Source organism: Lontra canadensis, unplaced genomic scaffold (assembly GCF_010015895.1).
Source record: "Lontra canadensis isolate GAN:19392208 unplaced genomic scaffold, GSC_riverotter_1.0 scaffold70, whole genome shotgun sequence".
In the NCBI taxonomy this organism is placed as follows: Eukaryota; Metazoa; Chordata; class Mammalia; order Carnivora; family Mustelidae; genus Lontra; species Lontra canadensis.
Genome location: NW_022631064.1, coordinates 5027162 through 5315519, shown reverse-complemented (window position 1 = coordinate 5315519; position 288358 = coordinate 5027162). Strand labels below are relative to the sequence as shown.

Here is a 288358-nt window from a genome sequence, read left to right as displayed (position 1 = left end):
AGGGGAACTGGTCCCTTTTAACTCTTGTCACAGCCTTTAAAGAAAAAGAGGAGCTTCTGTTTGTAAGTCCCTCCTTCGGGGTTCAGCCTCCAGAGCTTTCCACGTGTTGGACTTCTTTTTAAAAAGTCACAAACGTTCCAGTCATCTCATCTCATTGACATGGGCTGCGTGACCCCGTGGACTGAGACACATCACAGGTCAAGAAACAGCCCTGCAGAAATTCATTTCATTAAACTTGCCAGGGTTGAGTGGGCAGGTAAAAGTCTTGCTCCCTAACAACTGCATAATGAAATGTCTTCCTGTTTCATCTCCACCAGGGGAAAAAAAAAAAAAGTAATAGCATGCCATCTGTCCCAACTTTTAAAAAGTCGAAGTATTATCTCACTTTGAGGGAAAGGTTTCTGTTGAGACATGTCTGGTTGTTCTAAACTTCAGCGAAAAGAATAAGGCGCTGTAAACCCAGTCCCCCCTAGATTGTGGTTCCCTGTCACAAGGTGACAAGCCATATCCCCTTCCTTGGAAACAATGAGAAGAAAGAAGGAAAGTGAAAAGAAAGGGAAAAAAATTGTATGAGGGAGGGAGGAAAGGAGAGATGAAGGGAAGGAAGGAAGGAAGAAGAAAGGAAGGAAAGAGAAGAACAATTATTTTATTTTATAATATGCTTTATGGATACTTTAAGAAGGAGGAGTATAGATATACTTACTCCAAGTCTTTACTTTACTTTAAAATCTTCAAGAATCTCTCAACTCAGGATGCCTGGGTGGCTCAGTCAGTTAAGCATCTGCCTTCAGCTCAAGTTATGATCCCAGTGTTCTGGAATCGAGTCCCACATTGGGCTCCATGTTCAGCTGCTTCTCCCTCTGCCTGCTGCTCCCCCTGCTTGTGTTCTCTCTCTGACAAATGAATAAATAAAATCTTTTAAAAAACAAAAACAAAAAGCTCCCCCTACTTGTGTTCTCTTTCTCTCTGACAAATGAGTAAACAAAATCTTAAAAAAAAAAAAAAAAGAATGTCTTGTTTCACCCCATTTGCTCCAATAATAAATGGATAAAACTTCTTGAAGAAACACAAGGCTCTCCATAAGTAAACAAACATTGTTCACTAAATAATCATTAGGGAACAAAATATAATGACAATGTATGATTTGAGTACTAATCTCAAAAGGGCAAGAAATAAAGCCTTACTAATAACAGGAAACACAGTGTGATAGATGATTTTAGTCTCAGACTGAACTTAAAAATTTACCAGCTTGTGGATATCTTAACTGCAAAGAAATGATTGTAGATACTATTAGTTGAGACCATTTGATAAAGGAATGACAATAGGCAGTTGCGTCAATATGCTTCTCCCAACATCTGGGGTGAATAAAGTTTATGGATTAGTGGAGAAACAGAAATAAATGTTTTACATCACTTCTATGGGGAAAAAAATATCTTCAGCATTCTAAGCAAAAAATAACAAACAACTTAGATTGAAACATATTTCAGAATGTCTGCAGGAGATGTAATTTTCTTTAAGGCAATTAGTATAAATATGATGCTTGGCCTAATGTTTTGCTGAACATATTCTAGAATAGACAGAGATAGAGTCAGGCTCGCCAAAACATCTTGAAATCTGAAGTACCTGCTTATACAAAGAAGTCCCCCTCTTTCTTAAATCTCCCACAAATGGATAGGGGCCATTAAAATAACACAATTATCAACTTCAATAAAATACTCCTTGAAAAGCTGAAATGCAAAGCCAAATGTTTTAAAAGAACAAGCAAAAGAACAACAAAGAATCCCACCCTGAAAAGCATGTGCTATTATGCCAGAACAAAACGCATTTCAAAGAAATCATTCTATTTCTAACCTTAGGGTTGGAGTGATGTGAAAAACATAAAATGTTTTGGAGATTAGCATTCTCTTTTGGACTGTAACATGTATAATTTTTGCTGACCTGTTAGAGAATGTAGCAGTCTGAGAAGCACAGCCACCATCCTCACCAACAACTCCCATGAGTGGGTTAGGAGTGTGCCTATTAAACATTGCTGAGGGCACCAGCACATTGCCCTGTGAAAATTGTTTTCTCCTGAGTCTATAGAACCTGATGACTACAGGGAGCAATACTGCAACAAAGAGTAGAAGGGTTATACTCTAAATAGATCAACTTAAAACAAAAAAGTAAGTAAAATAAAAACAAAATAAAATGAAAAGAACAGAAACACAGCCTAGCAAGAATGTTGGAGACAGAGGCATGCTGAGCTCAGAGTCTGGAATTGACAGGGAGGATAGGGAATGAAACAACTCCCCAGCTCCCCCTCCACCCCCCTCACACTCCCCCTACCATCCCTCCTCCCCCGCCCCCACCGCCACAGCAAGGCAGGAAGAGTGGTGTGCTCTGCTCAAAGTCAGAAGAGTGTAGACAGATACCACTCCTAAACATAAGTGCAAAATCCTAACTAACATATTTACAAATCTAATCTATTTGGAAAGATACTTTGACAATATGGTTTATTTCAGGATGGCAAGGATGGTTCAAAATGAACAGATCTAGCAGTTTCGTTTTTGGTTTTTTTTATTGAAGATTTTATTTATTTATTTGACAGAGAGATAGAGAAAGAGCACGAGTAGGCAGTGTGGCACACAGAGCAAGGGGAGAAGCAGGCTCTCCGTTGAGCAGGGAGCCTGATGCGGAACTCAAACCCAAGACCCTGAGATCATGACCTGACCTGAGCTGAAGGCAACCCTTTAACCAGCTGAGCCACCCAGGTGCCCTGTAGGCTTTTTGTTTTGTTTTGTTTTTTTCAGTTTTGTATTTTAAAGGAGAAAAGAAGCCAAACGATTGTCTTAATAAATGCAGAAGAGCACTGCTCTGTAAAATTCAACACTCATTCACTAAGAACAACAACAAAAACCATTATTAGGCATCTAGGAATAGAATGGAAGTCTTTTTACATGATCAGAGACATCAATCAGAAATCTTATGTTTAATGGTGAAATTTTAGCAACCACTAAAGAAGGAACAGGACAAAAATGCCTGCTACATTTCCCACAATTCAACATTGGATAGGAGATCCTAGCCAATACAATAAGTCAAGAATAAAAAATAAGGCATGAGGATTGGAAAGGAAGAAAATAACCCTATTATTTGTAAAAGATATGAGTCTCTCTATAAAATGTCTTTTAAAAATCTTCTCAGCGGGAAGGAACAGACTTTCCCAAACACACACTAAGTAATACACCTGTTAACAAAGGGATCCTCCCAGCACTTTATGTTAGGAGCCAATGGTCCAGCTGGAGATCTGAAAGAAGATTTGGGACCTTTCATTTTATGATGGCTGATACTCAAATCATGTGCTTCACTGAGTCTGTTAATTTTTTTTTAAGATTTTATTTATTTATTTGAGAGAGAGGGAGAAAGAACAAGTGGGAGGAGGGGCAGAGGGAGAAGCACACTCCCTGTAGAGCACGGAGCCCAACAAAGGACCCAATCTGGGGACCCTGGGATCATGACCTGAGCCAAAGACAGATGCTTAAACTACTGAGCCACCCAAGTGCCCTTCACTGAATCTATTAGAGTAAATGTTTCCCATCCTTCATCTCAAGGTTATTGCTTATGGAAATGGAAAGGTCAAACTAAAAATTCTACTTATCACATTATCACGTCCACATTTGTCCTCTAAATTCCAGCAGGAAATCTGAATAAACTGACTCATTCCATTCCACTGTGCCCTCACAACTGAAAATTAAATAGGCAATGCATTTTTCTATAATTAACTTGAACACAGCTTCAAATGCTAGTATTAAAGTAATCAGACATTAGGATTTCTGTGCATACATTAAAAACATGAAAAAATCATCAGGAAACCTTTTTATGTCCATCATTTATAGGACAAGGCAAAATGCACCAAAGGCAACATAAACAACTTAATTTTATGATGTTTTGCATTTCAACTGTCTGAGATTTGGGAGTGATTTTGTCTTTCAAAGCTTATCACCAGGACCAATTTTATCTTTCCAAGCATAACATAAGGAGTAAGGAGTTTTCACTTATTGACTCTGGAAAAATATCTTAACTCCAGCTCCCTCAAAAGATGATGAATTTTATATCATTAAGAATCAAAATAAAAATAGCTGTTACATTTTTAAAAACAGATCATGGCAACTTAGGCCAAGTCAGAATACTGTACTCTGAAAGTAACAACAAACCCACAGGCAAAAGATACTTTACACATCTTAGAAGTAAATGGCACAAATCTACTAACAAAACCCCAAACTTGTTTAGAAATATGAGGCTGAAGTCACACACTTGTACTTGTCTTGCAAGAATCGGAATGAGCTGATCTGTTAAATTCTCTGCAACAAGGGTACTGAACCTAGTATAAGGTAGGCTCTGCACAGACCATGGGAGGACCAAGTGCCTGCACTCAGAAATCTTACAATACCACCGGAGGAGATAAGAACATATAGAGAAATACCATATATTGAGATGTGATTAAGGATAACTAAGATCTATTGAACATATATCCTTTTATGAACATGTTCACCATACCTGTATTTATTAACTCAACTAATGCTGATAACTCTTTTTTTTATTAAGACTTTATTTATTTGACAGAGAAATAGAGAGCACAAGTAAGCAGAGCGGCAGGCAGAGGGAGAGAAAGAAGCAGACTCCCCGGTGAGCTGGGATCCCGATGCAGGGCCCTATCCCAGGACTCTGGAATCATGACCTGAGCCAAAGGCAGCCGCTTAACCTACTGAGCCACTCAGGCACCCCAGTCCTGACAACTCTAATAACTTGAGTGGATCTCGGGGCTCAAACCATACCATCAGTTGTCTCTCTTTCCACTAACAAGCTCTGCTTTGTTTCACTTGGTCTAGTAACCTTATTTTCTCCTAGTAAGTACAAGCTTTTCCTTCTTCTTTTTAAAATTTTTATTTATTTGGGTTTTTTTAACTGAAGTAGAGTTGGCATATAATATTATATTAGCTTCAGGTGCGTGAAACAGCAATTCAACGTGTGTAAATATATTATGAAATGCTCACCATGATCGGTATTCTTGTATAGGCTTTTTCAAGGGATAGAAGACAGCCAGCAACCCAGACCTACATTCCTATGGCTTGCAATCCAAAAGGAAGAATGTAATCTTCCATATCAGTTTTAGCAGAAAAACCTGAGGATGACTGAAGAAGAAGTAGGAATTTTAGATGGTTGACATATCAGGACAATGTGGTATGGGGAAACGTTTTCCAAATGAGAACAGCAGAAGAGAGATGGGAGAGCAGCTAGACAGGAGAGTCAGGGTTCGGGACAGAGGTCTAGTTCAGTCTCTGAAGCCGTAGGAGCCACTGAGATTGTGTTTTAACTGAAATATATTTGACATAAGATTTTGCGTACATTTAACGTGTATGACCTGTTGATTCGATAAATTTATATACTACAATATGATTGTCATTGTAGTGATAATTAGCACCTCTATCATGTTCCATAATTATCCTTTCTCTTTAGTGTTTGGAATAATAATAAATTCTAGTGTCTTAGCAGGTTTGATGATTATAATACAATATTGTCTATACTCCCTATATCGTGCATTAAACTTCTAGGGCTTAAAAAGGAAGAGAGCAATCAAGAAATGAAAAGACCTGGAGGAAATTTAAGCCCATATTAATAAGCTACAGAAACCATTCTGAAAAGGATACATACTATACTAATACAACTGCAAGACATTCTGGAAAGGCAAAACTATGGAGACAGTGAAATATCAGAAGTTGGGGGTAGTGAGAGATAAATAGAGCACAGAGAATTTTTAGAGCAATAAAATTACGCTGTGTGATACTTTAATGGCAGATACATTTCTTTATAAATTTGTTCAAATACCCAGAACATACAACCCCAATGACCTTTAAAATGGTCTGTGGATGGGGCGCCTGGGTGGCTCAGTCGGTTAAGCATCTGACTCTTGATTTCAGCTCAGGTCATCATCTCAGGGTTGTGGGACTGAGCCCCACATCAGGTTCCAAGCTCAGCACACTGAGTCTGCTTGTCCCTCTTCCTCCCTGCTCCTCCCCCTACTCACTTTCTCTCTCTAATAAATAAATTAAATATTTTAAAAATAAAGTATGTTATAGACTCTGGGTCATATGATGTGTCAATATAGGTTCATCAATTTTAATAAATGTACCACTCTGATGGGGGATATTGATAATGGGGAAGCTGCAGTTGTGTGGAGGTAGAGGGTATAAGGGAAAACTTAGCATCCTTCTACTCAGTTTTGCTGTGGACCTAAAACTGCTCTAAAAAATAAAGTTGAACATTTTTTTTTTTCATTCAAAAGCTGAAAACAAAACAAAAAAACAATGGTAACTCTGGTCATGATCCCCAGAGAATCTTTCAAGGAAGAAAGATAGTCTTTAAGAATTTCACATGGAGGGCTGCCTAGGTGGCTCAGTGGGTTAAGCCTCTGCCTTCGACTCAGGTCATGATCTCAGGTTCCTGAGATTGAGCCCCACATCAGGCTCTCTGCTCAGCAGGGAGCCTGCTTCCCCCTTGCTTTGCCTGCTGCTCTGCCTACTTGTGATCTCTCTCTCTCTCTCTCTGTCAAATAAATAAATAAAATCTTAAAAAAAAAAAAGAATTCCACATGGAGAAACTGAGACTCTTATGTACTGTTGGTGGGATCAGAAAACTGTGCAACCACTGTAGAAAACAACCTGAAGTTTCCTTAAAAAAAAAAAAAAATTAAACATAGAATTAACATATGATCCAAAAGTACTCATGAAAGAAATTGAGGAAGACACAAAGAAGTGGAAAAACGTTCCATGTTCATGGATTGGAAGAACAAATATCGTGAAAATGTCTGTGTTATCTAGAGCAATCTACAAATTTAATGCAATTCCTATCAAAATACCATCAATTTTTTAAAAAGAGATGGAACAAATAATCCTAAAATTTATATGAAACCAGAAAAGACCCCGAATAGCCAGAGGAATGTTGAAAAAGAAAACCAAAGTTGGTGGCATCACAATTCACAATTCCAGACTTCAAGTTCTATTACAAAGCTGTAATCATCAAGACAGTATGGTACTGGCATAAAAACAGACACAAAGATCAATGGAACAGAATAGACAGCCCAGAAATAGACCCTCAGCTCTATGGTGAACTAATCTTTGACAAAGCAGGAAAGAATGTCCAATGGAAAAAAGAAAGCCTCTTCAACAAATGGTGTTGGGAAAACTGGACATCCACATGCAGGAAAATGAAATTGAACCATTTCCTTACACCACACACAGAAATAGACTCAAAATGGATGAAAGAACTTCACGTGAGAAAGGAATCCATCAAAATCCTTGAGGAGAACACAGGCAGCAACCTCTTCTACCTCAGTCACAGCAACTTCTTCCTAGAAACATATCCAAAGGCAAGGGAAGCAGGGCAAAAATTGGGACTTTATCAAGATCAAAAGCTTTTGCACAGCAAAGGAAACAGTTAACAAAACCAAAAGACAACTGACAGAATGGGAGAAGATATTTGCAAACGACATATCAGATAAAGGGCTAGTATCCAAAATATATAAAGAACTGATCAAACTCAACACCCAAAGAACAAGTAATCCAATTAAGAAATTGGCAGAAGACATGAACAGACATTCCTGCAACGAAGACATCCAAATGGCTAACAGACACATGAAAAAGTGCTCCACATCACTCAGCATCAGAGAAATACAAATCAAAACCACAATGAGATACCACCTCACACCAGTCAGAATGGCTAAAATTAACAAGTCAGGAAACAACAGATGTCAGAGAGGCTGCGGAGAAAGGGGAACCCTCCTACACTGTTGGTGGGAACGCAAGCTGGTGTGGCCACTCTGGAAAACAGCATGGAGGTTCCTCAGAAAGTTGAAAATAGAGCTACCCTATGACCAAGCAATCGCACTACTGGGTATTTACCCTAAAGATACAAATCTAGGGATCTGAAGGGGCACGTGCACCTGAATGTTTATAGCAACATTGTCCACAATAGCCGAACTATGGAAAGAACCTAGATGTCCACCAACAGATGAATGGATAAAGAAGATGTGGTGTATATATACAATGGAATACTATGCAGCCATCAAAAGAAATGAAATCTTGGCTTTTGCAACGACGTGGATGGAACTAGAGGGTATTATGCTGAGTGACATAAGTCAATCAGAGGAAGACAAATATCATGTGATCTCCCTGATATGAGGAATTTGAGGGGGTGCTTTGGGGGCTAGGAAAGGAAAAAATGAAACTAGATGGGATCAGGAGAGAGACAAACCATAAGAGACTCTTAATCTCACAAAATAAACTGAGGATTGCTGCTGGGATGAGATTTATGGAGAGGGTGATTGGGTTATGGACATTGGGGCGGGTAGGGTAAGTGATATGGTGAGTGCTATGAATTGTATAAGCTTGATGATTCACAGATCTGTACCCCTGGGGCAAATAATACATTATATGTTAATGAAAATAATTAATTAAAAAAACATATGATCCAGGAATCCCACCTCAAGGTATATAACCAAAAGAATTGAAAGCAGGGTCTTAAAAATATACCTTCACACATATATTTCATATTACAGTTGCCATAAGGTAGAAACAAACTGCTCATCAACAGATGAATGGATAAATAAAATGTGGTATATACATACAATGGAATAATATTATTCAGCCTTAAAAAGGAAGGGAATCCTGCCACATATGAAAATATAAATAGAAATCGAGGACATGATGCTAATTGAAATAAGTCAGACAAAAAAAGACAAATACTATATGATTCTACTTGAATGAGGTTATCTAAAATAGTCAGATTCATAAAAGGAGAAAGTAGTATGGTGGTTGCCAGGAACTGGGGGAAAAGAAGAGTTGCTATTTAACGGGTAAAGTAATTCACACACGTAAGATGAAAAAGTTCTGGAGATCCATTTCACAACAATGTGAATATACTTAACACTGCTGAACTGTATTACTCAACAATGGTCAAGTTGGTTTTTTAAAAAAAGAGTAACGAGGGGCGCCTGGGTAGCTCAGTGGGTTAAAACCTCTGCCTTCCTCTCAGGTCATGATCTCAGGGTCCTGGGATCGAGCCCCACATTGGGCTCTTTGCTTGGCAGGGAGCCTGCTTCCTCCTCTCTCTGCCTGCCTCTCTGCCTACTTGTGATCTCTCTCTCTGTCAAATAAATAAATAAAATCTTAAAAAAAAAAAAAAGAATAACAGTATTTGTGGGTTTTTTTTTAATCCACTGTTTTGTTTTGTTTTGTTTTGTTTTTAATTCTTACCCACAAGCCTAAAATCACTAAAAATTTAGCATAATTTGAAGACTGGTTAATCATGCAAAGAACATTCTTTGTTATTGTTTAGGGAAAAAAACCTCATGTCTTTACTGACAAGTACAATTACAGGTTCCCAACCTGCTTACAATCAACCCACCCAAACAAATCCGTTTGAGATGGGGGAAGGATATATAATGAAAAGTTGTTTTCCCTAAGGTTTCCTTTGTTCAGAATTTCAGACTATCTCTTCTGAATCTTAGGACTAATAGCCCTTATTTAAAGTTCTTCTAAAATCAATTTTTTAAAAATTGGAAACATTTCCCCATGTCTAAGAACATTTTGGGGGTCTTCCCTAAAATAAGACCAACACACTCCTCAAAATGTTTGTACGTAAGGTGGTAACTTGACAGCCTGTACTATTTAAGAGCAATTATGATATTCAAGTGCACAGAATAAACTTGGCTTCAAATAAGAGATAAAAAATTACAAGTTAGCCCTCTGGAGTCTACTGATGCTTTCTCTGGTTCCTTAGCTATGAGCACTTGCCCCTATCCATGTCCTTTCACCTTCTAAACTCGTGACAAAATTTGCCATACTACATGGGAATGAGGTAAGAAGACACAATTTCAGAAAGCCATTCTAGCATCTCCAATGTAAATGACATACATCCAGCCCTGTTCACAAGAAGCTACAAGTTTTTAGTTATGGCCTCTCCTCAGTTGAATCCCCGTGCTGTACAATTCTGTGGTTTGTAGAGCATGCTTAATAGACAATGTTTTTGATATTGTCTATTTTAAGACCAATAATTCAAAGGAATTATATAAATTATTTAACTTCAATCATACAAAACTTACCACTGTATCTTGCCCTGGTAAGCATGTAAGAAATGGCATTGATGGGGCCACCTGGGTGGCTCAGTGAGTTAAGCATCTGCCTTCAGCTCAGGTCATAATCCCAGGATCCTGGGATCGAGCCCTGCACTGGGCTCGCTGCTCTGCGGAAGCCTGCTTCTCCCTCTCCCACTCTCTCTGCTGTGTTCTCTCTCTCGCTGTATCTTTCTCTGTCAAAAAATAAGTAAATAAATAAAATCTTTAAAAAGAAAAAAAAGGAATGGTGTTGATGACAATTATAAACTTAGGTATGTGCTCCAAGACAGTATCACAGAAGGGTCTGCACCCTCTCTCCTGGCATTAATAAAAATGTAGTTAGGAAACCAACAGATTCTGGGACCCATCTTGGAGTCCACTGCAGACACAATGGAGATGAGATGGGATAAGCAGAAAGCAGAGATGTAGTTACGAGATAGGATCTGAGTGGGAGGATCACTTTGTGCTACCCTTTCTTACTTTTTCTCTCGAGCATGAGGTCAGTTCATGCATTCATCTAACACCAAGTACTCACCATATGCTGGGCACCATCTCAGTGTTGGAAGTGTAACGATGAATATATGTTAAGAATTATGAAGAGTCTTGGATTTTATCCTCCTTGAAAGCTAACAAGTTAGCCTGCTACAATTTCATGGATGCTGGTGGAAGACAGAAGACTCATGGGTCTGTGGCAAAGGATAGTCTATTACTTACAACAATAGCTATCACCCATGTATGAACATTTGCACCCACAAGACAGTGTAAAGAGGGTCATATGATACTTGCATCTGCAGTGATGTACACTACAAAAGAGGAATCTCAAGTTTAGGGAACCTGAATATTTTGTTATGGGTGGCAAGCCTACCTGCCATTTGTTCTGGAAGAAGACAGTATCTTTAATTTACTGGACAATAAACAAATCTGCCCTCTGCTCTAGAGGGAGACACTATGTCTACCTTGAAAGGCCATTTGCTCCAACAACCTTGAAAGGGGAGTACAAAAATAAAGGCAGTCAGTACCTTTGTTCATGAGACATGCAGAAACACAAGACGCTCATGGGGGATTATCTCCCCAAAGTACAGTCCCTGCTCTCAAGAAGCTTTGAATCTAAAAGAGGGACAGCTTAAAATTATAATAATAATAATAATTGAAGAAGGCAGGTAAAATGATAGTATGTACAGAAGCTTCTACGGGAGAATCTAGGACGTGCTCTGAACCAAGATGTGGCAGAAGAACATTCAGAGAAGCCTTCTGAGAGGACATAAATGCCAGGGCTGACTCTCAAATGAGGAAAAGGACAGGGCAGATAGAGAAAGAGGTAGAGATCATTTCAACAAGAACGCTCTGCAAGACCAAAGGCATGGAGATGAGAGCAGTGTGCTGCAAGGAGAAAAGTAAAAGAAGCTGGACATCGGGGCAGCATGAGGCCAAGGGTAATGGGAGCTGAAGTGAGATAGGCAGGCAAGGCCTAGAGTTAGGAGAGCCTTTTATGCCTTGCCAAGGAGCGTGGGCTTTGGGCTGCAGGCATTGGAGAGATGCTGGAGGGTTTAAACAAATCTTGGATTTGCATTTGCTAGATCACTCTAAATGGGAAGGGGCCCACATCTCTGGTTATTGTTGTGATTTGGGTAGGCTATGGCAGGTTCTCAGTGGTCCCCTCCAATCCCAGGCGACATACTGCCAACACTGAGAGTGTGTGGTCGCCATCAGCCGCCCTCACCAATGTGTCCTGGATGATCCAACATGGCTCCTTGCTCTTCACGGCCCTGGTCAATTGCAATCACTCACACATTCAGCCCCAGTGTCCCGCGGGCACGCTGGGTGTTTTCTGCAGCCTCCTTATCAATGTCATTGTCTTCAGAGTAGTTTTATCTTGTTCCCTGCGGGTGTTAACAGTCAATGATAAAGGTATCCAATTCATTATCTTCCTATTATCTGATTTCCTCCTCTGAAGAAGGCTAACAGTGAAAAATAACAGAGAATTTCCTGACATCTTCTGTTTCTCTTACCATGGTCCCTCCAGAGCATTTTAGGGTAAGTGTTGTTGACAGAGGCCCTGGATGCCTGGGACGAGTACGAACACTAGCTTCTAATCATGGATGAAAAATAACTTTTTATCCTTTATTTTCATGCTCAAATTTTTAATCGTTTATTTCCGAGGAATGGGAATGTAAGTCTTTCTAGAATTGTTGAACTTTATTCTAGTAGGACATTTAGCTACCCATCACCAGCAATCGTTTGAACCTAAAACGTACTCTAGATACTTTATCGTCTCCAAATGCTACAAATGATGCCTGAATCTGTCACAGTTAGGATTGCCAGGGATCAAAAAGACCTGAATGGATCCCAGAAACTCCATCCCAGAAAAAAAAACTCAAAACCTAAATTTATTCTTCAACACACTCTTTTCATGAAATATCTGACCAGCCACACTTCAGCAAAACCAATGCTCGTGGCCACAGCGAGTGGAGGAGGAATTTATGACCTATCTGGTCCATGCTCTTCCATTGATGGGTTACCTTGCTCAATTTCTACAAAGGCACGTTAGAACCAAGGGGATATTTTGCTAAATGTTTTCATCTTCTTAAATAGTGACATCTGTAGAATTGATTCTTCACCATCTTTAATAGAAAGTATATTGTAGGGGCACCTGGGTGGTTCAGTCAGTTGGGCATCTGCCTTTGGCTCAGGTCATGATCCCAGAGTCTTGGGATCGAGCCCCAGGTTGGGCTCCCTGCTTAGCAAGAAATTTGCTTCTCCCTCTGTTCCTTCCCCACTCATTTTCACTGCTTGCTCATTCTCTCCAATAAATAAAACCTTTAAAAGAAAAAAGAAAAAGAAAAGTGTATTCTATCAAGTGTGTATAACCCTAGATTCTTAGAGTGACCGTTACTGAAGGTTTTAAATGCATAAACGGCAGCATCCAACATGCATCACTTTTAAAACATGAGAAAAAAGATGTGAATGTTCTAACTTACTCCAGTGTGGCTGACTTCAGATAAGCGTACAATACTCTAACTGAATATTGCACATAATACCCATAATACAAGGTTTTGGAGGTTTCTTCCAGTTCCAAAGCTAATTGATAGACATTTGATCATTATAAACTCTGTAATTTTGACATTATTCTTCTGTCCATCTCACAGATAGAAAAATTAATGACTTTTAGCTATGCTTCTGTACCAAGAGGCTGTCTCTGCGGCTTCTAATCACAGAAGGTACTTACAGAGTTTCAAGGGATGACAGAGATGAACTGGTGGTGGGTCTTCATTTTACAGAAGAGAAACTCAAAACCCAGAGGTATGTCCAAGTTCCCAGAACTCATGTTGGAAATGAAGCGTGAATCCAGGTCCTTTGACTCCAAGCCAGGGTTCCATATTATGTAGCTTGTGCTTCTGCAATATATTCTGTGACTTTTAATTCCCGTATGGTAAGACAGGCAAGGGTGGCTCATCGATCTCAGCATTTCCATGTGGAGTGGTTTCGAGTAGTCCCCAGCGTGTCGGGGTCCCTGTTGCTCCAACCTGCTGAAGAATGGTCTACACGCTGCACAGCCCAGCTCTAACTACTCCTGCTGCGGACGCTCACATTCGAAGCTCTATCTTCAGCATAAAACATCACTGGTTCACAACTGAAGCACCTCCAACAAGGCCAGAGACTTTGAATTCACCAGATTAGTGTGATATAATAGATCTATGAAAGAGTAACAGAGTGGCTTAGCCACGCGTGGGATCAGGGACAGCAGGAAAGCTTTGGCATTTACAAGGAGTGTGACCTTGGAGAAGTGTCCTCATCTTTCAGAATCTGAATTACCCAGTGTATACAACAAGGATTAACCCTTTAGACACCTCCAGGAGTTGACATGAAGTTTTGGAACAATATGCTCAGAGAGTCCTCTCGTAACCTCTAGAGTGACAAGCCAATGCCATTAGATTAGCTAATGCGTGCAAAGCACTCACACGGTAAGTCCAGCCTAACAAATTCTCTATGGATGTTAACTACCAATGTATGTAGAAAACAGGACACTTTGGAAAAATCAAGTGTGGTAAATTTTCTTCTACAAGGCAGATACCAAAGTTTTTCAGAAAAAGTACTAGCTCTAGGTTATTTAAAAAACATATTCTGAGGGGGCACATGGCTCAGTTGGTTAAATGTCTGACTTTGATTTGGCTCAGGTCTTGATCTCAGGGTCATGAGATCGAGCCCTGAGTCTGGCTCTGTGCTCAGTGGGGAGTCTGCTTGAGATTCTCTCCTTCTTCCTCTGCTCCTCCCCCAGCTTACCATCTTTCACTTGTGTCAAACTAAATTATTCCTCTTAGGCTGTCTGAAGAAGTTGGTAACCTAGTCACCAATTATACAAATAAGCCAATAGAGAAATAAATCAGAGGAGTCTATAAAAAATATTGACTATAAAAAGATATATTTAATCCCTTCCTATAAAAGGGAAGTAGAGAAAACTCATTTCCTTGGAAAACAAATTAGCATGTTTAGTTAGAAGAATAATTGTTAGCTAATGCTATGGTGGCAATCATGTCACGAAATAGAGCAACACATTGTACACCTTAAACTTACACAATGTTATATCCCAATTATACCTCAACTTTTTAAAAAGAATAATTGTTGAACTCATGGGAGATTATCATTAACTCATTGGGTCTTTAAACAACAACCTAGAAACATTTTTACGATTCCTAAATGAGATTCAGGTATCATTCTGATGGGAGGTACCCTCATCACAACCCAGGATATAATGTATGTCTTTAGTATCTTCTAAGCCAACAGTCCTCAAAGTGGCCAGGAATACCTGGGGGCCCCAAGCCCATTTCAGGGGCTCCAGGAGGTCAAATTATTTTTGTAATAATAGGAAAATGTTTTTCTCTTATTCATTCATATCCTCTCCTGAGTATAGAACATGGTTTTTCAGAGACTACATGACATGTGGTATTACAAGAGAGTGAAGGGAGAAGCAGATGTGAAAATCCAGCTGTTTTCCATTTAGTCAGACGTTAAAGAGATTTACAAAAATGTAAAACAACACCACTTTTTAAATTATTTTTTTGTTTTCAAAATCATGGTTATTTTCCACCAACATATTTACATGTATATTACATATTAACATGTATAAATTTATTGTTGAAATAAAATAAATATTTTCATATTTCTCCATTTAACTTCTAGTACTTTAAATATAGATAAATGTAACTCAAATACACAAAAGCTTTTTAGGATCTTCAATAATTTTTTGAGAGTGTAAAACAACTCTGAAACCAAAAACCTTGAGAACTACTGATCTAAGCAAATATCTTGCAAACATTCTCAATCTCCTTATGTAACAAATCCCAGATCAACAGTCTGGTTTTAGCCATAATAATATTAGTCCAAGACTGAATCAAAGAAAATAGGATTTATGAAAGCCAAAAAGTGAATTAAAGAATGTAAGGCTAATACTTTCTCCTCAAAGAATACTGGCCATATATTTTTTATGTCCCCACAAATAGTGTCATAGTTCATGATTCCATATTTACATTCATGGATTTATTTAATGCTTAAATACCAAAGGCAGTATTCTTCAGATTTAACAGATGAAGAAACTGACGTAAAGAAGTTACATGATCAGTCCATAACCACAAGTCCGAATGGCTGGACTGGGATTGAAACATAGATGTTGTAACTCCCTATCGAGAATGCTTTCCATGTAGCAGAATAAAAGCATTGTATCTAAGTATCCTCCAAATAAACTTTGAATCTGAACATTTTATAACCCCACGATTCCTCTTTTTTTTTTAATATTTATTTATTTGAGAGTGAAAGGGTATGGGAGTGGGGGAGGAACAGAGCAGGGAGAGGGGAGGGAAAGAATCTGAAGCAGTTCTGGGACTGGATCTCACGACCCTGAGATGACGACCTGAGTTGACACCAAGAGTCCGTCCAACTGACTGAGCCACCCAGGAGCCCCTAACCCCATGATTCTTTTTTTTTTTTTTTTTTTTTTGGTTTATTTGTTTATTTGAGAGTGAGACAGAATTGGAGGGGGGCAGAGGGAGAGGAAGAGAATCTCAATCAGACTCCCCACTAAGCGCAGAGCCCAACTTGGGGCTTGATCTCACAACCCATGAAATCAAGACCTAAGCCGAAATCACAAGTTGGATGTGCAACCAACTGAGTAACCCAGGCACCCCGAAACCCATGATTTTTATTATTTCTCTGACATTTTTTCCTTCAAAAAAGTCAAGATCATCTTTTCTCTAAAACCTACTTTCACCAAACCTGAGAGTAACTTGAGAGGCTAATTTTCTGGAAATACCTTTACCTTTCAAGGACAAAAATGTCAGATATCCATTTTGTCCTTGTATTTATTAAAAGTAAGCATGTTCTAATCCAGGTTAGAAGCAACTATATCTGCTGGGACAGAAATAAGAGGTAAGCTTATGGAACCCATGAAAGCACTAGAAGCTGCTTTAAAACAACAAACTGATCATAGTTAAATACCTTATAAGGAACAAGTGAGTTTTTAAACTAAAAAAAGAGGGGCGCCTGGGTGGCTTAGTCCATTAAGTATCTGCTTTCAGCTCAGATCGTGATCCCAGGGTCCTGGGATCAAGCCCCTCATTGGGCTCCTTGCTCAGCGGGGAGACTGCTTCTCCCTCTACCACTCCCCTAGCTTGTCCTCTCTCCATATCTCTCTCTCTCTGGCAAATAAATTCCTTAAAAAAGAGAGAAAAACAGATTTTGTCATTGTTTCCTAAGATCAAATGCTGATTGGTTGTTTTGTGATTTACTGATAATTTCATGTTTTTCTTTAAAGCTCTCCACAGTGTGATGGGTTTTCCCCACAAGTTAATTAATTTCTTAAATTGATTAAGTGATGCCTGGCATCTCCATTTCTGCTATAGACTAATGGCATGCTAACTCTTAATTTAAGGAATAGATAAAAAATGGCATTTAAATGTAAAACTTTAATTCTCTTTGCCAAATAAAGTGATCTGGTTTTAAGCAGAGAAGGATCTTAGTTTTAATTTGGGGGTAGTTAAATGAGAAATTTAAGTCATGAAGACAAGTTCCATTATTTCTATATTCACAGGAGTGCCAATAAATTGCAATGATTGAAACAGGTAATTAAAAGCATCTTTAACGTAGATAAACAGCATGGTTGTTAGGAAGACAGCAAGTATTCACAAATATGAAAGAATTTTAATATTTATTCATGAATAATCAACCACTTTTAAAATACATCAATGCCTTGGACTAACAAGGAGCTTTTCTGACTTCTCCAAATAAGTATCAGACATTTGAAGTGTGAGTTTTCAACTTTTACATTTGAAAAAATTCAGATGATTATTAGTTATTTTGTTATTATCATTAAAACTATGTGGAATTAGGGAGAAGAGACAGGGTTTGAGAGCTGGAATAGTGAGGTAAGAATTTTTCTTTTGTGGGGGCCCCTGGATGGTTCAGTCAGTTAAGCGTCTGCCTTCGGCTAAGGTCATGATCTCAGAGTCCTGGCATTGAGCCCCATGTCAGGCTCTATGCTCAGTGGGGAGCCTGCTTCTCCCTCTCCCTCTGCCTGCTGCTTCCCCTGCTTGTTCTCACTCACTCTCTCTCCAATAAAGAAACAAAATATTAAAAAAAAAGAGAGAGAGAATTTTTCTTTTGAAATGACCTTCTTAAATCTGACTAGGGAATCCTAAACCACTCCATCATGATTAAAACAGAAGATCACAAATCGGCCAAATGTTGATGCTTTGGAGCTGTTTTTATAAACAAATGACGGAACAAAACCAGAGAATGGAAAGGGGAAAATCCCTCAATCTCTCAATGAAGTGTCCTTGGACGGCAAGGGAATGGCAAATCAACACCACGTTGGACTTCCTCCTAAGCAAGTCTGGACATGTCCGCAGCCATTCAGCTTTAGCACAACTAATCAGACATCCCCTTTCTCAAAAGGCCCTAACCATCACAGTGAACAGATTGAGCCATCTGATCGTCAAAGAATTCAAAGAGAAAGCAAGCTTTGAAAATGCGACATACAGTGCTTTCGCACACTCCCCAAGCTCCTGCCGCGATAAAGCAGTCCTGGACAGCTGGAGAGTGAGGGAAAGCAATGTCACCAGAGGACCTGAGGAAATTCCCCATCCCTTTCCACAGACGCCTGCAAAGTAAAACCCTTCACAATGGTTAATTCAGGCATCCCCGAGTTTCTCTCAGAATTAAAAAGTTATCATCCACGTAAATTAATGGCCCCCACTCCACAGATTGAAATGGAATTTAAAAAAAGGCGCCCTCCAAAGAGGGCTGGAATTTCTTCTTTCTTCCATCTGAGCTCTATCTCTATGCATCAATGCATAATGTTAGCACATCAACTTAAGAAATTTGTAGCATATGCTTTCAAATTAGCCACTGGTATGCCTTAAGTATTCATTACAAGGATTATTTCTTTTAAGATTAGGCTTAATTTCAATGTGTAACATAAATCTTGGCCCAGTAAATAACTTCAGATATTTATGGCAGATTCTGCCCCACAGGCTTAGACATCTTGGGGGATGTCGTAGCATCTGCTATCTATCAGGAAGCAAGGGGATGCGTTTTATGATGACTGTTTCCTGGAGAGATAAATAGGGACAAAAAACTTAATTTTTCAATATCCATTCCATTAGACCTTAAATTAACAGAACTTTTACAACTAACAATCCAGTTTTACAATGATGACCTAGTGCTGGGGGAGATGTATTTCCTTTACAGCCACTTCCAAGCAGAGGATTGCCCTATTTGGAGGTCTTTTGGTGATGGGATATAATGCATATTTTTTTTCAATCTACCCCCATTTAAAGAAATGTAAAATGGCCACGTTTTTTCAAACATGTCTAATTCCTCAGTAACCTAAATTCCATTGTACAGCATTTTTATATACAAACAGAACTTGGTTTTGTAACCTTCAGAATCAAACCGGGCTCTCCTACCTAAAAAGGCTTAGCTTACCCTCTAATCAGCAGGAAACTGTGTTCTGTGGTGGCCTTCTGGGCAAGTGGAGGAACATAATCAAGAAATTAGGATGTGGTCACTTAACTTGCAGACCCTTAGTTCGGCTCATTCTTATGCTACAGTCACAGTAGTCATAGATCCAAATCCCAGGACAACTTTTAACCTCTCAGATAATTTACTTTCTATGGGTTGCTCTTTGGCCATATTTTCCTCTTGATTTAGATAAAAGGACACTGTATCCGTATACAGTACCCATTATTCTATTTATAATCAGATTGTTCACAACATTGTTAATTGCATAATGAATTTTTATAATTGCATAATGCATATAATTGCATATGCATTATAATTGCATAACGAATATTTATAAAGTGCCTAATAAGTTTCCAAGCACCTTTCCAAAATTACCTCACTTAAGCCTCCCAAGAATATCGAGGGGAGAGTATGTTTGTTCTCATTTTGCCAGTAGAAAAGAAAGGTTTAGAAAGGTCCAATAACTTAACTTGTCCAAGGTCAGAAGCTAAGAGATGAAAGAATCAAGACTTGAACCCATATCTGTCTGATGCCAAAAACCAGTTGTCCTCATGGGAAACCTATCTTAGGTCTAGTCATCCAAAGAAACTAATTTTCCTGGGTGACACCATGATTCTCTTTGTATATATGGAAACCGTACAACCCATGTTGGTTCCTTTATTACTTTGGCCAACTAAATCATCCTTTTTTAGAAAACTATTTCATTGTTTTTATTTATAACTCATCTTTGAAAAACATCAAACAATTAAAGTGCAAAGTTGAAAGCTTTAAAAATAACAAAATTCTCCCACCCAGTTTAGTTGCTGAAAATCAGCTCCTACTAAAGAGTTAAATTATTGATGTTATGCAGTTTTGGTGAGGAGAGATGAGTCAGACACACTCGTATCCTGCTAGTGCAAAAGAAAATGGGGAAAGTCTGGAAAGGTACTTGGCAACTAAGAGTTTTTTTGAAGTCTGTCCTTTTGACTTTGCAATATTACTTCGAGGACCCTATTCTATCCAAACAGGAAATGAGGCAAAAATTTGTAATTTTTTAAAGATTTTAAATATTTGAGAGAGAGGTTGAGAGAGAGAGAGAGAGAGAGAGCGCACACACAAGCCAAAGGAGAGACAGAGGAAGAGGCAGAGGGAGAAGCAGACACTCCCCTGAGTGGGAGCCTGATGTGAGTGAAGCTTAAATCCCAGGACCCTGGAATCACAACCTGAGCCAAAGACAGATGCTTAACCAACTGAGCCACCCAGGTGCCTCTTTTTATGTTAATTTTTAAAACTATTTCGGTGTAACTTTTCACTTACAGAAAACTTGTAAGAACACTGCAAAGAATTCTCCTCTACCATCACTTGGACTTACCAATTAACATTTTGCCACATTTACTTTATCTTTCTCTCTTTCTCTACTATTTTGTCTCTCTCTCAACACATGCACATACATTTTCTCAGTAATTTGAGTAAACTGCATACACCATGACCCTTTACTCCTAAGTACTTCACTGTGTGTTTCCTTAGAACAAGAGCGTTCTGTTATGTAACCACAATATAATGATCAAATCAGGAAATTTCATGCTTCTGTGCTAACATTTTATAGACTATATTGTCCCAATAATGTCCTACATAGCAACTTTATTTCAGATCCAGGATCCAATCCATCTGAATTCATTACATTCAGATGTTAGTCTCTTTAGTTTCCTTTAATCTGAAACAGTTCCTCAGCTTTTGTTTCTCATGACATTGACATTTTTAAGTGAATAAGCCATGCGTTTTGCAGATTTCCCCTCAATTAGTGTTTGTTTTCATTTTTGGCAAAAACACTGTGTGGGTGATAGTGTGTCCTTCTCAGCCCATCACATCAGTAGGAACATGATGTCAATTTATCATATTATTGGTGGGTTAAATGTGGCCCAAGCCATTAGGTAGTGTCAAGTTTCTCTACTGTGAAGTTACCTTTCTTATTTACTTATTTTCTGGATTCCTTAGAAGTGTGTACATATGCATCACTTCATTAAACTTTCATCAACTTTGTACCATTTGTAGATAGCTGTCTGAATCAGCTGTTACAATAAAGGTCATAAAATGGTGAACTACCTCTATCATTCCTGACTTTTGCCTTTAAGGAAGAGATTTTCTTTTCCTTATTTATCATTTATTTATTATTTCTATGGACACACAATTTCTATTTTATTCATAGGCCCTATGATGGTCAACTTTACGTATCATCTTGAATGGGCCATGGGATGCCCACATATTTGGTTAAACATTATTCTGGATATTTCTGGGAGGGTGTTTTGGATGAAGTTAATATTTAAATCAGCAGACTGAGTAAAGCAGATTGCCCTCCATATAGGTGGGTCATATCCAATCAGTTAAAGGCCTGAATAGAACAAAAATGCTGACCCTCTCCCAGTAAGAATTATTCTTGCATGATAGTTTTCGAACTAGGATAGCAGCTTTTTTCTGAGTTTGGATTTGAACTGAAACATTGGTACATCTTGGATTTCAAGCCTGCCAGCCTTTGGACTGGAACACAATCACTTAAGCCTTCAGACTCAGACTGGAACTACAACACTGGTTCTTTGGATATCCAGCTCCCTGACTCACCTTGCAGATCTTGGGACTTACTATCATAATCAAATCTTGGGACTCATCATAAGCACATGAATCAACCCTGTATAATAATTATATTCTTAAGTTCCTTACAATATATAATTTTTATATTATGTACAAATATATAAACATTTGATTTCTCAATTTGTGTTTGTCTTCATTTTTGGCAAGAACACTATATATGTGATGTTTTGTCCTGGATATCTGTCTCTCTCTCTCTCTCCTATTGTTTCTGTTTCTCTACAGAACACTGACTAATACAGTTTCCCTTTTTTTTTTTTTTTTTAGGATTTTATTTATTTAAAGAGAGAGAGTGAGTGTCTGAGTAGGGAAGGGGCAGAGGAAGAAAGAGAACCTCAAGCAGATTCTGAGGGGCTTGATTCCATGACCCCAAGATCATGACCTGAGCCAAAATCAAGAGTCAGACACCCAACCAAATGAGCCACACAGTTGTCCTTCCCATTATTTTTAAAGTACATTCTTCCTTTTAACTTAGATGTTCCAGGCTCATCTTGGTTTTTCTCTGCCTGGCCCTGGAATCAGCCATTGTCATAAATTCAAGCAGCACTATTTTTAATGTGGTATGATATTTAAAAACCAAAATTCTGGGGTTTTTTTTGTTGTTGTTTTGTGTGTATGTGTTTGCAATAAATACTTTCTTATTGACTTTACCTCTTACACAAAAGATAGTGGACTATATATACTCCTCTGGCTTTTGCTTTTTTCACAGAAAATTACTCCATTTTGGTTTATGGAGCTTTTTTCCTTTTGTCTTACAATTATGTAATTCTCTATGATATGACTATTCCATAGTTTCTTCAATAAACCCTTCCTACATTTAGAGATTTAGGTTATTTCCAGTATTTTGCAATTATGAAAATGTTTCAGTAAGTAATCTTATACATATGTATTTTCATATTGTTGAGATACAGCTTCAGAGTGAATTCCTTGGAGTGGGATTACCGGATCAAAATGCAAACCTATACGTAGTCTAGAAATTGCCAAGTTCTCCTCTAGAAGGGAGTGCCATTCTGCACTTTCCCTCGCAGTGTGCGAGAATGTCCAGTGTTTCTCCTGTCTCACCAATAAAGAGTATCCAGCCTTAAAATTTTTGCCATTCAGTTGCATTTCCCTTCAAGGGAACTTGAATGTTTTTTATATGTTTCATGGACATTTTAAATCTCTTCCTGGTGAGTTATCTTTCACATCTTTTCCCCATTGTCCTCTCAAGTTTTTGTTATCATCCCTCTTTAACATATGAGGCAACAGACTCAGAGAAAAGGAGTATCCCCAAGGTTACAAATGTAGGAAGTGCAGGAGCTGAATCTGGATACCGACCATATGAGTAGAAAATTGCATGAAAAATATCTGCTGTTGTGTTTGGATCTTTAGATCTAGCTCTTCAAATCTTCAGCCACTGTAAACATAGATTACGTTGATAATTGAGAGAAAATGCACGAAAGTTTAAAAAAAAAAAAAAGAAGGAAGAAAGAACGAGAAGAAAAACCAGCTGCTCCCTAAGTCACAACAACTTTCAACAGTCTGCCGGAGCGATCGGCACCTCGAAGGTGGAGGCAGCCAAGCGTGTCAGCTGCCAGCTGTCAGAGGCTGTAGGATTTTGCCATATTTGTGTTTATTTTAAATAAGAAAGTAACAACACAGGGAGACACAAGAAGAAAATATTGATAAGGTGACATTCGAGAAGCCTGAGACTGCATACGGAAACCCAGCAGCGAAGGGGGAGCGGAGGCACGTCCTCCAGGGTCAGTGGCTCGTGATCTGTTGGAGAAACAAGAGGAAGGGAAGAGAGGACGCTCCCCAGAAGACAGAAGTCTTGGAGAGGGTTTCAGGGTCTAAGGTGATGTTCTCAGCACGGAGAAGGATTAGAAGGAATGCAACCAATCCGCTACCTCAGAGAACTGAAGAACGGCGAAATCTCAGGAAGAGGAGAGGTAAATGGATTCTTCCGCGATGCAGTGGCTCTCAGCCCTGTGAGATTAACATCACCTGATGCCCATTCCATCGCCCCACCTGAAATTAAATCAGGATTTCAGGGACAGGATGCTGGGATGCTGTTGGGAAGCAGAAGTCTACTCACTGTACAAGAGGGACCTTGTTGGAAGTTTCCGATGTTCTTTCAAGGATAAAAGGAAGAGGTTAGGTTGATACTTTAACTCAACAAGTCAACCCATCGGTTGGGTATAAAGAGATTACATGACCATCATCTTCGTCTTCATCACACCACCACCACCATCATTCTGATTTGGTGAATACCCTATGAGACCCCAGATCCTATGCCAGGAACTGTGTGCTTTTTACATATCCTAATCTTTACAGCAACTCTTCAGGGCGGGTATTATTGTTTACTTTACTTTTTAAAAAGATTTTACTTATTTAAGACAGAGAAAGAAATAGAGTGCACAAGCAGGGAAGAGGGGGAGAAGGAGAAGCAGACTCCCCACTGCACAGGGAGCCCAATGCGGAACTTGATCCCAGGACCCTGAGATCATGACCTGAGCCAAAGGCTTAGCCAACCAAACTACGCAGGCATCTGGTATTATTATTATCTTTACTTTAGATTCATTAAACTAGGTTCAGAAAAATCAAAAGACTTACTCAAGTCAGGACTTTTTCTTTTTAAGATTTTATTTATTTATTTGTCACAGAGAGAGAGATCATGAATAGGCAGAGAGGCAGGCAGAGAGAGGGGGGAAGCAGGCTCCCTACTGAGCAGAGAGCCTGATGTGGGCCTTGAACCCAGGACCCTGAGATCATGACCTGAGAGGAAGGCAGAGGCTTTAACCCACTGAGCCACCCAGGTGCCCCTCAAGTCAGGTCTTAACGTACTTTCCCTCTCAGTCAGTACTGTGAATACACCACATTGTTGACACTTACCAACCTCACCAATTACCCCTACTTTATAACACAGCAATTCTACTCCTAGATACACTCCCAAGAGAACTGAGTGCCAGTGTCTAAGAAAAGATACGTACACAAATATTTACAGCAACTGTAGCAATTCTATTCATAATAGCCCTGAAGTAGAAACAACACAAGGGATAAAAAATTGTGAGATAGCCACACCATGCAATACTACTCAGTTATTAAAGAGGACAGACTCCCCAACTGATACCCACAACAGTGTGGATGAATTTCAAGGACATTCCATTGAACAAAATAAGACAGACACTAAAGAGCCCCTACTGTATGAGTCCATTTATATGAATTTGGAAGACAAAATGAGTCCATCACACTAGAAATCAGAATAGCGGTTCTATATGAGGGAAAGGGGCAGGCATACTGTCACCCAGATGTATACATATGTAAAATCCAGCATCACGCATTTGAGATCTGGGCATGTTATTTTATTTATTTTGTTAAGATTTTGTATTTATTTATTTGAGAGAGACAGCGAGCAAGCATGAGCAGTGGGAGGGGCAGAGGGAGAAGCAGACTCCTCGTTCAGTGGGGAGCCCAATGTGGGGCTCAATTCTGGGGCTCTGGGATCATGATCTGAGCTAAAGATAGACGCTTAACTGACTGAGCCTCCCAGGTGCCCGAGATATGTAAAGTACATCTTATTACATGTAAGAGAGACTGCAATCAAGTATTATAATTAAATAAAATAAATAAAAGGAAGATCACTAAAGGCCACCAAGTTTGTGGCTGAGCCAACACAACAGACCCGAGGCTTGTCAGAGACAAAGCTTATGCTCTATAAATAGGGTCCTTCCCCCCAAATGTGTATTAACTGCTCCCATTCAAGCACCACAATGACTCACCAGAATGGAAAACAGCCCCTTCGCCCAATGCTTGCTCCCTTTCCCTCTCTCTCTCTCTCTCCAGTAAATAAATCTTAAAAAAAATAAAATTTCAAAAGAAGTTTTAAAAAACATAATTGAGGAGAAAAAATAGACAAAGACGGATGAGGAAAAGAAGAGAGAGAAGAAAAGTAGAGGGATGCCTTGGTGACTCAGTCGATTAAGTGCCTGACTTCAGTTCAGGTCATGATCTCAAGGTCCTGGGATCGAACCCACATCAAGTTCCTCAGTCATCAGGAAATCTGCTTGTCCTTTTCCCCTTCCTTCTACCCCTCCCCCTGCTCATGCTCCCTCTCTCCCTCTCTCTCTCTCAAATAAACAAATAAATTTTTTAAAAAAATCAGAAAAGAAAATAGAGAGTTGATCCAACTCCTATTCGAGAAAGAAAGAACAAAGATAGAGGGATGGACTGACCCACAAATATATTCAGGTCCTAATTCCTGGAACCCCTGAATGTGGCCTGATATGGAAACAGGAACTTTGCGAGTGTCGTTAAGAATTCTGAAAATCAAGGGGCGCCTGGGTGGCTCAGTGGGTTAAAGCCTCTGCCTTCCGCTCAGGTCATGATCTCAGGGTCCTGGGTTCAAGGCCTGCATCGGGCTCTCAGCTCAGCAGAGACTGATTAGAGACTGATCAGAGACTCCTCCTCTCTCTCTGCCTGCTTCTCTGCCTACTTGTAATCTCTGTCAAATAAATAAAATTTTTAAAAAATTCTGAAAATCGAGAGATTATCTGGATCGTCCGGGTAGGTCCTAAATTCACTCACAAATGCTCTTCTAAAAAGCAGGCAAAGGGAGATTAGATGAGAAGAGGAGCAGGCAGTGTAACCAGACGGACACTGGAATTACGGGACCGCAAGCCAAGAGGCGCTTCGTCTCCTGTGGCGGTGAGGATGCCCGGGAAGGTTCCTGTTTTGCTTACTTTTGTTTTTCCTTTGGGGGATTTTCGGTGGTTTGTCTATCTTGTTTGCATGTTTCCTTTTTCTTTTTTAAAATGTCATCAATAGAAGAATCCCTGAAAAAGTCAACCTGATTTCTGTGCGCTCACCCGCGTCCTGCTGACTTCCTGAGCTTTCTCTTGCCCTTGTCGTTATTCTTGCACACAATTTCGCACAAACTCTTTTCCACATCCCCAGCCCATTACTATTGCCACGACTGGCTAGAAAGCTTCTGGAATAGTGCTGCAGCCTCCAAAACTGCTCAATAAACCAAGAGATCCGTCACTCGACCATAATTGTTAACAGTGACTCTTCACTTTTCGGATTACCACTGGCCAGCATTAGCTACGTGCCTTAATAATTTTTACCGGAAAACACACCATAATAAATCCAGACAATGGTCAAGAGTTTCCCCGCAATACAAACAATATTCTTCTTCTTGGATTTAAGCAAGGGACAATTGCCTGTTCCAGCAAATACAAAGAAACAGAAGCAGAAACAAGCTGTTCAATCGCTAGAGCTGGTTCTGCACACAAATAAATTGGGAAAAAAAAAATCCCTAATGGAACGTAGTATTCAAGTCACAAACTTTAACATTTCTTTCTGATGCAGACAACAAGAACTCTATTAAGCGTGTAGCCGAGGACTGTAATTCAATCGCTGTACAGCATAAACTCGAGTCACGTACTTGAGTACACAGGCAGTATCAAAGACCTTCTACCCACGATGACGGATGTGATCTTGGCTCACCGTCTTCTTCATGACATACAAGGTTTCACCACCTCTAGGGACTTATAGTCTCCTGATTGTCACTCAGTGATAAAGGATACCATCTTAAAAAAAGAAGAAAGACTCAACCAGCGGCCACCAGCTGAACACCTGAATGACAGCTCTCTAGCCAGTCTTGCCCCTCCCATATAATTTCATGTAGTAACTGGAGTTTGGGGAGCGACTCGGAACTGCTCATTTCTGATGGGATCTGGGTGGATACTTGTCATTACAAAACAGAGTCTGTGAAATAACAGAGTTAGGAAACATGGGAAGGAAAACGTCGACTTGCCAGATATCTCCACTTCACTCAGTATGTATTTATGTATGTGCATATGCACGTCCACCTTCTTCCAGAAAGAACTGAATGCATCCTTGACATTTCTCCATCTGTACAAAGCGATTCATTCCTAGTTCTTTTCCACAACCTGCAAATATTTACTTCTATTCCCCAACCCAGGGAAATGTAACGATAATATCCAAATCTTCTGGAAATACTCTGTTTTGGAAGAAAATGTTTTTGTCTTTCTAATTAAAGAAATGCCTATAATGGAAAAGTCTGGAGAGGTGGGGAATGTTGGAGAGGCTAGCTGTGGGAGAAGAAAAACATTACAAAGAAATGGGGAAATTGAAAAGGGCTATTATTAAGATGGATACAAGACCCTTTCAAATTTAATGGGTAGGGATCAATTTCCAAGTAAATACACTGCAGCTTTTACGCATGATTACATTGCAACCATATTGTACTTAAAAAAAAAATTTTTTTTTAAATAGTCCCTGGGAATTGGTTAAAAAAAAAAATGCCTGAGAGATCTTCAGACCATCAAAGGCTGTGGCAGTGATGGTGTCCACGTCTGTATCTCTAAGAAGTAAAGGGGAAACCAGCTAATATCTGGGTTATTGGGTTATTGGGGGTGGGAATTACACTGTTATATGCATATATATGATATATGAGGAAAGGAAGAAAGACCAAGGGAGGGGAGAGATCTGGTGGCCATGAGCTCATGGAGCATCCTGCTTGGCTGGATGGTGGGAGAGAGGTTGTGGGTTTGCCATCCTCTTTTTGTCCCTCACCTGGACTCAAGGGCCCTTAGTAGCTGTTCCCTAACCCTCGGATGGGAGCCTGGCGTCTTAGAGTGGAGCATGCACTCTCTGTGGCCCCATTGCCCGAGACAAGGGTGTTCTGCAGATGGTGGAGCACATTGGCTGATTTCTTCTGCCTGTTAGTGGGTCCTCGGGCTTTGGTTCGATCTTCTATAATGTGAGTGGGGTTGGGGTCTTCTGTCTTGTTACTGCCTCGAGTGGAATCCAATACTTGAAAAAGGCCATGATACCACTCAGGTAGGGGAGCTCTAGGTGCTGCTCACAGAAGAGATTGAGGCTTGTTTTTTTGTTTCTCCTTTGCCTTCCTGATTCTCTAAATTGATCATTGAAACAGATATACATGAGGAATGGGAACTCCAACGAACGATGAGGACATCTAGGTTAAGAGAACAGCTTGGGCAAGGCAAAAGGAGACCCGGGCTTCTTTACAAAGCTCACAGACCATCTACCTGTAAGAGGGCTATCTGGTAGAGGGCTTCAGAGTAACCCCAAACACCACGCTTCAGTGTGGTTCATTAGGACAATTCAGAACACATGAGACAAACAGGTCCTCAGCACGGCTCAACAGCTGTCTTCCCATGTCAGGACTCATGAGGCCCAGCATCCCCATTTTGTTAGGAAGGATCTATGAGTCATGCTGAGCCCCTGAAAGCCTCTGATCAGATACTGCCCATCTTTCCTAAGAAAGCAGAAGCCTGTGGAATGGTACACTTCCTGGAGATCTGAGATCCTGGATCCTTCTTCAGCAGAAGACTACTCTCTGAAGATGACATACAGAAAATGCTCCTCTGAGTTTCCCAGAAAGGTCCATAGAAAATACACGCATCCACCTTAAAAATGAGTAACACAGACAGAATACAGATCACAATCAAATCAATGTAGACAGTCATGTAATTCCTTCGATAATGTAGACCTTCAACTTGCTTAGAAAGAGGAAAGCAAAAAATGGGTCCCAGACTCTCATTCTTCTCGTCTCTCAGCATCAGTGTAGAGGTAGGAAGAACAAAGGGGAGCTGGAAAAGGAAAGGTTCTGCTATTCAATCGCCAGTTCCAAAAGGGTTAACTTTCATCCTTCCTCTCTCCATGAGGACCCAGGTCCCCTAGGACGTCAGTTCCTACAGCTGGTCATCAGAAAGCAGAGGTCCTCAGGGAGAGGCACATAACAAGGAAAGCCCAGCATGAGGCCCAGGTCCCACCAGATGTTCCATCAAAGAGCAAATTTTAAAAGAGCAGTGACATCTGCAGCGGAGGCGTCATCCCTGGAAAAGAGCAAAGGGACAAAAAGATCTATAGCGCAAACCCTAAAGAGTGTCCATCTCTGTGCAGAGCCCAAGACCGCAAGATATGAGGAAATACTGAAGCTCACAAAGAACAAGTCCATCACTGGCCAGATCCTCAAAAAGAAATGGGTTTGTGCGTGGAGGTCCTGTAAAGACAGGGAGTCCATCTACTTGGGGAGGAACTCAGGAACCTGCGAAGCCAAATAGACAAATTCCAAGGCTCTGAAGGCTCTAAGCCTTGATGTGCAGGTCACAGAGAAAGTCAGAAAACCCAAAACAACTGCACAATTCCAAATAAACAACTGCGTTTGAGGCAACCTCCTCTGTGCTCCCCAGAAGCTTATGCCCCCAACTAGGCCTTGAAAGCCCAAGGCCAAGGAGACCCCAGCCATTAGGCCATGTGCATCAGAGCCCCAGACCCTGGTGGGGGTGGGGGTATTTCCTATGGTCAGCCAGAAAATTCTCCTCTACCCTCCACCTCCAGCAAAATTTCTCTCCAAGAAATGCAATTAGAGAAAATAAATTCTTTCTCATCCTCTGTAGAGGATGGTCTATTTCCCCCAACCAGCAATGTTGACTCTCATTCTATGATTGTCTTCTTGTTTCTTCTGTCTGTGGTGTGTTTGGGGGGGAGGTTTAGGGAATTCCAGGAGCTCAGACCAAGAGAAACCAAGGGTTCTGCTTCATCTCCTCCGGGGAGGCAGCTCTGGCTTCTCAAAGGCCACCAGGGCCTGGGAGGAAGTCTGACGGTGGCAATGCATACCCCGTTCCTTCATGTGTACCTGTGAGGATATCTCATTTTCAAAACGAGTAATTATAATGCCACTATTATAAAACATACACACATTCACAGTTTTAAGCAATGGAAAAAATCCATAAGGACCAGGCCCCAGGACCTATATCACTTAGTCATTCCTCCACTCCCCTATTGTCTGGAACACCACACAGCTGTGGGGTGGGTTGAGTGTGAGTGGGTTGCACAGACATCAAAGGGCCAAGAATGACCCCCTTAGCCCCCAGAAAACCTCACGTACCCTAAAAACGAAACTGGAAGCTTGGAGATGATGAGGCCTTGAGTTCCAAAGAGTAAGAAGAAACCTCCAATGGCCCCGAGCCTGTTGGTGGAAAGCTTCCACCTGCCCCGAGACCCCCTTCCATTCCTGGCTTAGGCTGGGGAAATGAACACGGCTCCCCAGTTCCTCATTTAGCCTTAATGAAAAGGTAGAGCTGACTGTCACCTCACTGTCCTCTCTCCATGTGACAGGCTGTGGAGCAACAGGCAATGAAAAATGCCTGCCTCTGTGTTTCACACCAGGGAGAGGAGGAGGCCCAAGGGAAGGCAGAAAAAGCCCAGAGTAGAAGGGGCACGTGCTGTTTACAGCTTGGCAAGGAAGTCTCCACAGACCTTCAAGTAGCACTCAGGCCCCTCTCCTGACACTACAAGAGAACTGGGTTCAAAGATAGGGACAGAAACATGTCTTATGGCCTGAGTCACCTTGCCCTTCCTCCCATCTGCCAGAAGATGACCCCTATCTGAAAGGATTACGGGAAAGAACATTTCCCACCACAGAACCTTTCTGCGAGTTACAAAACCTAGCCATTTTCCAATGGACAGAGTTGGGTGAGCTTTTGTGGGAAAGGGGTTTGAGGGATATTGTTGAGACGGACCCTGTGATGGACATGGCAAGGTCTGGGAACAAGGTCATGAGCCAACTCTGAACTCAACCATGAATTCTCCCTGCTGAGGCGGGTACCTTGGAAAAGGGAATCCTCTTCCCATGGAGACTCTACAAGATGCATTATCCAAAGTTAAAGTCCTGATCAACCTTCTAGGAAGATTCTAGAAAACTCTTTGGCTCACAAAAGGTAGTATCTATACCAATGGATAAAACCTTGATAATCAAAGTCCCTTGGTTCTTGTTGCTAAACATTCATTCGATGGCAAAAGATGGGTGACATACCCTCAGAGAAATGTTCAGAGTATCTGAAATAAAGTTGGACCTTTTAGAACAAGCTGAAAGAAGGACTAAGTTGTGGCCTTTGAAAAGAAGTAAAAAAGTAATTTTCCTCTACTCCAGTTTCTGGGGGTTTCTGTTCAACAGAAACCTATGCAAGGTGCATTATAAAGGACAAAAATACAAAAATAGGAATCCCAGAGAGATGTTCAACAGCAAGAATTATAGACACCAAAGGAAGGAAACACTAGAAAAAGGAAAAAAAAGAAGAAAAAAAGGATTTTTTTTTTTTTCAAATTCACATACCAAACAATGACAAATCTGAAAAGTGGCGAAGAAGTTGATGCCGAATGTCAGAGCGTGTGGGGAGGAGGTGGGGAACGGAGGGAGGGAAAAAACCTGTGAAACCACCCAGAGTGAGACAGCATTCGGTGTCTGCCCAGCACCAATTGCTAAGTGTACAAGCCAACTGCTAACACGCTAGCAGGAGCAGTTTCTGCAGAGGACTGACCACTCAATCAGAGAAAGAGAATGGTAAAAGCAAGGAAATGCAGTTACCCGGGCTCCTCCCATTCTCACTCCCACTGTTTCTTTTAGATCAGGGAACGAAATAAGAAGGGATATTTTAATAAAGTTTGAGGGGTGCCTGGGTGGCTTAGTGGGTTAAAGCCTCTGCCTTCGGCTCAGATCATGATCCCAGGGTCCTGGAATCGAGCTCCACATTGGGCTCTCGGCTCAGCGGGGAGCCTGCTTCCCTCCCCCGCCCCAGCCCTTCTCTCTCTTTCTGCCTCTCTGCCTACTTGTGATCTCTGTCTGTCAAATTAATAAATAAAATTAAAAAAAAAAACAAAACAGTTTGCCTGAGCTTCCTGCCCATTAGAGCTTTTTGACCTTCGCCAGAACGTTAAACATCCTCCAAAACATTTGGCCTTTGTCAGGGCTTCAGATGGATTATAAGGCAAACCATGTGTCCCATTTCACATTCAATCACAACTGACGGGGGCCTTTTAATGAGCGCTTAAATTGCAGTATCTTGGAAACCTCCAATTGGAAACAGTCATTCGGACCTCTTGTCTAGGGCCGGGAGAGGGTGCCCCCACCCTAGATCGTCTAGTTACATGCTCCTTTTCAATGCCTCCAGTGATGGGAGACATGGCACGCCCTCGAATTAGGGCCCACTGCCGGGAGATTCTGAGCTACGTGCCTTCTGCTCTGAATATTCTAGTATTTCTCATTCGCAAGTATCTCTACCCAGCAAGAAAGGAGAAGGACGCTCTGAATAATGCAGCTGGAGATTTTAGAAAGGACGCGGAAATGGGGGGGAAGCCAAAATATGCTCGTGGATAAATGCGCTGGGCTCCCCCCTTGTTCTCTAGATGCCTCGACATTCACCCACTCCCGCCCCAAGACTTCCCATCTCGCTGTATTGTGCTGTTCTGTGAATTCCTCTTTCTCCCCACCCCAAAGGGAGCCCTAGATGAGTGTTGTAAATACATGTTACGCATGTACTGGTGTGCCGGGGGAAGAGAACCTCAATTCTTTTATTATGGCAAGGAAACAACTGTTTGGGTTTTGCTGGGCAGTTCTGGTTTCTAGAGATGGAAAGGGTAACTCATGGCAATGTAGAAAGTCTTTTATTGGAGTTGGGCACCAGAATGGTCCATTAGTTACCTAAACTGTAAACCAAAGGACACCCGTTATTCTGGCAGGAAGGATGGAAGCAGCCCCAGGCTATGACTCTTTGGACAAACAGACCGTGATATTTTCCTCCAGTCACTGATACCCCAGCCTTGCCCCATGCTTCAGGGGGGAAACAGAAACCAACAGACAAGACTTCCAACATGCTTTTGCCACAAAATCCCCAGGCTGTCTGTGGCTGCAGATCCCTTTTGTTAACTCCTTCTTGGTAAAAGAGCTCGCACGCTGGGCCAGGACCCTGTCCCCTCTGCCCCTTTCAGGAGCTTCAGTCCTTCATGACGCTGCTCCTCATCTGGCAGAATCCTCCACTTTCCTTTCCACAGGACCATGCCCAGGAGCATTCTAGAAGCTTTCCTATCATCCAGCTGAAAACATACAAAACAAATCCCCTTGACATCACAGTCCCCTGTGGCCGTCAGCTGTGCTCCTTCTCAGCCAAGACTCAAAAATGCTGCCTTACACAGCTTTTCTGCCCTTCAGCACTCTCCAGAACACCGTCACCAAAGCATCCATCCTATCGGGTCCAGTAAACCTTTACATTAAAAAGACCACACTCTCCTTCACGAAATACTCTCTTTCGCCTCCTCGAACTCCCTTGTGTTTCTCTCCTGCCTTTCTGGTTCTTGCTCAGTCTCCTTTGCTGGTCCGCCCTGCTCTACCCAACCTCTACTTGTAGGAGTGGCTCGGGGCTCAGTCTATGCTACCTTCTCTTCTTCCACTACACCAAGGGCAGAGATGATCACACCCATCTCTCGACTTCAGAGATATCTGCTGGTGATTCCTACATTCCCGTCTCTGGTCCTGACTCTCCATGCTCCAGAGTCATCTACAGCGGCCCACTAGCACATTCATGACACGTCTCTAACTTGAGATCTACAAGACAGAACTCTTGATTTCCCATTTTTTTCCCCCATACCCAGGTAACCAAATCATTCCCCAGTCTTTTTTGCCTCTGTAAATGCTTCTCCATCTTCCCAGTGTCTCAAGCCTGAACCCAGAGTCATCCTTGACATCTTTCTTTGACAAATTCCCATAACTCAGCACCGTATCATATTGACTCAAGACCTAAAACGTATTAAACTCTGTCAGATTCTTGGGGCACCTGGGTGGCTCGGGGGGGTCAAGTGTCTGACTCTTGGTTTCAGCTCAGGTCACGATCTCATGGGTCGTGAGATCTAGCCCCACCGCCGGCTCAGCACTCAGCAGGGAATCTGCTTCTGGATTCTCTCCCTCTGCCCCTCTCCCCGCTAGTTCTTTCTCGCTCTCTCTCTCTCAAATAAATAAATAAATCTTTCAGGGGAAAAAATGTCAAATTCTTTACATCTTATAGGCTGTAAATGGTCTTCTCCAACCTACTTCCCACACATCAGCCAAGCTGACCTTCTTTTAAAAACATCAGACTATGCTAGTCCTCTGCTTCCCATAGTTTTCTAGACAGAATACAAATCCCTTAACATGGTCTTCCTGCTGTGGTCCTGACTACATCTCTTCCCTCTCTATCACTCCCTAGAAGAAACAAGTGGTTCTGGGAACAGGACATTGTCTCTGGAAACTCTGCCTGGACTGTATGCCCAGGAACCTGTCTTCTGGTCCCTTCAGCGCTCTGTACACCACTGCATACCTGATAAATCCCTTTTTCCTTAAACTAGCTAAGGAGGTTTTTGTTGTTAGCAGCTGAACTCTATCAGATGGACTGACCAATGTTTAGTTATTTAGCTAAACCAAGTGCTATGTAAGACTGAGGAATCATAGACCTGTACCCCTGAAACAAATAATACATTATATGTTAATAGAAAAAAATTTTTAAATAAAGTTTGCAGTTTAGAATGTGATTGTTTAATCATCCTGGCTGACTACGAACCCCCATTCTGGCCCTTCCATGCTACATGACCTGTTACTTAATCTCCCTAGCCTCGATGTTCTCATTTATAGATTAGGAATAAAAATGGTGTCTACACCCCAGAGGGCATCTGAGGATAAAATGGGAGAATACCAATAAAACACTTGGTATAGTTGTTGGCACATAATACAAGTTCATTAAATGTTAGCTTTTATAATTACTGTAATTATTATTATTATTTCCTTACCCTGGGCCTTAAAATTTGCTCTTTCTTATGCTTGGAACATTCTGCCTGCTCTGCACCCAATTAACCACCCCCCCCCACTCATCTCCAATCTACAAATCGTTTCCTCAAAAGTTACTTCCTGGCCCATTTTAATTATGCCTACCCTTTTAGATTTCTCCCATAATAACATTTTTCCCTCTTAGAGCACGCATCAAAATTTTCCATTATATATTGGTGGCAACAGTCATTGGCCGCCATTTGCCACCCAGGCATGCCCCATCCTCCATTTTATTAAGGGAGAGGTTTAATGTCCCACCTACCAGGCCCAGATGCACAGGTCCAGCTTTCCTATGAGCTTGCTCCTTCTCTACCATCAGACAGACTGTCACTCCTTGATCACAGAGACTAGAGCCGCCTCTTTCTAGAGTGTTTTGGAGAGAGGTTTTGATTATGTATCAAGGGATAAATGAGAAGCATAAGAAAAAGAAAAAAAAAAAAAGCTGTGGACAGGAAATCCAAAGGACTTTAAGAAACCGGGTTTTATCTCAGAATGAATTCTGCAAGGGAGATGATCCAAATCAGAGCCAAGGGCCTCTGGCCCCATGCTCAGGATGTCTTTAAACTAAATGCCAGAAAAACCAAACAGTCCTGCGTCCTGTTTCTGAGAGGAAATCAACTCTCTGACGAGCAGACTGTTAGGCCAAGCGCTGCAAACAACAGTCATGGTTTTTGCTGTTGTTCAGGCTGACCTGGTCAGGCCATCGTGGAGAGCGAGCGACTCTGTCATGGGGATCTCAGTGGTGAGAACAGATGGCAATAATCAGAGCGAGGGGGGTGAGAGCAGAGGTTGACGTGTGCAGCATCCTCTTGATGCTATCTGCTGTAACCACAAATACAGCACGTCTCCCCAGTGACAAGGGTTCCCAGTTCCTTCCCCGGGGCTGTGATTTCAGCCTCCTGAATATTCAGCTTAATAAGGATCCCTGCTTTTAATCCTACAAGACTGACCGCATCATTTCCTGTTTGTAGCTCTGCTGAACACAATGGCTGGGCTTTCTCTCTGGGATTTCTTCCCCACCACAGCAAATCTCATGGCTCGACCGACCCTCTCATCCAGACTTCACCTTGCCAAGCCCTGTGCTAGATTTGGGACAAATCAACTCCTTAGTCTTCATCACAGCCTGTGAAGTAGGTACCATAATTATCCCCATTTCACAGATTAGAAATAGAGGCTCAGAGAAGCCAAGTAACTTTTCTGACGTGACATAACTAGTTCGTCACAGAAAGAATACTCAAACTCTGGTCAGCTTGACCTGAAAGCCATCCCTCGTGTAGCTCTACCCAAGGTCTCTCATGTCCCTGAGCTACGTGTCACTGAAGTCAGCTCTAAAGGGACCATATTCTTCTTGTCCTTTCATCCTTCAGGTATCAGCTAAGCAGTCCCCTCCTCCAGAACCCCCCAATTCCCAGCTTGCTTGAGGTTCCTCATGTACTCAATTTACAAGCCTTTGTGTAAAGCTCCCACTAGACCGGGAGCTCAGAGTGGGACGCCTGTTGTGTGCATGGTGAGTAAGGAGTATTTCATACCCATAGACACCATGGACATATTCATAGGATTTATGGATTCATGAATAAGATGACACTCCACAACGGTTCTCTTTGTAACATGAGAACAGGGTCTCCCTGCTTCTCTCCAGAATTTCCTTTGTCCTAGGAATCAGAAAAGCAGATGAAAGCAGGTGGTGTGCTTTCTGGAAATGTGGTAAATCCCCTAATAACGTTGATCCTTTGATTTTAAAGGAGCTCAAATTTCTTCATGGTATGTGAAAGCCAGCCAGGTCTTAAGCCCACCATCCGGCAACTAATTTCTAGCCTTCTTACAGTAGCAACAGAGTTTTGGAAAGAAAGGCTGGTGTCCTAACATACATTCACAAAGTAAATGTTTAGGATATTAAATGTCGTGTTATAGTCAACGACAAAGCTCTCGCTGAAGGGTAGTACTAGGGAAGAGCATGATCCGGCCTCCTCGCAGCTAAGCAGGGACCAATATGCGGGACCCAGTGCAAAATGAAAGTGAGGGTCCCCCTGCTCAGGAATTATTAAGAACTTCCTGAGAGTGGGACACCCGGGTGGTTCAGTGTGTTAAGCATCTGCCTTCACCTCATGTCATGATCCCAGGGTTCTGGGATCAGGTCCCACGAGGAGCCCACTTCTCCCTCTGCCTGCCATTCCTCACTGCTTGTGCACTTGTTCTGTCATCAAATATATAATTTTAAAAAAAATAAAAATAAAGCTGCCTGGATGGCTCAGTTGGTTAAGTGACTGCCTTCGGCTCAGGTCATGACCTCAGAGTCCTGAGATTGAGTCATTCATCAGGCTCCCCACTCAGCAGGGAGTCTGCTTCTCCCTCTGACCTTCCCATCTTATTCTCTCTCTCTCTCTCATTAATTAATTAATTAATTAATTAATTTTTGAAAAAATAAAAATAGAAATAAGGAATTTCCTGAGAGTGACAGCAGGGCATTAGATCATGTGTCAGCTCTTCTAAGCACAGGTCCCTGCTCAAGGGTGTGGGTTGGGTACCCACCCCTTCAGTCCCGCAACTGACACCTGCAGAACTCTTACAAAATTCTTTGATCATTTCATTTACTTCACTTCATTCTCATGGCAGCTGCCTGAGGTAGACACTTCTACAGATGAGATATCTGAGCAGTGAACAAAGAAAGGCTTTGCTCTCAATGAATGGGGGAAAGGGGCTAATGTAATAACCAGCACAGGATGCAAGCCAGGAGATGGGGACAAGAAGCAGAGGTGGCTGAGCCCAGCTGACCCATCCCAAATGAAAATGCAGCTGGAACTTTCTTTCTTTGACCTTCAGTAAGGAAAGAAGCATTGAGGTAGAGTAAATGGCTTCAGAGAGTTTAACCCAAGGAAGGAATTATCAGCCCAGCAGAGACGATGATAAATCCTGATAACACACTCCCTCTGTTTCTCAAGAAGCAAGACCACAGTGGAGTCCCAAATACTGTCCCCAGTCTCCAGACCAGCCTCCTGCATCAGCCTCTCACCATCCAGTAAATTCGACCCTAGTGGCTCTTTGTAGCCACCACGGCGGTGGGACCCCGTGCTTGAGGACTAGAAGAGTATATAGTGAAGGAAACAAAAGCCACTTCTCTCTGACCACCACTGGCTCCTGTCACAGCTGCCTAGTCACCCTCTCTTCCACCTTAAGGGTAAACAGTGGGTCCGAGCAGGGCCTGGGAGAGCATTCATCCTTTCCATGGAGCTGTACTTTTAATTAAGAGCTCTAGATTTAGCAGGAAAAGCCTTTAAGAACTTGAAAAAACAAGGACTATTTCAAAACGGGTCTCAGTCTCATTTAGGATGAGATTCATAGATGCTTAAGATTTAACTGAAGAGCGGTCATTAGTGAAACACACAGATTACCACGGTCTCTGGACCTAGGCTCTGGCCTGACCAGGAATCCCATATGAGTAAGCCTGAGCAAGATCAACCATCAACAAAGTCGTTGTTCATTTCTCCTACAAAATCATTTCAGTGAAAGAATATTACGTGACATTTTAATGACAAAGGGATATTGTGAACTTTTAGGTTAAAAACAATTAGGAATGAGAGAGTCACAACCCACAGAATGGGAGAAGATATTTGCAAATGACATATCAGATAAAGGGCTAGCATCCAAAATCTATAAAGAACTTATCCAACTCAACACCCAAAGAATAAATAATCCAATCAAGAAATGGGCAAGGACATGAACAGACATTTCTACAAAGAAGACATCCAGATGACCAACAGATACATGAAAAAGTGCTCAACATCGCTAGGCATCAGGGAAATACAAATCAAAACCACAATAAGATACCACCTCACACCAGTCAGAATGGCTAAATTTAACAAGTCAGGGAATGACAGACACTGGCAAGGATGCAGAGAAAGGGGAACCCTCTTACGCTGTTGGTGGGAACGCAAGCTGGTGCAACCACTCTGGAAAACAGCATGGAGGTTCCTGCATAGAGCTACCCTATGACCCAACAATCACACTACCGGGTACTTACCCTAAAGATACAAATGTAGTGACCTGAAGGGGCATCTGCACCCCAATATTTATAGTAGCAATGTCCACAATAGCCAAACTATGGAAAGAACCTAGATGTCCATCAACAGATGAATGGATAAAGAAGATGTGGTGTGTATATATATACAATGGAATACTAGGCAGCCATCAAAAAACCTGAAATCTTGCCATCTGCAATGACATGGATGGAACTAGAGGGTATTATGCTAAGCGAAATAAGTCAGAGAAAGACAATTATCATACGATCTCTCTGATATAAGGAATTTGAGAGGCAGGGTGGGGGGTCATGGGAGCTAGGGAAGGAAAAAATGAAACAAGATGGGACCAGAGAGGGAGAAAAACCATAAGAGACTCTTAATCCCAGGAAACAAACTGAGGTTGGGGGGTGGGGGGAAGAATAGGGTAGCTGGGTTATGGATATTGGGGAGGGTATGTGCTGTGGTGAGTGCTGTGAATTGTGTAAGACTGATGGCTCACAGATCTGTACTTCTGAAGCAAATAATACATTATAAGTTAATTATTAAAAAAAAAAAGAGAGAGAGAGAGTCCCACAAAGACTGAAATCCTGGCTATATGATTTCTTTGCTCTATGACTCTGGGCAAGTGACTTTACCTCCCCAAGACTTGGTTTTCTCAAATAAAGTAATAAGTAAAATAGTGTAACAATACCACCCAGGAGTGTCTTGAGGATTCGGCAAGATAATCACGTATTACATTATGCAGCAGCATGGTAGCTGGTCTGTAATGAGTGCCAAACAGTAGTCATCTATGACTATTGCTACTGTGACACGAGGCTTCAGCTTGGCGATGCATTTCTCACCATTACCATAAGCTTGTTTTCTAGAATCTAGGAAAGTGCCTGTCAGTAACAGACACTTAATAAATATTTGTTGAATAACTGATTCGTTGAAAGTCAGTGTCTACTTCCAACACTAGATTTCAAGTTTCATTGCATTTTCTTAAAAGATGTTCATCGGGCGTCTACGGTAATCCAGCTACTAGCCCTTGTAGTGGCTTATTTCAGACAAGGCAGGTGCTCAAAAAATTTTTTTATTTAAAAGAAGAGTTCTTGATCCAGGCCCTAAAACTCGGTTGCAACACAATGGCTAGTCCAGCAGACCTTTATAAGACCTGTTGGGCTCTTGCACATGCCCACGCTTTTCTGGAATCCTTTATTCCAGGAAAAACAAGCCTGCGAGGGCACCTGGGTGGCTCACTGGTTTAAAGCCTCTGCCTAGAGTCCTGGGATCGAACTCTGCATCGGGCTCTCTGCTTGGCAGGGAGCCTGTTTCCTCCTCTCTCTCTGCCTACCTCTCTGCCTACTTGTGATCTCTCTCAGTCAAATAAATAAATAAAATCTTAAAAAAAAAAAAAAGTCTGTGAAGGAGCCTGCTAAATAGTTTTCTCAAGGAATATAGCTCCTGGATTAGGCACTACTGTGTCAAATGTGAACGGATGCTCCTTAAAGGCAGGGATGGTTGGTTTTTAGCTTTTATCTCTTAAAAAAAAAAAAAATGAATGAATGAACACATACACGAACACACACACACACACACACACCAAATACTGTAAGTAATTAGAATCCCTTTTAGTTTATAACCATAATGCCTAACCCTCTCTGGGCTCTAAAAACCTAAGAAAAGAGCTCTTACTCTACAGAACCAAGTAAATTTCAACAGTCACTGTTGTCAACTGCATGAAGAAAGGGAACTAGGTCTATTTCTCCATATCCCCAGAACTACCCCTTAAACGAAAGACCATGAGACTGCTCACCTCCATGTCTGCCATCCCCACAACACTGCCTCCACTGACCTTCCACGAAATACCATTGCCTAGTGTATCAGAACCTGAAACTTGGCTCAGAGGGCGCTCCCAGCCACCCAAATGCTTTCTGGAACAGCGGACATATAAAGAAATTAATTTTGCAATGAACACACTTCTAGAGAGGAGGGTCAATGGTTTGCTTGTGTATCCAGCGCACAGTACATACCTGATATTTATTGATTGGTCAAATGCATGATCTGTAAAAAGGGAGATTTTTCTGGTGTTCTGGGCAAGTGTCCAGTCCTTAGTGGTTGTTGAGTTATATCAAAGCCTGCAATCTTTTTGTTTTGTTCCCTTTAAAAAAAACCAAACAACAGACTTGTGCAGTAATCACTTACACATTCTGGCAATTTGAGTAAGAAGGCTTAGTATTAGAACGTCAAAGCAGATGCCTGGCTTAGGTAGGCTTACCTCTGTGCTGGACATAACGGACCTTCGAAGGAGTTGCTCTCTGTGAGGCCTTGGAAGCTTTGCCTTGTCAGGCTCTTGGAGCTCGTCAATGAAAAATATCTCAGATAAGGTAAGTCCCCACATTTAACTACAAGTGGGGGTAAGGCCACATAGCAGTCTTTCCAGACTCTTCGAATAAAGGTTTCTTTAAAATAAACACACTAGCTATTCTTTACATTGGATTCACAAAGTATATTATTTTTAAGAATTCCAGAAAGCAACATGTCACTGGAAAAACACGATAGACCATAACATGTGGTCTTGTTGCATTCTCTGGTCTGCTTTAGTGTGAGTAAAAAAATCATCAGAATGAATCCAGGCACCCAACATTGCCTTCTTTATATTGCGTTTCGTTCATTCTCTAGGCCAAATAGGTGCAAAATAGAAAGGCAAACATTAAATAGATATTTTTCTCCTCAGTTTCAGCCAGCAGCTTGTGCCTCCCTTTGGAAAAGAAAGACAAAACTATAATTTTAAAACGCCTGATTAAAGAGACCAGGTTTCCACAGGTAGAGTGCACTCAGTGAGAACACAGCAAAGAAGAGAGTTCTAGAAGCTATGCCTTTCATGTCTAGTGCCATGTTTTAATTGCTCCCTGGACTGACTTAAATGGTTTCATGGGCTCTGAACAGCTAATGTTTGGGACATAAATATACACACACACCGAAAGTAAGAGGAAAGGCCTGTAGTGTGATGGAAGCAATGTGGATTTCAGAATCAAGACTCTACATTCAAATCCCTAACCCGACACTTCCTGCTTGTGGCCACATGCTCTTTGAATCTCCAGTTCTGAGGTAAAACACAAAATGTAGATCCTAGTACCTAGAATGTAGGGCAGAACGTTTCAAAATGCCAGTTGCTATACATTAGCAGGTCATAATATTATGTTGAGGTACACTCAACATTTTCACAAAATGAAAGAGCATAGAAGAGAATATATCATAGTGTGAGTTTCATAAGCTAAGTATTGTTTCATGACATTTTTCTTCCACTTTATCTCTGTATAATTATGTTATATATATACATTACATATATGTGTGTACGTAGACATAATAAAAATGTATTTCTTGCTAAGGATCACAGGCAAAGTTTAAAAACAATTCTTGTACATATTTTATATAGATTAGAAAGAGGGTATGTATATGAAAATGCGTAGCATGGAGTAGATGTTCTGCTATTGGTGGTTTCCTTTCCAAGAAACCTCTGCCCCACCCCCAAACTCAGATACTGAAATCCCAAACCAACCATCATCCAGTGTTGTGGTACAAAGAGGTAGAGCCTGTGGGAGGTAATGAGGTCATGAAGGCAGAACCCTCAACGAATGGGATTCAGCTCATCACGGAAGAGGTGCCCCGGAGAGCTCTTTGGCTGTTCCTGCCATGTAAAGATACAACCAGAATACGGAAGTCTGCAGCCGGGAAAGGAGGTCTCACCATACCCAACCATGCTGGCACCCTAATCGCAGATTTCTAGCTTCCGAAACTGTGAAAAATAATTTCTGCGCCCAGAATGCACCCAGTCTATGGTGCCTTGTTTTAGGAGTCTGAACCAAGACACCATTTTTATGTATATACTCACTCTTTCTCATTTTCTTCTTTTTTAACAGCAGCTGCAACTTGCATTTTGCTAAAACTAGCTTCTACAAGATATGAAGTGTCTCATTAAATTTCTTGGAGTGACCGCTTGAAGATTATTAGGAGAGGAGCTCTTAAAATGAAGCTCCCTCCTTTGAGAAAATGGTCACCTGTCATGTACTATGTGTGATGAGTAAGAGAAAAATCAACTCTTGTGAGTTTGTCTTTACTAATTTTCTGGATGTTCATTTTCCTTCTTTGCAAAGAAAAGCAACACTGATCATAGAACAGGAGTTGGCCAAACCCCTTCTAGGTCCCAGGCTCTGTAACTAGCTCTCTTTTACGACTCTGTGAGGTATGTATTATTCTCGCCTTTGTACTCACAAAGAAACTGAAGCCCAGAGGAGGTGAGTTACTCCCCAAAATCATTCAGCTAGTGTGGAATGGAGCCTGGATTGAAATCCAGGTCTGACCCCAAAGACTCTGCTCTTCTCAAGTGACAAGTATTAGCCATGATCCCACATTTTTTTAAAGCGATGCATTATTCCCTTTCACTCCCAGAGAAAGATGGTTTTTACCCACTGGTGAGATGAAAGATAGCTTTTTCCACCTGTAGGGGTGTTCCTGATCAGAAAAAGTAAGCCACCACTAAGTGCAAGAAGAGCTGTCAGGATTTCATTTATTCCCAAACACATGAAGACTACTTTCCTAGCCTTCTTACCTTCCCGTGGATGACCAGGAAATTCCCACCCTTGTTCCCCAACCAAAGTATTAAAATGAGATTTAAAGAATGGAGAAACCAAAGGCTTCATGTGTATGACCACACATGTGCGTGTGTGTGTGTGTGTGTGTGTGCGCGTGCGAATGCTCACGCACACACATGTCATGCCTCCCCCACAAGTCTCCTCAAACTACTACCCCCCAGGAACATAAGGAAGGTCAGCCACCATTATCTGACATTTGGAGAGAGCTGGAATGGGCTGTCTTTTCTTGACAAAAGCCAGACCAGGCAAGGAAAAGAATGGAAATATCTGTAAAAACCAGTTTCAGGGAAATAGAGTGTTCTTATCAATGACATGTTAGGGGGATGAATAAAAACTGCTGAATTAGCTCCAGACACCAGGATGGAGCATGGTCACCAACAGATAAATGAGTATGGCTGCTCCCACACTGTGTCTGAATCTAAAGAGGAAAACAAGACCTCTACCAGTCCCTCAGGCCCATTCAGTATCCTCAACAGGAAGTGGGGTGAAGTTTATCTCCCTAATGTCTCACTTCCACTCTTCTTCTTGGTCAGAGATACTTTTCACTTCAATGTTTCTTTTCCCCTCCTTCCACCAAAAACCACTCTCAAAAAAAGGATTTTGTTTGGGGCGCCTGGGTGGCTCAGTGGGTTAAGCCTCTGCCTTCAGCTCAGGTCATGATCTCAGGGTCCTGGGATCAAGCCCCACATCGGGCTATCTGCTCAGCAGGGAGCCTGCTTCTCCCCTCTCTCTGCCTGCCTCCTCTCTGCCTACTTGTGATTTCTCTCTCTGTCAAATAAATAAATAAAATCTTTAAAAAAAAAAAAAGGATTTTGCTCATTTGTTCCCACTAAGGTGAAAATTAATGATGTGACCCAATATGCTTCCTATTCTAGAGGTTCCTGCCTCCTAATCAGGGACAAATATAACAAATATTTTTAACTGCCTCTGGTTTTGTTCCTTAAAGGAGAAGCCAGTTTTTTCCTTCCTAATTCCTTTTTATCACAAAAGGTAACTAAATCATGAGGCGGGGAAGGAGGAGGAAATGACAGAGGCAAAGTCCCAGCCAGTCAGAGAGGAGAGGCACAGAAAACGCTTGCCCTTCCTTGATGAAGGGCTAGAACAGAAAGGGAAACTGAGGTAAAGCAAGACAATTAAGCTCCAGATAACTTTTCTTTCTCCACCAGCTACCTCAAAGATGAGGTGAGTTCAGAAACATCCAGAACATTGGAACAGGTGGCCCATCTCATGCAGCATCACATTGGGGAAGTCATGGCCCAGAGGTGAAACCTTAGCCTTCAGCTATGCATAATATTCAATTGAGGGTATGAGAAAAGGGGAGCTGGGCTGGGGTGTCGGTTGGAGCTTATAAACAGACCAGGCATAAGGAGACTATTTAAATTATTATACCTGGATAAATTTACTCCTGGGTTGACCACGAGAAAATATTAATATTCAACATGTTTTGACTGACAAAAGAGCAATTTTGTATGGTTCTACCTTAAAAACTGGAGCAGGGGTTCATAAGGAAGATCAGGTCAGTTAAATAACATTTCAGTTCTCTGCACATGAGTATAGTGAGAGTAAATGATTAACCTTGCTACATAAAGGGCAGGTGTAGAAGAGATTGTTGGTCCTCTTCTCCCTATCCTCCTTCCTTTCTTCTCCCTGGTCTATAGCCTGGAAAGCTGACCTCTGTGGGCTTTATCAACAGGCTCCTGGCCCTCCAGCCTTCCGTTGGGAACACAGGGGAAGGGAGGAGAATGGAATGATGGTATCTATTCCCGTTTTCCTCTCTGCAAGGTCACGTTGCTAAGCCCCTCCACCATAGGTTACTGGTCCTCCCACATTCTCTCCAAGACTCTCTGCTTTGAATCCTCTCCCTCCCCTCATCCCTTCAGCCTGGTTTATCAGCTGTCTCTCCACGGTTCTTGGCCCCAGACCACTGCACCTGCTCCTTGTACTTCTCGTATATGCTGCCCGGTTTTGTATAGTATCCTAATTTTAGTGGGTCATCTGCTTCTGCCAGGACCTGATACAAAAGAGAACTGAAATATTTTTTAAGATTTTATTTATTTGAAAGAGAGAGAGAGATTGAGAATCTGAAGCAGACTCTGCACTAAGCACAGATCTCAACGAAAGGCTCAGTCCCACAACCACAAGATCATGGCCTGAGCCAAAACCAAGAGTCAGACCCTCCACAGACTGACCCACCCAAGTGCCCTTGGAACTAAACTATTTTGAGCAGTGCCTCTGTATCAAGCACTGAGCTAAACATGTCACATATGTCATCTCATTCCATCTTCATAAGAGCCCAAAGAAGCAGCTATTATTATTCCCATTTTACATATGAGAAAATTGAGACTCAAAGAGTGTAAGTAACTTGCCCAAGGACGCAGAACTAGTGAACGAATTTGACTGGTTCTAAAGCCCATGCTCTTGCTTCTGTTACAGAATAATTTGCAAGGCAGAAGTTGGAGATGCCACTGAATTGTGTTTTGTTGTTGTTGTTGTTTGGGTTTTTTTTAAGTTTTTTTTTCTTTATTTAAATTCAATTAATTAACAAAATGTATTGCTGGTTTCAGAGGTAGAGGTCACTGATTCATCAGTCTTATATAATACCAAGTGCTCATCACATCACATGACGTCCATAATGCCCATCATTCAGTTACCCCAATCCCCTCTCCCCCTCCCCTCCAGCAGCCCTCAGTTTGTTCCCTGTGATCAAGAGTCTCTTATGGTTTGTGGAGACGCCACTGATGTTTGAACTAAATCTTAAAGGACAGAATTTTGTTGGGCAGACAGTCATAGAAAGGGAAGAGCATTTGACCATGAAAGAGCACAAAGGCAGGAGAAAGTACCCGGGGCTGTAGCCATGAAAATACCTGTGACTTGGATTCTACTGTGTCCTTCTCAAATAATCAAATCTGAAAACAACCAGCAAATGCCAAGGGTCTGCTGCAATTGGGTATTAGTGGATTTTGGGGTGTGCCTGGCAATGTGGTGAGATGAGCGTGGGCTGGATCGGATCCGGAATGTAAGGAGGGCCGACGAACATTGGGTCAGCCAGGGTTGAGGTGGCAAGCAACAGAAACCAGCTTGGAGGCTGAGATGCTCAAGATGATGGGTGAAGAATGTTCGCCTAATGTGTCACATGGGGAAGCGCTTAAGTAACTCGACAATTCTTTCCAATCTGACCGGTGGATCACAGCTACGATGATTTAGGAGACAGAAGTGAATTTCCAGATGATGCATTTCCCTGTGACAATTCTTATTAATCAATGTTTTATGGGCAATTCTCACATTCTGCTAGATATAATTGAGGGTTCTGTTAGCCCTTCAGACTAATACTGTCTTATTTAGTTCCATGTGATAATAGGATGATAAGAATGTCATTTTTCTGGTTAAGAAATCTTCATTTATTCCATTTTCTCTAGAGTGGAGGCTCTCAAGTGCATTTGAGCCATTGATTGTCTATCTTTCCCAGTTCAAATTGGGTCTGGGGAAGCAACGTTCTTGTCTCCTTTCACTTGGAACAGGGCCTGGCCCATAGCAGAAGCTCCAGAAAGACCCGGAATTCAGCAAAAGAAGAGCTATGGTAGGAATGGAAGAGGTTGGGTTCTGGAGTCAGAAACCTGATTCAAATCCTAGTTTCACTGTTAACTAGTTGTATAAGCTTGGGTGGACAAGACACCTACTGTCTGGAAGTTTCCATTCCTTTACCTTCACTGTGGGATAAAACACTTCCTTCACCAGATACATTATTGGGATGTGGAAGAATGAACATGAAAAAGGCTGGCATCATTGTAGGGTATCAACAAGTCCTAGTGGAACTGAGACTTCAAGCAGTGCTAACTAAAATCACCATTACCTAAATCTTGTTCTGGAGTGTCATAGCCTGGTAACAGTTTAACATGGCTAAACCTTTAGCTAGTGCTGATTAAAAAAGACCTCAAACCCTGGTGTGCTTTGGAATCTCATTACAGTGCAGATCCCTGAGCTCTACGCATGAAGATACTCATTCATAAAGCCACACATAGCCTGTGTGGAAGCTAGGACTGCATTTTTTAAGATGTCTTTTAGAGAGAGAGAGAGAGCACAGTGGGAAGGACCGGAGGAAAGGGAGAAAGAACCTCAAGAAGATTCTGTGCTGAGCCCAGAGCCTGATGCAGGGCTCGATCTCACTATCCAGAGATCATGACCTGAGCCAAAACCAAGAGTCAGACACTTAACCCACTGCACAACCCAGGCACCCCTGGGACTCTGAATTTCTAACAAGCACTTTGGGTGGTTCTGATGCAGGTGGTCTGGGACCCAAACTTGGCCAAAAATGAAACTAAGGGCAGCAGAATTGAGCTGGCAAAAAATTTAGATTAAGAGGCTAATAGCCCATAGTCAACCTACATCCTAAAATACAGAGGTCCAGGGAATGGGAGGGAGATGGAAAACAAACAGGAAGGTTATCACCAGCTCCCCCCACCCCAAACTCATGACAGTCATAGGATTCAGATAGAATGGGGGTATTGTTCAAAGAACAAGGACATCCATACTGCTGGGGGTGACAGACCAAAGAATATTTCTAAGTGTTTGGATCTTGCAAAAGGCCAAAATGCCTTTTTCTCTCCCTCTCCCTGGGCTACCACTTGAAAGCCTTAAAGCCATGTTTATTTCAAAACAAATAGAATCCACACATTTGTCCTGTTTAGACTTGTGTCAAAAATGCTTTTAATGTTTAATGTTTCTAATTTACAAGCAGGAAAAACCTTTACCAGGAAAACTGCAAGGAGAAATCTACCTTTGGTAAATATATATATATATATATATATATATATATATATATGTATATATATATATATATACATATATATATATATATACATATATATATATATATATTTTTAAGATTTTTATTTATTTATTTGACAAAGAGAGAGAGAATACAAGTAGACAGAGGGGTAGACAGAGGGGCAGGCAGAGTGGCAGGCAGAGGGAGAGAGAGAAGCAGGCTCACCGTGAGCAGGGAGCCCAATGTGGGACTCGATCCCAGGACCCTGGGATCATGACCTGAGCTGAAGGCAGCCGCTTAACTGACTGAGCCATCCAGGTGTCCCTGGTAAATATATTTTAACAACAGATATTCAGAACTGGAGATGGGGGGCTAAAAATGGGGGACAGGGAACAAGAAAGTTGCAACTCAAAAGCAGTCAAGGAGGATTTTTCTGTAGCTGCTTAATCTTTCATTCGCTCCAAAGCAAACAATCTCAACTGCTTTGAACTCGTAATTTACTGCTTTTGCATATACAAAGGGCACATTTTAATTAAGAGTAAGTTAGTTTTGATACCTCATCATGAGAGTTAGTTTACTGTAAGCTACTTTTTAAGAGAGAGGCTTCTTCATGCAAGAGACTTGCCTTTCATCACAAAGCACAAGGCTATTTATGTTTATTTCTTGAGGTTGAGCCAAACATGTTAGGGAAGTAAGACAGCTGTACTGTCCTGTAGGTCCGAATTTAGTCGATGCTTGTATATGGTTCTCTTCACTGTCAAAGCTAACATCCTAAGAAGTTCAGAAACCAGAGATAACCAAAGTATTTGTGTCACTAGGGACAGAAGAAATACTACTCATTGCCCAAAGTGGGACTCTACCCTCCCTGAGGAGAGAAGCTGAAGACAGAGCTTTGGTAATCTGCCAAATCCTAGAATAGAAAAAACAAAACAAAACAAAAAAACAAAAACAAACAAACAAACAAACAAACAAACCACCCATATTCTGATAGATTTTCCAGGCTGCCTTGAGCTCTTGTCCAGCAATATCCTTGGGTGAGTCGTGAGTGTTCTTGAAGAGTCCTCTAGAATCCTTATAGGGTTATTCAAAGCAGTGAAACATATAATATATGAAAAGCTCAAAGACGTGGCATACCAGGCTGGCTATGGAAAGGAGCTGTTCATCCAGGTACAGGTAAAAAAATCAATATATTGCCACGGAGAATTTAAAAACAATAATAAAACCCACTAACACTTGACTCGTTTTTTGTTATTATAATACACAGACGAATCTAAAGGAGCCCAGTCATTGAATACTTCTCCCGCTTGGGGCTGGTGACCCCCACTGTGTCCCCAGTACTCAACTGGCTTAGTGACCAGTGCCAAAGAGGTCCTCAGGAAATGCTAGGCCAAATCTGTGGGAAAATAAATCTAGCATAAGACAAAAGCCACTGGTCATGAATCTTGCTATGTCTCCAGTTAAGGACAGTAAGAAATTACATTTATGAGATTTTACAAAAATGATTTCTATAACCCAAGTGTCAACTACATATACACACTGTCTCTATTTTCACCCTACATGTCACCTCCTCCATAATGAAGAGACCATCTACCCCACAGTCAGTCAGTGATATGGATTTTGTGATGTCTCGGGTGAGATGGAGATGGTTTCTATCTCACACAAAGTATCTCTCTCCAAAACTCCCCATTAGATATCTCCATTTCCCCAAAATTCCTCCTGAGCTACATCCTCTCTGCCTCTCCACCCTTCACCATACAGACTTGAAGCCTCCTCAAGCTGTAGCACATGACTGTGGATCTTTCATCTGGGCCTTCCTGTATCTCTCCCCTGTTTTGACCAGACCAATTTTAGATCCAACCCAGATCCTTCTTGCTATCTTCAAGATGAGAAAGACCAACAAACATCGGATCCTTCAGTTACCACGTGTTGAGCTGAGTTAATAGTACATAACAACAATGACAGCAACAAGCCTTCCTGTGTCCCCTGTTCACATGTGGAAATTTTTATATTTTGCCTTGGTGATCACTAATACCCAGAACAGGGAGGGACAGAAAGACATTCCGGTAGCTTTATAATAAATCACCCAGTTGCGTTTTAGTTCATAAAATTAATTAAAACACTCATAAAATAGCTCCGTGGCTAGTAAGAATCATACTGATATTTAGTTCTCTGCTTTTCACACTCATCTTCTCAAAAGATAACCCCGAGGAAAACCAGCAGCTTGAGCTTAATCTCACACATTGCTTTTATTTCTTAAAAAAAGTAAAAACTTCCCAACAGCACACACACACTGATAAAACAGAAGCAACATAATAATAGGGTGGTAAAGAAGAGGAGATAGAGGCCATTTTTAGCCTAACTCTCATTTTACAGAGCTAGAGTTCATGGTTGCAAATAGTAGGAACCACTTAAGCAGGAGAGTGAAGAACTGGAAAGCTATTGGATAGCCCATAGAATCAACATGAAGATTAAAAAACAAACTGAAAATTGTCAGAAACCAAGGGAGTAGACAAATGAGAGACAGTCAAGATCATTTCATGGGAATGGTTTTGGACTCTGCCATTGGGGGAGCCAAAAATGGATGCTCATCATTATACCACTGGACTCCTACATCTACCACCACTTAAATAATCACTGGCTGTCTTGGCATCTCGGTACCACACCTTCAGGGGTCAAAGTCCTGAAGCTAATTAATATCTGAGGAAAGAGGCAAGATGATGCAACAGCAAAAAGACAAGTCTCTTCAAAAAATGGAGCTGGGAAAACTGGACAGCTACATGTAAAAGAACAAAACTGGACCAATCTCTTACATCATACACAAAAATAAACTCAAAATAGATTAAAGACCTAAAATCAGACACAGAGCCATAAAACTCTTAGGAGAAAACACAAGATATGGAGAAAAGGCACTGTTGGTAGGAACGTAAACTAGTGCAACCACTATGGAAACCGGTATGAAGGTTCCTCAAAAAATTAAAAATAGAAATAGCATAAGATCCAGTAATTTAACTACTGGGTATTTGCTCGAAGAAAACAAAAACACTAATTTAAAAAGATATATAACTGCTATGTTTACTGCAGCAATGTTTACAATAGCCAATATATGGGAGCAACTCAAGCGTCCCTTCACAGATGAATGGATAAAGAAGATATGGTATGTGTGTGTGCATATATATATATATATACACTTTGCCTTGGTGATCACTAATACCCAGAACAGGGATGGTGTGTGTGTGTGTGTGTGTGTGTGTGTGTGTGTGTATGGGGTTATTACTCAGCCATAAAAAAGAATGAGATCTTGCCCTTTGCGACAAGCATGGGTGGACCTAGAGGGTATAATGCTAAGTGACATAAGTCAGAGAAGGACAAATACCATATGATTTCAGTTATAAAAGGAAATCTAAAAAATAAACAAATAAAAAAGCAAAAACAGACCTATAAATATATAGAAAAAAACTGATAGTTATTAGAGGTGAGGGGGGTGGGGGGATGGGAAAAATGAGTGAAGGGGAGTGGGAGATACAGGCTTCTGGTTGTGGAATGAGTGAGTCATGGGGGTAAAAGGTACAACAGAAGATATATGGTCAATGTTATTATAATATCATGTGGTAACAGATGGTAGCTAGAGCTGTGACGAGCATAAAATAACATATAGGCATACAGAATCATTATGCTGTACTTCTGAAAACAATGCAATATTGTATGTCAACTGTACCTCACCAAAATCAAATAAATGAATACTGGGGAAAAAAGAAAGAGTCAAAGTCCTAGGTTGGCATGCCCAGCTAGATCAACCGTGAGTCACATTCCTAGGGGCAAGGACTGCCTCACCCTAACACCTTACATATCTGTGAACATCAAGGGGGTTTCCACAGGTGTCCCAGCCTGCAGTGTCAGAGAATCTATGGGTCAGGGAGTAAGAGGCACATGGTCAAGGGCCTGGGTGAGGTGCAGTCAGATTGTACCTGCATGGGTCTGGTCAAAGTACCCCACATCTGGCCATCTTTACTAATAGTGGCCAAAATATCAACAAGAACTTGGGTTGGTTGTTTCCGCCCCCCCCACATAAGCCAATATTAACATCCATGACACTGGGTTTTTTGCAATATGGCAAGGTCACAGTATACCCTATTGCGAAGTGTTGGCCCTTTCAACTCTAAGCAACAGATCCTGCATCGGTTTTATAGTTATTAACAACAGAACAGTCAGAAAATGAACAGGAGCCAGAGGAAGAGAATGAAAACCGTCACTGGTAAATACCTTTGCACATAAACAAAAGTCATTCTACAGCATCATTTTTCTGATTCTGCTTAAACTCTTAAAGTTTAGCTAAATATGATTCACAGGCAAAATATAAGGTTTAATGTTGGCAGATTGATAGCCAGGACACTTAAAACTGTTGATTACAGTAACAGTTGAAGTGAGGCTTCAAAGAGCAGAAATAAAATTCATAGGAAAAAAAAAAGAAACTTCACTGCTAAGTACCTAATTGAGCAGAATTTTAATGATCTTCTCTCAAGACTGTCTCAAAGGACACACTTGCCCAATTATTCACATTAACTCCACCCTAACCCGAGAAATCCTATACCACAGAAACGTCACGAAGGAATTAAAGGGAAAAAAGAACAAATTGACGACAAACAGCTATACAATCAGTTACTGTACTCAATCAGATAATTAAATTTCAGCTGCTTGTACCAGCTAAGTCTCAAATAAACATTTGTTGACTAATAAGTAAATGGCTGAGAAAGTCAAAAGGAAAACCAGTTACATTATTTCTCTATCAGACAATGTTAATACATGGACCACTATACCTATGTGCTCTGTTGTGACCTTCGAAATAAAGATCTATTTTTCTTAACTGTAAGATAACAATAAGATAACAATATCAACGGTAATGAGTTGACTAAACACTGAAGCACAGACGAAGCATATTTGTAAGGAAAGGTTGTGGAAAATGGCGGTGTCTCTTGTCAAAGAGCATCCTTTAAGGCCCGTGTTCTTTTTAGACAAATCATGGCAAATTGGTCATGCACTCTGGAGCAATTTTGGGTAGAATGGATAGAGGGTGATGATATTCTACAGAGGTGTACATACACTGGGGATATATGATCCCCAAATAATATAAACTCAAAAAACTTATGTTGGAAGTAGTCTTAGAACTTCATCATCCAAATGACCCAATTGAGGAATTGGCCTAATGTGGCCCCTAGAAAATGGTACTCATAGAAGTCTCTGGCAGAAAGAAAATGCACATAAGGTATAGCAAAGTCAAAAGATCTTGAGAACATACAAGTAAATCTCTTTCCCAACTTTCTCCAAGGACACCAGCAGAAAACAGTTATAGGGATGAGATTCACAGTGAAATATTTTAAAGAAAACTGGAACACCACTCAGCCTTGACAAAAGACCATGACAGTGAACTTCAAGATTTTTTTTCTCTCAGGGTATGATCCATTTCTAACCCACAAAAGGAAAAATTTTAAATGATAAGATTTCATTCTCTTTTTTATTCTATTTAAACATAAAGCAAAGAGAAATGTCCTAAAAGGGAAAAAAAATTAAATAGGCTCCTAAAGGAATGGAGCTAAACTCACTCTGTGGAGATATTTGAAAAGCAGCCTGATTTAACTGTAGCCTAAAGGCAAGAATGGCTGGACAACCTCCAAGACCCCATCAGTCTGGTATCAAACACATCAGCGCTCTCATCAAGTCTTTCATGTGCCTCAGAAGAATTCAGGAAGTTCACTGCTTTTAGAGGTCAAAATTAAGGAGTCCAAGAATTCTATCTAGAGCATTGCCAAGAACCTCAGAGTTTATGAATGGTTTTTAAAGATGGTTGAACAACTTCATGAGGGACAGAGGAGAAGAAAACATGCTGGTGAAGACTCATGTTCTTTCTAAACAATTCTGTAAATAATTGTATCCCCTTCCTTTAGGTCTGAGGTTTGATTTTAACCTAGCTACAAAACTGAAACTGTGAAGAAAAGGACACTTCAATGAATGGACTCAGACTCTTTCCCCAGCCTGACTCATCACATCTTTAAGGTCTGTGGCCTGAAGAAAAGCCCTCAAACTCAGAGTTTCTTATACCATTTCAGATTCTGAGAAATAAGTGTCATCCTCTTCCATGATGACCCAAGAGGCAAGGTACCTATTCTTCATTCTCTTGGTTTCCTTAAAGACTAGATTTTTAATCTACAACCCCTTTGGTGTCTAACTCCCATCTCTCTTTATTATCTTGACAGCACTAGAACTATCTTACACTATACCATATACAGATCCCCTGAAAGATCCCTTGTCTTACTCTATCACTCATCAAGACCCTGTATCCCTGTGCATTTCTGGGAAGGATGAATTTCAATAAACAAAACATTGAATTAGTAAAGCATTAAGGTTCTACTTCAGCATCAATGTTGGCCCAACACATCCCATTTTCTGCCGGTTTTATCTTCATATAAACTATTCCAAGAGCTGTGACCAATAATGTTCACATCTTGGGTCAGGGAAAATTTCTACCCACCAGCTATAATACCACTCTCCTTTCTTTACCCAGGAAATCATAATAAAAGCAAGTAAAAGTGATGTCATTGTAGAGAAATTTTTGAATTCATTCTCATTTATTTGGTTAGAAAGTAAATTGCTTGCAAGGCTGACCACTTTAACTACTAATTATGTTACTATGAAACTTGTTGGCAACCCAGCTCACAGTGAACACTGACCTGCAATTAAGAGCTATTGAAACCTTCAGAGCGTGGCCAGTAAAAATTTTCATAAAAACATTTCCTGACTCGATTGGTTTTGGTCTCTGCATTTTAAGGTCAATTTGGAGAAAGTACCCAAGAACCTGTAACTGAGTTTGGTTTTTTTTTGTTTGTTTGTTTGTTTGTTTTTTTAAGTCTTAGAAGCATTTCAAGGTTGGCTAAAAGAAGGATCTGATTCTATTAGCTTCTGAAAAAGACATGTCCACATGCACAAACACATCGACACACAAGACATTGTCTTGTGTGTCTCTTACACTTGAACAAGAGAATTTATAGCATTTGCTCAGCTGTGGGATGAGCTGTGGGATGCCTACTGGGGGTGCAGAGGAGGGGCAACCCCAGAGGCAGGCCCTCTTCTACAATGTGTTTGAAAAAAGTTAATTCAGCAAATGATAGGTTTACTAGTTCCCTTACCTATACAGTAGAAGCTCTAAGTTTAATCACAACAACGGAACAAAGAGGCACAAGGTAAGTAGGCCAATTGGCTGTCTCTGTTTCTCCCTTTCTCTCAATATCTAATGCTCTTTGATCTCTCCAGTCTTAATATTCCCAGATCATACTCATTATTTATGGGTCAGAGAGAGGTTGGAAGGGGAATTAGTAGCATTCCTACGGGAAGAATCTTTTACACTAGGGGTTCCTAGGGTTTATGCTGCGATTTATCAGAAGCTCTCCACATGGGGGCGCTATGCTGGGTTTTGTCGGTTTAAATTCTTTTAATTCTTAGAACAGTCTTCCCAATGTTTTCTAATGGAGGAGTCAGATGGTGAGAGGTTGTAAATGTCTCGTCCACGGACCCAAGTGAAATATTCCAAAGCCCATGCTCTGTCCACGGACTATGCTATAAAAGGTCCACTTTTGGATCTTTGGTCCACCTTCAAAGGTGGCCTAAGAGCCATTTTTTAGAACTTGAACCACTACTTCATGGAGGACATGGTCCATTTGTTCTTTCCGCTAAGGCTCAAACAAAACAATAGGAGTATAAATTGCATTGAAAAAAAAAAAATGGGGGTAGACAAGTTGATCATGATCCAGTGAAACAGGGAGCTGGGAAATGGGTGGATGCCCCATCTTTAAGAGCATTTTCAAGGGCAACAGCCACTGTCCATCTGAAGTTGTTTAGAGAAAACACAGGAAATCTTTTTTCTTTCAAGGTCAACTGATTCAACGTGAAAAGAGGAATCAAGAGAATACTAATTGCTAAGATTGAATGTGCTGATAGTTCTGTGCTTGACTTTATTCAAGTGCTTTAAATTAGGTAATAAAACAAAGATCAGAAAAAGTGAGGGGTGTCTGGGTGGCTCAGCCAGTCGAGCCTCCAGTTCAGTGGCTAGTTAACGGTTGAACCATTGTTCAAAGCTCTCCAGTGTCTCTTAGGAGGTTTTCAGAGACTTGGCTCCAACTGATATGATGACAGTAGCCATTTGGACAAACTGTCATTCCCACCACTTGCAAGGAGCTGGGGACAATCCCTTTCACACTGAACAAAGTCAAAACGAAAGACAAACTGACCAAGTCTGAAGTAACCCGAATCCTGAGGAAGCACGTGGTTTCCAATGCCAAGAAATAAAACTAAATTCAAGCCATCAAGAAACAGAATATCATTACAAAGCATTCTCCACCAAAAAGTATACCCTGGGCTGGATTCTAGATTTCCTCCCTTTGCTGCATCTGTTCCTCAAGCTAGTCATAGTCTATTAATCTTCCTTCTACTCAGGAAGTTCTGTTGGCCAGGCTTATCACCTCCTTGAAGAAATTCTCCAAGGCATTAACTACATTGTAACAATACGTGAGGTGGCTCTCCTTGCCTCATTCATCTTGGTTTCTGGTTCATTACTGCGCTCCACACAAGCTCAAGGTACTGAGGAATAGTAGCCCATTTTTTAAGTGAGGTTGAAAATTTTCCAAGTTCCCTACATCTCTGCAGGCAACTTTACGGATTTGTATAAAACAAAAAAGAATTTTGAAAGCAGAAAAGGGCTGCCTTGGAACAGTCCGAGAGTCACCAGATGTTACTGTTATAGAGGATATAAAACACTTTCTTCTAAACGTGCACGTGATTAGATCTTGGGTGGGGGGGGCTGCTCTATCATTATAGTAATGGGGATTTTTTTTTTCCTTACAAAGTTGCATTTTTCCTACTCAAAGTCTCTTTTGACTAAATGAATTTCACATGTGTAATCAAAGCATTATGCATGTCATTGTACTTGGAGCTAATTGGAGCAATTTTTGTTAAAATTTGCCCACATGGTAAAACACTCTTTGAAAACCATCTCATGAAAGAGACTTTCTAAAGTTATTATTTTAAACATAACCATGCATCCTTACTTTTGCTGCAGTGTTTTTTCTCTTAACCCAAACGGGTACCCTTAGACACAACATGTTTTTACATCAGCATAGGAATTATATTTCGGTGCTTAAACAATGACTGGAAGGTTGTATATTACTACACAAGAAAATGTTAAAATGTCAAAACCCCTCCTGGAAGTAAATAATTTTTAAAATATTATTAATAGTAAAAAATTGAAAGCAACTTCAATAATATTCATTCATTCGATAAATAATTTTTGAGCACCTACCTTGTGCTAGCTCCCTTCTAGGCACAGGAAAACCACAGGACAGTACTTGGAACAGTCCCCATCTCATGAAGTTCCCATCGTAGAAGAACAGGAAATTTGTTACATAAATTACTATGTGTTCAAAGAGTAGAATACTATATGGTCCTTTGAATGATGTGGTACAAGTATATTTATTAACTAAAATGACATTCATAGTATAGTAAAGTGAAGTAGACAGATAATAAAGAGGATTACAGTATGATCATTTTTATTTAATATATATAGTAACATAAGAATTAATTATTTGTGAGAATATTTGGGCTTAAAGTTTTGGTTACAAAAAAAAATTATTCAAATTTCACGGTAGGTAGCAGTGTTCCAAATATTTCACATAAATTATTTTCTCTTATCCTCATTCCAACTTTGTGCCAGGGTTAATATCAACTTAACTCCATTTTTAAAATCAGAGGATGGGGATTGGTGAGAGACTGATTAGCTTGCCTAAAATCATACAGCTTGCTAGTGAAGGAACTGAGATTTAAATACAGTTTAAATACAGGAAGTTCAGCCTGGGTGGCTCAGTCATTAAGCGTCTACCTTTGGCTCAGGTCATGATCCCGAGATCCTGGGATTGAGCCCCGCACTGTTCTCCTCCCACTCCTCCTGCTTGTGTTCCCTCTCTCTCTGTGTCTCTTCCTGTCAAATAAATAAATAAAAATAAAATCTTTAAACCCAGTAAGTTCAGCTCTGGACATGCACACTTTGGTCAACATGCTATTTTGATTCATGTGTGCTAAGGTCACACTGAGTTCAAATCCAGGCTAAGCTACTTGTCAGTCATGTGATCTCGAGCAAGTTCTTTAACCTCCCTAAGCCTTCCCATCTTCCATCCTGAAATGCAGAAAACAGTAGTTGACCTATTACAAATTGTTAAAGCGTGGATTGAGAGAGAAAAATCTATGTAATACGCACACAATAAGTACTCAATAAATCTTCTCCTTCTCCTCCTTCTCCACCTTCCGTCACCTTCTCCTTCTCCCTTCTTCTTCTTTCTCCGCCTTCTTCAAATTCTGGGAGAATAGATGCCCAAATATTAACAGTGGTAATCTCTACAAAGTATAATTACAGAAGACTTTCCTTTTCTTCTTTTTGTTTAGGAGCATTTCCTACTTCATAATATATATATATTGTGTGGTTAACTATTAGATATAAAATAAAATCCACACTTCTCAAGTGCTGCATGCTACAAATATAATAATTTCTACAAAGATGGACATACTGCTAACAATGCTTAACTTTTATCATTTCATTTATCACGGAAAATATAAAAATGAGGAAAATATAAAAATATAAATATATATTATGAGTAAGAATATAAAAATGAGTAAGACATACAAGAATCTCTGAGAGAGCTTATGGTATAATAGGAGGGAAAGGGGCCCCTGGGTGGCTCAGGGGGTTAAGCCTCTGCTTCAGCTCAGGTCATGATTTCAGGGTCCTGGGATCAAGCCCCACATCGGGGTCTCTACTGAGTGGGAAGCCTTCTTCCCCCCCTCTCTCTGCCTGCCTCTCTGCCTACTTGTGATCTCTCTCTGTCAAATAAATAAATAAAACTTTTTTTTTTTTTAAATGGGGAAAAAATAGGTGGGAAAAAGAAGTATAAAGGGAGAACCATCAAGGCAACAAGGGAATATTTTGAGAGAGACATCTACACAATACTCTAGAAGCCCAGTAGAGCCTGGGGACCTGCCCAGTCTCTAGCAAGAGAAGAATTCACACTGAAAGGGATGGTAGTCAGGAAACCTGTCCTCCAATTTCTCATGGGAAAAAATAGATTACAACTATACTATGATAGAATGTCAAAGTAACAAAAGTAGCTGCATAGACTATGGGCTGTAAGTCACACTTCTATTTATAAGGGACTTCAGACTTGCAAGTACCATTTCTATGTGTCCCCAGCAATCAAATCACCTCTTATCACACCTCCAGTTGAGCCTTTAGTTTAAGTCCTAAGACTGTGCAGGAACTTTCTAAGAGGATAAGGCAGGCCAGAAGCAGAGAAGACTTTTCAGGACAAACTAACTGAAGGAAGGGAAAACAACAGAGAATTCTTAAAGAAAAGATTCAGAGAAGGGCATCTAGCCGGCTCAGTCAGTTAAGCGTCTGACTATTGATTTTGGCTGAGGTGATCTTGGGTTTGTGAGATCGAACCCCCAAGTTGGGCTCCATGCTGGGGAGTAGAGCCTGCTTAAGATTCTCTCTCTCACTCTCCCTCTGTCTCTCCACTCCCCCACTCCCCCAACCCACACATACTCATGCATTCTCTCTCTCCCTCGCTCTCAAAAAAAGAAAGAAAAGAAACAAAGAACAGATTCAGGGATTAAAAAGAGGCCTGACCCACAAAGGGTGTCCAGGCATGAGGAAGACTGATGGGAAGCAAGACAGCAGGTCTTATTTGGATTCCCAGAAAACCATAGGTGAGAGCAGGGGGAGCTTAGCAAGAGAGAAGCGTACTGTGTTGGATTTTGCACTAAGGGGGACATGAGCTACTAGATCATAGATTGTATGTTTCATTCTCACGCTCTGGCCCTCCCTGAGAGGACAGTATGGACCAGAAACTCTCCCTCTGATCAGAAAGAGCTGAAGGGCTTGAGCTAAACGTGAGCATAAAGTGTCATGACCAGTGGAGAAAGTCAATTTTGGATAGTACTTGGATGCTGTTGTTCATGTGTTGTTATGTTTTCAATTCTTGAAGAGAAGATGTTTGGTTTTTTTTTTTTAAAGACAAACAAAACTCTCACACTCTCTTAACATGTCAAATATAAAATCTCCAAGGTTGTCAACTGAAAGAGATTCTCCACATAAGGGCAAGAGTTGGAAATACACCAGTGACTTGATACAAATCACTATGATAAATGGGAATGCTCCCAAAAGTAAAATATGTAGAAGTCATGAATAGGTCATTTACACACACAAAAAAGTACAGATGTGTAATAAGCACCTCAGTACTAGAAGAAATATAAATTAAAACAACAGTGAAGTACCATTGTTTTCTGTCCAACTGAAAAATACTTTAAAAATTATAATAGCCAATGGTAGTATTAAGGGAAACCTCACAGAATAATTTGATAATAGGCATCAAAATATGTATACATTTTGACGTAACATTTTCACTTCTAAGAATGTATTGTGAGGAAATTGATAAGGATATACACAAAAATTCATGATAAAGATATTCACTAAAGTTATTTTAAAAAGAAAATTTAGGGGGCACCTGGGTGGGTCAGTGGGTTAAAGTTTCTGCCTTCGGCTCGGGTCATGATCCCAGGGTACTGGGATCGAGCCCCACACGGGCTCTCTGCTCAGTGGGAGCCGCTTCCCTCCGCCCCCCCCCGCCTGCCTCTCTGCCTCCTTGTGATCTCTCTCTCTGTCAAATAAATAAATGAGAAATATTTTAAAAAGAAAGAAGAAAATTTAGAAAAATTCTAAATGTCCATCAGTCAGTGAGTTACTGAATTATTCTGAACTTTTTATTTTGAAATAATTTAAAACTTATCAAAAAGTTGTGTAACAGCTCAGAGAGGTTTATAATAATATCTTTGAAACAAATACAGACTAAACTTCCAGAATCTAGGAAGGCATTGTGGTTGGAGCTTTCTAAGTGGCCAAGGGGAACTTGTCTACCAATTCTGGTATTTTTTGTGTGTGCAAAGTGTGGACAAAGTACACTTCTGTACCTGCTCAGAAATCCAACTGTCATATTGACTTTGACCAGATTATTGTAGGGCTGTAAGCCTCATACTGCTGATGGCTTGGTTATAAAATAGCAACACTAACTCTCCATTCCCTGTGGATGGTGCTGCCTGTAGAGGAAAGTTGGAGAAATAGAAATGATCAAACAATATTCAGATAAAAATTTTGAAAATACAAACTAATGAAATGGACAATGTCCAGGAAAATTCTAGAATTGACTATTGAGAATTTGGAAATTTTTATTAAAGAAAATAGCATCCTGGGGCCCCTGGGTGGCTCAGTCAGTGAAACATCTGACTCTTGATTTCAGCTCAGGTCATCATCTCAGGGTGGCGAGACCCAGACCCCCCCCCCCACCCCTTAGTGGGGCTTCATGCTCAGCAAAGTGTCTGCTTGAGATTCTCTCTTTCCTTCTCCTGCCACCCCATGCTGGCTTTTTCTCTCTCTTTCAAATAAATAGATAAAAAATAAAATCTTAAAATAGAAAAGAAAATCACTATTGTGCAGAGGTTCACAAAAATGAGTCAGGCCAGATTAACCTCTTTGACTTTTGTCAAAGGGCCTCAAGATTCATAGAACAGGAAACTATCATAGACCCACTAAATCTAGATCTCATCAAAGTATTTTGTCTTGAGATCTGTAACCAGCAGCAATGGACTATTTAACCAGCAGCTAATTGCCTTATTAAAGCATTTGTCACAGTTTATTAAATGTAGTTGTGTCAATGTAGCCCACTCTCATCTTTCTATTCCTTACACAGAGCCCACATAGAACAAGTAATCAATAAATGCTTGCTGCTGATGAGTAAAAATGATGCTACATTTTCATTTTAGTTGGCGATTCTAGTAAACTCTTCAATGGAAGGTTAGTTTTGTTTTTTTTTTATAATTTAAAAAAAAATTTTATAAGCATATAATGTATTATTAGCCCTAGGGGTACAGGTCTGTGAATCACCAGGTTTACACACTTCACAGCACTCACCATAGCACATACCTTCCCCAATGTCCATAACCTCACCACCCTCTCCCTACCCCCCTGCCCTTGGCAACCCTCAGTGTATTTTGTGACATTAAGAGTATCTTATGGTTTGTTTCCCTCCCAATCCCATCTTGTTTCATTTATTCTTTTCCTACCTCCCAAACCCCCCACATTGCATCTCTACTTCCTCATATCAGGGAGATCATATGATAGTCGTCTTTCTCTGGTTGACTTATTTCACTCAGCATAATACCCTCTAGTTCATTCCATGTCGTCGCAAATGGCAAGATTTCATTTCTTTTGATGGCTGCATAGTATTCCATTGTGTATATATACCACATCTTCTTTATCCATTCATCTGTTGATGGACATCTAGGTTCTCTCCATAGTTTGGCTATTGTGGACATTGCTGCTATAAACATTTGGGTGCACGTGCCCCTTCGGATCACTACATTTGCCTCTTCAGTGTAAATACCCAGTAGTGTGATTGCTGGGTCATAGGGTAGCTCTATTTTCAACTTTTTGAGGAACCTCCATGCTGTTTTCCAGAGTGGCTGCACCAGCTTGCATTCCCACCAACAGTGTAGGAGGGTTCCCCTTTCTCCAAATCCTCGCCAGCATCTGTCATTTCCTGACTTGTTAATTTTAGTCATTCTGACTGGTGTGAGGTAGTATCTCATTGTGGTTTTGATTTGTATTTCCCTGATGCTGAGTGATGTGGAGGACTTTTTCATGTGTCTGTTGGCCATCTGGATGTCTTCTTTGCAGAAATGTCTGTTCATATCCTCTGCCCATTTCTTGATGGAAGGTTAGTTTTAAAGAAAAGTTCCTAAAAGATCAACGTGAACAAAGGGGTCTGAATTCCTTTAGCATAGGAGAGGGAAATAGAGTTTTCCTCTCTAGTTCCTAGGTAAGAAAAAAACATATTTCACTGGGTCAGATGAGGGAAGGAATCTATTGGTGCTTATAAAACAAACACTTGGGGTTCCATTATAGTCAATCAGTCCACAATCACTACACACTGCCCCTCTGTTCCCAGTCCCAAAAACTTGAGTGGTGCTGACCCAGTTCACTTTCCCTAAGGTCCTTGGAAGTCAAGTTTTCAGGATAATAAAATTTACTATGATCTGAACTGTAACAAGACCGTGAGAAGAAAGGCACATGCTATGATCTCAGCTTGGTTCTCAAAACCTCCTAAGAAAGGTCCTGCCCTCATTTCGATAGCCAATTTGGCTAGCTTTGCCTCATTTTCTTATGCTTTCCTGGATTGAAACTAAGTATATGTTCACATTCTGAAATGCTACCATTGTAACAATTTCAACTGGGCACCAGAGAAGAGAAGTCCTGATTTTCTAACCACCTTCCCGGTGGTTAAAAATTTGCAGGAGCGTTGAGCTTTAGAAAGAAAATAAAAGAAGGAAGAAATGAATAGAGAAATCCATTTCAGGTCTTTAAATGAAAGGAAACAACTAATCTTCTTAAACATTCAAGTTAGAACATAAATTACAGGTAACTCCCACCATAAATATAGCTGCACTATCTCGTCAGGGGACATTAAAGACAAACACTCTTCTGTCAGGATCTCAGGAAAAGCAGCAGAAGTCTGCCTTTGTGGGGAGCAAATTAAAACAGTCCTGTTGCCATCCCCCAAATGCCGGGTGTTTGAAGATGTGGGCAAACAAAACTCCTCCCTCCCATCCACTCTCTCTGGCTCTGAGATAAGTAGGAACATTTCCTTTAAACAGTTTCTACATGAAAGGCAAGGCTTTCCAGCTGGAATGGGAGCCTATGTGTCAATGACAAACACACGCACTGAATGTCAACAACACAACAGTTTGAAACATTACAGGAAGCGTCTTGCATGACTCTGTTCACCCGAGGCCCGACTGGCTGGGCTGTTGAGACATAATTATAAAGAGCCACAGGCATGGCTCCAGAGCCGGGCCCCAGACAAGCAGAGGCTGGGCTGAGCCACTACAAAGAGGCAACAAAGTAACCCCTTCTTGAATAACTCAGATCATTGCAGCATCCGGGTTGGTGAGTGTTTCAAAGCCCCTCAGGTAAATTAAAATTAAAATGAAATTGTTTTGTATTGATTTTTTTTTAAAGACATTATTTATTTCAATCTCAAGTAGGTGGAGAGGCAGGCAGAGAGAGAGAGAGAGGAGGAAGCAGGCTCCCTACTGAGCAGAGAGCCTGATGCGGGGCTCGATCCCAGGACCCTGAGATCATGACCTGAGCCAAAGGCAGAGGTTTAACCCACTGAGCCATCCAGGTGCCCCTTGTATTGATTTTTTAATCGAACTATGATTTTTGACTTCCCTAAAGGCCAGAGAGAGGGAGAGAGGGAAGGAGAACAGAAGAAAGAGGAGGAGCCAATCCTACCAAATCTTGGGTTAGAATCATAGAGTGTTCCATCTAAATGGAACATTAATGGTATAAATCAGTGGTTCTCAAGCCTAGTCACATCTCAGACTTATTTAAAGAGATTAAGGAGAGTGAGTACATAGGTAGACCGACTGACAGTCCCCCCCCATTCCCCACCCCAAGCATCTGGTGGACTTGAACTAGGAGACGGCTAGGGCATAGGGACAGTCAAAGCTTAGGGAAGAGCGTACTCTAATAAATTCAGGGTAAACAGTGATTATGCAAAAAAGGGGTACTCAGGGCTAAGATACCAGAGGTTTAGGATACCATAGAATCGGGGACAAGGAATCTCTAACCCAGTTTGACAGGCTGGAAGGAAGTTGTGATACGATGCTTAGATTGGCCCATAGGCAGGTTGTCCAAGAAAAGTGAAGCAGAAATAAAACTGCCCAGGGCATCTGGGTAGCTCAGTCAGTTCAGTGTCTGCTTTGGCTCAGGTCACAAACCGGGGGTCCTGGGATCGAGTCTCACATCGGGCTCCCTGCTTAGCCAGGAGTCTGCTTCTCCCTCTGCTTCTGCCCCTCCCCCAGCTTGTGCACTCTTGTTCTCTCTCAAATAAATAATAAATAAAAACATTAAAAAAAAAAAAAAAGAAACCTGTCCACATAGACAAGGCATGTATATAGTGTGCCAAGGAGTCTGGTGATTATCCAAAGACCTCTGGGAGCTACAGCAGACTTTAAATGTGGAAAGTCACATGCATTTGTTGCATTTACCTCCCAAGGCTCCGTATCCCTCTTTAGCTAATAGCAGCACCCATTCGAGGGGTTTGGGTAGGGCTGACTCCATCCTCCAAGCCACAGGGGACAGATGGATCCCCAGGTCAACCCAAACCCAAAGAGGCCACCCTGACGGCAGCATGAGCGACTGATTCGTGGGTAGGCCTGTGATCTTCCCTGGGACCATTCTGCCAAAACCCTGTGGGAAGACGTTCTGTTTCTGCTGGGTTGCGCTGCTGGGAGAATGGGCGTCCTGGCCAGCCAGTGACTGACGTAGCCAGCAGTGACCGTGTCTGAAACTCCAGGTCAAGCTGGGCCTTGAATCAAGCTCATCTCTTTGGATTTCCCACTGATGTGGGCAGTAAGTTTCCTGATTTGCTTTTTATCATTTGAGTGAAGTTTCACACACCTGCAAACAAAACAGCCAAAGCGAGGAGCCTTCTTGTAAATTAGAAAAACCAAGCCGGCTGCGAGGCGGAGAATGGGACAGTCTTCAAAGCCCACGTCAGTCATGCTGGTGAGAAATAAGGAAGGCCAGAGGGAGGCAGTGGGGATGGGGAGGAGAGACAAAGAGGAGGCAGGGGTGATGAGAGACAGAGAGAGAGAGAGGGAGGGAGAAGAAGGGAGAGAGGGAGGGAGAGGGAGGGAGAGAAGGGCCTCATCATCGTGGGGTTCGGGAGATGAGAAAAAAAGAGAAAAGAACCTATAGATTTATGCAAATTTTCATGTAATGCCTACTGTACCTAAAATGGGGAAAATACCACTCCAGGAGGGAGTCGTGAGAATCCAATGAGCGGAGACACATAAAAAGCATGCCTCCAGAGCCACCGGTAAGCAGGGTCCGTGTAAAAGATAACTTGAGCTATAACCACTCTATTTTGGTGCCTTTGGTTCTGCAAGCGGTTATCCAGTCACTTTCTATTCCAGCATTGCCTGGTGCATTTTGAGGTAGCCTGCAAAAAGAGCTACTAAAATAGGAATTGATCTGATGAATATTTCAGGAAGAAATTTCTTTCCAAATCCGCCAGCATGATCATCTCGTTATATACGGTCATGTGATATTAGTAATGACTTCATAATTTAGAGGGAAAGATCCTACTCATGAGCATTTGTTTTTAAGATAATTTCATTAACTTAAGCTACAGTAAAGTAATACCCAGGGATAAAAGAATCAAGTTTGGTAAAAATAAATAATGGGCTTCTAGAGAGTCTTACAGCTCTCATCTCAAAAAGATGAAAAGGAAAACCACTCAGGCCTGCTCCTAGATGAATTTGCTAAGAGAAAATTAATGGACAGCAGTATTGGAAGTTCATAAAAATAAAAAGACAGTTTGATTTCAGTGGAACACAAGCTAATTATGCATGTTTGATATAATTAGAAAGCCTAATACAATGACTCTGGGAGACCACAGGAGATCCAAGAGTGCACACCAAGGGGATAACACCAGTATGGGGACCCTTAAGACCCAAATCTCCAATTTTAAAGAATAAGTTCCTACAAGCTCACTGCATTGTTCAAAGTAAGTGAAGAAGTCACCCGGAGGCTGACAGGAATCATAAACACAGCTCATGGTCCATACTGGCAGGAAATGTTTCTTTCAGATAAACCCAGACACATCCATCTTGGGGCTTGACCATGGGCGTAGAGGCGCTTTATGTAGAAAAATCCCCCAAAAGTTATTTTTCTCATCTATTTTGCCCCACGCATCCTCTGTTATTTCAGTAAGATACCGTCAGCCACCTTCTGGGTATGAACAGCAATCCGTCAGAGTCTGAAGCTTTTCTTCACAATGTACGGACACATAACAAAAAACGAACGAACACAGGAAAACTCTGGCAGCTGGATCCACCAGGTTTGTGTCCTGCAGACACGGACAGATGTTTCCACCTGGGGAGGCTGGGTAGGATTTCCTCACTGGCTTCATTATCTCTTTTCCATCATCGCGTGGCTTTTATGTGTAGTAGCCCTTCTACTGATTGTAGGTTCCCCATGCAATCAGCAGGGATCAGAATCCTTCGTGGGGTTCAGAGAAACACAGACGCAGACAACTGTAAGACAGCCTAGGCCAGTGTTTCTGCCAGGGCGGGAATTCCTGCGCCCACACCCGGCCACATGCCTGTCCAGCTACTTCTCTGCCTCTGCTCCGAGCTTCTGCAGATGGGAAACAGCCCACCTGGGCTCCACTCTTCGCTTACTTTCACATTTTCCCTTTGGTACAACAACCTCTATCGCTTTAGATGCGACTTTCTGTTGAATATTCATTCTCTCCAATCAGGCAGGGAGGCCCTCTTCAAATCTCCCCTGGCACACGCGCCAGCTTGCTCCCCTCACGGGTGTCGCTGCTGATACACTCAGTCAGATATACTCAGGTTGCCGAGCAGATCCCTCAAAATGCCCACTTCGCGAGGATCAAGCGAACCGGAGTTCTCTGAAGCTTTCTCTACAAATTCCCCACCCCAACGAAGGGCAAAAAACTACCCATTTCTACCACTCCCACTTCCTCTAGACTGAAAATTTTTTTCAACATTTTATTTATTTATTTGAGAGAAAGAGAGCATGAGCTGGAGGTGGGGGGGGGGGGGGGGACGGCAGAGGGAGAAGGAGAAGAGGCTTTCCACCGACAACAATGCAGGACTCGATCCCAGGAACCCGGGATGATGACCTGAACTGAAGGCAGATGCTTAACCCACTGAGCCACCCAGGCACCCCTAGGCTGAAATTTCTGGTCCACTTACTCAGTCCTTTTCTCTCAGAGCCCAAGTCGGTAAAGGTTCCTCTTTGCCACAGATTCTACCCAGAAACACTGACACTGAATAATTTCCATCTTAATTCACATGGTAAATTCATAGAGGCATCTGTTCTTAGGTGGAGTCAGGGATGATTTGATAATCACCTAATGCTTTGGTTCTTAAACTTCTGTGGAGCCCTTCGAGAAGCAGAAGAAAGTTACAGCCCCTCTTGCCAGAAAAAAAATGCATAGACTGTGCATGTAAAATTTCAGAGTCCAAAGATACCCACTGGAGGAAATCCCACGGGGATGAATGCTGATCCAGGCCAAGCTTTACACTTGAGAGAGAAGAAAAATAAGGAACATAAAAGACAAATTACATGTCCTAAGATCTTAATGTTTAGTAGCAGCAAAACTTGCATTATGCCTTGGGTCTCCTGATTCCTGGTCTGGGTCCCTTTTTACCTCCTCGTGGTGGTGTTGCTTATGTTGGAGGCTAAACTGTTACTAAAACTTTGGTTAGAAAAGGGATGCCTGGGTGGCTCAGTTGGTTAAGCGTCTGCCTTTGGCTCAGGTCATGATCCCAGGGTCCTGGGGTGGAGTCCCGCATAGTCCCTGTGCCTGCTGTTCCCCCTGCTTATGCTCTCTCTTTCTCTCTGACATGGTAAACAGATAAAATCTTTGGAAAAAAAAAAATAGGGCAGAAAGTGGAACTGTGATTCAGTCGCAACAAAGGCCTTGGCCAACCCTGTGAGCAACTTAGGACCCAGAGTGGCCACTCAGAGTTGTCCTGACTTGAGGCAGGAGCAGAGGGGAAGATGGGTAGCCTAAGCGCTCATCTTCCCACATCCACCCGTCAAGAGACATGGACTGCCCAGAGGACATTTGACCTTGGGCCAGGGAGACCTTTTCAGGGCCTCCATGGAGAGTTGCCAGCCTTCAATACTTCCAGCAGGACAGCAGAATGAGCACATCTGTCCTAGAAGGTGGGCGAGAGGGGGCGGGATTCTAGACAGGGCACCATCACGTCCTCCACAGTGGGCTTGGGGACACTTGCCACTAGCCTCTTATTCCTTTTCAAATAACCCTCAAAACGTTAAGGTAACACTTTCCTCTCTCCCTTTCCCTCTTCTCGGAGAACTATAATCAGCCCATAGAGCATCAAGAGCAGAAAAAAAGCAGCCACAATATCCTAAATATATCTGAACTGTGCTGGGGACTCCTTTAAATTGTAATGACAATTGACCTTGACAAAATCAGGGAAGTCCATTTCCAAAAATAGTCTCTGGGGGATCCCAAAAGTAATGGGATGAAATTCATCGAGCAACGCACTGTTTCGCTTTATAGCCTTTCCATTTGTCATACAGATTATAATGAATACTTATTTCTTGATTTACATTTCGGCCTCCACACAATTTGCAGCTCCTGCCATGTTTTCATGCACCATCTGGAAGAACTAATGAGCCCAGGAGCACCAGAAATTATAACTTGCTTTGACTAAACCTAGAAGATTTTTGCTGGCAATAAAATGATTTTGCCTTTTTTTTTTTCTTTCTGGATTTGCAAGGAGATTAAAACATGAGTTTCACTGAGTGTAGGGCAGAAATATGCAAAGCTAATTTTAATAGAATGAACCTGAAGGCATCTGGCATTCCTAATCAATTCAGAATAATTTAGTCATAATGGCAATAGCCTCACAATAGAAAGTCTCTTCTGACATTGGAATTCTTAAAAATGATTACCTAGCCACACGCAAATGTGCCGTGGGTCTCAGTGGGCATGAGAGGGATCACCCAGGAATGCTGAACAGCAAAGAGTCTGAAAACTTGGTCTCTGGCCTCCTTTGGGCTTGGGCCCAGCTCTGGAACCTACTATCGACAGGACTCTGGACAGGTTAGTTAACCTCTTTAGATATAAGGCGCCCTGTATACAAAACAGGGATGACGATAGGAACTACATAATGGGGTTATTGTGAGAATTAAACGAAATAATGCAAGTGAATTTAGTTGAACCATTAGGATATCAACACCAAAGAGGTGCTTAATTGTTGTTAGTAGATGCCATTTTGTCTTTGGAGAGTTTGCCCCTCTCCCCGCCAAGTTTTATGTATATATAATATGGATGAATTAAATAATCCATAATTCAGTCCAAGTGCTCGTTTTTGTCCATGACCGAGCATGAAGGTCTCTGGTTAGTCCTGGTCTTGCCATCTAAGTCCAGTGGACTCCAAGAAATGTAAGTAGATACACAGATGGGGCCAACTGCTTAGCAAACATTTCACATTCTATTCTTCTTAAAAACCAAATTTATAAGTGACTGTCCTAATCATTTCTCTTGCCATAATAAACCTCTTCCACCAGTGGCAAAGTGAAGAGAGGAGGCAAGTACTAGGCCCATCCACAAAATTTAAAAAAATGGAGTTACAGTACTTAGAAGGCTCTTGTAAAATTAATACACTCAACTTAGCATGTCAGCACTAATGTGATTTTAAAGTTTTTGTAAAATAGCATTTGTTATTTATGATTATTTTAAAAATCACATATTGTAAAAAAAAAATACAGTAAACTTTGAAGGAAGAGAACAGAAATCACCAAATCTGACAATTTGTGGAGGTTAAACACATAGTATATTGCTGGGTTTCTTCCTAGTTTTTTCCTATGCACAAATAGAGTTGTTCTTGTTTTTGTTTTCAGAACTGTGACAATACTGCCTATTTAGTATTTGATCCTACTCTTTTCCATTTATATTATATTTCCATTTATATTATAAACACCAGTATCTTCACACATTTCTTGAAAATGTGACTTTAACGTATATGGTAACCCCTTACATACATCTCACCTATGAAGCATTAGTTGTTTTTAATTTTTTACTCTAAAAAAATAAAGCTGTAATAAACATCTTTACGTATTAATTTTTGTCCAAATCTGATTTTTTAACAGATGGATAACTGGGAATGGAATTACTGCAAAGAATGGACGATTGTCCATCGACTACTTTCCAAAAAAATGATACCAGTTTACATTCCCATCAGAAATGCATTAGTCCCCACTTTACCAAACCTCTGCCCACACCAAATTTCAGAACTTTTCCAATTGAAAGAGTATCTCCTACAAATAATTGATATATTGGCAATAAGAATATTTTAGTTACCTAGGGGTGCCTGGGTGGCTCAGTGGGTTAAAGCCTCTGCCTTCGGCTCAGGTGATGATCTCAGGGTCCTGGGATCGAGCCCCGCATCGGGTTTTCTGCTCAGCAGGAAGCCTGATTCCTCCTCTCTCTCTGCCTGCCTCTCTGCCTGCTTGTGATCTCTGTCTGTCAAATAAATAAATAAAATCTTTTTTAAAAAAAAAGAATACTTTAGTTACCTACATTAAAGTTCTAATTACCTCCACTAAAATATGAAAGTGAATTCATGACGATTAGATCAACATTAATTATATTTTCTACTTTGATCGGTCTTGGGGTTGAATTCTCTGTTGCCACCATCCCTAGTCTAGGAGTCTCTGGAGGGCAGCAAAAGGTTTTACACACCCCTCATCCCCCCCACCCCACCTTACCCCCCACCCCTGAGCACAAACTCTGTATGCAGTTCATGCTCAATGGTTATCTGTGGAATGCAGCTGATGGTGTTATCCAGACTTTTTGGTGATATCCATCCATCTTGTGAAAGAGGCAGATACAGATGACAAAACCCAGAAATGCCTACCTCCCCATCACCATAGTATTATCTGGATCAGGGAAAAAAGTTAAACAAACCACAGGAAAAAAGCTCTGCAGTGATAACGTGGTACATTTTATACTAGAACCATAACTTTAAGACTTTTATTTTTTTTACCATGACCCGCGATAGGAAAAACATTTACATCATGACTCAGAGCACACAAACCTATATAGAAATACATAATTAAATACTGCGCACTGCTCTTAACCGTCTGTGATGCACTCTGGTGTTTTCTAGAACATTCTTCACAACACACCACGTTATCTCACCACATGAGGTTTGGAAAACAGTTCAGTAAAGCAGAACTGGCCCACCAGCATCATGGCAGCCTCAGAAGCTGTCAGCTTCCATACCTTTCAGGGGTGGAGTGACCTTCCTTGACTCTCCACGATCCCCTCCCACATAGGCCCCGTCTGTGGAAGATCCCTCCACCCCCTGCGGTCTCACTGCTGTGCCCCGGTTTCCTGAGACCATGGATCCAGGCAAGAGCTGGTAACTTGTCTCCTAGTGTCACAGTCTGGCATGTGATTCTCGGTCATCCAGTGAGAATCAATCCTTAACTGTTAAAGGTAAAACTTCTGCAGTGAGAATGGATGACAGCTATAGTCAACTGAAATGATGGAAACCCTCAGGAAAGAGGCAGAGATTTTACAACAAGCATGTAGATTCAACTAATGTATTCATTCTAAAAATCAGAGCAACTCAGAAGTAGGAGACATCTAGCATTGTCACCCACCCAAGGTCAGCGTCCATCCCCAGCTGCTGAAGGCCACGATCCCATGCCTAGGATTCCAGGAGCCGCCTCCTTCTTTCTTAGATGCTCCAGCATCCATTTTCTGACTCTGAGATTCAGAGCCCATCATTTCCTCCCACTGTCTGGGCTGTGGATTTGGCAGGGGGAGTTGGAGCCACCAGCTTGGACCACAGGAGAAAAGGTTACAGAACAAGAAACTAGACACCATACCGTCATCTCCTCAGTCCTGCAGCAGGTGCTGTGTTACGTGACATAGACAAGCTTCTGTTCCAGTGAAGCCGCCTTGCTGCATCCTTGGCTACAAGAGCTGGATGTATATGGTAATTCATTCATATTCTGGGTCACATCATGCATAAACACCAGAGTTCAATATTTGAACCCAAATCTGTATGAATCTAAAGGCCAGTCTCTTACTGACCATACAGTCTTGCCCGCAGAAAACCGAAAGGAGAAAGTGTATCAGGAGGTCAAGCTGGCAGCAAGAGAGGGCAAAAAAACAAACTGATTTTCACCCATGGGTGCCTCAAATAAGCCTGTGCCACATCCCCCTGAAAGCTCAGGCCCCCTGATCTTGAACAAGTCAAGAGCTCCAAGGACAGACAGGCATTCTGCAAACCCCAGCTATGCAAGCACAATGCCGACCGTTGCAGATAACAGCCGGATTCAGGTTTGCTGTGGGAAGCAACAAGGCGAACAACCCCACAGAAGTAACATGTTGTCGGGGACATGTCCCAGCTGGAGCCCCGAGAGGCAGCACCAAGGGACAGTGGCTGTGGTCACCCATCACCCCCACTCACCAGAGACACTGCTGCCACCCAGATCCCAGGGACACCCAGGAGCCCGATGCCGGAGAGTAGTCAGTCCAAAATCTGGCTTGTTTCAAGGACCTAAGCAAGTGGCCCTCCTCCTCAGGAGGGAAGCCTCACTGTCCGTCACAAAGATGAGTTGGAGGGGCACTTGGTTGGCTCAGGCGGCTGAGTGTCTGTCTTCTGCTCAGGTCATGATTCCAGGGTCCTGGGATCAAACCCCATGTTGGGCTCCCTGCTCAGTGGGGAGCCTGCTTTTCCTCCTCTCTCTGCTGCTTCCCCTGCTTATGTTCTCTCTCTCTGTGTCAAATAAAAAATAAAATCTTAAAAAAAAAAACAAAACCCAAAGGTGATTTAGAGGCTTTTGTTGGATTTAGCTGAAACAAACAAACACTGAAGGACCTGTTTTTAGACTGGAAAGATGTTCACATCCAGCAAGCAGGCACCCTCCTGTGTTTCTATATTGATGCCCTGCCTGCATGCACCTCCAACCCCTTCCCTGCCCCCCCAACACTGAAACCCTGTTAGGGAGCTCTTTCGTATAGTGTGGGATCATGAAGAAATGACAGAAATTTCTTTTGTGTCTGTGGACCTAAAGGAAAATCACAAAAATCCATTCTGACCCAAATGTTGGGAATGGAGGACCCCATGTCACAGCCAAGCAACAAGGTTTCCAAACCCCAAATCAGCCCAGCTGTTTGTCCTGCTGGAAGAACGTGGGCAGAGAATGGTTTCCAGCCAGCCTGGCGGGCAGAAACAGAAACCCGACCCCCAGAGAAAGTCCCAATCCCCCCATAAACAAAGAAGGGAAGAGCTGTTCATTACAGCCCCTGAAATCTTTTAATATCAGGCTCCAAGTATGTCAAGCACACCAAACAAATTTAGCTTCGCCACCTGTTCCGGAAAAGAAACGCCCATGCCAAAATCCCCCTAAAAGCGCATAGATATTCTCGGTGTGGATGAGCTGGGAGTCTTTTCAAATATGTTCTATATTAGAGTTTGTAAACTGGGCACTGGATGTACACCACATGGCCGCCATGTAAGACATGCAAAGTTTTTGTTCCGCGCCTTAAGAAAAAAAAAATCACACTCCTTTTCTTTACAATTTTTAGATGAAATTTGACAAAATGATAAAAAGTCAAAAAAACAAAAAACAACAACAAAAACAACAACAAAAAAACTCCTTCAGGTGTGACTCTGAGTTGGGGTCCTGGGGAACCAAGGAGGGAGCCAGGGGTCCTACTGCAGGGAAAAGACCCACACCCGACAAATGCCATCACCCGAGAGAGGCGATGAGAGAGGGCGGTTCGTCACCAAGAGAGCGGGCTAGACGGGAATGGACAAAACACGGACGTGTAAGCGTGTTGGTGCCGAGAGGTATGAAATGCTCTACTTTAGGCAGGTAACAGAGAAAGTCATGCCTTGGTGAAGCCACATAAAAGGGTTCAAAAGACAAAAGTGAGAGACAATCCCTGAACACAGTTCCACTCCGCAGGATTTGTAAGCCCCTTCCGGTCTCTGGGTTCTGAGAGATGAAATGAGATCGTGTCTGTGAAGTGCCAGAACTTAAATGCCAAGAACCTACTAAATTTTGAATACACGCTTGTTACTGTGGCTGCCACTGAGATGAAACTATGCTCCTGGGTCTGTTGTGGCGCACCCACAAACGCCCTGAGCTCCTACCCTTCCTTTAACACCCAATTCAACTCTCCTCTTGAAAACCTTTATCCCACCCACCCCAGGTAGCGTTAGGAACTACTCTGCCAGCCCTCTCCAAGCCTGGTCTTACCTACTCAGATCCCCCTCCCATGAATTCAAGAGTAATTGAAAAGGGAGGAATGTAGACTTGTTGTCTAAGCGTCCGCACATCTAACACATAACTTGAACAGGGAATGATCAAGCGCTAAGCGCTGGAAGGAAAGAAGTCGGTAAGGCGGGCCGGTGGGAACGCGCCCTGAATGTGCCCCACACTCACCAACATTAATACCTCGGTAGGGAGAGAGACAAGCCTGACCACTGACCACACTGCTCAAGCAGGAATCCAATCCTCTGCAAAGCTCCTCTGAATTACGTCTGCAGTGGCTCTCACATGCGTGCACTCAAATCCATTCTAATCACCATCTCTCTCTCTCCTTGCTAAATCTAAGCCCAATCCTTCCCCTCCCCACCCCCATGCCCCAGCGACATCTCTGCCTCCAGCAACGCTATGGCAGCACTGGGAGCAGTCCCCCTGCCCAAGCCCAGATCCCTGGGGGTCTGCCCAGCACACACTCTCCATTCTGGCTGCAAAAACAGCCAGAGTGTCTGGAGAAGGGAGAAGCAGGCACCCTTTGCCAACACCTGGGACTCTAGGAAGCGAATGGGGGCTGAGGACGGGGTGGGCTAAAGGGTTAGAGAGCTAAAGCAGATTTCTCAGGGAACACACACACACACACACACACACACACACATGGCAGCCACTTCTTCCCTTTCTCCCTGGGTTGCCCACAGGAACTCAGAGAAGCAGAGCTGGGTTGGGATGGGTACAAGCGCCCGCCCCGGAGTTTTCACGACGACCACACTGGGATGACAGTCCCCTTCCTCCTCCACCAAAAACTCTCTCAAGGGGCCTTCCCTCCAGGACTTTTAGCCACTAGGCACAAGAGACACAGGGCCCACAGCCTTCCAGCTCTCTGCTCCACAACCTCGGCAAATCCGGAGACCTAGCACAGACAAAAAAAAAAAAATTTTGTTCCAAAATTTTTTAAACCCTGCAAAATTAAAATGAATAAATATTCAACTAAAATGTTTACCAAATGTGACATTACATCAGCTCAAGTAATATTTCCACATCGAGGAAGCTGATCCTAGAACATGGTGCATTTTCACACATTAGAATGACATGGGATGGGTTCTTCAAAAGCAAGTGCTCTGAGAGTCTCTGAGGGTCAAAATCACCCATTGCTCCCCGCAGCTTTGTTCCTCAGACCATCTCCAGCCTCCTCAGTCCACCAGGCTTGCCTGAGAAGACTGAAATGCAATTGTAAGCACACTCCAGTGCTTCGACAAAAGAGAACTTTTGTTAGAAAGTGTTTGAGTATACACAAAAGAATGCAGCAAGCCAGAGAAACTTCCTCACTGATAGAGTAACTGGGGGTGATCTTCGTGGACACCAGCAACTCCACAGAGAATTCATCAACCCTCATATAGTAAGTTTCACGAGCCTGCTCCTCTTGAAGAAAAAATAAGTTTTCTTTTAAATATTGTATTTATTTGGGATGCCTGGGTGGCTCTGTCAGTTAAGCTTCTGTCTTTGGCTCAGATCATGATCCCAGGACCCTGAGATTGAGCCCCGTGTCAGGCTCCTTGCTCAGTAGGGAGTCTGCTTCTCCCTCTCCCTTTGTCCCCTGGCTCATGCACATGTGTTCTCTCTCGTTCTCACTCTCACTCTATCTCAAATAAATAAAATCTTTTTTTTTTTAAATTCTATTTATTTGAGACAGAGCACATGTGAGCAAGTGACATGGGAAGGGGGAGCAGAGGCAGAGGGAAAAGCAGACTCTCCACTGAGCAAGGAGCCAGACCTCTGACAAGGGCCTGATGCCAGGACCTCGAGATCATGACCTGAGCTAAAGGCAGATGTTTAACGGGCTGAGCCTCTCAGGAGTCGGAGAAAATAAATTTTTAAATGGGTTTTATTTCAAGGTGGACGGGCAAGTCAACAGACACAGACAGACAGACATGGTACAGCATCAACAGAAATTTTTATTTTCATCCATATTATGTAGAACAATTTAATTTGAATTTCTCACAAAAATGTTTCCCTTTGCAGCTTTCTCATTGAGAAAGAAAAAATTTGTTCTCCTCTTTCTACAGAGAAAGACCTGTAAGCACTGCGGAATCACACACAGAATTGTGCAACACTGTGAAAAGTACTCACAGTTACTCTGGTCTTTCTTTGTTCGTCTATAGTCAGATTGTGGCGGCTTCTTCCTCTCTGGGAGACAAAGTTGTCTCTTTGCCCCAGAACCCAATCAATGCCTACCGTACCTAGCCGACCTCAGTGGTTAGTATTACCTAAGAAATACTCCTCTCATCTTCTTCTAGCCCTCTTTCATCCATTCCCGCAACCCTGGCTTTGTCCAAACCCAGCCCTCTCCTGATCTGCCCACCACCTCGCGCTGGGGCACAGCTAAAGCCCCATTCCCCTCCCACAGGCTTTCAGTTTGACTAAACTCTAACAACCTTCCCTTCTCCAAAGTCCCAAAACAGAGAGCTTTACTCCCTACAATTCCACCCTTAAGCTGATGCTCTTGCATATTACCTAAAAATTATTTCTGCTTAGGTCTTACTCCACTAATAAGATTCTCTAATTGCCTCAAGAAAAGAACTGTGACTCACCCATCTTTTCTATCCAGAACAGGGCTAAGCACCTGATACCCAAGCACTGCCTGTTATTATTTTAAGTTGCTTTGGAGTTTCAGATCTAACCTGGGAACTGGCATTTCAGTTACTTGTGTGCTCACCCTGTGGGATTTCATAACTACATAAATACATATGCAGCGATTTACGTATGTGATATGGTGACAGTTAAGTCAGAGCAGCAGCTTTACATTACAGTCCATTTGACATGTTTCCATTAAAACAAACAAACAAACAAATAAACAATCATTGCCATTTTGACCAATTCATTGATTAGAACCACAGACAACTATCCCAATATGGGCTGATGTACAAGAGGTCAATGTTAGGGGTGCCTGGGTGGCTCAGTGGGTTAAGACTCTGCCTTTGGCTCAGGTCATGATCCCAGGGTCCTGGGATCAAGCACCGCATTGGGCTCTCTGCTCAGCAGGCAGCCTGCTTCCCCCTCTCTCTCTGCCTGCCTCTCTGTCTCCTTGTGATCTCTCTCTCATAAATAAATAAATAAATAAATAAATAAGAGTTTGATGTTAGTGTTCTCTAAGGAGCACACGCTGAGTTTTCCTTTTTATTTTCCTTGTCAATATGGACTCATATACTCCTGGCATTCTGTTCAATGCACTCCAAAAAGAAGAGAAAGAAAAGGCATTTTGCAATTTATCCTTAGTTAAATTGATGTAACACAAGGTAGGAAAAAAATGTATCATTTTAGCAGTTTTGCCACACCCTCCTAGGAGTAAAAGAGGCTCCGGGATCTGGCTATCCAAGAAGAGCTTGAAATTGCTCTGGGAGCAACAAGGAAAGGAATTTCTTTGTTGTTTTAGAATGAGTCGGGGAGGCGGAGGAGAGAAAGAAGGGGAAAGAGAGCAGAGCGAGATTTACCTTGTGATAAAGCCCTTCCCCCTTTCCCTTTGGAAAGGGACAAAAGATGACCCCAAAAGGAGGGGCCCAAAAGGATTCTGGAGAATTCGTTATGGACTTCTGTTTGTTTACTCTACTACATGAACTATGACCCCAACTCTGTATGTTACCCAAATCTGAGGCCACACCATCCAATTAAATCTCTGTTCAACTCAACCTTAATAAAACTGAGTCTCTATACAACTTAAACTTTTCTCCACTCAACATCTACTCAAATCAAATTCTTCCCTACTCAAATCTCTACTCAGTTAAAAACCATCTCAATTCAATACTGACAGATGCTTTGAGTGAGGGTGGTTTTTTGGAATTTGAAGAGGTTGGAATTCACACCACACGTGGGCTATAGCAGCATAGCCCAAAGAAAAACACATGCACAGTTGTCAGAGAGGAGCATTCAAATGCAAGTTCCTTGTGAATTTTCAGAAATCTTGATGGGGATGGGCTTCTACAGGCCATGGTTTCAAGGCACCTAGTGTAAACTTACTAGGCATTAAAGGAAGGTCTCCAGTTGATGTGAGACCTACACACACTGTTTATAACTTTGAATACACATGTGTAGATGCCACAAAAGTAGGAAAAATCCTTTAGAGTTGCTGTAGTCCAAGGTGATGCTTAATGTTGTCTATACTTCCGGAAAAATCATTTCTAGCTATGAAGTTACTCTTCACATCAGAAGAAATAGAAATCCCTGTGCCACCTCTGTGACCACCATGCAATACCATTGGTACAACAGGAGAAGAACAAAGAACTTGGGACCCAGAGGCAGGGCCCGAAGGTGCCCAGCCCAGAATGCATAGGTTGGAGATTAAGACTATGACCATGAGCAAGTAGAAACATCTGCCATTATAAGGTAGTCAGCAACAGGCATTTTACAAAGCATCCTTTCATGGACAACAAACCTCCTTAGGAATTGAATTGCATTCCTGAAATCTTTGTTATTTATTTATTTATACCTTAAAGGGCACATCTGACATAGCAGTGGAATGAAGAATGAAGAACAGCAATTATCCACCACTTCTTGAGGTGCCACTAAAATAAATGACAGGCATTAAAAATGTACAAATGCAAATTAAAAACAGAGCTACCCTATGACCTGGCAATTGCACTACTGGGTATTTATCCCAAAGATACAGATGTAGTGAAAAGAAGGGCCACATGTACCCCAATGTTCATAGCAGCAATGTCCATAATAGCCAAACTGTGGAAAGAGCCAAGATGCCCTTCAACAGACGAATGGATAAAGAGGATGTGGTCCATATATACCATGGAATATTACTCAGCCATCAGAAAGGATGAATACCCAACTTTTGCATCAACATGGATGGGACTGGAGGAGATTATGTCGAGTGAAATAAGTCAAGCAGAAGAAGACAATTATCATATGGTTTCACTTACTTGTGGAACATAAGGAATAACAAGGAGGACATTAGGAGAAGGAAGGGAAAAGTGAAGAGGGGGAATCGGAGGGGGAGATGAACCACAAGAAACTGTGGACTCTGAGAAATAAACTGAGGGTTTTAGAGGAGAAGGATATGGAGGGATGGGTGAACCAGGTGGTCAGTATTAAGGAGAGCACGTAAAATTGTATGGACCACTGGGTGTGGTGCATAAACAATGAATCTTGGAACACTGCATCAAAAACTAATGGTGTATTTTATGGGGACTAACATAACACAAAAATTTTTTTAAAATAAAAAAATAATAAAAATGTACCAATGCACCAAGACAAAGAAAAAACGGGGAGGAGATGACTGCCAAAGAGTGAGGCCAACAAATGTTCAACAATGGAAATTAGACAGGGGAGTATTAGCAACTCTAGCAAAGGGAAGAGATCCAGTATCTAAGAGAAAAATTATTTTAAAATACAAAGCCAAATCACCCCCAGTACCACGAAAAGGCTCAGAAATGGACACACCAGGAACCATGAAGTGGACCTAGATCAAGGGAGGAAGGAAAATCTGTACACAAAGTATGGAGTGATCAACACAAAGGGCCTCTCCCCTTTTCCCAGTTCCCTGCAGCCAGGCCCTGGCCTTCTCCCCTTTGCTTAGGAGACTGGAAATTTAGCCTCTGAAAAATATAGACCAGAGAGACTCAAAACCATCAGGTAACAGGGGCTAGGCTGAAGTATGGAGCTTTGGGGATTAAGGAGGGCCTTCATAGTAAACACTGGGTCTACTTACCCTGCTTCTGGGAGCTATATACCCTACAGGAAAGATAGTAACATATACTGATCTAAATAAATTAAACATCACAAGAGGGGAGAAAACTCAACAGATATTAATAGGGATTCTCTCAAGGAAAACCTTAGATCACAGCCCTAAGCCCATGTACTGTTCCCCCAGCTTCCAATGTGCTTTTAAGTGATTATTGTTTTAATGAGAAGACAGACAAGGGTCCTCAAACATGCAAGCAAAGTTGGTAGCCTTATACTACTGGATTTCAAGACCTAGGATTAGCTGCAGTAGTGCTCACACAGGATAAGCATACAGAACAATGAAACAGAAAAGGAATCCTATAAATACAGCCAGTTGACTTTTGACAAACTAGATCAGGCTATGCTCTGAGAAAAGAGTAACAGAAGGATAGTCATATAAACAAAAATTAACCTCCTTGTGTGCATGGAATTAACTCATAAGAGCTACAACCATAAAGCTTTCAAGAATAAAACCTAGGAAAAATTTCTCACTCCCATGGACTGGCAAAGATTTTTCATACACAAAACTTAAAAAACAAACAAACAAACAAACAAACAAAAACCTTAAAAGAAACTGATAACATGAATTTTTTTTTTTTTTTTGCAAATGTTAAAAAATGAAAAGGTCAGCCAGCCAATTTGGGTGAAAATATGAAACAGATCTGTACCCAGAAAAGAACTCTTACTTCTTAATATGATAAACAACCCATTGTTTTAAATTAGCAAAATACTTTAACAATTCACAAAGGAAGCTAAACAAATGAAAATAGGCACAGGAAAATATTTTGAACGCCCTTAGTCATTAAGGAATTTCAAATTAAATCTCAATGAGATACCACTCACTAGAGTGGCTACAATTTTAGGTTTTTTTTTTTTAAGATTTTATTTATTTATTTGACAGAGAGAAAGAGAGAGTAAGAGAACACAAGAAGGGGAGCTGCAGACAGAGGGAGGGTGAGAAGTAGGCTCCTCTCTGAGTAGGGAGCGAGGCTTGATCGTAGGACCCTGGTATCATAACCTGAGCTGAAGGCAGACACATAACTGACTGAGCCACCCAGGTGTCCCATGGCTACAATTTTAAAAAGTAACAACACCAAGTGCTGATAAAAATGTAGAGCAACTGGAACTCTCACATATTGCTGGTAGGACTGTAAAATGGTACACCCACTTGTCAGTTGATCATATACTTTTTAAAATTAACCATAAAATACCATAGAGAACCCAACAATTGTTCTCCCAAATATTTCCTCAAAATAAATGAAAACGTGCATCTATACAAAAACTTGTATATGAAATTTGTTACAGTTCTGCTCAAAATAGCTCCAAGTTGGAATGTCCCAATAACCCAAATGTCCATGGATAAGTGGATAATCAAAGGCAATATATCTATATACCACTCAGCAATAAAAAGTAACTGATGTAGATACAGAATAGATGAATCTCAGGACTCCTGAATGGGTCAGTGGGTTAACCGTCTGCCTTGGGTTCAGGCCATGATCCTGGGGTCCTGGGATCCTGGGATTGAGGCCCACATCAGGCTCCTAGTTCAGCGGGGAACCTGCTTCTCCCTCTTCCTGCTGCTCCACCTGTTTGTGCACTTGTGCTCTCTCTCTCTTTCACAAATAAATAAGATTTTATTTTAAAAGATGGATGAATCTCAGAAACATTATGATGAACAAAAGAAACTGGACTACATAGTGGATGATTCCATTTATATGAAATTCTAAAACAGGTAAAACTAATCCACTGTGACCAAGAAAATCAATGTTCGCCTGACCTGGGGGCAGACTGACTGCAAAGGAGTTTTGGAGATGATGGAAATGTTATAATTCTGGATTGCGTTGGTGGTTACCCACGTGTACAAAACTCATCAAGCTTGTATATTTTACAATAGGTACATTTTATTATATGGAAATTATGCTTTTTTAAAAGATTTTTTGTAAGAAAGAGCATATAAATAAAAAAATAAAATCTTTTTAAAAATCAAAAATAAAAATAAAGAGCTGTTTGAAATTGAAAAGTAGCTCAGCTAAAATTTTGAAAACTCAATATGAGAGTTGGAAAAGTACACAATGAAAAAACCAAGAATAATACAGAAGATAAGAAAATCAGGACTGATTCCTAATTCTAACTCAAAATTACACTGGATACCCATGATCCAATTAACAGAAGATCCAGGCAGAGAGAATGGAAAAGAAGGGAGGAAATTGGTAAAGAAATAAAATTAAATACTTTTCCAAAACTGAAGGACATGGGTCTTCCTGATGAAAAAACCCATCACTCTAATAAGCACCTTGCAATTTTCTCAATTATACTTCAATAAAGCTAAAAAACAAAACAAAACAAAACAACTAGCTTATGAAAGACTGTAAATGAGGCCTTCAAAATCCTGGGAGATGTGAGCAGAATTCCATATCAGCAACACTATTAATTAATTGAGGTGTAATATACAATAAAGACATTTACACACTGCCCAAGAATTCAAAAATATGCTTCTGCAGCAAGGCTGTGCTTCAGGAATCAAGATATGGAAAGGAAAGACAAGGAATGCAGAAAACGACTCATCCAAGACCAGAGAAGTCCTGCAATGATTCCAATGGTGTAGTCCCAGAAAGTCGAGTCTCAGCATGGCTGAGGAGAAAGATGGAGATAGGGAAGATGGAGGTGAAGGAATGGAGCCCACAGATTTTTTTCCAACTGTTTTACACATTTCATAAAATTATTGAAAGATGCTTGACAAATCTGTTGCAGCATCTGGAAAACAAATCATCAATGCATACATCGCAAACAAAGCAAATGAAAAAATGAAAAAATAAGGCAATTATTAACATCAAGCTGAAAAAGTCACACAAGAAAGGAAATGCAATGTTCAAACATTACTTGCTTCTGCAGAGAACAACTTATAGGATGGTAATAATGTCAACGCTGAGCAAGGATTTAACCAAAGCTGTGGGCACAACTAGAATTGACTATCTTAGCCATGCAAACACGCACATACACACACAGTGTGTTTTGGGGAGAGATTTTTTTTTTTTTTAACTGTTGTCTTTGGGCTTTTTTACTCAGTACTTGCACAACTTTTTAACTGAACATCCACTTTCGTCTTAAGTAGAATGATGAAGTGTAAATTGCGTTATGTGAGCTGAGCAAAGGCACAGAATGTTCTCATCCATAGCATGATTTGGAACAACAGATTATGATAATGTCAAAACTAGACTACAAAAACAACTTAACCATACTAGGAAACTGCTCTGATTTCAAAGGATCTTGCTGTATTGGAGACTTCTTAGAGCTAAGGCTGCATGCTATTATTGTAAAGCAACATATTCATAAACATAAATTCATTGTTGAAATAGTCCACCAGGGTTGAAGGCCTGCCATATATAGTCCATGAAATGAACTGTGACTTAAAAAAATAATAGAGCTTTGTCTAAAAATACTGCAGTTACTTTTTTTTAAAAAATCAAATTATGTTCAAAGAGTTGCTTGTGTAACCCAAAGGCAATGGCAATTTTTTAAAAAATCAAATGGCAAGCCCAGAATATGAGCCCACACTAAGTCTCCAGCAAACCCTCGCTAGAAAGGAAACAGGTAGTAAGCTGGTAGACACAGAAGGAGGTATTTCTAAATAGACTGGGGAACTTGTAAGCACTTTTTAAATCTAAAACTGAGGAGGCTTCTAAAATCTTTCCTTCCATGGATACAAGAAAGACCATTTTGCAATAGTCATTATCAAGGCCCGTTCACCAGGACAAAGAGTCTAGTGACTTTGACATTGCTGAGGTCTTGAGAAGCCATGTCAGTCACTTCTTGCCAGTAGCCTGTGCAGAGCTGGGGGTGAATAATTCCAGAGCAACCCTAACAAAGCATGTACCTCACATGCAGCGGCTCCCAGAGTACCCACATGTATGTGGACACATGGACCCTATCTGGCTAAGGAGTGTGGAAGGAGGGAGTTCTCGTGTGGATGGTTACGTAGTGGGGGCTCAACTGTTTAGTGACAGGAGGACGTTGTGATACATGCCCCAGATCCTGACACTCAGTCTGGGCTCAAATCCCAGCTCAGCCACCTACTTGATGTCCGTGCTTCTGATTCCTCACCTACTCTATAAGAACGATATCTCCTTCACAGGATTTTGTGAAAATTCATTGAGCACATACATAGCACTTAGAACAGTGCCCCACATAGAAGAAACACACGAAGATGGCTATCGCTACTATTCTATGTTTATATTTTGTTACCATGAAGTCTAAGCTAAAATACAGCAGATAAAGGAAAGGAAACCAACTATAGTGGAGGCAACCAAACTCAGAGGCCAGGACGGTCATGTCCACACTGGGGTGGCCAGGGAGGTGGCACCTCTGGGTTCAAATCCCACCTCCCCCATTTTTGTCACTGGAACAAAACAGATTACTCTAGTTATACCCAACCTAAAAGGGGGCTGTGAGGATTAAATAAAATTCCATCAGTGAAAGTAGCTGAAAGTGAAAATAACCCAGCACGTGCTCCCTGAACAGTATTTTACTTCTGATTCCCTTACAAAGTGGCAAGCTACCAGACAGCAAGCCCTGCTGGGACTGAGTTAGCGCAAGTGTCTTGTTTCCTGCTCTTTGTCACCAGCGCAGTAATGAACAGTTGCGCTAACTATATGCTCAGTCAATGGCAGTTGAGTGAATGAATAAGTGAACATGTTAGACCATTACTGATTAATAAGTGAGTGAATATATTTGCAAAGCATGTGTTTCTATGGGGTGGTGCCATCCCTTACAAACTGATATTCAAACAAGAGATTTCACTGAATTGATCACTCCAAAGCAATAGATACAGATAAAATTTAATTAATATACGAGGTACTGAGGGGCACCTGGTGGCTCAGTTGGTGAAGTGGTCAGCTCTGGCTTTCAGCACCAGTCATGATCTCTGGGTCCTGAGATCAAGCCCCTCAAAGGGCTTTGCACTTAGTGGGGAAGTCTGCTTAAGGATGCTCTGCCCCACCCCCAACTCATGCGCATGACTGTGTGTGCGCACACGCTCTCTCAAACATATAAATAAAACTTAAAAAAAAAAGGGGGGTGTTGAGAGTAACTACGATAACTAAAACAGTTTTGGGATATGGGAAATTATGAAAAGATCGGAATTAACCTAAATTCTGTATGATAATTGATATTTAGGCAAAACACTCTCTAACAAAAGTGACAAGCCTTTACAAAGAATGAGAAAATTAAAAATGGAGAGATATTACAGGGATATTTTTCTGTATATTTTTATTTAAATTAGAAAATACTTTCCAGCAGCGCCTGGGTGGCTCAGTGGGTTAAAGCCTCTGCCTTCGGCTCAGGTCATGATCTCAGGGTCCTGGGATTGAGCCCCACATCGGGCTCTCTGCTCAGCAGGGAGCCTGCCTCCCTCTCTCTCTGCCTGCCTCTCTGCCTACTTGTGATCCCTGTCTGTCAAATAAATAAAATCTTAAAAAAAAAAAAAAAAAAGGAAAGAAAATACATTTCCAGCCCTCGGAGATGAGGAGAGTCCAGCGGAAATTAAAGATCCACACGCTAGTGGTGTAGAGGCCATGGAAGTTACTCGTTTTTCAGGACAGACACCAACATTCTAAGGAGTAAAATCTTCTATATGGAAATTGCAAATGAGAGAAAGTTCAAGACCTGTCCTCCTAGATACAAAGCTCATGAGATTAATGCCATCTGAACAGTACAAGAATGCAAAGGTGCACAACGAATTACAAACTAAGGATCCACAGGATGACCTCAGAACAGAGCTTATCCCATCATAACAGTTTCAGAAATAAAACCGAAGGAGAAGTTTTCAAATGTTTTAAGACACTGCTTCATCACTAAAATAACTCTATGGCCCTTCCACACGAGTTTCTCTGAAGAGCACCACATATATTTAGAAGTACACATTTCAGTTTGCTTGCTGAATTTCAATCTCACCTTCTTATACTCTACTTGTTTTGTACACACAAATGAAGATAGTTTGAGGGTAAAGTGATCTTAGGGATTGGATGATCCGAGGAGCACCCCATGGGAAGTAAAATTTCCAGTGGTGAACCAAAGTTCTGGAAGAATACTACAGGAAAAGGGGGTGTATCTATTTTCTAAGTAAGATGTTTTAGTAAGTAACAACAAAGGTTCGAGGTACGATCTCAGGGAGATCAAGCCACCTTAGGAAGGGCAACACCTAGGTCAAGGTTTCCAGAAGAGTCAGGTACCAGATGTGTCCAGGGTTAGGTATCAAACATCTCCATTTCATAAAACCACCCTTTCTCAAATATTCTTAAGGAGGGAATGAATTCTAAATGATATGCCCAGTTTTTTATTTTTTTTTAATTAGCAGTCAATCATTTTGTTTCCAAAAACATTCTCCCCTTCTAATTATTTTTAACAATAAAGAGCCCTACACAGAATTTTACTATTGTCATCATCTTGTGAGAAGAAAAATTCCATATCAAAACTGAAAAAAAAGAATCATGATTTCTCCCTCATTCTCTGAAAAAAAAAAAAATAATAATAAATAAAAGCTTTGTTTTGGTATCTTCTGATCTTCTATGCACATGAGCTCTGGAAAATGGAATCAGTTAAATAACAACTCGGGTTGTTTCCCCTTCACAAAACAGAGTAATAGTGGGAACACTTCTGTGACTCCAAGGAAGCAACTGTTTCTAATTAGTGAACAAGATCAGCTGAGGTAGCTGCTGGGGCATCTGTGCCTCTCATTAGGGACGCCATCCTGTAAAGCAAAACAACAAAAACTGCCTGAATTCTGTTTGTGCAGGTTGCCACCTACCGAAAAACGCGCGGTACTGCAGCCAGCTTCCGGGGCTGGGAGGGCGGCGAGAGAGGGACGGGGAAAGAAGCAGGTGGGAATCCGGCCATCTGGTGAGACTTCTGCCCTAGAGAACGCAAGAAGTGGGTACGGCACAGACTTAGCAGATACAGCTCTGGGTCTGGAAGGCTTTGTGTGGAGAAGGTAGTCACTGGGCCTCACGGGGTCCCTAGGGTTTAGCAAAGGAGGAGCGCCCGGAAGCGGAAGTAGTTTGGAGGCAGAGATGGGGGAAGCCCTGATGAGGATGGAGTCCAGTGAGGGGGAGGAGACCAGCCCGACAAGAGTGTTTACAGTGGGCACTTGGAGGAGCGGAGAGGAAATGCTGAGGGCCTCGGGTTACTACGTCAGAATTCCTCCCCAAAGCAAAAAAGGAACCCCCTGCCTCAGCAAAAGAGCCTCAACTAAGAACACCGGGGTAATCATTTCACAGTACCTACGGGTAGTGAGTCATCGTATTGTACACCTTAAATTCACACAATGTGGGGCGCCTGGCTGGCTCAGTGGGTTAAAGCCTCTGCCTTCAGCTCAGGTCATGATCCCAGGGTCCTGGGATGGAGCCCGAGGCCCCCCATTGCATCAGGCTCTCTGCTCAGCGGGGAGCCTGCTTCCTCCTCTCTCTTCTGCCTGCCTCTCTGCCTACTTGTGATCTCTGTCTGTCAAATAAATGAAATCTTTAAAAAAAAAAAAAATTCACACAATGTTATTTGTCGACTATACCTCAATAAAGCTGGGGGAAATGTAAAATAAATAATAAAACATGTGAAGAACCAATGGATTGTGGTAACAGGGCTCAGTGAGAAATTACCGTGCTGATAGTAAACCTCCGGACTGTTTGGAAATTGTCTCCAAGGAAATTACTTAGATTAAAGGTGGACATCGTGATCTGACAGGTAAAACAGTGACTCTAATGCCATCCTGGGCCACCCAGCGCTAGGAGCTACAGCACCTATGGCTGCCCTATCAATCCATCAATATGGGAGCCCCAAGCCTGCCCCCAAGACACTGAAGCCAGGATTCTGCCCGCACTCGCTCCTCTTTCTCTGTTCCCAGAAAAGCAATGCTCCCACTTCTACTTCATTCATCTGTTCTAAATATATTAAGAGAGACCCAACCATGTCCCTGGCATGGGAACAAAGGTGAAGGCAGATATGGTCCCTTCCTTCATGGTACTTGCCATCTAGTGAAGCATGGAGACAGTTAATTAGATAATTACAAAGATGCTAGTATAAAAGTTATGCGTAGGGGCGCCTGGGTGGCTCAGTGGGTTAAGCCGCTGCCTTCGGCTCAGGTCATGATCTCAGGGTCCTGGGATCGAGCCCCGCATCGGGCTCTCTGCTCAGCAGGGAGCCTGCTTCCTCCTCTCTCTCTGCCTGCCTCTCTGCCTACTTGTGATCTCTGTCTGTCAAATAAATAAATAAAATCTTTAAAAAAAAAAAAAAGTTATGCGTAATCTAAATTCAAGGCTGGGAGAGCCTCACTACAGGCAACTGAATGAGTCTGAGAGTGGGGAAAGGTACCGAAAGGGATTCTTACTAAGGAACATTCGGCCAATAGACATTGGTTATGGCAGCAGGGGTCACCTTCAGGAGCACCTGCTGCCACAAGGGGGCAGGCAGGAGCAGGGGGTTTGGAGGCCTCAGGCCCGCTGTTGCCTTTCAACAACTCTCTTTCCCTGGACAGTCACTTGAATTTTTGGTCTCAGTTTGCACATGTATAAAATGGGGAAAGTAGTGGGAATTAAATGATAAAATACACAGAACGTGCTCAGTGAAATGACTGGAACATAGTATACCTACAATAAATGTTAGCTGATATTATTTTTGTTATTATTAATCTTCTTTGCTTTCAAGTGGGAGTTTAGACAGTGAGGAAGAAGAGGTAAAGGGAAGATTTTGCATTTAAAGACTAAATGGCTAAATGCTATTTATATGTGATATGTTACTGGACTTTTAGATTCCAGATAGAACACAAGATCCATTATGACACAGAAGCAAATAAAAATAATACATTTAGAACTCTCAGCCATCTAGCTGGAAATTGAACCGTTATGTTTAACATTGTTTATGTGGGAAAACGTGTTCTAATTCAAACTGAATTAGCCAAAAAATCCTTTTGAATACAATGCATTTGTATACTGGTTACTGTCCATTCTTTCACACAGAAGTGTTCTACAGGTGAGAGCGATGTTTTACATACAGTGGAAATCTCCTGAAACATGGGGTAATGCCTTTCCATGGCTGTTGGCTATTCCACCTGGAAAGGACCATAGTGATACCATGTCCACTGGGAAATTGTCATGGAAGTTACATGACTTACGCAGGGACAAGTAAATGCACCTGGGGCTAAATTCTCTTAATCAGTTTCCTTTCCTTTGTCTCATTAAAGAGCAGCCCCTAACTAAAGAGGATATCTTCTCTCTTCTAAGCCTTTTATTATGTTCATAGGACCATAATAGGTCAGGAAGCAACAAAAACAAGCAATTTGGAGAGCTCCTGATGACTCGGTCCATTTGAATAATTGGGTGATTCAGGTAGATATTTGCTTATTTTTTTTTAGTAAACTTAAGTGAATATTCTACCTAAAATGAAGTCTGGAATATTAAAATGTTTTAATTCTGTTCGGAATGATGTACAAACATGTGAGAAAAACCTATGCACATAAAGAGAAGATCGGGGAAAAAGTATTAAAATGAATAAAAACTCATTGGTTTCCTGTGAAGAGGACACATAGAAATGGAAAGACATTCCCTGCTCGTGAACTGCAAAAACAAATATTGTTAAAATGTCTATACTTCCCAAAACAATCTACATATTCAGTGCAATCCCAATCAAATTACGAACAGTATTTTTCACAGAGCTAGAACAATCCTAAAATTTGTATGGAACCACAAAAGACCCTGAAGAGCTGAAACAAACTTGAAAAAGAAAAGCAAACCTGAAGGCATCACAATTCCAGACTTCAAGTTGTATTACAAAGCTATAGTTCTCAAAACAGTTTGGTCCTCGTACAAAAGTAGGCACGCAGATCAATGGAACAGAATAGAAAACCCAGAAATAAACCCACAATTATATGGTCAATTAATCTTCGACAAAGGAGGAAAGAGTATCCAGTGGGAAAAGGACAGTCTCTAACAAATGGCGTGGGGAAAACTGGAGAGCTACAGACAAAAGAAGAAAAAGAATGAAACTGGACCACTTTCTTATACCATACACAAAAACAAAGTCAAAATATTAAAGACCTAAATGGGAGACCCTGAAACCATAAAAAAGAGCACAGGCAGTAACTTTCTCTGACATCAGCTGTAGCAACTTTTTTCTTGCTGTGTCTCCAGAGGCAAGGGAACTAAAAGCAAAAATAAACTCTTGGGGCTACATCAAAATAAAAAGCTCTGGCACAGCAAAGGAAACCATCAGTAAAACTAAAAGACAACCTACTGAATGGTAAAATATCTGCAAATGATATATCCAATAAAGGGTTAGTATTGAAAATATATAAAGAACTGATACAATTCAATACCCCAAAAAACAAATAACCCAATTTAAAAATGGGCAGAAGACATGAATAGACATTTGTCCGAAGAAGACATCCAGATGGCCAACAGACACATGAACAGAGGCTCAGCATCACTCATCATGACAGAAATGCAAATCAAACCTCCAATGCAGACCCCCACCTGTCCCTTGGTCCCAGAGCAGCCTCCAGCAGTCTCCTCTGCAGTGAGGTTCCACAGCCTAACGTCCTGACCCCATCACCCACCCGTGATTGCCAGCAGAGGCTTGGAGGGGGGAAGGGGTCATCACCAGGGTTTCTACCAGCCCACAAACAACAACATAGCAGCCATCCCCTCCAGCAGCTGGCTTGTGGCCACTCCCCAGTATGACCAGCGCTGCCTGGGGTCCACTTCCAGTAACAGGAAGTGCAGAGTATCCTGGGGAAGTTGGCCCTCGCCACCCCAGGCTCCCCATGGCCCACTTGGGTTGCTGGTGGGCAAGCTGCTTCTTCCAGAAGTCCACTCTCCCATTCATGGCTGCAGTGTTGGAGTCCCCAGAACACTTGGAGTCCCCTCTGGCCTCCAGCTCCATGATCACCATGAGCAAGCCATCTGGTGGCCAGCCTGGCAAAGCCAAAACCAGGCCCCAGTCCTAAGTGGTCACCACCAGGCTCCACTAGGTGCTAGGCTCATCAGAAACCCCCTCCCCCATCCTATAGGCTGCAGCCTACAGACTCAGTAGACTGCAGCAAGCAGAAACAGTTGGACTCTTTTATAGAAAAACCGCAAAACACCAAAAAGGACGCTAAGGGAACCCCACTCTGTACTATCCATGCCCCATACCTGTGTGCCTTGCACCCAGTGAAAAAACAAACTCCAAGCAACCAATAAAACAAAACAAAACAACCTACATGCACTAGCTTCTCACACCTGTCAGAGTGGTTAAAATCAGAAACACAAGAAACACGTGTTGGTGAGGATGTAGAGAAAAAGGAACCCTCTTACACAGTTGGTGGACATGCAAACTCATGCAGTCACTGTGGAAAACAGTATGGAGGTTCCTCAAAAAGTTCAAAATAGAACTACCTTGTGATCCAGCAATTGCACTACTAGGTATTAATTCAAAGAATACAAAAACAATCATTCAAAGGGGTACACGCACTCCACTGTTTACAGCAGCATTTTCTACAATAGCCAAGATATGGAAGCAGCCCAAGGGTGCTGCTGAATGGATAAAGAAGTGGCATAAATATATATAGTATTTTATATATGTATCTGTATATATATATAATGGAATATTATTCAGCCATAAAAAGAATGAAATTTTGCCATTTGCAACAATGTGGATGGAGCTAGAGAGTATAAAACTAAGCAAAATAAGTAAATCAGAGAAAGAAAAATACCATACAATTTCACTCATAAATGTAGAATTAAAGAAACAAAAGAGCATGGGGCAGGGGTGGGGGAGAGGGGCAAACCAAGAAACAGACTTAACTCTAGAGAAGAAACTGATGTTACCAGAGGGGAGGTGGATGGGGGAATGGGCTAAACAGGTGATGGGGATTAAGGATGATGTATGGAATTGCTGAATTGGTATATTGTACACCTGAAACTAATATAACCGTCAACTATTCTGGAATTAAAACAAAAACACTAAAAATGTGTTTTCTCCATTTTTTATATTTTCTCCAGGGGATGTAGAAGTTTAACATAATAAAGGAAAACCTTTTACTACACGGGACCAAAAAAAAAAAAAAAAAAAAAAAAAAAGGACAGATAACAGACCAAAAACATGAAACTTCTCTTAATTGGGGAAAAGAATATTCACTTCCCACAACTCTCAGTAATTTCTCTTTATACTCAGGCACCATGGAAATGCCAGAGGAACTGGGGTAAATATTTTTATTTTTTAATCATATCACCTGGAAGCAGTCCAATTCACTGAAAATCAATTCCCAGAAAACTATTTCAGTGAATTGCCAAATTATAGCAAATTGGTTTTCAGGAAGAAAAAAAAGGACCTAAAGCTGCATTACCCAATTCTTTGATAAAATATACCTAATTCACCTTATAAACAGCAGTACTAGTAGTGAGTGGACACTCCCTGCTTCTCCTGCATTTAACTATTTCTTATTTACCTAGAGAGAGTGCAGTGATTTCTAAGACCATTTCAGTAAAGTGTTGAAACTCACGAGGGCTCCTAAGAAATAAGGTCTTTTTCCTATATGAGGCGGGAACACTACAAAGCACTCGATGCCCAGATCAGAACGGCCAGATTCAGACAGCCTAGCCTGTCTCAGCTGTTACAAACAGCAAGGACAGGTCCGGGACCTCTAACCTGGTTTCCCAAGTCCTGGCCTGTGTTGTTTGCTAGTATCTAACATATGCGATCATCGCTTACACACACACACACACAGACACACACACATACACACAGAGCTATTTCTGCCATAAAACATCTTTTGTATTCTTATAGTTACATAGCTGGGATTCTCAAACTGGCCCTGGCACACAGAAGGCAGGGAGAGACTGAGGAAAGAGGCAGAGCACCCCCAATGGGTGGTGGCTTCAACAAGCAAGGGAACCTAACTTACCAGGCTTGTCTCCGGCAGCCGCAAGATGAGTCAATGTCCGCCCCAGCTGCCGGTCCTTGCGGTTGACACAGAGGTCTTACCTGGGCTCAGTCACGTCTTCAGCCCAGGTGATCTCAGCCACATGTGGCTCTCTCCAGGCTGTGTCCTTAAGACGGCTCCAGCTGTGGGAATGGTGGGCAGACCAAGCGCCCTGAGGACGGGGGAGAGGGTAACGAGCCTGTGGTTGCCAGGGGCAGCCGGAGGGTCAACCCACAGTGGTGGTGTCCTCCTGATGACCTCCCCCAACAGTAGCTTGTGTGACTTTTTCCAGGAAGCCAGGCCCCATAAATCCATAGGTCCCAGGTCTGTTGATCATGATCAATTCTAGACAGACCAGGTACTTTCTGCTCTGCTAAAAATATTCCACAATTAGGGACTCTCCCATCAGAGAAAGCCATTAGAGTGCCTGCCAAGAAGTCTGTCATTAATATGTTTATAAAGAGATTTAACCAAGTCATCTCTCTTGGTAAAAAGAACGGGTTGCATGCCTGATGCCACCTTCCCAGCCGCCGAAAGAAACATAATTTGTATTTACTGGCTTCTTTCTTACTAAAAGTTTTTCTTTCTCATTTCAAAAAAAAAAAATGTTTGAGGCAAAAAATATGATAAGCAAATTTTTTTAAATTTTTTTATCTTTTAAAGATTTTATTTATTTATTTATTTGACCAGAGAGAGACACAGCAAGAGAGGGAACACAAGCAGGTGGGGTGGGAGAGGGAGAAGCAGGCTCACCGCTGAACAGGGAGCGTGATGCGGGGCTGGATCCCAGGACCCTGGAATCATGCCCTGAGCTGAAGACAGAGTCTCAATGACTGAGCCACCCAGGCGCCCTAAGCAAAATAATTTTAAAATATTTAAACTACTTAAATCAGCATAATCCCTCATCCCTCTGGATTAACTAAATTAAACAACATTAATAGATTATTAATACATTAATAGATTGTTGGACTTCTTTTCTGCCTTTTTAATAAATGCCTAGAAATAATGAAATAACATTAGGCTAAGGGTTCTTGAGACACATATAAATTATAAACAAGACGTGGGGTGGGGGATAGATTTCTAGAAGAGCAGTGTGAGGAGCTCTGCAAACCTCCCAGCAAAACCACCATACTAGTCAAGATTTTTTTTTTAAATAATTTTAAGTCTCTAGAAATTCTTTAAGGATGTACAGCACTTAGAGAGCCCTTAGAGAAACAGTTACTCAAGAAAGTCTGCTAAATCTCAGGAAGAAACCCAAGAGTTGGTGGCATTGCCCCTCACTCCAGCCTGGCATGATGGAGGCTTTAACCCAGCTGGGGCCACCCAGAGCATGGGGCCTCCACTTCCCCCAGCTCTAAGTCTGGGGCCACAGGATCTCTCCGGGAGGACCAGGCCACCAGCATTTCTCATCACCCACTAGGTTCATGTTGCAGAAATTCTATCCCAGCAAGAATAGCCAAGAGGTCCAGGACTACGTTCTATCACCCTCAAGTCATGGGGCAGAAGCTCTGTCCCAGGCTCAGCAGCTGACAATCCTGGGACCCAAATCCCCTTGATCCCAGCTCACTCATGGACAGATTCCATGTCAGGAGAGGCAAGCTGAGAAGATACACAGGCTACCCCCCACCCCCAGGTAGCGCCCTGCTCAGCAAGCAGGGATGTCATTCTGAGACAAGAATGTCCCTGTCCCAAGCTCTATAGTGCTTGACCATAGATTTGCCCAGTGAGAGAGACAAGCCCTAAGAACAGAGACCTTTGAATCTCTCCTCAAAGGAATGATTTTATTTGGAACAAGGTATGGGGAAATTTAAGCCTAAGGGCACTATTGAACCAATGGAGATTTTAATGGTAAGCAATTAAGAGAAAGCTTGTAACTTTACAAGAATAATAAGCTAAACTATACGGACACCTGGGAGCCTCAGTCAGTGAAGCATCTGCCTTCAGCTCAGGTCATGATCCTGGGGTGCTGGGGTCCAGAACCACATCGGGTTCCTTGCTCAGCGGGGAGCCTGCTTCTCCCTCTGCCTGCTGCTCCCCCTGCTTGTGCTCTCTCTCTCTCTGACAAATAAATAAATAAAATCTTTAGAAAAATAATAATAAGCTAAACTGTAGACCAATGGAAGGTTAACAGAGAGAACTAAGGGAAAAGAGAGCTAAAAACATCACTCCTGGGATCAAAACAAACCTCAAAGACTGACCTCAAAGACTTTTACTCCTGAAAAAGGACCCAAATTTAATTGGACAAGATTGTAAAACAATTTAGGTCCCAGAGCACTGTCCAAAATGGTAGAGCAACCAGCGAGAAATTAGTGAAGACTAATGGCTGGGTGTGATACCAACAGAGGGGGACGGCCTAATAGAGAGATGAGGGAAAGAGACAGTCAAAGCCAGCCCTGTTCAAGCTACTGTCATCCCACAGCGACTGCAGGCATGCCCAAGGTGCAACATCAAAGGCTTTACCCTGGAGCAGGGAAACTTCCAGCCATGTCACTGAACAAATAAAAAAGAAATGACACATGAAAGTAACTTCAATCCAAAGGGACAAAAGAAAAGAACCAGAAAGGAAGTAAAGAGGGTTAACATAACAGGCATTACAGGTAAAGGGTTAAATAGCCCTGATCTATGAAACTGGCCCTTCGGTTAACATTCTATCTCAATCTTCTGGAGACCCGATCAAGGGAAGGAGTCTGACTCCGTGTGACAGAAACCACACTGGGAGGGAGGTGCCTCTTCTGGACTGTCACTCTCCGTCTGGCTCCCTGTCTGAAACGGACCACCTCACCACGAATTCCTCAACAGGTGGGATGGGAATTACGACACTAAGTGTTCGCCATTTGGGCATCAGTAACAAAGATCCCACAGACTGAGGGGCCTTACCTGGCACGTCTCTCCCGTCTTCTGCCCGGAACTGAACTTGTACAAGGTCTCCCACTGGAGAGGAACGCCGGATGCTGCCCCGATGTGCTGTGACTCCGGACTGACAACCTCCGCAGCCACCTAGGCCAAGTGCAAACTCTGATCGCCTTCACTTTCAGTGTTTGATCGACTCTAACAAGACCCCCGGATGGACACTGCAGACACGCAAACAAAGGCTTTTCTATTACTTTACAAAAAGCAAATCACAATGCCAAGGCTTGTCTTGGCCCATTTTTAACCCTTAAAAATATGATAGCCATCTTTCTGATATTAAATATTCCATATTATTTGCAATAAGTGCATAATATTCATTGACTGAATACACCATAATTTACTAAGCCTTGTGTTGGATATAAAGGGTTTTTTTTTTCCAGTTTTTCTGCTATTTCGAACCACACCTTAAGAAACAAGTAGAATACTAAATAGTTTGATATATACATGACTCTTCTAAGGATATAGTCCTTTTTTAAAAAGATTTTATTTTATTTATTTGACAGGGAGAGAGAAAGAGCACAAATGGGGGAGCGGAAGAGGGAGAAGCAAGCTCCCTGCTGAGCAGAGAGCCCGATGCCAGGCTCGAGCCTGGAGTCCTGGGACCATGACCTGAGCCGAAGGCAGCCGCTTAACCAGCTGAGCTACCCAGGCACCCCTAAGGATATATTCCTAAAAATGAGAAAGTCTCATGTATTCTGCCTGGATTTAGGCTAGTCCTAAAATTTCTACAAAAAGCTTTCTATGACTGTCTTTTTGAAATGAGAGCTTTTATTCAATACTTCAGTTCACTAGGTAAAGGCCTTATCCATACCTATTTTTCAATTATCCTGTACTGTATTTGTAAGGTTAACTAAGTAGTAAATACTATTTTTCAGAAATTTTCCATAGAATAAATCCACTTGATCCAGGCAAATATACTACTTAATAGCTTTATAAATCTAACAGTCATAGCTTTTTAGTTAGAGTTAAGGAATAAAATTAAGTTTATAGCTTATACATTTCTTTTTTTTCTTGCCAGTAAAACTGAACCAAGGAGAAGTTTCTTTCGTTCCTGGAGCAGGTTTATAAACCTCTTCTAAAATTGGAAGTAATTTATGACTGAATGTTCTGTACAATACAGCTGCGTATCCATCTGGCTCTAGTGCTTTATTACCTGACATGTCTTATAGGGCACTTTTAAAAAATTTCTTTTCATCCACAGGGCTTATTTAATTTCCCTTTGCGTCTGGCCTCAATAATTCCAAAACTCTATTTCATCCTTATGGCAAACATGCAAAATAAATCCCATAATCCTGCATGCTATCATCCAGCGGTCATATTTATAAGGTCCATGAATCAAGGGGAAGCTTTGAAAAGGTTTTTTCTTATATTTAGAATTTGCCCAATCCCATGCATGAGCTAAACTTCCACTGATACTGAAGTTGGCTTTTGTCCCAAGTAGGAATATGCCTTTATAGCATCACAGATCTCTATACGAAGAAATTGCCAACGTCTCACAAACATTTGTTCTCAAAGAAGAGATCGTGTCTAAGAAGTTACTCACCATATTTCAAGGGGAAACACAAGCAGGTCAATTAATTCAATAAGCACTTATCAAGCTTTCTCTGACTTTTGATCCAACAGGAATAAGAAAACAGTTACCTCCCAGTTCCAACAAGACTGTCATGGAGGGCTATCTCCTGGAAAGACCAAGAATCCTAAGCCAGGTGTATGCTGTGGTTAATTATCAGAGTGGACCGCTATTCCAGGCTTGGTACAGAGACCCTAGACACAGTCTTTGAGGGCCCTCAATCTCACACTCTTCTTTTTCTAGACTTGAAAGCACAACTATGAGAAAGGCAAGAGGATGAAGTTATTTTTAATGCCTCATTTAAGTTCAAATGAGGGGAACACACTTCCACTGTGAATGCAAAAAGGCAGCATATTTGTGAAATGACAAGTCGTGGATCCCAAACGCAGGCAAAACCTCAGCAAACGGGGCTGATTATCTTGGAGAGGTGGTAGGACCAAGAGACAGAGTGAGGGAAAGGCTGCCATCTGCTTGGGTCCCTCTACTGACCCATCCCCAACAATAAAATCAAACTTCCACTGGGTCTCGATGCCAGTGGGAACTGTGGCAAATGAGGTGATCGTAGTGAGCCCCTCCCAAAGCACGTGTGTTGCCTGAGTTGAGGGAAGATGGGGTTGGGTTGTGAAGGGCTACTTCGTACTGTTCTAGGGTACCATGTTGCACATTCTAAAGAGAACCTGGACCACAAGATCGAAAGCCACCTATGTGAGTTTTGTTCTCAGTGTTCCTAAGAAACAAGGAAAAGAAATTTGAAATTATAAATTATCCTTAACATTCTCTTCAACTTGAAGCATCTTAAGTACATGGCTAATCATGCCTACCGTTATTTGCTTAAAGCTTCCACTCCTCTAGTGGAAGGTAAGCCTTCATGAGTAACATCTCATTTACTAAGTATCAAGAACAGCAGAGTATAAGAGCTAAGTAGTATAAAGCTATATAAGACTCTCCCTGGATTTCCTTTAGGGCAAGAAGTGGGTCTTATTTGCCTTTGCATCCATGAGACAGTGTTGGGCACCCAGTGAGCGCTCAGTAAATCTTAAACTAAATGATCTCGAGCTATAATAAATTCAAGCAGTGAAAATTCCTCCAGAGAGAAGGAAGCCTTACAATTTTGGCAGTCATTCAGTATTTATTTTTAGTAATATAAATGACATCATAGAAAAGTTATATCCCCTAGAGTATATTATTCTATTTACTTTAAATATGCCATCTCGAAATACAAAAATCAAAGCCCGAGCCTATTCTAGGAGCAGTATTCAATTTTACTTCCTTGTTAAGAGAGGATTTGTCCAACTTCTCCACAGCAGGAGCTGTCCTCCAAGTAGCTTCCACAGAACTCCAATCCTAAGGGTCACTCGTGGACACACACTCGGGTCTGCGCCATCGGCAATGCCCTCGAATGGGTTCTGTGTCAAGTGAGAGTGGGCTGAGGAGGTCAACTAGTGTCTTTGCTGGAAGACATACCGGAATCTTTATATGGCCCTAGGTACATTGTAAACCTCCCAAAAAGAGGATCCAGGCTGTGGCCTTTCTCAGATTCCTTGTGCGGGCAACTTCCTTTTTGCGATACATCTGGAGGGGCAATGTTTTCCTGAACCCACTTTGAGAAGCCTCAGCCCAGGTCAGCTGTGCCTCTCCACCTATGTCTCCAGTGGTACTCCGTTGTTTCTACTTTCCTCACTGGCCATCCATTTGCAGTCCCTGGGACTCTCTTGCTTGTGGTCTTGAATATTAGAAGAGGTAAGAAACTGAGTGTTCCAGAATTGTCTCTTTTTGAGCACCAGTTTCTACTAAGGTGGCCAAGAAATGCTTTTGGAGGCAAAGATGACAGGATAATTGAGACAAGGAAAACGGAGGAGAACATGGGAGAAGAAGAAGAAGAGAAAAAAGAAAAAAAAATAAAAGACAACATAAGAAGGAATACCTATTGAGAAGGGAGGTGAAACCACAAAAAATTACCACCCACCTTCCACATTAACAAGGTGATGCCAGAGCTGAGTTAAACTGAAGCCGTCAGTGAGAGGGTATTCCCGGAGGGGCAGCTGACCAGCGAGCAGCCTGATGGGGAGCCTTTAACCTCAGCCCTCAGCCTCTCAGCCTTCTCCTCCTGAGCCAAGGGAAGCCAGCTGCATGCACAGCCGACCTTTACCGTTCCTGTGATGTCTTCCTAATGTTTCTCACTATTAGGGATTCTGCTATTTTGAAGGATAATGTATTATTTACTAAAATGATTTGATCTTGACAAAGGCAAAAGCACACAAAGGTTGAGTGGCAGACAAAGGCCATGACCTTTGGGCTTTAGAGTCTCAGATTCATAACTATTCAGAGTGTGAAGGACCTCAGGGGCAAGCCTGTTTGGGTGACTGTCTTTGCAAGTGGCCCTCAGAAACGGGTGTGTGTAAACATTGTTCTTTATCAGGAGAGCATTAAAGGTAAACCACCAACTCCCCTGTTCACGGTGGCTTCCTGGCAGGAGGGGCAGTTGAGGTGATTCCTTGGAGCCTGTCCCCCAGTTACTAAAATACTTGCACAGGCAGTATCAGATGCTACACGGGAATTTGAAATGTTACCTGCAACAGTGACACCTGATGGCTGCTATGTCTTACTGCACCTCCTCAAGGCAGAAGAGATTTACAGCTTGTCTCCAAGAAATGTTTGAAGCCAGATTTGTTTTCCATGATTTGCTCTAGAGAACGCCTCACCCACACACCTGCTAAATGCGTCACAGCCAGGTAATGCTGCCTGTGCACTGCAACTTTAAAAATTAAATGGACAACACGCATTCTTTCCTGAGAATTATGAAAGTGGGAGAATAAAAAAATAACATCATTTACCCAGAAAGATGAAGGCAGAGTATCCCATAAGGTAGACAGATAGCCCAAATGGGCCCTGTATGCAAAGAAGTTTTGTGGAATCAGGGTCTAGGAAGATACAGACAAAGCTGGCCAAGAGACAGAAGAAAGTAAACAGTGTGCAAAGAGTCAAGAAGCACAAAGAGAGGTACTTGGGTGGCTCAGTTGGTTAAGTGACTACCTTGAGATCAGGTCATGATCCTGGAGTCCCAGCTTCGAGTCCTGCATCAGGCTCCCTGCTCAGTGGGGACTCTGCTTCTCCCTCTGACCCTCTCCCCTCTTATACTCTCTCTCTCTCTCTCTCTCAGTCTCTCTCTCAAATAAAGAAAATCTTAAATAAATAAATAAATAAATAAATAAAAGAGAAGCATGAAGAAAGGGCCACCTGGGTGGCTCAGTCATTAGGCATCTGCCTTCAGTGTAGGTCATGATCCCAGGGTCCTGGGATCGAGCCCCGAATCAGGCTCCCTGCTCGGTGGGGACCTGTTTCTTCCTCTGTCATTCTCCCTGTTTGTGTTCCCTCTCTTGCTGTCTCTCTGTCAATAAATAAGTAAAATCTTTAAAAATAATAAAAATTTAAAAAAGAAGAATGAAGAAAAGGAAATCAGTGGAGAAAGAAGTGGATAGAGGCAGCTACCCTTGGTTTCTGCCCTCCTGTGAGCCTAATTTTTCTTTTTTTTTCTTTTTTAAGATTTTATTTATTTATTTGAGGGGGTGGGGGAGTGCATGCAGGAGGCGGGGCAGGGAGCAGAGGGAGAGGAACAAGCAGACTGCACGCTGAGTGTGAGTCCGACGCTGGAATCCATCCCACGACCCAGAGATCATCAGAGATCATATTCCGAGTCAAAACCAAGAGTGAGGTGCATAACCGAATAAGCCACCCAGGTGCCCTGAGCCTAATTTTTTTTTACTTAAAAAAAAAGTCACAGAGGTAACTTGAGTGATTTCCAAGGCACAAACGGAGTCCTGGATCTCTTAATTAAAATATCAAGTCTTTCTTGCAAATCTGAATCGCTTTTTGTACCGCACTAATTCTCAGTACTCCTGTTGCCTGTGTTCCTTATTTGTCTCTGATGCTCAATAGCGCTGATAGAGAGGAATTTTCAACTGGAACAAGATTGGACATTTTGCTTCCAAGCAGTTGCATTAAAGACTCATCCACCTAAGAAAAATATAACCTAAGGATTTCTTTGTAACTGACAAAGGCCCAATTCAGTTCAGCACCAGTGCTGGTTAGAGTCAAATCGAACACATTCAAGTCCGCTCACCCATCTTTCCTGTCCCGCTCTGAAGACCCATTCTCCCCCGCATTGCCAACTTCCTCCCCAGCACCTAAGCCAGAAAGCGAGGACTCATTCTAGATTCTCTCTCCTGCCCTACATCCATTCTGGTATCACCAAATCTCTTTAACTTGGAATCACAGAAGCAGAAATCTTAGCCACTATTGTAGACTGAAAGTTTGTATTCTCCCCAAAATTCACATGTTGAAACCTAATCCTCAATGTTATAGTGTTTAGAGATAGAGCTACTGGGAGGTTCTTAGGTCATGAGAGTGGAATCTTCATGAACAGGATTAGTGCCCTTTTAAAAGAGATCCCAGAGGGCTCCTGGGTGGCTCAGTCAGTTAAGTGTCTGTCTGCCTTTGGCTCAGGTCATGAACCCGGAGTCCTGGATCGTGTCCCACGTTAGGTTCCCCGCTCAGTGGGGAGTCTGCTTCTCCCCCACTTGTGCTCTCTCCCTCTCACTCACTCTCTCTCTCTCAAATTAAAAGAAAGAAAGAAAGAAAGAAAGAAAGAAAGAAAGAAAGAAAGAGCTTAAAAGAGATCCCAGAGAGCTCCCTTGTTCCTCCCTGTGAGGACACAACACAAGGACAGCTGTCCATGAGCCAGGAAACAGACCCTCACTAAACCCACAGACATTTTGATCTTCAACTTCCCAGCCTCCAGAACTATGAGAAATGAATTTCTGTGTTTATCAGCCACCCTGTCTAGACTATTTGGTTACAGCAGTCCAAACAGACTATGATAGCCACCAACTTGCTCTGTGTCATTTTCTTACATAATGCTTCATTTCCTTGATCTAAGTGCTTCTTAAAGACAGTTAACACAAAAAGTTACTCGGTTCTACCACCATCATTGCCAGTCAAGACCAGTGGGCATTGTTTCCTATCATAAACTGATACAACAATAGGTCAAAATTGTTTCAGCCTCAAGTCAGCATTTATTTATCCAACATATAATGGGACTAACTAATATGCACCGGGCACTCTCCTGGGCATGTAAGTAACAAATATGATTCAAATAACTTGTTTTAAAGAGACACACTTTCAAATTAACTACAATTAAATGGTATGCATGCTGTAAGAAATATCTGGGTGAAAAATACCAGGTAACACAGGAAGAAACAATGAATTCTACCTAAAGAAAAGAGATGAGAAGGGTGCCTGGGTGGCTCCGTGGGTTAAGCCTCTGCCTTTGGCTCAGGTCATGATCTAGGGTCCTGGGATCGAGCCCCACATAGGACTCTCTGCTCAGCGGGGAGTCTGCTTCCCCCTCTCTCTCCCTGCCTGCCTCTCTGCCTACTTGTGATCTCTCTCTCTATCAAATAAATAAATTAAATCTTAAAAAAAAAAAAGAATAGAGATGAGAAAAGAATGTCCATGGTTAGAATCAAGAAGGTAACACAAAAAAAATTATTAGGAATATAATTTGTGTCTGCTGTTATGAACTAAGACAGAAAAAATCATCCAAATCCATGATTTATCTGATGTGTGACCGACTGCGTGTAAAATGTAAAAAAAAAAAGCCCAACATTCTTTCACACCTATTCAGCACCATCCCATAGAAACAGTAGCAAAAGAGGGGGGGAAATGAGGTCTGGCTTTTCCAAGAGGAAGGTGGTAAGGCTAATAATTCTTGAAGTTCTCCCAATGAGAGGACCTGCGAGCAGAGTGGGTAGTCTGTGTGCTGACCTGTCCTCGGGTGCCCCACCCCCAGCCCAAGCATCCTTTACGGTCACGTGCTCATCATAATGGCAGGTAGAGGATCTGGTAGGAAGAATCTTGCCCCTGATCGAGGTGGAACAGAACAAATCAGGTGAGAACTTTTCCGTGGATCAGAGGCACAGGAAGCAAATGACCACTGTCGCACTGTCTTTGCCTTGTTGGTCAGGGATGTCAAAATGGACACCACAGCAAAGGACACAAACACCACAGCATTTTTACGCTAAGACCATTTTCTGAGAGAAACAGATACCATACCGTGCTCCATAGTCTCTCGTCAGTTCAAGGCCATCCGAGGAGGATGTTGGCCATGATGTTACCTGGGTCATCCCAGACTTCCCAGAACATTCTAACAGCACACGGTCTTCGCTCTTTCAAACATCACAGCGCCTAGTACACCAAAAACTTAGAATCCTAAGCACCCAGGAGAAGTGAAGGAGGGAGAGGCAAAGTGTCAAAAGTCTTCTTTATTTGGGACGCTACATTGAGCCTGAGGTGAACTAAATCAAGTGACTTCTGACCTCACCTCTGGGGACGTAGGGGAGCCGTCTTCCTCCCCTGGGGTGGGAATACGACAATTAACAAAGTGATATGGAATTTAAATACAAAATAAATTGTGCTGAATCTCACATATGGTGCCCTAAAAATGTCCAAAATGATGTCATCCGAAGTGCGGGGAGGGCTGCAATTAGATGGATGAGGAAGAGGCATTTGAGAAAACAGATTAATGATGCCTTTGACACAATCAGCCTGAGAGGAATACTGGTTTCCATGACAACCAAACCACTTAACCTAAATTAACAAAGCTGTTAAAAGAGAAAAACTTAAAAGATGGGGAGGGGAAAACCCAGTGCATCCTCTTTGGGGAAATTAAGCAGCCTGTCCCATCAGCGCCTGTGAGAGGTGTGTGTTAACTACATATCCACAGGGTGTGTATTCTCTTACACTCCCTGGTTCCCAGTAATTAGTTTTCAGGAGCAGTCCAAAGATGTTGAGAAATTGCCACTAATTGGTGCAGTTTTCTGATAGAACAGCCTTATTATCCCGACGCAGCCTTAGCCAGACAGCAAGGATAAGGAACAGACAAAAGGTTTCCTCTTGCTTTTCCCCAACTTTGCGTGGATGTTTGCAACATCTTCCCAGAACCCCTTTCCCAGAACCAGGCAGGTCAGGCGGGACTCAGGATATTTTTGTTTGTAGCCGGGAATGCAGCTTTTACGGAGAAACCTGCAGGCCATTCGCGATATGATGCTCAAATCAAATAATACAATGTTTATGCATCACCGAGTGTCTCCCTTGGAATGATAAGAATTGTATTTTCCTGAGTTGTTTTTAAGACAGTGGAGAACTATCCCCCAGATTTTCAGGGTCTGCCATGAACTTGTCTGAGTTGCGGTGGGCCCAGCCGGGGGTGACTCTGTCAGAGCGAGAAGAGCAGAGAGACAGCATCTCTACTGGCTTGAAATTCTGCATTCCTAAGCCAACACCAGTCCTCCACTCCTCCTGAGCCTGAAGATAACTGGAAAATGGGGACTGTGCCTCATGGTTGTCTCCATTAAAGATATGTCTCATATGGCTAGCCACCTGCCAACATAAACAAGAAAGAACAAAATAGGAACCCCCCAAATATTGAGATCACTGTCAAGGTTTAGAAGTTCTTAGAGGTGAGATTCTCTGATTTTATGAGGATAAAATATGTAAGGATTATAAGCAATTAAGTTACGGTAAACCATTGTTAATCTGTATGGTAGTCCTGGGGGCCCCTGGGTAGCTCAGTTAGTTAAGCATCTGCTTTTGGCTCAGGTCATGATCCCAGGGTACATGGATCGAGTCCCACATCTGGCTCCTTGCTCAGCGGGAAGCCTGCTTCTCCTCCACCTGCAGCTCTCCCTGCTTATGCTCTATCTCTCGCTCTCAAATAAATAAATAAAATCTTTTTTAAAAAATAAAAAAATATATAGACAGTAGTCCTCCCAATGGATGCCTGAAACCATACAGTACCAAGACCTACCTACATGATGTTTTTTTCCTATATGTACGTACCGGTAAAATTTTATTCGTAATTAGGTACAACAAGAAATAAACAATAATATCTCATATTAAAGTAGAACAACCATAATAAAATACTGTAATTAAAGTTATACGAATGTGTTCTCTCTTTTGAAATATCTCATCACACTGTACTCCGCCTTCTAGTGACTCAGTGAGATGGTAAGATGCGGGGAGTGGGGGCCTGAGATGAGGGGAGGGGCAGGACAGAAGTGCTGTGACCCAGCACCCCGCTGGCTGCCACGGACCTTCTGACGATGTATCGGGAGGAGGATCGCCACGGACCTTCTGACGATGTATCGGGAGGAGGATCGTCTGCTTCCAGAGCATGGCCGGCTGTGGGTAACTAAACACGCAGAAAGCAAAACCATGCAAGACGGAGGACAAGTGTATTACATTTCATGAAACACAAATAACACGTGAGGATTTTTAAAAATAAATCTCAAGTTTCTCGCAAGTTAAATTATAATAATTAGGGACACCTGGGTGGCTCAGTCAGTTAAGTGTCTGCCTTCGGCTCAGGTTATGATCCCGGGGTCGTGAGATCAAACCCTGCATTGAGCTCCCTGCTCAGCGGTGAGCCTGCTTCTCCCTCTGCCTGCCACTCCCCGTGCTCGTGCTCTCTCTCTCTCTTTCTGACAAACCAGTAAATTAAATCTTTAAAAATTTGTATAACTTACATCTAAAAGGTAGGAAACATGCACATTGGATTTTTTTTTTTTTTACAGGTAGCCTGGTGCACACCCACAGAGCACCCACACAGGTGTATCTCCTGTTTCATGCCTTCGTTGTAAATTTGACTGATATTTTGCTTCTGATGCTGGGGATGAGAGAAGCATCACTTTAGCTGAGAAAGAGAGTCACTGTTAATGCAGCAAAAGGAAAGAGTGCCTCGGAGTGTAAGTGTTGCCTTGCACTCACTTTTCACATGTCATCGGTGACTTACACTCCTTCCTCTGTGTATTGCCTCTGTGCATTTATTCTTCTGCGAGGGTCTTGGAACTATTTATCACTTTAAAATTCACCATGTTAAAGTGTACAATTTGGTGGGTTTTAGTATATTCACAAAGTTGTGCAACTATCACCACTATCTAATTCCAAAACATTTTCATGCCCAAAAAGACACCCTATTGGGGAGACACTCCCCAGTCTGCCTTTCCTCCGCCCATCCAACCAAGCTACTTTCTGTCTGTTCTGGACATTTTGTCATATAAGAATCACGTCTTATGTGGCTTTTGTGTTGGGCTTCTTTCACTTAGTATAATCTTTTTAAGATTTGTCTATGTCTCAGTACCTCATTCCTTTTTTGAGTAATATTTCAATTTTATCCATTTTAGCCATTCATCACTTGATGGACATTTGTGTTGTTCCTACTTTATGACTATATAGTGCTGCTATAAGCATTCAGGTACAGATTTCTGCAGGGACACATGTTTTTAATTCTCTTGGACATACACCTAGGAGTGAAACTCCAATATTTTGTTTCATAATAACTTTCCCACCAACTTTTTATTTTTGCTCTTACAGTTAAATTCCTATTTATTTAAGGATTAGTTTCAGCACTAATCTCTTCTACTGTCCTGTCACTTCTTTTGCAAAGATGCACATTTTCTGTTTCAGTAGACTTATGTTTCATTACCTCATAGAGCAAGTCACCTTTAATTTTTCTTTTCTTAATTTCTCAACGAGTATTGCCTGTTTACTGTTCACTACCAACTGTACCATCGTTATGCCGTGCTACTGGTATCTTGATTGGGAGTGGGGAATTAATTTGGGAAAACTGAGTGATATCCTTTGCAATATCTCATCTTTCCACCCACCATGTTACCCCTCTTCCTTTATTTAAATCTTCTACTATTTCTCCAATTTCCCTCACACAGGATGCACCCCCTTCTTGTTAATGGAATAAATGGATAACTCTAAACTCTGAGAAGGCGACAGTAGGACTCCGGTGCTGAGAGGAAGTTAACCAAGCAAAGACCTGAGGAAGACTACCGTGGGCACAGCCGATGATAAAGCCAAAGGCTCTCGGGTACGCACAAGTTAGCACGCGAAAGGAGCGAGAGAAGGTGGGTATAGCTGGGACAATGCGAGCAAGAAGAGTAGAAGGAATGAAGTCAGACTCCTCAGGTCCCAGATCTAATAAGGCCTTCATGGTCATATAAGGAACTTGGACTTCTGCCTCACACAAATAGGGAGCCCTGGGAGATTTTAAAGCAGGCGTTGACATGATCTCCAATAAAGGCAGTTTGCCTCCAGTCCAGCTGGGAAGTGACTCTCTTGATGGGACCAGGGCCAAGACTGAAGAGCCACAGAGACTCTCCATGCATGTGCTGGGAGAAGCTGGTCCATAAACACTCACCTTTTCTGAGTGGGCTCCTCTCAGGACCGCTAACCCCCCTCCCCAGACGCAGGCCACCAAGCCCTGCTCATACACTGACTATGCTGGAGGCTGAACCTGAAGCCACCAGCACCCACCAGAGGGAACTGGGGGTTCCAGGAGTACCCATTCCCCATCTGCCCACTCAAACTCCTATGAAAAAGCCCACACAGGGGTGCCTGGGTAGCTCAGTCAGTTGAGCACCTTTGGCTCAGGTCGAGATCCTGGGGGTTCTCGGATCAAGTCCTGCGGCTGGGGGCTCTTTGCTCGTCAGGGGTCTGCTTCTCTTTCTGCCTGCTGCTCCCCCTGCTTGTGCTCTCTCTCTGACAAATAAATAAATAAAATCTTTTTTAAAAAAAGAAAAAGAAAAAGCCCACACAATGACAGACACCGCCAGCACATCTGGAAAGATGCTAGTCAGCGAACACCAGCCTCTCAACTACTTCTCCATGCTTCTCCCTCAGAGCTGCTACCAGAAAGAGCCTTACAGGTTTCCAATACAGAGAAATGACCCAGAGTCACTGAAATCACCCACAAGCCCTAAGGGGTTCATCACAGCCTTTTATCTAGCTGGAAGTTGCCATCTTCATAGCAGTTACAGCCTTGACCTCCAACCTTCCTGTTTCCCCAGCAGGCAACCAGGCGCAGAAACACTGCGGAGCTCACATCCTCTCCCCTGGCAAGGAAGCTGAAGCTGCTGCCAGGCTGAGCAGGCCTATCCACGGTTAGGCAGGTTTCAAATTCTAGAGAACCGTTGCTCAGATCCATCCCAACCACCTTCCAGGGGGCCTTCCAGAACTGAAGACACCTAGAAGTTAAAAACTACATTTCCCAGATACCCTTGCTGCTCTAGCTCAGCGGGAATTCAGTAAGATGCCTGAAGGAAGAGATGAGGCTGATCCATCCTCCTGCAACTTGGGGCTGTTTCCCCTGGCAAGCAAGGTCATAGAGAGAAGGCTTCTGTGTACGTATCTAAAAAGCAGGTACTTCCTGATACCAGAATTATAGCCACATGGCAGGACTTTAAACTCAAGGTTAAATGTGGTAGCCTCTTAATTCTCCACCTTCCTGATTGTGTCCCCTGGTGAGGATCCACTCCTTTTCATATTCTGGAGTCATTCCTAGAGTGCTAGCCTAGAACCTTCTTGTCCAACCATTCTAGTGATTTTGTAAGCATATAGTTTCCTGGACAACCAAGAAATAGACTCCTAATTATAGAGAACAAACTGATGGTTCCCAGCGGGGAGAGAGGTGTGGGGTTGGGTGAAATACGCGATAGGGATGAAGGAAGGCACTTGCGATGAGCACCAGGTGTTGCATGGAAGTGTTGAATGACTATACTGTACACCTGAAACTAACATAACACTGGATGTTAATAGGGGTTGAAATAAAAACTTTAAAATAATAAATAAAAACACTTATACGTTAAAAAAAAAAAGTACCTAGAATGTTTTCTGTCAAACCCCAACTGATATTCAAACAGACAAGCAACCAGGAGATAACCAGCAAGGGGTTTCTGTCCTTAGCAATCCCCTTAGCAGTCCATGCAGCGTATTCACTGGGTCAGCGCATCGATTTTGCAAGGACTACTGTCCTAGAGAGGAAAGTGCCCACACGTCCCGCCTCTCCTCTACACTCACACTTAGCTATGGATCAAGTCTGAAGGAGCCTCCAAGCTTCTCTTGTCTGGCTACATAAGGAATGCCCTAACTTTGTCAACGCTGCTTGCAAGAGACTGCAAAAGTTCTTGAAGTCCCCAAAGTAAAGGTATAATCATGCCAAAGACCAGAAGGGAGCCACCAAATTGTCCCTGCTGATCAAATCTATGTTAACACTGAAAGAAGAAACGACCACATCAGAAGTGGGCTTCCGTGCCTGCCTGATCCCGCTGCCTTTCCTACAGCTCTAAAACCCAAAGGAGACTTTCAGCAAGGCAGCCTCCTCCCAAGAGATGAACATCAGGCAGCCTTAAGGCAGGTGGAAAGTGGGAACAGGGGAAAGCCATAGGGAAGCCCATTTAATCTTGAAATAAAATGTTTCTGCACAAGGCAGACTCTCCACATGTGTGTGTGCATGTATATCCATGTACACACAAGAACACATGCATGTATACACACTACTTTGGTAGGGATCTTAAAAGGGGAGATAAAGGGGGACACCCTGGCGGCTTGGTTGGTTAAACATCTGCCTTCAGTTCAGGTCGTGATCTCAGGGTCCTGGGATCGAGCCCTGTGTTGGGCTCTCTGCTCTCTTTCTCTCTCTTACTCTTCACTCTCTCTCAAATAAATACAAAATTAAAAAAAAAAAAAAAGGCGGGTGGGGGGGCGGATCTCTCCTGGAGCACAGGAATTCTAAGCAAATGCTACCTGGCAATGGAGATTTTTCCCTTTGGCCAACAGGCTGTCTTCTGAATTGGTTTAAGTCTACAGGCTTTAATATACAAAATAAACAAGCAAATAAATAAATAAAATATATTAGTAATTATATTAGGAATCTTATATATATATATATATGTATGTGTGTGTGTGTGTGTATATAAAAGAGATACCTCGAGTTTGTTAAATTAGGACTGAACCTGGGTTTTTGAGAGACTTGGCTGGGTATATCCCTGTGGTCTAACCCTCTGAAAACTCAGCCACTCTATAGAAGTGCCATGACGACCCCTAGTCTGTCCCAATCAGAAGGAGCCCCTCAGCCTTCCCCTGGGGCATCCTGAAGTAGCAGACTCTCACTCTGGTCTGGGCTGTTATGCGACCTGCCCAAAGTCCCACTAGCAGGAGTCCTCACGGAGTCAGGGAGTAGAGGTCCATGATGGTAAAATTTGTTTTATTTAATGTATATCTGATGATCTGGGTTCTCTGAGTCCAGCCCACTCAGAAAAGAAGGCTTGGAACTAAAAAAAAAACAGCTATGTTTAAAGGCAACTGCCAGGAAATGTTCCATGATGGCCTTTCCCCAAACCAAACTAGGAATATCCTAGTTGTAGACTGTCTATTCTTTTCTTAACATTTCAGTTTTGGTGTCTGTGTTTTCTTTGGTAAATAACAGTTTTCAGTCTTTTGATGATGCATCATTACCTACAGTTTGAAACCCTCCTGTCTCAGTCGATGTCTGTCATTCTTACTCAGCATTATCTGAAGGATTTGAGAGAACAAAATATATTGTCGAGAAGAAAGTGTACATGTGCTTAACGACACAGTGATAACAGCCACTGGGTATGAGTTAGAGTCAAACCAAACCCAGGGACTTGAGGAAGGGATGAGAGGCCCTAAAAAGTTCCCAGTTTTGCCTCTATTCATCATTCACAGCCTGTTAGGACTGGATGCCTGACTTCGTGAACATGAGCACCAGGCCAAGATCTAGCAGAATCTCCTTCAGTCCTACAGACATCCTGTTTTCAGGGCTCTTACTAAATAAATGTTTGAGCTATAACCCAGAACAAGGAAGCCCAGGAGACAGTGTGGAAGTCTGGCGTGAGTACCATCGCCAGCCCTACCCATGAACTATCTGTGCCATTCTGTAGCTACGGCCCACAGAGACAGGAAAGGAAGCAGCCTCAGCTTCTTCTCCAGGTCCTCCCCCAGGAAGGCCACTGCCAGAAGAGCTAAGAGCAGCTGGAGAGTCCGGGATTGCTCACCACATTCGTGGGAGAGCCAACAAAAGGCAGCAATGAGAGGACAGTTGGTAGCTGGCTGTCTGCTAGAGGCCATCTGGAGAAAGAAATTGCTGCTCTTGGAACAGAAGGCTTTTCCCGTTGAATTAAGCTTTATGAACTACCCTTCCTCAGAGGGCTGAAGATTGCTCAACTAAATCAAGAAGCCAACTTTATGATGAAACAGGTGAGAAAGGAAGAGGTGAAATCACAAGGCTAGGGACACAAATCACATATCCAATGCTTCCTAAGATTCTGGAAGACTTCCAGGAATCACTTTTGGGGAAATGAATATTGAGCATTAACTATTAATGGAAAAATCAGTATAAAGAATATGGAAAAAGAGTTTATCTAGAAGGAAAGAAGACACAGTCATTGAACGTGTACTTTCCTGTAGCTTGATGTTTATTAAGTGAGAGCCATGAAGATGACCTCTCTCTGCGAGACTCTGTGGACCTGACATTGACTTGTTGCTTGATAACCAATGGCAGACACAGGGCTTTAACATCAATTACTGGGAATCTGTGCTCCCTTGATCTGAAAATTCTGATGATTTGGGTTCTCTTATACTTAGTATTTCTTACAAGTACTAAGAAATCTACCTTCATTTAGTATCTGTCCACTTCTCCCACTGTTTCTGTATCCCCATTAGATCCATCAGCATACCATGTAAATATTTATAGTGCTCACTAATCTAGTAAGAAATATGTACTTTCTGACCTTCCAGTGCCTGAAATGAGTGCCATCGCTAGCTGTACCCAACAATGACATGGATTTTGTTAAAATCTCAAATGCTTATTGTTCTTTGATGTGTTTGAGTAAACTAAGGCTAGGGATGCAAAATTCATCTGAAAAGATGAGGAAGGTGGGGCGCCTGGGTGGCTCAGTGGGATAAAGCCACTGCCTTCAGCTCAGGTCATGATCCCAGGGTCCTAGGACCGAGCTCCACATCGGTCTCTCTGCTCGATGGGGAGCCTGCTTCCCCCTCTCTCTCTGCCTGCTTCTCTGCCTACTTGTGATCTCTGTCTGTCAAATAAATAAATAAACTCTTAAAAAAAAAAAAAAGATGAGGAAGGTATCTTGGAGGCACAGAAAGGTACACCAATCTGAAATACCACCCCTCCCACAAACCCCACCATCTCACTTTCTGCTTATTGGTGCCTCCTCCCCACTGCACAACCAAAACAAAACACACAGTCAAATTTAAGATGTGGGAAGCTCAGAACTACTATCCTAAACCATACCGTGGGCAGTACTCCACATACGGATTAGCTGAGGGACAACTTCTGGTCCTGAACAATGAATGAAATCTGGTGGCAGAACAGTCCTTGTTCTACAGGTGAGCTGAACCTTTCCAGACAGCTCCAACAGAAAATTCCTTTCTAACAGCCAGTTTCATTGACAGGGAATAGCATGCAGCTATTTTTAAAAGAAGGATTCAACAAAATAAAATAAAAAACAAAAGAATAAAAAGAAACATTCATCTTTTGACAGTCAGTAAGTCCGCTGGTCGGGAGGCGGGTGGGGGTGCACTTTGCCCAGTTTGGCCTTAGGAAGATGGCCTGATGGAGAAGCAGTGGAGGAGGAACAGGTCCTAGTCTTACTGGATGAAAGTCATACATAAATCCCTGACGGAGATTAGGAAAAAAGATTCTCCCAAGGCACTGGAATTGTCAGAATATACATATTTCCTACTAGACTAATGAGCACTATAAATATTTCTATGGTCTGCTGACGGATCTAATGGGGAGTACAGAAACAGTGGGAGAAGTGGACAGATACTAAGTAAATGTAGTTTTCTTAGTACTTGTAAGAGATACTAAGTACATTATTTTAAGTTTAACAGTATACCTATTGGGCACCTGGGTGACTCAGTCAGTTAAGTGTCTGCCTTCGGCTCAGGTCATGATCTCTGAGTCCTGGGATCAAGCCCCGCATTGGGCTCCCTGCTCAGTGGGAGTCTGTTTCTCCCTCTCCCTCTGCCCCTCTGCTCGTGCTCTCTCTCTCTCAAATAAATAAATAAAATCTTTAAAAAAAGTACACCTATTTTAAGTATACCTGTTATACTTACATATACTAAATATATTATATTACCATACTATTATTATTAAAATAATTATGCTCAGATCATTTCCTAAAAAACTATTTTCCTGGAATAAAGGAGTCTATCTCTTTTCAGAGAAGCCATCTTAAGGACTAAAGACAAAGGGTTTAGCTCTGTCCTTACATCGGTTCTATTTTTGCCACTCTCGATGTTTACCTACAGTTTGCCAAACACATATTTTGCCAAATGAAGATTTATTTGATAATGGAGGGAAATAAGATAATACCTGGTGCCTGAAGACTTCAAAAGATCATACACTTAAAATCTCGCTTTTAAGAAGCTTTAGTGTTATAAATAGCTCCAGACACAAATACAAAATGAAAAGAAAAAACGTTTCCTCCTTTAATGAAGAAAAACATAAAGTCTGCAAAATATTAAAATGACTCTACATTTAGTCTCAGCATAGAAGGGCTTTGTTTAAAGCTATTAATAGTTTACTAACATGAACCATCACGGGAAGAAAAGGAGGAAAATAAAATGGAAACTTCCTGGGCTAGAATGAGCTCTTCTTAATTTCCATTTAATATTTGGGTAGGAACAATTCTTAGAAATGATCACAAACCCAATAATTACTGGCTTAATCCTAAATAGATTTGCAGTCATTTCTCTGCGTGTTATTTTTGGCATGCTGGCTGTGGTGGCAGGCCATAATGTTGATATAACTGGTTTCTCAGAAAACAAGATTTGTGACAATTTGCTCCATTCTGCTCCAGAGACAATCTGAAGCTTTCAAAAGGGGCTAAAAATGCACACAAATCTTCCCCCTCACAGCTGCTTCTTGTTTAACATTGTCAAATTTTCTTAATTAAAATTTCTCCTTATGCTTGGCTCTTTTTTTTCTCCCCTTTGAAGCCAAATGTCACTCTGCCCCCTTTAAGAGGCTACAGAAAAGCCAGATAACAGCCCTGTTTTACTGCAAGAGCTCATTTTTATGTCTGTCCTTAATATTATTCATCTGGATTAAATTGTATTCAATCCGAACCCCAACAGGCTCAATTTAGCTTTGACGGTGAGCAGAGCATATAATTCACCCCAAATCATAATTGTTGATGAAATATCAGGGTCACTCCCTGAACCTTCATTATAAAAGTCTCTGGTCCTATGGCTTTCGATGCCAGCTGTGTGCTGAGAACTCCCAATTTATTATCTCAACCCAAAACCCTCCCCTAAATTCCAGAGTCCCTTATCTTATTGCCCCCTCGATATCAAGATGCCTAATAGATATCTCAAAATCATTCTATCCAAAATTGATTTCTGAGTATCCCCCCAAATCTGTCAATTTCCCCATCTTGGTTGAGGCAACTACATCCTTCCAGTCGACCAAGCCCAAACCCCACACTCTGGTCTGAGCCACCGTCACTACTTTTTTAAAATTTAAATTTAATTAACATATACTGTATTAGGAGTTTCATTGGGTGCATATAACACCCAGTGCTCATTACATCATTACATCAGGTGCTCTCCTTAATCTCCATCACCTAGTTACCACATCCCCCCACTCCCCTCCCCTCCAGCAACCCTCAGTTTCTTTCCTGTTTAAAAATCTCTCATGGTTTGCCTCCCTCTCCGTTTTCATCTTGTTATTTTTCCTTCCCTTCCCCTACGTTCATCAGTTTTGTTTCTTAAATTCCCCATGAGTGAAATCATATGGTGTTTGTCTTTCTCTGACTTATTTTGCTTAGCATAATACCCTCTAGTTCCATCCATGCCGTTGCAAGTGAAAAGATTTCATTCTTATTGATGACTGAGTAACATTCCTGTGTGTGTGTGTGTGTGTGTGTGTGTGTGTGTGTGTGTACACACAACGTTTTCTTTATCCATCATCTGTCAATGGACATTTGGGCTCTTTCCATAGTTTGGCTATTGTGGACATTGCTGCTATAAACATTGGGGTGCAGAAGCCCCTTTGAAACACTATGTTTGTATCCTTTGGATAAATATCCAGTAGTGCAATTGCTGGGTCTTAGAGCAGTTCTATTTTTAACTTTTTGAGAAGCCTCCATATTTTTTCCCAGAGTGGCTGCACCAGTTTGCATTCCCACCAAAAGTGGAAGAGGGTTCCCATTTCTCCGTATCCTTGCCAACATCTGTTGTTTCCTGAGTTGTTAATTTTAGCCATTCTGACTGGTCTGGGGAGGTTTTGATTTGTGGCAAATCTCCCTAATGCTGGGTAATCGTGAGCATATTTTCATGTGTCTGTTGGCCATTTGTATGTCTCCTTTGGCAAAATGTCTGCTTATGTCTTCTGCCCATTTCTTGACTGGACCTTTTGGTTTTGGGGTGTTGAGTTTGATAAGTTCTTTATAGATTTCAGAGTCATTTGCTAATATTTTCTCCCATTCTGTAGGTTTTCTCTTTGTTTTGTTTCCTTTGCTGTACAAAAGTTTTTTATCCTGATGAAGTCCCAATAGTTCATTTTTGCTTTTCTTTCCCTTGCCTTTGCGAGAAGTTGCTGTCATGGAGCCACCATTACCTCTTGTCTGCATCACTGCAATGGCCCCCCATCTCTCTGCTTCTGCCCTTACCCACCTCGCCCTATTCTCAAAATGGCAGCCAGAGTAATCTTTTCAAATCGTAAGTCAGCTCACAGTACTCCTTTGCCAAAAACTCTGCAGTGGCCCCTCATTTCAGTCAGGATAAAAGCCAAGGTTCTTTAAATGGCCCCATTACCTCATGAAGGTACCTTATAAACCTACCAGTGGGAGAAAATTCCCCATGAGTCTCTTGCTTTTTTGCACATCTTGCAAGAAGAAACACTTCATTCCAGGCAATCTTTTCAGAAATGTTTGGATGGCAAGCAGCATCTCCTTCCAGAGCTGAGAGCAGTTTGCTTGCTATCCGGTGTGACAAAGATCATGTCTCCTCCATGCAAAGGCTAGGTAGGTTTGCTTGCAACCATTATAAGAGACTCTGCTATATCGCGTCCACCTGGGGGCCTTGCATTGCCTCCCTGGGACTTTGAGGAAAGGGGAACTGATGGAAATACACTGCTGTCATGCTCCTGGTTGTGCCATGAATAATAAGGGTTTTGGTCTTTGACTCAGGAGCCTCGTGCCTTCTGACAGAATCCACAAAACTGTGCAGGCTGAATCTATTAGCTTGCAAATAGAAGAAAATCTCAGCCCCCACACAGTCCTGGACACCCATCCACCTATCTCCTACTGTAATCTCCTTACTCACTGGCTCAGCCACACTGTCTGCTCACTGTTCTTTGACTGCATTTGGCACACTCCTTTCTTAAGGCCTTTCCACTGCTTTTGTTTCTGCCTGAAATACCCTTCCCCCAGATATCTAGTTAGCTCCTTCCTCTTTGCCAAGGCTTTGTTCTAATTTCACCTTCTCAATGGGGCCGGCTCTAACCATCTCAAGTTGCAACTGACCCTCCTCCCTTCCTCAACACTCCCAGTTCCCCTAACTTGGCTCTATTTTCTCTTTTCTTCACTGCACATATCACGTTCTACATATTATATAGAGGTCGGCAAATGTTTTCTTGAAGGCCAGATAATAAGTATTTTAAGTCTATGGGCCTAAAGATCTCTCTTGCAACTACAGATGGTCCCCAACTTAACAAAAGTTCGATTTACAATTTTTTTTGTTTGTTTACAATGGTGCGAAAGCAATGAGCCTTCAGTACAAACTGTACTTAGAATTCTGAATTTTGATCTCTCCCAGACTAGCAGTAATGCAGCATGATACTTTCTTGCGATGCTGGGAAGCGAGCCACAGCTCCCAGTTAGCCACATGATCGTGCGGGTCAACAACCGATAGCTCACAGCCATTTGGTACCCATACAGCCATTGTTTTCCGCTCTCAGTATGCATTACGTGAACTGTTCGATACTTTATTAGAAAATGGGTTCTGTGTGAGATGACTTTGTCCAACTGTAGGCTAATGCAAGTGCTCCTAGAGTGTTTAAGGTGGGCTAGACTAAGCTAGGATGTTTGGCAGGTTTGGTGTATTGTATGCAGTTTTGACTTAGGGTATTTTCCACTTATAATGGGTTTATTGAGTGTAATCCCATTTTAAGTCAAGGGAGCGCTCTCTGAAGTCTGCCATTGTGGTGGCAAAGCAGCCATAGGTAATACATACGTGAACGGGCATGGCTATGTTCTGGTAACACTTTATTTACAAAAACAGACAGCAGGGGCACCTGGGTGGCTCAGTGGGTTAAGGCCTCTGCCTTCGGCTCAGGTCATGATACCAAGGTCCTGGGATCAAGCCCCGAATCGGGATCTCTGCTCGGCAGGGAGCCTGCTTCCCTTCTCTCTGTCTCTCTGCCTACTTATGGCCTCTGTCTGTCAAATAAAGAAATAAAATTTCAAAAAAAATTTTTTTTAATTAAAAAAAAAAACCAGACAGCTGGGCTGTAGGCTTTAAATTGTCAACCCCCATATTATATAACTTAGTTATCACATTTACTGTTTGTTTGCCTCATTGCACTAGAATATAATCTTCATGAAGGCAGAAATCTGTTTTATTCACTAATATTTCCCAAGTGCCTGGAGCAGTGACTAAAGGGAATAGCATGGACTCAGTAAATTATTTGCCAAACAAAAGTAAAATTGGGGAACACATACTTATAGATCAATTTTCAAATAACCTAAACCGGAATTAGATTCAAACTTGCAGACCATATTTGAGATAGACAAAGTCAAGTAAGTCTACTTCGTAATGATGCCTTCCCCTTAACTATCCCTCTCATTAGTCAAGAGGGATAAACTTTCAGCAGCCCCATTTGTTCCAAATGAGCCTGTTCCCCTGTTCACAGTTATGTGAAGGGAGGGTCAGAACCTCTCCCAAGGTAGAAAAATAAACCCTCCTTCCCCTCACAAGGACTTACACTGAAAAACCCAGTCATCTCATGTGGCTGGAAATGTAAAACAGAAATTTAAAACTATGGACACATATGGTAGAAATGTACTTCCCTGTCCCCTTGAAGCTGGGTGTATCTACGTGATGTGTTTAGAAAAATGAAAGAGGAGCGCCCGGCTAGCTCAGTCGGTAGAGCATGAGACTCTTAGAAAAATGAAAGAGGAATGGAAATGATGCAGGTGAAAGATCTGGGTGAAAGCTACAAAAGCCAGTGTGCTTTTGAGCAAATGGTGATGGGATCATTGGACGCTCATGTGCAGAAGAATGAAGGAGAACCTCAACTTCACATCATACACAAGAAATTAACTCAAAATGGATCCAAGATCCAAATATAAGAGCTCCAATTATAAAATGACTAGAAGAAAACATAAGAGTAAGTCTGTGTGACCTTGAATTAGGCAGTGGTTTCTTAGGACACCAAAATCATAAGCAGCCAAAAAAAAAAAAAAAAAAGAGAGAGAGAGAGAAAAGAGAAAAGAAATGCGTGTCAAAGGACATTATCAAAAAAAAAACAAAAAAAAATGAAAAGACAGCTCCTGGAATGGGAGAAAATACTTGCAAATCACATACAGGCAGACCTTGCAGATCCAGTTCCAAACCAATAGATGTCAATAGGGCAAGTTAAATGAATTTTTTGGTTTCCAGGGGATATAAAAGTTATGTTTACACTGTACTGTAGTCTATTATGTGTACAACAGCATTATGTCTAAGAAAAGCAATGTACACACCTTAGTTAAAATATACTTGATTGCTGAAAAATGCTAACCCTCCTCTGAGCTTTCAGAGTCGTAATCTTGCTGATGGAGGGTCTTGCCTCTCTGTGTTGACAGGGTGGTGGCTGCTGATGGCTGGGGTGGCTGTGGCAGTTTCTTCAGATAAGACAACAGTGAAGTTTGCCTCATGGGTTGACTCTTCCTCTCATGAACAATTTCTCTGTAGCATGCAGTGCTGTTTGATAGCATTTTAGTCAGGTAAAACTTTTCAAAAGTGGAGATAATCCTCGAAACTTGCTGTTGCCTTCCCAACTAAGTTTATGCAATATTCTCAATACTTTCTTGTCATTTTAACAATCTTCACAGACTCTTCACCAGGAGTAGGTTCCATCTTAAGGAACCACTTTCTTTGGTCCTCCATAAGAAAAAATCCTCAGCCATTATATCATGGGGGCGGGGAAAGCCTGGATGGCTGTTTGTTAAGCCTCTGACTCTTTTTTTTTTAAGATTTTATTTATTTGATAAATTTGATAAATAAGATTTGAGAGAGAGAGAGAGAGCACAAGCAGGCAGAGTGGCAGGCAGAGGCAGAGAGAGAAGCAGGCTCCACGATGAGCAAGGAGACCAATATGGGACTCGATCCCAGGACCCTGGGATCATGACCTGAACCAAAGGCAGTAGCTTAACCAACTGAGCCTCTGACTCTTAATTGCAACTCGGGTCCTGATCTTGGGGTGGTGAGAAGGAGTCCTGCATCAGGCTTATCTGCTGGGCGTGGAACCTGCTTGAGATTCTCTCTTTCCCTCTGCCACTTCACTGCCCCCTCCATCTCTCTCTCTCTCTTTTTATTTGAGAGAGAGAGAAAGAGAAAGCATGTGCACGTGCATACATGAGGGGATGGGTAGAGGGAGAAGCAGACTCCTTGCTGAGCAGGGAGCCTGACTCGGGGCTCGATCCTAGGACCCCAGGATCCAACTGAGCCACCCAGGCACTCCTCCATCTCTCTCTCTTAAAAAAAAAATTATCATGAAATTGCATCAATTCTGTCACATCTTCAGGCCCCATTTCTAATTATTCAAGTCCCCTTGTTATTTCTACCATTTCTGCGGTTAACTTCCTTTTCTGAAATCGCAGGCCCCTCAAAGTCATCCATGAGAGTTGGAATCCACTTCTTCCAAACTCTTGTTCACGTTGATATTTTTATGTCTTTCCATGAATCATAAATGCTCTTAATGGCATTTAGAATGGTGACACCTTCCTAAGTTTTCAATTTACTCTCCTAGATCCATCAGCGGAATCACTGTCTGTGGCACCTATAGCCTTTTTTACAAAATGTCTGTTTTAAATAGTAAGATTTGAAAGTCAAAACGATTCCTTCATCTCTAGGCTACCGAGAGGATGCTGTATTAGTAGACAGGAAAACAATATTAAACTCATTGCTCCTCTCCATCAGAGCTCTTGGGTGACCAGGTCGACTGCTAATAAGCAGTAATATCTTGAAAGGAATCTTTTTTTCCTGAGCAGCAGGTCTCAACAGCGGGCTGACGATATTCAGTAAATCATGTTGTGAACAGATGTGCTGCCACCCAGACTTTGTTGTTCCATTTACAGAGCACAGGCACAGTCGATTTAGCATAATTCTTAAGGGCCCTAGGGTTTTCAGAATGGTAAACGAGCATCGACTTCGATGTAAAGTCATCAGCTGCATTAGCCCCAAAAAGAGAGTCAGTCTGTCCTCTGAAACTTTGAAGCCAGGCATTGATTTCTCCTCGCCAGCTATGAAAATCTTAGATGGCGTCTTCTTCCAACAGGGCTGTTTGGTCTACACTGAAAATCTATGGTTTAGTGGCACCACCTTTATGAATGATCTTAGCCAGACCTTCTGGAGAATTTGCGGCAGTTTCTACATCAGCACTTGCTGCTTCATTTTGCAGTCTTCTGTCATGGAGACAGCTTCTTTCCTTCAACCTCATGACCTCATGAATTAGCCTCTGCCAGCTTCCAACTTTCCTTCTGCAGCTCCCTCACCTCTCTCAGCTTCACAGAATTGAAGAGAGTTAAGGCCTTGCTCTGTATTAGGCTTTGGCGGAAGGGAACGTTGAGGCTGGCTTGATCTTCAATCCAGACCACTAAAACCTTCTCCATCTCCGCGGCAGGGCTGTTTCATTTTGTCATTCGAGTGTTCGCTGGAGAAGCACTTTTAATTTCCCTCAAGAACGTCTCCTCTGCCTTCACAACTTGGCTAACTGTTTGGCACAAGAGGTCTAGCTTCCAGCCTGTCTCAGCTTTCAACACGCCTTCCTCGCTAATAGCTTTTCACCTCAAGTAAGAGATGTGTGAACTCTCCCTTTTGTCTGAACACTTAGAGGCCATTGTAGGGTTATTGATTGGCCTCATTTTGACATTATTGTGTAACAGTAATAGGGAGGCCTGAGGAGAGGGGAAGAGATGGGGAACGGCTGGTAGGTGGAGCAGTCGGGAGTATACACAGCATTTACTAAGTCTGTTATCTTAGAGGTGTGGGACTGTGGTGCCCCTAAACAATTACAATAGTGACATTAAAGATTGCTGATTATAGATCACCATGACAAACAAGAAGAATGAAAAAGTTTGAAATACTGAGGCAGCAAAATGTGACACAAAGACACAAAGTGAGCAAATAGTGTCAGAAAAATGGCATCGATAGATTTATTCAATGCAGTGTTGCTCAAACCTTCAATTAGTAAAAAAAAAAAAACAAAAAAACAACATAGTATCTGTGAAGTACAATAAAGTGAAGCCCAACAAAACAAGGTCTAGCATCCAGGATAAATAAAGAACTCTTACCACTAAATAAAGAGGCAATGAAATTTAAGAATGAGTAAAGAATTGGGGCACCTGAGCCCACAGACTACATCTCTCTGCCTCTTTCATCATTAGGTGAAGCGAGATGCCTGAGCTCTATCCAATTAAATGTGAACACATGATACACACCATCTCCTTCACACAACCCTCTGTGCCTCTGGCAGCTTGATGCTAAGTGACCTCAGCACCCATGCACTGAAGACACCAGAGCCACAAGACAAAGAACTTGGGTTGCTGAATCACAACATGAAAAGTCACCCACTGGCAGGAATACCTGCTTTATGACAGATGTTAGCTTACCCTAACTCATCTAAGGGAGTAGAAGAAATTGTTTATGCTACGTTACCTGTTGGTGGTTCTTACATCCTCCTCATGTGATCCTCCCTGCAGCTGAACGAGGTAGTGAAATTGTCCCCATTCTACAGAGGGGTTAGGCAAATTTCAGAGGAGTGAAGTTGTGGGGAAGAGGATCCCATGCCACTACCTAGCCAAGTCCAGCCTCACATATAGACTTCCTGATTCCCAGAGGCCAATCTTTTCCCACTGTATTACACTGAATGCTAAAGAGTCTTCCTTAAACTGAACATATTAGCACCTAATCTAAACCTCTAAACTAAGAAATAGAGTATAAAAAGATGAAAGAGATGGTAATCCTCCCTCAAGACAACTGGGCCATCCCATTAAACTCTTTGTGCCTTGTTCTCAGTCAAGAACATGGCATAAAGAGAGACCTTTTAAACCTGCAAAGGTTTTAAAAAATCTTACCAAGAAACAAAAAGTTAAGTGTATACCATACTACAATTAGGGACCGGCAAAACAGATGTTGTGTTGGTGTAGACCAACCACAATAAGACTAATTTCATCAAATGGAATTTACTTCAATAACATCAAACAATTCAATTGCACATTGTAAGTAAACGAGTTATGGCAATATGAGAACATAAAATTCTGAGACTACCTGGAAACTTAAACATGCATCTAATAACACAGAGTATTCTGTAATACTGAAGAATGAAAAAGAAAGCATGTTGACTTCAAGTTGGGATGATTTATTTGCACTTAAAAATACAACTTCTAGGATGACATCTGTTTTCAAAAATGTCTTAATGTTAAAAATATGCTATAGGAACTGTTGTCTTCATGTTGAGAATGTGGATGTCGTATCAGCATTAGCTTACAAATCATAGGTGATAACATTAACACAAAATCAGAGAGCAAATACTCACTGGGAACACAGTTTTTATATTAAAAATATCAGAAGTTCACAGTTTTCTTCTTTCTTCCCGACTTATATTGATAAAATGCTTCTGTAGCTACAATCTATTTCACTTTCTGGTGGCAGATCCAATGCCTATTTGATCAGCAGATGGATGCTACTAACACATTCTTCTTACATAGAACTCACACATCTTTAATTTCTAAAAATGTCTTGCTCTGTAAAACTGTGACCACTGGGAATGGGAAAGATAGGAAACTAAGTTCAAGTGTAAGGAGATGAGGAAGAGGGAGAGAAAATGTTGGCAATTTTTTACTAATGAAATATTGAATTATAAAGTACATACAGGTAGCTTTGATGATTCAACAAGAAATCACGCACTGATTTACAAAGTCTGTGACCTCTAATTATTTTTGTTTAATCCAAATGAAAGTAAAAAATACACATTTTCAAAGAATTTCAAAATCCACCTACAGCAAGGTAACGTTGAGGGTTTTTAGGCAAGCAGATCACAAGACAGGTTTATTTTGTTTGTGTTTTAAGGCAAAGCAAAATTTCCCAAGTGAAATACCTACAAAATAAATTTGCTTTAGAAATAAATTTCAGTAATAAAATAATACTTCTCACTTATTAAATATATATTTTACCTTTACATCTGATTTAGCAACTTGAATCAAAAAATTCAAGAGTTCTATGAATATTTGCAAATAAATACTAAAAACACTAGCATATAAATGCCTCAGCTGGTATTCAGGTGTTTGGATGTCAACAGTTAGCAAAGTGAAGAAAAGAATAAATAATAAACTACCTACTTATAAAATTTCCCTCTAAGAGAACATGAGAATGTGACAGACTGGTTCAGAATGAAGTTATTCTTCTAGACAGCACATATCAGTGGAACCCATGTGTTCTCCTTTTCCAAATCAAAGTACCCAACAGTACTGTTTTCTTCAACCATTAAATCAATAGCCTAAGATTTACATTTACTGTAATCTCTCTTTTCATGTAAAGTATTTTCTTAAAAAACAAATCACTGTATAGAAAGCAACTGTCTACTATGAAGAATCAAATCATTTCAGATAAAAGGCAAAGTAATAAATGAATATTGTTTAAACTCATTTACTAACGTGGACACTTGGTTTCAATAAAGACAAGAAGGACTTAAAATGTCTGTATGATTTCCCAAGCAGGGAGTGTCATCCCTTCAAATTGAGGAAGACTTTCTAGCATTTCAAAAAAAAAAAAAACAGAATTCCTTTAAAACTGAAATGATAAGCAATATTCTTAAACATTTCATTGTATCCTATCAATGCCTATCAGTTTGGTTACACCAAGACCAACTTTTTTTTTTCCTAAATAGTATCCAACAGACTACCAATAATTAAAACAAGTTTCCTAGAAAATATTAAGTAGCAATAAAACCAAAGCTCCCACTGGGATATGCCAGCATCCCTGACATTCATCACTTTAGCTGTGTGTTTCTAAGAGCTACTGGATTAACATACAAGGTGTATTGTGTATTAACATACAAGTTTTACTTTATAAAGCTTAGCATTATACTTCAAGGTACCTTGAGATTTCCTATTAAACAGCTGAGCTGTAGGCATCTGTAGTCATTCTTTATTAAATACAGTGAGGCGGCTGCTTGGATTTTTCCAGTTACAGTACTACTGCCTGATACATTTATACAGTGGACAGAATGGGGGTTAGACCTCCACCGAAGCCAGATCTACCCAGCCCTTTGGGATGAGTCAGGCCAAGCACCTGCTCAGCCTTCTGAATCCACTAACTAGTCCTTGCGTCACTTCTTTCTGCAGTTTTCAAGTCATAAACAGATTGGAATGGACTTCCACGCCATCAAAATCAGATAACAACTGCTCAACAGAGAAGGTGTTCACCCTCATGATAAATTCAACAATCTGAAATAACTAAATATGACAGCAGATACAAAAAAAGACAAATCTATCAACAATGGCAAGTGGGAACAGGGTTTCAAACAAGCACTTTAATATGTAAAGAAAAACATGAATAACTGATCTGCAGGAGGGGCGACAATCCGGAGAAAATTCAGCACTCTTTCTGGAAGAACAGGATAAAACATTGTTTCACATTTATAAGCTATTTTCTATCTACCTACCTATCTGATCTAGACATGTCTATGGAGATTAAATATATGTCAATTACATGAATACATATCACTCAAGTATATCATACATACTAAAAATATTAATAATTGGCAGCAAAAGGCTTAAAGTATGTAACTTTAAATAAACTATCTGCCAAATTATAAGTGGGTAACTAGTGCCTAATATTCCTTAAATAGTCATATTGGCATAGCTGAGTCAATGCTGAAACACTGCACACCAAATTCTTCAGAATAATGTTAACCTTGAAAATATTATTTTAGGGGTGCCTGGGTAGCTCTGTCAGTTAAGCATCTGGCTCTTAATTTCAGCTCAGGTCTTAATCTCAGGATCATGAGTTCAAACCCCAAGTCGGGCCTCATGCTGGGTGTGGAGCCTACTTAAAAAAAAAAAAAAAAAAAAAAAAAAAATATATATATATATATATATATATATATATAATTTTAATCATAAAACCTACTAACATCTCAAAGGTGGGTTACTCTACAACTCTAGTAGTTTGTGCTGCTGCTTCTGAAAAAGCAAGGAACATTTGTAAAATCAGATTAAAATAATATTGTTAAAAATAAAGTCTCAGTCTAGTATTTAAGGAGCTCTGGGAGAGTGGAGAAAGACCAAAGATGATCTTGATCATCTGCAGAATAAAATGATGAAATGAGGGTGCCTGGGTGGCTCAGTGGGTTAAGCCGCTGCCTTCGGCTCAGGTCATGATACCAAGGTCCTGGGATCAACCCCCGAATCGGGATCTCTGCTCGGCAGGGAGCCTGCTTCCCTCTCTCTCTCTGCCTGCCTCTATGTCTACTTGTGATCTCTCTCTGTCAAATAAATAAGTAAAATCTTTAAAAAAAATGATGAAATGAAAGTTTATGGGCACTTGAACAGAAAAAGCAAACCTCGCAGACACATATTTGAACCAGAAGCGAAAATACAACTATATACAACAACATCAAGTAAAAGCCCAATCTCCAGGAAACATGCTTTTGGGAGGTTTTTTTCTTTGAATAAAACTGCAGCACATATAAAAGAGCACTCCCTCACACTCGGCATCATTCCAACACATGCCACTAGCCATGTTTCAAGTGCTAGTCCCAAGTGGCCAGTGGTCACCACACCAGACAGAACAGGACTGAGGGGAAACAAAACCATCCAGAGGTTGGGGGCGGGGTGGGGGGGGAGGAGATACTTTCCCAAGACCCTTTCTAGGCCCTATGAATCACAAAATCTTAGGGCATCTAAACAATCACTAGAGTCTTCATTAACTCATTTTAACTAAGTGCTTTTGAATTTATGATTTATAAGGATGGAGAGAATAGGAGAAAAATAGAAATATGTAAAAAGAAAAGTCAATGAAGAATTAATCAGAGTAATACCAAACTTTTTTTCCAGTTAGTCACAAAGACCTTTCCAATTATTATTTTCAGTCACTTTAAAGGAAGGATGAGGGGCACCTGGGGGGTTCAGTGGGTTAAGATGCTGCCTTCTGGCTGAGGTCATGATCCCAGGGTCCTGGGATTGAGCCCCTCATCGGGCTCCCTTCTCAGCAGAAAGCCTGCTTCTCCCTCTCCCTCTGTAGCCCAGATTGTGCTCTCACTCTCACTCTGTCAAATAAATAAATAAGATCTCTTTAAAAAAATGTAAAATAAAGAAAGGATGAGAAATAGAAGCATAATGATCATAGGAACTATTAGGAACTATCACAATGTAACTACATTTAGTGCTTCAAAAGAAACACTCAACTTGTCTTCAAAAGGGGGGAACCTTTATACACATGAGCCCTTATCAAAGACTCAGAAAGTGACCTCAAAGTTCAACTATAAGTTCCCAGGCCAGGTAGGAATGACAGTCACATAGCTCTGCTAACCTGCCTGCTTTGCCAAAGAGATAGCTATACTCTTAGACAGCTTCAATGATTAAAAATCTTCCTTGACGCTAATTTGAAATTCACCTCCCTATAGCTTCTACCCACTTGCTGAGGAAACAGAATCAGTGCTCTTCCTTTTCCTATGTGACTTGAGACCTTCTTGTATCCAGAAGAAGCACAGAAACATTAAAATATATGTTCATATAGGAGTTGATGTAGTCAACCTTCCATTAATTATCAAGCAGAAGTCATGCCTTCCTTGTTACTGATCCTACAAAGCAGAACCTCTGCTTGAGTCTTAAAATTTATACAGCACTAATCAGAACCCCGGCTCTGCATTTAGAAAAAAAAGAAAGAAAGAAAGAAAAGAAAATTCTACCAAAAATGACACAAATTGCACAAACTGTCAGACACATTGGCAGCCCAAACCCATCACATATGCCCCTCAAAACATTAGATAAAATATTGTCACTTCAGCACTCATTCTTCACAAAGCACCCTGAATCCAAAGGAACTCCCAAAAAGCAGTATTAGATGATGCCACATGAAACTTGTGCCACCAGGGTATCATGAAGAGGGCTGGAAACAGAGAAATATTTGTAGTGTTAATGATCTTACAACAATTAAACACTGAAAGACAATGGATGATTATCCATATTATCAGGTAATTACAAAGAGAACAGGACAATCAGAGAAAGATGATTATCATATGGTTTCACTCACATGAGGAAGGTAAGAAACAGCACAGAGGATCAAAGGGGAAGGGAGGGAAAACTGAATGGGAAGAAATGAGAGATGGAGACAAACCATGAGAGATTCTTAACTACAGGAATGAAACTGAGGGTTGCTGGAGGGGAGATGGATGAGGGGGTGGGGTAACTGGGTGATGGGCAGTGGGTGTTACATGCAACTGATAAATTATTGAACCACATATAAACTAATGACGTTCTCTATGTTGGTTAACTGAATTTAAATACAAAGAATAGGAAATAAAAAGAAAAATAAAATAAGAAAAATAAAGGAAAAAGTTTAACGAGACATAGGAATTTCTTTTATATTTGTTTGGTAACACAGAGTTAAAATAAAATTAAAAAAAAAAAAATAACCACTATACCTCATATTGTTTTCAAATTATACCAGAAAGAGAAGTTTTGACTGACTTTCACTCTGACCTGCAGCTTCTCACAAAAACAATATGGGTCTTTATATTTTGAAAAAGTAATGCTACCAAAGCTCTTCTAAGGCATTTAAAAACTATTTTTCAAGTTGTATACAAAATAATTATCAAATATATTTCCACTGGTGATTTAATAATGGTTCATTTTATTTCCTCTTGTCTGAACCTAAAATAAAGCTATGTAATTCATATGATTAGCACATAGTGAGAGCTTCCCCCATGCTGTCTGAAGGAACTCAAGTTGTATTAATCATCTCCCACTGGAAACATATCCTCAGTATTGGTCAAGAATTAGTACCTTAAAGAAAACAAGACCAAAATATCTTCTGCCAGGTACAGACTCGCAAAGCAGGGAATGAACAGTAAGGAACAAATTCATAATCTGGCTTATTGTCAGTGCCAAACACAAGAATAAGTTTAGAAGTGTTGGAATTTCTGCACTTCTGTCATTTTACATCAGAGACCACAACTCAGCCAATATTTTTGTATTGGTATTGTAATCAGCACATAAAAACCATAATTATTACAGCACTCATATATTCACATAGCCTTTTACAGTTTACCAAAAGCTATCACAGGGATTATCTAACTGATTCCTCACGAGCACCAAGTGGTGTGTTGTCTCCTCCCCTACCCCCCACCCTGGGGGGCAGTGGGAGGGGAATGGAGTCACAGAAATAATGAAGGATCTTACACCACATCAAGGAACTACTGACTAGCAGAGGTGGGCTCCAGACTCCCAATCTGGGGCTGTTCTGTTAAACTGCATAAGTTTCCATGATAAGTTACTCTTCAAAATGGAATGAAATAGGACCACACCCTGATTTATAGATCCATGAATTATTTTTCCTCACCCTGAATGCAATCCTGTCATTAACTCCAACACACGGGAGGACTGGGAGTAGACAAGATTGTAGAATAAGACATGCACTTTGTGGTACTGGTTGGGTTAAACAGTTTGACACTTTTGCTGAAAATGCCTAATACACAGACTCACAGTTACAAAACTGAAAGAGACCTTGAAAAGTCATCTGTTCTTTTTCCATTTCACAGATGAGGACAATATGCTGCTGCAAAGAGCAGGGGGCTCTCTAAAGGTCACCCCAGTAACTGCTATGAAGTAGCAGAGCCAGGCTCTCCCCACATTCTTCCCTGATTGGGTTTCCCAGATAAAGGACGACGCATGGTCCAGATATCTACAAGGAACCATCACAGTGCTAGATAGAGAGATTAGAAAATTAGATCTTACTCACCAACATCATGAGTATAAAAATTATTGATATTTTACATATTTAAAGCAGCAGGAATTTTGCTTCCTATAAAAAAAATAATCAACATAGGTATTTTAGACTCTCATGGCTAAGGCTGAGGATAATTTCTAAAATAGGACTTTTTCTTCCCTTTAGACAGTTTTTTGAGTTTTGTTTTTATAATAGACTTCAGTACATTCAAAAAAAGTCTAGTTGCTCAAAAATGTCACCACCTTTAACTTACATGAAGAATTAAAAAAAACCCAAAACCTAAAATTTCACCATCTTTGTAGATATGATTCTCTTCAACCCGTTAAGGACATCATCCTGTCCCTATTCACACCCACTGCCTGTCTCTTTCAGGAGACTTCAAGTTATTGTTAATCTATTTTGAATGTAGGTGATTTTTATTTCCCCTCTTAAATTTAAATAGTAGACAACAAAATATCTCTAACCAACAAATCTAAAAGTGGCTCAATTTATCAGCCATTTGTTACTTAAACATTAATTTCCACATTAAAAAAATAAATAATCTAATCAGACTTTGTTGTACCTGTGAGTCCTTTAAAAGACTTCTTCACTCTCCAATTCAAATCTAATATGAAATTCTTTTTGGAGAGGCAAAATATAAGAATTTTCTAGATAGTACTGAACATTGAACATTGTTTCACAAGAAAAAAAAAACATTTACGCAGACCAACAATAAACCACACAGATGATAAAAAATATTGACAATAAAATTAGTTTTTTGTCTCTCATTCACAAGACCAGTTTCCACTTTAATACAAGGTCTAATCTATAGCAAATATTGGTGCTAATTTAGGGAAAATTCCATCCTTCATGTTCTGATCAATCAGAGGAAGTTTTTTTCCAGAGGTGAAGCGCTGCCTGAATTCGGAAGTGTAGCCTGGACTCCATGGAGTAATCTTTGTAGTTGTTTCTAAAGAAAATAACAGTGAAATTGTAATGTCAAAAATCTCTTCGTATCCAAGGGCAACACCACCACCTCCCCTTCTTCTCATCTTCATTCCTTATTTGCTTCCAAACGTGAATATGCATTAACAGCAGATCTTGTTAAAATGTAGATTCTGATCCTGTGAGCGAAGGAGGATGACAATACTCTATACTTCTAGAAGCTCCCTGGCAGGGATTTGAAAGTCATACTTTGAGTAGCAAGTTCCTATTTAATGACCAAGCCATTCACAAACACAGCTACAAGCTTATGAAGAGGGTTTCAACAAATTTTGGGAACTCTTCCTAAATAGCTGACTTCCTTTCCTAAACCAGGAATTTTAAAGCAGCTTCACGTGAACATGATCAATCACCGCCCCCTCCACACAAAGAAATCATGCTGAAACCTCATGAAACAACTACAACAAAGAAAGCAGGATTACATGGTGACACCAAAATTATTTACTCCGATTCTAACAAGCAAATATCAATGGCTTGGCCAACAGTTGTGGGACAATGTCAGAAGGGGCCATAGAAATCACAGATTAAAATTTTTACTTAGATCATCCATGTTCACTTCTGTCTGCTAGAATTGTTAAGAATCAGCAGAATGGAATGGCTTTGACTTTGGGCTCCTGCGTTCACATGCTGCCTTGGCCCGTGGGTGAACTGTAACTCCTTTCTTTGCAAGGGCAATGCTTTCCTTCTACAGCTCTTCATCTTACAGAGATCTAAAAGCTACTCAATGGTAACCTTGACGAGGGTTATTATACACCTTATGAGTTACCAAAGGATGTAACTGAGTATTTTCCTAAATGCCTGGCCACTAGTTTTCATGATTTTGTGAAGCTCCAACTGCATAAAGGAAGGTGCAGACAACTGAACATCTTGAAATTATGGGAAGTCTGTTTCTGGTGGCTTCATTAGCACTGGCTTGAGTTCGTGGTGACTTTTGACCACTGATGGTCTTCTATTTTTGTAGTGAATTACCAGTCTTTTATTTTCATCATTATAAATTTGTTTTATTGTACATTGCTGAGATAACACCAAGTAGGTCTAAACAATCAATACTGCAAACAACAGTAATGAGAATCCCTAATTTTCCAATAGCTAGATCTGAAGGTACATACATGTCAGTTCAAATATGAGTCATTCTCACTCTGAACAGAATTAGCTTTAAAAGTGACTCACTCTGATATCACCCTTTTAAAAAAACTCAGCAGCAGCAGCCTCTCTCCACTCCATGATACCCTGAAGCTTCTTTCCCATTACTAGGCTTTATTCACAGCAAAACATCCTGAAAATTTGCCAGAAGTAGCTGACTCCATTTTCCCCCCTCATGGGTCAAAGTCACTGAGGATCTTCATGCTGCCAAGTTCAGCAGCATTTCTCTGGACACACCTTGCTTGACCTCTCAGTAGCTATCCTCAAAAATGATCACTCTCTTCTCTTTGAAACACTTTGTTCACTTTGCTTTCCTGGATGTCTTCCTAACTCGCTGGCCATTTCTTCTTAATCTTATTGTTTCATTCTAAAAGGATGGGATATCCCAAGGCTCTGGGCTGGACCTCTTTCTCTCGTTGTATTATTTTCCCAGAATCACTTCAAGTGTCATGACTTTAAATACCACTGTCTCTGTGCAGGTGACTTCGAAATCTCTACATTCAGCCTTGATGTTTCCACTGAACTCCATGCTTGTATATTTGACTGCCAAGTCCCCATCTCCACATGGACACCCAATAAGCACCTCAAAATCCCATGGTCCTAAACAGAGTATGTTTTCTCCCTTCCTGGAACCTGCTCTTCTAAGCAAAACCCATTTCAGTGACGAGCATCACGTACTATCTAGTGGCTCAACCGCCCAGTTTAGAGGTTTCCTAGCTGTGACTTCCACCAGGAATGCTTCCCCCCCAGTCTTTTGGTGACTGATTATCTCAAGATTGGCTTTAAATATGTAAATCTCAGCTACAATATCATCTCCTCATGGAAACCTTCCAGACTCAACCCAATCTAAGGTAATACCCAAGGACTCTGTATCATATTAGAAATTTCAGCAAAGCATATACCATTGCTGGTTCTCCCACTTGTCAGCTTATTCAACACCTCTCCCTAACTAAGCAAGAGGAAACGCTGCCTGTTTATGTACAGATGTCTGTCTAGAGCCTTAACAATTGTCTGGCACACAATAAGTGCTCAGTGAATACTTGCTGATTTTGAGTAAATGAACAAACCAATGAATCACTAAGCTATTTATGGCTTAAAGCTATTATCTCATTCTTTCTCTACTGTAACAAGTATTCAGTGCAAACAGACCACAGTGAGCCATGATCACAAGTCTGAGAGCCATTGTCTAGCAGAAATAAAAATGCTTCAGAATTACTACACTAGACCGAAAGAAAAGAGAGCTAGAGAAATATACAGAGGGCTTCTTCCAATCAGCGGCTCTTGAAGGAAATGAGAGATGTGATTGAAGACACCAAGGGTCAGCAAATTATGACCCAAATAATGGCCAAGTCCAAAGACAACCATTTATTTACATATTGTCTTCTGTGGCTGCTTTCAGTACAATCAGAAGTTGCAATGAGACCTTGTGCTTGTAAAACTAGAAATACTTACTATCTGACCCTTTATAGAAAACATCCGCCAACCCCAATGCAGAAAAGAACAGGTTAAAAATCTGGCATAGCGATGCCAGCAATCACAACACTTGTAAACAGTCACAGGGTGTCAGCCATTGAAAAGGTTGGAAATAGCACAACTAGAGCAAAAGTTATGAGCATAACATTATTATTCATTTTTCATTCATGTTTTAACTTCTAAGTATATAAAATTACTGCTGTGGTTATACCAGTGTCAATGTTCCTGACTTCAGAGCAAGCAGGAAAAGCTGCCATTACCACTTACCTTGCAGTTTCTAGGGTCTTTATGGCCTTGTCAATTTCCCCTTGGCTTTTGTACAAAAAGGCCAACTCAAACAGAGTAAATGGCACTAGGTAGTGGTCATACTTCAGTAGCTTTTCACTAAAAGAGTAAACGGAAAGCAATTAAGTCCTAACAAAACAAGAAACAAATCATTCTTTTTCAAAGTATGTACTTTCCCCATTCTGCAGAAAACAGGTGCACCACTAAGCCTATCACCAGAGAGAACTGTCATTATACAGCTGAGGGATCTAATAAACGATGGCAATAAATAGTTTGTTTTGAATATATTCCTCTTTTATTTTATTCTTTAATCTAAATCCAGTCCTGAGCATTATTTACACCCCTTAGGAAGATGAATGATGCAAGATCTTCAAAGATTAACCCTGGAAAGGACAACATCATCCCCGTAAAAAAAATGAGTATGTTCAGAAAATGACTCCATTTAGAAATTAGAACACTGTTTTACTTTATATGTTAAGTCTTACAAGGCTAAAATAAAAGTCCATAAATAAGTGGTCGACACTTCTGTTTTCAGCAATAGTATGAAATCTGACCATAAAACATCAAGAAGCAATAAAATATATATATAAGTAACGCACTTCCAAATGCATAATTCAGCTCACAAGAACATAAGAAAAACTCTCAAACTGAAAACAAAGGCAGAACTCTAAGGGTGTGGATGACGTCAAAGCAGCCCTGGGATCTGCTACGACCTGAGTCAACCAGGACTTTCTATCTCAGTGTCCACGCAGCGGAGGCCTTGAGTCCACAGAAGAGTAGAGCCTGAGACCTCCATATAAACCTGGGGCCATTCTCCAACAGGGGGAGGACGGATTGGAAAAACCCACTCCCTGGCATAGGAGGAAGACAAGGGCAGTTGGCTCCTCAATCTGGGTCCAGGTTGGAAGGAAAAAAACACAGACAATAAAAAAATTCTTTGGGAAATTAATAACCAACAGACCTGACCTCATATGAATTTGCAATTCAAATTTACGAATTTACATGGCCCAAAAGATCCAAGGACCTCTCAGTAATGCCATTAACACAAACTGGCAGAAATAAAAGCAAAATCACTTTAGAGACTCTTCTTCCAGCCTAACCTCACAGATGTCTCAAGATAAGACTCCAAGGAAGGGGAGCTCACGGTCCAAAATCACAAAACACATGAGCAAACAATTCACTGTAGATTCGATAAACGTTAACATGTAGCACAAATGGGTCATCCTTTCGATCCTTCCAGAAACACCAGTAAAACCAAACACCATGGCTACTTCTTCTTTTTTTTTTTAATCAATGGCTACTTCTTTAACATGTTTACTAATAACACAGTAGATTACCTATTTGGGAAATAGGTCCCTTTCCTCTTTATAAGGACACCAGTCCTCACCCGTCCTCTACATTCTCATCTAAGCTAGTGTCTAGATTTTGTGGAACTTAGCATTCCCCTTAAACACTATGTAGAAATGCATAAAGCCATCTTCTACTTGGGCTCTGAGTCTGCTCTCGAAGGACAATGAGAGAGCTACTGGATTCTCTTCCCGGTAACCCTGGAACACTCGCTGTGGGAGAAAACATGTCGCTTTCTCACAGCAGTTCCCTGGGAACCGCAGTTTGCACTCAGCTCGGCCTCCTCATTTGTCTGTACCTTTGGATGACGTGATTGAAGCACAGCTCGGCTTGCAAGGGCCGCTGCAGGTTCTTCAGGCAACACCCTTTCAGCAGCTTTACCAGACACTCATCGTCCACAGAGTAGTCACTCATGTCTAAAGCCAGGCAAAGAGAAAACACACACAAAAGGAAAATCGCTTTAAAACATCCCAAGGAAGAGGGACAAAGAATAGCTATGAGGTTTCAGAGGGATCGCTGAGAAATAAGGAAAATATTTCTAGCATTTATTAGGTTTCCCTTAAGAAAACACAATGAAAATATTTTAAATCAAAAGAAGAGGCAGCTTACTACCTCAATACACCATTTGACTAAGGGCTGCCACTCTATCCACTTGAAAATCGCTCTTCAGGTGCTCAGGGCTCAGTCTCCGAGTTAGGTGGTCTTAGGTGTGAGAGTAGGAAATCTGAACTCTAAATAAAATAAGAGTTGTATTAATTCTATAAGAGGTAAAGCAGTGAGGAGCAAGAAGGCGGCCTCCCCCTGTGGTTCTGGCATCTAACTCTGCTGGCTTCGCACCGGAGAGGATAACACGTCCATATGGAGAAGCAGATGGCTTCCTACCCATTAAAAATTCAGGAAGTAAGAATACCCTCTTCAGACCATTCTGTTTTACAACTTATCAAGTCTCCCAGGTTTTGTTCTTTTGGGGGGAAAAATTCTGTCATAAAATTAGACAAAATGGTTCCCTAAGTACATGCAAGGTACCTAAAATCCTCACAAACTTGCAAGTGCTTGAGGCTAACGGAAAGGGTTTTCTTTAGCACGTTTTCCCTTTCGAAAATGACTCTGCCTTCTACAGCCCAAGGCTATGGACTATTTAAGCAAAAGCAACCATACCCTGTGTGACAGCAACCTAAAAAAGGTAGACATTTCCCATCTACCACTTTTGAATCTGGGTGCTTTTACAAGTGACTGAAACTAAGTCATTCCCAAGACAGACGGATAATTCATACATTTCAGGCTGTGACAATACAGGGTGTTGGGTTGGGGGGTGGCTAGTAAACCAGACCACTGAGGCCTGGGAGTCCTCATATTCCATCAGATTCCCCTGCTTTCAGTACAAACCTCAGAAATCACTATTAACACATGCCAGTGTTTGCATTAGTAAACTGCTTGTTTATGGGAGGTTAATGATACCACTTAACCAACGGAAGGGGATCACTTTACTCCTAAGGGGCTAAAAACAGCTGATATTCACCTCTCACTTCCAAGCTCTGATAGCTCGTTCACCAGGAAAAATCATGGACATCAATATCACGTTACCATTTTTCAGCCCTGCTGCCCCTCCCCCCCCCAAATATATCTATGTTTCTAATCATGGATGTTCACTGAAATATCTTTCCAGGCCTAGAACCAAACCCTTAGGGTCCGTACTGGATGCTAGTTTTTAATATCATTTTTGTGCATTCTATTGATTTCTATATCAGCATTTTATGACAATTTGTCTTACCATAAACTTCTGGTGCTCAGTGAATGATGGTTTTGCTAAGGAACAGACATAAACTATGGAAAATTAAAATACCAGTAAATCTGCACTTAGCTTTTATTTAGATCATGAGTTAAGGATATGAAAATGGGTCCGAAGACACCACCTTCCTCCAAAGCTTAGCCAAACCATCATTTCCTCAGACCACAGAGTATTCTCTGTCAGATGATTACTTTCCCTTAAAATCTGAATTCTTTAACATGATTCTCAACCTCCTGGGTGAGTTCACAGATGAACATTTCAACACACAATTTCCATTTTACATTCCAAGAAAATTATACAACAATGCTGCCAAAGCACATTTTCATCACAAAAGATCTGCTTAACTTAATAAAACAGAGGGTAGGCTGAGGAAAAAGAAAGTTTGAAGCCCAAACTACAAAAATATCCACAATGAACTTCTTAGAAACTAGCTGCAATGCAACAAAGGAAAAATTAAAAAACAGATTTAGAAAGTGAAAAGCTATAAAGTAGCATTTTCCCTTTTATGTAACTCTGATTGCATTTGCTATAGAATTTCACAAAGCAAATTAACTGCAATGAAGAGTCAGAGAAGATCTATTGTACCAACTTCTGGCTACATGTTGAGTTTAGTTAGATTTCAAATGAAACACTAATGGAATTAGTGGCAGACACTGACTCCAGGCATATCACACCAAGTGTTCTTCTCTTATTAAACTGTATCCTTCCCTTTGTATCCCTAAAGGCCCTTTCATAATCGCATTGTCAGAGCAGAACACCAACTGTATCTTCTACCTTCTTTTACTTTAGAGACACTTGCTAAGGGGAGAAGAAGGGAAAATACATTCAACTCCCAATACTAGGGGAAAGGGGGTAGTGGCTGGAGTCACCTCGGGGTTACAACTTCATTTCATTTTTTCAGTTTTGGATTTTTTCCCCCTTGCTCTGAAAGATAAGAGCTTAATTACTAAAAGCTCATTACTGAGGGGAGGGAGGGAGCCAAGATGGGGATCTGGTCATTTTTCTGCATAGAGCAATGGACCTGGTAGAGATTATCATAAATTTTGTGTACAAAATCTTCAGAAAACTTTTATTATTAATATTTTTTTAACCCGGAGGGAATACAGACAAAAATAGAATTGTATGAAGTACAGTGCATCTGTCTGTCTGAGCTTTCCCCAGCCCCTCCCTTAGATATCTCTAAGCTGATCATCTCGATAGATCATTAAAAGAAGAAGGAAGCAGATGGCTTCCTACCCATTAAAAATTCAGGAAGTAAGAATACCCTCTCCAGACCACTGGAGAGAGCAGTCTGTTTTTTAAGCCTCTATTGCACTGTATATCCATAGTCTGATACATATATTACAACTTTACATCCCCCCCCCAACCAATAATGGGACAAACTAAACTTCGAGGTAAAGGCTGAAGAGCCTGTTCAAATAGAGAACAATCCAGTGGTCCCCCAAGACTTCTTAATATACAAAGGCCCCACTCTCTGGTGGCGGTAAACATTAGTCTATACTACAAAGGATAGACATCCAAATGTCAGAATTCATTCAACTGAACCAAAGCCCTTAGAGCTGTAGAAAAACACAAGGAACAAGATGATCCAGGTTTTTTTGGGGGGGGTACTCTACCAATGTTTTCATTTAATAAAGAGAGGTTTTCCTTCACCTCTCAGTTTTTATTATCCACTTATTAAAAAACATATCCATTTTCCCATCTGGTTTTTGGATATGTGGGTTTTAATCATAGATAATTCCCCTACTGGCAGGAACAATGTTTTCTCAGCCTATCACAATTCTATCTCTAGTACAGAAAATCTATGAGTTTTCAAATGAGCAAGTTAATAAAACATAGCCAAAGTAGTTGAACAAAAATGAATACTAAAATTTGTTTAAAAGCCCAGATAAATTTTATAAAGGTGCATTTTGTGAAATCTAATTTTTTAAAGTAAACATTTATGGAGTTTCATTTCATCTAAATTTCAAAATGATGTAACTTTATGTCGACTTTACAATCAAATCAAACTGAAATCTTTTTTCCTTTTTGAAGGAGCTTCACACTGAAAATAGTAAAGATCATCTCACATCCATCAGAATGGCTACTACAAAAACAAACAAACAAACAAGCCACAATAACCAAAAAAACCCTAGGATATTACAAATACTGATGGAGATACAGAGAAATTAGAACCTTGTGCACTGCTGGAGGGAATATAAAATGGTGTAGCCGCTATAGAAAATAGTATGGCAGTTCCTCAAAAAAACTTAAAAGAGAAACGCCACATGACCCAGCAGTTCTACTTCTGGGAACAGATCTCAAAGAACCGAAAGCATGGCGCCTGGCTGGCCCAGTCAGTTAAGCATCTGCCTTCGGCTCGGGTCATGGTCCTGGGGTCCTGGGATGGAGTCCGGTATTGTCAGGCTCCCTGCTCAGCGGGTAGTCTGCTTCTCCCTCTACCCCTCCCCCTGCTTGTACTCTCTGTCTTTCAAATAAATAAACAAAACCTTTAAAAATAAACAAAAGAACTGAGAACAATCTCAAAAAAAAATTTACATACCCATGTTCACAGAAGTATTATTTGCAATAGCCAAAAAGCGGAAGCAACTCAAATGTGCAAGTGGATAAATGGAAAAGAAAAACATGATCTATACTTTCAATGAAATATTATACAGCCTTAAAAAGGGAAATTCTCATATATGCTACAACATGGATATACCCTGAGGCCATTTTTTTTTTTTAAGATTTTATTTATTTGACAGAGAGAAGGAAAGCACAAGCAGGGGGAGCAGCAGAAGGAGAGGGAGAAGTAAACTCCCTACTGAGCAGGGAACCCAATGGACTCGATCCCAGGACCCCAGGATCATGGCCTAAGCTGAAGGCAGACACTTAACCCACTGAGTCACCCAGGGGCCCCATACCCTGAGGCACCATTATGCAAAGCAAAATAAGCAGTCCCAAAAGGACAAATCATGTAGGATTCCACTCATATGAGCAACCTAATGTAGTCACATTCATAGTAACAAAAAAATAGTACTATGGCTGCCAGAGGCAGTGGGGAGAGGGAAATGGAGAGCTATTTTGAATGGGTATGGCAAAGTACTGGAGACTGGTTGCACAGCTATGTGAATATAGCTAACATTACCAAACTGTATAGTTAAGAATGGATCATGTGGTAAATTTTGTGTTATATATAATTTTAACTACAATTAAAATTAAGAAGAGGGGCACCTGGGTGGCTCAGTCAGTTAAGCGTCCGACTTTTGATCTCAGCTCAGGTCCTGGTTTCACGGTCATGAGTTCAAGCCCCACTCAGGGCTCCACAAAAAAAATAAATAAGTAAATAAAATAAAATAATTTTTAAAAATTAAAAATATTTAATTGTAAAAGGAATCATAAAGAAGCTTAATGCAACTTTGTATGTAGAAACTATGTAGATAATATATCAATAATGGACCGTCTAGAACATACAAAGAAAGTCTAAACTGTCCATATAGTGAGTCTGTAAGTCTGTACTCATACATACACTCCTTTGGTCTCTGTTAAATAGTACGAACTTTGGATTTCTCTTTCATTTCAGTTTCTTGAGACTTTTCATCCACTTGTTTCCCTGGTGCCCATAAATCACAGAGAATTATCAGTCCATGAAGATAAATACCTCAATATTTTAGCTACTCTACCTAAGCCCCAGTTCATAGGGGCTGAGGTTTAATACTTTTCTGGAAGGGGGAGGGAAAAGGAGAGAAAAGGAACCATGGTTCTTTTATAAAAATGCTGCCTTTAATATGGGAGATGGACATTGCCCACCCTCCATCAATAGATGACCTTTGCAGGTGACTTTTTTTAATAATAAAGTAGAATATTCCATTTACTTGTTCTCCCTGTGATTACCAGTTTATATTCACAGAATGGTTATTTAGGAGATCTGGGAGGCGGGGGTGTTGATCTGTGGCCTCAGAACATCATTGCTTTTTGTTCTATTGACTTCTTCAGGTATCCTATCTGAAACCTTGACCTTATTAGCAACTAAGGCCACTGATTCAGTTTTCATTCTTTTATATTTCTTCTCCTTATTGATGGTAATCTAAAACTAGAATTATTTTAAATATGGAAAGCAGCCTAAATGCCCAACAACACTGAATGTGTTGATTAAATTATGATACATTAGCTCCATGGAGTGCTATGAAGCTTTCGAAATTATTATGAGCCATTTAGCAACAATTTAAAAGTCTATGATAAAAATAGAACTACCATGTGATCTAGAAATTCCACCTCTAGGTATTTATCCAAAGAAAATGAAAACACCAACTCGAAAAGATATATGCACCCCCATGTTCATCACAGCATTATTTACAATAGCCCAGATATGGAAGCCATAAGCGGATGAATGGATAAAGAAAATATATACTACATCTTCTGTATGTAGTAGATACATACCATAGAATATTATTCAGCCATAAAAAATAAAATCTTGCAGCTTTGCAACAACATGGATTGACCTTGAGGGCATTATGCTAAGTAATGAAATAAGTCAGACAGCAAAAGAGAAATACCATACTTTCACTTATGTGAAATCTAAAACGGAACAAAACAAAAAAATCAAGCTCATAAATCCGTGGTTGCTGGGGGTGGGGCATGGGAGGTAGAAGAAATGGGTTAAGAGAGTCAAAAGTATAAACTTCCCATTATAAAATAAATCATGGGGATATAATGTACAGCATGGTGATTATAGTTAATAATACTGTGCTTCAGGGGCACCTGGGTGGCTCAGTGGGTTAAGCCTCTGCCTGGGATTGAGCCCTGCATCGGGCTCTCTGCTCAGTGGTGAGCCTGCTTCCCCCTCTCTCTCTGCCTGCCTCTCTGCATTCTTGTGATCTCTCTCTCTCTCTGTCAAATAAATAAGTTAATTAATTAATCCTTAATTAAAAAAATAATACTGTACTTTATATTTGAAAGTTGCTAAAAGGGCAGATCTTAAAAGTTCGAACACATGAAAAAAACTTTGTAACATGTATGGTCATGTATGTTAACTAGATTTATTGTGCTGATCATTAGAGAGTCCACTGAATCTTTATTGTATACACATGAAACTAACATAATGTTATATGTCAATTATACTTCAATAAAAAAAGTGTATGATATATCAAGTGAAAAAAAAAAAGTAGTCTAGTGTATGTCCAGGTACACTATGATTATAACTGTAAAAATAAGGCTAGGATGGAGCAAACAAATATTCTAAATTAATTGTATTATAACAGCAAAAACATGGGTAATTTCTTTCACCTACATGTATCAATTATATGCTTAATTTTTTAACAATAATTATAAAGGAAAATGTCATTTAACATTTTAGCCTCATTCTACAGCTCTAAATACAAATGAGGTCCCTCATCCCTGGAGCTATGTTCAGTATTTAATTTCCCATGTGGAGAACATATTGAATATTGGGCTAGCCACTCCATCAGTGCCCATCTTTTTCCAGTTAAAACACATGAGTTAGGGGCGCCTGGGTGGCTCAGTGGGTTAAGCCTCTGCCTTCGGCCCAAGTCATGATCCCAGGGTCCTGGGATCGAGCCCCGAATCGGGCTCTCCGCTCTGCGGAGAGCCTGTTTCCTTCTCTCTCTCTGCCTGCTTCTCTGCCTACTTGTGATCTCTGTCTGTCAAATAAATAAATAAATAAAATCTTAAAAAAAAAAAAAAACACATGAGTTAACTGTTACAATTTTCTTTGCCTTTACCTGAACTTCTATGCCCTTTACCATGTTTGTCACCATAGAAGTTTTCATTTTACTTCTGTGGTTAGAACATTCCAAAGGATAAGACTTAAATGATTGGGAAGTTGAAAAGGAATACTACAAAGGCTAGCATCTATAGCATCATTTGTCAAAGATAAATCCTCTATTTAAGCTAGAGAATTAGACAATGTCAGATCAAGAAAACTTTGGATACTATCTGTGTATTTTTGGATATCATCATCTCATGATATCCAGAAATGATGAGGTATGTTTCCCAGAGTCTCACAGCTGCAAAGCTGGGACTGTAAACCCAGACGGCCTGTTTTTTCCTTCTACTATGCCAGCTGCTTCCAGGAAACGGAGCTTCCAGTAAACTGGAGAGGGGCCTCTAGGACAACCAACAGTAATGAGTAAAAAAATTAAATCGTGATAAAATTTCAACTTGAAAACAATCTTCTGTGTCTACAAAAGCATAATAGTCATTACTGAACAAAAGAGGGGATGGAATGAGTCACAAATAAAAAACCAGAAATGCACTCTAAAACTCGACTGATTGTTCATCTGTCTCAACGACAGACTTATTCAGATATAATTCACCTACCATACAATTCACCCACTTGAAGTACACTTCACTGGTCTTGAGTATGCTATAGAGTTGTACAACCAATACTACGGTCTTAGAACATTCTCAACACTCCAAAAGGAAATACCATACACCCTTTAAAAACTATCACACGCAGACTCCAGTTCTTCCATCCCTCGTTATAAAATCACTAGTCTACTTTCTGTCTTTATAGATTTACCTATTCTCAGTATCTCATTTAAATGGAACCATGCGATATGCTGTCTTCTGCAATGAGCATCTTTCACATAGCCTCATGTCCCCAAACTTGTCCATGTGGCAGCACGTGTCATTCCTCCCTTCTTCTGATCACAATCACCCAGATCCTTGCAGCCCAAGAGCTTTGTCCTTGTGATACACACAAATGAACATGGGCAGATAGACACAGGGAAAGGGCAGGAGGTAATAAAAAAGATTTTCAGGATTTTACTTTTCATACTTACTTTCATTTTGTAAAGTAGCTTCAGCCTTTTCGACAGTGACCAACAGATTTTCGGAAAGGTCTTTTCTCTTGCTCACTATTGGAAAACCGTTCCAGACATACATCATTTCCTAACAAGGAAGAATGAAAAGCCATTTGCAATTGTGTGAGGTTATTCAATGTCCTTTACAATAATGAAACCAATCTCTTGGTTGCTACAGATCTCAAGGTAACATCCAGACATCACTTTCCTTAGCTTTCTTCATTTGGAGTGTAGTAATTATAATTTCCCCTTTTCTCATTTTATTTTATTTCTCATTTTATTATATGCCTTTTGCCTTTTATATCATGAAGTAATTCAATATATACAGTATATTATGTTTTTACTGAAAAATATACTCATTCATTTAAGCGTCTACTAGTATTCAATCCTTTTGGAAGATAATGGGTTACAAATACAGAAATAAATATTTTTAACTGATACTATGAACAGTTGTATATGATATAAATTTTTGTCATTACTTTTAAGTAAAGGGAAACATTTTTAAAATATCTGCCAGTTATGTACATAAAATGTTCCCAAGGACTTCACTGGAAATGAATATAGAAAGTATTTTAATGGTTCTTTTACCCCATTAAAAACATGTGACAGGGGGTGCCTGGGTGGCTCAGTTGTTAAGTGTCTGCTTTCAGCTCAGGTCATGGTCCCAGCATCCTGGGATCGAGCCCCACATTGGGCTGCTTGCTCTGCAGGAAGTCTGCTTCTCCTTCTCACTCCCCCTGCTTATGTTTCCTCTCTCGCTATGCCTGTCTCTCTGACAAAGAAATAAATAAAATCTTTAAAAAAAAAAAAACACACAAACATGTGACAGTCCAGCGATACAATCCAACATGCAGGAAGCACAATCATTTAAAGGCCATATGGCTGAATGACAGCCCCTGAAAATGTAAACTAATGATTTCTCATTGAAAATTACATCTCATAGGCTAACAGATGAGAAATTTTTTGGACCAAAAGTAAAGATGCTTTTGCTTGAAAATATTTTTCTAACTTCCTGGTAGCACAGTTCATATTTTTAAGTGTATGAAATAGGCAGGGTAATCAGTATCTTCTTGGACATAAACAAATTTTAAAATATGATAAAGCTACTGTTTGAATAGCTTCTTACAGGGAAGAAGTAGAAATAAGGAAAATATATTCAAGTGGCAGAAAGTCGTCTCTACTCTATGACACTAAAAACTAAGATCACAACACTCTAAAAAATTTTTTTTTACATCTAACAGTTTCTTATTGCTAATGTGTAAGAGCTTGATTCAATAATTAATAGAATTAACTGATGATCTTTTAAATTTTATTTTTATTGATAGACTGTTTTATCAGAAGACGGCAAGCTCATATGTGAGATTCTATAAAAATGACATTTTGGTGAAATTCCTAGTTACCACAAATTCAGACCGATTCTACACTTTTAAACCTGTAGAAAGAAGTACAGTGAGTTGTCCTTCCTTAAGACCCTTACTGAGCAAAACAGGATGTAGTTATGTACACATCAGCATCTAAGTTCTAGGGCACAGAAGGGGCTATTGTGCTTTAAAATCTTTTCACAAAAGTTCTGTGACACAAAGAAGAAATTTCCCAATGCAAATCACCTGACAGAAATCAACAGGAATGGATCTAAAAGCTGTAATTGGTGAAACAGCAAGAGGCTCCCACGTTAGCTGGGGACGGGGGATGTTTGGTCACCTTTGTGATTTGCATGGTGTTCCTGTTTTTATCTGTGCTCGGATTTGATGACAGAGTGCTATTTTTGTCTCATTCCATCACAGGCACAAAATAACCTGGTCTGACAGTGGTGCTCTCTGAGACTGCTGATCTTTAGTACAGAACACCTGGACCTGGGTATAGGCTAGCTCCTATCGGATACCTGATAGAGGCTGCAGTCTTCTTTCTCACAGAATATATAAAGAGCTCCTATGACTCAATGAAAAAACAATAAACGACCTAATGAAAAATTACATTAGTATATGACCAACTCACAAGAGAAGAAATAAAAATAATAAGCATATGAAAAGATACTCAACCATACCAACAGGGGGATATAAATTAAAATAGTGAAATGCTGTTGGTAAAAATTTAAACCAGTAGAGCCTTTCTGGAGGGCAATTTGGTAATGTCAAAATAATAAGTGCATATACTCTCCAACCAGGAATTCCATTTCTAGAAATCTTTTCAGAGAATTATATGACTATGTACCCAAAAAAAGCAATATAAAAGAATATTCAGGGTGCCTGGTGGCTCAGTCATTAAGCGGCTGCCTTCAGCTCAGGTCACAACCCCAGGGTCTTGGGATCAAGCCCCACACTGGGCTCCCTGCTCGGTGCGGAGCCTGTTTCTCCCTCTGCCTACTTCCCTTACTTGTGCTCTCTCTCTCTCACTGTCAAATAAATAAATAAAATCTTAAAAAAAAAAAAAAGAAGAACATTCATTGCAACATATTTGTAACTGTAAAAACTGGAAACTAAACTGTCAAAGGGGAATCACTGAATAACTCTGAAACACAAAAAATAATAATAAATAAATAAATAATCAAGAAACCCCAAAGGAAGACAGCAGACATTCAGTTTGCATTTAATGGTTTTCCTGTGCTACCTACAAAATGTAAGCCCCAAAGAACCAGAATAATATAATACACTCAGTAATTTTAAATATTTTTAAAAAGATTTCATTTATTTGTCAGAGAAAGAGAGAGAGCCCAAGCAGGGGGAGTAGGCAGAGCAGGCAGAACAGGCAGAAGGAGAAGCAGGCTCCCCGCTGAGCAAGGAGCCCGATTCAGGACTTGATCCCAGGATCCTGGGATCATGATCTGAGACAAAGGCAGTAGCTTAACCAACTGAGCCACCCAGGCACCCCTATTCAGTACTTTGAAGGAAATATTCATGAAAAAAAATTCCCGTGGAAATTATGCTTTTCATGATGTCTAGTCTTACCAGCATAATGATCAAGAATGTGAGCTCCAGGGGCACCTGGGTGGCGCAGTCGGGTGAGCACCCACTCTGGGTTTTGGCTCAGGTGAGAGCTCAGGGTCATGAGATGGAATCCTACCTTGGGCTCTATGCTGAGCGTGGAATCTGCTTGAGATTCTCTCTCCCTCTCCCTCTGCCCCCTTCTCATATGCTCTAATAAATAAATAAATCTTTAAAAAAAGAAGGTGTGAGCTCCAGCACCACTGTGTCCCATGCAGCAACCACCAGGCACTGAGGGCACATGAGCACTGGAAATGTGGCTACTCCAAATGGAGATGTGCTCTAAGCGTAAAATACACACTGGACTTCAAATAATCAGTACAATAGAAAGGAATGTGAGATATCTCACTAAGTTCTTACTGGTTACATGTTCAAACAAACATTTCACATATATCTGGTTAAACAAAATATATTCCTAAAATTATTTTCATGTTTCCTTTGATTTCTTACATTTTGTGACCTTTTAATTTTTAATGTGGCTACTAGAAAAGGTAAAATCATGTAAGTGGCTTGCGTGAGAATTCAAGTCAACTCTAATTAAGCCAACTCACCTCTCTCCCTAAATTTCCTTATCTGTAAAATGGGGTTAACAGAGAGAAAGTACTCACAGAGAGTAACTGTAAGAATGAAATGATACACATTTTTAAATAGTTTTTCAAAAAATATCAAATGATATATTCTTAAATACCATAATGCCTAGAACATACCAACTAGTCAAAAAAATTAGCTATAATTTTTATGATTATTTGATTATTAATAATTCATACATGTTCACCTTACAAACACCCTTGCAATGGCGTTAAATTGAGCTGAACTTCACAGGTGTGCTTCCCACTACTGTGACTAGATGTTTCTTTCTAAAATACAAATAGTAGGGGCACCTGGGTGACTCAGTGGGTTAAGCCCCTGCCTTCAGCTCAGGTCATGATCTCAGGGTCCTGGGATCTAGCCCCGCGTTGGGCTCTCTGCTCAGCAGGGAGACTGCTTCCCTCTCTCTCTCTGCCTGCCTCTCTGCCTACTTGTGATCTCTCTCTCTGTCAAATAAATAAATAAAATCTTTAAAAAAAAATACAAACAGTAAATAAAATAAAGACAAATACCAGGGCAGGCACGATGAGCTTCACAGGTGCAGGCAACGAGGCAGAGTAACGACGAGACTTTCTGACAGCAAACTTCTCAGTAGGGATAGATTTCCCTGCAATTCTCTGCTTCAAGCTATCCACCTGTCTGCGAAGAACCCAATCCCAACAAAAGGTCATTAGAACACATACGTTATTGATACCAGCAGATTTCATGGGGCGCTTCCCACACCAGCAGCATCAGTGTCATCTGGAGGTGTGTTCTAAAAGCAAATTTTCAGGACGCCTGGGTGGCTTAGTAAGTTAGGCGTCTGACTTTGGCTCAAGTCATGATCCAAGGATCCCAAGATCAAGCCCCATGTTGGGGTCCCTGCTCAGTGGAGAGTCTGTTTCTGCCTCTCCCTCTGCCTCTTCCCTGGCTTATGTGCTCGTGCATTCTCTCTTTCTCGCTCTCTCAAATAAATAAATAAAATATTTTTAAAATGTAAAAAACAATCCACAAATTTTCAGACTCCACCCCAGTGGTGGAGTGACCTAATATTAGTGACTCTAGAGCTGGGTCCAGCAATCTGGAGTCTAGTGAGTCCTCTAGGTGATTTAGATGTGTGCTCAAATGTGAGAACCACTGACTGACACATACTTCTCTCTAGTTAACTTGGCTAACCTCTGACTTTATCAAATATGATGAAGGAAATCTAAATAGAAAATTGACAATGAACCCCAATGTTTACAGCAGCAATGTCCACAATAGCCAAAATATGGAAAGAGCCCAGATGTCCATTGACAGATGAATGGAAAAAGAAGATGGTGTGTGTGTGTGTGTGTGTGTGTGTGTGTGTGATGGAATATTAGTCAGCCAACAAAAAGAATGAAAATCTTGCCATTTGCAACAATGTGATGGAACTAGAGGGTATTATGCTAAGCAAAGTAAGTCAAAGGAAGACAAATACGACATGATTTCACTCATATGTGGAATATAAGAAACAAAACATGAACACAGGGGAAGGGAAGGAAAAGTAAAATAATATGGAAACAGGGAGGTAAACCATAAGAGACTCTGATCTATAGGAAACAAACAGGGTCACTGGAGAAGTGGTGGGGGATATGATAATTGGGTGATGGGCATTAAGGAGGGCACTTGAAGTAATGAGACTGGGTGCTACCTCCGAAACTAATAATAAATGTTAATTAAATTGAATTTAAATTTAAAAATTTTAAATAAATAAAGATAAAAATTGGCAATTTCCATAAGAAAGCAGGAAAAGAATCCAAAATATTTACTTAGACTTTGGGTACTCAGAGAGAAGGGGTATATGATACATTTCATATTCTTATCTATTCCTACTTATTCCTGTCTATTTCCTAGGACACAGATCTATAAGATTATGTGTTTCAAAACATATCTGTCAATTAATGTATACTTAGAGAAAAGGTGTCCCAAACATAGGTTATTTTGAAAATAATCAGCTAAAGACATGCACCATATTTACAAACTCCTTCTTAAAAGCTAAGAAATCCCAATTATGAAATCCACAATCACACAAAAATGAGAGTAGGACAAAGAGACTATGTTCCCATAGCACTTTCTTACACACAAATTTGTAACTGCACCAAACCAGTTGCTGAGACAATATTCAGGAAAATAAATAGCCAATTACATCACTGAAAGAAAAAGTAAGACAAAACAACAGAAAAAATATTCCAGTAAGAGGACAAAATTGTGTTCAGTTCTTTCTGGGCACAATCTGGGGGTATGAATTTTAAAGCAGAACGCCCATGATTTGATGATCAGTAATACCAGTGGAAGAAGCAGTGGACCTGTGAAGTGGGGGTTGAGGATGTGGGACAGAAGCAGGCTTTATTACAGGATTTATTTTACAGGAAATCGTGTGGTTAAAAGACTGCAGAGTCTGTATGAAGAAACATTCACTGGCAACTCTTTCTCATTATCCCAACAAATTCATGCTATCACATAGCAGACCTCAAGCTTTCTCCTGAAAATAGGACTGGTGACGTGTTTCACCAAAATTGTGTTTTGGGTTTTTTTTTTTTTTAAAGATTTTATTTATTTACTTGAGAGAAAGAGAACGAGTGGGGCGAGGGACAGAAAGAGAGGGAGAAGCAGTCCTCCTGCTGAGCAGGGGGCCAATGTAGGACCCTTGGGATCATGACCTGAGCTGAAGGCAGACACTTAACCGACTGAGCCACTTAGGCGCCCCAGAAATTGTTCTGATATGGAGAAAACTTACTCTAATGTGGAAGAAACAGAGGAAGATTTAAAAGATTTCAACATATCTTAACAATTTTATTCCATTCCATTCCACCTGTTGTTTGTGTGAAGCGAGGACAGTAAGAGGTGACATGAATCCTACTATGGCTTCCGCTGATGTTGATTCTATCTATAGTTAGTACACATGGTATTTTTATCAAAAAGAGATTTTAGAAAAGAAGATGAAAAGTGGTCTTGGTCATATCTTCAGATTTGCCCTGACGAGTCTTGAGGGCTCAGCTAAGATATTATCTCTCATAACATGGGCACAGAATGCAGGATTCCATGTGAAAGATTTTGTCATTAGTTATGTTTGAAGAATGTAGCAGAGTTTTTCTGTTCCTGAACTTCCTCATCTCCAGTGGTCAGGTCCCCTCTACCACCACCTCCGGCCCCTGCAGTCCTCTCAGACCACACTTTGGTACCTGTATCTCTTCTACCTTGAAGCACAAATTCAAGCACAGCACTCTGAATACCATTCTCTTCGTTCTAATGCGGCTGTTCTAGTAAGATTGTGTCAGTCTACTTGCCCTTCAACCTTCTCCCTATGCACAGTCTTCCTCTCTCTCCCTGTCCCTCCATACTCCTGCTTCGATGGCCTGTCCTTTACCGTGGCACGCACTGGCTTCAGTCCTAAACTCCCTCGTCCACTGCCTGGTCACCACACTGGTCTGGCAAAAACCCAACCCTGGATGAGGTTCAGTGACCATCTCCCCTGCACCTGCACTGCGAGCAGACTGCTATCCCTGTAAATTCATCAGCACCCACCACAAACGGGCCCTCGCACTACCAGCCAGAGGCAGATGCCTCTGCCTCCAGTTTTGTAAAGAAAAACACAAGCTAGGAGATGGAGTGCCCTCCTTCTCATACTCCAGCACAGAAGCCTGCCTGCCTCTGCACCTATATTCTAGACTTCTTCCCTTCAGATACAACAGAAGACCGGGTCCTCCTCCTACATAAAACCATCCATGCCATCAGGGCTTTGGGATTCTAACTCCTCCTGCCCTTTCAGGACACTTACAAATCAGTTATCCCATTTCTCACTTCTGTGTGTAACTTTTCATCTGGATCCTTTCCAGTGGTTCTTGACAATGCTCACAACTCTCCCGTTAAAACAGGTGCTGACATGCCATCTCCCTCCAACCACCATTCTCTCACCTCCCCCCCTACCCCCCGCTCATAGTCAGGATTATCCAGGGACGCACTGATGCTCAACTCTGCATTTCTCTTCCTCAGCTACCTCAGTCTGACTCCCTCATCTACTTGAGGACCTTATCAGCCCCTGTTCAGGTTACCAATGATCCCTGCCGCTCTGGCTTATTTTTAAATGAAGACTGCGTTCTGTGAGACATGTTTTGAGTCACCCTTAGCCTTCCTTTTCTTTTGACCTATAAACAGCTGACCCTTGAACAACATGGATATTAAAGGCACCAACACCTCCCCCCCACATAGTCAGAAATCCACATATGGGGTGCCTGGGTGGTTCAGACTTAAGCAGCTGCCTTCAGCTCAAGTCATCATCCTGGGGTCCTGGGATCAAGCCCCACATTGGGCTCCCTGCTCAGGGAGGAGCCTGCTTCTCCCTTCTTGTGTTCCCTCTCTTGCTATGTCTCTGTCAAGTAAATAAATAAAATCTAAAAAAAAAAAAAAAATCCACATATAGTTTTTGACTCCCCAAATTAACTGCTAACTCCCTACTGCTGTCCAGAAGCCTTACAGATAACATAAACTGCTGATGAACACATATATTGTGTGTTGTATGTGTTAAATACCATACTTTTATACAATAAAGTAGCTAAAGAAAAGAAAATGCTATTAAGAAAATCATAAGGATGAGATAATACATTTTCAGTACTGTACTGGTCCAAAAAAAAAAAAAAAAAACCCAAAAAAAGTCCACATGTAAGTGGATCCACATAGTTCAAACTCATGTTGTTCAAGGGTCAACTGTACCTCAAATGTAGCATGATGTCTTACCAAATTACCACCTTCTGGTTCTTTAATGCGCAGTGCTCCTTCCTGCAATAGGGTCCTCTCTTGTGCTATTCTCTTGGTCTGAAACTGCACCACCACAGCTCCCTGCTGCCTCAGCAGCTCCTAGTCCACCTTTATACACCATCTCAACCATTACTGCCTCCACGTGCATATGCATATTTCTCTTCCCAGTGGGGAATTGGGGGCACTGTGGGTAGCATTGGTGATGCAAGTATTATCAGCTTCTGGCTTGAGAACTGTAGTCCCAGTCACCAAAAGAGGAAAGAATACTAAGTTTGTCCAGGAAGACTGAACACGGTAAGTTTAAAATGCTTTCAGGGTGCCTGGGTAGCACAGTTGGTAGAGCATCACACTCTTGGTTTTGGCTCATGTCATAATCTCGCAGTCCTAGGATCGAGCCCCACATTGGCTTGGGACTCTCTCTTCTTCTCCCTCTACTCCTCCCCACCCCTCTCTAAAATAAATCAATAAAATATTTAAAAATTAAGTAAATAAATAAATTTTTAAAATGCTCTCACATATCCAAGGAAAGGTGACAAATGGGAGCTGGCTGTATGGGTCAGGAGCTCAGTCAGGAAGTCTGAACTAGGATTTAAACTTGGCCTCGCTAAGATTTCCTAAGGTTGTGGCTCTAAGATATCAACCTTCAATAGCTGGATAAAACAGGATGAGCCTACAAAAATACTGAGAAGGAATGGCAACAAAGGCAGTAAGGAAAAAAATTAGTCATGTACTACAATTTTGCCATTATTTGTGTGATAATTTCACTGACGCCTGATTCCACGACAAGGTTATACCTGCCACAAGGACAGGAGCCCTGCCTACTTATTCAACACAGCAGGTGCTCAAAAACAAGGTTCCAGAGGATACTGATCTAAACACAGTTAAAAAGAGCAGTTCACAGCAGACCTTCTCTGAGTGTGGTTTTGAAGGGTTCCTGCATCGAATGAGTAGACATTAAAGAAGATATGAAGGTCAAGTATGGGAGAACACTCAGGGGAAAAGAAAGATATATTCAGGATCTTCGTTCTAGCAAGAGTTCCTGGCTCACCTGAATAAAGTCACTACATCCTCTTTCGTTGCTATGACAGCCTCCTCTGGAAGCATACTCAAAATTGCAGCTTTCAAGAACACATACGTTGCCTGGAGGAAAAGAAAAGAAGCAACTAGTTATAGGGCATTTCTAGGTACATGACATTTCTCTCTTGCAAGTCGGGAATGACCTACAAACCGTCTAGATTTAACACTTAAAAGGCACCAAAGAAATAAAAGGAAATGAAGTCTGACATTGCTGGTTCCTATTGAGAATAACCCTTTTCAGTTAATTTTGGCCATTTTCCTATTATACAATGGTAGCATTTAGGAGCAAGAAAGTACATAGAATGAACAAGAAATCATCTCATTTCTCCCAACTTCTCACAAACAGTTCAGAATTAATTTTAATTCTTGTGAAAAGCCTCCTCACCAGGGCATCATAAAAATCTACAAAAAAATTATCAAGACTGCTTGATAACTTTTTAAATGTAAATGCATTTCATCCTCAGAGATAAAACCTCTTTGTTGACGAGGACTGTTTGGAGGGCTGTTAGAGCATGTTGTGCTAAGGACCGTGCTTATAAGAAATAGGTACCTAATGCCTATTGACAAATCCCTAAATTGAGAAAGTAGGTTGAAGTCATACTTCTGAACAGTCCCAAAGAAAAAGCATCCTGGACACTTACTAGCAAACAGATAACAGCAACAAAAGCACAGCATTTTACCTTGGACCATTTACTTTCTTTGCAAAGCAGATCAGAATAATAATATGCCTCCATCCAGTTTTGTTGAAATACATATATCCACATCAGCTCCCAGTAACAGAGATGGTGAAATTGTTTCCATTCTTCTTGAACTGAAATGCATTTTCGAAATATCTCTTGTGCCTATAAGTCAATTGCATAAAGCTGATCATCCAGATATTAGACAAGGAGATAATAACCTAATGGAAAAATACATAAATCACTTTGTACAAAAAGAACAAAAGCATCTCTCATTAAACCACTCAATGTGATGAGATATGTTCCTTTACCTGCATGAAATGATACAATTAAGTTCTGCCTCTTGACTTAGCTTTGTGAGGGGGCTGTGGCACTTAATCATGTGGGAACAGTGAAGTTCCTTCCCAAGGAAGATATAAAATGCAGAATTCCTTTACCAAAGAGCTGAACATAAAGCCAGAACTCCCAGAACTTAAAATATACCTTAAACAAAGTTAAAGGCAGACTGGGAGAAGATATTACTACATCCACAACTCTCTAAAATTAATCCTTATCAACAACTACTTAATAAAATCCATATAAAAAGGACAAACAACTCAATGGGAAAATTGTCAAAGATATGAACAGGTAATCAGAGAAAAAGATAAACACGTGATAAACATACACATGAAGAAATTTGTAAAATGAAAAACATAAATTTAAAAATTGGATTCTTGGGGCACCTGGCTCAGTCAGTTGAGCATCTGACTTTTGGTTTTGGCTCAGATCATGATCTCAGGATCCTGAGATCAAGCCCCACGTCGGGCTCCAAGCTCAGCACAGAGTCTGCTTGACCCTCTCCCTCCCACTCTGCCCCTCCTCCATCCTGCTCTTGCACAAGTATGTACGTGCTCTCTCTCCCTCTCCCTGAAATAAATAAATAAAATCTTTTTAAAACTTAGATTATGTTTTGGTTATAACACGGGCAAAAATACAACAGATAATGTGCAGAGTTGGCAAAGTGCATTGGAAACAAGTATTCTCACATCTTTATAGGCATTTAGATGGAATAAATTTAGTTATTAACCTTAGTTAGAAGGTCAGCTTGGCTAGATTTATCAAGATGCAAACATCTTTGACCTACAAATCCTGATTATCAGAATCTGCGCATGGAAACATACACATAAGGATGTTTACAACAGCACAGTTATAGTAGAAAAATGTCTATCAATAGTGGACTGCTTCACTAAGTACCACATATCCTCCTCATGGAATGAAATCCAGCCATCAAAATGAATGAGGGAGATTTAGATATACTGACCTGGAAAGAAATCCAAGATGTAAGTAGGAGGGGGGGAAAATCAAAGAAAAATATATATGTTTGATTTCATTTGTGTAGAAGAAAATTATTTGTGAGTATACTTATATGAAAAGCCCCACAGTTGTCTTCTTCAAGAGAATTAGTGAATAATTTCCTCTGATGAGGAGTATGTGCAGTACAGTGAAGCTGTATCTTACGCAGGGGAGAGATTTCAAAGTCAATATGCAATACAGAAACGGATAAACTTTCTGAAATTCCTTTAAAGGTGCCCACTTGTATTCTGTATATTCTACTCCGAGCTGCCTCACATACTTAATGTGTAAGTAATAGACTCTATTCAGTAATCTACGTAGAGTAGGATACACACATAAAATTAAATTGGGGCATTTTGACAACATATTTTGTCTACGTTTCTGTCTAGTGCATATAGCTGAATTTACTTATATTGAATGAGTAGGACACAACTCCACCTGACAGACAGCTCCCCAAGTTACTCCCCCCACGATAAATTACCTCCTCCACATTCCCTTTCAGCAGCTCTATCCGGGCGTGATAAAACAACATGAGGGAGCCCTGGGGAGAAAGGAAGCAGACAGACTGATCAGTGGTCGGCCCTGCCTGACTGCTTATGGCTGAAACAAGCACTTGAAATTCTAAGCATACATTTGGAAACTGCTGGAGGAAGGGCGCGAGGAGATTCTCTGCTTCCACAACATTCACTTCTCCTGTACCTAGAAATTCAATAGGAAAAGCCTCAGTCTTCACGAAATAGGGGAGACACATAAAAGCAATTCTTTACATACTAGTAAATTATAGCAAACTCCTATTCGTGGAAAAGATAAGAACTGTTAATTTGGCAAGATAGGGCCCTCCCATAACTTTAGTTTAAGAAAAGCTTTAGGACCAACTAATTCTTAAAAATGGAGGGAGCTGGGGCCCCTGGGGGGCCCAGTCGTTAGGGTCTACCTTCGGCTTGGGTCATGATCCCGGGGGTCCTGGGATCAAGCCCTGCATCGGGCTCCCCGCTTGGCAGGAAGCCTGCTTCTCCCTATCCCACTCCCCCTGCTTGTGTTCCCTCTCTTGCTGTCTCTCTCTGTGTCAAATAAATAAATAAAATCTTAAAAAAAAAAAAAAATGGAAGGGGGCACCTGGGTGGCTCAGTGGGTTAAAGCCTCTGCCTCCGGCTCAGGTCATGATCTCAGGTCCTGGGATCGAGCCCCGCATCGGGCTCTCTGCTCAGAGGGGAGCCTGCTTCCTCCTCTCTCTCTGCCTGCCTCTCTGCCTACTTGTGATCTCTGTCAAATAAATAAATAAAAAATCTTTAAAAAAAAAAAAATGGAGGGAGTTATTGTTGAGTCCTAACTGGGTTTTCCGGTTTTAACAGCAATATTAACTTAGCCAAAAAATTTAATTTTCTACTCAAAAAGATATCTGATATGAATATGCTAAAACAGGTCACCTTAAATTTTACAGAATGTTTTTAGTGGAGAACAGATACAAAGTAGTCAGGGAAAGCAACCCTCCACACCCTCTGCCAAATGTTACTATGACAAATGTCACTATTTTTCAGCTTGACTCAAAAAAAAAAAAGAGAAAAAAGTAAACAGATACAGACTACTGGCTCTTGGTGATTTTCTTCCTAATTGTTTTAGTGGAAAAATAATTAACATACAATGTTCTATTGGTTTTGAGGTTACAATCTAAATTCTTTACTTACTCAGATGAAAGGTAGTCAACTTTCTATGACATAAAACATAATCCAGTCCTTACCAAGTATGAGGGAGATGTAAGTATGAAAAGCTAGTATAGTTAGGCAGCATAATGGAGATCTCATGCTTCTTCCTGATGCACCTTCCTGTAACTGCAGGAGGCCCAACTCCTGTGGGAAACAAATGCCTTTTAGAAGGAGAAAACATGATTGACTCAAAAGTCACATTCAGACACTACAGAGGCCAAGTTCTTGTATCTCCACCCACCAAGAAGGTGGAGTTCACTTTTCAAGAGCTTAGAACAGGGACAATGCCTGACCAGAAACAAACTTTACATTTTAAACTGGCATAAGATAAATTTCACAAATTCTTTCTTATTATGTGATTCTAGGGAAAGGATAAAGGCACTGCTCATTCCATAGAAATGTTGAATTTCTCTTATAAAAATATTAATTTATTAAAACATGTTGAGGATCTAAGTGCAATGCATTATGGTGGGTATGAAAAAATAGAGGGTTTTTTAAAAAAACTTTTTAAATTTAAATTCAATTAATTAACATATAATGTGTTACTGGTTTCAGAGATAGAGGTCAGTGGTTCATCGGTCTTATATAACACCCAGTGCTCATTACATCACATGCCCTCCTTAATGTCATGAGCAAATACAGGTTTGTCTTCAAAGATCTTTCTATCAAATAGGGAAGACACTACATGAGCACACGGTTGTACTAGAATATGGTGAACGTCGTAAGAAAGATGTATGGTTCTGAGTTAGGAGTACATAAGCCTCACTGGGAGAGAATAAGGGACAGATGGAGGAATAGCTGACATTTATCTCAAACCTAATGTACGGAGAGGCTCTCACAAGAACATTATTTGGGAGGCTGCCGGCTAGGGAGGATATCCAAGATAAGAGGGCAGGAGAAGCACAGAAAACAGAGAAGCACAGGACCCGTGGGGCGGGTGGGGGTGGGGTGGGGAGCAACAGCTTCAAATACTTGTTCTCATACAGTTCTCCAAACCTGCCCTCTTCACTATTAGGGACGGCTATTTCAATAAGGCAATCCTGGTAATAGCATATTGAGTGTTAGGTTTAATAAATGTTATACACTACAAAAACAGCCACACAGAAATATAATGAATGAAACAGGGAAAACAAAATTTCCTTGCTTAGTTTTATCATGAAACTTAAAAAAGTGCAAGGAAACCCAAAACACCATGACTATTTTTGACCCAGGTGAATCATAAAATGGGAGACATGGAAAACTAGCCTAATTTCCTGGTTTTACAGAACACTCTGTGGTTGCTAAAAGGTTAAGGAAGCATATTTTAAACACACAAGAGGACCAAAGTCCAGCAAGTAGCCATGTTAGTAAAACATAATTTTTAATCCCAGAACTTAGGTAACAAAGATTAAAAAAAAAAAAAAATTAGCTTTCAATAGAAAAACCATCGCATCTCCTGGAAAGCATGATCAAGACCCCCATGACTTTTTACTGTCCTGCAAACAAATTGTCAATAACTGTCATGCTAATTATGAAGATGTGCTGCACTGTCCTCATATTCAGTAAATAATGTTTTATCTTTCCCTTCAAAATTAAGATAAAATTAAATGTGTACCCTGTTTCCCGAAAATCCTATAAATTCTAGCAGTCTGATAATCCGGGCTGGTAAAAGGGAGAGCATCTGCAAGAAGAAAAAAAAAAAAGTCTATTTGTTAGTGTATCTATCTACAGATAAATATTAACCTCCAAACAACTTAAAGGTTTCATGATTCGATAATATGAAGTATTAGAACCAAGTCTGAACCACTATACATACATATCTCAATCATCACATATTGCACATATGGTTAATCATCACTTGTGAATTAATTTCACTTACCTAAGACAACGAACCTAAAAAATTAAAAAACCAACCAAACAAACAAACAAACAACAACAAGGACAGCAAAATCCCTGCCCTTTTCAGGACGCTGGAGAGAGAATACTTGCTCCTCTTACGTGCAGTGATGAAGTGCTAAGAATCTCTCAGTGCCCACTTGCAAACAAGACCCCTTTTTAACATCCTTTTCCAGAAAGCGAGGCTGTTGAATTCTGCATAATATGTAGGCACCACCTAAAAGTGAACAGCACAGCCCTCCAGTTGCTTTCTAGAACATCCCTGGGGAACAGTGGGGAGGGGAAATCCAGGCAGGGCAAAAGCAGGTCACCTGCTTGTTCACTTTGCCCAGAAGGAGAAATGGCCATGTGTGTGATTCTATATGGTTCATTGGCTGGAGCCAATGGTTTGGCTGTTTGGCTGGATGGTCAGGGATTTGAAAGGAATATCATTAGAATATTAATGACAAGGAAGTCTAAGGAAGAGTATAAACCTCTCCAGATGGGAAAAAAACATGAAGATATTTGTGTTGCAAGTGAATGTTCACCAAAGCCCGACCTCAGCAGAGGAGGATCTGAATAATCAAGGGAATAGGATGACCCGTGGTGACAGCCAGCCAGCCTCTTTCCCCAGACACCCCTACCGCTAACTGGGCTCATGAACAAAGTGGCCACGGTGATGTACACATTTATGTGTATTGTTCCCTTTTCCAATGCATTTTCTCATTAATTACAGTCAAACCTTAATAAATTTCAAAATCTCTAAATAACATATTATAATTTGACCAATATCTATTCAAACTTCCACCTCTCCCACAGCATCAAAATCATGCCTCAAGATACATGATTACTGCTCACCGATTTTCAATTCCAGAGCTACCATTGCTAAAGCCACAATATTTCTGATGTGGAAATGGAACCAGATTCCTGGCTCCTTGTTACCAAAAATGTTGCCAGTCCATTTAGCGTGCTGCCTGCTTCCCCTCCTGTACAATCCAAACCAACTCTAAGCATGTGCAGAAATTTACAACACATACTGGCCAAAGTTACCACTGGGTCACAACACAAAAAAATTCAATCCCACTCTAGCCATTTGTCAACCAAACCCAGGCAGATGTTCACACACCGTAGAGAAGGCTCTGGAAAACTTAGGTTCTGTTAAAAAAGCTTCTGGCGCCTATTTTATAATTATTTACTTACCAAATTAAAGGCACCTATTCCAAGCTTGACACCCCCTTCAAATTCATAGAAGAACTGTTGTTCATCTTTATTCTTCTGAATTACATGCAGGATAGAAAGACATTCTCTGGATTGAAGAAAAAAGTTATCGCATAAGTTTTATTATGACTCTGAAAATTAACGTGAAGTCAAAATTCACACGGACATGCTATAAGATAAATGTCATTAGCCAAAATGCTAGGTGATTTTTCAACAGAGGCAACTGTGCTGAGTTTAACCTTAAAGGCTACTTGGGTAAATAGTCATGAAGGAAAAACTAACACACCCATTTCTGCCCTGTTTATCAGGAGCAATCTTCCAGGGTTCAAACATCAGCACGCAGGACTCCAGAGCCCCAGGACCACAGGGCTGTGACCTCACAACTTTCCAGCAATGTCTCATAGAAGACTTCCCAGGGGTGCTCCATTCCTCGGTTCCTGTGCACGCTTAAGCAACCCTACTTTCTACCGAGTATCCGAGAAGCTACTGCCAAAAAGATGTGAATTTCAGTGTGATCACCGTGATCTCAAATAGACCTGATAAATTAGAGCTTGCAAGTAGGAAAGACTGAAAAAGGACAGAAAATTCTATCACTGCACAATTTGTCTTTCTTTTTCCTATTCCATCCAAGCAATTCTTTTCTTTTTCTCATTTTAATTTCTTTTCTGTGCCTTTCCCCCCTTCCCTTCATGTCTTCAAAAGGCAAATACTTATTCAGAGAAATGCAAATTGAAACAATGACAAAGATATAAAACTTGGTAATGAACAGGAATTGCTTACCAAATTGACAAATATATATTTAAAGGTAATAAGAAATAACCAGATATTAGGTATCACCTTGTGTAATATAATTATAAAGCATACAACTTCATTTATGATGTATTCTAGCCAAATTTATTTAACCTGAATCCAGAAAGCCTACAGATCTAATTTCCAGTTACAGGGAATATAAGGCTCTAGAAGAACGCTATGGAATAAAAGTAATTACACCCCCCTCCAAGCTCATATGTTGAAGCTCTAAGCCCCATTGTGAGGATATATGAAGGTAGGGATTTTTAGGAGGTAATTAAAGGTGGGGTCCTACTCTGATAAGACTGGTGACCTCAGAAGAAGAGAAAGAGAGATTATCTCTCTCTTGGCACTTTTAGGGCTGAGTGAGAAGGCAGCTAGCTCTCTGTCTATAAGCCTGAGCTCTCTCCAGAAGCTGACCACGCTGGCACCCTAATCTTGGACTTGCAACCTCCAGAACTCGGAGAAAATAAAATTCTGTTCTTTAGCAGAAACTCCAGAAAGCCATCAAGCAAATCCATGGGATATTCTGCAGGACAACTGGCTTGGGCTTTTCAACAACAATCATGAATAGACAGATGGTTCTAGAATAAAAGATACTAAATGGGGGTGCCTGGGTGGCTCAGTGGGTTAAGGCCTCTGCCTTCGGCTGTCATGATCCCAGGGTCCTGGGATTGAGCCCCGCATCGGGCTGTCTGCTCAGCGGGGAGCCTGCTTCTCCCTCTCTCTCTCTGCCTACTGTGGTCTCTGTCAAATAAATAAAATCTTAAAAAAAAAAAAAAAGATACTAAATGGACATAAACATAGGATGCAGGAGACAGTCCTGTGCTATGTCCTGGTACAGACATACCAGCAGTAAAAGAAACCAGGAAAACGTGAAGATAGACTCGAGTATTACATGAAATGAAGATTTATTCACATGGAAAAGCAAAGATCACTAACTGAAAAAAGCAGGTTACAAAAGAGTATGCACATTAAAAAGTACACCTATCTTTAGATTTGGATAGAAAATATTCTGAAATAATATATACTCAGTTTCGCAGACATCATCACTGTGTGAAAAGAATATGGATTCTGTATGTTAATAGCTGCTCATCTACCTTCTCTTATTTTCCTAAATATATGTGCCATTTTCACAATAATAAGTATTATTTTAATTTTTTTAATGGAAACTCAGTGCTGGCAAAGGAAAGAACAAATAGACATATTCATCTACTTTGGTAAGAGGTGGTTATGGTATGGAAATTGGCAAACTATGGGAACATAAGCATGTTCATTCTTTCTATTATTGTCTATGCTTATACCACACATAGAGTTGAGTAGCTACAACAGAGATCTTATGACCCACTAAGCCAAACATATTTACTATCTAGCCCTTTAAGAAAAAGTTTGCCAAGCCAATTATTTTTGAGAATGATTTTGCAATATATATCAAGTCTTAAACACAGGTGTACCTTTAACCCAATAAATCTAATTTTATTCTAAGGAACTATCACGGATAAACACAAAACTTACTTATAAGGAGAGATACTGTATTACTATTTATAATGAAAATGTATAAACAAGCTAAACTGGCAATAACAGGAAATTAATTAAGAAGAGAGTCACAGGATTGCATATATTTATACATACACATGGGTGGTATACCCACATAACGGAATGCTACATAGCCATTAAAATCCATGAACTAAAAATATTTAAGAATATTTAAACTAAATTTGTGACATGAAGTGAGAAAGGAAATTTCAAAATGACATGAAGAATATGATTTCATTACATAAAGAGATAATTATATATGCTCATATGCATGCATTAAGAATGTGAACATGAAATATATCAATAAGATGGCAGGAGGTAGAAATGATTTTCAGAATTCTTTTCATTTTTAATCAAAATATAAATGTTCTATGTTCTGGTCATAGATGATTGTTGTAAGATTTTCAAATAACATGGAGAAAGTGTAAGTGCCCTGCATGACTATCCCACAGAGAGATGGTCACTGCTAACAGCCTGGTACATAATCTTCTAGGGGGTTTTATGCTTTAGTAAGAATGCAAACTTTAAAAACCACAAATAGGACCATATAGTATATACTATCCTATGGGTTGTATTGATGATTTTCTATGAAAATGCATGAGAGCTACCTTATTTTTTAACAAGTGCATATTTTTCTATTTTATGGAATAATTTCTTTAACCAAATTCCATTATGAAATATTTACATTGTTTCCAAATTTTCCATATTATAAACAATGTTGCTAAAAGTATGCTTGTACATTCATCAAGTACTTTTCCTACATCAAGTACTGTAACTATAGTTAATCTATCACAACTATCCTTAGGATAAATTCTTAGAAAAGGGACTTCTGAGATCAAAGGTGATATACTTTCTTAATTTTGATACATATTATTAAAACATCCTTCAGAAAACTCTATCAGTTTAGATTCCCACCAACTTATGAGCTCCTCACACTGGCATTTGCCCTGAATCATTTATCACATTTCCATTTGTATTTTTTATTATGGTGTATTTTGCCCGATGAAAACTGAAATGTTTATTTGGCCAAGTCAGTCTTTTTGGTTCCTGATTTTATGTCACACTCAAAAAGGCTTCTGAAATTGACATCATGTATCTACTGATACGATACACTACTAAAAACACAATATCACTTGAATGGTATTCTTGCCATAGATGCAAAATCTGGATGGAATCATGAAGAAACATTAGATTAGTTCCCATTGAGAGATATTCTACAAAATAACTGCCCAGTATACTTCAAGAATGTCAAGGTCATAAAAATAAAGAAGGACTGAGGGACTCTTCCAGATTAAAAAAGACAGACTGAAGAAACGTAACAACTAAATGCAACATCCCCAATCCTGGATTCAATCCTGGACCAGAAAAAGGATATTAGTGGTACAATTAGAGAAATCAGAGTAAAATCGGTGGAGTAATTGATACTTCTGTGTCAATGTTAGTTTCTTGGTATTAATAATTATCACTGTGAAAAAATAATTATTACTATTGTTCTATAAGATGTTAACATTTGTGACTCTGAATGAAGAATACATAAAAATTCTTTGTAAAAATTCTGAAGTTATTTCAAAGTGAAAAATTTTAAATAAAAGTATAAAGGCTTTTGTGTTTTAGGACTATAAAAATATTTTCCTTATGTTTTCAATAGTACCATTTTTAAAATATTTTAATATTAGAGGAGCTGGGTGGCTCAGTTAAGCATCTGACTGTTGGTTTCAGCTCAGGTCGCGATCTCAGCATTGTGAGACTGACCCTTGCGTTGGGCTCTGCTCAGCACAGTCTCCTAGAGATTCTTCCCCCCCACCCAACTCCTCCTGAACATGCACGCTCTCTCTTTTTCTCTCAAATAAATAAATAAAACCTTTTTAAAATTTTTAATATTAAATCTACATGTAATTTATTTTTATGCTCTTTTTCCAGAATGAAGAACCAATTTTCCCAAAAAGTATCTATTTTTCCCACTATTCTGAAAGAGACCTATGCATACATAGGAATTTCACTATTTTTAATTCCCAAGTAGATGTCTGTGTGTATGTACAAAAGTACCTGAGTGCACACACTGATACGTTTGTGCCATTTTAAGACTACTTGAATTCATCCTGGTTTTTAAGTTCTGATGACTAGAAAAGCAATTAGCTCTTTAACATCCTTTTATTATCATCTAAAAAGTATTTCTTTGTTTTCTCAAAGATTTTATTTACTCATGAGAGACAGAGAGAGAGAAAGAGAGAGGGAAACAGAGGCAGAAGGAGAAGCAGGCTTGCCACAGAGCAGGGAGCCCAATGCGGGACTCGATTCCAGGACCCTGGGATCACCACCAGAGCTGAAGGCAGATGCTTAACTGACTAAGCTACCCAGGAGTCCATAGCATCTAAAAAGTATTTCAAGAGGGGTGCTTGGGTGGCTCAGTCAGTTAAATGTCTGCCTTCAGCTCAGGTCATGAACCCAGGATCCTGGGATCAAGTCCTGCAACAGGCTCCTTGCTCAGCAGAGAACCTGCCTTTACCCTCCGCTTGTGCATGTGCTCTCTGTCAAACAAAAGAAAAAAAAAATTTTAAGAAAAATGATTTCAAGAAGAAAACTAAAAACAATAGTCAATTTCCCAAAACTCTCCCCTACCTCCACGATTTTGAATGAAATATAATTTTATGAAATCACTTAGGGTAAAATTATCTCTTAAGATACTAAATCTTGGTTCTGCTCTCACTAATGGGGATCTGCTTTTTTTTTAAGATTTTATTTATTTATTTGATATAGAGAGAGAGATCACAAGTAGGCAGGGCAGCAAGCAGAGAGAGAGGGGGGAAGCAGGCTCCCCGCTGAGCAGAGAGTGCTCCCTGCTGAGCAGAGAGCCCCATGTGGGGCTCGATCCCAGAACCCTGAGCCAAAGGCAGAGGCTGAACCCAATGAGCCACCCAGGAACCCCCCTGGCCTTTTTTTTTTAAGGTTTTATTTATTTATTTGACAGACAAATCTCAGGACCCTGAGATCGTGACCTGAGCCAAAGGTGGAGGCTTAACCCACTGAGCCACCCAGGCACCCCTGGGGATCTGCTAATAATGATACACATACTAGCTTATATTAGATTAACTCCCCCCCAGATAACAACTATAAACTTTGGAATTTAAATATACATTTAAAATGCATTTTCAGGCACTGGAAAGTAAAAACAAAAAGTAGTAAAAAACTGGAGAAGAGCTGAACTTTGAAAGGTGGGAACATCTCTCACACCAACTTTATATTTCCATAGCTAGTCAGCTGAAGGTACTCTTGAATCCACTCAACGTGGGGTGCCTAGAACTGATACAGAAAGCCACAGTCCTATTGTTGGGCCATCTGGGTGGCTCAGCTGGTCAAATGTCCGACTCTTGGTTTCGGCTCTGGTCGTGATCTCATGGGTCATAAGACTGAGCCCCAGGTCAGACTAGGTGCTCAGTGCGGGAGTCTGCTTGAAGATTCTCTCCCTCTGCCCCTCCCCCTATGCTTGGGCACACCTCACACGCTCTCGCTCTCTCAAATAAATTAATAAATACATCTTTATGAAAAAATAATTTGACACAGCATTGTGGGGCTTCTAATATATTTAAGTGTGGTATCAAAGAATAGTATAAAAGACAAATGGTCAGTGAAACTATATTTTCACAAAGTTCTTATATTTTATAAGAACTTATGGGCAGGAGTATATTAACTCTAAGTTGACTGTGATAAGTTAAGAAGGATATTATAATCACTAGAATGATCTTTAAAAAAATTAAAGAGGGCTACAGCTAAGAAAACAATAGAGTGATTACACTGGAATATATATATATATATGAATATATATATATATATATATATATATATATTTAAAATTTTAGTAATGCAAGAAAGGCAAAAAAAGAAGTGAGAAAACCAAACGAGGCAAGAGCACAAGAAAAATGGTAGCCACAAGTACAAACATACCATTTGTCATACTGAATAAAAAAGCAAGACCCAACTATAAGCATTTTAAGAACTGCAATTTACATATGAAAACAAAGATAGGTTTAAAGAACATGTCATGCTACACTTAACACTAGTTATAAAAAAGCATGAGTAGCTATATTAATGTCAGACAAAACAGACTTCTAGACAAATATTTATTATAAGGAGTTCAGTAGAGACATTTCATAATGATAAAAAGGTTAAGTCATGGGGTGCCTGGGTGACTCAGTGGGTTAAAGCCTCTGCCTTCAGCTAAGGTCATGATCCCAGGGTCCTGGGATCGAGACCTGCAACGGGCTCCTTGCTGAGCAGGGAGCCTGCTTCCCCACCACCCTCCCCCCCACCCACGTGCTTGTGATCTCACTCTCTCTGTCAAATAAATAAATAAAATCTTTGAAAAAAAAAAAAAGGTTAAGTCATTGGGAAGATAAAATAAAATATATATAAACCTAATAAGAGAGGCTCTAAATATACGAGCAAAAACTGACAGAACTAAAGAAAGAAATGGGCGATCCCGAATCAAAGCTGGAGGTTTTTCACTCTGTGAGCAAATGATAGAGCAGCTAGATAAAAATCAGTGAGGATATAGAAGATATGGACAACAGTATGGTCCATCCTAACTGAGCACTTAAATCACTACAGAAAATTCTATCAAGCAGTGCTACTCCAGAGTCTGGACCAAAGACATACCTGTAACTTTAAATATACAAATTGATTTTAGAAGAGAAAAAAGAAGATTATATAATTAGAAATTCTGTCAGTACCTTTTTACCAGCTATTTTTCTCCAGTTTGCATTTAAACTTAAATTCCGTTGTCCTATAGCACTGAATACATACACAGTAAGCCAAAAAATCATGCATTTTTACCAACACCAAATAAAGCCTAGTCATATGTTATGAGAATTCTGAAGTACAAATTTGACAGAATACAAGAATCATTTAAAAATGACATCTTAGGGGCACCTGGGTCACTCAGTGGGTTAATCTTCTGTTAGGCTTGGGTCATGATATCAGGGTCCCAGGACTGAGCCCGCCTCGGGCTCTCTGCTCAGTGGGGAGCCTGCTTCCCCCTCTCTCTCCGTCTGTCTCTCTGCCTACTTGTGATATCTCTCTCTGTGTCAAATAAATAAGTTAAGAAAAAAAACTTTAAGAAAAGACATCTTAATATTTAACTTACTTGTATATTTGGTAGCTTGTCCTAATTTTGAGTCCACCTTTGATGAAGTTGATCATATTTTCATCCTGAAAACAATTGAGTTAAATAATCAGATCATTTAGCAAAAGATTCTTACACATTACCGTTATATATTTGTGTGATTAGAACAAAACACTATCTTTTGAGGACATAATTTTTAAATTAAAACATTCTTCTTGCTTTACATTTGCAATGTTCTTTTGCAATTTTCCTTCCAACTTAGATGGCAATAAAAAGAACACATTTTAAGCATTACTTCAAGCAAGTAATTAAGGAAGTAATCCTTACCACTTAGTGGCCAAATATGTTAGTCCAAATCTACTGTGATAAACATCATCTAATGCAGAATTTTCTTCTGGGTTCAACAGAATCCAAAATGGGTGATTTAAGGATATTCTCTAAGGACAAACTTTCCAGTCCATCACACTTCAGGACATGGGCTGATGGTTCTTCTTTTGCACAGTACTTTAGCATTCAGTCTATTTAACACCGTAAATGTCACTTACATAACATTTCTAGAACAAAAATTATTGATCTGGATCCTAAACTGATTGTCACCAATACACAGTTTTGTTTTGGAGAAAAAAAAGTCATTTCACTTTTCTTTGCCTATGGTCATCAACCATAAAGTGGAGGCAGAGGGCCTAAATGAATATCATTTTCAGGGTCAGCATTCTAGGATTCCAAGAGAATTGTTTAATAAATTATATCAAAACCTGCTTAAAAGAAGTTAATCTAACAGTGCTAATGGAGACAGCCCCATATTTCACACTTCTGAGGAGAGTATTTTTCTAGTCTATTGATAATGGAGAGAAACTCTGGTATTTATTTCCTGTGGCATCCTTCTAAAGAAGAGGAAAATTTGCTTTAGCTTACAATTTTCATTAATTATTAAATCTTTAACATTTAAATTATTCTAAGAATCAATAAATGCAAAATTCACTATGCAACTTAAATGTTTATCTTCTTATTTTAAGGAATCTTATGATTACACAAGTTCCAAGATAGGCCAGGAAAGAACTTCCTAAGTCACATTAAAATCTGCCTCAAATAATAATATTTCATTTCATGATTCACCGAATATTTACTGAATGCCTATTTTATACCAGGCATCTGAATGAAACATCAGACAAAAGCAGTACAAGGTGCTAAGGGCTGGAATCATGCACACAGATGGAGATATGCACAGGATGTCAGGAGAGTGCAGAGCAGGGGCGGAGGTGGCATGGAGAGGTCCATAGAAGCTTCCTGGAAGCATTGAGGCTTAAGGCACAGAAAATAACTAGGAAATGGCCAGATTAAGGAAGGCAAAGCAGATGCGGACCTAGGGAGCCAGGGAAAACTCAAGCAGCAGGAAAGGCAAGGAAACATTAACGATCATGGCGTGCTTGGCCACCTGGGCTTACAGAAGTCAGCGCTGCCACAGAAGCTTCTACAGAGACAGAACGAAGGAAGAAAGCTACCGCTACCCATGCCACTCAGGTACGCAACACACCTGTCAGTAGCATCTGAGGACATGGGTAAGAGGGGAGGAGGGAGTATGGGCGAAGACATCAGTTTAGTTTGAAAAAGGCTCCCCCCGCCTCCTTGCTGATATTCTGATATGGAACCACTGCCATAGTCCCTGAGAGCAACTCAATGCTATAGCACAGCAATGACATGGTGACAGTCTCATCTCTGAGAAGGCACTCAGCGGCACAACGGGCAATGAGCAGGAGGTTAAGAGAAATTAGAGCCAGAGGGTCACTAGGTTGCTGCGCCGTGTAGAGAAGAGCTGATGAACACCCCACTAGAACACGCAAGAGGGAAGAGGAAGAGATGACCCCGCTAAATCTTCACAAGGTCAAAGAAACAGGAGCATTAAACTGGATTTGGAGGCATGAGGAAGAGGGAGGAGTCTTGGCTATCTCCCAGATGTTTAATTGCAAGTCCCCACAATATAAAATATGCCTTCAAATCCCAGATTTGATTGTCATAGCCCCATTTGGAAAACACATCAGAAAAACTGGGGGGGGCCTCTGTGACTAGCATTATGTTTACCGAGGCATTAAGAACGTGGTTTTCAACCAGACTTCATAATACATAGGGTTTAAGGAAACAGGGTCATAGTCCAGATTGGTTCAATTTTACCAAACCAGAATCCAACCTAAGAAGTCCATTTCTAGGAAAAAAAAAAAAAAGAAAAGAAAAGAAAAGAAAAAAGAACAGCAACTCTCAATACAATGTAAAACATTGCAATTGAGGAAGAGCTCCAATTTTACAATTGCATTTCTGCCCCCTTACAATCTTGACCCCACCTCTACCCCCAGTGTATCCATCACCGCCACCCATGGGGCCTTGATGTTAAAATCCATGTTTCTTAGAGGCGCTGGAAGATTCAATGTTAGACAAGGCACTGGTTGTAACAGTTCCTAGAGGTCAAATTAAAATGTCCCTTAAAGAAAGGTATTCATGGTTTGGTTTAGTGACTTTTTTAAACTGCTCTTCCAAAGGAAGAAATAAAAGCAAGAAAGGGGCATGAGAGTAGAAGGAGGGGAGAAAATAAAATCGGAAGTATGGATGAAAAGCCTGGTGCTCCAAGCATGCATGCCTGAGCTTTGCTGAAGCATCTGGTGAAAGAAGGGAAGGGGCAAGGATGAAGACGCCTCTTTTGCCCAGGGCCTATAGCCCTCTACCATTAGCAAATGCAAAGAGGGATAATCTCACACCTCTCATACAGAGAAGCATCCAGAAATTCTGTGCAGTAGTTGCAAAACAGTCCCTTTACAAGGCAGTGGTTCCCAATAGACTGAAATGCGAAACAGACTCCAAGTGCATTTGAGTAGGAACAAAGCTCCCTGGGGTCATTTTTCAGTCCAAGTTTATCAGAACAACAAGTATCTTCCATTACAAGTCGAAGTCAAAAGAACTGAAGCACGGACATCGAATGAGCCCCATTTTTCCTATGTAGTACTGGCAGGCTTCCCCGGCGTTACTGATTCGAAGCCAAACATTTATTACCTGCACAAACGTGAGTGCTGCTTTCTGTAGGAGACACTCGGCATAACAGATTTCGGCATGCATTTCCTCTATTAAAAACAAATAAAATGACATTAAGGAAAATCCTATGTCCACAGTAATTGCTCTAAGATGTTCAGGAAAGACTTGCAGCTCCATGAACCCAAGAGAGAAATCTAGGTTGCTTTGGTACTTCCATAAAAGCAGAACGATGACCTCGGTTCTTAGTCCCTCGGCAAGATTTTCCTAGAATGTGTAAAAGGATTTAAGGAAGTCATCTTTGGTCCCACTCAAATATAACCGCAAAAAGTCAGGGGCTTGGCGCCAGAGACCCAAACTCAGCTCACAAGAAGAAACCAAAATTTAAAAGCACTTAAAAAAAAATCACTCTTTAACTTAATAGTAATACAGAAGTTTAACCCAGTTAGAGAGATTGAAAAAAACTATCTTAAATTTATGAATTCTAGCTTCAAAATATGCAGGTATGATAATCATGGCAATGACTAGACACACCATTAACTTAAAGAGAAAGAGGCAGTACTCTTAAAGAGAAAGAGGCAGTACTCTGGAGTTCTGTGAACAAGTATGGACCAGCACCCCCAAGTCATGACTCCTCACACACCGAAGACATGATCTAAAAAGAGCTCACACTAGCACAATTCCAGGCTATTTTGATCGCTGAGCTATCTAGTGCAGGAACGAGGCACTCACAAAAGGGACTCTGTAAAGCTATGTATATCCCAGGGACATATGGAATGCCCCAAAACACATGGCCGGGCTTCCCAAACAATACCTTACACTTGCAGAGACTGGGGTGGGAGGGAAATCTTTGCATTTTTGCATAAACAAAATCAGCAGATTCCTATTTTATCCATGGGATGCAAACTGGCATTTTATTTAAGTAAATGAGCTTGGGGGATTTAACAGCCCGGGTTGGGGGAAAGGTTCTGCCGTGTCATGGGTATCCACCTCTCTGCAGCCGGCCACCTCGTTCATAAAGTCTAGCTGGTAACGTCTTCACTTCACAGCTAAAGAATCAAATGAGGAGCTGGGCAGAGCTCACTATGGAGAGTAAGCCCTCGGTTTTTGTAACTACTTTCTCAGAGACTACTGCCCTTGGTCCACGTTGGGCTTTTTCATAAAAGCTCAGAAAGCAGGACATTTTTATGTGATGTAAATAGCTGAAAAGTAGGGTACTTCCGTGTTTGTGCGATGCTGTTGGGTCAAAGTGGAGAAGTACTAGCACTCTGTTTCTTTCACTTACACACAGACCCCATCCCCTGTCGCTGCCACCAGACACATGACAGGCTGGTTCTCGCAAACTGGGCGCAATCCCTACCATGCTCACAGGCCAAAGGTTGGACTGACAAAGAAGCAACCAGGCGGCAGAGATCCTTCAACAGCCCGCCTACCGCTGGGGCCAACCTCACAGATGTAGGGCCTGTGCACATTCTGGTGGCCATCACCAGCCAGGAACTCGGTCCTTCAGAATGCCTCACCTCTACATGTGCCCCCACCCCCCAGTTTTCTCAGTGTTCGGGGGAATGAAAAGTGGAGGCTTCGATTTTTACAGAGACACCTGAATTTCCTCTTCTTAGGTTCATTTGCAACAGAGTGGAAAGAGTTTTGGCATTGCTCACTTTGAAAGTCTGCTCAGTGACACAGATTGTGTATGGCGGGGGGAAGGCCGGGGGGCTCGTGTGATGAAGCACAGGTGTGTAAAGGGAGGAGTGTAAAATAAGTCTGGAAAGGTAAGTCAAGGCTCAACCATGTCAGAGACCGGTAACAACAGGTAACACTGAGTCCGTGCAGAGGTCTGAGCAGAAGGACTGGCTGCATCAGGATGAAGTTAAAAATGGACAAACCGGGGCACCGGGGTGGCTCAGTGGGTTAAAGCCTCTGCCTTCAGCTCAGGTCTTGATTCCAGGGTCCTGGGATCGAGCCCCACATCTGGCTCTCTGTTCAGCAGGGAGCCTGCTTCCCCCTCTCTCTCTGCCTGCCTCTCTGCCTACTTGTGATCTCTGTCAAATCAATAAATAAAATCTTAAAAAAAAAAAAAAGGACAAACCTCAGAGCAGCCAAACCATGGACCAAGAAGGCAGAGATAAAACGCAAGGAAATTTGAACTCTGTCTACCATATGTAAGTGTCCTTCCGGTTAAATCCCGTTCACATCCTAAGTACTGCATTCACATATCTGTTTTTAAAGGAAATTTGAAAAACATTCAGGGCAATATGCCAGCCCTGAGAGAAGAAAGTGTATGTTCATGTTAAACCCACGAAAAATTTAATTAAATATACTGACTCCTGCAGACAACCAGCCACTCAAGGATGTACATGAAAATTACCAAGAGGAAAAACAAATCACATACTAAAGCTACAATGTTGTGACATGCTCCCTTGAACACAAAGTCTGTTCGGGTTGTAGTGACAGCCAAACTCATTAGGAATAAAATGCAACTTAATTTATAAAAGTCACATTCCTTCACTCTGCTTGATTTATATTGGGCAGTTCCCCCATTCTCAAAATTAACCATTTGGCATTTATGAATAGTTACCTTACCAGAACATTTCTTAATTATATTTCCTTAGTCTACAGAAGGAAATAGCTTCACCCTGTGCTAAAATGTTAGCTAAACAAGCCTTTGGGTGTAAAAGTCTAAATAAACCTGTTTCTCAGACTATGCTATAGTCACAAGCTAATTTACGTTTATTATTTTCTAATTAAGACTATTTTTGAAAGCAGTTTTAGGTCTGCAGCAAAATTGAGGGGAAGGTACAGAAATTCCCCATGTATCCCTTGCCCCATGTGTGCTTAACCACCCCTGATGAATTGATGAACTTCCGTGGACACATCATGATCACCCAACATCTACAATTCACATTACAGTTCCTTCTTGGTGACGTACATTCTATGGTTTGGACAAATGTATAAAGACATGTATCCATCATTATGATATCTTACAAAGTTTTTTCATGATCCTAAAAATCCCCCGTGCTCCACATACTCATCTGTACACCCCGACCGTGGGCAACCACTGATCTTGTCACAGTTTGACCTTTTCCAGAATGTCATACGCTTGGAATCCTATAGCCTGATGCCTTTTCAGATTGGTGTCTTTCACTTAATAATATGCACTTAAGGTCACTCTGGGTCTTTTCATGGCTTGATGGTTCATTTCTTTTCAGTGCTGAATAATACTCCATTTGTCTGGATGGACCATAGTTCATTTATCCACTCACCTACTAAAGGAAATCTTGGTTGCTTACATGTTTTGGCAATTATAAATAAAGCTGCTGTAAACATCCACATGCAGATATAAGTTTTCTGCTCCTTTGGGTAAATATTAAGGAGATTGATTGCTGGATTGTATAGTTTTATAAGAAATTGCCAAACTGTCTCCCAACGTAGCTGTACCATTTTTGCATTCCCACAAGCCGTGGATAAGGGTTCCTTTCACTCTACATCTCTGCCAGCATTTGGTGGTTGTGTTTCAGATTATGGAAGTTCTAATAGGTATATAGTAGTATCTCATTGTTTGTTTTCTTTTTTAATAAGTAGTAATAAGTAAGTAAGTCCAGATTTTCTAAAGTGCCATGTAAAAAAAAATTATAAAAAGATAGTAACACAGCACCATCTACTTTCAGGATGTCTCACATAGGAATGATTCAACATTTCCCTCATCCATATGTGAACATTTTGTTCCCTTTTCTACAAGCCTACCAGAGAAAGTGTGGGGTACAGTGGAAAGAACTGTGGCTTGCAGAAAAGCAGATCAGCTTTGAACCCCACTCTGTTATGTGGGGAATCCTAATCCATTAACCCATTACCAGTGGGTGAGTATGATGGGAAAAGGAAAAAGATATTCCATGTCCTTTATATCCTACACTTGCATACTGAATTTTATAAGTATGATCATGTTTTAACTTTCCAAAGACAGGAAAAACTTAATCTTTAAACAGGTCTTACCTTCAGTCAGCTGCTCCAATGATCCTCTAGAAAGAAGACTTGAGAAAGATTCTACAACTGTGCATTTTTTCCTGTATCTGTGGAGAATAAGCAGAAGGGGAGATGGGAAAGAGAAAGAAAAAATGACAATAAATCAGGCCAGGCTCATTTTCCTTTGACATTCATTTTTGTCATAGTCACACCAAAGAGTTAGCAAGGAGAAACACTAAACCCTCAAGTCTATAGCACAGGGACCACTCTTTTCCACACTGCACACCCAGCACCCAGCACTGGGCAGGCATCCTGTGGGCACTCCACCCAGGTTTACTGGACACATGAGTGGACAAACCCACACAAAACAATGAATGCTAACCCTGCCAAGCACCTTCCCTGATCTGTTGGCCGAAATCAATATTTCTGGGGGAAGAGGCACCTGCAGGTTAAGAATCACTTAGAGGGCAGTATTTAGAAACTCTCTTCATTTGTAGCGTGGCAACATAATGACACAAGGACATAGTTTCATGTTAAACTTCACCAATGCCAGTTAACAGCTGCTGCTGGGGTCTTGCTATACACACAGAGCAAAGATTAAAATAAAACTGAAAATCCGTCTCATTTTCACCAACTGGAAGTGTCCAAATATGTCCTTTTAGACAAATAAAACTCTCCCTTCTGAATAGGCAGCATCTCCTGCATAAAAGGACACACTGGCTTGGCAGGCAGTAGCTGAACTCATCCACTCCAGAGAGACCTCTTGAGAGATGTGTGCTGCTGACCCCACACATGTCTCCCTCAGTTTTTCTCTGTGGTTCAAGCTACCGGAGGAAGGAAGGAAGGAAAGAAGGAAAGAAAAGAACAGAAAGAAAGAAGGAAGGGGGGGGAAAAGGTGGAGGTATAGATGCCAAGTGGTTGGCCAAACAAGAATCTACTATAATTCTTAATAGGAAATGTTAACTCTATTACATGGAACTACATGAGGCCAGGAAGCTTTGGAGTACAAGTCCCTTACTACAATTGGGGAAGACTTCAAACAGAGGTTTCCATCAGCAAACCACAATCACTTTGTCACACAGACATAAAGGTTTGTAGTTGTATCTCAAGTAGTTAATTACTCAATTCATACTTTTGGCAGGTTTGTAATGCGTCCTTCATGGCAGAGATGCCGTTCTGGATGTCCTGTTGCTCAAAGGTCATGACTGCCTGCAACACCACAATAGTACTGTAGCCCAAAGCATGGTACATACTCTCCTTAGCCCTGGGGGCAAAACACAGGGAATTAATACATTCCAATTAGAATTAAAAGCATGCAGGTCTTGTCTGATACTAATCAGAAGAAATCCTAATAAATGCATATCGTGACTTTGATAGTGGTAACTTTTACTCCTACACCATAATCACTGAAATAATACAGACTGAGAAAGGCATGTCCTAAAAAACTCAAATATCAAGGACTTTCCAAATTGAGCCTCCACAGGCTGCACAGAATGTTCCAGGTTGAAGCAGAAGCCGACAATTGTTTTTCTCTGTTTCAGCACAAGGGGGCAGCCTGCGGACTCTTTTCCTTGAAAACATTTCAAAGCAAACCAATTTTTCCCAGTTGAACACCAGGCAATATACTTACTATCTTCAGCTCTGATATAAGTACTAAAATAAAGGGCACTAGAAATGCATTTTGTGACAGGGAGATTCTGATACAGAATCCGGAGGCCAAAGGAAAGCAAGATTTTTGCAATAAATTAGGGCAGCCCCAATGGGCCCATGCAAAAGTACGTTTTAGACCTCATATCTAATCTAATCCCATTATCTACAATTTATGATTAAAGTTCTTGACAATTACAATTACTAAATTATCTGTGAGAATTGCTTGGACTCTTAAGGGCATTGATCAGTCCTAATGGACCACACATCCCAGACTTTCAGGCTGTGAAAACCTCACCATCTCTTTCTCAAAACTTCTCATTAGGTCAATTTGTTGTAAGATTTAAAATGGTAATGCACGATTCTGTTTTTAATTCAAATATAATGCACAATAGCCCATAGCTACGAAAAACAAATGCAAGACACATTATTCTTTTCCCCTATGGAAATAGTCTAAACATCCTTTGGTAATTTGCAGTCTGTCCTGACTAGTGAGGTCACTGGCTGTCTGGAAAAAATCACAAGGAGTTAGGAGCAGCGCAAAATTAATTATGTATTGTGGTTTTAAACTTCACATTTTATAACTTTTTTAATCATTTTATTTTTTTTAAGATTTTACTTATTTATTTGAGAAGGAGGGAATGAGAGAGAGAGAGAGCACAAGAAGGGAAGGTCAGAGGGAGAGACCGACTCCACGTGGAGCAGGGAGCCTGATGTGGGACTCAATCCTGGGACTCCAGGATCGTGACCTGAGCCGAAGGCAGTCGCTTAACCAAATGAGCCACCCAGGCGCCCTTAAACCTCAAATTTTAAACCCAAAGTTCCAAGAGGAAAACAGGAACTCACGTGGGAAAAACATATGTTTAACAACGAAATTTGCATAAAGATCAGAGAATATAAAACCTGACCAAATAAAATAATCACTTCTTTTCATTCTGTGTTATGACCAGCTGGGTGTCTGAGATGGAAAAAAGGAATCTTGTGTGAATAAAAAACAAAGGAGATAGGCAGGTAAGCTCAGAGAGGAGAGATAAAAAGAAAAAGGTAGGCAGGCCGAGAGAAATAAACAGGGAAGTAGAAAGAAGAAAGAGAAGTCTGAGGACTGGTAAGGACAAAGGGAAACAAGGCAGAAGACAAGCAGGACAGACATGTGTTGAAGACAACACTGGGGGGCGCCTGGGTGGCTCAGTGGGTTAAGCCTCTGCCTTGGGCTCAGGTCATGATCTCAGCGTCCTGGGATCGAGCTCGGCAGGGAGCCTGCTTCCCCCTCTCTCTGCCTGCCTCTCTGCCTACTTGTGATCTCTCTCTCTCTCTGTCAAATAAATAAATAAAATCTTAAAAAAAAAAAAAGACAACACTGGACAATGTCCTTCAGCTGTGGAAAAAAAAAAAAAAAACATCTATTTTATCATCTGTTCCTAAGGTCTGAAATACTCACAGCTCTTCTACATTGTAATAGAATTACCACAGCAGCATCTGAGGAGGTAATGTAATTTTTTTAATTGAAATGTGTAGCTGACATAGGATGGTATATTAGTTTCAGGTGTACGACATAGAGATTAGGCAATTCTATCATTATCCAGTGTTCACCACCACAAGTTTAGTAAGATTGAAAGTCTGTGATCAGAATCACATTACCCTACTGACCAAAGAAATGAGATTCCCACTATTGTGCTCAAGTAACCCTCTAAAAAATTGTTAGGGTGCATGGGAGACTCAGTTAAGCGTCTGCCTTCAAATCAGGTCATAATCTCAGGGTCGTGGGATTGAGCCCCACGTCTGGCTCCCTGCTCAGTGGAGAGTCTGCTTCTCCCTCTCCCTCTGCCTCTCCCCACCAACTCCTGCCCATGCTCTCTCTCTCTCTCAAATAAATAGAATCTTTAAAAAAGAATAATAAAAGAAAAAAGAAAAATGAATAAAAAATTGTGATATAAGATCTAAGCTTCATCCAAGCAAGTGACTATGTCTGAAGGCACAATGTAAGACTATTCCTGTCAAGCTCCGGGCACACTGCAGACATAGTCACATACGTCCACATGGGCTGTGGTCAAGGTGACATCTAGTATCAAGGCTGAGCATGGGTGTTGCTGCCACATTTGAAAAACGAACAGGTATTATTAACTGAAATTAAATCGCTTAACTTATTTATCACATAAATAGGGAGTCCCAAGAACATTTTTTAATTATCTTATATTTCTTCTTGAACATTTGAGATTAGCATATTCTAGTTCTTCCCATTCTATTTCAAAGGAAACTTTTTTTAATATATAAGCTTTAAAGGCATATCCATAAAAACATTTCACTGAGGAAAGCAAAATGAAGCTCTATGAAACTATATACAGTGACAGTATTTCAACACATAAAGAAATAAAAATATGAGAGTAAGAAACGTTCTACTGATTAAATTTGAAAAGACAGATTTCTTAACTGGATATTAAAACTGACCAACGGTAGAGGGTCTCCACCAAATTAGCTTAGAAATGTGCAGGTGGAAATGCAGATAAATTAACTGACAAGCATGACATGAAAGAAAGAATCATCAGAAACATCTGAAAAAAATATATTTTATCTGAAAGAAATAAAGTTAATTACCATGGTCGAAGCAATTCTAAGGCATCTGTAAATTTGTTACTTAGAAATAAGTTCAATGCCACTTCACATTCTTCTAGGCCACACTTGAGATCCACCTTGTTTGATGTTGACCTAAAGACCAAGGAAAAATATACAGAATGTCTACAGCTTTTACTATAAGCACATTGTCGCATGTGTGTGTGCGTGGACACTTTGGAGACGGAAGGCTGGAATTCTAACTCTACCACTGAGTAGCTATGTCTTTAACGTTCTGAAGCCTGACTCGCTCATCTGTAAAAATGGGAACACCACCACCACCTACTTTATGAAGCGGTTATGAGGGTGGAAGAAATTGACAAATAAGGCTCATAGCAGGCACAAAGACCACAAGCAGGGGAACTACCTTTACTCATAGGAGAGGGGAAAGTTATTGGGGTTTAGTTTGATCATGTAGGGGGGAAAAACATGCTTTGGCGGAAAACTATGCATGATTATCTAGACTGTAGAAGAGACCCCTTCAAATTGCTTTTTGATTCTAGGGAACTATCTTGCAACTCTGTAAACTGTATTTTCTTTTTTAATTAGAGTATAGTGGACACACAATGCTTCCTTAGTTTCAGGTGTATGACTCATCTTCTCTTGCTATTCTTGCCACAAATGTAGCTACCATCTGTCATGGTACAATGTTAGTCTAATATCATGGACTATTTCCCTATGCTTTTATTCCCACAACTTATTTATTCCCTAAGTGGAAGCCTGTATGTCCCACTCTCCTTCATCCATTTTGCCGACCCACCCACCCACCCCATCCCTCTAGCAACCATCTGTTTTCTACATTTATAGGTCTGATTCTGCATTTTGTTTATCCATTTGTTTTGTTTTTTAGATTCAACACATAAGTGTTGAATATATTTGTCTTTCTCAGTCTGACTTACTTCACTTAACATTATATCCTCTAGGTCCATCTATGCTATTGCAAATGGCAAGATCTCATCGTTTTTTTATGGCTGAGTGATATTCCATTGTACACATACACCATATCTTCTTTATCCATTTATCTATGGTTGGACACTTGGGTGTCCAGATCTTCTGTATCTTGGCTTCCATATCTTGGTTATTGTAAAGAATGTGAATAACCATGGGGTGCACCATCTTTTTGAATCCTTTTCTTTTGGTAAATACCTAGCAATGAAAATGGATCGTATGGCATTTCAACGTTTCCTTTTTTGAGGAACTTCCGTTCTGTTTTCCACAGTGGCTGTGCCAGTTTACATGCCCACCAAGAATGCATGAGGGTTCCCTTTTCTCCAATTCCTGGGCAACATTTGTTATGTCTTGTCTTTTTTTTTTTTTTTTTTTGTAATTTTAGGCATTCTGACAGATATAATTGATATCTCACTGTGGTTTTGATTTGCATTTCTCCAATAGTTAGTGATGTTGCGCATCTTTCCATGTGTCTGTTAGCCATCTGTATGTCTTTTGGGAAAAATATCTATTCAGGTCCTCCACCCATTTTTTAATAGATTCGGTTTTTTAGTGTTGAATTGCAACTCTGTAAATTGTAACTGAGAGCAATGGAAAATAATTGTCTATTAACATGTCCATAGACATGTAAATTCTATCCTGACTAGTAGAGGTTCAATTACCTCTTCTCCTTCAGCATACAAAAAGCTAGTTTTGCTGACTTTGGACATTAATTTCAATATTCTTTTACTCCATATAAATTTGTGCTGTTTCAATTTCTCCTTTGAAACTGTTATAACATCTGCCTCATTCCCTCACTGATGAACGAGTTAAGTAAAATCTTTAACGTGTTTATTTCTACATCTGTATAATCATTATGATTTTACCCTTTATTAAAAGTTATCTGTTATTTGATAGAAATTTTGCTCTTTAAAATTAAGGCCCTTAGAGTGCCTGGGTGGCTCAATCAGTTAAGTGTCCAACTCGATTTCGGCTTAGGTCGTGATCTCGGATTTGTGAGATCGAGCCCTGTGTCAGGCATGTAGCCTGCTTAAGATTCTCTCTCTCTCTCCCCCTGCCTGTGCCCTCCCCCTCAACCAAAATAGACAGACAAATAAACAAATAATAAATAATAAAATCAGAGCCTTCTCCAAAATGTTTTGTGTAACTTTTTTTTTTTAAGTAGGTTCCCTGCCCAGCATGGAGCCCAACACAGGGTGTGAATTCAGGACCCTGAGATCAACAACAGAGCTGAGATCAAGAGTCGGATGCTTAACTGACAAAGCCACCCAGGCACCCCTGTGTAACAACTTCTAATAGGAAAATATTTCAGTAAGTAAATGAACAGTATGATAATTTAAAAGAACTTAAAATCACATTTCCATGCCACCAACCTCTTCAAATCCCTTCCTTCAAGCATGAAAACAAAATCCCACTTCAGTTACTCTTCTACCAGAAATGGGTTCTGATGCTTTTGCCCAACTGCAGGCTAACGTTAAGTGCTCTGAGCACATTCAAGGTAGGCAAGGCTAAGCTGTGATGTTCAGTAGGTTAGAAACACTGAATGCATTTTCAACTTATGATGGGCTCATTTGGGATGTAAGCCCACCACAAATCAAGGAAGATCTAGAAAGGTTGATGCAGTAGTTACTTAGGAAACTATCAGACGAGTTAGAGGTTAACCCTGAGGGAGAGACTCATATTCCTATAGAAAGCTCAGATTTCCACAAGCAGAGACGTATGGAATGAAATCGTAATGTGAAAAATAAATGACTTTAAGATCCTTAGGAGTTAGTTCCAGCTTCATCTCCACTCATCAATCTTCAAATTATCACACCCCTTCGTTGTACTCTGAGAGCTGAGCCCTAAGGCAAACTGCCAAAACCACGAGTATTAGGAACACACTCACAAGTAGCTGAAATTTCAAATGCAAAATCTCAAATGCTAAAGATCTGGTGTATAACTTAAAGTTTAATAAGCCTGTAAGGATAGACAAAAAGCCCTTTCTCATAGTATAAAACATAACTTTCACAGAGTCACCTTTAATATCTGATAAAGAAACATACATGTTCGAAAAGAAAGAACTCATTATATTAATTCTAGAATGGGCAAGAAAGGAATATTATTTAGCAACTGTGATAGTACAAAGATATTAATGGAAAGGAAAAATGTAATGATACATTAACTTTGAAAAAGCAGGTACAAAAAAAGGAGGAGGGGCAGGGTAAAAAATAATAACAAAATTTTTAAAAAGCAGGTTACTAAATAGTATGTAGAACATGATGCCAAGTAATTAGAAAAAAAAGCACTCTATATATAAAGAGGAAAAAAAAGGATACACATACACACACACAAAGTTATAGTGATAGTAATATACATTTTTCTCTTTCCTTTGTAGTTTTCTATATTTCCTGAATTTTCTACAATCAACATTTCTTAAAATGCTCTTTAAGCCAAGGATACAAGAAGAATGTAAGTAGAGAAATAATCATACTGCAACATTCAGTGAAAACGCTATGGCTGCATCCATATCAGACAGAAGCATATGCCCAGGAAAAGACGAGAATACAGTTTAAGAAGTCATATTTATGGTAGATGTTTCTCCTTCCTTCCATTTTCTCCAATGCTTGGCAATGTGGTTATAATATTTTATAAAGGAAATTGATGATTTAAAAAATTTTAAGATACAAAAGCCTCAAAAGGGAATGTGTGTCCCAAATGTTGAATTTAGCTTGGTTTCTTTTTAGGTAACAGTGCCATCCATTCACGAGTCCTTTAGCAGCTCTGCCTCTCCTTCCCTAATTTATAAAATAGGGAATACACCTGCTTATTTTGCCTATTGTAACATCAACACTGCAATTCACTAAAGGGTTGTACTGCTCTCCCCTGTTGTCCCGAAAACACCTGCACCCTCTTCCTGACCTGCTCACATTAGATGATCCGGGCCGTCCAGAGGCCAGTTTTGTATCAAGTGATGCAAAGGGACGGCTGCTTGTTGCCATATCTGTGCGAGAAAACCTATTAATAAAAAAGCAAAACAAAACAAAACAGAATGAGGTTTTTATTTCTTTGTCCTACAGGAAAAGTCCCCATAAATTCAAGTATACAACATAAGACCTTCAATTATTTAATACATCTCACCTCTATGTCTAATCAATTTTTAAAATCCAGTAACAAAAATCTATGTACTGTTACATGGTGAACATTTCTGAAATATAGCAGCAATAAAATAAACTTATTTTGTTTATTCTAGCACACAAAAAAGAAAAAAAATCACCCTCACAGCTCTCCACCCAAAGACAACACTGTATCCTGTATATAAATATCCTCCCAGATCTTTTCCCAGGTAAATCTATACATGCATTTTTATACTTTATTGAAATGGAATACTATTGTAAGGATGGAAGAAGTTTTCCTTGACCCTCTTAGAGTCCCTGGCTGGGTCTGGCAATAAAACGGAGAAAGACAGATTAACAGGAGAAAAGCATATATATTTTACTTGACTCATCCTGTACATGGGAGCCTTCACAAGAGACCGAAGACCCCAAAGAAGAAAGCAGCTTTCACATTTGTGAAGAAGTGGCGAGACAAAGGTTGGGGCTCAGAATAGTATATGATGAAGAAGTAACTAAGAAGACAACGGTTACTTTAAAAAGGTTTCCAGAGTTGCTAAGCTGATACAAATGTCTTTCTCCAGTAAAAGGAGAATTTATTTCCTGCGTTTAGGCAGGAAAAGGGGAGCTTTTCCAGTGTTTACTGCTTCTTGATTGCCTTCAGCTCAAAATGATTTTTAGGTCAAATCATGGGGTGACAGGTTCTAGTTTCCTTCATCATATGTTTAACTTATCCTGAATCTTTTCTTCTCGACAGAGTTGCTTTATTATAGTTACTGTAACATAATTTGTTATTTGTCCCTTATTTGGGGAGATGTAAGTTGCTCCCAATGTTTTGCAATTACAAACACTATTGTAATAAGCTCTTTAGTCACTAGCCTGATTATTTCCCGAGTATAAATTCTTGAGTTAAAGGACATATATTTTGCAAGGTATATTCTTTTAATAAATGGCTCCATTTCCCATTACACATACACCACAGAGTGCTAAGGAAACAAAGAGGAGGTGGGGACTGATCTGGTTTACAGACTTGGGCCATTTTATTGACCCAGAGCTCCCTCCAGAGACACATGGAGGCAGGTCCAAGCAAGAGAAGGAAACCCAGTTTAAGAGTAAGCCCCACCCCGTGTTGTAACAGAAGCCCCAACCTCCCCCTTCCATTCACCTTAACTATACACAAGCCATACAGAGAAAAGGGTTATTGACTTTCCCTAGGGAAGCTTTTTTTTTTTTTCTTTTTAAATTTTAAGTGTGCAATGCCCTCAATTAAGTGGAGTTTGATTCTAGCCCACCTTTCAGATTTCCCAATACCCTGTACTATTTTAGATTCAACATTCAATCTATCTTGCACATATCAAGTTCCCTAAATTTTATACATCAGGTTAAGGGAAAATCAAGGTTCTTCTCACAAAGGTGGTTGGGAGAAAAGAAAACACCAACCATACATAGAAAGAAATGTAGGTTAAGACAGGTTGTTTTCCATCACAATGCCATTTTTACCAGAATAGGGGAAGCACCCAGCACTTACACAAACCAGACTCGAGGACACTGACGGTTACCTCTGCTTAGAAGCAAAGAGAAAGATATTCACAAAGCCGTCATCTACCTATCTGGACCATTCTTGCCCATCTGTTCTATTACAGATTCATTTATAAGGGCTAGAAAAACATGGTCGCCGAAATTACTGTAGAAATGACCCCATTTCTCATTTGCCTTCAGCTTCAATTACAAAATTCTCCCCAATATTGAAATTTTTATTTAATCAAAACTAATCACTTTCCTTTAACATTTCTGACTTTGAGGACATAATACTTAAAAAAACCTTCCCTCCACAAAGATTATATAGCATAATTTTACCGGTGCTGTCATTTTTTAAAATTCAATTTGTTGATCTATTTATAATTTGAATATATGGTACAAGAAAGTGCTGTGTATTTTTTCTTAATCTTTTGCCATTTTCCCCAGGATGATTTCTTATTATTTTTTAAAAGATTTTTATTTATTTATTTGACAGAGAGAGATCACAAATAAGCAGAGGAGTAGGCAGAGAAAGCGGCGGAAGCAGGCTCCCTGCTGAGCAGAAAGCCCTATGGCGATGGTGGGGCTCCATCCCAAGACCCTGAGATCAAGACCTGAGCCAAAGGCAGAGACTTAACCCACTGAACCACCCAGGCACTCCCCAAGATAATTTTTTAAAGACCATGTATTTTCCCCAGTGATGTGACATACCATCTATATAAAATACTAAAATTTATTAAGTTCCACTAAAATCAAGTCTGCTATGCCAGGTAAATGTTGCATGTTTCAAAGCTACAATTACACTATCCTTACCAGACAATAACAGATTTGCACTCAGCAAAACTTAATAATTATTAATAAAATGTTAGATTTTATTCACATTTTCAGAGGTATAAAAGTTCTAGTCCTTTATGCCTTCTAGTCCTTTATGCCTTTGTATACATGTACACGAAGTCCCTGAAATTCTATAGTATTTTAAAATTTATATTAATATCACAGTCAGTACATCAGGCTACATATGGATTTTTTTATTCAACAGTATTTTTTGATATAGACCTAATTCACTCACTTAGACTACTATATAGTATTTCATCAACTACCTATTTTCTTCTTTTTTTATGATAAATGTTTCAAATACAGAGAGAAAATGACAGGCATATACCTGGAATCCATTTTTGTATAGTGTGAGAGTTAAATTTAATTGTTTCCCACATGAATAGGCAATTATCCCCACGCCAGTGAATAAGTCATCTTTCAGCTACTCCTTGGCTTAGAAGAAACACAAAGAAAAAAGAGCATGTCCTCTCAACGTCATCTTGGAGCATTAACGGACCCACCAAGCAATATTTCATTCTGTAAGGAATATCAGTTTCTTTGATTTACTATTTACTACCAATTAAGGTTCATATTATGTAAAATAATACATAAACTTACAGATTTTTTTGGTCTAGTATTTGTGCAAATACTGTCTTACAGGAGATTAAAAAGTTTCTCCTATAAATATCTTATTCCAACATTCATCAGTTGCCCAAATGCTCCTGGAACCAGTTTTGCCATCTTGCTGATTTCCTCGATCAGTAAGTCTTTGACGTTGTTAAAAGGAAAAACCACAAGCCCAAAATGGTGTCTCTTTGTCTCTTAGAGTTCCAAACTGGGGTTTAATAACTAATCTAATTCTAGTTTCAACCTCCCCCAGAAAAATAGTCTTAACCAATCAGTCAGGAATTTTCCCCACCTGGGGTCAATGAGTCCTCCATGAGTCTGCCACAGGGGCGTTCTCCATTCCCCAGAGCAAGATGAGGTAACCTGCAAGGTAAGACCTGCTACTTTCCCTCCTATAGGAAAGCGACCCTGCCTGGAATAATCCTTTCCTTTTGCTAACAACTTTCCGGCCCCACCCTTCTTTCTATAAAATCCTGCTGTTTTGTACAACTCCTCAGACCTCCCCTGTACTTGATAGATGGGATGCTGCCCAATTAATGAATTGTTAAATAAAGCCAGTTAGATCTTCAAATTTACTAGGCTGAACTTTGTTTTTTAACACTACCTCTACAATACTATATTTTCTCTTCTATACACATATTTATTCAGGTCTTTTTTCCTTCAATGTTTCTAATACATGGAACACTGCACTGAGGTTCAGATGTCCTCTAGCTAAATGCTCCTTAGACTGCTTCAGTCTTAGAATCTGTACCACCAAAGTAAGCACAATTATTAAAAATTTAACTGAACAGAATGACTTGACTGTTCTACTCCTAAGCGTAACCTAGATGTTATATCCATAAGTTAAAAGAAATGTATTTTTGGATAGTGGAAAATACTGTTATTGGGTTGATAAAAGATAAGAAAAATAATACATCATATCTCAATGTTTTCAATTCTGTTGGAAAACTTGTCCTTCTTTTGCCCTGATTTTATGCCTTTTTTAAAAAGTTTTTAAACAGCTTTATTGAGATATAATTCACAGACCATACAATTCACCCATGTAAAGTACACAGTCAAGGGCTTTAGTACATTCTTAGAAGTGTTGAGCTTTCACCACAATCTAAGATTTTATTTATTCATGAGAGAGAGAGTTGGGGGAGGGTCACGGAGGAGGGAGAGGGAGAGACTCTCAAGCAGACTCCCCGTTGAGTGCAGAGACTCCATCCAACAACCTTGAGATCATGAGCAATAACCAAGAATCAGATGCCTAACTGACTAAGCCACGCTGGTGTCCCTATCATCACAATCTAATTTTACAACATTTTGTCACCCAAAAGAAACCTTGCATCCATCCATTAGCACTCACGCTGCATTTCTCCCCTCCACCTCTAGTCTTAGGCAACAACGAATCTGCTTTCAGTATCCACAGGTTTTTTTCTAGTCTGGACATTTCATATTAATGGACTGATAGAATATGCAGTCTTCCGTGACTTGCTTTTTCACTTAGCATAAAGTCTTCAAAGTACACGTTGATGATGTATCAGTACTTCATTCCTTTCTATTGCCATTCCAGTGTATGGATAGAACACATTTTGTTTATCATTTTATCAGTTGATGGATATATGTGTTATTTCCACTTTTGGGGTATTTTTTTTAAAGATTTATTTACTTATTTTAGAGAGAGAGGGAGAGAGAGCACTTGTGCTCAAGAGTGGGGGGAAGGGGCAGTGGGAGAGAGAAAGAATATCAAGCAGACTCCTGTCAAGCACAGAGCCAGATGTGGGGCTTGATCCCATGACCTGAGATCATAACCTGAGCCAAAATCAAAAGTTGGACATACAACCAACTAAGCCACCCAGGTGTCCCCCATTTTTTAGCTATTTTGAATAATGCTGCTATTAATATTCATGTACAAGCTCTTGTATAGAAATGTAATTCATTTTCCTTGGCTATATACCTAGGAAGATAATTGCTGAGTCATATGGTAAGTTTATACTTGACATTTCAAAAAACTGCCAGAGTGTTTTTCCAAGTGGCTATGTGATTTTACATTCTTACCAGCAATGTAGGAGTGTTCCAACTTCTCCGTACCTCAGCCAATGCTTATTATTATTCATCTTAGTGGGTGTGATGGTATCTCATTGTGGTTTTGACTTGCATTTGTCTAATGACTAGTGATTGAGCATTTGTTTAGGTACTTAATGGCTATTTGTATATCTTCTTTGGAGAAATGACTATCCAGGTTCTTTGGCCATTTTTTAAATGGGCTATTTGTCTTTTTACTACTGAGTTTCATACTGCTCTAATTTTTAATCAGTAGGTAAAACTATTTCAAATGAAAAGCTTACAGCTATTTTTAATACTTTTTCCTCTCATTCAAATCATAATTAGTAGAATCAATTCAAATTTAATTTCCCCAATAAATCCAACAGAACGTGCTATGGTCCTGAACAATGAAATAAAAGCTAACCCATTTTTTTTTAAGATTTTATTTATTTATTTAAGAGAGAGTACATGCGTACATGAGTGAGGGAGGGGCAGAGGGGAAGGGAGAAACAGATCCTGTGCTGAGCAGAAAGCCTGACATGGGGCTTGATCCTAGGACTCTGGGATCATGACCTGAGCCAAAGGTAGACACTTAACTGACTGAGCCACTCAGGTGCCCAAAGCTAGCCCCATTTTTTTTTAAGACTTTATTTATTTATTTAAGAGAGAGAGAGAGAGAGCACAGAAGGAGAGTGAGAGGGAGAAGTAGACTCCCCCATGGGGCAGGGATCCCCATGCAGGGCTTGATCCTGGGACCCTGAGATTGTGACCTGAGCTAAAGACAGACACTTAACCAAAGAGCCACCCAGGTGCCCTGCTAGCCCTTTTCAAAAAGAAGAAAAAATGAAATGAAATTTCAAAAATTAATAAAAAGACACTTAGTATCCTTTAAGTTTTTTCATCAAAGTTAAAATCTCTCTTTTGGGGAGAAAAGGAATGAAAGTAAACAGACCAACTGGTACGTTCTGGGAGGCACCATTTATATACAATCCACAGTCTGGATGGGTGTCCACTGGAGTTATAAACACAAGACTCGTGGACACCACCACCAGGTTCCTGGGAAATCCACTGCTTATAAATTTCGACCACATGATCAGCTTGTGTTTCACTAAAGAAAACTCACAAGAACAAATTCTGCCCAATGGCTGATTCCTTCAAATAGCCATTCTCACAGCCTATAATCAAGGAAGAGGGGAGATGTGGCTGCTGCAGCTGACTGAGCAAGAACAGCCCAAAAATCAACAGGTATCCCCAAATGCACTGCCAACCTCAACCCCAGCCTCTCACTGGTGCTACAGAATCAAAGCAAAGGAATGCCACCATTTTCTCTCCACTCAAGTCCTGTTCTGTTATAGGGAGGATCTACACGCTAAAAAAAAAACAAAAGACAAGCACCAACAAAGGATATAATTATTCCATTAAGTCAGATACTAATGAATCTATGAACTAATTAACCTGCCCCTAAATAGTCCATGCTTAGGCTTAGGACAATCAAAACTGCAAACTTTCTTTCATATTATCTGTGGAGCTTGGGAGATTTTTATATTCTTTGTGCTTTTTGATTTTTTTTTCCAAAGTTTCAAAAATGATCATGCAGTATTTTTAATAATTGGGAAAAAACTATATATTTTGAGCAATTTAAGTTCAAATTCATGAAGGGAACATTTGAATATTAATTTAAGGAAACACCCTCTGTTCACCCCCTCTACTGTCACACGCAGCTTACAATAGTTCTCTGGAAAAAAATGCAAGAACAGTATATTATTTTTAGTCCTTTCCATGTAAGGAAGATAGAATACATCATTACCCAATGTGTCTCTAATGTTATTTTAGACCTTATTGAACTCTTCCAAATTTTCACTACTTTGAGAAAATCAGTACTTGCATGTTGCAGTTTTTCTAATTTTATCTTTTCTGTTTCCTACACTGACAACACATTTCCATGCTATTTTAAGTTTCTAACTTAAAATACCTGTAATAATATACTCCTGAATTGCTTTCAAATGTGTTATTTTATATATACATTTATGATCTCAACCTGATTTTTAATGTATCTACCTATTTGCTGAAAATGGGTTTATTCCTTTATTGAAAGGAACTGGCTCTCCCAGGTGGAAATCAGTAGACACTCTAATGAGTTCTTGATACTAGCCCCATTCCCATCTTTGGCAGATCTGAAAAATGCAGTACACCATGCCCATGAGCATGTCAACAAGCCATATGCTTATATGAAAGATGTAAAATGAAAGTCCTTCACAAAAGATGGAGTTACTGGAAAGGTACTTCCTTTTACCCTCCTTTTACATTTTTATTAGAAACTGGGTTAGAAGATATAAAACATGGTAACCAACTCTGCAAAAATAAAGCTGGAAAAGGTAGCGGGGAATGGACCACCATCTAAAAAAGTAATGCACTAAATGGAAGGGTTAAATTTAGTAAATTAAAGTTTAGTTTTCCCTCACAAACGTCTAGGAGCACCACACTGCAGGCACTATATCATGTGTCAGATACGTGTCAGATACGATCATGACTGAGCCACAAGTCACATTTTTTTTAATCCTGCTTATAAGTTCCTAACTTTGGATCAAAAGTCCATCTAGAAGGGGCGCCTAGTGTCTCAGTCAGTTAAACGTCTGCCTTCAGCTCAGGTCAAGATCCTAGGATCCTGGGATCGAGTCCTGCACTGGGCTTCCCTGCTCAGCGAGGAAGCCTGTTTCTCCCTCTCCCTCTACATGCTGTTCTTCCTGCTTGCTCTCGCTATCCTTGTCAAATAAATAAACAAAGATCTTACCAAAAAAAAAAAGAAGAAGAAGAAGAAGAAGGAGGAGGAGGAGGAGGAGGAGGAGGAGGAGGAGGAGGAGGAGGAGGAGAAGGAGGAGAAGAAAAGTCCAGCTAGGGGCACATGTATGGCTCAGTTGGTTGAGCATCGAACTTCTGATTTTGGCTCGGGTCATCATCTCAGGTCCTGGGATCAAGGCTGTGTAGGGGCTCTGTGCTCAGCAGGGAATCTGCTTAAGGATTCTCTCTCCTTCTCCCTCTGCCCCTCCCCTGCTACCTAGTGTGCCTGTGTTTTCTCTCTCTCTTTCTCTCTCTCAAATAATTAATTTTAAAAAAAAGTTCAACCAAAAGCTTGCATACATGTTAGCAAGCTGTCTGCCAACTGTCCCCAGGCAGACCTGCCATGCAAGTGGAGAGCCTGACTTCCTGAATAAACAGACACAGGAGCACATGGTAGTCAGCAATACACCCATGTGCTCCCAACAACACACCTGTTAACACACCTCCCAAGAACACACTGGTCCAAGAGCACCAACAACTGGAAATGCAACTAGGAGCCAAGAGCCAGGGACAGAAAGGCCTCAAAGCCAGTTCAATAGAAGGAAGAGTTCAAGAGAGTGGAGAACTTAACTCAGGAAAAAGGAGAGTTGGAAGAAAGCAGAGAAAAGGAAAGAACAAACATTACCTCCCTTGCTCACTTGAGGAAGATCTCAATGCCCCCTCCTAGACTACTTTCTCTGGACTGGATCCTATTCCCAAATGACTCAGAAAGACATAAAATGATGTGCTAACAGAGAAAGAACAATAAAACAAATGTGGCAAAGTGTTAAAAATGGACTAGGGATATACAAATACTCTTATTCTCATACTCTTGTGCTCAGTTTGAAAGTATTGCAAAATAAGGTGTTTTTAAAAGACAACTTGGATGACCCTGGAGCAAAGGGCAAATGAGAGTGGCCATGGACCTCAGGCCCCCATGGACTGGCCAAAGCCAGTGTGGAATGCCAAGTTCTTGGGGTCATGAGCATACCAACAGATCCAGCCATCACAGGTGCTTTGGTGGCAGAGACAGTGACAACACAGGTTAATCAAAAACAAGTGGGTGGGGCTGTCAATCAGAGAGCAATTCCCAGGGCAAGGCTCTATCTCCATGGAACTTCGTCCCACACCCAGGTACTTTTGGGAAAGAGGGCCCGGGGGAGCCTTTGAGAAAGAAGATAATAGGCCTGATGCAGAGTTTAAATTTTTACCTGACTGGGCACTTGCCTCTCCCATTTCCCCCAAGAAAATCTGAGTCACTCTAAAAGAGACTATTTGAAATGTGAACAGATGATGGGATCTTTTATTGACAACTTAATGTTTTCTTCTGCCTTCATGGGGGATGTGAGTTCCAGAGCAAAGTGAGAACAGTTGCAAAAGAACAGAAGTTCATTTTCATGTAAACTAGAAAGCATGTCTCAGACCCTCCTCACTAAGAAAATGGACCCCAGGACTTACTGTTTTTTTTTTTTTTTTTTTCAGGAAAAAAAAAAAAAGAAACTGCCCAAACAGATGCTGTTTCTCTTGCCGGCACATATTGCAAATCAGACAGAGCTGGAAACTAAAACCAGAGACTGTATCTTTTCAATTCTTTCCTGAAGCAAAGCAAGCTGTACTCCTTCACAGTATTTCAAACAAACGACAGAACATCAGATTGGCAAGAGATACATAGGCAGCTCCTATTTCGTTTTGCTAGTTTTTTAATTAAAAAAAAAAAAATCCCTTCCCTATTGGAGGGTTTTCTTATTTCTAACAGAAAGCTGTTACCTAGTCTACCAATCACCCTTTCTCACTGTCCTACCTGCGGTGTGATGTTGCTGAAAACGTGCTGGGATGCAAGGCTGAGCCCGGATCCCTGTCCCAGGTGTGTCGCTCACTTGCAAACGGCGACACACCAGACGGTTCGCCCATGGCTAGGGATCTCAGGGTCCTCATGTGCAAAAACAGAGGAGGGTTACAAATCATAGAAAGCAGAGAGGTGGTGGCCAGGGGCTGGGGAAGAGCGGGCAGTGGGGAGTTCTTGTCTAATGAGTATGGAGTTCTGCTTTCCCCGATGAAAGAGTTCTGGAGACAGACGGCGGTGACGGCAGCACAACAGTGGGAATGTGCTGAATGCCACTGAACTGGACACTGAGAAGTGGTGAAGACGGAAGAGTTTATGTTAGGTGTATCTTACCACAATGAAAAGAAACTGGGAGGGAAAACAAGCAAACAAACAAACAAAAAACCATACATGGAGACAAAGAGCCAGAAGAGGGTTAACAACACCTGCCCCGTGGACCTTACACAGAAGTTATAAGGAGGAAACGCACTCCACTTTGTAAAATCACTTCTTAGGCTGAATACCACATAAATGCGGAGCTGATGTTGTTAGAAGAGTTAAGTGATCAGGGCTAAGAACTTCCCATGAGCCAGACCACGGCATTCCTACGGGGCGTTCCTGCTACTGGGGAGCTGGGCGGCTGAGGCTCCTTGGGCAGCACTTGGCCAGTTTCAGTTTGTCCCTCAAAGGAGAAATGCAGGTATTTTCAAGATGCAGAGTAAACACGAGATTTCTGTGGGGGGCGGAGTGGGGGGACGGGAGGGATGGGGGATATCATTTCTTCTCAAACGTTACAAACTACATAGAACAAAGAGTAGCCAACAGAGAAATTTTTTAAAAGCAATGCTAGAAAAAACTTGTCCTTTCATTTGGCTTCCGGCCCATAAAGGAGAGAAAAAAAATAAAGGCTACCTGAAGTCATTGCTTTTTTCAGGCTAGGTAATGTGTTTCTCCTCTGGGTTCCTTGGTCAGAATTTAAAACTCATCATAGTATGATTATTGCTTTACTTTCAGCTGTGGGAGGTAGAGGATGAGTTTTCCAAGGACAGGAATTCTCTGTCTCAGCACAGTGATGCTCAATGAATTTTGGGGGGAACAAATGACATTTGTATTAATTCTATATTAGCGCCCTTGTGCCAAATACATTCTCAATACCTTACATTTTATATCATGTATGTAGATGGGAAATACCCATGTATGTATTATCACGGGAGTCCTCCATTTACAAACAAGTAAATTTCAGTAAATATTAGGTAAGACAAAAACAAACCAGAAGGGGAAGCATATACATACTCACATAATTAAAGTTTAATTTTCTCTAGCTCTTTAGTGTGTGGCTGTTTTCATAGTGTGTGGTGTATAGTCAGCCTGTGATATCAAGCAGGCACACAAAATGGGTTTTGTATATAGGGATGCTACTGCTTAAAAAAAAAAAAGAAGAAGAAGAAGAAACACCTAAACTAATATTAAGGAGGGGTGATGCCACATAAATGCTATATATTAGGACTTGGTTTGCTGGATCACAGGAAGGTTCAAATTCTGCCCCACCCAGTGCCCAAGAAGATAATGACTATATAATCCCAAAGCACAAGAGAAATTTGAGTCTTGTTCCCATACTTCCCTGCTTTCTAAAACATGGTCCTCCATAAGGACTTGAAATAAGATATTCTATAACCCACTAATACAAAAACAATCATGAAAGAAATCCGTTCATACTACTTGAATGGTCACTAAAGACTTTTCACACCTGTGGACTGATGAAATATCAAAAGAAAAGTAAACCATGCATGAAATTCCTATCAAACCCATAACCACATAATCTGCCCATATATGCAGTCTGCCCTTTCTAAAATGAGCCGGGGGTGCCCTGGCTGGCTCAGTCAGTGGAGCGTGGGATTCTTGATCTCAGGGTTGTGAGTTCAAGCCCCACACTGAATGTAGAGATTAGTTTAAAAATGAGCCAAAGAAGTAAGTGTAAATGTGGTGTTAGAAGGTGGAAAGCATGGGGGCCAGGGTGGCTCAGCCGGCTGAGCATCGGACTCCTGATTTCAGCTCAGATCATGAAATCAAGCCCCACAGGGGGGTTTCGTGCTCTCATGGAGTCTGCTTATCCCTCTCCCTCTGCTTCCTCCCTTCCCTACTCTCGCTCCCTCGCTCTCTTTTTCTAGTAAATAAGTAATTTCTTTCTTTTTTTTTTTTTTAAGTGGAAAGCAAGTGCAAAATGTTAGGAAGATCTCTGGGTATAAGGCACAAAAAAAAAAAAATCATTTTTCATGACACATGTATCCAGGAGTACACTGTGTCTTTAATAAATACATAAATAAATAAAATGAGGAGAGGGCTGTCTATACCCCAATCAATCTATGGCTAAGGGACACAGTACAACAGCTTTTCCAGGGGCACCTCATCTTCCTCATCTATAAAATAGGAGGGAGCAGTCAGCATAGTTTGCATTGAAAATACAAAGACAGACTCACCATGGGTACTAGGACTGAAGCATACATTTTAAAAAGATTCTAGTTCATTTCTTCCCCACTAAGATATGAAAATCTTAAGTGGATGACAGAGCAAAAAAACCAGGGAGCCTCAAAATCCCCTACTTCATGGCAGGCCTCAAGCTTTTTACTAATCAAATGAGAAGTCTGTCTCTGTGCTGGAAATCAAACATATTTTCTATACAAACAATGATTGATATTTATTTCTTTGTGTGTATCTACATATATACATACATAGGTACATATATACACACATATGTTAAATTCTCAGCCTATGCCATAAAGTCCATTAAGCCCTAAATTATCAATAACTTTTTGCAGAGTATTAGAACCAAAAGAATCATATAGGACTGAAGCACACTCTTTCCCACCCCTCAGGCCTGTCTCCACACTGTGTCCAGGTCATCCTGTCTAAACACAAGTCCATGCAATTCAGTGGTCTGTCACCGCCCTTGCCACAGCTCCTTGGCAAGACGCCCTTAGCATGTCTTCCTTTGACCAGCCTATCCTCACTAGAACAGCAGGACTCCCAAGCTTCTTGATAAATCCTGAAGAGAACATGGTGAAGGGGATCAGAGTATGTCACCCTGAAATGTGTCACTCTGACATAAAGACTGTTTTGAGCTGAAGCAATTAGCTCTCACCCTCCCCATCCTGGCCAAAAAACAGGGCATAAATTTCCTTTTGTAAAGGTGTTTCCCTTTCCCGCACCAGAAAGAGAATTACCTCAGGGATAAATCTTACCACCTGAGAGGACTCTTATCTACACAAAAACCTAACTCAACAATCCTTACTTACCACACATTTCCTAGTCGTCTTCCTACAATTTAATGCTCATCCAGAAACCTAAAACCCCGTCCTTGCGTAGCCTCTTCTCCACACTTCATTGTACCTCGTCAAGATAGTACATAAGCGGGGTGTTTGGGTGGCTCCGTCAGTTAAGCAGGCAACTCTTAATTTTGGCTCAGGTCATGATCTCAGGATTATGAGATCGGGCCCTGCATCGGGCTCTGTGTGGGGTGTGGAGCCTGATTAAGATTCTCCCTCTGCCTCTTAAAAAAAAAAAAAAAGTATATAAGCCCCAAATTCTAACCACCTCCTTGAGGTACATTTTTTGGTGAACTCCCGTGTGTGTATGCAATTAAACTTTCTTTTTTTCCTTCTGCTCCTCTTTTGTCCATTTAATTTGCGGGGCCCAGGAAATACATTTAAGACAGTAGAGGAGAAAAGTCTGGCCTCTCCTACAATGGTCTCTCCTATCTCAGGACTTTGTACTTAATAAACCCTCCTGCTATAAACCGATCAATCATGTCCGGTGTCGGCCTCAGTTCAGACATCGCCTCTTTGAGAAAGCCTTCTCAGGTCAGCCTCTGCCCAGATTCCTGCCCATCATCCCAGGTTGGGTTAGTCACCCTTCATCTTTGCTCCCACAGAGCCCTGACCTTCTCCACACCTCTGCATTTATCCCACTACATCCCAATGACAGTGTCCTTTTTTTTTTTTTCTTAAACTAACTCAGAGTTTCTTCTCTGTATCCTCCAATAAATTCTAAATGCCTGAATGGCTATTAATAACTCAAGATATTTTCTCCTGTTTAAAAAAAAGGGGGAGGGCCTGGGTGGCTCAGTCGTTAAGAGTCTGCCTTCAGCTCAGGTCATGATCCCAGGGTTCTGGGATCGAGCCCTGAATCCGGCTCCCTGCTCAGCTGGAAGCTTGATTCTCCTCTCTCATTCCCCCTGCTTGTGTTCCCTCTCTCACTCTCTGTCAAAAAAATAAATAAAATCTCTAAAAAAAAAAAAAGTTAACTGTTCACTCCAAGCAACCAACAGGCAGCACAGGCAGACCTCTGAATCTGGGCTGTGAGGGAAGGCAGGTCAGGCTGCCAGGGACTCTTCCTCAAAATCAAGGCCAGACAAACACCTTTACAAGTTCAAGCTCTTGCTGTTATTTTTGCTTTGTTTTGTTTTACTTGGATGGTTGGTTTTGGTCTGTTCTTTGCTTTTCATTCTGCTTTTGGTTTCTTAGTATCTTCTAACACACTCCAATGAAATAAACAGCGGCTGCTAGGAAATCTGGTTTACTGGCCCCATTTTAACTTGTGTGACCTCTGTCCTCACTCCCTACCTGTCTATAAACCGAGGGAGTAGTAGAAGAAGGGTTCTTAAACTTAGTTGCCCACAGACACCAGGGTAGCCTGTAATAAACGCTGATCTCCCTCTAGAACTCGGGTCCTGGTGACCACCAGAAGGGGCAGAGACTGGAAATCAAGTCACACCAGGGATCAAGTTCTAATTCCTTCACTTACTTCCTATGTGACCCAGCAATTTCACCTCTCTGTACCTTGGGGTACCTGCTTGTTACAACAGAGATAGCTATGTCTTTTGTAGGGTGGAAGGGAAGTTAATGTGTGCAGAAACCAACTAGTGGCTGGCCCACTGCAGATGCTCAGTAAATGATAGGGAAGTCCTTGACCCTTCCTGTGTATTCTTTATGGCACCCTAGCATTTCTCCACTGTGGCCCTTAAGGAGTTTCTAGCCAGCAGGGTGTTTTTGCCATATTCTCCACCCCATCCCCAGTGCCCAGCATAGTTCCCACAACCATGCCCAACATCACAGCAGACACTCAATAAATACGTATGAGATGAATGAAACAGTAAGATACTAAAAATATACTAACATAACCGATTTCCCTTCCCCTCCCACTGCACTTACTTAACTGTAAGCTCCCCCGTATTTAGTGATATGAAACCAGCACTTAATACAATGCTTATCATATACTTGTTGAACTAATCAAATTATTTTCATAATCTTTTTCCAGCTCAAGTATACCAAGGATCTGTTGCTTCAAAAGATCTGGGACAGGATTTGCAAGGATCTGTATGCCCTGTATATATGTCTGGCCACAAACCATCTAGACTTCTACAGTTGAAAAATTACCACAGTTGTAATGAAATAATGGAGTACTTTTTAAATGCTCCCCTCACCTGCTAAAAATATCTGCTCCATGAGGGCACATATAATATCTTGTTCCGTATCATTACCCCAGGGCCTGGCAAGACATTTGCAACAAATATAAACGTCTATTTAACGAATGAATGAATAATACACCTATGTTCCTTATAAGTCTAGGTAAGGCAGAATTTCCTATTTTTAGGAATCCTCCCTAATTAAATTCGAAGTTGCTACATTTAGGTCAAAAAAAAGTTTAAAAATAAAAACAGCATATGTTTGATCTCTGGTGGGGGTAGTTTCTTTTTTAAAATCCTTTTTTTCCTTCACACTGCAGGAAATCAACCAAAATACTGATACCCACAAAGCTCATATAGTATGCCCCCCTCAGTCAAATATATTCTATACCTACGAAGGTGAGTGTTAGCAGTTGCCATTTAAAAGTATTTTGACTACTGATCTCTGAACAAATCAACTTTTAGGAACTGCTTTAGCTAAGGTGATTTTTAAGATAAAGGAATGAGATCAGTAACCCAATAATATGAATCATTGAAATCATAAGACTTTTCATTTAACAAGGACAAATCAAGAACATACGGGGGTTTTGACAGGAACCAAAACTTAACGTCTACCTTCACAAAATGTTCAAATTGATTCCATAATATTTCAGCAAGAATACAGTTCCAGCCTCCGGTGAATTCCAAAAGGGTAAAGTAGGACACAGTGACTAAGGACAGATGTTAAGGCTAAAGAATTTACGTCATCAGAAAAAAATGGCACCGATTCAAATGCACAATTAGAAGACGGGTGGTCATGCAAAGGTCACTTTTTAGTAATTCCCACCCCCTGTCACCTGTTAGAGAGACACCGAGAGAAGCCAACGCAGGGGTTCACAGTGAGAGGTAAAGTCTAGGACTATCAACCCCCGCTATTCTGAGAGCATGCCAAGTGTACTTAATCTTTCCTTAAGGTTTTAATCACCCTAACAAAACAACACCCTATAATGAAGCCAGCAAAGGCCATAAGATGCACACAGTGAATCCACAATGAGCCATCATCAGCCTTCCATTGTTCTGCTGTCCCATGCACACCTTGCAGCAGCTCTAAGCCAGCCATGGCATCCGGAGAAGACCACGTCCCCTGCAGTAGCAAGACGCACTGTTTCCTCCGGTCTCAGCACTCACCCTCAAAAGGGGGGAGGCGGGGGCGGGGGGAGGATTGGGGGAGAGCCCTGACCAGCTTGACAATGTCAATTAACAAAAACTGCAGGTCTCCAGTGAGATTTAACTCCTATTTTTAAAATTTTCACAGCCATCCTTAAATTAAATCCTCACAGATCGAAACAGAACGCTGCAATCAGACCCCCAGGAACAGCTTTAAAAATGCCACATACTCACAGATTTAGAGCAGCTGTAACTTTGGAGGAATGAGTCTAGCCTCACTGTGGAGATGCCTTTCCCTCTCTTCTACCAGATTTTTTAAGGCAAACAAAAAGAAGAAGACAGTCCTCAGTTTAAAGGCCAACAAAAATCCTCAGTTTCTGTTCTATGTCTTGGTCTCCAGTGAGACTCAATTAAGGGGCATAAGGAGAGAAGTTGCCGAGGCTGCAGACAGCATCCCAGAGCTTCCCAGAGCAGAATTTAAGACATGTCAGTTAAAGTGGCAGCTGCACTCACTGCCGTGGCTGACGCTTCTGCGGGAAGGGATGCCGGGAGATTTTTTTCCCCCAGTCTCTGCTGCAGCCTAATTCCGATCCATCACCATTTAATTATCCTAGGGAAACAGGCAAGACAAACACAAATGGCCTGGATTAATCAATTCTTCAGGGTCTCTTAGTGATTTTTTTTTCAACCTAATCCAAGGTTTCATCTCCATCTAAAGAGCGCCAATTGAGGAATAAAAGGACTCCTTTTTCATTTTAAGAAAAACATAAGAGCAGGCAAATATTCCCAGGTAAGAGTTAACTTCTACATCCCAGGACTTCTTTAAAACACTAAAATATGGGAAAATAAAGTTCTCTGAGGTTTTTAATCTAACAGGTTAAATGCACAAAATTTAAATTTAAATTAGCAAAGTGAAATATACAAATGACATGTCAGACCCATATAGCTCTAAATGGCACTTTAAAATTAACATTAGATAAACAACATTTGAGCTGGTTTTGATGAAACTTAAAAAAAAAAAAAAGTATGCTTAGAGATGGTCAGTGACTTTGCAGCTTTCTTGTCTTCCCCTAAGTGCTCTTCCTCATACTAGAATGGAACCATTTTTACAGTGGGGCTCACTGTTGTATCTGATTATAAAAGTACCAGGTAATGTAGTCTAACATTTCCTGATTAGAAAATAATAAACTCCTTGAAGGGAAATGGAAAACAAAGAAGAAAAAATCCCAGCCATAATCTCATAACCCAGAGATAATGTGTTAATATTTTACAATATTTATCTCTAGTCTTGTTCCTCCATACAGATATACAGAAACTGTTTTCTTTACTACTATTGTTTTACATGTTGTGTACTACCTTTTTCACACGGCTTTATGTTATGATTATTTACCCACACATGTGACCCATGTCTAAAAGTGCTCTAAAGAGTTAGCATATGTAATGACAGTCATATACTTGTGCGCCTACTGTGTGCTGGGCACAGGGGACATAGCAGTGAGCAGAACTGCTTCTTGGAGCTCTCGGTTTAGACGGAAAGCCAGATATTCAGCAAATGATAGTATATATGATAGGTACTATAGGTCAAAGGAGAACTACAAGACACTTTAGATATATCAAAGAGACCAGGTCTTATAAAGGTCAAGGTTTCTTAAGGAATGGCAAGCCCAACTACAAAATTATTAGTACAGTGTATTTCACACCTACACTTCCCTATCAACATGAATATCTTCTTATCTTTTTTTAAAAAATTACTTGTTTTGAGAGAGAGAGAGAAAGCTTGCATGTGAGTAGGGGAGGGGCAGAGAGAGAGAGAGAATCTTCAGGCTCTGTGCTGAGTGGGGAGCCAGATATAGGGCTCGATCCCACAACCACTGAGATCATGACCTGAGTTGAAACCAAAAGTTGGACATTTAACCACCTAAGCCACACAGGTACCCCATGAATATCTTTTTAACTAATATTCTTTTTTCCTACATCAAAAAAAAACTTTAAGTCCAGCTATATTTTTGTGAATAATGTGCAATATCTAAGAAAATAATTGATCTAACTTGTATTTTGAACACAATCTTTGAGATACTAGAACAGGTAACCCACCCAGGTAATTTCAGACACCCCTAAAATTGTGAGTTACATGTTTCTAAGAAATCTTCAATGTAAAATTAACTTAGCCATGCTCAGAATCTCATAAAGGCTAACAGAATCCTTTGAGAATGTTGGAAGAGTTATGACAATTGGACATGAATCTGACAGAATCATAACGATGCATTCTAAGGACACAAACAAAACACCACACATCCAAATAAGTTATGTAGTTTTTCCAGGTGAGCAAGGTCAACATCAATAGTGATAAATCATGTTGACAGCAGGCACTCTTGAAATGATATGATAATAATGGTACTTTATCCCTGTGTTCTTTCTCTCCCCAAAACCCCTACCTGAGTCTCACCGTGAGAAAAGCACCAGACAAATTCCAATGTGGAGCATCCTATGAAGTGTCTGACTAGCACTTCTCAAATTATCAAGATCTTTTCTTTCATAAAGAAAGAAAAGCCCGAGAATCATCACAACTAATTAGGGAGAAACTAAGTAAATCTGAATAAAGTATGCACTTTAGTTAGTGATAACATAATAACATTGGTTCATTCATTATAATACATTATGCTACTAATGTTAGATATTAATAATGAGGGAAACTCTTGACCTTTCTGCAAATCTGAAACAGTTCAAAAGATAAAGTCTGTCTTTTAAAAACATTCTCTTTCCCAAATTGATAATAATATTTTTTTTTTTTTGGTCATTAGTAAAACATATCCCATAAAAATTTAGACAATGCAAAAGGGGCCTTTCTGAAACTATAAATACCCTATAATTCTACCATGTTCAGATAACCAATCCCAAACTAAACAATTGTGTGTATGTATCATTAGACCATACATGGTATTTTTAGCTGTGTTAAACTCAGTAACGGTTCCCAAAGATATCCAAGTCCTAATCCCTAAAACTTATGAATGTTACCTTATGTGAGAAAAGAGATTTTTGCAGGTGTAATAAAATTAAGGATCTTGAGACGGGGAGATTATCCTGGATTATCTGAGTGTGCTCTAAATGCAATCACAAGTATCCTTATAAGAGGAAGGCAGAGAGAGATTTGACACGGAAGCCAGAAGATGTTGTGACCAGGCTGCCTGTGTGGCTCAGTCGGTTAAGCATCCAACTCTTGGTTTCAGCTCAAGTCATGACTTCTCGGTGGTGAGATCAAGCCCCACATTGGGCTTCACTTTGAGCATGGAGGCTGTTTGGGATTTTCTTTCCTTTCCCCGTGCCCTCCCCCCCATTACCTCCTGCCGCTCATGCTCTCTCTCTCTAAAAAAATCTAAAAATAAAAATAAAAGCTGTTTAAAAAAAAAAAAAAAGATGATGACGATGTTGTGATGATGATTTCAGAGAAATCTGAAAATACCATGCTGCTGGCTTTGAAGTTGGAGGAAAGGACCATGAGCCAACCAAGAAATACAAGAAATGCAGCCACAGAGGCTGGGAATAGGCAATAAAATGAATTCTCCCCTAGAGTCTCTCAAGGGAGTATAGTCATGGCAACACCTTGGTTTTGATTCAGTGAAAAGCATTTCAGGGGATTCCTGGGTGGCTCAATCAGTTAAGCAACTGCCTTCAGCTGAGGTCATGATTCCAGGGTCTTCAGATTGAGTCCCGTATCAGGCTCCTTGTTCAGTGGGGGGTCTGCTTCTCCTCCTGCCTGCTGCTCCCCCTGCTTGTGCTTGCACGTGTGCTCTCTCTCGCTCTCTCTCTCTGACAAATAAATAAGATCTTTTTTTTTTAAAAAAGGCATTTCAGACTGGTAACCTCTAGAACTCTGAGAGAATAAATTTGCATTTTCAAACCATCAAGTTTGTGGTAATTTGTTACAACAATTATAGGAAATGAATATAGTACCCTTAAAGACCTTTATTTCTTCTTTTTCAGTTACCTGCATATATCCCTTGGACAATTATTTCCATCAGTGCTCTCTTTCTTGATTTGCTTTTTGGGATTAACCCTCTTTCATATATGCTCAAAATATTTTCCCAGTTAATTCTCTATTAACTTGTTTCATTGGTCAAAACTATCACTCTTTTTTCCTGTTGGTGTCATGCTTAAAATATAATTTTCAACCCAAAGAATACAGAATTCCTTATCTTCATTTGCTTTTAATATTTAAAAAAACAAAATCTCCAATTTCTTTTCTTCATTACTAAGAATCATGTAAGGTTATACATCGCCATACCCATGTCCCTCCACACTTCAGTCCCTGGACTAGCATCAACACCAAAACTTGGACAGAGAATAAATATCAAGGAGGGAGACGGGAAACTTCCTGGAGACCCCCACCCATACTCATACCCCCTATATCAAGTCTGTCCCTTCAAACTAAATGAGTTACCTCACGTAAAGAAAAGAGTTTGGCAAACATTTGTAAAACTATACAAAACAGGCAAGCTCACTTTATCCCTGGTAAGGTGATGATGAGGTAGATCTCAGAAATGGGAAAATGGGGAAACAGTCAAGGGTAACAGTTACTCTTATTTCTCAGATATTTGTAAGATTTAACTAAAGGTCTTCCTTTATTTTTACTTTTTTAAAAAGTGTTTTTGTATCTTGAGGTAGCCATTTTGAGGCAGCATGAGAATAGTTATACCAAAATTTCTCATAATTGGGAGGAACAGTAGTTTTATAAAAACAGCAGTTCCCAATATGACATTATACATTAATTAATTGATATGTATATTCTATCTGCTTTATACTTTGCAATTTTTTAAAATGCAAATAAATTCTTTCATAACTTAAAGACATATATTACAAAATAATTTTTTTACTTACATTGAGTTGTCTGAAAAGGTGTCCTTGTACTATTTTAGTGACTAAGTTTTACTGAAAATATAGGATCCACCTATGAATCTAAACAATAAAATTGTACTGAGATGTTGAGAATGTTCTTTCAAAATATATATGCTTTGAACAGTTGATCATGGAATTAATTTCCTTATAGTAAGTACACAGAACTATTTTAATCAGAGTAAAAAATTTACTACTGGTATAATTTCTTTCAGATTGAGGGTGAACTTTTTAAATGGTAAAGAATAGCTTAAATCAATGGGGACCTGACACATAGAACTTTAAACACACACACACACACACACACACACACACACACACACAGTTTGTTTTTTTTTTTTAACTGCATAAAAGTAAAGTCAGGCTACCCCTGTAGAAAACTTTCTTACTGCCAAAAATAGAAACCAAAAGCTCCTAACTATATTGCCTCTAGGGGAGATTAAAACTATGCCTATACTTCTAAAAATGTTAATTCATCAGAGTTACATGGAGCTTTAACACATTTGGACATCTAGTTTTAACATTCTGCTTACAGGTAATAAAAAATTCCCCTTGCCAGCCTGAAACTTTCACTCTGGACAATAAAAATAAATAACACAGAAATTACTTTACACAATAATGAAAGTCATACACAAATCCCCAAATACCTCTTCAGGTTTTAGGGGTTTTTTTAAAGATTTATTTATTTATTTGAGAGAGAGAGAGCATGCAAGAGTGCACAAGTGGGAGGGACAAAGGGAGAGGGAGAGAATCTTAAGCCAACTGGAGCTGAGTGAGGGGCTGGATGTGGGTCTCAATCTCATGACCCTGAGGTCATGACCCAGAGATCACAACCTGAGCTGAAATCAAGAGTCTGAGGTTTAACCAACTGGGCCAACCAGTGCCCCAAATACCTTTTCAGTTTTAAGCAATATCAGAGTCCTTTAGATTAGACTGTCTTCAGACTGTTTATTAAATGTGTATGACACATGATACTGAACTACACAATATACACAAATGTAGATTTTACTCCCCCTTTGAGGGGTTCTCCCCATGGTGTTCTATAAACACAATGATACAAAAGGGGGACAGTGGGAAGAAGGGGAGAAAGGGAGAACCTGAGAAAGTGATTAATTTTCCAAACATAAGCAGTGAAGATGTTTGACACATTTCAAAAGGCAAAGTTCTCGAGTATCTGCTTTTGGGGGTTTATTAGTCATTTTAGGTTGCTATTTGATGAAGGTATCAAAACAAGGCAGATAAAGATGGTAGAAAGTTAACAGAAGGTGGTCTAGCTTACTATCTCCCTCAGGATTTTGACAACTCATTTACATTCCCTCCAATGGAAAGAGTGTCAGCCCTGAGCTGAGAAATGGCAAAGGACACACCAACAATCCTGGATAGTATTTACTATGCGCAAACAATTGGACATGACCTAATTATTATGCCTGTGCTTAGGTTGAGTAACCAACCAGCTGCAACTCAATCTTCATTAAAAAAATATAAAGTAAAATAACACACCCCAAAAGCTCTTTTAACTCACTCCCCCTCTGAACAGTCATAGCCATTACCACTGTGCCCTGTACTTAGAAAGTTCTCAATAAATGATGCCTGGATTGTTTTTAATGCACTGGAAATCCTTGCAGTCCACTCTGAGGGCTCATCTACATTTTCTGACTAGTACATTAATTCAATGAATCCATTAATTCAACACACACAAATTGAGCATTTACTACATGCCAAGCATGGTATGTGGGTGCAGAGCACACCATGACAAATAGAACAGACCGGTCCCACCCTCCTGAAACTTAGAGAACAAAGGAACAGATGGTCAAAAGCAACAATTAACTACAAAATGACAAATGAAATGAAAAACACAAACAGGATGACAAGATAGGGATGCGGGGGAAGGAGTAACTCATTGCGGTAGAGTCATCAAGAAAGGTAGGAAGACATTCAAGCTGACAGGTGAGGCTGCTCAGGTAGAAGACCAGGGAGGAGTGGGAGGAAGTCACTCTAGTCTGAGACACCGGCTCAAATCTAGGGCAGCAAAGATCTTGTTGAGTCAAAACCCTGAAGGAGGGTTGTGGCTAGAGAGCAGTGAATGAGAGTGGGGGGTGCCCTGGACTAGGTTTCCACCTGGATGTGGGGGCCTGAGCGCTTCAAGCTTTGTGGACCGGGTAGATTGGGGGTTTCATCCTCAGGGACATGTAAACTCATGGACAGGGGCTAAGTAGGGGAGTGTCATCATACAACTTCGTTTCTTTTTGTTTTTTTAAGATTTTATTTATTTATTTGACAGACAGTGATCACAAGTAGGCAGAGAGGCAGGCAGAGAGTGAGGGGAAGGGAAGCAGGCTCCCCGCCAAGCAGGGAGCCTGATACAGGGCTCAATCCCAGGACGACGGGATCATGACCTAAGCTGAAGGCAGAGGCTTTAACACACTGAACCACCCAGGTGCCCCACAACTTCATTTCTAAAAGGATCACTCTGCCCTAATTCAAAAAACATGCTGTTAAACAATTAATTATGAGACAACTGGGAAAATGTGAACACTGATAGTATATTTGATAACTACTGTTAATTTTGTTAGGTGTGATAACAGTCTCATGATGCTTTTAAAAAGAGATCTAGCATTTATATTTGTGTGCTAAATGATACCATATAAGACATATAGATTAGATAATAGTTCTGTATCAATGTTAATTGCCTGACTTAATCTCTTAAAAAGGTAATTCTGTAAGAGAACATCTTCGTTGTTAGGAAGTATATATTGAGATATTTAAAGGTAGAAATAAATTATGTCTAGAATACAATTCCAAATAACTAAGGGGTGGGTTATAGATGAAATAAAATTGGCCTTGGGTTCACAATTGTTGAAGGTGAGTGACGAGCACAGGCGAGTTCAGCTTCCTATCCTCTCTGCTTTCTATACATGTTTGAAATTTTTTATATTCAATTCTTTAAAAATAAGATAGCTTTGGCTGCTGATTGGAGACTGAGTGGGGTGCCATTGGGAAGGAGAGAAGTGGGTGCCTTTGGGAAGGTGGGAGGACAGAGAACAAAGGAAGCAAGAAAACATGTTAGGCTGCTCTTAAAGTAATATGGGCAAACCTGAGACTGCCTTGAGCTAATTAAACAGAAAGGAGAGAGTGAAAAGTGAAGAGATGGGAAATAAATTCTGGAGGTAGACATCATCAGGCTTGGTATCATGGAAGTTAGGGAAAAGAGAAGGAATCAAAGAGGTCTCCTGAGTATCTGGCTTGAGCAACTGAGTGGAGATGGGGAAACCCAGGAGAGGACAAGGTTTCAGATGAAGAAGGCAGGTGAGTATCACGAGTTCAGTCTGTAACACGTGCATTAAGGTGTCTGTGAAACATCCACGTGAGTGATCACATAAGCAATGACTGGACCGATTTCCCATTACAACTATTGAAACAGCCCCAGACAGAGCAGCAAGAGCAGTTGCCATGCGCAAAAGAGCACTGACGGATGAGGTGAGGAACTCAGCACAGGGAGCAGGGTCCCTCTGGCTTTCAGATACAACCCAGGCATTGCTAGCTGGGGCTGAGTGACAAAGAGGCTCCTGAGTCCACAGAAAGGGCAACCACAGTGGCAAAGGCCCTGTTCATAGGGGTTCACCAGCCATTCATTTTGCTACCAACAGCACCAAGTCTTCTTCCTCCACTGGGCTTCTCAGGAATATGAGGTAACTAGATCAAAGGGACACTAAGAAGCTTTCCTTCAAGCTACAAAATCCTGTCAGTCCTCCTCCATGGGTGAAAGAGAGCATTTATGGAATATCTGTACCCTAACTCAAAATGTACATATACACTCTGTCCCTCAATAACCTTATTTAAAAAACTTCTCATTTTGAAAGTTCCCAATATAGTCACAGACCATTAAAGGACACCTAAAAGTACAAAAGAAAATGCAAAGAAGAGCAATTCAAGTAGTGACAATACAGGTGAAAGACACTAGGGATACTGCTCAGTCTTGGCTTTTTTAGAGAACTTGATTTCCGTTGACTAACTCCATTAACTCTCACACACACGTTTTCATCATGGAACATCTCTGAAACCAGGATGCAACTGGCAGCAACTTTTGGCCTAGATCCTAGTTCTTAAGGAAAGGATCTACATTTGCTTCTGCCAATTACCTGAGGGCACCACCAACCTGATCCACTTAACATTAAATGACCTGCTTGAAGTTGTTTGGGCCACACTGGTAACTAAAATTCAGACTACAAATCAGCTTGTTATTCAAACTCTTAAGAGTGTTAAAAATGCAAACATAGGACCCATTGATTCCATTCCTAGGTATGTATGCCAGAGAAGTGCAAACACATGTCCACGAAAGACTTGTACACAGTTATTCCCAGCAGCATTATTTACAGTAGCCAAAAACCGGAGTCTGTCAACTTGTGAATGGATAAACAAAATGTGGTGTATCCATACATTTGAATATTATTCAGCCATAAAAAAGAGTGAAGTACTGATACACGGTACAACATGAATGAATTTCAGAAGCCAAATACAAAAGGACACATATTGTGTGATTCTACTTATATGAAACATCTACAGAGACAAATCTAGAGACAGAAATTAGATTAGTGATTGCCTAGGGGGTGGGGAAAAGAATGGGAAATGACAGTAAAGGGGCACAAAATGTCTATTATTTCAGGTTATATAAAGTGCTTTGGAAATAGATTATAGCGATGGCTATATAACTGTAAATATGCTACACTTAATTGAATTGTACACTTAAAATGGGCATTTTATGGGACATAAGTTAGCACTGCAAGACGGCTATTTAAAAAGAAATTTTCAGGGCAGAGAATTTCATGAGAGGTTTTTCTTTTCCCTCCCTACTTAGTACTAGGATTGAAATACACAAGTTCTGCTACCACGTCCTCCTGCATGACAGTTTTCTTTTTCTTTCCTTTATGCAAGGTCTCCTATCAAATTCTTCTGGGTTTTTTTTTTTTCCTCAGTGGCATATGAGATAATGACAGAAATGCCATTGTAGGGGCGCCTGGGTGGCACGTCGGTTAAGCATCCAACTCTTGATTTCAGTTCAGGTGCTGATCTCAGGGCCCTGAGATGGAGCCCTAAGTGGGACTCCACACTGAGCATGGGGCCTACTTAAGAGTCTCTCTCTCCCTCACCCTCCACTCCTTCCCCTCTGCTCACATGCTCTCTCAAAAAAAAAAAAAAAAAAAAAATTAAATTTAAATTCCATCTTCAAACAAATAAAGTAATTGTCAACCTGGTTGCAAAAAGACAGGTAGGCTGGGGGGAGCAGTTCCTCTCCAAATTTGTATTGCCTCTCCAATAATTGTATTGCCTAAGAGGGGAGAGTTGGGCCAAACAAAATCAGAGAAAAATGAAAATAAATCCAAATCTGCCTGGAGTTACTATTTGTAATTTCACTACTATGAAGAAAAACATTAACTAGATGTTTTCCAAGTAGCATTCACTGACTTTCACCTTAAATAACCTTAAACAGTACAAACTAGTTGATCACAATTAGTTGATCTAACCTAATAAGAAAAAACAAAATGATCTTAAAAACTTTATCCAGTTGTAATCTATAATTTACAGTTCAAAAGAGAAAGTGTAAAGAAGGAAAAAGGAAAAAGTCCCTAAGAAATGCTGTGCTACGGGGCCCCTGGGTGGCTCAGTGGGTTAAAGCCTCTGCCTTCAGCTCAGGTCATGATTCTAGGGTCCTGGGATCCAGCCCCGTGTCAGGCTCTCTGCTCAGTGGGGAGTCTGCTTCCTCCTTCTCTCTGTCTCTGCCTAATGCTCTGCTTACTTGTGTTCTGTCTGTCAAATAAATAAATAAGATCTTTTTAAAAAGGGAAAAAAAAGAAATGCTGTGCTACAAAATATTTTTATTTCCATCGTAAGCTTCTTATCCCTCCGTTAAAAATGTCTATTTCAATTTCTAGAGGTAAGGATAAATTCACAGTAGTTCTTGCACATGAATACATTCATCCCCACTGCATTCACATTGCCTCAGGACTCGATTCAACACATCCACATTTCTAGGTAAGGATAAATTCAAAAACTTAATAAGATACTATGGAATATAAGAGATCACTGCTGCAAACACATTACGCCTGTGTCTAACAGTCTTCAAGTAAAAAAGAAAATCTTAATTAACTAGTACCCCCACCAGGGCCCTCTAGTTAATTAGATTTTTGTTCCGTGGCCCCCTATGGTTCTTATGAAAGAGATTAATCAAAAACAGTACTAGTCACGGGGGCACGTAGGTGGCTCAGTGGGTTGAGCATCCAGCTCTTGGTTTCCGCTCAGGTCATGAACTCAGGGATCCTGGGATCAAGCCCCGTGTCGGGTTCCACACTCAGTGGGGAGTCTCAGTGAAGATTCTGTCCTTCAGCCCCTCTCGTGCTCTCTCTCTCAAATAAATAAATAAAATATTTAAAAAAAAAAACAACCACTACCAAGTCACAAAGATTCCAAGTGGTTAATCTACGTTCTCTGTGCGACAGAGGCCAAGGATCCTCGTGACCCATCTTCACTTGGTCCACAGGTGTGTCGGGTAATTCTGGGTAATCCCTGAATTACCTGAATACCTGTCGGGTAATCCCTCAAAACCCAGAGCCAGTTCCAGGCTCCTATCCCCATCTCTCTTTTGGAACCCCTGAAACATTTTATTTATTCTTTGTGTGTCATATCACAGTCAATTTATAAACAGACTCTTTTATACCCACCACTCTACTGTCAGAGATGGTGGTTGTGCCAAGAACCAAGAAGAACACGCCAGCAGGGAATTGTTAAATCAGGAAGCAAGACCACTAATCCCTCTCGCAAATTTCTATAGATCATAAATGGGTCTAATTTACAGTCCCTCCCCAAGAGGTCATTTCCTTATGCCAAGCAAGTCAGAAAGATCCCAAACAATTTTAATTTTTAAAAAGGACCCATTCAATGTGCCACTAATCGTTAAAGAAAAAGTCTCTTCTTTCCCCTTCAGTTCTAAATGGTGGAGATGTTTGTATGATCTAGCAGTTTGCAAACCTAGCAACTTCCCAAAATAGTCAGTTAAAATAACACAGTGGTTACCACAAAAATTCAGAAGTAGAAAAATCTATGCCTGCAGTGGTAAATCCATTAAGCAGAAAAAGAGAATAAGAAATAGTTTTCTTTTGGGGCAACAACTTAAGGCCTCCCTCATCTGTTAGCTTGCATCTCTTCATTAGAAATTCAGGCAAAAATATTCACAGGAATAAATTAATCATCAGGTTGGCGTGGGGACCGTATCTTGCTACAGAGAAGTTGAAGGCTCACTACTGGCACTAGAAACATGAAACCAAAATGTGCGGCTCAATCAGCATGAGGAAAAAGAGCTCTACTGAGTTTAGCAGCTAATGGGTCATGAAAGGAATGTCATGGCATCACAAATTTAAGAGGAAACAAGAAAAAAATATTGACAAACTGAAATAAGGACAAACTAAAAGTTCACACACATACAAAAAATAACTGAAGAATTGTTGACAATTAACATGTGTTTATAATCACAGGAAAAATAATTTGTTAAGGGAAAAAAGACTGAATAATGGATTACTTCTGCAATATTTTTTAATTTCACAAAGGATCAGTAACACAGGAGACTTAAGTACAAAAACACCACATTCTGTGTTGAGGAAATAAAAGGAACCATCCAAGTGAGGTTTCCCCATGAATGAAGTATATCCTATTAACTTTCAAAATGTCATTTTAAAACATTTCTGATGATTCTAAAATTCCCTTAATATATGTGACACAAGTCTCTACCTTCTTAAATGGAATATATTTGATATAATTTAACCATTTTTCAACATCTTAGAGACAGAATTATGAACATGATCTTCTCATTGGAGACTGAACATCAATCAGGATTGGGAGGTGAGGGAAATAGGAAGGTACCAATATTTACTGAGCACCTACTATGTGCTTTACTCCCATTATCACATTTAAATTAAATTTCATTTTATTTTCCCATAAATCTATGGAAGGATGAAGAAACTGAGACTCAGAGAAATTAATTCCATGCCTCCCAGCCAATAAAGGGACATTGGGACTGAAGTGCAAGTTAGCCTGTCAAATTCACGGGCTGGTCTCTCCAGAAAGATACATGTAGTTGTGTACGCCTAAGCAAGATAAAACCCTGAGGTTGTGCTTTGGAGTGCCATGACTGTATGACACATTTTCTTTCTTCTTTCACTGTCATTTCTTGTCACAATCAACAAGCTGACCTCTAAAGCTACTTCCTCACCATACTTTCCAGAACTCCAGCAAAATTACACCAAAAAGCAAAGTTTAATAGAACCAGGTTAAAATTAATTGTGATCAGACTTTGAATGGAGGCCATTACTACAGGTAAAGGGCAAGATTTTTAGAGCATGACCTCTAATATCTACTTTGGCCACCCATTCTGGCTTTGGACTCTATTTCAAAAAGAGGTTCTCTCTTAGGGGATGTATTACCATAATGTATCTGGTGATATGTTACTATAAGGTGTTGCTACATACCAGAACATGTACTAAGAACATTTTGGAAACATTAAAAAGCAAACACAAAACTGTTTAAGAGACTGTCTTAAGGGATGCAAGAAATAACATACACCAGAAATCTAAAAGAACAAGATAAATTCCAGAATGGGTAAACCTTTGGGTTTGCTAACCTATGCAGGACAGGGAAGTAAAAATTAAAAGAAGAAAGAAAATGCTTGTGGATATATACAGCCAAAGAAAGGCTGGAAGAGGTAATGAATGAAAAATAAAATGCTAGATACTTCAGAAGTTGACGTGGTATTCAAAAGCATCACCATTACAGAGGTCATTGTTGGGACACTGTTCTTTTAAAAACAAGTCATAGTAGCATTGAAACACCTAAAACAGTTGAACAAAGAGTAATTTTTACACAAACACAGACACACAGATGAAAGGAACACAACAGAAAGCTTAGAAACAGAGCACCATTATTTTAATGAATTTATCATTTGATAAAAGAAGCATCATACATAAATTTTCTTTCTTTCCCAAACAGCTAATGGTGTTGGAATAGTAGGCTAACAATTTTAGTGTTGGCATGAGATAGGGATCTAAATTAAATCCAGCTGCATTAAGTGCAAGGGTTTTTGTTTGGTTAGTTTTTGTTTGTAGTTCAACTATCCCTTTACTGATTTTCTGCCAACTGTATCTGTCCATTTCTGAGAAGGGCTTTGAAGGCATCAAGTATGATAACAGAGTCATCTGTTGGTTTTTGCCTCATATACTCTGATGATCTGTTGTAAGACACATACACACCAAGAACTGTCACGTCTTTCTGGAGAATTGATCATTCTACCATTACGTAATGTCCTTCTTAATCTCTGATAACTTTCCTTACTTTGAAGTCTGTTCTGTCTGAAATTAATTTGGCCGCTCCTGCTTTTTTTTCATTAGAGTGAGCATGGTATATTTTTCTCCATCCATTTACTTTTAATCTATATGTGTCTTTATATTTACGGTAAGTTTCTTATAGACAACATGTAGTTGGATCATGTTTTTTGACCCATGCTGATAATCTCTTTTAATTGGCCCATACAGACCACTGATACTCAAAGTGATTATTAATATGGTTGGATTAGTCTCTACCATATTTAATACTATTTTCTATTTTTTGCCCTTCTTTGTTCCTATTTTGGTCTTCTACTCTTTTTCTGCTTTCTGTGATTTTAATTGAGTATTTTATATGATCTTATTTTCTCTCCTTTCTTACATATCAGTTATATATCTTCCCTTCTCTTGGTGGTTGCCCTAGAATTTGTAATACCCATTTATGACTAATTCAAGTCCGTTTCCAAATACTCTCTGTACTACCTTCACAATAATATTATAAATCTAAAACTATTCCAAAATAAAGAGCTTATTTTTTTAATCCTAATAACAATTACCTTTTTCTTTTTAAATCACATAAACAAACTTTTATTCAACATTATAAACATTAAAACTTTTGGACAACATAAGTGTGTAACTAACATAAAGAAAAATAGCAATTAGGGAAAATATTTAAAGCAAATATAACAAAAGATTGGGGTGCCTGGGTGGCTCAGTCGGTTAAGCAGCTGCCTTTGGCTCAGGTCATGATCCCAGGTTCCTGGAATCGAGCCCCACACCAGGATCTCTGCTCTGCCTGCTCCTCCTCTCCTTCTGCCTGCTGCTCTGCCTACTTGTACTCTCGATCTCTGTGTCAAATAAATTTTAAAAACCTTTAAATAAATATATAATATATATATTAAACAAAAAATTAAACTGTATATCTGTTTTAAAGTTCATAAGTATGTAAGACAGAGAAAAAGTTAAACATGTAAAAGAAGACTAGAACTTATATAAAAGGAACTACAATGTGGTAAACCATGGTAATAAAGAAAAATTTTAAAAACGTAAGCAATTAGTTATTATTTGAGTAGCAAAACCATTTCAAATAGCACCCAGTGGTGATGTTACTTTTTTTTTTTAAGATTTGTTCATTTATTTGCGAGAGAAAGCAAAGGTGAGCAGGGGAGGGGCAGAGGGTGAGGGAGAGAGAGAATCTCAAGCAGGCTCCTTGCTGAGCATGGAGCCCAATGCAGCGCTCAATCTTGCGACCCTGAGATCACGACCTGAGCCGAAACTGAGTCAGACGTTCAATCACTGAGCCACCCACGCACCCTGTGATGCTACATTTTAAACCACTTCACTTACACAGTATTGGTAACCACATAAATTGATAATAAAACTCTTTTGAAAGTACTATGGAATAAACTGTGTCCCCCAAATTCTCGTGCTGAAGCCCTAACCCCCACTGTAATGGTGTTTGGAGATGAAACCTTTGGAAGATAATTAGGTTTAGATCAGGTCCTGAGAGTGGGACTCTCATCATGGGATTAGTGCCTTTGTAGGAAGAGGACTCTGTCTGTCTGTCTGTCATGTAAAGACCCAAGAGAAGGGAGCCATCTGCAAGGCAGGAAGAGTGTCTCACCAGAACCTAACCATACTGGCACCCTGATCTCAGACTTCTAGCCTCTGGATCTATGAGAAAGTAAGTTTCTATTATTTAAGCTACCTAGTCTATGGTACTTTGTTACAGTGGCCCGAGCTGACTAATTTGGAAAGGCAATTTGAAATATATTGGGGGCACCTGGATGGCACAGTTGGTTAAGCCACTGACATGGTTTCACTGACATGATCTCAGGGTCCTAGAATTGAGTCCCCCTATCGGGCTCTGTAGGCTCTGTACTTAGCGTGGGGTCTGCTTTGGGTTCTCTCTCCTTCTGCCCCTCCCGCTCATGCTGTCTCTCTCCAAAATAAATAAATAAATTTTTTAAACATATTGCATATAATAATAGAGCAATAAAAATCTCCACCCTTTATAATCCAGTAATCCTACATCTGTGAAGTTAATCTTCGGAGATAATTAAAAAACACGACAAAGCTATATACATGAAAATACTCATTACTTAGTTTTAAGTTTTTAAAATGGTTAACACCTAAATGTCTAGCAAAGGAGAAATGGATAATTGTGATGTTCCACTTGATCTAATAGGATATCATATAAAATCAGTACAAAAATGACTCAGACTTAACAGGAAATGCTCGTAATAAAATTGCGTGCACACCAAAGGAAATCCTCAATATGAGGTCACACATGTAAAAATATGTGAACAAGATGTCATAGGGTTGGGTATAAACAAATAAAGTTAAATTTGTTGGAAAACATTTCTTCTTTTGTTTTAGTCGAATTAAAGTTACAAGAAATAATACTCAAAAATAGATTTGCTTTTCTTTACTATATATTTTTATCATGTTACTACTCACATAGAGATGGTTTCCATTGCATCTTCAAAGATGTCCTAGAGGGGAACAAAAATACAGTGAGTTTCTCAGGAATTAAGAACTCCAAATATAGAGTACAGAACTGCAGGGGTGAGCGTTAGGGGACAGCGTGGGTGGGATGCAGTAAATTCACTCAACTTTCACTAATGGCCTGTCTTCCTAAGAAATTGAGCAAATGAATTTTAGTGAGGTTTAATTTTTTTTTTTTTTTTAATAATTAAGACTGAGAAAACTAGCAATCACACTGGGCTTCTTTGAAGAATGTGATTTCTTTAATGGAATTATTTTTCACTCCTCAATTTCATTCAACCAGATACAGAATAAAACAACACCTGGATTCTCTTGCTCCATGGCCAAGTTAGCATCCTCTGGGCCTTCATTTCACAGCCAGCTCCACCAACCTCTGGGCTAGTCTTCCTGCCACCAACTTTACCCGGGTTAATCTGTACCAGAGAAGACAGCCCTTTCCCTCGTGCCACTGGCCTGCCTGTTCAAAAGCTACAACAGGAAAAAACCCAAGTGCATACTAATATGCACTTATAAAGCCACACACACACCTCACATTGATACACACCAACACACACTCAAACTCACAGTCATACACACATGTGCACACAAATTCACATCCACTCACAAACTTACACGCACACAGAGCTCCCTCATGGCTATGAAAATCAAATGCACGCTCCTCGTTCAGATATTTGGGACCCTCCACAACTTAGTCCGATCTTCAAAGCATCTTACTCCCTACATCTGTGCCACCACCACCATACCCAAGCACAGGACCACCTCTCCAGTGACCTGCACTCTGGCTCACCCTATTTCGTGTGCAGGTCTGTCTTTCTCTTCCTTGAACAAGCCAAACTCATCTCACACCTCTCTTCACCATGCTCTCCTTTCTAGAATGCTCTTCGCCCAACTCTCCCTGTGGCTGATTCATTCTCACCCTTATATGCCCAGCTCAGAAAGAGAATGTCTCTAATAACCTCAATTAAAATTATTGAGAATAGCAGCTTATAGTTTCTCATCATCTGATTTATTTCATTCATAAAATTTATCAAAATCCGTAATCATCTTGTTTACTTCCTTGGTTAGAGTCTATCTCCACCAGAACAGGTTCTTACTTCCTATGACTACAGAAAAATCACCAGGGCTGGGCACAGTAGTTGCTCAATAAATACAAGTAACCTAATGAATGAGTAAACTGAGCTCAGGCCATCAAGGTACTGATTACATCCCCTCATTTACAGCTATAATGCAGAAATGAGGAAAGAAGGTTATAGAACATTTCCCTTGTGTGACAATGGATACTAAACAATGTTTAGACTACATCAAGCTCTACATTTAAGCAGGAAAGAGAAAAAAATGTATAAACACTAAGAAGAAACAACACTGTAAGTAGTGGCAGAAATTCAGACTTTGGGATCCCTGACCCACTCATCTATTACATTGGGAGTTAGGTGGAGTCAAGGGCAACTCAATCTTAATCACACTCTTCCTGTAGCAAGCAGAAGTTTATAAACCAACTAGAAGAGAAATGAGCTAGTCCTAAAGCAAAAGAACCTAAGCCAAGAGTGAAAAGATGCTTCTCTGGGCTCTATTAAAAAATGACCAATTAGTGGGGGGCACCTGGGGGCTCAGTGGATTAAGTGTCTGTCTTTGGCTCAGGTCATAATCTCAGGGTGGTGAAATCAAGCCCTGCATCAGACTCTGTGTTCAGATTCTCTCTCCCTCTCCCTCTGCACCGCAACCCCCCCGCCCCGCACACATTCACTTTCTCTTTCTCTCTAAATCAATCAATCAATCAATCAATCAATCTTTTTAAAAAATCCTAATTATAAATAGACTCCTTTCTCCAAATCAAAGTTTGGTATCACAGATTCTGTCACTTTGAATTCCAGCACAATGTCTTACATGCTGGCACACAGGTTATCATGCAAGAGGCTACGGAGAAGGAGATAAATCTGCTCTCCAGGAACCCCAATCTGCTGTGATGACATGAGACATCAACTCACAGTCCCTCTGGCACCACCGTTACCCCAACCTGGGCTGACCTTTCCCAATTAAGGGGGAATGTAAAGATCACACTCCTGGAAGGTTACTGGGCATCCTTCCCCTCCTTATAAACCTCAACCCAAACAGGGCACACTGAAAGCACGGAAATACTTATGGAGTGACCTGCAAGACGTATAACTCGGGAAGCCATCTCCTAATCTCAAAGGAGCTAAGGCAGGGCACCTGGGAGGCTCAGTCGGTTAAGCGTCTGCCTTCAGCTCAGGTCATGATCTCGGGGTCTTGGGATCAAGCCCTGTGTCAGGCTTCCTGCCCAGCGGGCAACCTGCTTCTCCCTCTCCCTGCTCAAGCTCTCTTCCTATCTCTCTCTCTCAAATAAATAAATACATAAAATCTTTTTAAAATATAAAATAAAATATAATAAAAGGAGACAAGGCTTTTATTCTTATGTAAGAACTACTCCCTCAGAAAAATAAAAACTAAAGTATATCAAATAAGAAATCATCTTCATTACAATAATGTCTCTACTTTTGTCATCTGCAGAGTTCTCTAAATAAAGCGTACTATACAACATGATGACCATAGTTTACAATACTGCCTTGTAGATGGGGAAGTTGCTAAGAGAGTAGATCTTGAAAGCTTTCACCACACACTTGCAAGGTGATGGATAGTGTAACTAACCTTTTTACAGGGCTCATATCACAATAAGTACATGTATCAAATCATTACATTGTACACTTTAAACTGACACAATACTAAATGTTAATTACATCTCAAGATAGAAGTTGGGGAATTTTTTTTTTTTTAAAGAATGTGAGAAATCTATTCTTTCCATTTAGATGAATAATGAAAATTGAATAGAATACCTCCATGAGGAATGGAAAAAATCAGGACGCCTGGGTGGCTCAGTCAGTTAAGCATCTGCCTTCAGCTCAGGTCATGATCTCAGGATCCTGGGATTAGTTCCACTTTGAGCTCCCTGCTCGGCAGGGAGTCTGCTTCTTCCTCTTCCTCTCCCTCTGCTAACTACCCCCTGCGCGCTCTCTCTCTCTCTCTGTGTCTCAAATACATAAATAAATTCTGAAAAAAAAAATGGAGAAAATCCACCAGATTTCTAGGGTATTATTCTAATAAACTAGAGATGAGAAAGAGAGAGAGAAAAAGAACTTCGTCTATGAAGGACAGACAAAAGGTGAAATTTTTTTTCATTTAAAAGAGGAAAGGTGGGGTGCCTAAGTGGCTCAGCTGATTGAGCGTCTGTCTCTTGGTTTGGGCTCAGGTCGTGATCTCAAGGTCATGAGATCAAGCCTAACCCCAGGTTCCCATTCATCTAGGAGTCTGCTTAAGATTATTCCCCCCATCCCTCACGGGGCTCCTGGGTGGCTCAGTGGGTTAAAGCCTCTGCCTTCGACTCAGGTCATGATCCCAGGGTCCTGAGATCAAGCCCCTCATCAGGCTCTCTGCTCAGCAGGGAGCCTGCTTCCCTTCCTCTCTTTCTGCCTGCCTCTCTGCCTACTTGTGAACTCTGTCTGTCAAATAAATAAATAAAATCTTTAAAAAAAAAAAAAAAAGACTCTTCCCTTCTCACTCTTGCGCCCCCTACCCTCTGCTTGCATGTGCTCTCCCTCTCTCTCTCTCTCTCTAAAATAAATAAATGAAATCTTTATATTTAAAAGAAGAAAGGTAAAGAGCAGAACTAAGATTGAACAAGTGCCTATATTGTGCCAAGCTTTTCACAAAAAAGTTATCTCACTTGCTCCTTCCAATTCACAGCAAGTAAATCCGGGTAAATCATAGGTAATTACCTGATCAATATTACAGGGAAGGAACTGGGATTCAATCTCAGATCTTTAACTTCCAGGTATTTTTTAATGTCAAAATTATCCACAACTTGCAACTTAGGCAGTTGCACAGGAGAGGTAAGAGGATGGGAGGGGAAGGAACAGCATATCTTCTCAAAGTCATACAGCAGCATTGTTGAATAATTCCTCCCAGGGACTGTCTCATTCTCTAGGAGAATATCCTTGTGTTTGACTTGACTATTTACTATCCGATTAGAATGCAGGCACTGTGAGGTTACATATTAACTTCTAGATTTCTCAATAGCAGGAAAACCTTATAGACTATAGTTTTATTACCCTGCAGGACCTTACCCGGGTTTACATATGACCTATAGCAATCTTAATCTGCCATTGTTTTTTAAGCCTATAAATACCCAGTTCCTCAAATACTCTTTGAATCAGTTTGCCATCTCGCTGGTTCCCCCCACTGATGGGTCAAATAAAACTTTGACATGTTCATTTCATATCTTTGTGGGACTTATATTTGTAATTTGTGGAAATTATACATGAACAGTGACAACACCCTCTTTCCCTAGGTACGCGCAAATATTGTTTCCCAGATCTGTGGGAAAACGGATGTGGATTCTGCTGGGGGAAGAGATACCAACAGTCACAGACCTCTGCTCAGACTTCCCGTAGCACATACCCAGGAGCCAATGGGTTCCTTTTCCTTCTGTTTCTCTACATTTTGACACCCAGCTCAAATTCTACCCCTCTTCTGCTGCTGCCTTGGGAGCTCTCTTCCTCTGTGGATTCCCATCAAGCCTTTTAGGCCTGGCATTAGATCCACTAGTCAACAGCCTCCCACCCAGCACTACGTACATCCACATATATTCTCCACAGAGCATAACTAGATTTCTCTACCTATGGTCTCTTTGTTTCTCCACTCACCACCAACTTCCCCGTGCTTCTCCACTACTGATTTTTATTTCCCCAGTTATCACCACAAGCTGTTTCCCTTAAACTTTCCAGGCCTGGGTAGGCTCACCAGGTGGACTCCAGCAGAAACACATATAATCACGGAAGCATCCAGAGTCCTTCTGGTTGAAAGTAAGAGAGGAGAGATCATGCTGCTGATAAATATGGCACGCTCATAGGAAAGCCCCTGTGTTTGGTTTCCTCCTGGAAGGCTGCTGCATGTGCCTTCCCCAGGCCCACGCTGGGCCAACCCTGAGGAGCGGCTACCCTTGAGCAAACACAGTGTATCAAATGCTTATTTGAGCCATATCTGGCTCCTAATCGTGCATTTCCTCAAAATGGCACCTGACTTTTTCCAGAGCCTATCTTGTCTCCCTGGCTGGAGTCAAGGGCCATCGTACTCCTTTTGAATCCACTTTATAACCCAGAATACCACTTTGCACTTCATAGACTCAGCAAATAATCGTTGCTGACTGGCTGGCTGAGCGCCCTTGTCTTAAGAGGAAAGGTCCTTACCTTGAGAGGTTTTATTTTGCAATTTAGCAAATGGGCTAACCCTGTATGTGAAAGATCCCCTGGAGGACCTTCTGGATGCAAGGCAGGCACTCCAGAGCCCGCTCCTGCAGGGTGGGGAGCCTGAAACCTCCCCCTGTCCCCAGACAGATGGGAAGAGACACAAAACTGAGGAAGGGGATGGGGATGCTGCATCAACTACTAAGGCTTTTTAAGCAATTTCATCTTAATTTGTTACATTCATCATATTCTGAGTGGCAAAATGCATGCAAGTGCATTTAAGTGACAGCAGGTTTTTAACAAATGTCTATTTAAGAATCTTAAATAATGAAAATACCAGTGATGAAAAGGCTTACATTCTGTTAATCCCTAGTGGGGCACTGTAAAGAGTAAAGATGACAAATACGCTATTACCAGTAGTAATTTAAATACTCTGTATTGAGGCACCTGGGTGGCTGTCGGTTAAGGGTCCAACTCTTGATTGCAGCTCATGTCATCATCTCGGTCATGAGATCAAGCCTGAACCTTGGCTCTGCACTGAGTGTGCTTGGGATTCTCTCTCTCTCCCTCTCCCTCTGCCACTCCCCCACTCCCAACACATGCACAAGCACACTCTCTCATAAATGAATGAATGAAGGAATTAATGAATAAATAATAAATAAATAAATACTCTCTATTCAAACTTCCGAAGAGACCCAATGGATTTACAACTTTTCAAGCCTTTCTTTCTAAATTTTATTTCATTTTGCAATATGAGAAGGAATATGTGCCAAATGTTACTCCAAGAAAAAGTAGGAAGAAAGTTGATGAAAATTAAAACTAGGTACCACAAATCCAAAAGGCTGAATCACTTCTCTGGGCCTCTTCTTTTCTCCCTTACCTCCTCCTTCATTTCTTCCTCCTCCTCTACTTCCATTTTCCCCTCTCTCATATGGATGACTTCCTGGGTCTGTTGGCTGATGCTACCATGTTCTAACTGAACTGCTGTTCTTTAGGATGACAAGGTTTGATGGGGTTCTGTAGACACCTTCCTCTCAGTAAGAGACCCCCATCCCCACACCACAGCATCAGGCCCTCTTCACTAGAGCTTTCACCCAACATTCCATTCTACTGACCAATGCAGCTGTGTGTTTGGTACCACGGACTCAAAGAACCCTAGTGCTGCCCAGAACTCTGACAAGTCACAGATTCTACCCCTGGCTCTGGGGCACGTCTGGATCATTCCCAGGACATGAGACATAAAGAGGATGTCCAAACCTCCCCCAAGACCAGGGCAGAGATTAATAGCCATGGGTGATGGGGTCCTAAGGGCTGCAAATATTCCTCTACATGGCATTTCCCCCCTGGTGAGCCAAGATGTTCAAAATGGTTGTTGAACCACTATATTTCACAACTATATTGTACACCTAATATAACACTGTATGTTAACTATAATGGAATTAAAATAAAATAAAATTTAATTTTTTAAAAATGCTCAAAATGGGAAACCAGACTGATATCTGTTGTTAAAGTTTTTCACAGTGACATACCGGGAGGATTTTTCAGATATTAGATGTGAATCTTTTCATACATAAGAAGAAGAGGCACATTGCTAGTTAAAGGAATCATGTGAGAAATAAATAAACTTGAGTGACATTATTCCCCACTATAATATCAACAAAGTATTGATTTTTCTAAATCAGGTTACTTCATTTAAAAGACATCTTTACTGAGGCACCTGGGTGGCTCAGTGGGTTAAAGCCTCTGCCTTCAGCTCAGGTCATGATCCCAGGGTTCCGGGATGGAGCCCCACGTCGGGCTCTCTGCTCAGCAAGAAGCCTGCTTCCCTTCCTCTCTCTCTGCCTGCCTCTCTGCCTCCTTGTGATCTCTGTCAAATAAATAAATAAAATCTTTAAAAAATAATATAATAAATAAATAAATAAATAAATAAAGGACATCTTTATTGTGTGTCCATGAAGTGACTTTTAGAAGAAAGACTGGGCAAAGAATTTTTTAAAAAATATATGCACCCTGAGCTCACCTCTTGGGAATAATTTTTCATTCTGCTCACACCTGCCATCCATTTCTCTGTAATCTCTGTCAAGCTCAAAAATGAGTCCATGGCTTTCTGGAGCATATAAACCCCAACAGCATCCAGAAGGCTACCACCAGCTGTGTCTTACATGCAATGCTACAATTTTTTTTTTTTAATTTCATATTGTATGAGGGAGCAGCAAAGCCCTGAAACCCACCGAAGCCAAACACAGAGCCTACTGGGTAGGAAGGATGCAAACACTGCTCACATTCTTATTAGAGGATTAACATCAAAGCAAGTTCTCTGTGAAAGCTTAACTGACCCACAGGGCTCTTAATCAAAGGGAAGGAAAGCAATTGGGGCCCATACACTAGACACTCACATTCTGAGTTCCCACCTGGCATTTGCAGTGAACAAAATGTGACCCTCTCAAGGTTTAAAAAGATTAGACTACAACATAATTCTCAAATGTAGCAGATTAAAAAAAAAAAAAAAAAGACAGTTCATCTTCTTAATCTGCCCAGAAGGTTTGTAAAACCTGATGTGGGGGGGATACACAAAGTAAAAAACTGGAGGTTTTCAAATATTATTCAAATCAGAGTTTTTTAGGGACACTTGGCTGGCTCAGTTGGAAGAGCATGCACTCTTGATCTCAGGATCATGAGTTTGAGCCCCAGGCCAGGTGGAGATTACTTAAATAAATAAATAAACTTCTTTAAAAATAGAGTTTGTTTTTTTTTTTAATTTTAATGATACAAACAGTAAGTCAGCTGCCAGAAGAAAAAAATTGAGTCTTAGAAGGTGGTTTGTTAAGCAGATGCCTTTAGCTCAGGTCATGATCCCAGGATTCTGGAAGCAAGCCCCACATCAGGCTCCTTGCTTAGTGGGGAGCCTGTTTCTCTCTCTCTGCCTGCCACACCCCCTGCTTGTGCGCTCTCTCCCTCTCACTGACAACTAAGTAAATAAAATCTTAGATTTTATTTTAAACACTTATCACTTGAGATTGAAAATAATTTCACACACTCTCCAAGTACAGCATTAATGTAGTTCTCTAGTTCCTCTCATGCCAGAAAAGTACTCTCATTTTACCCCACAAGTTGTTTTTAGTTTCACATTTACTGAAAATCACAGATCTGATAGTGAAAATTGGGGATACAGAATAACAGTTCAGTAGAAAGGATTACCTTGAACACAAAAATAAACTGAGCACATATTTACTAAGCAACCATTCCACGTTGGTGAGTGAGGTTTTATTCAATGATTCACTCAAGCATCACATTGGTTTAGGCCTAGAAGTTCTATTTAGACCTGCCTGTGTCGGAACCTCAGCTCTACCCAACTCTGGACGGTTCTCGCCCTCATAATCCTCCACTTCCCCGTCTATAGAATGGGGATTCCAACCACCTCCTCGGATTGCTGCAAGGATGCTAGTGAGATAATGCATGTCAATGGGTCTGACTCAAAACAGAATCAGTAAATACGGTGCTACAGGATACTAGATGCTCAGCTGTGGGATCAATCAGTGGACTCACGAGACAGACCTGGGATCCCTCAATGAATTTCCTCAATAACGTTCACACTGAAGATTCTGCATCCTCCTTTGGAAGAGAGACAAAAAACTGGATGTGGAATTTCATAGCACATAGGTGCTCAAATATGTCAACTGCCTTTACTTCTCCCCTCTTAAAATGCCTTCACCTCATATCCTTTAATGCCCAGACCCTTCCTATTGGGTGCATTACCCAGCATGATAAACATAACTTATGGGCACAGAGCCCAGGACCTCAGCTCACTGGGAAGCAAAGTGACCTTGGCCAACAATGTGACTTTGGCCAATACACCCAACCTCTCAGGGTTCAAGCCTCCTCATGAGTAAAGCAGAGAGGATGGCACAGATATCATCCCTCACTCAAAATCCTAAACTCTCTGAATTAAACAGAAATCTCCCCAGAAAGGCAGCTCTTTGTCCATTATAAATGCTAAAACAAAATCCAGAAGGCTGGCATTCAGAGGGACTGCATCTAAAAGGCATGCTGGGACTTTCAAAGTTTGAGCCAAATCAGTGGTACTAACTCGATCCTCAAAAGCTATTTGGTGTGGGGTCACCTGGATGGCTCAGTCGGTTGAGCATCTGCCTTCAGCTCCAGTCATGATGCCAAGGGTCCTGGGATCAAGCCCCATGTTAGGCTCCCTGCTCAGCCAGGGAGCCTGCTTCTCACTCTGCCTGCCGCTCCGCTCCCCCTGCTTATACTCTTTCTCTCTCTCTCTGTGTCAAATAAATAAATAAAATATTTTTTTAAAAAAGAAGAAGAAGAAGAAGAAGCTACTTAGTGTGTTAAGTATCAAGCACAGCAGCTCACACAATGATCCTCAGGAAATTCGGACAACTTCTAGTCAAGCACAGAGAGACCATGAGAATTAAAAAGAAACCACCAGATGTCACTCTCACAAACAACAACTGAACTGGACAGCCGGGTTTTAGTTTCTAACACATAGAGGAGGGTGGTGGAAAAAAAAAAAAAGAGAGAGAGAGAGGGAGGGAGGGACTGAGGGAGGGAGGAAGGAAGGAAGAGAGGAAGAAAGAAAGAGTTAACTTTATGAAGGGGGAAAAGAGTTTCCCTTTCTGCGTTTCATTATAAATATGAAGCTGAGTTGCAGCTATGGCTGGGGTTAAGCTCTAAGATGAGCCTTTAAAAGGAAAATTGTGTATGCTCAAAATCAACATTGAACAAATCCTGTAAATTACCATTATAAAATAGAGTACACGTGGCTTTGGATATAATCCCACAGAGGAATGGGTATATAACAAATGTAACATGTGCATAGTGATGTCTGGTGTGTAATTAAGAGTACGTGTGCAGGGCCAGCCAGGTGGCTCAGTCGACTAAGCATCAACTCGATTTCAGCTCAGGTCATGATCTCAAGGTCTTGAGATCAAGACCCGCCTTGGGCTCTGCACACAGCAGGGAGTCTGCTTGAGATTCTCTCTCTCTCTCCCTCTTCCTCTGACCCTTCCACCTCCCGAGCACACCCCTCACTGGTATGCACATGCATGCATGCTCTCTCTCTAAAATAAATAAATAAACTCTTTTTTTTTTAAAGAGTACATATGCTAAATGTTTTTTACAATTGTGTATTATTGAATTTAACATAAATAACTACATTATTTTACTCACCAACACATAGTCCTCAGCTACTATTTTTATGGTGGTAATAGGAACCTTGCCAACCACTTAACATGTCAAGCACTCCAGTCCTCTGGTGCCAACCCCACTTAATCTATTGTAAACAGAACAAAATCAAGGACATGCCATTTTTGCAAGGGAATAACTTTACACAAAATAAGTAAACAGCAACAAACAGAACCAACAGGCTGAGTTTTAACATTTTAAACTATTGAATTTTTTTTTAAGATTTTAAGAGAAAGAATGAGTAAAAGAGAGCATGAGAGAGGTGAAGGTCAGAGGGAGAAGCAGACTCCCCAAGGAGCTGGGAGCCCGATGCGGGACTCGATCCTAGAAGTCTGGGATCATGACCTGAGCCAAAGGCAGTTGCTCAACAACTGAGCCACCCACGTGCGCCTAAACTATTGAATTTTGAAGCCATCACTAGTAGAAGTATTTTAAAATTAAAAGAAACACAGCTGGGATGCCTGGGTGGCTCAGTCAGTTAAGTGTCTGCCTGGGATCAAGTCACACATCGGACTCCCTGCTCAACGGGGAGTCTGCTTCTCCCTCTCTCTCTCTGCCCTTCCCCAAACCCCACTTGTGCTCTCTCTGACAAATAAATAAAATATTTAAAAGGAAAGAAACACAGCTAATAGCCTCTTTCTATCAATAAATAATTATACAGTCCATTTAACAACATCCAGACACTATACTGGACTCTTGGAAGCTTATTTCTGATTCACAGACAATCATAAAAAGTGAGCTTTTCACCTCTACTATTACTACTACTACTATGTTCTCATCATAATAATAGTAACACATAACACAACTGAGCGCCAATCCTTAACATCTATTAACTCATTTAATCTTATAATGACCTTATAATAAGACCATTATTATGTCCAAATTAGAAACCAAGACTCAGAGATCTAATTTACATATCCAATAGCCCACAGCTGAGCCTCAGTTTCTCCATCTGTGCAACTGTTTTAGTACCACTTAATTTATAGCATTGTTGTGAGGTTTAACCAAGATAATGTATTTAATGCACCTAACACTGCAATTAGCAGATACTAATGAACAATTTTTTCTAATGAACAATTTTCTTTCATTAAAGTGTTCCTGCAGGGGTGCCTGGGTGGCTCAGTCATTAAGTGGCTGCCTTCAGCTCAGCTCATGATCCCAGGGTCCTGGGATGAGGCCCCGCCTCTGGTTCCCTGAATATATAAGCAGGGAGTGTGTTTCTCCCTCTCCCTCTGCCTGCTGTTCCCCTGTTTATGCTCGCTCGCTCTCTCTCTCTCTCTGTCAAATAAATAAATAAAATCTTTTAATAAATAAATGAATAAATAATAAGGTGTTCCTACAGCTGAAAGTCAAGTGCAGCCTAAGGATGAGTACAATGAAACCTCTTGCATCATCTTGCTGGACCCTCAAATTTTCCAGCCATTACAGAAAAATGGCAAAGTTAGCATTCCCTTTCACAGCTCTGCTCTTAAGTAAATGCCTTGAAATAGACCACAGATTCTTGTCATTTAATATGAGTGCTCAGAAGAGGCAGTTCCTGAAGAATACAGCTTCAAAGGAGACCTCAAACTGAGAAAACCCAAAATTCAAGAGAGATAAGGAAGGAACACTTGAACTCAAGTGGGTTCCAATCCAAGTTTCATCACTCACTAGCTCTGTAACCTTGGGTGAGCTACTGTCCTTCTCTGTGCCTCAGTTTCTCATCTCATGGATTGTCCATGAATTAAATGACACAGCAAAAAGCATGTAGAACAAATGCTGAGTACCAACCACTAGTTATTACCCTATCGTTGTTGGAACTTGTATCTCCTAAAGGCACTGGTGAGTGGTACTCTGTGCTACAGCTTGGCCAGTTGGGCAGTGGGTAGGGCACAACACCTGGCACTAAGAATCCTGGTTCTACCTCCCTCTGGTTGATAAGCCCTGGTGTCCCCAAACAGATCAGTCCACCACAGCAAACCCTTGCACCAAATCCAGCCTACTGCCTATTTTAGTAAATAAAATTTTATTGGAATATTAACACACTCAATCATTTACATATTGTCTGTGGCTGCTTTCCACAGTTTAGTGGTTCCAAGTGAGACCACATGTTCTACAAAGCTGAATACTATCTGGCCTTTTATCAAAAAAGTTTGCTTATACTTACACAAATGGATAAAACATCAAATTTCCTTCCCTATCCCATTCTATGTTTTGAGGCTAGAGTAAGAAATAGATGTGGAAAAAAATCTATTAACTATAGGTTATTTACCAAAAGCCCACAGCCTTCAAGCTTTAAATTCAAGAGGGAAATAAGCCTAAGAACATGGGCTATAGAGTTCCCACCATCATCTCCATCATTTATTGACTATGTGTGGTCTTGCAGAAGTTACTTAGAGTCTCTAAGATTCATATTCATCATTGTAAAATGGGAACAGCAACAATACCAAGCTTGTGGGGTTGAAGAATTACACAAGATGTATGTAAGGATTAGCTTGGTATCTGGTCTATAAGTACTCAGTAATGTCAACTCTCATTAAATTATTACTTTTGTTGTTAATACTGCAGAGAAAAGTTATGTGTCCAAATACTAAACCACTCAGAAAGTACTTTGCCTCCCAGGGTATCTACCCTCATGAAAATTATAGGAAAATTATAGCAAAGCAGAAATGTGGAAATTTGTGCTTTGGGGGCATTCTAAGGGAGAAAAGGCTAAGACTCCAACTTACTCATTTCTCTCAAGACTAAATTCTTCTTCAGGAATGCCTGGGTGGCTCAGCCAGTTAAACATCTGTCTTCAGCTCAAGTCATGATCCTAACATCCTAGGACCGAATCCTGAATCGGATTCCCTGCTCAGCAGTGAGCCTGCTTCTCCCTCTGTCTGCTGCTCCCCCCTGCTTACGCTCTCTCACTCCCTCTCTCTCTCTGACAAATAAATAAAATCTTAAAAAAAAAAAAAAAAGGAAAAGAAAGAAAATTTCAGCAACAAACGAAATGCCTTACCTACACATCTGTATAATGTAGAGAAATAAACTTTACATTTTAAGACATTAATTGTATCAATCCCATCATAACTGAAATGCTGACATGTTGGTTTCTAACAAGAAGCAAATAAAGGGAGCCTGGGATGCTCAGTCCCTTAATGGCCTACCTTCAACTCAGGTCATGATCCCAAGGTCCTGGGATTGAGTCCAGCATCAGGCTCCCTGCTTGGCAGGAAATCTACTTCTCCCTCTCCCTCTACCCCTTTTCTCCTGTTCATGCTCTCTCTCTCACATACTCTCGCTCTCAAATAAATAAAATCTTAAAAAAAAAAAAAAAGAAGAAGAAGCAATTAAATACGGAAACTTACTCAAACTAGCAGGAGAGGCTGCCAGAAGGAATTAGTATAGCAGATCATATAATTAGTATCTTGAATATGTTATACATTAAAAAAATTAAGAATTTAAAATTCTAAACATGTAAAAGACAAAAAACTAAAAATCTGATAAAACTAACACATTAAAAAAGAATTTGAAATAACTGCAAAGGGGGTACCACAGAGCAGATGCATTTGAGGCTGATGCAAATGTTCAAGATCTCCATTATAGTGGTGGTTAAATGGGTATACACAATTATGAAATTTAACTTGTACACTTAATATGGATGCATTTTAATGCATGCAAATTATACCTCCATAAAGTTGGTTTTTAAAAGAATTTGGAAAAAAGCTAATATAAAAAATTTCCACATAAAGTGTTAAAAATTTGGATACTGGGATACCTGGTTGGCTCAGTGGGTTAAGCCTCTGCCTTTGGCTCGGGTTGTGGTCCTAGGATCCTGGGATCGAGCCCCGCATCGGGCTCTCTGCTTGGCGGGGAGCCTGCTTCCCTTCCTCTCTCTCTGCCTGCCTCTCTGCCTGCTTGTGATCTCTGTCTGTCAAATAAATAAATAAATCTTTAAAAAAAAAATTGGATACTGATATCATAAGAAGGGTATTATAATAATGGTGTCAGTTCTGTAGCTCTCCTTACGTGCCAGGCACTGTTCTAAACACTTTTACATGTATTAACTCATTTGTTCTTTTTTTTTTCCTAAGATCGATTGATTGATTGATTGATTGATTTGACAGAGATTACAAGTAGGCAGAGAGGCAGGCAGAGAGAGAGGAGGAAGCAGGCTCCCTGCCGAGCAGAGAGCCAGATGCGCCCCGATCCCAGGACCCTGGAATCATGACCTGAGCCGAAGGCAGAGGCTTTAACCCACTGAGCCACCCAGGAGCCCCTCATCTGTTCTTCTTAACAACCCTCTGAAGTGGCTTAGTAGTACCTTCACTTTACAAATATGAAACTGGACACAGAGAAGTTAAATAACTTGCCCAAGTCACAAAGCATCTATAAGTGACAGATCCAAAGTTCTAATTCAGAATTTGTGATTTTACCCACTGTCATTAAAACCTTTAAAAGTGGGTACCTGGGTGGTTCTGCCTTCCACTCGGGTCATAATCCCAGGGTCCTGGGATCAAGTCCTGCATCAGCTCCTTACTCAGGAGGAAGTCTGCTTCTCCCTCTGCCCCCACCCTGCTCATGTGTGCACTCTTTCTCTCTCTCAAAAATAAATAAAATCTTTAAAAAAAAAAACTTTAAAACTGGGGCACCTGGGTGGCTCAGTTAATTAAGCATCTGCCTTTGGCTTAGGTCATGATCCCAGGTTCCAGGGATAGAGCCCCAGGCCAAGCCTACCCCCAACCCAGCCCATCCCCCCAACCCCCACCCCATGGGCTCCTGCTCAAGGGGAGTCTGCTTCTCCCTCTGCCTCTTCCCCCAACCTCATGCTCTCTTCTCTCACTTACTCCCGATCTCTCTAATTAAAAATGAATAAATCTGGGTGGCTCAGTCTTTAAGTGTCTGCCTTCAGCTCAGGTCGTGATCCCAGGGTGTCCCCTCTCTCACTGTATCTCTCTCTGTCAAATAAATAAATAGAATATTTTAAAAATAAAATAAAGTCTTAAAATAAAAATAAAATCTTAAATATATATATATTTTAAAATGAATAAATCTTGAAGAAAAAAAAAAACTTTAAACCTTCTTCTGACAAACAAATTTTGTAAATTCAACAAACTGTGCCATTTGACAAAATGACCTTCATCAAACCCAACCAGAGTTATGGAGATACAAATTCTCCTCACACCATATATCTCACTTCAAACTTAGGTACATGGTTATTTTGTTTTCTGAGTTCCCTCCGGGCCAAAGCCACAAGTTCCATGAGGCATACCCACTGCACCAAACTAGCACAACGCCTACACATGACACCTCACCCAAACTACTACTTGAAAGAAAAAAAGAGACAAATGAGCGGATCCAGGGATGAACGAATGCATTTTGTTACACTTCAAGCATCACTATAGATAGAAATTTTGTTCATGTGTATGTGTATGTACACACTATTTACTTAAGTCAATGTAATAGCTATTCCTTTTTTTTTTTTTTAAGATTGTATTTATTTATTTGAGAGAGAGCAAGCTAGAGAAAGAGGAAGAAGCAGTCTCCCCACAGAGCAGGGAGCCCAATGAGGGACTCTCTCCTAGGACTCTGGGATCATGACCTGGGCCAACAGTAGATGCTTAACCGACTGAGCCACCCAAGTGCACCTGGGCTATTCTGATTAATAAGCTACCAAACTGTTATGGAACACATCAAATCTCTGTCACTATGAGAATATATAAAATATTTAGCTTATTTATACAGCAAGCATTATATGCTTTGCTTTTTAAAATATTGTCTCATATAAACCAGATAGCATTGCTCTAAAAGAAGTACAATTATCATCCCAGAGCTAATAAATGGTTTATACACAGGCCTCTCTGACTCCATAGACTGAGCTCCTATCCATCATGCCAAGAAATCTGATAAGTAGTTCTAAAGTTATCTGAAAGGAAAACAGGATTTTGCTGGACAAATTAAAGCTGTGGAATTGGTACAGGAACATACATATATGTTCCTGTGCCACAGATATAGATCGATAGAGAGAGATCAATAGAATATAATAAAGAATACAAACACAAATTTCTTTATATATAGGAATTTATGATTCAGTTACATTTTTCAATTGGAGAAAGAAAAATAAATTATTTAATAAATGTTACCAAGTTAATCAGTTTTCTATTGGGACAAAAATAAAATCAAACCCATATACAAATTTTGATATAGATTAAGTATACACACATGTATACACACATAAGAGATGAATGAATGTATGGAGAATATTTTTTTTTGAAATAGGAACAATCTTTCTAAGACAAAACCCACAAAACATAAAGAAAAGAATGAAAAATTTAGTTACATGAAATTTTTAAACTTCCAAGACAAGCATATGACTAGGAGAAAATATTTAAGGCTCCTTTACCAGACAAAAAATTACTATCCATAATAAGTAAAGAAATCTCGCAGGGCAATAAGAAAGAGACAACCAAAAAGCTCAATAAAGGATGTGAAAATACAGTTCACTGAAGAAGAAATCCAACAGCCAATAAACTTGGAAATACGCACTGAAAAGGAGGGGCACCTGGGTGGCTCAGTGGGTTAAGCCTCTGCCTTCAGCTCAGGTCATGGTCTCAGGGACCTGGATCGAGCCCGCATTAGGCTCTCTGCTCAGCGGGGAGTTGCTTCTCCCTCTCTCTCTGCCTACCTCTCTGCCTACTTGTGATCTCTGTCTGTCAGATAAATAAATAAAATCTTTAAAAAAAAAAAAAAAAAGATGGGGAGGCACCTGGGTGGCTCAGTTGGTTAAGTGCCCAACTCTTGATCTCAGTTCAGGTCTTGAGCTCAGGGTCCTGAGTTCAAGACCTATGTTGGGCTTTACACTGGGGGATAGAGTCCACTTAAAAAAAAAAAAATGCACCTAAAAAGTAGTAGTATTTTGTCCATATGACTGACAAAAATGTACGAGACTGATAATGTCCATACTTGGCAGAGATGCTGGAAAGTGAACATATACCTTTGTTACAGTCTATTTAGAAGTCAGCCTTACAGTATCTATTTTAAAAATTAAATGCATATACATTGACACAGTAATAGTACTTCTAGGATTCTATGCTACTACAATATTTATATACATATACATTATGGAACATATTATTTTGGAAAAAAATTAGAAACTACCTAAATGATCTTCTATACAGAAATAGTAAATAAAAGATACAGTTACATTACCCAATTCCCTTCAGTCATTACATAAAGAATAAAGCAAAGAGTGGAAATATCTCTAAGATATATTAAACGAAAAGCCTCATCGTAGGAAAGGTGTATGTATATACTTATTAAAAACTCTACCACAGATTTCTTCTGAGAAGGAGAAGGGAGGGAATGGTAAAGGAAAGACCATGTTTTGACTTCTGCATCATTTAGATCTTTCATAATAGAATGCTTTTATGTGTTATTTGTATAACGTAAAAAAGAATGAACAATTAGAACAATATAAAAAAAGGTTAAAGTATTACTTCAAAATAAGCAGATTCAACATACCTAGGAAAAAAACTCCTGCACAGTAAAGTAACATGACTTTTCAGCTGAATTTGTTTCATATCCCAGTTACCTCCATGTCCAGGATAACCAAATAGCACTTTCAGTCCCTAGATAAGTTTTTTAAAAAACTCTTTATTTAGAAATAATTTTAAACTTAAAGACGTTACCAGAATACGAACAGTAAAAAGAACACCTATTTGCCATTTAACCAGATTCCTCTATTATTTACACTTTGCCCTGTTTACTTTATAATCTACTCTCCCCTCTCCTCCCACCTCCCTTCTCCTTCTTTTCTACCTAGCTACTTAGCTACCATTTCTCTGAACCATTTTAAAGTAAATTACATATATTGTGGCCCCTTGCCTGTGAATCTTTAGGGTATATTTCCTAAAAATAAGGATAATCTCTTATACAACCAGCATACAGTTATTCACTTCAATTAATTTAACTACCTAAAACTACTGTCCATATTCCAATTTTGTCAACTGACTCAACAATTTTCCTTTCTGGCATTTTTCCCTTATAGTACACGGTCTATGTTAACAGTCATGTCTCCTTCACCCCCTTTAATCTGGAACATTCTCACAGTCTTTGTCCTTTACGACACTGCTATTTTTGGAGTACAGTGCTCCTCTCTCTCTTTTTTTTTTTTTTGTAAATAGAATCTTCATTTAAAGTTTCTCTGAGGGGCACCTGGATGGCTCAGTCGGTTAAGTGTCTGTCTTTGGCTCAGGTCATGATCCCAGAGCCCTGGAACTGAGCCTTGCATTGGGCTCCCTGCTCCTCAGGGGAGTCTGGATCTCCCTCTGCCCCTCCCCCTGCTCTCTCTCTTTGTAAATGAATAAATAAAATCTTTTCAAAGATAAAAATAAATAAGATGAAGTTTCTCTGATGTTTCCCCATTATTAGACCCAGGTTAGGCTACTAAAAAAAGGACACCGTGTCCCTTGTCAGGTCATTTGTATCTAGAGGCACAGATGTTCATCTGCCATCACTGGTGATATTAATTTTGATCACCTGACCAACCTGTTGTCTGATATCTCCACTGCCAGTTACTATTTTGTCTTCCAGTTAATAAGGAGTTTGTGGTGAGACAGTGTCAGACCGTGTAAATAGGGGTGCTCAGGTGGCTCAGTCAGCTGAACATCCCACTCTTGGTTTTTAGCTCAGGTCATGATCTCAGTATTGTGAGATCAAGCCCAGCACTGGGCTCTGTGCTCAGGGGACGAGACTGCTTAAGATTCTCTCTCTCTATCTCTCTCTGTCCCTCCCCTCAATTATGCTTGCATGCACATGCTCTCTCTGCCCCAAATGTTTAAAAAAAAAAAAAAAAAAAAAAAGGACCATGTAAATATTCTCCTTATCCAAATTTGCCCCTAGATTCAGCACCTACAGTGCTGGTTGCCTGACTCAATCTTTTTATTTATTTATTTTTTTAAAGATTTTATTTATTCATTTGACAGACAGAGACCACAAGTAGGCAGGGAGGCAGGGAGCGAGAGAGAGGAGGAAGCAGGCTCCCCGCTGAGCAGAAAGCCCCATGCGGGGCTCAATCCCAGGACTCTGGGATCACGACCTGAGCCGAAGGCAGAGGCCTCAACCCACTGAGCCACCCAGGCGCCCTGCCTGACTCAATCTTTACTATGGTAGCTAAAGACTGATTTTCCAACTCCAGCACTCCCTCCTTCTACTGAAAGTGCAAGCCCTCCCATTTATCTACCTAGTTAGTTATTATTAATACGGGCTCAAGTTATATATATTACTTAAAATGGCTTGTACACATCACTGCCACTAATTATTTTTGTCCTCAAATTGTCCCAAATCTGGCCTAGGCAGCATTTAAACGTCTTACTCTTTATCTCCTCTGAGCATATTCTAATACTCGGAACTTGTTTGCTATGAGAATTCTGTTTTGCCAAGGAATCTTACAAGGTTAAGGCACATCTAAACTTTAGCTATAATATTCAGTTATTTTTCTGATTGTCCTAATGAAAACTGAGGTATGCAGCCACCGACTTACATACTAATGTACATTACAAAATGGACTTTATTACCATGAGAATATTAAAGGTCTGCCTGATTTGCCACCACTTGAAGCTGTTTCATTGCCAATTCTTAGCTGTTTACTCATTACTCTAAATACTTAAAGGGGAAGCTAGAGAACTGTCGGCATTTCTATCAGAATAATAGACCTCTAAACTATAAAACTAAGTCTCCTTAAATCATTTCTTTTTAATTAAGGGAGAGCTATCTATAGTGAAAACTGGCAAAAATGCACAGCCAATCTGAAAACAAAAAATTAAGAGGCTGAGAAACAGAGACAACGGAAGAAATCAATCATAACAGAGTTTTGCTTGGGTCATAACAGACATTCGAGAAAATTCAATACACTTCACGGAGAGGAGCTCCTGAGAGCCTTACAGATTTGCAGCTGTAGAGGAAGTGGACTGACTCTGGGTGAACATTAAGCTATCCAAACCAAGATACACCTGTATCTGTACAAGAGCCAGAAGGCTAAGGCCATTTTCCTGCCCCCTTCTGACCTTTTCTGCTATCAAACAAAAGTGAGGAAGCTGAGGTGATTTTTTAAGTAGGCTCCATATCTAGCATGGAGCCCACTGCAGGACTTGAACTCATGACCCTAGATCAAGACCCAAGCTGAGATCAAGAGCCAGATGCTCAACTGACTGAGCCACCCAGGCATCCTGGAAGCTGAGGTCATTTCAAAAGCAATGCTCCAGAGTCCATTTTCCAGCTTCCTGTGTATAAAAAGCAGTGGCAAACAAAGCTTCTGGATTCTGGATTCTTGATCCCTGAATGACAGCTACTGCAAAGTGCCATGAACATTTAGCTCTAGAATCTTCAGCCAAGGAGTGTAAGCACCCCCCCTTAGTGAGTCAGCTCTGGTTAGGGCTGAAGGTCATTCCTGGAGGCTCAGCCTAGAGCTCCTCCTTCAAGCCCTCTGCACAGTTTGTGAACACCTACTTCCCCTCTTAAACTTATGTTACTTAAATGACCCACAGCAGTTTCTGCTTCCTGCACTGTCAACCTGATGGAGACAGATGACACAGAGAAAATAAACAAGATGACACAGACTCTGATCATATCAAAGAGGAAATACACAGGATGCATAACAGAGAAAAGAGAGAGGCTGCTTTGAAGACAGAACCTCAGGAAAGCCGCGCTTGCAACCTGATCTTTAAAGTGAGCATGGAAAGTTAAGAAGGAGGCGGTCATGTGAAGGGCTGGTTGAAGCCTGCCAGGCTGGGGAAACACACAAGAGCACAACAGTGGGAAAGAACGGGGCACGTTCAGGAGATCTACTGGAAGATAGGGTGGGCAGAACAGCAGGTGAGCCAGAGGAAGGCAAAAGCCTGACCGCATAGACCACAGGAAGGAGCATGCATTGTATTCTCTTTTTTTTTTTTTTTTTTTTTTTTAAGATTTTATTCATTTAGGGGCACCTGGGTTGCTCAGTGGGTTAAAGCCTCTGCCTTCAGCTCAGGTCATAATCCCAGGGTCCTGGGATCAGCCCCGCATTGCACTGGGCTCTCTGCTCGGCAAGGAGCCTGCTTCCTCCTCTCTCTCTGCCTGCCTCTCTGCCTACTTGTGATCTCTGTCAAATAAATGAATAAAATCTTTTTTTTAAAGATTTTATTCATTTATTTGACAGAGAGAATGAGCACAAATAGGCAGAGCGGCAGGCAGAGAGAGCGGGGGAAGCATTGTATTCTAACCATTCTAGAAAGCCACGGAAGTCTTAAGCAAGGTAGTAACATGTAATAATGTTTGTGGGTGAGTATGAGGGCTGCAGAGGGGAGCAGGCTGCAGAAGGCGGAGGGAGCAGCAGACCAGTTAGGATGCTGTCCAAGTGGTGAAGGCATGAGAGAGTGGTGATGTGCACGGAGAGAAGGGGCCGGCCTGCAGTAAGGAGCCATGTTCTGGAGCTAGATTAGACAGGACTAGCTGACAGAAATGTGGAAGTAAAAGAAGGGGAAAGTGGGGGGAACAGAGATGGGGAATCGAGGATGAAGCACAGGGAGGGCTGGTTTGGCTGGACAATGGTGTTTTAAATTGTTCCCCCCAAAGCCTTGTGTTTGTTCTTGAAGTAATTACAAAAAGGACGATTGTCTCCACATTGCCACAATTGAAATGGAATGCTTTGTGATCTTTAATAAAGAGACAGGAGTTCATTTAAGCATGTCACATGTCCGAGAGGAGCCTAATCTTCTGTCCTGTGAAAACTGCTCCCAGGCGTGCAGACCCTAAGTGTGGACTGAGACTGGGCTTGTGTGTTTCAAAAACACACTTGCTTAAATTCAAATGTAACCTCCTCCTCTGCAAACTACAAAGGGAGGTAAGAACATGTAAGCCTTTAGAAGAAGGAAATGATTCTTTTAAGCTAGTAACTTTCCTTTTTAAAATGCCAAATATAATTAGACACATTTTTAACCGTGGAGCCTCATGTCTTAGTAAAGTCTTCTCAACTATTTATGAGATTAGAGTAGACGTACTTTATGTTTGGTGGAATTCCACAAACCTCAATGTTTTCTATTTGGAAAAGCTGTAAGAAATACTCCCCCCCCCCACCACCACACACACACGCTATTATTACTAAATCAGCAAATTGTTAGAAATGTGACCAGCTCCAGCTTCTAAAAGCATTAAGTGTATGAATAAATGGCAGTCATCCTCATTTTGTGAGTGCTCCCTATCTTCCCCTCGCCGGACTGCATGTGATATTTCACTTGGGCTCACTGTGGGAGCAGGAAACTATGGCTCCAGGTGCTTTGCCCTTGGTTACCCAGCTTGAGCCAGTTCTCCAGAAGGATATTTACCGCTGCTGGCATTTTAAAATAAAAACAAGACAAAACCTTCTCTCCCAAAACTAAATCTTCCGGATGCCTGGGTGGCTCAATGGGTGGGTATCTGCTTAGGGCTAGGGTCATGATCTCAGAGTCCTCAGATGGAGTCCCACATCAGGCTCCCTGCTCAGCAGGAAGCCGGCTTCTCCCTCTGCCTGCTGTGTGCACGCGCTCTCTCTCTCTCTCTCTCTGACAAATAAATAAATAAAATCTTTAAAAAAAAAAAAAACCCTAAATCTTCAAATTAATATCTGTAAATGAATTTTTAATTTCAAGATGTTCAATATAGCTAGTTGCTGTATTTGATACCATCTCACCATGATTCCTTCCTGCTCTATAAAATTCGACCCATTGGCAGGTAGGGCTAAAAAATGAAATCTATACATAGTTGCTATTCAAATTAATGCCTGCAACTAAGTGTGTATAGTACAGTGGACACTGGGTGTGGGGTGCCAAGGCCGCACCCAGCACCCCTGTGGGGTAGGTATTAGAATCCCCCTTTGACTGAAGAGAAACTGAAGCTCACAGAGTATCAGATTAAGTAACTTGCCCAAGGTCACACTGCCAGCCAGCAGCAGAACCCTCTCGGCAGAACCCTCTCGGATGGGGTCTGCTAACCCACAAGCCCACCTATATTCTTTCCCCTCTCTCTCACATGCCTTCCAAAACAGATCTGAAATTCATGGACACCTAAAAAGAGCCTGATTTCATTTGACTCTTTGTCCCACTTGAGACTTCAGCTATGGAGCCTGTCCCTTTTATTCAACTGCTAAATGGCTTAGAAATGCAACTGCTCGTTCATTCCTCTAGCAGGAGCTAAATGCATTGGATAAATAGCATCTGCCTTGGGGAATGAACTAGAAAATCAGGAAAAACTACACATCTGCTTTCCTGCAAACAGGACAAATTCGTCATTTGGAAAGGGGTAATTCATGCAGCCCTCAAACCTCTCTTCTGATGATGTCACAGTGTAAAAGCCTAGTCAAGTGCTGACCAAAATGTACACTTTTAGGGGTGCCTGGGTGGCTCAGTTGGTTAAGTGTCTGCCTTCAGCCCAGTTCATGATCCTGGAGTCCTGGGATGGAGCCCTGAGTCCCATATTGGGCTCCCTGCTCAGCAGTAAATCTGCTTCTCCCTGAGCCTCTGCCCCTCTCCCTAGCTTGTTCCCTCTCTCTCTTTCTCTCTCTCTTTCTAAAATAAATAAAATCTTTAAAAAAAAAAATGCACCCGGTTCTCCAGTCCTGTTTTTTGATGCCTAACATTTTTGCATTATCCCTATCATACATTCTGGCATCTCGTTTTTATTTCTGCCTGAGAAATTTTATTTTCTTCTGGTGATTTTAAACTATTCAATTATTTTAAGTGTTAAAAGTGTATGAATGTGAGAGCAAATGGGTACAAGGAATTTTTATGGGGTGATGGAAATGTTCTTAAACTGGATTGTGGAGGGGGGCAAAATGGATGAAGGGGGTCAAAAGGTACATACTTCCAATAAAAAAAAAATTAGTCCTGGGGATGTGAAGTACAGCATGGTGACTATGGCTAGTAACAATATATTCCATATTTGAAAGTTGCTAAGAAGGTAGATCTTAAAGGTTCTCAAAGCAAGAAAAAAAATGTCACTAATAAATGGTGACAGATGTTAACCAGGTTGGTTGTGGCGATCATTCTGCAATATTACGCATATCAAATCATTATGCTGTATACTTAAAACGAATATAAATATTTATGTTAATTATACCTCGATTCCAAAAAAAACTGGATGGTGGTGATGTGTGCACAATTCTGTAAATTTACTAACAATCACTGAATTGCGCACTTAAAAGGAGTCAGTTTTATGGTATGTATTTACACCTCAATAAGGCTATTTTGTTTTTCAAGTGCATTGAAATCAGGCCAATAGATTGTGGAGGCAAATTCTCCTTCCTGGTTAAGATAAAAATACCGCATTGTTAGAAATCCCTAAAGGGAGTTCCTTTTTTCTCTCCACTGGAAAGAAAAACCACGCTTTCCTTTTGGAACAAAGGGATGGCTCAGTCCCATCCCTGCTAGGTGTCACGGCATGTGTACCAAAAAAGAGGTATTTCTCCTTCTGGCCCCCAAAAATGCTACATAGTTATTGAGCACCTGGTGGGGAGGGAAGGAGGAAATAGCTAGAAAGGCTGGAGGAGAGGTGCCCACAGGTCTTAACCAATAAAGAACTGGCCAGGTGAGGGAACAGCATCTTTAAAGCAGGGACTGACCTTTTGGGAGGTGGGTAGTGCAGGGGGAGATACAGGCACTTTCATACCATTAATCTTATTGGGAAAGCAAACTTCTGGGAGCCACTCCAGACCTACTCAACAGGACTAGTTTGGAGGGGCCTAGGAATGTGCATCTTAATGAGTCACCCATTCCCCTAACCTGGGGATCTATGTGCACTATGTGAGAACCGTGAACTAGGTCCTAAGGAAGGCCCTATATACCATGCTAAGGGGTCTGCATAATACCTCAACGGCAATGAAAAGCTGTGAACAGATTTGAAACAGGACTTGAACCTTAGGAAGAGCAGGCTGGCATGGCACATTGCCATGGGGTTGAGCAAGCACCCTAGAACCTCCTCCAGGGCCAGGAGTGCGCACACACTGTCACCTCCTTTACTTTTTAACCTCTTACGCTAAGTAACTGAACACAATCACACCTTTTACAAGTCAGTCTCCTGTTAACATCGAGGTGCTACATGAAAACTGCACAGAATGTTATGACATTCACTAATATTAAAGAGGGGACTGCCCCGCACAGCAAAATGCTTGGAAAAACCGAAGGTTACGTACCATTTATGCGTTGATGGGGAAATGCCATTTTCAAAATATAACTGATACTGCCAAACGCCTTCCTGACAAATATTAACACGGTTCTGCACTGAACCCCTGCTGACCACTCTCTTCTGTGGTAAGTGGTTTCTGCTCCCGCCTCAGGAAAGGAAAGTGTGAAGACTATTAACTCCAGAATTGAGCCAGCTGGAGTCTTGGGATTAGTCTGAGAGCTAACAGCATCTATCCTAAAGGGATCCACCTGCTGGACGGAAGTTGCCCTGGAGCCTGGAGAGGCTGACCTTCACATAGTCAGTTCCTCATCCCGTTGGGAGAACAATGTCAAGCATCCACCTGTGTGGTCTCAAACAGGATGGAGCCAAGAGCCAAATTTTGCGCCCCAAAAGCGAAGCACTTTATAGGGCTTTACTCCCCACAATAGCCCATTGAAGTAGGTTCTGTTCTCTTCACTTTACAGATGAAACTGAAACTTAATTTATCCAAGGTTGTACATGGAGGAACAGGGGTTCAAAGCCATGTCCGTCTAACTCTAGAATTTGTACCATACCACCTCATGGGATGTGTCAAACAGATTTCTATTTTTTTGTAATTTTTGATGCCTATATGAGTATTAAGGAAATAAGCAATTTTTTAAAAAGATTTTATTTATTTATTTGACAGAGGGATAGAAAGCACAAGTAGGCAGAGCGGCAGGCAGAAGGAGAGGGAGAGGCAGGCTCCCCACTCAGCAGGGAGCCCGATGCGGGACTCGATCCCAGGACCCCGGGATCATAACCTGAGCCAAAGGCAGCTGCCTAACCAACTAAGCCAGCCAGGCACCCCAAGGAAATAAGCACATTGAATTCAGAAGGCTTACAACACGTTATAAACAAACTTACACATAGCCCTAAAATCGTCCAGCACAAGGGTCAGCAACTGTTTTCCATAAAGAATTGGTAAATACTGGGAAGCCTGGGTGGCTCAGTGGGATAAGCGTCTGCCTGCTGCTCCCCCTACTTGTGCTCTCTCCTCTCTCTCTGACAAATAAATAAATAATATCTTTAAAAAAAAAAAAAAAAGAGTTGATAAATATTTAGGCCCTGTGGGCCATATAGTCTGTGTCCCAACTACTCAGCTCCACAGTTAGAGCGTGAAAGCAGTCACAGGTAACACCTAAATAAACAGGCATGGCTGTCTGTTTATTGTCTGTCCCAATAAAAACTTTACTTGTGGGGCATCTGGGTGGCACAATTGGTTAAGTGTCTGACTGTTTATTTTGGCTCAGGTCATGATCTCAGGGATATGGGATTGAGCCTTAAGTCAGGCTCCACACTCAGTGGAGAGTCTGCTTGGGATTCTCTCTCCCTCTCCCTCTGCCCCTCCACGTTCTTTCTCTCACTCTTAATCTCTCTGTTCCTCTAAAACAAAACAACAACAACAACAACAACTTTATTTATAAAAACAGGCAGGAAGGGGGCAGAATGCATTTGTCCTTCTGACAAAGTCTACCACCCCCCACCCCAACCTCTGCATCCAACTGAATGCAGAGTTAGAGCACTTGACTTCTAATGCCAATTCTGTGCCCAAGGGAGTTGAGTAACCCTGGGCCAGTCACTGCCTTTTTCTCAGACATGTGCTTACAGAGAATTTCCTTCTCAATTGGCTGCAAAAATAAGGCAAAACTATAGTTGAACACACTAAAACATTTGCTGCAGATTCTTCATCAAACCCATAAATAATAAGCAGTGGCAGCAAGATCTTAAGGTAAAAGCAGATGGAAAAAAAGAACTGCCATTTTTGGAGCAATTCTGTATGCCAAGGGCTTTGTCAAGTAGACTCTTATTTCATCCTCATCAGCAGCCTTACAGGGCAGATATCATTATTCCCGTTTTATAAACGAAGAGCATCAGACAGGTTCAACAGCACGCCGGGTCACACAGCAAATGGGAAGCCAGGATCTGAACCCAAGCTGGCCCTCTTCAGAAGCTCAATACCGCTCTGCACAGGGAACGGCTGCTCTTGGGCAATGAGCACCCGTCAATGATTCTGCACAGATGATGAATCCTGAGTGCTTCCGGGAGAGGTTTTGGAGTCAGGCCCCACTCCCCTCTCTTCAGGAATCTCCCACTCAGTCATCTGTCCTACCCACCTCCTTTTGAACCGGTCACACCCCATTTGGCCTGACAAACAACGCGAGAATCTGAGGTTTGTTTCCTTTAGTTCTGAATAGAAGGACCTGTGGCTGATGAACTGAAAAGAGACCAGGACCCCCAGAACTGGGGCAGAGTGGTCTAGGGAAGCGGGGAAGGAGAAAAGGACTAAGGAGACCCCCAGAGAAACCCGGACTGGTCCCGCTGACCACACCAGAGTGGTGGGTCATGTGGTTCTGCATCTCAGAACTTTGTAAGAATCTATGTGATGAAACATAAGCCTAAGGAATTACTGAGGCTCGTCTGACTTGTCTGCCTCCTTAACCACTGCATTGCAGTTGACAGACATTAGTTTAAAATTTCAGAAATGAGGGGCGCCTGGGTGGCTCAGTGGGTTAAGCCTCTGCCTTCAGCTCAGGTCATGATCTCAGGGTCTTGGGATCGAGCCCCGCATCAGGCTCTCTGCTCAGCAGTGAGCCTGCTTCCTCCTCTCTCTGCCTGCCTCTCTACCTACTTGTGATCTCTCTCTCTCTCTCTGTCAAATAAATAAATAAAATCTTTAAAAAAAAAAAAAAAAAAAGATTTGTTAAAAAATTTCAGAAATGAGTTGGGAAAGGAGAAAGGGAAACTAAAACAGGATCATAGAATCATCATTACTTCCTTTACCGGAAGGGAGAGAGAGACAGACAGAGAAAGAGAAAGAGAGAAAAAGAGAGGGGAAGGAAGGAAGGAAGGAAGGAAGGAAGGAAGGAAGGAAAAAAAAGAGAAGGAAAGACCTTCCCCAAATACAAAAGGATACATGTGTCAAAAAAGAAATTAGAAAAAAACCAAAGCCAGGCTCCTTAGCTGAGCACCGAAGGTCTATCAGAACCTGCTACCTATGACTCCCTTACCTCAGCCACAGCTCTCGCACACCCTCTGCTTCGGCATAATGGCCTCCGTCATGCTTCGTCCATGCCCGAGCATGTTTCCTCTGCTGCTCCCTCTGCTTGAAGGAATAAAGGTGTGATCCATTCCACTGCCTCCTGCTGAAATCCACCCCCACCATCCAGATCAAAAGCCACTGTCTAGATCACAGATGTCAAAGTTCAAAAGAACCCCAGAAACAGATGGTCAGTGCCCACTCTTTCCATTACCCATGAGGAAACCGAAGCCCAAAAGGCTTAAGGGACTTGCTCTAAGTCACACAGCTGGGTAGCGCTAAATCACACAAAAACTTGGTCAGGAAGCCGAGTCAGCTGACTTGCGGGTGGGGGCATACCATCCCCACGTTGTCCTGATGACTGTCCCGATGACTGCTCCTTCCTAGGAGCGCCAGGGTGCTTATGCTGTCTGGACTCCCCCCTCCTTCAGGTCAGAGTTGTGTGCATCTGGTCTGTATTGTGCCCATCGAGTTATCCCACTGCTTAGCTACCCTAGCATACGGTCGGCCTCCAGTGAGCTGTAACAGTCATTGGACAAACAAAACACTGGAACACTACCTGCCTCCCCACCTTGGGTCCCGTGTCCCTCCCATCAGCCTGCATACACTGCCAGAGAAAGGCCCCAGCCACGGGCTGATCTCTCCACACCTCTCCTCAGCGTAAACCCTTAAGTGCACACATGGCAGACTCAGACGACCCTTCCTACCCTTCCAGACTCGTTCCCTGACACCCAGAGCACCACCAACTCCCCCCCACCTCTATATTTTATGCCACCGTTCCCTCTCCTTGGGACACACTTCAAGAGTTCCCCTCGCTCCCAACTTCTCTCCTACACAGCCAACCCCTATTCATCCTGTAAGATCCAGATTTTCTGAGAAGTGGCCTCCTCCAGGAAACCATACCTGACTACCAATCCCCTCCTTCAGATGCAGTGTCCCCCTCTGTGTTCCCAAAACACCCTGGTCTCCCTCCTCTACGGTTCTCAGCACCAAGTATTACGTCCATTTGTCCACACACCAGCTCCCATTCCCCACTAGATCGTAACTTAGAGCTGGAGCTGTGTTTGCCCCTACAGAACCTAACACAATATCCAACACATTAAATTAGACTGAATAATTCTTATTTACTAGTTGCAATCAGACCCAACAAATACATGTATGTGGCATTATTTCATTAAAATACTTTGGGGGCAGCTGGGCGGCCCAGTCAGGTGTCTACTTTGGGCTCAGGTCATGATCCCAGGGTCCTGGGATCAAGTCCTGCGTCAGGCTCCCTGTTCGGTGGGGAGCCTGCTTCTCCCTCTCCCTCTGCCCCTCTGTCTGCTTGTGCTCTCTCGCTCTCTCCTTCTCTCTCAAATAAATAAATAAAAATCTTAAAAAATAAAATATTTTAAAATATGTAGGAGATATAGATGTGTGTGTGTGTGTGTGTGTGTGTGTGTGTACATACACACACACATGTCAGCATAATATCAGCCTTACCAAGGGGACACGTCCACAGATCTCGGCAAAGAAGCACTTACTACATACCGTGTCACGAACTGCCAGGCATCCAACACCCGAAAAATACCTTTGGAGAGGTGTGATGCCTGAACCAACACAGCCAACTGGCGAGGGTGTATGACCAATATCCACTAAGCATGTGAGTGGAAGAAGAGCTCCCACACAGTCAGGCACCAGCAGAAAGCTCTCCCCAGGAAGCCTCATGAGCCCCCGCGCAGTCTCCATGTATTCATCTTCTGGAAAGTGAGCACACAGTGACTCCAGAAGACCACCTTCTCACGTGGGAAGGCCACTGGGGCCCCTAAGACTTGGGGCTGGGGAGATGTCAACAGACGGTTAGGTGGAAACCATGAGCGTCACAGAATTCAGGGTATCAGATTCACACGGTGGATAATTAGTAACAGCACCCCTGGGCACGGAACTAAGATAAGAAGGCAAATAGCTAACGCCAGGAAGATCTGAGATCTGCCTCGAAAGAGAGCATACCGCTGCTACTGGACTTGAAAGGAAGGAAGAGGGTATCCAAGTACGAAGGGAAGAGGAAGAGAAACTGAAGGCAAGCTTCCCTGAGAAGGTGGCATTCCGAGGATAGATGGCATCTCAGGAGACTCAAGAATGACCATCTCAGGAAAACTACCTGTTGGTTAACCTGAGCAGGAGTGAGAGGCTGATGGTATTCACTGATGCTATTTTTTTTCCTCCCACTGACCTGCGGAACCAATTTACAAACAAGCTTTCTTAACCCGGCCCAAACTCATGCCTTTATAAACAGAGCGTGTTCCCCTTGGTAAGGGAAGTCACAGTGAGCCACGAAGGGGAGCATATTGCATGTGAGGTCCTCCCCCACCCTCTGCACCTACTCCTCCTGTGTTAGCACCACACCCAGCCACACAAGGAACCCAGAATTATTACTAAGCAGCTCCCCACCCCTCCCCATCCACCAACCCTCCAACTGGGAAAAAGGCCCCCAAGTCCATCCTCCTCCAAGTCCTCCCTCACGTCGAGCCTCTTCTCTGGAAGGCTGCAGCCTCTGCCCCACTTCAGTCCTCACCGCCTCCCACATTAACTGTTGCAACAGCCACTTGCCCTTCCTGCTGCCACCTCCACAATCTGGCTGCATCAACCTCATCACATTTATCTTCCTAAAATTAATAACCTTACCCCACTTGCCTAGCTAAAAACCCTCCCAAATTGCCATTTTTTAGGAGATTTAACCCAAACTCCTTAGCATGATGTTCCAGACCCTGTGCCACATGATCCAAGCTGGACTTTGCAGTCTCAGCCTTCACCGGCCCTCCCTTCCTGCTGACTCCAGGTGTGCTCTCATCCTCACCCACCTCAACTTCCACCAAGCCTGTGCTCTGTCCAGCACAAGCCTGCTCACCATTCAAATATCACCTCTTCCTTAAAGTCCCCGCCAGCCCCTAAACTAGGGTGACATCTTTGTGTTGCACCCGTTGTCCTAGGGTAATTACTGAAAGCATCCATTTACTCTCATATGGGCCAGCTATGGATGATAAATTACACGGCCCTTCTACCTAAAACCTACTTTGACCCAAAGATAGAACTAGTTACTTGTATAACTGGATCTTTTGCTAGAGTGTATGTTCCTCAAGGGCAGTTATGCTGTCTTATCTTAGTGTGCACTGAGTGTGTACTTCCAGCATCTACGGACTGTTAGCACCTGTCAGGCGCTCAATGAACTGTGGTGGAATGAAAGAACAAATCTGATTCTTAAAAAAATGGTAGCAATCAGGACGCCTGGGTGGCTCAGTCAGTTGAGCGTCTGCCTTCAGCTCAGGTCATGATCCCAGGCTCCTGGTATCAAGTCCCGAGTTGGCTCCCTGCTCACCAGAAAGCATGCTTCTCCCTCTCCCTCTGCCCCTCTGCCTGCTTGTGCTTGCTTGCCTGCTCGTGCTCTCTCGCACTCTCTCTCGTCAAATAAATAAATAAATAAATTTTTAAAAAATAAATTACAGCAATCAATCTTATCTAAACTTCATCTTAAATTCCAATGGATAAATTTTCTAAATTAGAATTAGATCGGGGGTGCCTGATTTCAGTTCAGGTCATGATCTCAGGGTCCTAGGATTGAGACCAAGTCGGGCTCCCATGCTCAGCAGGGCAGCAGGGCATCTGCTTGTCCCTTTTGCTCTCCCTCTGCCCCCCCCACCCCCCAGCCACCTGTTGCCCTGTCCCTGCTTGTGTGTGCTTGCACACACTTGCACTCTCTCTCTCTCAAATAAATAAAATCTTTTAAAGAAAAAATTAGATCTAGGGACACCTGCGTGGTTCAGTCATTAAGCATCTGCCTCCAGCTCAGGTCATGATGCCAGGATTCTGGAATCGAGCCCTGCATCGGGCTCCCTCCTAGGCAGAAAGTCTGCTTCTTCCTCTCCCGCTTCCTCTGCTTATGTTCCCTCTCTCGCTGTCTCTATCAAATAAATAAATAAAATCTTTTAAAAAAAAATAGATCTAAGAAGAATCCACAGCCAAAAAAATTAAATTAAAATTATAAAAATTTTTAAACCCTGGGCCAAAAAGGCAGACCATGAAAGCATCTGCCACATGAGGTATTTCTTTCTCCAACTCAGTGTTTCTCAACTTTTTTCATTATTGCCCTCTAAGGAGCCTTATTAGACATTTTTCCCTAACCACACCCACCATGAAATTTTAAAAGCACTGAGAGATATATATGTGCTCTATACATTAAAAGGGCAAGCTTAGGGGCTCCTGGGTGGCTCAGTGGGTTAAGCCTCTGCCTTCGGCTCTGGTCATGATCCCAGTGTCCTGGGATCGCGCCCCGCATCGGGCTCTCTGCTCAGTGGGGAGCCTGCTTCCCCCTCTCTCTCTGCCTGCCTCTCTGCCTACTTGTGATCTCTCTGTGTCAAGTAAATAAAATCTTTTAAAAAAATAATAAAAATAAATAATATTTTATTTATAATAAATAATAAAAATAAATAAAAGGGTAAGCTTAAAGTTTATTCTTTTTATTCAATAATGATTTGGAATAACAATAAATATTTTAAGTTAAATTAAAAAATTTTAAACTACTACCATTTAACTTTATATCTGCTGAGTAGCTTTTAATGTAATGTATCAAATTACACAGGCAACTTTCCCATTTCTACATAACAACAACAATGTAACCAAATTTTTTTTTTTTTAAGATTTTATTCACTTATTTGACAGAGAGAGATTACAAGCAGGCAGAGAGGCAGGCAGAGAGAGAGGAGGAAGCAGGCTCCCCGCTGAGCAGAGAGCCCCTTGCGGGGCTCCATCCCAGGACCCTGAGATCATTACCTGAGCCGAAGGCAGTGGTTCAACCCACTGAGCCACCCAGGCGCCCCTGTAACCAAATTTTTAAAAGTCATTCAACACTGCTATTTTTCCAGCAAAGGTAAAACAACTGAAAAATTATCTTCTTAAAAGTTATATTTTAGAGACGCCTAGGTGGCTCATTCGATTAGGCATCCAACTCTTGATCTCAGCTCCCCACGCTGGGTTCAAAAAAATTCTTATTTTTTTAAAAAGTTATTTTTGGGGGTGCCTGGCTAGCTCAGTTGGGAGAGCATGCAACTCTTGATCTGGTGGTTGTGAGTTCATGCCCCACATGAGATGTAGAAATTACATAGATAAATAAATAAAAATTTTAAAAAAGTTAATTTTAGTGAACTTAACTTTTGTTTCATATGAGAACACAATTTTTAACTTAAATAGCTGCTAGATATTCACATCCTATCGATATTTTCTCTTTTCCGTACTTAACTGTACGTGGACTGAATAATAGGATTAAATAATAAAATATAAACTATTCCTATTTAATTCTCAAATACCAAGTCACACACAAAAACACTCAGGGCCAAACAAAAGCAACATCCAAAAGGCAGGCAACGGGCAGCCTGCACATATGAGGAGGTCACCAAGAAAGAGAGGACTTCAAGATCCAGTAACTGATAGGAAGTCCTTCAATCCTAGCCATCTATTTGCCCTAGACCTATAGTATTGACCTTGCATACATTGTGCATATCTCCCAAGAACCCGATGTCAACAGTGCATACATAATCCCCTAGAAAACTCAATGAGAGAAATTTTAATGTTAATAAGATATTGTTGACCAAGCTCTGAAGGGCTACAAAATCACTGCAGTATCTAAGATGTTTCTGCCTCACTCCCTTGCCACCCCTGAGGTTGCAAGCCCTACCTTCTATGTTCCCACATGTATCCTCCTAGCAACTAAACAGGAAAAAAATAAAAACAAAACAACAACAAACACCAGTTGACCCAGGAAAGCACCCCTTCTACCAGCTACTGTGACAGCTCCTCTACGACTCTCATGTCCTTAGAAACTCTGAAGAGAAGGAACTGCCATAGAATTAGCTTTTCTCCCAAAAAGAAGCCCCCCCAAAAAGCACAGACTTCTAGAACTGGAAGAGCACTTAGGGCTCATCCAGCCTCTCCTTCTTCAGATGAGGAAACTTAAGAGAACCCTAAGAGAATGAGAGACTTGCTCAATTAAATCACTAGTGATAGACAGAGACCTGCTCTGTCAGGTTCACTGCTCTACCTGCAGGCAGGTGTTTGCACACGCCATGAATAAATGGCTACTAGACAAACTAGTGACAGAACGCCTGGTTCATTTAATCCCTAGTCTACTACTTTTCCAGCTAACACTGCTTTGTCACTTCTACTTCCCTAGCATATAAAATAAGGCCACAAAGACCATCAAGTGTATACTAAGTGTTTATAAAGTTCCCCAGCTGAAATAAGCCATTTTAGACTCACATGCCCAGTGAAACCGACAAACTGGGTCTTGTTCACTCAAGGTGCAGTGCTTCAGCCCACTGAAAGATTACGGACTTTCTACAAATAAGTCAAGAGTACCCAGTCCACAGTGCAGTACATGGTACTTGCTTACCCTGCCTTGGGCTCTCCTCTAGAGTTCTTGTACACGTGTCGTATCTCCTTACCTAGCCAGAGAATCCTAGAGAGCTAAAACCATGTCTTCTCTTTCTAAAACACCTACAAAGAGCAAATGTTTCAGCACAGAGCAAATGTTCAATAAATGTTTGTGAAATTTCTACCAATAGAAATGGCATACCATGGAGGGACAAAAGAGAATTTGGCATGAACAAAATATTCTGTTTGTACTTTGCTCATCTCCTAGGACCAATGCAGTACCTTACATGTAACAGGAACCTAACAGTTACTGAATTTAATAAATGAAAGATATAGCAAACACTAAGAAGTCATTAAGCAACATCACTTATGCTTCTATTCATTCACTCAGCGAATGAATATTTACCAAGAATCTGCGTGCCAAGCTCTCTGCTGTTTAAAACCTAACTTGCTCCACAGACCTAGAGTCCTTCTCCCTAGCTAATGCCTCTCAATGCTTCAGCTCATCTTGCAGACAGTGGGTATGGCTAGGGTGGCCATAGGTCTGAATATGCTTAGGACAGTCCCAGTTTACATCTATTGTCCAAGCATTAATTATTCATAGCAACCCCTTTCTCACTCAACAATGCCCTGACATTATATAGCCCTAAGAGTGCCAAATCTTTTTAGACAAGCAGACTAGGGATTCAAAAATTTTAATCCACATTTACTATGTACTGCCAGTCTTGTTTCCTCCTTTGTAATACCAGCATAACACTGATTAAACTAACTGATTGTACACAGGGAAGCAGCTGGGCACGGGCTGGAACATCAAACTGAAATCATACCGTAGAGAGCCTTGCATGCCTGACATATAAATACTTAATTTAATATACAACAGACAGCCATAAAAACTTTTGAGGAAAGGAGGGTATGTACAGTCAAAGCACGATTAGTTTTTCTACCTCGATTATAGAAAAGAACTAAGACAGGAAGAAAGAAAAAGAGAAGCCTCCAGGCCATACCAAAGGACAGGCGAAAGTTATAAATAAAGAATGGTTGCCATGGATGAAAATAGCAACAAATACGCTATTTCATCATTTGCCTTCACGTGTAGTGTAAAAGTTTCAACAATAAAAAGATGCAACTTAGCAAGCTCAAGTTCATTGGTTTGTGGTGTTGGGGTCCTCATTGCAAGGGACGGGCTGTAAGGTTTTAAACGGCCTGACTTGCCCTCTTGCCTGTCAATCGAGTAAAGGAGCTGTCGTTTGGTTTCTGTTTCGCTTTTATTTTAAGGGCTACATTGAAAAGACAGTATTCGTTGTCAGGAGTTTCCCAACATTAAAGAGATGGACAGAAATCTTAACCCGCCTCCTCTAGATCTTCCACTATTGCATCATTTGAAACTAAACCACCTCCAGCAGCGACTTGTAAAATTCAAGTCAGGTAAAATGGCAGCAGCAGCAACTGTGGGTGCTGCGGCGGCTGCTCCTGGGGCCGGCCTCAACTTCCAGCGCAAGAGGGAGCGTCTCTCCCGAGCTGCCAAGTGCTGAAAGGAACAGTCAATAAATCAACAGGTCCAGCGCGCGCTCCCGAGGGTGCTCAGACCCCGCGCGCCGGCCGCTGGAGGAAGTGACTAATTACTTAAATGCAGTTGAGAAGTCAGGAAGCCGGAGTCGGTTCTCCAAGCGCCTCCCCCCACCTCCGTCCACCACCGACACTGCGGACCTGCGTGAGAAAGGCCTGTGCCCTGCGGACGGAGGAGAAAGCACCAATTCCCGGGCTGCTGCTCCAGTCCCCCAGCTCTCCAGCCCGCTCGGGCAGCCCCTGCCCCGCCCGCTCGTGCAGACACCCCGGCTAGCCCCCTCCTGTCACCAACTGTAAGCCCTTCGGTTCAGCCACCTGGAAACTTCCATAGAAGTGACACACCGCAGAGGGCCAGTGTCGGGACCTCAGGGTCAGACCTCAAAAAGCCCGGCTCTCCTGAAGAAGCTCAGAACAGCGCAGTGCTCCGTCCCGCGCTCCCGCGCGCTCGCACCCATCCACCCGCAGCCCCGACGTGGTGTCTTCTATCGCCACTACCCCACGGCGGCGGCGCCCCGAACCTCCGCAGCGCCTCCGCTCCGAGCGCCCTTCACGCTCGCGTCGGGACAGACCTCCCGGGCCGGGTGCCCCCACCCGCAGCCCCTGCCCTTGCCCCTTCCTCCGAGGGGAGGCTGCCTGTCCCGAACTGGGGACCAAGGGGGCGGGACCTTGGCCGTCCCTGATCGGCTCGCTCATCCCTCCGGGACTCCAGAGACAGTGCCCGCACCCCCACCAGCCAGTACCTCGTCCGCCTCCAGGTCGGCTCCGTTGCCTACGAGCGCCATGTTCCTCCTCAGACTGCCGCCACCCAAAAACCAAACAGGGAGCTCAGGACCGGCTCCGTTTCTCGGCTACCGGCTCTGCCCAGCGCCAGTGAGAGAGGAAGGAGGCGGCCCCGCGCTCCGGCCGGGGCCGGGGCGGGGCCAGCGCGCAGCAGAGCGAGTGCTTTCCCCGCCCCCGGCGCCCGCGGACCCGCAGAGCATCCATTTCCCCAGCGGGCGCGTAGCTGCCCGCCTGGCCGCAAGCTCCACCCCCCCGCCGGCCTCGCCCCGCCCTCCCACGCGGCTCAAACTGAAGAGCCAACCAGGTTCCCGCAACGCGTCTCAGTCCCCAGCCGGCATCTGCCTCGGACCCCCATGTGGGCGGGGTCAGCAGTGGGCGGGGTCATCTCCTGGAAGGAGTCATCTCCCAGGCCGGGACTTCAAGTCGTTTGGCCCCCCTTCTGAGAGAGTACTTGAGGGGACTGGTTTCGTGCGCAGTGCCGAAGGCTTGTGCTACCCTGCAGCCAAGAGAACGCCGGGTTGACAAGCTCAAGGGCAGGCCACGCTCCCCCACAGGCGGGTGGAAGCACCTACCTGGTCCTTGGGCCAGTGCCAGTCCGCTTCCCTCTCCAGGTGGACACCCCTTCGCACAGAGCGTGGGACCAGAGGGCAGCCCTGGGTCCCTCAGGATCACCTGTCACCCAGAAGCCTCCGTCACGCCATGTCCCCGAACACCATGTCAGATAGAGATACGCTGTGTTTGCTTCTGTGTATGTTTGAAAAATAAAAAAAAATCCACGGGACAGATATTTATACAACTTGGAGCTCCTCTACCCCTCCCCCACTCCCCAGTCATGGTTGTGTCCCCCCATAGCATCCCATACTAACCTCTCTTGTAACCCCAAACATACGTACCTAATTCGTGTTTGAACTGCACGCTTTGTGAAGGTAGAGAGATGCTGTCCTCTTTAAGGCTTTATCCCCAGCACCTGGAACAGTGCCTTGCACATAGTAGGTACTCAACAAGTATTTGTTGACTGACTTTAGAAATTTATTCTTTTTTTTTTTTATTTTTTTTAAGTTTTTGAGAGAGAGTGAGAGGAGCAGAGGGAGAGGGAGACCCACTCTTAAGCAGACTCCACGGACCGGCAGGGATGGGGGCGGGGCTCGGTGTCGACCTAAGCGGTAATCAAGAGTCCCCCGCTTATCTGACTAAACCGCTCAGGTTCCCCCAGAAATTTATTCTTGCTTCTAACATGTGAAATAATCACACTATCCAACTAGGAAATTAAGAGCTTTATTTTTTAGGGCTGAGGCATTTTTTTGTCCGCTCTATTTTACCCAAATAAAATTCACCGAGTCTAAGTGTGTAATTCCATGACAAATATTTACAAAACACCATCCCAGTCATAATATAGAGGACCCTCAAAAGTTCCCTGTGCCCCTTTGCTATCAATTACCTACCACCAGTCCCTTGCCTCTGTCAAACGCTGATCTACTTTCTATCACCATCGTTTTGCCTTTTCTAGAATTTCACATAAATTGAATCAGAGAGCATGTGGTCTTTTGTGTCTGGCTCATGAAAATCTACGTAATGGCCATCCAGTGGTAATTATAAACATAGCTAAGATTTATTGAGTACTTACTATGTGTCAGGACTATGTTGAGCACCACATACATATTATCTCATTTATCCTTCATAAACCCCTGAAGTAGTTACTATTATCAGTAAACTGGGGCTCAGAGAGTTCAAGTAACTTATTTGAGGTTAGACAGCTTAAAGTAAATAAGGATACCTGAATCTGAACTCCAGCAGTCTGACTATAAGGGGTGGCTGGCAACCCTTGTTCTGCTCTGCTTCCAGCAACTCTGCCTCTCTTTCTCCTTATTTGATTCAGTAGACCAACCGCCTACACAGGTCTATTACACACACTGTCAATGAATCCCCTTTGCATCCTTGAAACTTGCTTTAAGATTTTAACAAATCACTATGTAACTTTATAGAAGAAAAATAAAGCAGTTTCTATCCCATAAACAACATGAAAAAATGTTAGATTGTTGTGATGGTTGCAAAACTCTGTGAATTTTCTACAAATCATTGAATTGTATGCTTATAGGTGCATTTTATGGTTATCTATATAATATCTCAATAAGGCCGTTTTTTCACCGGTTTACACATTCTTTGGACGCTCTTAGAATCAAGTATATGGGGCTAGAAGGGAACTAAAGTTCTTTTAATTCCAATACCCCCGAAAATTTCCGTTCCTCCTCCCTTCCACCTCTTTTTCTGTTTATGCTTCATTTTCTGAGGCTAGATTTCCTGCCTGGTCCAGATTCAACTCTGTATTACTCACACATGATTCCACTTTTTAAATTCATTGATTTCTAAGTTAATATCACATCTTTTTGTCATGAAACCATCTTATTGGCAGCTTCTCCCTCTCCTGTATGCTTTGTTTTTGTCTTACAAATTTCATCTCAAATTTTGAAGAGATACAAAAGAAATTGGCTCTAATTAGTGGCAAGATGATGTTTCAGGAATTTTTCAGGAATCTATTCTATAGATAAAGTCTGATGAGGTTTTTTTAAATTTTTTTGATTTAAGATTTTATTTATTTGTCAGAGAAAGAGTACAAGAAATGGGAGAGGCAGTCAGAGGGAGAATCAGACTCCCACCTGAGCAAGGAGCCCGATGTGGGACCCTGGGATCACAACCTAAGCTGAAGGCAGCCCCTTAACCAACTGAGCCACTAAGCTGAAGGCAGCCCCTTAACCAACGGAGTACCACCAGTGGAATTTTTTTTAATATCAGAGATCAAATCCGAAGCTCTGTATGTCTTAAATTCATGTCACTAGGTAAACACATTCGTATTTCTAAGGAAGTTAATTATAAGCACTAAATGTGTATATTCTAGCCACTGGAATATCTAATCAAATTTGCTTTGCTCCTGGCAGATGCCAGCTTTCTCTGCACACATATGATTTTTCAAGATCATGAATCACAAATATAAAATAGCTTTTTTCAAAAACAATTAGAATGGATTCATTTTTGCAACCGAATTCATTGCCAGTTTGCTGATAACGTTGTATACTTAACAGTCAAGTGAGATCACTCAAATATTTAATTTCCCAAAATTAACTAACATAGGGATTAAGCAAGAGAGAGTGCCTCACTTTTCTTTCTTTCTTTTCTTTTTTTTTTTTTTAATTTTGAAGGCACACTTACTGGGGTCTGTTTGGATTTCAAAATAATTCTAATATTGCTCACAATCTTATCTTCAGTATTCCTTAACCTGTTATCCTTAGCTGACTAGGGTTTTTTGTTGATACATGATTTAAATAAAAATTGCATCTTCATCATTTATGTAGTGGGAGAGAGAATGGATTTCCATTTAGAAAAAAAAATTTTTAGATGCTTGTATCCATGTAATAAGGGCTCATTGTAAATTATGCATTTGTCAATGGCTTTGTCTCACATTCATATCTTAGCTCGTCAAGAAGAACTTTCCCCTCTAACATAGCCTTTCCCTCCCAATTACATGCTTCCATGTCCTCCTCCTGCCTTCACAGGACTTTTTCATTTTTGAAATATCTTGTTCATTTGTTTTCATGTTTGTGGTCTGTCTCTCTCAACACCCATATCCCTCACATGCACTATAACGTGAACTCCTTCAGGGAAAGATCCCTGTGTTTTGTGTTTTGAATAAAATCCTAATGCCCAAAACTTAACATATACCTAATAAAAGGTTATTGAGTGAACAAACAAAAGTATCAAAAGTTCACAGTACTCAAAGAATTTTGTTTAGACCTTGTAATGCCAATGCTATGGCATAATACCCTTTGCAAAAAGGAGCGAACCAATAATAATGAGGGAGATTACAGATGTCAATTTACATGAAGCCCAAAGAGTAAATACTGTTTTTCTTAGGATAATGTGCAAGGCATGATAACTGTCTTTAATGCCAACTCATTTTTTTCCCAAAATTATACAAGACCTAAGCACTTAGAGTTCCATCAGTGACCTTAAAGGGATTAATTCATGTCTCCGGGAGAGGTTTAAATGCTAGGGGGAAAACCTTATCATTTGATGGAGACTGAAATCCTCCCTTAAGAATATCCCTATTCTAGGCATTTGGAGCTGGGTCAACATTCATTTTGCCCTGTTTATCAGTTCTTTGTTATAAATATATATTTACATACAAATATATATTTATAAATTGTATATGTATATGTGTGCGAGTATACACACACACACACACACACACACACACACATATATGTATATATAATCTTTCCAATCACTTTCCTATTTATTTTCCAGAATCCACAGCAGAGACTGCTCATTGCCACCTGCTGTTCAATCTCCCTTATTTCCATCAGTAAGACAGCCTGATATTTTTTTTAAAGATCTTATTTATTTATTTGACAGAGAGAGAGAGAGAAAGAGGAAGTGGCAGAGGGAGAAGCAGGCCCCCCCACTGAGCAGGGAGACCGCAGTGGGCTCATTGTGGGGCTGGATCCCAGGACCCTGGGATCATGACCTGTGCTAAGGCAGACTCTGAACCCACCAAGTCACCCAGGCGCCCCAGAACTTGATTTTATATAAGGCATCCCAGTACCCAGCTAAAAGACTACATTTTTAAGGACTTCTTTACAACTAGGAATGGCTGATATAATTAATTTCCAGCCAATGAAATATATTATATTCAACTTCCAGGAAAGCTGTCTAAAGGGAAATGACTCAACAGAGGCATGTGCCCTTCCCCCTTCTGCCTCTCCTCCTTCCCACAGCCTAGAAGAGATGTGGTGGCTGGAGCTCCAGCCATCATATTGAGTCATGAATTAATACCTTGAGAATGAAAGCCATGAACTACTATGGTGGATCAAAGAGACAAAAGGAATCTGGATTCCTGATAACAGGAGAGCTGCCTCACAATTACTCGACTACCAAGCCTACCTTTATATCACATGAACGATAAATCAATTATTATCTTGTTTAGCCCACCATTACACTGAGTTTTCTATAATATGCAAACAAACATAAATCTAAAAATACACGTATCTCCCATCCAAGTACTAACCAGACCCTGCTTAACTTCCGAGATCAGACGAGATCGGGCGCGTTCAGGGTGGTATGGCCGTAGACTAAAAGAACACATGTCTAAATCAAAGTATTATTAGATGTTCTGGGTTCCTACATACTTTCCCACTTACCCAGCTAAAGCACTTATGGCTTCTTGTTGGTGATGGATTGCAGTAGGTGACCTGGAGCAGTTTAGCAGCCTGTGTATACCTTCTCTACTGAGGATACCTCCGACAAGTCCTCTTTCTTTGGGCAATGGTGGGCCTTCTTTTCTGGCATTTTTTTTTAAGATTTTATTTATTTATTTGACAGACAGAGATCACAAGTAGGCAGAGAGGCAGGCAGAGAAAGAGATGAGGAAGCAGGCCCCCCTGCTGAGCAGAGAGCCTGACGTGGGGCTCGATTCCAGGGCCCTAGATTCATGACCTGAGCTGAAGGCAGAGGCCTTAACCCACTGAGCCACCCAGGCGCCCCTCTGGCATTTTTTTTTTTTTAAGATTTTATTTATTTATTTGAGAGAGAGAGGGAGAGAGAGCAGAAGCAGGGGAATGGCAGAGGGAGAGGGAGAAGCAGATGCCACGCTGAGCAGGGAGCCTGATGCGGGGTTTGATCCCAGGACCCCAGGATCATGTCCAGAGCCAAAGGCAGATGCTTAACCACTGAGCCACCCAGGTACCCCTGGCAAGTTAACCTTCACATTGCTGGAGTCTTTTATTGTCTTACAAGTCCAGATGTTTTCCGCATTCTGAAGGATACTAGCATCTTTTTTCAGCAATCTTCCCATTATATTTCATGCATAGGTTTGGCAAATCCATAATTATCTTTGACCATTTTCAGTTCTATTCTCATAGCCTCTTTGAGGCCCAGTATCTGCAACACTTCTGACTGGGAACTTTGGGTTTATTACAAAGCAGTTCCTATGCTCACCTAGAAGAGGAATCATGGATAAAACCTTCTCGGTCAGACTTACAGGAAGTAACATACATGTTTTGAAATCAGTTTTGACTCAGCACTGTAATAATTAGCTCTAAGTATCTCAAAAGCACTGATTCTCAAACTTGAGCATGCATCAGAATCATCTAGAAGTCTTCTGCCTTCAGCATGATCCCAGGGTCCTGGGATTGAGCCCCGCATCGGGCTCCTTACTCAGCGGGAAGCTTGCTTTTCTCTCTCTCACTCCCCATGCTTATGTTCCCTCTCTCGCTTTGTGTGTGTGTCTCTCTCTCTGTCAAATAAATAAATAGATAAAATATTAAACACAAACACAGTTACTGGCCTAACCCCCAGTTTCTGACTAGGTAGGCATGGGGTGGGGCCCACTTGTTGCTATGGCTATTGGCTGCTGCTGGGGCTGCTAATTCAAGAACCATGCCTTGAGAACCACTGCTCTAAATTACGCAAGCACCTTGAGTCCTCTGGGCACAAGCAGCCAATCTGCCAGATACAGCCCACTGAAAGTTCAGGATGAGAAACAAGAAAAAGACTTTTGCATTGCTACTTAGCATACAAGATCTAACATGAACATCCTATCTCAATGAAAGGCTGTGGCAGTTTTCTCCTTGATATTCTTCCAACAACAACAATAAAATCTAAGAGATAAGAATATATCTTTATTTTTCTATGTGATTCAATAAAACTACTTTAATTTCATTTTCATACATTTTTATTTTTGTCTGTTGATCAATGTGAAAACAGGTTGATCCTCGCTGCTCCAAGTGAGCCTGACTTCCAAGCAGATAGGAGTAAAGTCTCATCTCCTAGCTCCTTGAGACCTGGATTTGTGACCTTTGAACAATCTACTTCAATTCTTTCATGTCATTGGGGGCATGTCAAATATAGAATAAGGGGTTAAAGTACATAAATGCTGGAATTCTAATTGTTGGACTGAAAGAAGACTTTCTGGGCGTCCCTGTACGTCTCAGTTGGTTAAGCATCCAACTCTTGATTTCAGCTCGAGTCATGATCTCAGGTCATGAGATCGTGGCATTGGGTTCGGCACTTAGCAGGGAGTCTGCTTAGGATTCTTCTCTCTCTCCCTCTCCCTCTGTCCCTCCCCCCACCTCCACCCACCACCCACCCCCATCACATGCACGCTCTCTCTCTTTCTAAAAAAAAATAAATAAAAGAAAGAAGCACGCGGGTCACCTGGGTGGCTCAGTTGGTTAAGCATCTGCCTTTGGCTTGGGTCTTGATCCTGGAGTTGTGGGATTGAGCCCTAAATCAGTCTCCCCACTCAGCGGGGAGTCTGCTTCTCCATCTGCCCTTCCCCTTGCTTGTGTTCTCTCAGTCTCTCTCTCTCTGTCAAATAAATCAAATCTTTCAAAAGAAAGGAAGGAAGGAAGAGAGAGAGAGATGAAAGAAAGAAAAAGAAGGGGGCACCTGGGTGGCTAAGTGGGTTAAATCCTCTGCCTTCGCTCAGGTCATGATCCCAGGGTCCTGGGATCGAGCCCCACATCGGGCGCTCTGCTCAGCGGGGAGCCTGCTTCCCCTCTCTCTGCCTGCCTCTCTGCCTACTTGTGATCTCTGTCTGCCAAATAAATAAATAAAATCTTAAAAATAAAAGAAAGAATGAAAGAAAAAGAAGGAAGGAAGGAAGGAAAGAAGCACTTAGAGTTATAATAGTGTGTGGGTGGTGAGTGGAAGTAGCCAAGTAGATAATTTTCCATGTTCCCAAATTCCCAGGTATCTCAAGTAATTTCTCCCACAATATCATACTAGCTAATGCGTTTGAGAGGACAAAATAAACCTTGTAAAATGAAATCATTTGTGCTATTTGATATACTTTGTCCTACCTATATATTGTCTCTTACTTTTGATGTTTCCAGCTGACTTGGAATCCCCACTGTTTTCCCAATAGACAGCTTTATCTGGAAACGTATTTAAATATAGACAATTAGGCTCATATAGTCAATAATATTGTAGTAACTTTGCATGGAGACATATGGTAACTAGGCTTACAGTGGGGATCACTTCATCATGTCTAAAAAATATTGAATCAATATGATGTACACCTGAAACTAATGGGATATTGTATGTCAATTATACTTCAAGTAGATGAATAAATAAATAAAAAGAAAGAGAGAGAAGAAGGAAGGAAAGAAAGAAGGAAAAAAGAAAGAAATTATAAGAAAATAAAATGGGCTCCAGGGTAACAGCCCTCAGGTGCAACCAGGGAGCCTCTGACCCACTCAACATTGCATCTAGGGTGAGAGTCAGCACAGTATTATTCTGCACGTCCAGATTGTTCTCTTGTCTCCTAAGCACTTTCACAACAGCCCTGTGAGGTAGGCAGGGCTCACATTACACGTGAGAATGCTGAAGCTCTCAAATGACTTGCCCAAAGTCACTACTGAGTGACTCAATGTCCTTTGCTAAAAGGTTTTTTTTTTTAAGATTTTATTTATTTCAGAGAGAGAAGGAGAGTGCAAGCACAAATGGGGAACGGGCAGAGGGAGAAGCAGACACCCCGCTGAGGAGGGAGCATGATGTGGGGCTCGATTCCAGGGTCCTGAGATGATGACCTGAGCTGAAGGCAGATGCTTAACTAACTGAGTCACCCAGATGCCCCTGTAGCTAACAACACTTGACCCCAAAAAACCTGCCCAAAGGCACGAAAAAAAAAAAAACCCCAAAGAAGGTAAATTCTGCAGACAGTGAGGGTCTCACACTTGAGGAAGAATTTACTAACTTAATACGTGACTTCCTTGTTTCTTATGGCATTTGCCAAAGGACAGTCTGTGCAGTTGAGCTGATTCAAAGAACAGAAGGACAGAGTACAAGGCAACCAGAGCAGCTGGAAGTTGAGAAGACATACCCAAGAAAGGGAAGATGTAATGGGGAAAGCTCCAAATTCTGGTGACATAAACTCTCGCCTGGGGAAAGCTCCAAGTTCTGGGGGCATAAAACTCTCACCAGAATCTCTGGCTGACCCCCTCCACCCATGCATATGTGAGGCCAATTCCAAGCAACCCAGCAAAGCTTAAAAAAAAAAAAAAAAAGGAAATTTCAGCAGCCACTCACCAAAGGGGAAACAGTGTTTATGTTTGTGTTCAACCAATGTCTACAAATGTCAAATCACTGGGTTGTATACCTGAAACAAGTATAATACTGGGTATCAGCTATACTTCGTTAAATAATCATAATTTAATCCTCTTCAGAGGATTCTAAAGGAATCCAATTCAAACTCTAGTATGCTGGATTCTAAAAACTATCTTCCTGGCTGCTGCACTTTCTCTCTGTACACTCTGTTTAAGGGATCTCTTTTCAAGCATCGTAGGTGGCGAATGACAAAATTAGCACAGCTTCCATAATAAATTTGGCCACAAAGATCAAGAGTTTAAAATTTGCATAACATTGGATTCAGTAATTCCACTCTAAGATCTTATCTTTTAGAGACAAGCAGACAAAAGTATAAAATATATGAAAAAAATTAATTGTAACACTGCTTTTAAATTTTAAAATTGCTCATTAACTATCAGATAGGCAAAGATCAAAAAATGTGAGAAAATGCTGTGTTGGAAAGGATTATTGTTGATAATAGGACTCTCATGGTTACAACCCTAGGGAGGACAATTTGGCAACAATCTACCAAAATTATAAAATCCCAACAACTCTACATCTGGGAATTTATCTTACAGATACACTCGCATATATGCAACACTACCTATGCTCAAGGTTACTTGCTTTAACAATATCTGTAATAATGTAAGTTTGACATCTAACTACCTGTGCACAGGAGATCAGCTAAATACTTCCTGATACTTCCAAATAATGAAGTGTTATTGAGCCTTTAAAGAGAAAATACGTAAAAATAAGGAAGCGCTCTAATACAGATCTGATACAGAATCACCTCCAAGATCTATTAGTCCATGAAATAAACAAGGCACAAAACAGTGTTAATTGTTCTCCAATATTCTTTCATTCTTCAGCCAAAATTTTTAGCCAAATATTTAGTCATCCTGAATCCATTGTTTTTCCCAGTGTCCCTTGCAGCTGGCCATGGCCATGTGCTTGACAGCTCCTCAATGAGGTGTGAGCAAGGGGCGTCTGGGTGGCGAAGTTGTTAAGCGTCTGCTTTTGGCTTTGGTCATGATCCCAGGGTCCTGGGTTTGAGCCCCACATTGGACTCCCTGCTCGGAGGGAAGCCTGATTCTCCTTCTCCTGCTCCCCCTGCTTGTGTTCATTCTCTCGCTGTGTCTCTCTGTCAAATAAATAAAATCTTAAAATTTAAAAAAAAAATGAGGAGTGAGCAGGACAGCTCCTCTGCAGCTTTTAGGACACTTCCTTGGCATAGGTGTTCTGTGACTCCCCCTTTCTTCTTCACTGGACACATCCTTCATTGGCCACACTCCATCCTGCTGCCTGGAACATGGATTGAATCGTGCTGGTTCATGATTATGCTGGAAAGAACTTGTATCCTTCTTGGAACTGAGGCAAGGACCAGCTCTAGACCACATTCTCTTGGAATTTTACACAAGAGAGATACTTGTTTAAACCTGTGAGTTTGAGTGTTATGTAAAGGTGACCCTAAACCTCACTCTTACACAAATATAAACATTGCAAGTCTTCTGTTAGATATGACTAAATTGCCCTCCAGAAAGACTGCGCCAAATTGTACTGCATGGAGTAGTGTGTGAATGGATAGAGGACTGCTTGCTGCACTGTCCTGCCTCCCAAATGCCAGAGGCCAGCTGTCTTCTGGATCCAGAGACAGATAGAAAGGATCCACATGTGTGACCCTGATGCCAGGACAGTCAGGGGCACCAATACCAGCATAAAGGAACTTCAAAGGTCCAGGCTTTCCTTCCCAACACTGGTTTCGCCTAACCCTTTCTCTTCCAATTTCTGCAGAAGCCAGAGCTCTTTGTCCTCTCCCATTCTTTTGTTGTTTTCTTCTATTCTGGGTCTCCTGTGTTACCTGATGCGCAGACCCATTCCCCAGTGGAAAACTAAGAAGCTGGATACTTGCCCTTAAATAGAGCAGGAAAGAACAGCAGCCTTTCCTTCACCCTCCCCAGGGCCCTCGTGTCTGCTTGGGACCCACCCTCCCCACTCTGGCACTGGCCAGCCCAGTGGGGCTCTCAGATCCTCAGTCTTGACCCATATATCAGACAACAGGAAACGATAAGATACAGACAAGTAGGAAGCAGTTTAATTCTCTCTCCCATTGCTTCTTCTTTCTGGTTATGTTATTTTCTGCTCCTGCATGGAATCGGACTGGTGCCATAGCTTATAACGTCACTTAGAGATATTCTAGAGTACAGTCCAACCTAATAATCATAAAACTCCAGCGTCATCCAATTTAAAACTTCCACCTACCCTGTATCAAGCTTTTGCAGGAGGGAAAAAGAAAACAGCCTGTTTCTTTCCTCTTTCTCACTCTTCCTCCCAATCCTCTGTCACTAGCTACAGTTTGGGGACCATCATTGGATAGATGTTGGAGGGTACAAGCTGGTAAGTCAGTCCTGGAGATCTAATGCACAGTATAGTGAATATAAACAACAATATTATATGACAATCATCCAATTTTCTGAGAGACTAGAACATAATTATTCCAACCACTAAGAAAATGATAATTATATAATGTGAATGAGACACTAATTATCGACTGCTACAATGGCAATCATGTTATAATACATATGTGTATCAAACTAATGTGTTGTACACCTTCAGTTTATACGATATTATATTTTAAATATACTTCCATTAAAAATAAGTAAAACTTTAAAATTGGGGGACCCTCCAGGGTTGGAATAACAGGAATAAAGGACACAAAAGCTCTTATTTGACTAGAACATGTGCCCTCGTTGTGTGAGAGAAGCAGTTGATCCTTCCTTTCACAGGGGGCCTTTGCAGTTCTGTGGAAACTTCTACAGGTATGGGTTTTAGTTGTTCTCATCCCCATATTGGGGACGCAGTAGTGGTAGGGACCCTTCACCTCTTGGAAAATGTCTGAGGGTCCCATTAACGACAACCTACAATCAGTTCTATCACGAAGGACTCATCTAATGGTGTCTGAGAAATATACACTTGTCCCTAAGGTCAGAAGATGCTCAGCTTGGGGTGCCAATCAGTTAAACGTCTGCCTTCGTTTCACGTCATGGTCCTAGGGTCCTGGCATCAAGACCCACGTCTGGCTCCCTGGTCAGTGGGGAACCTGTTTCTCCCTCTCCCTCTCACCCTCCCCCTGATTGTGCAATCTCTCTCTCTCTCTCTCTTTTTCAAATAAATACACAAAATCTTTAAAAAGAAGAAGAAGAAGCAGCCCAGCTTTCTCCCCCCGTGAAACCTTCCAGGCTTCCTTTCTGCTCAGTCCCCAGCCAGGCTTCACCTAGACCTCTCTCAGCATATGCAGACACAAATTGCAATGCCTCCAAACTCCAGTGGATTCCTGTCACTCCTTTGCTGGAATAAAGAGAAGACACAGTCCCCAGCTGCCTATTCTCTTCTGCAGAGCAGGGTAGAGGGAGAACTGCACAGGACACAACAACATTCTCCTCCAATCAGCTTACTCTTACTACTCCAGTGACCGCTAATGAATTCTTAGCCTTCACTTGCATCACCTTGAAGTGGGTAATAATCCAAGATCACGGGGCATATTTGGGAACTTGCTCCCTTTGCATGCGCATGCAGGGTTTGTCTAGTCTCTGCCTTGCTTGTAAGTGTGCCTTTGGCTCACAGTGTTTCAAAGGACTTTGGGGCTTGTGTTTCAAAGGACTTTGGGGCTTCCGAAAGGAAAGACAACAAGAAGTATCACATTCAGTGTCTTTTAGATACATACTAGTTATCTATCCAGACAATAATCCTGAAGGATACAGAAGAAACAGGTAACACTGTTTGCCTCTGGAGGCTCCTGGGTGGCTCAGTTGGTTAAGGGTCTGCCTATAGCTCAGGTCATGATTCCAGGGTCATGGGATGGAGCCTCACCTGGGGGTCCCTGCTCATCGGTGAGTCTGCTTCTCCCTCTCACTCTGTCTCCTGCCCCTGCTCATGCTCTCTCTCTCTCGCTCTCTCTCAAATAAGTAAATAAAATCTTTAAAATAAATAAATAACCAACTTATCAGAACACACCTATTTCTCAATACATTTTCATTCAACATTCACATAAGAAAAAAAGTATATTGACATCCCCCAAGTATTTTTCAGGAAAAGTCTCGAGTGATACTCCAGATACAATTGGTAGAATATCAGAATCTCATTTGGATGCTTTTGAAAAGTCCACCTGAGTGTCAACAACAGGGTCCTGCCTCAAAGATGTTGCTGAACCAGGGACATGACCTTCTGCTAAACTATTAGTGTTTACAACTAGATTGTTTCATGAGATGGAGCATTTTCCAACCTAACAAAATTGTTTAACTGTGTTTTGATTACATTTTAAGAAATTTAGGGTAGTTGGAGTTTATTTTTTTTTTAAGATTTTATTTATTTGACAGAGAGAGATCACAAGTAGAGAGAGAGAGAGAGAGAGGAGGAAGCAGGCTCCCTGCCTAGCAGAGAGCCTGATGTGGGACTCGATCCCAGGACCCCAAGATCATGACCTGAGCTAAAGGCAGAGGCTTAACCCACTAGCCACCCAGGCAGCCCTGGAGTTGATTTTTAATGCATTATAATTTTTCCTCCCTTAATGTATTTACTAGAGCTTTGTCTCTTAATACTACCAAAGAAGCATTAGGCTCTCTGTAAGTTTTATTTGACTTCTTTGGCTTATTTGACTTGATTCGACTTATTTAACTAATGATTTGTCCCCAGACTCTGTAAAGTTAGATGTTAGCTTATAAATAGTTCATAAGTTGCAAACAAGTTCTGTCCAGAAAAAAAAAAGGATTTTCCCAAAGGTTAAGGTTTTACTGTCCTAGAGTACCTTAAGCGGTTTTGTATTCGACTTATCAACCTCATTTTATATTCTTTCTTTCAGTGGCTATAGAAACATATGTTTCTCTTACACTCCTCTGAACCATTGTTACTCTCCTACTGGCTCCCTTTTTAATGAATTAGATACTTCTCTCTTTTTTTAAGATTTTATTTATTTAATTGACAGAGAGAGAGATCACAAGTAGGCAGAGAGGCAGGCAGAGAGAGAGAAAGGAAAGCAGGCTCCCTACTGAGCAGAGAGCCCAATGTGGGGCTCCATGCCAGGACCCTGGGATCATGACCTGAGCCGAAGGCAGAGGCTTAACCCACTGAGCCACCCAGGCACCCCCTAGATACTTCTTTTTTTAGCACATGCTCTCCATATGTTTGTATGAGTCTGAAAATTCTAAAATTATAATTTACATGTTGGATGAAGAAATTAGAGAATCACAATCATATCATTACTTTGATATAAAATGATGGATGCAAATGTATGTGTAAAAAGAAATACTTGAAATAATTTTTATCAAAATGGTAACATTCATGGTTTCCTGTGAGTGGCAAGGGTGCAGTGTTGTTGTTTTTTTTTTTAACTTTCTTTTTCATGCATTCTTCTATTGTTTTACATTATTTTACAATGAATTTGTATGTCTTAAAATAAGAAAAAATGATAACATATTTCATCCCCATTATTCACGATAGTTGGGTTTGATAAAGTTGACAAACAGCAAATTACCAAATACTGAACCATTGCTCCTGGAACAGCGTTCCTTTCATGCAAGCTCTGATCACACATTTTTGTCAACTGATTCACATGTTAGTGTTTCATATGTGTTTCTGTTCAAAGACATGTATTTATTTAATATACATTATTAACTCATTATTTTGATTCACGACCAATAACACTATAAGGTATGCTTAAACAAAGCATATCCACAGGTGTATTTTCTCTGGAAGGCACATCACAGTCTTCTTGCACTTAGAAACTAGATAGCAGTTCAGCACTATGTTTGGGGACCATTTTAAGCAGTAAGTTCAACAACAAAAATACAAAAAATCATGGCACTAAATGGACTACAAAAAGGCTAGTAGCTTCCAGCAGGAGAGCAAAACAAGAAAGCAGAACATTGCCTTGTTTGACGTCTCCCAGGAACGTGAGCATTGGATGACTCAAACGTTCCACTGCTCTGCACGTCATGCTTTAGAACACATACCATTAAAATTCTAATTTTAGAATGTTAGAAAGTTAAAAACCTGACTCTAATACAAACATACCATGAACACATGCTCAAAACCTATTCTGTTCATCAACAAGGGAAACAACAGAAGAGTACTGCTGGTTCAAAAGAGCATAGGAGAGACCTCAAAAACTACCATGAGTATTGATTCAGGGGTTAGAAATAATCAAAATACCAAACCCACAAATAATGCAGATTGACCAAAGAGCTATTTTCACCATTTGAAACTACGATACAAACATTTTTTTTTTAACTCACCTATGTAAGTTTGTCTCAGGTAGTGGCCTCTGAGTTTTAGAAGACAGGGGTCATTCTTTATTCACCACTAAACCCCCAACAGCTCCCTGAGTCCCTATAGCATGTACTTAATAAATGTCCTCTTCTCACCATCACCACATCTCTGAATGACAAACTCAAGGGCATACAGAGATTGATCTTCAATCTATAATGAAATTCTGTTGTTCGGCGATCACCAGGTGGAAACAGAAACGACTAGAGGAGACACCTATCATTGTTTTTAGCTAGCCAGCATGTAAAACTCTGATGGGTTTCAGATAGGGTTTCACCTATTAGGCAAAGTTTACCTCCTACTTAAAAAAGCTAAAATGCCAGTGACTTGCATTCCCAACCTCCTCTGGAGTGAGGATGCTATCGATTACAAGTGCCCAACACAGGCATTGCATTTGAAGCTGGTACATGAACCAGCAGCAGCATCCTTCAGAATCCATCTTGGAGAGGGGCAGTGACCATGGGAGCTGCTAGAAGCCATTTCCAGAACAAGCTGTAGCAACAATCCTAGTGGAGGTGGTCAGTGCCTATCCAGTGTCACTAGCATTAACAACAGCAGGTGCAGTGTCTGTGCATGGTGGACCCTGCACCGTTGCATGAAAATGGGCATTGTTTTTGGTTGTAGACCAGGAGACTCCATGCAGAGTGTGGATCCCAATACAGGGCTCAATCTCAGGACCGTGAGATCAAGAACTGAGCCGAAGCCCAGAGTCAGATGCTTCACTGATGGAGCCACCCAGGCGCCCCATCCACAGCTTTAGCAGGTGCAAAATTACAGCAGATTACATAATATGGAGAGTTTACTACTTTCTGACAAAAGGTCAAGGTTGGAAGGTAGTCCAGCAAATGTGAGAGACACAGATCTTCAAGGTCACTTAGGGGTCCAGCTTCCTTCTATTTTGTTCTTCCCCACTAGTCCATGGCCAAAGCGGGACTGGCACTATCAAACACATTTCAGCCTGCCAGATGGGAACAGGAGGTCAAGAGCAAAGAATAACTTCTATGTATCTGACTTACAATTGTGCACATCAGTTCTCACTTCTTATTAGTTACAACTGAATCAATATCAGAGAAAAATGGGAGATGTAATCCCTAGCTGGGCAAGACTAAGAGGGTTGTGTAACTAGAAGGATGAAGTTGGGAATTAATATGGGGTGATTATATATTTATATTCCATAAAGAATGGCTAACATTTGGTGAGGAGGAACAATACACCAGGCACGTCCCTTAACATTGTCTGATCTACTCTACGTGGTAGATTCTGTTTTGATTTCCACTTGACATAAGGAAACTGAAGCTCAAAGACATGTGATAGAGAATGTGGTTATCACCTTTATAGCTATTGTCCCCATCCTCCTTAGCAAGAGAAAATCCAGTTTTTAGTTGTGCATAAGTACCCAAAAATAGAAATTTACATTTCTCAGACTCATTTTCTCCAACTGTGACAATGTTAATATTAAGGTATAGCCAATAATATGTACACATTAGCATTGTAAGTGTACTTCTGAAAACTTTCTTAAAAGGTTGTTGGCCTTTACCTTTTGCTCCTTCCTCCTTGCAAGTTGCTGGAATATAGGTATAATTGGTGGAACTCAAACAACTCTCTTGTACTGTGAGTTTGCACACTAACGAAGTTGGACTAGCAGAATAGATACAACTTAATTCCCAGTGACCATGCCACTGTATCAGCTCTCTACTACCTATGTCTGGATTTCCTTTAAAGAAAAAAATCTCTATCTTGTTTAAAGCACTGCTTGGATTTTTCTGTTGCTTGGAGATGAATGCTAACAAATTTAAGAGGCAGCTTGCCCCAAATCACTCACCTACTGATAAGACTGGAAATGAAACAGTGCCAAAGTCCTTAACCACTACACTCTTTTCACTGGGCTATACCTATATTATATCCAGGATCTGGGAGACTAGTGTCCACTCAGAACTTGGTAGGAGCAGTGTTTTCTCCATGTTAGGTTCTAGGGATCTTCTTATTTTTCTCAAGGCAGAAGAGAGAGGATTTATCTTTCTTCCTTCTCCTCACTTTCCCAAACTTCCACTCTTAGTGGTTTTTTTTTCCCTTCCTTTTTTAATCTAAGCTAATATAAAGAAATGTCATCAGACTCCAAATTAATAGACTGCTTTTCACTCCAAAGCCAATGAGGATTCACTTAGAGACATGATTTATCAATTAATTAAATATGGACAGTGAAAAGTTGATGAAACAATGAAGAAGATAATTATATGCTCATTTTTTCTCATCTTATTTTTATTCTCTTTTCTGTTATACAGTTTTGTCTCAAACCTAAGTATATCTAGATCTAAAATCCACTTAACCTACAATCAACTCAAATGTATGTTTCTCAGTGGTTCTCACTTTTTTTACTGATCATTTTTTAAATGTACATAAAAACAAAAAAAAAATTTAAAATCTACATAAAAACAAAGCTTAATTAGAAGATAAGAGAGAAGGTGCTCAGTTACAAAAACTGAAATTGAAGGATTATTTTGGAGCAGAAAATCAGTTTTAGTAAATTTTTTTTGTTTTGGGTTTTTTTATTTGTTTGTTTTAGTTTTAGTTAAATTTTATCTGTTTTTGTCTCCCATAAAATTGATAGGTACCATCTTTCATATACCTTTAGCATAAAATAGAACTAAAAACCTCTTTATCTTGTCCTTCCGTCTTAGGTAGAAAACTTAAAGAAAGCTCCTATCACATAAAATTCTTTTTTTTTTAAGATTTTATTTATTTATTTGATAGGCAGAGATCACAAGTAGGCAGAGAGGCACGCAGAGAAAGAGAGATGGGGAAGCAGGCTCCCTGCTGAGCAGACAGCCTGATCCTGGGCTTGATCCCAGGACCCTGAGATCAGGACCCTGGGATCAGGACCTGAGCGGAAGGCAGAGGCTTTAACCCACTGAGCCACCCAGGCGCCCCATCACATAAAATTCTTAAAGCAAATCTCTCTGACCTGATCTTGAATGAAGAGTGTAAAATTTTATAGTAGAGAGCCTAGCTCTACTATAACCTCCTCTTTATGAATTTTTAGTGTAGCATTCTGCAGCCAGTGGAAGGAAGGTATATATGAATTATTTTTGAAGCTTTTGCTATATCAAACAACTGATATTTCAAACAGAAGAGAAAACTAAGGTATTTACTAGGCCTGACTTCCCCAGATGAAATTGAAAGTCCTGAGAATTTTCTCTTCCCCATCACAGAGCTCTTCGTGTGCTTCAAGGCCCTGTTACATTTCTTACAACTCATGACCACACTGCCTCTCCTAAACTCTGGGACTTTTCTTAACTCATGATTTATTCTCCCACATTTCTTCATTCGAAAAACACCTACTGTGGCTTACCTTGAGCAAGGCACCATGCTAAACCTGTGGGTGTAAGAAGGGGCTTAAATCAGGACAATTCACTCACTATTGACTAATAATAAAAAATGATACAGGACAAAGCCACCTTCTGTGGCCCTGAAATGTATAAAGATTTAGCAAAAGAGGAATTAGGGGTACAAAACTAGAAATATGAAATTAGGTATGAATATTTAGAATGAGAAAGTAAATAATTTTAAGTGCTAGAGGCATGGAGATTCAGATCCCCATCTTCTGACATCTCTTTGGGCAATTTATCAGAAATGCTTTCACAGAAATGCTTTCTAGTTGCAGCTGGCTTCGCCTCCACATTTGGAAATACCCTGCAACTCCCAGCACCCACAGTGACCTGATCAAGCGAGGACCCCAGAAGTTTAAATCTCATTAGCTTCATGGTATTAACAGTTAATGTGCCTCTGGTTACACACACCTTGTAAATTCCCCAAAGGTAAATTCAGAGTACAAAAGGAGCTTGAGGAGGACTGGCTTTGCTCTAACTGGTGAAGACTTCCAAGAGCAGTTAATGCTGAAGAAAACCCAACAAAGAGAAGAGTAAAAAATGGAAGAGGAACTAGAATTTCAGCCTCGTTGACAATTTGGGAGTTTACCATGCACCACCCCAATCCCATTTTGAAACTATCTTAATTGCTGTCTTCCTCCTGGTTTTGTCTTTCCTATGATGTTAAAGATGGCATATTGTCTTTCTTTCATGTTTTAGATTCAATGCTTCCAAGCGGTTTTTAATCTTTTCCATTGAAGATCCACTCTTAAATCCAAAAGATTAAAACTGAACATCATTAATATCCAGATTGAAAAAAAAAAAGTATGCCTAATGGTAAAATTCTAGTTAGGGCATGCTCTAACCAACAGAGATGAACACTGTCTCGTAAGAGGGAATTTGTTATGGATGAAGTCCATACTGCAATGGAGACAGAGGTCGGGGTAGATGCACTCTACTCCTTATGATAATTTACTCCTCATTCTCTTTCTTCCCTGGGAACTATAGGATCCCATATTTCCCCCGGCCCAAAAATTGTCAGGACACTCTTCTCATCCCATGCTGTTTTCTCTCTGGAGGATCTTATCCAATGCACATGTAAAACCTCATCTAAGTATAGAATTCCCAAGTCAGCTTCTCCAGCCTGACCTCTATCCCAGTTCCAAATCCGAGTTTTGTCAGCCAGCTTGACATCTCCTCCCACACTTCTCAGGGCATGTCAAACCCCTCCCAAACAGCTATAACATTCAAGAGTCATTGTTGACTCATTACTGCCCCACAATCCCACTTTTTTTTTTTTTTTTTTTTTTTTGAAGAGGAGAGAGTGTGTGGGATGGGCAGAGGGAGAGGGAGAATCTTAAGTAGGCTCCATGCCTAGCACGAAACCTGATGCAGGGCTTGATATCACAACCCTGGGATCATGACCTGAGTGGAAATCAAAACTCAAATTCTTACCTGACTGAGCCACCCAGGCATCCCGCCCCTCACAATCCAACATTTAATCAATCACCAAGTCCTATAATTTCATCTTTGTAATGTCTCTTCTCTCCACCCACCTGAATCTGGGTAGTCGCATCCCGTCATTTCTATCTTGAATTTTTAGCTGATCTCACTCAGTCCAGTTCCTTGGCTCATCAGTGGATCCTTCACATCAGAGGCAGTTAGGTACAGGATAAGCAGCCAGATTCCAATGTGGGTTCAAAAAGAATCTCAGCTCCCCTGCTTTGTGACTCCTAGCAAATCACATAATACAACTAAACTTCAATGTCTTCATATAGAAAATGAAGGCAATTATAAGTCATACAGATGTTCTAAGGAGTGTAAAAATAATCTACATTACATACCTAGTATATAAATATTCTTAGTACATTTTACCTATGATTATAATAATTCTTATCAAAGTTGTGACCTAAAAATAAAAGGCTGGTAATGTGCTAGAATTACTAGAACAAATTATATCTAGGTCTTGTCTTTGGGGTATGTGGGAGACTGCTTCTTGTTCACCTTCCAGTTAATGGGGCCATGTGACTAGCTGTAGCAAATGGGCCAAAATATAGAAAATTAGACATTTTGATGTGTCCGTCTGCAGAACCACAGAACAGAGCCCTGCACCACTTTGCAATGAACACATAGTGGGAGCAATCCAGATTTGGGGGACTCAGGGGTTGTTAATATCTACCAACAGCTTAACCCACTGTATCCTGACTAGTATAAGACACCACATTTCACACTGCTCAAACCTGAAGATGAGGGGCACCTGGGTGGCTCAGTCGCTTAAGCATTTGCCTTTGGCTCAGGTCGTGATCAGGGCATTCTGGAATGGAGGCTCCCATCAGGCTCCCTGCTCAGCAGAGAGTTTGCTTCTCTCTCTCCCTCTGCCCTTCCCCCACCCCACTTGTGCTTTCTCTCTCCCTCTCCCTCTCTCTCTCCCTCTCTTAAAAAAAGATTTTATTTATTTATTTGAGAGAGAAAGAGATAGAGATAACGAGAGATTTTATTTATTTGAGAGAGAGAGAGAGCAAGAGACAGAGATAACAAAAGGGTGCTGGGATTTCAAAATACATCTACTATGTATTTTGTTCTCTACAAGCAGGGGGTCATAATGTGAGCCAAAGGCAGACCCTTAACTGACTGAGCCACCCAGGCGGCCCATAAATAAAATCTTACAAAAAAAAAAAAAAAGGGGGGGGGCGCCTGGGTGGCTCAGTGGGTTAAAGCCTCTGCCTTCGGCTCAGGTCATGGTCCCAGGGTCCTGGGATCGAGCCCCGCATCGGGCTCTCTGCTCAGCAGGGAGCCTGCTTCCCTTCCTCTCTCTCTGCCTGCCTCTGCCTACTTGTGATCTCTGTCTGTCAAATAAATAAATAAAATCTTAAAAAAAAAACAAAGAAAGAAAGAAAGAAAGAATGAATGAATGAATGAATGAAAGAAAGAATAGAAAAGAAAAAAGAAAAAAAAAACACAAAACCTTATGATGGACCACCAGACAGCAAAAGTTCTAATTATTTGGAGATAAAATAATGTCTATAGTTTCAATTTATTTTTTGAAGTTCTTATCTCTGTATATATTGACTTGAAAGTGATAAAAAATGAGGCTAGCTTAAACAAAACAGGAAATTTCTTAACCTACATGAGTTGCAAGTCCAAGAATGGATTAATCACAGTATGCGCTGGATACAGAGGCTCAAGCTAGTTTTGAAGTAAGACCAGTTAGTCTGACTCTTTCTAACTCATCTCTGTTTTGGTTGGTTTGGTTTGGTTTCTGGTGTGTTTGTGTGAACAACATTTCCTAGCAGTCTCCTCTTTTTTGGAAAAATCACTGCCAGCAGTTCTAGTATTAGATTATATTGGGGACCTCTGAGCCACATGCCAGGACTCCGCCTGCCACCCAGTTCTCTCTTAGTAACTTCCCCCATAAAGAATGATTGTCTCAATAGTTCTGTCTAATCTTAGCATTCACTGTAATTGGACCAGATTGAGTCACATACCCGACACATACCGAAACCAGTGATGAGAACCAGCAGAATACATTATTCTGATTCGCTGCTCTACACGATCTACTGAGCCCTCATTCTGGCAGGGGGTAGAGAAGTAGGGAAGACACTTATGGATGGAGACAGGGAAGTGGAGTTTCTCCAGAGAAATCGAGGAAGTGCTACCAAAAGAAGAGTGAATTGACACAGAAGGGGAAAAAAAAAACACTATCACTATGGACATTAATATAATCCATACAGAAATTTTAGAGAAAAATGTAGCCAGTTAAGGAACTTTATGAAGAAAATAAGATGAGATTAAAAACCTATACACCAGGAACGCCTGCTGGGCTCAGTTGGTTAGGCATCTGCCTCTTGATTTTGGCTCAGGTCATGATTTTGAGGTCATCATCTCAGGGTCATGAGATCAAGCTCTGCATCTATCTCCACACTCAGCCAGGAGTCTGCTTGAGGATTTTCTTTCTCCCTCTCCCTCTACCCCTCCCCCTGCTCCTACTTAAAAATAAGTAAATCTTAAAAACAAACAAACAAACAAACAAAAAACCCCTACATGCCTTACCATGAAAGCACCATCTTTCTTCTGAGTGCATTGCAAGTTTCAAAATAGTAGCTTTCAGATTTGTACCATTCCCATTACCCACCATGGCTGTGTGTGGTAGGCTTCTTAAATTAATCAAAACTTTGCAACTTTAGATTGCTTTTACATTATTCATGTTAGTAAATGCAAAATCCAAAAATAAAAAGAAAGTGCAATACTGTATATAGTTTTCTTTCCTTTCCTGTTCTTGAGGGTGTGTGTGTGTGTGTGTGTGTGTGCAGATAATTTACGTGCATGTGCGTGCAGATAATTTACGTGCATGTTTACATTTTTTTTGTTTTTTTTTTTGCTTCATGTATCAAAGCTTTAGAGACTTGCTAACTTGAAAGATGGGATGAAATTCCCACATCAACCATTTTACCTTCCACATCTCTTCCCCTACGTGGGCTGTTCATCTGGAAAATTTCTGGATTCAGCGATTTGAGTGAAACAGTAACAGACACAAAGTAATGTGTGAAGAGAAACAACCTTTGCAAATTGAATCTGCCTCTTCCTGTGGCTGGGGCCTCAGGAGAAACTGGGGTGGGACACTGATCTTTGGCTCCTCCACAGTTTGCAGAAGGAAGACAAGGGGCTTTGCTGGTAAAACCTTCTAGGTTGTAAGCACCTCAAGGACTTGGAATGCATTTTATCCACGTCTGGTTCAACAGCTCCCAGCAGTATGAAGGATTAAAGGACGACGAACTCTGCCCCCATATTGTTTGTAGTAATCTAGTGGAAACATAAAACTGGTATATGAATAACCAAAATACAGTCCAGAGAGTAACCTACTGACAAAAGGGCACTGGGATTTCAAAGAAGGAGACAATTCTGTCCCGCTGAATGGACAAGAAACCTACCAAGGAAGCAGCTTTATGAGAAGGAGAGGAGGGAGGGGCAGAGCTGGGAGCAGGAAATGAGAAAAGCTGGTTAAAGAAGGCAAAAAGGTGACATTCTTTATCTTAATTACTAGCACCAGAATAGGAGAGAACATTCTTTGTTGGGAAAAGTACTTCTTTAAGCAACTAGACTAAGGGTGAGAACTGAAGTTCATGGATGACTGCAGGGTCCGAGCAAATATCATGATCCCTGCACTATGCTGGGTAAGACTCTGACACATAGCCGGGTTGGGGGACTAATTCCCTGAGCCATACACCCTCCCCTATTATGCTGAAATGCCCTAAGCATTTTTGGGAAATGGCAAGGGGTTCAGAGGGGCTAAGATGTTGGGATTGCCCAAATTTGCCATGGAAGACAGTCCAAAAATGTAAGTTGGGGTCATATCCTAAAGTCCAAAGTGCTGTCATAAGAATTTTAGTTTATTCTTTTTTAATTTAATTTTATTTATTTATTTATTTGAGAGAGAGAAAGAGACAGAGACAGAGCATGAGAGGGGAGGGTCAGAGGAAGAAGCAGACTCCACACTGAGCAGGGAGCCCGATGTGGGACTGGATTCAGGGACTCCAGGATCATGACCTGAGCCGAAGGCAGGCGCTTAACAGACTGAGCCACCCAGGTGCCCAGAATTTTAGTTTATTCTGATGTACTCAGACAATTCTGATAGTCTCAGACCATGGTTCTTTTCAGTAATGCTCCCGCTATCCACTTTTTTTTTTTAAGATTATTTATTTATTTATCAGAGAGAGAGAGAGATAGCAGAGTATGTGAGAGTGAACATGAGTGTGGGGAGAGGGGCAGAAGGAGAGGGAGATGCAGACTGGCCACTGAGCAGGGCTCCATCCAAGGACCCTGGGATCATGACCTGAGCCAAAGGCAGAGGCTTAACTGAATGAACCACCCAGGCACACCCCCCCTTTTTTAGAGAGAGATTCTATGTGCGCTTTACTCAGTTTCCCTCAATGGTAACATTTTACAAAACTAGAGTATAGGGATACCTGGATGGCTCAGTTGGTTAAGCAACTGCCTTGGGCTCAGGTCATGATCCTGGAGTTCCGGGATCAAGTCCTGCATCAGGCTCCCTGCTCAGCAGGGACTCTGCTTCTCCCTCACCTTCTGCCTGCTGCTCCCTCTGCTTGCACTTGCTTTCACTCTCTCTCAAATAAATATATTTAAAAACAAAAACAAAAGTAGAGTATAGAACCCCATCCAGGTAATTGGCATTGGTGAAATTCACTGATCTTTTCCAGATGTCCCTAATTTCATTTGTCCTCGCATATGTCCGTGCATTTTGTTCTCTGAAGAGCTGTTGGCATGTGTAGGTTTGTGGGTCCACCACGACAGTTAGCTGAGCAGTCAGTCCCAACACCACAGAGATCCCTTGTGTTGTCCTTTGATAACTACACCCACCTCCGTTCCATCCCCCACACCCCCAACCCTCATCCTTAACCCCAGGCAACCAATAATCTGTCATCCATTTCTAAAATTATGTCATTTCGGGCGCCTGGGTGGCTCAGTTGGTTAAGCATCTGTGTTCGGCTCAGGTCATGATCCTGTCTTGCATGGGGCTCCCTGCTCAGCGGGGAACCTGCTTCTACATCTCCTCTCTGCTCATGTGCTCTCTCTCTCTCAAATAAATAAATTAATTAAATATTTAAAAAATAATAAAAAATAAATAAAATCTTGTCATTTCAAAAATGTTATATGAGTGGGATTATACAGTATGTAATTTTGGAGTATTGGCTTTTTTCATTCAACATAGTGTTCTCAGGACTCACCCAAGTTGTTGCTTGTATGGATTGATTGTTCTATTGCTGCTAAGCAGTACTCCAGGGGATATGTGAACTACAGTTTGTTTAACCACTCATCTGGTGAAGGACCTCCAGTTTGGGCGATTACAAATAAAGCTGCTATGGCCGTTCACATACAGGTTTTTGTATGAACATCAGTTATCGTTTCTCTGGGTTACAGACCTGAGAGTGCAATTGTTGGGTCACACGGTAATGGGATGTTTAGTTTTATAAGAAACTGCACCTGTTGCCATTTGACATCACCACGGGTAATGTGTGTGTGACCCAGTTGTTTCAAACCCTCAGCAACGTTTGAGTGGTGTCACCATGTTTTAGTTCAGCCATTCTGACCCGTACGGACCGTAAAAAAGAAAACCACAGGCCCAAAATGTTGTCACTTAGGCTAAGGCCCCACCCAGGTCAATAAACCGATTTAACATCCTCCCTAACTACAGTTTTAACCCCGCAGGAAATAAACCTTTAACCAGTCAACGTGGCAATTTCCTGGTCAACACTAGGAAATAGACTGAGAGGCCCTTTGGAAGGGCGACCTTGCCTCAACCAATGGCTTCTTTGCTAATAATTTCTTTTTCCCCACTCCAACTCTACCTTTAAAAAACCTGTCTTTTTCTGTAGCCCTTTGGAACTCCCTTTTATTTGCAAGAGGAGATATTGCCTGATTTGTATATCAATATAACTAATTCGATCTCTAAAATTTATTCGGTTGAATTTTTGCTCTTGAACACTAATCATAACTCACTGTACTGTTTACTTGCATTCTCCAAATGCTGGTGGTGTTGAACATCTTTTCATGGGTCTGTTTGCCCTCTATATATTGTATTCGGTGAAATGTCTATTCATGCCTTTGTGCCTTTCCTAACTGGATTGTTTCTATCTTTGCTCTTGGGTTCTAAGAGTATCCTAGACTGACTTTTGTTGGGTATGTGATTTGCATATAGTTTTTCCCTTTCTATAGCCTGTCTCTTCACATTCTTCACATGGGTGCTCACAGAACAGAAGTTTTCATTTTGATAAATTCGTATTGATCAGTTTTTCCTCTCATGAATCATCTAAGAAAACTGTCTAGTCTTAAGTCACTAAATTTTTTTCCTATTTTTTTCCCAGAGTTTTGTAGTTTTATATTTCAGCTCATGACCCATTTTAATTTTTGTATTAGATCAACTTTTGTTTGGGTAGAGTTTCATTTTTTGGCTCTGGATATCCCATAGCTTCAAACCCAGGTTTGAAAAGGCTATGCTTTCTCTACTGAATTGCTTTGCATCTTTTTTTTTTTTTAATTTTATTTATTTATTTGAGAGACAGAGAGAGACAGAGCATGAGCAGGGCGGAAGGGTAGAGAAAAAACAGACTCCCTGCTGAGCAGGGAGCCTATATCAGGACTCTGGGGTCATGACCTGAGCCAGAGAGAGACGCTTAACCTACTGAGCCACCAAGGCACCCACTTTTGCACCTTTCAAATATCATTTGTGTGGGTCTATTTCTGGGTTCTGTGTCTTGTTGCATTGACTTTTCTGTCTATCCCGGCACCAAAACCACATTATTCCAGATACATAGTAAGCCTTAAGAAGAGTGATTCCTCCTCCATAATCTGTTTGTCAAGAATGTTTTGGCTAGGGTGCCTGGGTGTCTCAGTGGGTTAAAGCTTCTGCCTTTGGCTCGGGTCATGATCCCAGGGTCCTGGGATCGAGCCCTGCATCTGGCTCTCTGCTCAGCAGGGAGCCTGCTTCCTTCTCTCTCTCTCTCTCTCTCTCTCTCTGCCTACTTGTGATCTCTGTTTGTCAAATAAATAAACAAAATCTTAAAAAAAAAAAAAAAGGATGTTTTGGCTATTTGAGGGACTATGATCTTCCACAAATTTGGGGATAATCTCCACCCTATTGCCAAAAAGCTTGCTAGGATTTTGACAGGAATTGCATTAACCCTATAGATAATTTGAGAAAAATTGACATCTTCACCATGTTGACACTTCCAACCCAAAACACAGTATGTCTCCCCATTTTTTTAATCAGCATTTTGTAATTTTCAGCATATAGAACTTATACATGTTTCGATAAGTGTATACGTAAGTATTTCATTTTCTTTGGAGCAATCATAAATGGTTTTGCATTTTTAATATCCATTTCTGCATTTTCATCCTTAGTATGCAGAAATGCTCTGAGTGTTGTGTGTTGATCACTTATTAGTTCTAGGAGTCTTTTGTAGAATCCTTGGGATTTTCTTTCTTTCTTTTTTTTTTTTTTAAGATTTTATATATCCATTTGTCAGAGAGAAAGAGAGTGCACAAGAAGGAGGAGCAGGCTCCCTAATGCGCAAGGAAACCCTCACAGGATGGGATCTCAAGTCCCCAAGATCATGACCTGAGCCAAAGGCAGAAGCTTAACTGACTGAGTCGCCCAAGAGTCCCTGGAATTTTCTACAAAGAGGATCACATGATATGCAAATAGAGACAGGCTTATTTCTTCTTTTCTATCCTATATGCCTTTTATTTGTTTTTCTTGCAAAAAAAACAGTGGCTAGAACTTCCAGTACGATGTGGAATAAGAGTGGTGAGAGCTGGCATATTGCTTTGTTCCCAATCTTATCTTTTTTTTTTTTTAAGATTTTATTTATTTGTTAGAGAGAGAGTGCAGGAAGGGGAATGACAGGCAGAGGGAGAAGCAGGCTCCCTGCTGAGCAAGGAGCCCAATGTGGGACTGGATCCTAGCACCCTAAGATCATGACCTGAGCTGAAGGCAGACACTTGACCGACTGAGCCACCTAGGTGTCCTGTTCCCAATCTTAGAAGGAAAGTGTTCAGCCTTCGCCATGAAATATGAGGTTGGCTGTAGGCTCTTTGTAGATGCTCTTTATCAGTTTGAGGTAATTCCCCTTCCTGACTAACTTGCTGAGACGTTTCACCCTGAATAGATTTTCAATGTTATCAGATACTTTTCCTGTATCAGCTGATATGATCATATGACTTTCTTCTCTTTAGCTTGTTGATATGGTAGATTACATTGATTGATTTTGAATACAGAACCAGCTTTGCATTTCTGGAATAGATCCCATTTGGCTAGGGTGCGTAATTCTTTTTCTCCATTGTTGGCCCGCACACTTTTGAATTCCAAATGCCAAGATGTCATCCTCAGTGCTTCCCTCACCCTTTCATACATTACCGTTACCCATTACCCCATTACCCATTACCATTAGCCATGTCCCATTACCATGACTTTTACCTCCATTTCAACTACTTCCCTGCCAGCCGAAGTCCCTGCTCTCTCTTGCTTGTTCTATTTCAACAGCCTCCTAACTGGTCCCCCTGCTTTAACTTTTGCTTCTTTCCACCGTTTTCTGCAAAGCAGTCAAGGATATGCTCATAACATAAATCTAATTTTGATGCCTCTTTTCTTAAAATCCTTCAAGGGCTTCACGCCAGTGTTTTTGTTTTGTTTTGTTTTGTTTTGTTTAAGATTTATTTACTTATTTGAGAGAGTGAGAGAACAGGGCAGGGGAGGAGCAGAGGGAGAGAAAGGGAGAATCCCAAGCAGAGCTGGATGCAGGGCTCCATCTCGTGACGCTGAGATCATGACCTGAGCGGAAATCAACAATCAGTTACTTAACTCACTGAGCCACCCAAATGCCATGCTTCATACCACTTCTTAGGTTAAAAGCCCACATCTTGAATGTGGCCTCTCTACTCTGGTCTCTCTTTAATTCGTAAAGCCTATTCCAATCCACTCTCTGTGCCTCAGAACACGAGTCTTCTCTATTGCCCCAGACTCCTCTGCCCTGGGCCTTTGCATATATTACACCACAAGCCTCTTCCCCCATTCTTTGTCATTATGATTCTTACACTGACAAACCACTTTTCCAGGAAAACCTTCTTGGCCCCTCGAGCTTCATCAGGTCCCTGTTATACCTCCTTCGTGCCCTTTTTCATTTGGAGCATTTGTTACAGTTTCTAGATATATATTTGTTTATATAATTATTTTATTACTGTTAGTCACTCCTGAAACTGTAAACATTGCATGAGGGCAGGGGCTATAATTGTTTTGTTCAACAAATATACTTTTTGAATTAATACATGAAATCAACTGCCCTACTTAATTCATTGGTCAACACATGTTTACCAAACATCATTTGTACCTTATCAGCATGGTAACTCATTTAAGAGAAGGAGGAGGAGAGAGAGAGACAGAGACAAGAGCAAATGCTTTTTAGGTACATACCGCGGACAATCCATATAATCCTTGCATGCAGTGTCTTATAATTTTATCAGGGTAAGGACGTTTTCTGCTAATTTAATTAACAAAAGAATTATTAAATAGTGATAGTGGTCGACTCATCTCTGGGTGATAGGATTCCAGATCATTCTTAATTTCTTTATAGTTCTGTGTTCTTTTTCAAAAACTGTAAAGTGAGAGGTGCCTGACTGCCTCACTGGGTAGAGCATAAAACGCTTGATCTTGGAGTCATGAGATCAAGCCACATGTTGGGGTAGAAATTACTTAAAAATTTTAAGAAGTTTAAAAATTAAAAGTAAAAAAAGAAATTATGTAAAAATAAAATCTTTAAGGGAAAAATTATAAAATACGTACCTATTTTACTATTTTAATATATTAATAAAAAGATCTTAGTTTATCAACATATTAACTAATAGAGCACTGCCTGGAAAATGCTCTAGCTTTATTCACCTTTCCTTAAAATATGTAATCAAAACAAATCTCAAAAGATAAAACTTAAAATTATACTTTAATAAATATATTAGTTCTCAAAGAAATGATAGAATATTAAAATTTTTAATTATCTCTCTTATGATCATTTGTGTCAAAAATACTATACTGTGCTTGAATTCTATTTCACAAAAACATAACATTCCATGCCCATTCAGAAACAACTTTGTAGGAATATACCAAGAAACTGTTAGCTGTGACTCATTCTGAGGCTTATTTAGGATGGAACTGAATGATAGAATTGGGAGTCATGCAAGAGACTTAACTTGTACTTTATATTATCTGTGCTATATTTACATTATTTACTTAGGCATATGTTATTTTCCTATATTAAAAGAAAACCACTTTTCAAAAAGGCATTTGGGGGCACCTGGGTGGCTCAGTGGGTTAAAGCCTCTGCCTTCCGCTCAGGTCATGATCCCGGAGTCCTGGGATCGAGCCCCACATCAGGCTCTCTGCTCAGCAGGGAACCTGCCTCCTCCTCTCTCTCTGCCTGCCTGTCTGCCTACTTGTGAACACCATCTGTTAAATAAATAAATAAAATCTTTTTAAAAAAATGCATTTGAAGATGAATTTTTAAGAAACAAATGAGAGACACCTGAGTGGCTCAGTCAGTTAAGCGTCTGCCTTCAGCTCAGGTCATGATCTCAGGGTCCTGGGACAGAGTCCCGGCATTGTGCTCCCTATGTGAATGGATAGAGGACTGCTTGCTGCACTGTCCTGCCTCCCAAATGCCAGAGGCCAGCTGTCTTCTGGATCCAGAGACAGATAGAAAGGATCCATAGAAAGGACCCTGATGCCAGGACAGTCAGGGGCACCAATACCAGCATAAAGGAACTTCAAAGGTCCAGGCTTTCCTTCCCAACACTGGTTTCACCTAACCCTTTCTCTTCCAATTTCTGCAGAAGCCAGAGCTCTTTGTCCTCTCCCATTCTTTTGTTGTTTTCTTCTATTCTGGGTCTCCTGTGTTACCTGATGCGCAGACCCATTCCCCAGTGGAAAACTAAGAAGCCCTTCCTCTCTCTCTCTCTCTCTCTGCCTGCCTCTCTGCCTACTTGCGTTCTCTGTCTATCAAATAAATAAATAAAATCTTTTTTAAAAATTAAAAAAAAAAAAAAGAAAAGAAACAAATGACATTGACCCCTGTGACCTTTCCCCATTACTTCCCCTGGTCACACACATTTATCAACAAACACGAAAATACACACACACACTGCAGCTCCAATGGAGCAGTTCCATTATTTATGCCAGCCTCAAAAATAATAAGAAAGCGACTCCTGATTCTCAACAAGATAGAGTAATAAGGCTCAGATCTATCCATCTGCGTGAGTAAAAAATAATGTGTGTAATAATCATGCATGGAAGCTATGTTTTTCAGACACTGTATGTCAAGCCATGCAGGATAGTCCCTGAGAGATAGGAAACAAATCAATGAAGCGCAGTACCTGGAAGGAGTTTCCAGTCTACCGCTTAGGGTGGTGGAAATTAGTTAAAGCCCGAGTCTCCCTGAACGGAGGAAGCAAGTGAAAGCCCAAGAAGGTGAAGGGAGCAGGATTTCACAGGGCAGAGTACTGGAGAGTGGGGAGTGGCAGAGAGAGAGAGAAATCCGGAAATCTGCAGAAGATTCCCCTTACATCCTCGGGTAATTAATCATCAGCACTTTGGTGGCTAGAAGAAACAATCCTGGGAGGTCATACAGTGCCAGTAATAGTTAATAGTGGTATTTTGTTGTAACAGCCCAAAGAGACTAAGACAAAAGCCCTCAATTGTCTGCGATTTTTTTTTAAGATTTTGTTTACTTGAGAGCAAGAGTGAGCAAAAGAGACACACACACACACACACACACACACACACACACACGCACGAGCAGGGGGAGGGGCTGAGGGAGAAGGAGAAGCAGGCTCCAGGGGAGGCTGATGCGGGGCTCGATCCCAGGATCCCTGAGCCAAAGGCAGACACTTAACCAGATTGAGCCATCCAGGCACCCCAAATCATCTTCGATTTTAATGTACTCCTACTGCTAAAGCATCTGTCTGCATCTGACATATCAGCTGGCCAATGAGGGTTTCAAGTTCTCACATGTTGACATCACCTATAAGCTACTGTCACTGTAGAGCCTCAGTCTTGGGCAAAAAGGAGAAAGATGTTTGTCTTCACATATGACATCACCATTCAGGTCAGCATAAGACACCCCTCCTCCAGGTCCTATCACGGCCACACTGCTGTCTCTACCTGACCTCCAAGGATGACAGACCCCACAGTGCCTGCCCTCTGGAGCCCTAGAGCTTACTCCTCCCCTCAATCCCCATGTCCCCATGCTCTGGGGAGTCCATCTAGCACTTCTCGACTGAGCCCAGCACCTTCTTGCACCTTCCATCTTCCCTCACCCTCACCCCAGGGCAAGGTGCCCATTTGCTTGCAAACACCTGACAGATTTTAGGCCCCTGGGAATGGAATGCTCTTTCTTGCATGTGAGTCTCTCACTTGACCTTTGGGTACTCAACCTACAAACACATCTCCAAGAGCATGTTATGTACAAAAGTAGAGACTGCCTGTACTAGAAATAACAAAAACTGACCAAGAGCAACCTAATGAGGGACATGTTGTGTTTTCTTGTCAAGAGGAACACTTCCTGAAGATATGAGAAAGAAATCGACCTGGCTATAGAGGAAAAAAAAAAATCTGAGTATTATTTATAATGCTTAGTGACACTTGAATTTATATCACTAATTAAGGTTTGGGATGAACATGGTATGCCTAGAAGAATTTTTTTAAATATTTATTTATTTATTTGAGAGAAAGCGAGCACAAGCAGTGGGGAGGGGGAGAAGGAGAGGGAGAAGCAGGCTCCCCGCTGAGAAGGGAGACAGACCCCAGGACTCTGGGATCATGACCTGAGCCAAAGGCAGCCACTTAACTGACTGAGCCACCCAGGCTCCCCAGGAAGAATATTTTCAATTAGGTGTTTTGATCATCCCTCTGACCTACACACTCAAAAAATTCCAGGGAACATAGAATGTTAGACACACATACATACGACTCACACAAGCTTACACACTCATTCCTTCATTTTGCAGTTCTTAGATTTCCATACAGCTTTGTGAGTGGAATTCAGAATGGTTGGGGAAAAACATTGCTCTGAGCAATCTCTTGTAAAGAAGAAAAAAGCACAACCATAAGCCCACAGAATTAGGCATTTGGCTGCAAACTCAAATTTAGTCTCCCTCTCTTAACAGAGTTGAGGGAGGGGGCGGGGGAGCAGCGATAGCTGGCTCAGTGAATGGGGTGCACCACTCTTGGTATTGGGGTTGTGAGTTCAAGCCCCACACTGGGTGTAGAGATTACTTAAAAATAAAATAAAAAAAAAATTTTGAGCCTTATTATAAATGGCAAAGCAGTATGTTCTCTGTGTTGAATGAAACTGAATGCCCTGCGAAGCTTCCAGGGGAAGCAGTGACCCATCTCACATACACAGTCCCTGACCTCAAGGCTCTTGAACGCTAATGAGACTCCAAGAGGTAAAAGGGGAGGCAGAAAACCCAGGGGATGTTCCCCTAAATGTGTGCTTAGTGCGCCTAGAAACTATCTAGCTAATCTGAAATAGTTGGAGTTGAAACAATACAAACTATAATCAAAGGACGCCATTTTACAGGTAAGGACAGGGCGCCTGGGTGGCTCAGTCTGTCAACTCTTGATTTTGGCTCAGGTCATGTTCTCAGGGTCTTGAGAACAAGGCTATTCACTGAACATGGAGCCTGCTTAAGATTCTCTCTCCTGAGGCTCCTGGATGGCTCAGTCAGTTAAGG

General features: G+C 41.0%; 1 protein-coding gene across 3 annotated transcripts; it reads right to left on the bottom strand.

The window, feature by feature from the left end:
- Nucleotides 1–130356: 130356 nt before the first annotated feature.
- On the bottom strand, nt 130357–254369 carry TTC39B (tetratricopeptide repeat domain 39B). 3 transcript variants are annotated; one of them, XM_032880565.1, is made up of 20 exons: nt 254222–254369; nt 216792–216826; nt 183651–183746; nt 179787–179897; nt 176680–176811; nt 175578–175654; nt 171612–171679; nt 168594–168658; nt 161111–161216; nt 159651–159716; nt 158092–158200; nt 156985–157052; nt 156835–156894; nt 155025–155186; nt 154316–154407; nt 149022–149148; nt 144920–145028; nt 136647–136764; nt 134984–135100; nt 130357–132068 (listed from the first exon to the last, which is right to left on the bottom strand). In XM_032880565.1, the coding sequence occupies exons 1-20, from the start codon at nt 254261–254263 to the stop codon at nt 131978–131980; spliced, it is 1851 nt and encodes a 616-aa protein (XP_032736456.1). In that variant the 5' UTR covers nt 254264–254369; the 3' UTR covers nt 130357–131977. The 3 variants fall into 3 exon arrangements, with proteins under 3 accessions (XP_032736456.1, XP_032736458.1, XP_032736457.1); XM_032880567.1 differs by lacking the exon at nt 216792–216826 and having other exon boundaries at nt 254222–254328; XM_032880566.1 differs by lacking the exons at nt 216792–216826; nt 254222–254369 and adding an exon at nt 200311–200559.
- Between the last annotated feature and the right edge of the window lie 33989 nt (nt 254370–288358).

What these genes read in the sequence shown, in the direction of transcription:
- TTC39B (XM_032880565.1), bottom strand. Translation starts at nt 254,263, where the DNA reads ATGGCGCTCGTAGGCAACGGAGCCGACCTGGAGGCGGACGAG. An exon ending in ATTGGAGCAGCTGACTGAAG is followed by an intron (nt 171,680 to 175,577) that starts GTAAGACCTGTT and finishes TGTTTTTAATAG; the next exon opens with AGGAAATGCATGCCGAAATC. An exon ending in AGCTCATCGTGCCTGCCCTG is followed by an intron (nt 145,029 to 149,021) that starts GTATTTGTCTTT and finishes CTTCCTTGTTAG; the next exon opens with GAAATGATGTATGTCTGGAA.